General features: G+C 45.1%; 33 protein-coding genes and 1 long non-coding RNA gene across 67 annotated transcripts; 18 read left to right on the top strand and 16 right to left on the bottom strand.

Annotated features, from left to right (window-relative positions):
• The first annotated feature begins 507 nt into the window (after positions 1–507).
• Positions 508–10,385, top strand: tgfb3 (transforming growth factor, beta 3). The gene is made up of 7 exons (XM_057059446.1): positions 508–1,267; positions 4,886–5,049; positions 6,286–6,415; positions 6,560–6,667; positions 8,452–8,605; positions 9,126–9,279; positions 9,365–10,385. Exons 1-7 carry the CDS (start codon positions 922–924, stop codon positions 9,521–9,523), a joined length of 1,215 nt encoding a protein of 404 aa, XP_056915426.1. The 5' UTR covers positions 508–921; the 3' UTR covers positions 9,524–10,385.
• A 10-nt stretch (positions 10,386–10,395) lies between these two features.
• ttll5 (tubulin tyrosine ligase-like family, member 5) lies at positions 10,396–46,130 on the bottom strand. Of its 4 annotated transcripts, XM_057059436.1 has the most exons (32): positions 45,707–46,122; positions 45,374–45,531; positions 43,762–43,868; positions 43,591–43,673; positions 42,774–42,880; positions 42,507–42,637; positions 42,345–42,427; positions 40,932–41,001; positions 40,772–40,856; positions 39,736–39,837; positions 39,547–39,638; positions 38,980–39,087; positions 34,509–34,590; positions 34,354–34,415; positions 32,611–32,705; positions 31,956–31,997; positions 31,138–31,236; positions 30,955–31,046; positions 30,675–30,737; positions 30,021–30,169; positions 29,589–29,844; positions 28,852–28,969; positions 28,527–28,673; positions 28,347–28,435; positions 28,121–28,260; positions 27,271–27,840; positions 26,968–27,155; positions 24,941–25,071; positions 19,756–19,927; positions 17,000–17,187; positions 14,459–14,541; positions 10,396–11,755 (listed from the first exon to the last, which is right to left on the bottom strand). In XM_057059436.1, the coding sequence occupies exons 2-32, from the start codon at positions 45,430–45,432 to the stop codon at positions 11,700–11,702; spliced, it is 3,849 nt and encodes a 1,282-aa protein (XP_056915416.1). In that variant the 5' UTR covers positions 45,433–45,531; positions 45,707–46,122; the 3' UTR covers positions 10,396–11,699. The 4 variants fall into 4 exon arrangements, 3 of the variants coding, with proteins under 3 accessions (XP_056915416.1, XP_056915415.1, XP_056915418.1); XM_057059435.1 differs by lacking the exon at positions 14,459–14,541 and having other exon boundaries at positions 45,707–46,124; XM_057059438.1 differs by lacking the exons at positions 14,459–14,541; positions 31,956–31,997 and having other exon boundaries at positions 31,138–31,230; positions 45,707–46,124.
• Positions 46,131–46,380: 250 nt separating this feature from the next.
• On the top strand, positions 46,381–48,868 carry erg28 (ergosterol biosynthesis 28 homolog). 2 transcript variants are annotated; one of them, XM_057059458.1, is made up of 6 exons: positions 46,381–46,514; positions 46,696–46,859; positions 47,137–47,227; positions 47,296–47,414; positions 47,531–48,305; positions 48,339–48,868. In XM_057059458.1, exons 2-5 carry the CDS (start codon positions 46,727–46,729, stop codon positions 47,617–47,619), a joined length of 432 nt encoding a protein of 143 aa, XP_056915438.1. In that variant the 5' UTR covers positions 46,381–46,514; positions 46,696–46,726; the 3' UTR covers positions 47,620–48,305; positions 48,339–48,868. The 2 variants fall into 2 exon arrangements, with proteins under 2 accessions (XP_056915438.1, XP_056915437.1); XM_057059457.1 differs by lacking the exons at positions 47,531–48,305; positions 48,339–48,868 and having other exon boundaries at positions 47,296–47,506.
• On the bottom strand, positions 47,006–56,621 carry flvcr2a (FLVCR heme transporter 2a). 4 transcript variants are annotated; one of them, XR_008954427.1, is made up of 11 exons: positions 55,953–56,621; positions 50,839–50,980; positions 50,597–50,737; positions 50,383–50,450; positions 50,103–50,206; positions 49,780–49,890; positions 49,555–49,660; positions 49,364–49,475; positions 48,947–49,005; positions 48,466–48,680; positions 47,006–48,343 (listed from the first exon to the last, which is right to left on the bottom strand). XR_008954427.1 is itself a non-coding variant. In XM_057059443.1 (11 exons), the coding sequence occupies exons 1-10, from the start codon at positions 56,574–56,576 to the stop codon at positions 48,615–48,617; spliced, it is 1,533 nt and encodes a 510-aa protein (XP_056915423.1). In that variant the 5' UTR covers positions 56,577–56,621; the 3' UTR covers positions 47,006–48,234; positions 48,584–48,614. The 4 variants fall into 4 exon arrangements, 2 of the variants coding, with proteins under 2 accessions (XP_056915423.1, XP_056915424.1); XR_008954428.1 differs by lacking the exon at positions 55,953–56,621 and adding an exon at positions 52,555–53,733; XM_057059443.1 differs by having other exon boundaries at positions 47,006–48,234; positions 48,584–48,680.
• A 153-nt stretch (positions 56,622–56,774) lies between these two features.
• On the bottom strand, positions 56,775–59,806 carry jdp2a (Jun dimerization protein 2a). Of its 2 annotated transcripts, none has more exons than XM_057059449.1 (4): positions 59,592–59,806; positions 58,197–58,414; positions 57,722–57,826; positions 56,775–57,643 (listed from the first exon to the last, which is right to left on the bottom strand). In XM_057059449.1, exons 1-4 carry the CDS (start codon positions 59,677–59,679, stop codon positions 57,458–57,460), a joined length of 597 nt encoding a protein of 198 aa, XP_056915429.1. In that variant the 5' UTR covers positions 59,680–59,806; the 3' UTR covers positions 56,775–57,457. The 2 variants fall into 2 exon arrangements, with proteins under 2 accessions (XP_056915429.1, XP_056915430.1); XM_057059450.1 differs by lacking the exon at positions 59,592–59,806 and adding an exon at positions 59,202–59,574.
• A 155-nt stretch (positions 59,807–59,961) lies between these two features.
• On the bottom strand, positions 59,962–62,741 carry fosaa (v-fos FBJ murine osteosarcoma viral oncogene homolog Aa). Its single transcript, XM_057059447.1, has 4 exons — positions 62,459–62,741; positions 61,669–61,896; positions 61,256–61,363; positions 59,962–61,174 (listed from the first exon to the last, which is right to left on the bottom strand). Exons 1-4 carry the CDS (start codon positions 62,567–62,569, stop codon positions 60,515–60,517), a joined length of 1,107 nt encoding a protein of 368 aa, XP_056915427.1. The 5' UTR covers positions 62,570–62,741; the 3' UTR covers positions 59,962–60,514.
• A 633-nt stretch (positions 62,742–63,374) lies between these two features.
• LOC130540369 (transmembrane emp24 domain-containing protein 10-like) lies at positions 63,375–65,131 on the top strand. The gene is made up of 5 exons (XM_057059456.1): positions 63,375–63,616; positions 64,001–64,121; positions 64,235–64,308; positions 64,380–64,506; positions 64,763–65,131. Exons 1-5 carry the CDS (start codon positions 63,530–63,532, stop codon positions 64,882–64,884), a joined length of 531 nt encoding a protein of 176 aa, XP_056915436.1. The 5' UTR covers positions 63,375–63,529; the 3' UTR covers positions 64,885–65,131.
• mlh3 (mutL homolog 3 (E. coli)) lies at positions 65,058–70,555 on the bottom strand. 3 transcript variants are annotated; one of them, XM_057059439.1, is made up of 12 exons: positions 67,939–70,553; positions 67,766–67,867; positions 67,591–67,670; positions 67,392–67,496; positions 67,207–67,291; positions 67,056–67,124; positions 66,863–66,971; positions 66,391–66,550; positions 65,730–65,753; positions 65,558–65,636; positions 65,316–65,467; positions 65,058–65,212 (listed from the first exon to the last, which is right to left on the bottom strand). In XM_057059439.1, the coding sequence occupies exons 1-12, from the start codon at positions 70,313–70,315 to the stop codon at positions 65,141–65,143; spliced, it is 3,414 nt and encodes a 1,137-aa protein (XP_056915419.1). In that variant the 5' UTR covers positions 70,316–70,553; the 3' UTR covers positions 65,058–65,140. The 3 variants fall into 3 exon arrangements, 2 of the variants coding, with proteins under 2 accessions (XP_056915419.1, XP_056915420.1); XR_008954426.1 differs by having other exon boundaries at positions 65,125–65,212; positions 65,730–65,909; positions 67,939–70,555; XM_057059440.1 differs by lacking the exon at positions 67,766–67,867.
• A 2,014-nt stretch (positions 70,556–72,569) lies between these two features.
• LOC130540366 (zinc finger C2HC domain-containing protein 1C-like) lies at positions 72,570–75,121 on the top strand. The gene is made up of 3 exons (XM_057059448.1): positions 72,570–72,849; positions 73,475–74,534; positions 74,627–75,121. Exons 2-3 carry the CDS (start codon positions 73,620–73,622, stop codon positions 74,687–74,689), a joined length of 978 nt encoding a protein of 325 aa, XP_056915428.1. The 5' UTR covers positions 72,570–72,849; positions 73,475–73,619; the 3' UTR covers positions 74,690–75,121.
• On the bottom strand, positions 74,955–81,439 carry LOC130540362 (serine/threonine-protein kinase Nek9). 2 transcript variants are annotated; one of them, XM_057059441.1, is made up of 23 exons: positions 80,972–81,439; positions 80,361–80,538; positions 80,225–80,280; positions 80,082–80,152; positions 79,901–80,006; positions 79,681–79,812; positions 79,489–79,599; positions 79,334–79,398; positions 79,202–79,252; positions 78,933–79,125; positions 78,710–78,854; positions 78,441–78,641; positions 78,242–78,288; positions 77,956–78,117; positions 77,768–77,876; positions 77,527–77,688; positions 77,153–77,320; positions 77,024–77,077; positions 76,755–76,945; positions 76,514–76,672; positions 76,325–76,429; positions 76,194–76,247; positions 74,955–76,118 (listed from the first exon to the last, which is right to left on the bottom strand). In XM_057059441.1, exons 1-23 carry the CDS (start codon positions 81,155–81,157, stop codon positions 75,951–75,953), a joined length of 2,874 nt encoding a protein of 957 aa, XP_056915421.1. In that variant the 5' UTR covers positions 81,158–81,439; the 3' UTR covers positions 74,955–75,950. The 2 variants fall into 2 exon arrangements, with proteins under 2 accessions (XP_056915421.1, XP_056915422.1); XM_057059442.1 differs by having other exon boundaries at positions 76,755–76,942; positions 80,972–81,436.
• Positions 81,440–83,133: 1,694 nt separating this feature from the next.
• On the top strand, positions 83,134–84,943 carry LOC130540229 (CD209 antigen-like protein C). Its single transcript, XM_057059229.1, has 6 exons — positions 83,134–83,469; positions 83,657–83,761; positions 83,872–84,138; positions 84,213–84,376; positions 84,456–84,592; positions 84,661–84,943. Exons 1-6 carry the CDS (start codon positions 83,394–83,396, stop codon positions 84,812–84,814), a joined length of 903 nt encoding a protein of 300 aa, XP_056915209.1. The 5' UTR covers positions 83,134–83,393; the 3' UTR covers positions 84,815–84,943.
• A 4,935-nt stretch (positions 84,944–89,878) lies between these two features.
• LOC130540228 (CD209 antigen-like protein C) lies at positions 89,879–91,659 on the top strand. The gene is made up of 6 exons (XM_057059228.1): positions 89,879–90,177; positions 90,365–90,469; positions 90,575–90,841; positions 90,916–91,079; positions 91,159–91,295; positions 91,364–91,659. Exons 1-6 carry the CDS (start codon positions 90,102–90,104, stop codon positions 91,515–91,517), a joined length of 903 nt encoding a protein of 300 aa, XP_056915208.1. The 5' UTR covers positions 89,879–90,101; the 3' UTR covers positions 91,518–91,659.
• A 732-nt stretch (positions 91,660–92,391) lies between these two features.
• LOC130540227 (CD209 antigen-like protein E) lies at positions 92,392–94,590 on the top strand. The gene is made up of 6 exons (XM_057059227.1): positions 92,392–92,596; positions 92,793–92,900; positions 93,041–93,301; positions 93,397–93,557; positions 93,952–94,079; positions 94,211–94,590. Exons 1-6 carry the CDS (start codon positions 92,503–92,505, stop codon positions 94,362–94,364), a joined length of 906 nt encoding a protein of 301 aa, XP_056915207.1. The 5' UTR covers positions 92,392–92,502; the 3' UTR covers positions 94,365–94,590.
• Positions 94,591–94,912: 322 nt separating this feature from the next.
• Positions 94,913–99,644, top strand: LOC130513033 (uncharacterized). Its single transcript, XM_057011572.1, has 12 exons — positions 94,913–95,340; positions 95,565–95,666; positions 95,837–96,094; positions 96,183–96,349; positions 97,145–97,278; positions 97,372–97,516; positions 97,597–97,837; positions 97,987–98,103; positions 98,197–98,448; positions 98,655–98,818; positions 98,949–99,085; positions 99,159–99,644. Exons 1-12 carry the CDS (start codon positions 95,187–95,189, stop codon positions 99,319–99,321), a joined length of 2,034 nt encoding a protein of 677 aa, XP_056867552.1. The 5' UTR covers positions 94,913–95,186; the 3' UTR covers positions 99,322–99,644.
• On the bottom strand, positions 99,336–103,405 carry ttc8 (tetratricopeptide repeat domain 8). Of its 4 annotated transcripts, none has more exons than XM_057059214.1 (15): positions 103,186–103,400; positions 102,897–102,920; positions 102,664–102,784; positions 102,530–102,593; positions 102,290–102,449; positions 101,960–102,049; positions 101,781–101,825; positions 101,605–101,690; positions 101,434–101,521; positions 101,229–101,339; positions 101,004–101,143; positions 100,747–100,921; positions 100,505–100,627; positions 100,126–100,209; positions 99,336–100,026 (listed from the first exon to the last, which is right to left on the bottom strand). In XM_057059214.1, exons 1-15 carry the CDS (start codon positions 103,297–103,299, stop codon positions 99,910–99,912), a joined length of 1,542 nt encoding a protein of 513 aa, XP_056915194.1. In that variant the 5' UTR covers positions 103,300–103,400; the 3' UTR covers positions 99,336–99,909. The 4 variants fall into 4 exon arrangements, with proteins under 4 accessions (XP_056915194.1, XP_056915196.1, XP_056915195.1 ...); XM_057059216.1 differs by lacking the exon at positions 103,186–103,400 and adding an exon at positions 103,062–103,161; XM_057059215.1 differs by lacking the exon at positions 102,897–102,920 and having other exon boundaries at positions 103,186–103,405.
• Positions 103,406–103,735: 330 nt separating this feature from the next.
• eml5 (EMAP like 5) lies at positions 103,736–128,192 on the top strand. 3 transcript variants are annotated; one of them, XM_057059210.1, is made up of 45 exons: positions 103,738–104,293; positions 108,331–108,490; positions 109,051–109,149; positions 109,464–109,532; positions 112,075–112,260; positions 112,746–112,881; positions 113,061–113,084; positions 113,420–113,621; positions 113,877–114,014; positions 114,136–114,392; positions 114,505–114,717; positions 114,809–114,976; positions 115,690–115,796; positions 115,900–116,018; positions 116,114–116,300; positions 116,437–116,542; positions 116,855–116,948; positions 118,455–118,555; positions 118,703–118,896; positions 119,078–119,189; positions 119,338–119,465; positions 119,899–120,040; positions 120,112–120,264; positions 120,725–120,856; positions 120,983–121,071; positions 121,620–121,796; positions 121,867–122,068; positions 122,156–122,282; positions 122,438–122,452; positions 122,825–122,833; positions 123,246–123,324; positions 123,625–123,754; positions 123,876–123,974; positions 124,320–124,340; positions 124,598–124,771; positions 124,865–125,073; positions 125,220–125,377; positions 125,466–125,580; positions 125,655–125,843; positions 125,934–126,106; positions 126,197–126,359; positions 126,446–126,549; positions 126,619–126,772; positions 126,925–127,025; positions 127,103–128,192. In XM_057059210.1, exons 1-45 carry the CDS (start codon positions 104,097–104,099, stop codon positions 127,137–127,139), a joined length of 5,949 nt encoding a protein of 1,982 aa, XP_056915190.1. In that variant the 5' UTR covers positions 103,738–104,096; the 3' UTR covers positions 127,140–128,192. The 3 variants fall into 3 exon arrangements, 2 of the variants coding, with proteins under 2 accessions (XP_056915190.1, XP_056915191.1); XM_057059211.1 differs by lacking the exon at positions 113,061–113,084; XR_008954335.1 differs by lacking the exons at positions 113,061–113,084; positions 125,655–125,843; positions 125,934–126,106; ... (3 more) ...; positions 126,925–127,025; positions 127,103–128,192 and having other exon boundaries at positions 103,736–104,293; positions 125,239–125,377.
• Positions 128,193–128,467: 275 nt separating this feature from the next.
• isca2 (iron-sulfur cluster assembly 2) lies at positions 128,468–129,948 on the bottom strand. Its single transcript, XM_057059238.1, has 4 exons — positions 129,507–129,948; positions 129,161–129,338; positions 128,860–128,975; positions 128,468–128,759 (listed from the first exon to the last, which is right to left on the bottom strand). The coding sequence occupies exons 1-4, from the start codon at positions 129,545–129,547 to the stop codon at positions 128,585–128,587; spliced, it is 510 nt and encodes a 169-aa protein (XP_056915218.1). The 5' UTR covers positions 129,548–129,948; the 3' UTR covers positions 128,468–128,584.
• Positions 129,949–130,240: 292 nt separating this feature from the next.
• LOC130540235 (NPC intracellular cholesterol transporter 2-like) lies at positions 130,241–132,306 on the top strand. The gene is made up of 5 exons (XM_057059242.1): positions 130,241–130,399; positions 130,558–130,665; positions 131,134–131,241; positions 131,324–131,496; positions 131,842–132,306. The coding sequence occupies exons 2-5, from the start codon at positions 130,584–130,586 to the stop codon at positions 131,926–131,928; spliced, it is 450 nt and encodes a 149-aa protein (XP_056915222.1). The 5' UTR covers positions 130,241–130,399; positions 130,558–130,583; the 3' UTR covers positions 131,929–132,306.
• A 119-nt stretch (positions 132,307–132,425) lies between these two features.
• On the bottom strand, positions 132,426–134,777 carry gskip (gsk3b interacting protein). 3 transcript variants are annotated; one of them, XM_057059244.1, is made up of 4 exons: positions 134,528–134,755; positions 133,793–133,966; positions 133,442–133,688; positions 132,426–133,353 (listed from the first exon to the last, which is right to left on the bottom strand). In XM_057059244.1, exons 3-4 carry the CDS (start codon positions 133,682–133,684, stop codon positions 133,195–133,197), a joined length of 402 nt encoding a protein of 133 aa, XP_056915224.1. In that variant the 5' UTR covers positions 133,685–133,688; positions 133,793–133,966; positions 134,528–134,755; the 3' UTR covers positions 132,426–133,194. The 3 variants fall into 3 exon arrangements, with proteins under 3 accessions (XP_056915224.1, XP_056915225.1, XP_056915223.1); XM_057059245.1 differs by having other exon boundaries at positions 133,820–133,966; XM_057059243.1 differs by lacking the exon at positions 133,793–133,966 and having other exon boundaries at positions 134,528–134,777.
• Positions 134,592–149,248, top strand: LOC130540218 (autophagy-related protein 2 homolog B-like). 2 transcript variants are annotated; one of them, XM_057059207.1, is made up of 43 exons: positions 134,592–134,866; positions 135,478–135,874; positions 135,983–136,145; positions 136,237–136,389; positions 136,484–136,586; positions 136,830–136,992; positions 137,065–137,244; positions 137,350–137,446; positions 137,526–137,690; positions 137,769–137,920; positions 138,094–138,205; positions 138,275–138,518; positions 138,605–138,767; positions 138,880–138,969; positions 139,302–139,490; positions 139,604–139,877; positions 139,957–140,065; positions 140,143–140,344; positions 140,529–140,671; positions 140,764–140,921; positions 140,992–141,167; positions 141,257–141,404; positions 141,538–141,740; positions 144,179–144,259; positions 144,345–144,451; positions 144,528–144,620; positions 144,707–144,777; positions 144,849–144,925; positions 145,011–145,181; positions 145,259–145,391; positions 145,462–145,661; positions 145,735–145,964; positions 146,058–146,175; positions 146,275–146,466; positions 146,555–146,656; positions 146,755–146,833; positions 146,910–147,114; positions 147,187–147,256; positions 147,346–147,428; positions 147,537–147,658; positions 147,756–147,910; positions 147,992–148,141; positions 148,212–149,248. In XM_057059207.1, the coding sequence occupies exons 2-43, from the start codon at positions 135,713–135,715 to the stop codon at positions 148,440–148,442; spliced, it is 6,219 nt and encodes a 2,072-aa protein (XP_056915187.1). In that variant the 5' UTR covers positions 134,592–134,866; positions 135,478–135,712; the 3' UTR covers positions 148,443–149,248. The 2 variants fall into 2 exon arrangements, with proteins under 2 accessions (XP_056915187.1, XP_056915188.1); XM_057059208.1 differs by lacking the exon at positions 134,592–134,866 and adding an exon at positions 134,986–135,009.
• On the bottom strand, positions 136,750–143,136 carry LOC130540238 (uncharacterized). Its single transcript, XR_008954337.1, has 3 exons — positions 142,838–143,136; positions 137,713–142,758; positions 136,750–137,024 (listed from the first exon to the last, which is right to left on the bottom strand). It is a non-coding gene; the product is annotated as an uncharacterized LOC130540238 (long non-coding RNA).
• Positions 149,249–149,767: 519 nt separating the features above from the next.
• tmed8 (transmembrane p24 trafficking protein 8) lies at positions 149,768–152,555 on the top strand. Its single transcript, XM_057059230.1, has 5 exons — positions 149,768–150,312; positions 150,396–150,477; positions 150,561–150,651; positions 151,112–151,405; positions 151,526–152,555. The coding sequence occupies exons 1-5, from the start codon at positions 150,203–150,205 to the stop codon at positions 151,741–151,743; spliced, it is 795 nt and encodes a 264-aa protein (XP_056915210.1). The 5' UTR covers positions 149,768–150,202; the 3' UTR covers positions 151,744–152,555.
• A 901-nt stretch (positions 152,556–153,456) lies between these two features.
• On the top strand, positions 153,457–156,543 carry zgc:163014 (uncharacterized protein LOC100038766 homolog). Its single transcript, XM_057059212.1, has 13 exons — positions 153,457–153,616; positions 153,683–153,853; positions 153,918–154,023; positions 154,095–154,211; positions 154,284–154,397; positions 154,486–154,660; positions 154,739–154,867; positions 155,032–155,219; positions 155,295–155,491; positions 155,568–155,659; positions 155,736–155,790; positions 155,880–155,977; positions 156,064–156,543. Exons 1-13 carry the CDS (start codon positions 153,555–153,557, stop codon positions 156,291–156,293), a joined length of 1,734 nt encoding a protein of 577 aa, XP_056915192.1. The 5' UTR covers positions 153,457–153,554; the 3' UTR covers positions 156,294–156,543.
• A 34-nt stretch (positions 156,544–156,577) lies between these two features.
• Positions 156,578–158,345, bottom strand: gstz1 (glutathione S-transferase zeta 1). 7 transcript variants are annotated; one of them, XM_057059235.1, is made up of 10 exons: positions 158,124–158,245; positions 157,908–157,946; positions 157,766–157,817; positions 157,627–157,694; positions 157,443–157,523; positions 157,233–157,358; positions 157,086–157,161; positions 156,964–157,016; positions 156,841–156,890; positions 156,578–156,748 (listed from the first exon to the last, which is right to left on the bottom strand). In XM_057059235.1, the coding sequence occupies exons 2-10, from the start codon at positions 157,923–157,925 to the stop codon at positions 156,622–156,624; spliced, it is 651 nt and encodes a 216-aa protein (XP_056915215.1). In that variant the 5' UTR covers positions 157,926–157,946; positions 158,124–158,245; the 3' UTR covers positions 156,578–156,621. The 7 variants fall into 7 exon arrangements, with proteins under 7 accessions (XP_056915215.1, XP_056915211.1, XP_056915212.1 ...); XM_057059231.1 differs by lacking the exon at positions 157,627–157,694 and having other exon boundaries at positions 158,124–158,345; XM_057059232.1 differs by lacking the exon at positions 157,908–157,946 and having other exon boundaries at positions 158,124–158,320.
• Positions 158,346–158,439: 94 nt separating this feature from the next.
• On the top strand, positions 158,440–163,487 carry aldh6a1 (aldehyde dehydrogenase 6 family, member A1). Its single transcript, XM_057059213.1, has 12 exons — positions 158,440–158,583; positions 158,926–158,967; positions 159,045–159,119; positions 159,295–159,456; positions 159,614–159,692; positions 159,953–160,255; positions 160,376–160,497; positions 161,337–161,526; positions 161,959–162,140; positions 162,218–162,397; positions 163,103–163,201; positions 163,279–163,487. The coding sequence occupies exons 1-12, from the start codon at positions 158,545–158,547 to the stop codon at positions 163,381–163,383; spliced, it is 1,578 nt and encodes a 525-aa protein (XP_056915193.1). The 5' UTR covers positions 158,440–158,544; the 3' UTR covers positions 163,384–163,487.
• Positions 163,488–163,635: 148 nt separating this feature from the next.
• LOC130540225 (basal body-orientation factor 1-like) lies at positions 163,636–173,203 on the bottom strand. Of its 2 annotated transcripts, XM_057059224.1 has the most exons (13): positions 173,063–173,203; positions 171,633–171,789; positions 171,493–171,539; positions 169,361–169,563; positions 169,042–169,294; positions 168,892–168,957; positions 166,947–167,090; positions 166,791–166,871; positions 166,621–166,691; positions 165,942–166,086; positions 164,924–165,414; positions 164,689–164,793; positions 163,636–164,008 (listed from the first exon to the last, which is right to left on the bottom strand). In XM_057059224.1, exons 4-13 carry the CDS (start codon positions 169,402–169,404, stop codon positions 163,936–163,938), a joined length of 1,473 nt encoding a protein of 490 aa, XP_056915204.1. In that variant the 5' UTR covers positions 169,405–169,563; positions 171,493–171,539; positions 171,633–171,789; positions 173,063–173,203; the 3' UTR covers positions 163,636–163,935. The 2 variants fall into 2 exon arrangements, with proteins under 2 accessions (XP_056915204.1, XP_056915203.1); XM_057059223.1 differs by having other exon boundaries at positions 169,361–171,539.
• Positions 172,670–178,273, top strand: entpd5a (ectonucleoside triphosphate diphosphohydrolase 5a). The gene is made up of 13 exons (XM_057059222.1): positions 172,670–173,219; positions 173,478–173,557; positions 173,763–173,906; positions 174,199–174,274; positions 174,727–174,762; positions 174,886–174,974; positions 175,057–175,136; positions 175,226–175,287; positions 175,372–175,473; positions 175,967–176,110; positions 176,218–176,271; positions 176,831–176,946; positions 177,073–178,273. The coding sequence occupies exons 1-13, from the start codon at positions 172,799–172,801 to the stop codon at positions 177,154–177,156; spliced, it is 1,488 nt and encodes a 495-aa protein (XP_056915202.1). The 5' UTR covers positions 172,670–172,798; the 3' UTR covers positions 177,157–178,273.
• A 510-nt stretch (positions 178,274–178,783) lies between these two features.
• On the bottom strand, positions 178,784–186,206 carry coq6 (coenzyme Q6 monooxygenase). Its single transcript, XM_057059225.1, has 12 exons — positions 185,792–186,206; positions 185,488–185,622; positions 184,808–184,866; positions 182,951–183,077; positions 181,415–181,542; positions 181,183–181,290; positions 180,943–181,005; positions 180,746–180,853; positions 179,935–180,137; positions 179,704–179,819; positions 179,443–179,609; positions 178,784–178,890 (listed from the first exon to the last, which is right to left on the bottom strand). Exons 1-12 carry the CDS (start codon positions 185,994–185,996, stop codon positions 178,861–178,863), a joined length of 1,449 nt encoding a protein of 482 aa, XP_056915205.1. The 5' UTR covers positions 185,997–186,206; the 3' UTR covers positions 178,784–178,860.
• Positions 186,207–187,507: 1,301 nt separating this feature from the next.
• fam161b (FAM161 centrosomal protein B) lies at positions 187,508–191,423 on the top strand. Of its 3 annotated transcripts, none has more exons than XM_057059219.1 (9): positions 187,508–187,670; positions 188,295–188,523; positions 188,636–189,060; positions 189,156–189,430; positions 190,099–190,217; positions 190,320–190,475; positions 190,592–190,691; positions 190,772–190,929; positions 191,164–191,423. In XM_057059219.1, the coding sequence occupies exons 2-9, from the start codon at positions 188,312–188,314 to the stop codon at positions 191,243–191,245; spliced, it is 1,527 nt and encodes a 508-aa protein (XP_056915199.1). In that variant the 5' UTR covers positions 187,508–187,670; positions 188,295–188,311; the 3' UTR covers positions 191,246–191,423. The 3 variants fall into 3 exon arrangements, with proteins under 3 accessions (XP_056915199.1, XP_056915201.1, XP_056915200.1); XM_057059221.1 differs by having other exon boundaries at positions 187,509–187,670; positions 188,350–188,488; positions 188,574–189,060; XM_057059220.1 differs by having other exon boundaries at positions 187,509–187,670; positions 189,159–189,430.
• Positions 191,424–191,556: 133 nt separating this feature from the next.
• ngb (neuroglobin) lies at positions 191,557–196,142 on the top strand. 3 transcript variants are annotated; one of them, XM_057059240.1, is made up of 5 exons: positions 191,557–193,334; positions 193,562–193,671; positions 194,038–194,146; positions 194,214–194,333; positions 194,446–196,142. In XM_057059240.1, exons 2-5 carry the CDS (start codon positions 193,574–193,576, stop codon positions 194,596–194,598), a joined length of 480 nt encoding a protein of 159 aa, XP_056915220.1. In that variant the 5' UTR covers positions 191,557–193,334; positions 193,562–193,573; the 3' UTR covers positions 194,599–196,142. The 3 variants fall into 3 exon arrangements, with proteins under 3 accessions (XP_056915220.1, XP_056915219.1, XP_056915221.1); XM_057059239.1 differs by having other exon boundaries at positions 193,516–193,671; XM_057059241.1 differs by having other exon boundaries at positions 191,557–193,437; positions 193,516–193,671.
• Positions 196,143–198,218: 2,076 nt separating this feature from the next.
• On the bottom strand, positions 198,219–214,392 carry tmem63c (transmembrane protein 63C). Of its 3 annotated transcripts, none has more exons than XM_057059097.1 (23): positions 214,236–214,392; positions 209,490–209,711; positions 208,279–208,358; positions 207,648–207,735; positions 207,523–207,560; positions 206,673–206,815; positions 205,941–205,992; positions 205,720–205,828; positions 205,331–205,404; positions 205,133–205,213; positions 204,927–205,047; positions 204,618–204,751; positions 204,383–204,505; positions 203,398–203,551; positions 203,205–203,311; positions 202,587–202,673; positions 202,434–202,499; positions 202,187–202,349; positions 201,994–202,099; positions 201,129–201,296; positions 200,928–201,040; positions 200,775–200,849; positions 198,219–200,608 (listed from the first exon to the last, which is right to left on the bottom strand). In XM_057059097.1, exons 1-23 carry the CDS (start codon positions 214,320–214,322, stop codon positions 200,378–200,380), a joined length of 2,622 nt encoding a protein of 873 aa, XP_056915077.1. In that variant the 5' UTR covers positions 214,323–214,392; the 3' UTR covers positions 198,219–200,377. The 3 variants fall into 3 exon arrangements, with proteins under 3 accessions (XP_056915077.1, XP_056915079.1, XP_056915078.1); XM_057059099.1 differs by lacking the exon at positions 214,236–214,392 and adding an exon at positions 211,057–211,645; XM_057059098.1 differs by lacking the exon at positions 214,236–214,392 and adding an exon at positions 209,800–210,751.
• A 544-nt stretch (positions 214,393–214,936) lies between these two features.
• Positions 214,937–217,434, top strand: zdhhc22 (zinc finger DHHC-type palmitoyltransferase 22). 2 transcript variants are annotated; one of them, XM_057059055.1, is made up of 3 exons: positions 214,937–215,089; positions 215,578–216,162; positions 216,227–217,434. In XM_057059055.1, exons 2-3 carry the CDS (start codon positions 215,607–215,609, stop codon positions 216,490–216,492), a joined length of 822 nt encoding a protein of 273 aa, XP_056915035.1. In that variant the 5' UTR covers positions 214,937–215,089; positions 215,578–215,606; the 3' UTR covers positions 216,493–217,434. The 2 variants fall into 2 exon arrangements, with proteins under 2 accessions (XP_056915035.1, XP_056915034.1); XM_057059054.1 differs by lacking the exon at positions 214,937–215,089 and adding an exon at positions 215,114–215,286.
• A 46-nt stretch (positions 217,435–217,480) lies between these two features.
• Positions 217,481–221,383, bottom strand: cipca (CLOCK-interacting pacemaker a). Its single transcript, XM_057059052.1, has 4 exons — positions 221,232–221,383; positions 220,615–220,727; positions 220,354–220,529; positions 217,481–219,384 (listed from the first exon to the last, which is right to left on the bottom strand). Exons 2-4 carry the CDS (start codon positions 220,715–220,717, stop codon positions 218,632–218,634), a joined length of 1,032 nt encoding a protein of 343 aa, XP_056915032.1. The 5' UTR covers positions 220,718–220,727; positions 221,232–221,383; the 3' UTR covers positions 217,481–218,631.
• A 200-nt stretch (positions 221,384–221,583) lies between these two features.
• Positions 221,584–232,584, bottom strand: pgfb (placental growth factor b). Its single transcript, XM_057059056.1, has 7 exons — positions 231,946–232,584; positions 224,776–224,812; positions 223,718–223,914; positions 223,407–223,486; positions 223,255–223,281; positions 223,115–223,177; positions 221,584–223,032 (listed from the first exon to the last, which is right to left on the bottom strand). Exons 1-7 carry the CDS (start codon positions 232,054–232,056, stop codon positions 223,011–223,013), a joined length of 537 nt encoding a protein of 178 aa, XP_056915036.1. The 5' UTR covers positions 232,057–232,584; the 3' UTR covers positions 221,584–223,010.
• Between the last annotated feature and the right edge of the window lie 5,598 nt (positions 232,585–238,182).

Here is a 238,182-nt window from a genome sequence, read left to right as displayed (position 1 = left end):
TGAAGTTTCCCCTGACGTTTGCTAGATGTCACTGTTGCGCGTCTTTTTTTTTTCACTTTCGGAGGAGAAGCCGCTAGCTTCATCCCGAGGATGACAGCAACATGATGCTGCCTTTGCACCTTAAAGATCCAGCGTGTTACCTTCAGTCGTAAATAGCGTTTCAAACTTCAGTTTTTATGTGTGGATAATCGTGTATTATAATATGAATTGATGCGCTCTAGATAGGGTGAAATAATTTGTCCGGTTATTTGTCTTATTCACAAGGGATTAAAACGTGTTTGTCAACTCAGCTGTTTTTCGGAATGTTCAAAAATCAGACTTGCCAAAGTGCGTTGCGCAATGAGCCTTTACGCATGCTTTTCAATGTGAAAATCGAGAGCAACTGCGGGAGTGGGATTGAATTCCTCTCAAAGAAGGATTCTCTCATTCTCCGAAAAGAGGTAATAACTCGGTGCCCCTCCCAACAAAACGTCACAGCTCGTGATAACGTATAAGTGAGAGCGTAGCGAGTTGGAGTGTATTTGAGGCTGAGCTGCAAGGAGCTATCAGAGAGGCGCACTGGCTCCAAAGCACAAGTGGATGGAAAGAGCCCAATGCAATGGAGAGACTGAACAGCGGTGCACTGTGAACAGGGCAAAGAGAGAAGAATCGTTTGCATGAGGCAAAGGGGGATGAATTTTAGGATAAAGACTTTTAATGAAGAATTGAGACCCTTTTTTCCAAAATGGCACGGAGTTGTTCCCATGCAAATGCGCTTTTTGCAAAGATGACATAGCACTTGAAAAAAAATGGGAATCTTCCAGGAACAGAACTCACTCACGACCTGAATGAAAAGAGAAAAGGAGTTTTATTCAGTTCGGAACTTTGTTTTGCCTTCTTTTACTTGACAAGCATTGGCTGTAAACGAACGCACAGTGAAATATGAATCTGGTCAATGCACTTTTGTTTTTCCTCCTGTCAGACTGTGTGACAATGACTCTGTCGTTATCCACTTGCACCACTGTGGACATCGACCACATAAAGAAAAAGAGGGTAGAGGCGGTCCGTGGACAAATTCTCAGTAAACTACGGCTGACCAGTCCGCCTCAAACAACAGGTCCAAGTCAAGTACCGTATCAGGTTCTGGCGCTGTATAACAGCACCAAGGAGCTCATTGAGGAGCTGGGAAGAGACAGACAGCAGAGTTGCGGACAGGATAACACGGAGACTGAGTACTATGCAAAAGAGATTTACAAGTTCAACATGACCAATAGACCATCAGAAAACAGTAAGTACTGTGTTCTGGATTATCCACGTGCTTCTACTGAAACAAAATACCCAGTAAACAACAGCCTATTTTTCCAGTTTGCAAATGTTGATCCAAGATTTTGAGGTATACGCTTTCAATTTACCTTGGTGCTTAGCAATTGCATTGCAACAATCAGGAAAGTGCGTCGGATTTCAGTTGGCGTTAGGAGCGATCGCGTCGGTGCAGCTTTTACGCACGGACGCGGCTATAAATGCGGCGGAGCGGTGCGCAAAGGAGAGGGCAAAGTAAACAATCTAATTGGAATGAGCACCATTCCTCAAACATACCTCACACCAAAGTCATGGGAACTCCTGCTTGAGCCTGACACATTCCTCAGAGAGGAAAATTCTCAGGCAAGTCGCGTATTGAATGCCAACTCCAATACCTCATTTCTATTTTCTAGCGGTGAGTTTCCCCCAATAATGTCTATCCTCCGCGACTCTCGCTTTTACTTCCACACTAATACTTACTAGCAGCTATGTTATGATCCAGTTCCCTTGTCCATTCATATTGGTATTTCCTGTATAAACTATGGTCCATTGATTGTTCCAGAAATCAGAAACAGAAGCTCAGTGAGTAGCAGATTCCCTCCCCAAAAAAACAAAAACGTCAGCTTTTAAGAGCTGGATCTGTGCCTTTTCATAGGTCTGAGACAAGTTTGTCCATTTTGAAATCAACAGGTGTTTATGCTGTGCTCTGACACTAAGCAGAACCTTCCAGCATTAGCTCCAAATCCATTTCAAAGGTCCCAGAATGTGCCTCTGACATTCTAAATACACAGTTCTGGGTTTATCCACTGGTCAGAGGTAAAGCTCCCAAAACAAACAAAGGTGGAAGGAGTGGGATCTGAGCACGTTCCCACACCATGCCGGCTTTCCACTGTAAGCCACAGTGCAGGTGGCTCTTCCAGCATCAAATGGCTCATTCAGTGGGGGCATTAATGAGATCTGCTGCAGGTGCCAGCATTAATTAGCACTTTTCTCACCGTTTCCATTATGTAAGTTTTAAGGGGGCGATGCCTGTTAGAGTCCAGAATGTAGAAACATAATGTCTGTCACCTTGATAATTCTGCAGCGTAGTTCATTTTCATTCCTGCTGTTGGATATAATGAGTTTTACATTCACCGTTTTTGGAAGGTGGGAGTGTATGGGAATACAGTCAAGACTTTTTTTTTTTTCGTTCTTTCTTTCTTTCCTTCCCAGTAAAAAAGTTAAACAGAAACTTTTCTCTCATACTTGAATGTGCCACTTGGTCCAGACGACTTTGCTAGACATTTCTATGGACACAAATCATGGCATTTATGACAGAATGAAGGACGGCGGAGATTGAGCAGCAATGGGGCTTAAAATTCAGGTGGCCCGCACAAGAGCTTGGTGCCCCCCCCCCCTGCAATAAATGTGTGCCTGTGAATAGAGATTTTATCTGACACAAGAGCCAGATCATTCCTAGCTGCAGAAGAAACTCCCTGACTCTGTGTGAGTGAGAAACGAGCAGCAGCACTCACAACAGCAGGGTATCAGGGATAGTAGAAAGATGATGTCATCTGAACAAACCAAGGTCTTTGGCCAGTCACCAAACAAACAGCATCTCCCCCAACTCCTCCGCCTTTTCCATTTTGCTTCCTCATTCCTAATTGAATACGGGGGGAAAAAAGAGTTGTTTTTCCCTTCGACCAGAACTGCCCCACATTATCTCACTGCAGGGATCCATCAAGCGAACGTCTGTTGCAACAGGAAGCGGGAGAATAAGACTTCTGTCTGACGAAACATCCAAACCACAACTGAGCAAGAGGATGGCACAGCGAGGAAAATCAGATTGCAGATCTATTGCCATGACAGAGACTGATTCCTGTTTTCCTTTGTGAGCAGGAGACACCCCAGCATGCAGCTGGCAAGCACCTGCTGGCCCCGTGCTTCCCACTTCCTTTTGTTTACCTCTGCAGACCCTGGAGAGACTGACATCACACACAGTCCTTGGGCAAAAGGGCAGAGAGAGAGCGAGAGAGGAGATTCCTGAGAGGCTTTCTCGTGTTTGTTTTTTAATCAGGCGAGGCTTGTGTGTTTTGAGGAGCCCTGACACAGAAGCACAAGGCCTTCTCGGGGGTGCACGTTGCTGTCAATCAGGGTGAGGTAGCTCGCGTCCAGGTCCAGTGAGGAGGAGTAGCCACGTTGATGTCCTTAAATGTTTCCTTCCTGAGATCTGCTCAAATCTTCTCAGATAGCTTACAGGGTTACCTTTGACTGGCATGGCCAGGCAGCTGGTGAGGGTTTGGAAATGGGTGAATGAATTTCATGTTAATTATTCATGTAGCTCCCCCCCTACACCCCCCACCACCAACATGGAACGAATTACCTTTCCTTGGCAAAAATAAACCATAATGCGAAATCCACCTAAAACCATCGCAATGGGAAAAATGAGGTCACCCAAAAGGAAACCAAAGACTTGATTAGAATTTCAAATCTCCCGTCAAAGTGGGGCTTTCCACCTTCTGTGGGGGAGATGGAGCGACGGGCGAGGAGGAGGAAAGGGCTACTGAGGTTTCCTCCGCAAAAGATTGTGTGGAAACACTGGAGAGAGATCTGGCTGGGGAGGAATCCTGAAAAGGTCACCTATAAATAAGGAAAGTTGAACTGAAAAAAAGAAACTCTTGGAAATACCAGATAATGACTAACAGCACGCTGAAATAGGATTATGGGTCAGAAGAAGTGCAGATTCGCTAAGATGTGTGAGTTTTTCATGCATGACACAGAAAACAACTGAGCTCCCGAGTTTCCATCTGTCCTGAAATAGCATCGAGTGTAAACCTGCTGGAAGCGTAGTACCCCATTCAACCCCCAGCAGTCAAAGGTTCAGTAGTAAAGCTCACGATGGGGTAATAAATGAGCCGCGGATTGGCTGTAAATGAGTGTTTCCATTGAGACAGTAAAATGTTCCCAGTGTTTGTTTTGCTCAACACCGCGGGCTTCTCAGGTTCAAATGAATAAATCAGCCAAGTGTATGAAAAAAGCATCTCTGCAGCAGGAAGTGTTTGAGATTGAACCACAATGTGGCCAATTATTCTGCTGAAAGGTCAGCACATTATCACACGCACGCACCCTTGCACCGTGCATATAACAAGCCAACAGTCCTCCAAACATTACTGTCCCGGCGGACTCTCCTTCCCTGCTGGCTTCCCAGGCAGTCGTCAGCTATATGTGAGCCCACGTGTTCCTCACACTTCCAGAGAATTTCTGGCTGATCCCCGAGCCCTTGGAGCACCTGTTGGGCTCCAGAGTCAGTGGGTGGAGGAGCATGCTGCCTCCCATTGCAGCACAATGACGGACATTTGGTTTTTATTTCATGACTTCAACTTGTTGCTAACTCGGACAGTATGAGCAGATGGTTTGTGGTAATGATCCATGTCTCTGGAACTGACTAGAAATAATACACAATAAAAAAAAAGCGGGGGTTTAATCTGTTGGCTGGTGGAGGGAAACCCAAAAAGCCAATTAAAAAAACATCATCAGGAGAAAATAGGCTTTAATAATGTGCCCTCCACCGATTTCAATGCAACGTTCAACATAATGAAGTGTGAATCATAATTTCCACTGCCTGCAGATGATCTCTCCCACTGCCCGAAGAGTATCACCTCCAGAGTGTTCCGCTTCAACGTTTCCACCATGGAGAAGAACGCCACCAACTTATTCCGAGCCGAGTTTCGAGCCCAGCGGATCCCCAACCCCGGTGCCAAGAGAAACGAGCAGAGGATTGAGCTCTACCAGGTGCGTGAACTGACCGTTCATTCCCAATGTTAGCACAGCGCAGGGGGGCTGACGCGCTCAATTTCTCTCGCGGGTGCCGTGCAGGTGAATGAGAAAGATGAAAACATTTATATTAGGGTGTCCAGCGGTTCCTCTGAGCTCCTTTCATGCACTGATCATTATTCCATGTGCAACAGCCAAATGGATTCTCCATTAGGACCCGTTTAAGAGCTTCCACAGCCGTCTTTGAGAAACCTTAGATTACCATTTATCAGTCGCTCAAGTGTCCATCTAAAAGCAGTACCTGTTTTGATCAGTTTAGGTTCTTCAGTGAGGAACCAAAGTATTGAGTAGCTGAAGTGAAGTGGGCTTGAGCACACATCTGTTACATGCCTGCCTGTGGGGTGGCAAAGATTGATTTCTTTTTTTCTCGGTTTCCTCGTTAATCTCCCGTGAGAGACCAGGAGTGATGATCAGGTTCCAACATTTCCTGCCGTGGAAACGAGCGTCTCCGGACTGCATACCTCCTTTGAGGCGAAGCTCTCGTCAGTGCTGAACACAGACTGTCAGGACCTCAGATTGTTTCCAGGAGCTGAGGAGGAGATAGAGGCAGGGTCGCCCATTGGGGGGAGTAAAGGGAGCGGCCTTCTTGCCCCCGTACTTTTAAAGCTGGGGCTGATTGGCAGAGGGCTGAGCCCGGCGGTCCTGTGGCCCCTCGTTCCCACAGGAAGACTGATTAGATCCTGACAATGTTCAGGAACCTGGTTATCCGTAGCCCCGCTGTGGGCCTAAGTGCTCGTACCAGGCACCAAAACACATTTCTCACCACAGATAAACACCTTTGTTTGAGAGGTGCTGATGGAGATAGGAATGTCTGCTGCCTTTCCTCCAACGTCGGGATCGTATACTTGGCACACAATCCCATGCTAACACAATTAGGGCTGGAATTCCTCGTAGATACCTGCGCGTTTAGTCCTTTTTCACGCGGAACCGTCTGCATCTGGGAGTCAAGCTGAAGTCAGAGTTTGAAGTGCTGATGTGAAGGACAGCCAGCTCCTCATTGGCAGGAGGGTAACACGCAGGCATTAACTCGCAAAATGGAGATATCAACACTGGTAGTCACTTTTTCCATTAGGAGTAGACATTTGGCCCAAGGCATCCCGAAGAGTCTGGCTCAGACAGACAGCTCTGGTTCTCTCCGTGTGTGTAAAAGAAAGAGTTTATGCAGCTGGGTCACATTTTCATCTTTTCTTGCAGATCCTTCAGAAAGACAACCCCAAAGCCAAGCAGCGCTACATTGGGGGCAAGAATGTCCTGACCAAGGGAACGCCCGAGTGGGTCTCCTTTGATGTTACCGAGACCGTGAGAGAGTGGCTGATGTACCGCCGTGAGTGGGACGCCTCAGACTTTCCCCGCATCGCACCTTATTACAGATCCATCCAACTCGTGCCGGCTCTTTTGAGTTGACGGAAAGTGGCCCGAGGGGAAAATATCGGTTCTTTATTCTCCTCTGCTCTTGTTTCTCCGTCAGAGACCAACCTCGGCCTGGAGATCAGCGTTCATTGTCCCTGCAACACTTTCAGATCTAATGGTGACATCATCGAGCATGCCAATGAAGTGCTTGAGGTCAGGTTCGAAGGTGAGGCTGCGTTTAATACCTCAGTGGCGTGACAAACGCGAGTGAGTCAAACCGTTGCATTTAGCAAAGTGTCACGATGGTGCTGAAAACAACACTGGTTCCAAACTGGCATTGGACCATATATTTATTCAAACCATAAGAAGAGTATCATAAGTGTGTGTGCATGGGTGTGTTTTGTGCGGCCAGTCTCTGTAATTTGCAAATATTACAACTGCCAATGAGCCAGCGCTACATCATAGCAGATGTTACTGGAGGTTTCACAACCGCTAATACAGTCAGCTGCTGCAGATTACAAGCACACAAACAACACAAAAGATGCTAAGTGATGCAAAAGAGTCCAGCACTGACCGAGGCCCAAGGATGATTCTTTCCAAAGTTACTGCTAGCATCAGCCGTCTCCGTGCACCTTGCTAGTACAAATGCGAGGATGGGTGGGGTGCAGGGTCCGTGATTTATAGACCTAGAGAGTTCCGATAAGGATGAAAGAGGAGACGTCCTGCAAGACGGCCTTTAATGTTTTTCGAAACCTGCACAGGATGTTAAAGACCGTTAATCGCAGGGACTTTGAATCGATTGTGATGTTTTTACTGACTTTCCACCGGTTTATGATATGAAACCACATAACGAGAAGTTAAAAGAATACTGACATTTGGAAAATCGCTCTGTTGCCAGCGCTTATTTATTTTTCAGAAAAGAGAAAAGGGAGTCGTACTGATGTACCCCGCAGTCAAAACGCTGCACATCATAACCTCAATTATGTCAAATTTCGCCTGCTTTCATGAAGCCGTTAACTCCATGAACCCTGCGCTCGTCTCGTCTCTTAATTTAGGAGCCCATTTCTCCAGCTGTACAGTATTCCGGCATTTTTCTCTTTTTTTTATTTGTTTGACTCAGCGTTGGACCTCTCGCTGACAAAAGATGATCCACCATCCTTCACGCTGATCTGAAGCCAGACGCAATTTATGTCTGTTTAAATTTGGGTTCATTTGTCTAATGTTCCAGATATGCATCTTGTGTTTGTTGAAAAATCGGGTTTGTTCTGATTAGCGCTATGAAGCCAGGTTAGACTGATCTGCATCAGTGGCTCTCAGAACCCAATATAAACTCTGGAACTGAGAGTTTGTTTTTGCTTCCAGACTGAGTTTACACTTGCCAGCAGTTCCTAAAATGTCCCAGCTATTTTTAGGTTTTTAGTTATTATTATGTATATCATCAGTCAGTGTCTCCATGCATTGGTTGGTGCTCGTCCTTGTTAAAGGTGGGGCGTGATTTGGAGGCAAAAGGGCAGGTAGTTTTGGTTTAGTCTCTATAACCTAGTCATGATACACCAGCACACTCTCTATTAAAAAGGTTTATAATCCAGCCCTGAACATTCAGCTGCAATATAATAATAATAATTGATTTCCTTTATAAGAGGAAGAGAGACATTGTAATAGAATTGATCTGCGATTTCACTTAGCAATGGGGCCCCTGGGCCCTTGGTCTCAACTCTTGGCCGCAAGGAATGTGCTGCCATGGTGTGCAGATGCTTGGATCTAAATGAAAGCGGAGCGCTACATGCAGCATCCACCAGCAGCAGGACATCTACTGCTTTAGCTATCAAAGGCAGATCGGTTGAGCAGACACGGGCCCGACAGACAAGAGAACAAGCTCGGGGTCTACCTCTGAACAGAAACGACGCGCCGCCTGGATATGACATCGCCACCCCGTCACCGCGCTGATTAAAGCGAAGCCTCGGTGCCGCCGGGGTCTCAGCCAAGCTAACCAAAATGTCGCCCCCGCAGGTGTGGAACCAGACTACGATATCGGCCGCGTCAGAAAACAGAAGGAGCAGCTCCACCCCCACCTCATCCTCATGATGCTCCCATCCCACAGGCTGGATGCTCAGTCCTCCCCCCGCAGGCGCAAGCGGGCACTTGACACCAATTACTGCTTCAAGTAAGGCACCTTCCCTCACCCTGGAAAATGTGATTCACTGCTTCTTTTTTTTGTCTGATACTATATAAATATGACAACACCCTCGGCTGCACTAGTTCAGGACACCAGGTGAGCTATTTGCTCATAAGAAGTGATGACTGCGTTGCGGTCGGGGGTGTATGATTGTAAATAACAGCTGTAAAATAAAAATATCACTCGTCCTGTATCAAATGGGTGTTGGCAAATGAGGGCGCGGAGCAAAGACGGTAATCACTTTGATGAGCATGGCAGAGGGATTAGGTGGTGCAAGTTGAGATCCGTCCCGTTTGCAGGAAAATGCCACCGCTCATTACACGCAGTCGTCCCTGACCTGGAGTTCCTCCGTCAGACTGACAGGCAGCTCTAAACACACCTGGGCTAACTCCAAGCATGGAAAATAAGGCCACACCTAAGAATGGAATCCTCTGATCTCCGGCTGCCACGGCACAAATTACAGAAATGTGTAATGCGTGTAATCCGCCACTTCTTCTCTCGTCTGCAGCAATTACGAGGAGAAGTGCTGTGTGCGACCACTATATATTAATTTCCGTCAGGATTTGGGCTGGAGGTGGATCCATCAGCCTGAGGGGTACTATGCCAACTTTTGCTCCGGTCCCTGCCCTTACCTGAGCAACACTGCCACGGCCCACAGCTCGGTGAGCTCACGGCACATTCTGGCCATCAGGCGGACGGGGAGAACGGGCCGCTGACCTTTACCTCCTTCTGCTCTGTCTCCCGCAGCTGCTGAGCCTGTACAACACCTTGAACCCCGAAGCGTCCGCCTCCCCCTGCTGTGTTCCTCAGGACCTGGAGCCCCTCACCATCCTCTACTACGTGGGTCGCACCCCTAAAGTCGAGCAGCTCTCCAACATGGTGGTAAAGTCCTGCAAATGCAGCTAGGCCCCCCCCGCCCCCGCGGCGACAATCATTTGTCATCCACGAGTACCTCCAACTCCCGCTACGGCCTCGCCTGAACTCTTTCACACACACTCAAACACCCACACACGTTACGAAAAAAAACAAAGGTGCAGATCCATCACGGTCCTATAAAAGCATTGGCAGCATTCGCTCAGAAGATTTGTCGAACACCGCGTTGCTAGCGCTCTCCAAGCCATCAGGCCGCTTCAGCAATCGCCTCGTTTCTCATGTTTGGTGTTTTCACGTTCCAGCGTCCTGAAGAGCCCGTACCTCAGCCGTTACGCAACACTGCTATTTAAACCCCAGTGAAAGATGAGCAGAACAATAACGTTTCCCAACAAGCGCTGCGCTCTCTGAGACAGGAAATAATTGCAGTTCAACAAAAAGACAGAGAACGAGAACGCGGGCTGACTCCACGTGATAGGAATTTGTAAAATAGAGAGGAAGGGGGAAAAAAAAGGTCTTAAAGAAAAGTTTCTGAGAACAAAACACATGGCCGTGACAATGCAGGACGCCTTCCAACGCTCGAGTCTGTGCACGTCGCAGCACTGAACAATAAAAATGACCTATGGAAATGAAAGAAACATGCTGGAATCCAACCTTTATTTCAGAATAGTATACTTTAATACTTATGTTTACCTCAGTGGTTATGTAATACAACAGGAGGGTGATTCTAGGGATCGTTTGTAATTGATTTATGTTTTGTTTTAATGCCTTTCTGTTGTATGAGACTGATGTATGTCAATAAGTGATGTGTCACTTAATTAGATCACAAACTGTAAATGTTTTTTTTCTTATTACTTATGGAAACACCTTTTTTTTAAATAAAGAAACCGACAGTTGAGCGGGACGGCTCTGTTTGCAGTCTTTAACATTTATTCAAACATGTACAAATATCATTTACATCATGATTGTCAGCAGTGGTTGTGACTTCCAGCAGCACAGCATCTGTGGTAAACACACCCCCCCCCTGCTGACAATCAGTGTTTTCTGACTTTATCGAGGTATTTACACAAGCATGCGCGAGTGTTGAATAAAACGGACCATGAAGAACCGGAGTACAACGTATACACAGGGATTTAGATTCTGTCTTCTATAAAAACTAGCATGCATCGGTCAAACACCACAAAAAAATATTGTTATTCTTAGAAAACCCAGCCTGCTTATTTCAATCAAATCTGTTGATTTGACAAAAACATGCCTGAAATTCAAGTATGGTCATCACTTACGCAGAGCACCTTGATATGTATCGCACTGCCTTCACCGCACTTGGAAACGATTCAAAAGTTCTCTTTAGCTTTTCGAGTGCAGACGGACTTTCTGTAATTAAAGCGCCCTGAGATGAGTCTGGAAATGGTCCCAAGAAACGTTGCATCCAGCAGAATATTGCTCAGTGGCAGAATCAGGTCTGAAGCTACAGAAATGGCCGAGGGACCTTTGGGGAGAACGTGTCCATAATATGTTCTACCCGGTAACAATAATATACTTGTGATAAATTCTGGTCTAATTTGCAAGCAAAAAATTACTGCTTCTTTTCAACAGGGCAAAAACATCTTTAAAAAAAACTCCAAATCGATTAAAGAAAAGGACCAACGCATAAACCGTTAAATAAATAAATCTTCAGATTCTTTTGTTAAGAGCGTTGGACCTCCTACAGGCTGTAATCAGGGAAACCCCCGCCTCGTGTAACGGAGCGGCACGCGTCCCTCACTCACCAGTATAAAATAAATCACCAAATCCTGCCTTTAAATGCTGCCGGGGGCTTGAGAAACCATCTGCTGAAGACGATCTGTCAGCCAAGCACTTCCCTGGCATCGGCGGCGCTGGGAGAACGAGGCCTGACAACTGCTGGTAAATAGACGGGCCGGGGGGAAACCGGCGGGGGGGGGGGGCTGCGGAGGCCAAGTGATGTTGAGCCACTTAACAGAATCCCACTCTGCGTCGAAGGCTGGCATTCTTGGCCCCGGCGGCACATCCTCTCGCATGTCTGAAGCCGGATCGCAGGAGAGAGTTAATAGGGCCCCCGTTTGATGTCTGGCATGCTTTCATCTCTGGATGTTGTCCTCTCCCAGAATACACCTCTGCGAGGATGCAGTTACATGCAGGGACACCTGTCGGGCTGGCAGAGGGGAAAGGCTCGCCTCCGCACGCTCTCGTGTCATCTGTGGCCGGGCTCCTCCTGGCCCTGGACCAGCTTGTGGTACAAGGAGAGACCTAGAAGGCAGCAGCAACACCAGACAGGAGTTAAAACGGGCTACGGCTCTTTTTGTGTGCTGCACGTTTTTGGGTTGTGTCCGGAACTTTCTCCTGACTCTTTATCAATCTACCTGGAACCACGTGAACACGCAAATTAGAAAAATGGAACAGGCTTAAGTGTCTTTGCTAAAGCTAAAGCTAATCCGCCCAGTGCTTTACCAGCACATAAGCCATTGTTGAGATTCTCAGCCTTCACATTGATTATTTCAGTAAAAAAAACACACAATTAAGGTTGTGTTAATGAGGTCAATGAGGTCATTTGAGTGTTGCGCTCAAATCATTCACATTCAAGGTGACCGCCGACTGGACAGTGGTCCTCCTGATTAAGCTTTCCGTCCACTTGACTGTCCACTCATCCCCGTGGACGCTCCCGCCTCATCCCCGCGGCCAGTCATCCAGTAGAAGCGGCATTCCCAATACAGTTAGGGCTGCTGTGTTTGTGCTCCCAAACAGTATTCCCTTTCATTCCCCTCTCTGTGCACTCTGTTTATTTTGGTGCTCTTTTACACCATGGGGCCTGACTGAGCCGGAGAACGAAAACATCTCCCCGACTTCCAATCCAATGACACGACCGCTGGAAGCTGCTTCCTCCGGTTTCCTCGGGATCGGAGAAAGACAAAGAGGCTGAATTCGCTCGAGGGTTCTGATTCCAGCGGCACGATCAAACGTGACAAATAAAAGACTCGAAGAGACGCCTAACTGGAGCAAAGTGACGGCTTTTAATCGAACGGCCAACAACTTACATAATGTATCCGAAAAGCAGATCACAGCCAATAACTGCTTTCCTTTCCAAACAAGGTTCCTTTTCCACAAAGTCTTATTTTAATAGAAAGAAGCACACGGTATCCGCCCTGACATGATCAGGCTCCCATTAAAATGGCACAAGTGCAGCGTTCATTTCCTGCTCAAACTAAAGCAATAAATCTTCACAGTCGCCAGCTGTGGAGCCCTGAGAACCTCGAGAAACGCTTCAAGGGAGCCATTGTGAAACACATGTGGCCGATATAATCTGGGTTTGTGGGCTTTGATAGGGCCGCGTCAGAACCCCTCCCGAGCGTCCCGAGTCAAAAGTCCGCACTAACAAAAAATGGGAAGGAAAGGGCAAAATGGGGTGAGCGGGAGGGAGGGGGGAGTGGTACGAGCAGAGAGGGGAAGAGTTAAGAGAGTACACAGGAGGGAGATAAAGGCAGGGTGTGATTAATGGCAGCTGACAGCTGATCATAGAGAATGCTCTCCATTTGGACCGTGTTCTAACTCCCTGTCAAAATCAATGAGGGGAACACAGTCATCTCACTACAAAGGTGCACGGTGCAGGCAGGGGGACCTGACACGCTCCTAAGCTCCAGCAAGACCCTGTCCCTTCTAATAACACCCTCCTCCCTCTGAAACGCCACACTGGCCCTCTGTCCTGCTGCCACTTTCATTCGTGGCTAAATGCTAATGCTGCTCATCTTTTCTCTGTCTTTGTTCAACTTTATTTAACCACTGGATGACTGCACACACTGATACCTTGAAAGCGCACGATCGCATGTCTGATGTTCCTGGTTAAAGTGGGAATAGCTGTTGGCTCATTTACTGTAGGCGACTTCCTCAACAGATATGAACCGCTGCCAGGGAAAACATTTCAATCGGATCAAAACCGAAAACATTAGAAGTGGGGCAGGGCTGCAAAGCGTTAAAGGTAATAAGAATTTCCCCCTTTGTGGCCTTAATGATGGAAAAAATGCGTTAAATATTTCAGAAACGTCTCCCAACAGATTCAGTTACAGTAATTGATGATTTTATAGGATGCTTGTTAACCTGAGCCAACATTCATACCGAAGAGAGAATGAAAAGAATTGTTATGGGAGGGGATAGGGGGAAAGTGTGTATGTGTGTGTGTGTGTGTGTGTGTGTGTGTGTGTGTGTGTGTGTGTGTGTGTGTGTGTGTGTGTGTGTGTGTGTGTGTGTGTGTGCATGCACGTGCGTGTGTACGGCTACAGTGTTTTTCCGACAAGCTAATCTCTGGGTCGGCTTAACTTGGACAAGCAAGTGATGTGATGAATGGTTTGATTTGCTAGCGTGCGCTAACGTGCAGTGGAAAAAGCTCTCCGTCGGGCACTGGTGCATCGCTGGTACAGCAATAAGCTCAGAACTCCGTTTCGAGTGGAAAGACTTGTAATCAGGGCAGGATGACAGGGCACACGTGAGTTCATGCAACCACAATGGAGCATATTGCTCGGAATAACACGAAGGAAAGCTGCCTCTCTGGGGTGCGACGGGGCAGCCTCTTTGAAAGTTTTTGAAAACTCACAGGAGAGGGAGACTTAAACAAATTTGCGCCTGAGAAAATGCTGAATGATCAACGTGGTGCACTTCGAATCCCATTTATGCTCAGTGATGTCTGCATTTTAAGATAATGTAGGTAATTTTCCTGCATATTTCCTTTCATACACACACTAAACCAGTTGAATAGTCATGACAATGTGGCTTTCTTTCACATCCTGCAGAGCTCCAAGGAGGCACGAGGTGGCTAAAAATACCCCGTGGTGTTAATCAGTCCTCCGCGGGGAATTTCCACCCGGCCTGGACACAGTCACGGGCGCTGGCACAGAGACGGCGTCGATGTGATACCACGTGGCAGCAAGGTTACGACAAGGTCGCCGCGTGGGTGAGACCCACCTGTTTTACCGCAGATGGCCTCGTAGACGGTGCGCTGGGCGCTGGACACACCTCCGCTGGCCGTGCACTCAGTAGACGTCTGCCTGTCAATCAGACATACTGTTAGCCCGCGAACTCCCCGCAGAAAACGTCACGTTAAAAGTGACAATCGCCAGAGAGACGGAATATCTATAGTGTTGCGTATTCACGCCCACGTGTCTGAGCGGAGTCATTTTATTCCAATATTCTCCATGTGCAGCTGAAGGCAAAAGGGGGGTTAAGTGTTTACTGAGTGCCGCTCGTAACCTGCTGTGACACAAGGAGGCCAAATTCCCGCTCCTTGTCCCGAGTGACGCCATTATGGCCCGGCGTCAGACAGAAAAGTCACATACGTGAGCTTTCTTATAGCTAACTTCATGCAGATGTCTGGAAGGCATGAACAAGGAATCATATCACCCTGTTCATACAGTATAATCATACGGCATGATTAAAAAAAAAAGTGGTGGGGTGCCGAGCAGAAGAACATGTTTGTAACCTTATGCATTAAATCTGTTAAGAATGTTTAGAGGGAACAATAAATAAAGCTTAACTTGCATTAACCCCTCGCCCGGTAACAGCAGCTTGCCAAAGGAGCATTAACAAGGTAATGAGGGTACACACTGCCTCCTTGTAAGGGGCTGCACAGTTGTTCTTTCATTCCATTACACAACCACAAATAGAACAGGCCCACTTCAAGCATGGCATACCTCCACAGGAAACGACTCCTTTCATTTTGAAAGGGGGGGGGGGGGGGGGGACTTGACCTCTAGGTTCTTCACATCACTTTCTTTGTCAACAGTCTCTCAGTCTGTCGCTTCACAGGTCAGGGACGCTGCAGGTGAGACTGGAATTTGAACTTCCAGCAAGTCTGGATGACAGATAAGCTTAAAACGGAGCCCCAAAAACCTCCGGAATGATTGTGTTGAACCTGTCTTTATGTTATCTAAACTGACAAGAGTGGGATAAAGCTACACTGTAAACACACGTTTTCTGGCTTCAGTGTGTGTACAGTATCTTGTTAAAACAACTACTGTTGTGGCTGATTAATAGAGGGAAAGAGGCGTTAACAGTGCTGCTGTAAGTGTCACCCTATTAGTAAAGCAGAAGATGACAGCCTCGGCTTCTATAGTTAGAAGTGAACCTCTCCAAAATACCAAACGCCCTCTTTTATTTGTCTTACAAACTTGGTGACTGTGGTGTATAGATGGACCGCTAGACAGCTTAGCAACCCCCAAACAATTGGTGAAGATGCTGCCAGTCGAACATCTTTCCAGAGTCTCCTCAGCTTCTTCGAATCTGCATTAGTGTGTTCGTGGAAACACTTTCACGGATTTTAAAGCACAAGATTGACAGCTCGGGGTCATTCTATCGAGGTCTAATGTCACTTATCAGCATTTGGTGCCAAAAAGAAAACACCAGGTCAACTTTTGTCCATGAAGGAGACCTGAACTGTGTGTGTTCAGCCAGCACTTTAAACACAACTGATGCTAAACTGGGATGGACCTCAACAGCAGAGGCGTGGAGCAGCCCCTAAAACGAGCGCCGAAAGGAAAGGAAGCAACTTATTATCCACCATTTTCTGCAAACAATGACGGCCTTCGGCTCTGGACTTTAGTCCTGTTTCTGTCCCCTTCTCTTTATTCTTTCATTTCATTGTTTCCACCGGTGCAGTTTTGGTCCCGAGGCTTCCGTTTTTCCCACACTCTCCCCTGTCACACCGCTCCACCACAAAAATGCAGGACAGAGCAGAGTGTGAGGGGGCTCTGGAATTCCACATGAAGAGGATAAACACAGCCACCGCCAGGAAGACATACACAGGAGCAAACACCGGCTGCTCTAACCTATTCTATCACTCCAGGACTGCCGCTGCCCACTTAACCCTTCGTCTGCTGTCACGGACGCTGGAGTGAGAGCTCCTCACTGGACCGGTGTCATACTGGACGGCTCCGATACAGGCAGTGCTCCTATCCGGCCGCGTCCTTCCTTTTTGCACTGGCAGGTGCTGAACCACCCCCCCAACTGCTTTTAAACGACCTATGGGCCCTGGCTTGCTGTTGCTGTGTAATTTGGCTGGACGTCGTGGTAATAAAGTCATAAAGCAATCGGGTGAAATAGCTGGCAGTTCAAACCCCGTTTCTCCCTTTTTCCTTTTATTTTTCTTACTGCGCTCTTCAGCTTATCTCCAAACCAAACAGGATTTAAACGGCGCTCAGAGTCCGGGTCCTTCCACTGAACCACGCTCTGTTTACGGTTCAGACAGAAATCAGGCCTGTGATGAGGTTGTTTACCGAACACGCCGATACACCCTTGGAGCGTGCTGCTGCCCGCATATTCCGGCTCCCATTAACTTTAGCCATATCCTGCTGAACTCAGCACCCTCGCCATTTTCAGTCCACATGAAGCAGTCAATTATTGACACCTCGGTGCTGGGACTGAATGACGGTTATTATACAGTGACTTGTTAAACCCTTGGCTACACCGGATTTTAACCTCAACGCCTGAAGGGACGGAACAGGGTCTTACTTCATGAGCCGCTTTGCTGCTGTTTTCCTGGTCTGTCCATCTTTGGCACTGCTGGGCGGCTTTGGGATGACGCCGGGACCGAGACGGGACGGGACCTGACTGGGAGAAGGACCGAGGTGGACGCTCGGCGAGGGGCAAACGCTGGAGATGGCAGAAACCTGAGGAGTGGACTGCTCTGGAAACTGAGCCTAAGGAAAAGGAGGCAGCATTATCAAACCGATGGAAATACATTTTTGCTTGTTTCTTTACTCCTCGTTCCCAAAAAGGCTGCACAATGACCTCCCAAGACATAAAACAGTACTAAAAAGAAGGAAACGTGAATTACAGCTTTGCAGTGGATTATCAGGGGGGTGGGAGAATGTCATCCGTGTCAAAACTCGTGGTGTGTCACAAGAAATACTGCAGTTTTATTAATCCAGTATCAAAGGAAGCGCAACATTCTTTTTTTGCAGATGCCGAGAACCAAATTCTTCCCATCATTTATTTGTTGCTACAAGAATCTCTTCAAAGGCTTGGAAAGGTGTGGGCATGTGTGAGATAATACTGCTTTTTTTCCCCCTTCCTCCCTGACATGATATGAAAAAAGCCGCATTTCACTCGGCCCTCGCAGAGCAGGGGAATGCTGTGCGTACATTCCTTCCACGTCTCACGCCGACGCTATTTTCTCCGCAGCTTTATACGGCTATCTAACAAGCTAATGGCTTTCAAGCTTCATAGAGCAGCCGTTCAGGGGTCCGGCGGTGTGACAGCGCATATCTGATGTAATTTGTGTGCTGATAAATGGCGAGCTGAATTTCCAGGTTGCGAGGCCTACAGTTGCAGCTCAGTGTGAGCGGCTCCAGGAAGGGTACCTTTCTTTGGCTGCCAGGTGGCCTGAGGCCAAGTCTGCAGAGGAGCCGCGCAGTCTGCATCCACTAACTAGAATGTGAAGCAAAGTGGCCGGATAGCCCCCTGTCACTCTCTCTGTTCCACACAATCACTTAAGGGTGGACTTTTTTCAGTTCATTTAATCATGATTAATTAGTTTTTACACAGGGCCATAAATAATCAGTAGAACGATAAAGGGGCACACAGGCAAATGTCTCGGCTAGAGTCACTGGATGGGTCTTGGCGTGCATTAGCTCCCACACAGACGTCCCCACTTTCGGTATAGACGCACATTTCTAGGTCAGACCAGCAAAGCCCGACGTGGGTGGAACAAATGGGGAGGGGTGGTAAGGTTTTTAGGGAGGGATGTCTGATTAGATGGTGAGACGAGCATATCCAGAGCCAGTCTTCTATGACCTCAGTTTTTTGGGGAAATTTTTTTTTAAAAAAGGACAACTCTCCACAAAAGTTCACAGCAAGTCCAGGATGTCAAAAACTGACAGATTTCAGACTGTAGTAGACTTTCCTGACCATATGTGACTGGTGATGGGACGTGCCATGAAAAAAACAAAACCCAAGAATCTTGGTCATCTGATTGTGGGGCAATATGAGAAGGAGAATGGAAGAGAGAGAGAAAGAGAGAGAGAGAGAAAAAGCAGGGGGATCGTTTTCATAAAGTGCCTTGCGTAAGGCTGCTGAGCCATGCCAAGAGAAATATCACCTCAATTGCATTAATTAAGGAACCAACCGAGAAAAGAAAAAACAATGACGCTAGAGCAACTGCATTACTCAGGGAGGACTGGCAAAAGAAGTATATCCAATCACAGAATCCAATCCAATTACAGCCTCCGAGCTGTCCCAGGGTGCTGCGCTGTATCTCTTTCACTCCGTACATAAAGGGACTGCACTTCATCTCAGATTTAAAAGCAACTGTACTTGAAGACAGATCCTCATCCTGTAAACATTAAAATTACACAGCTTATGTGGTCTCACGGTCAAAAAAAACATGCACATTAGGTTGAGTGGCGACATTAAATTACCACTGGATGTGTAAATGGTGTGTGCGTGTGTGCTATAAAAGACTGGTGACCTGTCCTTGGTGTATGTCTGAGCTCGCCCCAACACCCAGATTAGGAACCATCAACAACAAAAACAATGGATGGATATAAAACAGCCAAATCGCTGCGGCCACTTTAACCAGGCGTGAACACGTTTGTCCTACATGAAACCCGACCATCCTATTTGACCTGCGTTTCAGTGAAGAGCACAAACGGAGTGTGAATCAGCTCTGAAATGTAATGGTTAGACCGCTCTAACGCCCTAATGGACACCAGTCTTTGATTACTCAAACTCCGATATAATCCTCACCGACTTCAGCCAAACGGTGTAATTTAGGGGGAAGCAATCAGGCTTGGCTCTGCTGGTACGAGCTTCTGTTAAAGGGGACTTTGCCGTTGTGGTCGAGGGAGCTCTGCGAATGCAAACGTGCAGGTTTGTTTCCTGGATGTGGGCGGATTTTGTAATCTTCTGGGCGACGTTGCCGCAAAAGTGAAATGATAATCTGCACCTACACTGAGGTCTCCTCCATCAATTACCAAGGTGAAGGCGGGCGGGCAAAAGAGCGGCGCAGCAAGAACGCCAGGCGGACGCTGGTGCAGGCTACGGACTTTATACGGTAATAGAAAACCATAAATAGTGGCGTAATGAGCAAATGAGAAAATGAGCAGTCAAAGCATTTAAATGGAGTATTTATTTAAAACTCTAACACAATTTGTTCTATTTTTTCCAGGGTGTAATTTTACTAAAAGTAACCATCCAGGCTTCCAGCAACTGAAATATTATATTTTGGGTTCAGTGCTGAGGAGAAGGATGAAAAGGCGTCTCTGTACCTGCTGTATACGGTGGCTCTGGTCGAGAAACTGCTGAGACCGAAGCCGTCGCTGCTGCAGCTTTCTGATGGCAGACTGAAGTTGGTTGCTGCTGGGGGCGGGCGGGTAAACTTGCTGGGGGGTCAACGCTGCCAGCAGGCTCTTGGGGGTGTCCTCTCGGTCTTTCTGGGGTCTGTTGGTTGGAAGGCAGACATGAATTGAATTGGCAGGGGGATATACTGTCGCACTAATGTTGACATCATGCCAAGAAAGTGTGTAGCAGCAAAGCTAAGTCAACCAGGAGGAGCTGGCCCTACTTTGTGCTCAGATTAAGCGCGTTTTAACAGATAAATCAAGAAGGACACACTTAAATCCAGAATTTTTTAAGAGTTCAGAAGTCTTTTTTGTCATATCATGAGTGGCTGAGTCTGTTTGGAAGATGAGAGCACAGATCTCCTCTCAATACACCCAAAATGAAGCTGTTAATAGCAGACCCGTGTTAATAACTGACACCCTGCAAGCTAATCCAAGTTTCAGTTACTCAACACTGAGCTGCAATAAGACCGTTTTGTGGGTATATAAACCAACCAAAGACAAAATCAGTCGATTCATTCATTAATCAAAAAAAAAAAGGCAAAATGGCTCAAGAGCCCTGAAAGCTTCGAGTCAAAGTGTGTGGATGAATATCAAAGCAGAGGGCAAGTCTGTGGCAAACGCAGGCTGAACTGAGAACCTTTTCTCTGTGCCTCAGCGCTCCCAGAGCTTCACGTTCCATTCACATCACAAAGCCACAACCTGGAAAGCCAACCTTTTGACGAGCTCCACGAGTTTGTAACTGGATTATCTGTCATTAGAACTAAGCCCGTTTCAGCTCCTCCTTTCTTTTCCTTTTTTCTCTTTCTCTCTCTCTTCTTTTCAGCTGCTGTTGGAGCGATGAGGTGACTGGACTCCCACTTCAGACATGTGGATCATGGTGTTCTGCTGTATATGGAACATCTCAGCCAAAAATAATGCCATGGAGAGCACAACTGGGAGCTTCAAGGAGGTGGGGGGGGGCGCTCCCCATGGGTTGTGGGGATGAAAAAAAAAAAAAGTGATTGGCAGAAAACACTGCAGGCTTAAAATCACAATAGCTGCTTCACCTCAGAGCCAAACTCTGATAAGCTCTAAAATTAGAATTCAATAATCTCCCAGAACAATATCTACAGCCTAGTAATCACTCTGTCACTCAAGGGGAAGCCTTGCGAAATATCCAGGCTGTACTAACAAGGACTCGGGGGATCCAAAACTCATGTGAACGTGCCATCCGCCCATGCATTTCTCAGTTCATAGAATAGCATATACAGTTTATTACAAAAACAAATGCTGTGACAACAGGCCAATTTTCTGGGAGACTTTCTGGAGACAAAGGTTTATCTGTGAGACTCTCAAGGCCAAAGATCCTACAAAACAAGGACTCGTTCTTTGTTTACGGCAGTCGTTCCCCTCAGCTTGGCTGCAGCCTGCATTGCAGACGGGACCACTGGGACCTTCCGGACTGCCATTTTATTAGCATACGAGCTATTTTTCCCGTCAACAGCATATGCTTTCCATGAGTGCATGATCCTTTAGAGAAGTCAGTTTGTCAAGAAAACAAAAGGAAAACAATAATACAAAGTCATTATGATATTTTTTTAAAGAGTGAGCTTTTTAAAAAAAAATTATTATTCCTACACAGTAACTGCTGAAATAAGGAAGGAAGAAAAAAATAAAAGAGAACAGCAGTGTTACATCTGAGTTTCTCATCACCAGGGCAGCACATGTGCGAAGCCTCAACTTTCTGGGACTTCCCTTCCTGCCGGAGTCGTTGGTGTCAGCTTACTCCCCGCTGCGCTGGCCGTTCTTTCATACGCTGATATGACTTACTGTAGAACAACACAGCAGCGCGGGTGGAGCACATGTGCTGCATCAATCTAGCTCGGTGTGAATGTGGGAAAGCAACCGGGAATGAAACGATATGGTGCCGCGATGCCCTGCCCGGTCACCGTACAGCATCAACTGGGAGGGAGGGAGCCACTCTCATCTAGCTAATGCCACCATCAGCGGTGATAAAAAAGAAATAAAATTCTCATTTCTCCAGAAGGAATAATGCTGATCCATTGATGGCAGCAAATACAAATGTGTGGAATAGAAGGAATTTCTACCCGATACCTTTGCACAGGTTTGGCAGTCGAAGCTAATGTACTTGGTTCCTGAACGCAACCGTGTCTGGAAATAATTTTGCAGCTGTTGATGCTGCAGCGGCTTCGCTGTTGTTTGCATAATTGATTGCTTTTGGCAGCGTGGCAATACAGATGCATCCTTGCAAGCAAATGGCCTTATTTATTAACGTCCTTAAAGAGTCAACTCTTTGTTAAGTGTAATGGTGCAGCAGGATTTATCAAATAACTGTAAAACCACAAATTAGCTCACGATGAAAGTGCATGATATATACCAAAATGTAATGGCTGAAGGTGCTTTCAATCCAGATGATGGTCACATATTTTATTTTATTTCCTGTACTATAATAATAGGCTGGGAGCCTTGACCTGCTGTGAAGGTGAATGTATCCAGTGAATAACCTAAATCCATTTACTGGAAGCTCACCCATTCTTACCTTAGGGGTTCTCCTTCCTACATCTGGCTCCAATCAATGCGAATGAAAACCCCTCTTTCTTCAAAATTTAAAGGGGGGAGACATCAAACTAATTTTGTGGAGCCTTTTTCCTTCATCAGAGACCTTTCACAAAAGGTTCTTTCTGATTGGGTTTCATACCCAAATGGGTGATCGTAAAATACAAAAATCTAAATTCAACCAAGTCAAACATTAGGGGTACGAAAGAGAACTAAAAATACCATGAATAAGCACAGTTGTGGTAAATTTCTGCCCCAGCTGTTCCAATCTGAACACAACGCAGTAAAAATGATGAAGCTTTGCTTATTCGTTTTCACAGAAAGAACATGGAACAGTTTTTGTGGCAATAACGTGGCCCCTTCATTGTTAACTCAATTCATCACATTAATAAAGGAAAACAACAGCAAACGGAATAAAACCGGCCAAAACGAATTCATCTCAATACATAAAAAAAAGGAAAATCCCGCAACACCACGTTTCCACACTTGCCCCTCGAGCTGCACCCACATCTGTCGGCCGTGCACTTTCAGTGAATTTTTTTTTTTTCTGCCCGTGTTGTTTTGGCAATTCCCTTTCAACTCGACACTGCACGTCAGCGGACAATGAGGATGATTGTTGCTAGAAAAACACGCGGCGGAGAGACGCTCCTGCAGCGCTGAAGTAGCATACCTGATAGATTCTGGCCATAACACTTCAAAGCGCTGTGCTACTCTTTGAAACCCATCATACTTCACCCCTGTGGCTGCTTAAAGAGCCAGGGTGCTTAACAGTTTCAGCATGTTTGGCACACACCGTCATCCTGAGTGTAGAGAGGGGAACTCAGGAAATTCTGTGTCATGAGAAAGAGCAGTGAAGTGAAATCAAGGCCATTTATCCGCATATCTCAACGAGGACAATGTGTTACGCCCGTGCATGCGAGAAGTCCTGCCACACTACACGGAACACAGCTGTCTTGGGTTTTTTGTTTTTATCAATAACACGACAATGTCACCTCAAATTCCCTTCAAATTCCTTGATTTGAGGTATGAAATTAATCACAAATCACAATAAATTACATGCTGTATGTCTCTCTATACTGTATTTCTCCCCAAAACCCTTTATTAATGGCTAACAGCAACAAAATCAAAGACCCTCTTTCCAAAAACATACAATTTATGCCATTATCAAGAGATTATAGGTAAAATAACAGTAGGATTTTAGCTAAACCATTAAAAAGAACAAACAACACCATGACTCAGCATAATTTAGCAAATACTGACATTTATGCCTGGACCTTATGCAACATTATGACACAACAACATAGATGATGATGATAAACTATGCACACTAATATATCTCCTGGCATTAACATTAATACACAGTAAAAAGGTCCATTTTAAAGTGCTCTGTGAATTTCAACCTTAATAACACCACAACCTGTGCTGACTGTGTGGACCATGTGCTCACTGTTTTACTCTTTTGGTTAGGACTGGCACCACCCTCACGCCTCTCACGCTCAGCTCCAGTTAGTTACCTGCCCATTCCCGACAAAAAAACGGAATTAGCCTGCCCAAAAAAATGTTGGCAATCTGCAAACCATTTCCAAACAGCAACATTTTGAACAAAAAGTCATTAAAGACCATTACAGATGCAACTGAGTGTAACCAAATAGGCCGCCTCAACCAGTTCTAAGTTTCATTGCATTGCAAAAATCAAATTCAATTGAAGTGCTCGCTTCAATGTCTGTGTCAGCGTATATCAGCCCATAAAGGTCAAGGCTGTTTAAAGTGCCCCGTTTCCCTTCTAGTCCTGTAGGGGAGGGCAATTAAATGGGCTCATGAGAACAATGGTGAAATATGAGCAACATCAGCACTAGTTAGGAGGAAAAGCGAGGAAAGAGCTGCAGGAAAGACAGGACAGTCCAACGGAAGCACTCGCGGGGGTCGGCTTTTCTTTTTTTTGACAGTTAATCAAACAATCTCCACATCTGATGTTTTTGGCAATGCGCAGGCTCCGATTGTTCACACCAGTTATGAGGCGCTGCATATCATCCGGTCTCATCGGCTCGTAACTCGCGTGTCATTCGGTCATTTTCTGGAGGAGAGCGAGGACGCTCTGAAAGCTTGCCAGGATCGGAGCCGGAGATTCCGAATGAATCAACAACCAGCTCCTCCAGCAGAAACAAAACAAGCGCTTTCTGTTATCTTCCCTTTTGGATTAAAACTGTGGGTTTATCAATACCTGGGTCGAAGTACAAACAGGGCTTTGGGGAGTAGAGGCTGAAGAAGGAAAAAGAGACAAATGATGCTTTTCTTTTTTCCTCTGTGTGTGAAAGAAAACCTCTGGATTCCAAATTTAAAGTGACTTTTTTTTTTTTTTAGAAAATGGGCTGATGTGTTAGGTGTTGACAGAAACGTGAAGTTTGAGAACAAAACTTTACAGATGTCACTTAAGTGGACGTATAAATATCAGCCTGCACCTGTCAGAGCCGTCCAGCGGCGCTGCAGAATAGGCCTGAAAGACTTGTTTAAATTGGACCCGTGCTGCCTGCTGTATCCCACATGCTGGACTCACCCGGCGCTGCTGCACAGCTGTGTTCCTGAGCGAACCCGCTGGGCTGCAGGAGCGGCGCTGTGCTGCACTTGAGGGTTGAGTGTGAAACCGTCTCTGCTCAGCATCCTGTTGGCCAGGCTCATTTGGGTCAACTGTCGACAGAGGAGGGAGGAGAAAAAAAAAAACTCAACAGATTGATGATTCAGCGCCGCGTGAAAGTAATTCTAACCAAATAATTCACGACTAGTCTTCCTGCTTTCCAGAGCAAAGAAAATATTTGATGAAAAAGCACATGAGCTCCTCCCTGCTTTGGCCAATTCATTTTCTCCTATCTGGAGGACGTGTGAAATGTACACACAGCACACGGCGGAGCTAGGCTCCACTTAGCACTAAATGTAGGTGGTCCATCTCCCTCCCCCTTCCACCTTTTGCAGAATCAGATAGCATGGCTCTAGAAATCAGCTCTGCAGTTTACAACCCTGCCAGGACCACTGCCGCATCTGAACGCGCACGCCGCCATGGGAATTATCTCGGATAAACTTTAATAGGAGAATCAATTACACCGCTGTGGCGTTTTAGATACTTTATTTCCTCCTGTGCAATAAATGTCCAAGGGGGAAACGATACAGAGCAAAATGCACATCTGCGTGACGTGCACAGCTACAGCGTGATTAATTATTTACCAGTGATATTATTTCTGTTTAATCTAAACCCAGATAACATTAAAACGACATGATTGACGGTATTTCCGTCATCATCCCGCTGTGTATAGCAGCGGTCGTGTTAATAATAGAAAAAATGCAGTAGTAGGCATAAGCTGGAAGGATCCGCAGTCATAGTCATACATCGACATGTATGCATGAACTTTATTGTGGCTGCGTCTGGCATAGCTCAGTTTCAACTTGTTTAGATCGCAAGTGACCTAGCATGAGAGCGAGCAATTACTTAAATCTTAGAGGTCAACTGGTGCAACGGGGTGTCGTTAATGTTTACAAAGATCTCCATTTAGTCCGGCAAGTGATTTAATGACTTCAAATCTGAGCCCTAAAAGAAAACACAAGATGTACTTTTAAGTGCCAAACACTGGACTATTTTACTCTCCTAAATAAACTGCTGCCAAGCCCAGGATTAAGAATTCATAGTATATACAACAAACACCTTTCAGATAGACAGGACTTTCAGCATCAAGCCATAAATTCTGCAGTCTGTGTGGTCTGGTATCACAAAAAAATAAAAAAAATGAAGGGGAAAAACTCCTTAAGGTTGAAGAGGAGGTAGGGAGAAAAGGTAGAAGGAATGACAAACAACCTTTAGGGGAAACAGAAGGTGATGATAGTGCCCCTGCCCTGATCTGGGCCAATTTGCCACATTCCTCCATTTATAAGCATCAATTACCACCAAAAAAAAAAACAGCTGCTTGTTAGGCATCAAGAAAAATCACTCCCCCCGTCGTGCATCTGATAATGAGACCTCACACGGAGCTGCTTGATGCGGCTCACCACTGTTCCGGGCAGCCTGATTCAAACCCACACTTACAGACTTAACCAACCCCCCCACCGGCCTGCAGAGCGCGAGCGAGATGACAGCTGACGGTGGAAGGTGGATGGAGCGCGGCGGCGGATCCTCCGGCTCCAGTGGGTCTAGCTGGACGGACGCGCAGCTCGATGGGGTCGGAGCCAGGTTTGAATATCAACAAGAGAAATGTCAGAGACCTCACAGAGAGGTTTTTTTCTCCCTTACATGAAACATCACACAGATTAGCTTACAGTTTAATAACTAGACAGATGTCTGGTTTCAATTGTATGGATCGGGGGGTTGACCAAATTTTCCCATAAAAAAGAAATCTAGGGGACGGTGTGACGTTTCAGCTTTTTTTAGGTTTTATCGATACATCTTCATGAAGTGCTGAATATCGGTTTCCGACGATTACAATCAAATCACTGATCCTCATAATGAAGATAAACCCTCCTGGAGTGTCTCTTCGGCTTCAGGTGGGAGTTTCCCCCTTCTGTCAGCTCTAGAACTAAAAAAAGACTCTTTGGACTCACATGGTGTGTCAGTAGGTTGATGTGGCTGGAGCTAGCATATCGGCGGGCGGCCTGCTTGTCGGCCAGCTTCTGCAGGGCCGAGATGAAGGCCTGCTGGTTTGACTGGGCTTGCTCGGGCCCAGCATGTAACTCTTTGAGCGTCCCAACTGAGTTTGACTTGAGTTTACTGGAGTCACTCCCCTTGGTGACTGAGAATAGGAGAAAGAAATAAAGACATTGTTTAAATGTTCTTAATCCCAATACAGAAACTTTTTACCATTATGAAGAGCTGATCTAAAACTGGTAATTGCTGAAGTGCCGTACGCTGGCTCGTTGAGGTCGGCCTCGAGAGCTTTTGGCTGTAGATTTGCATGGCGCCCGGGATGGAAGATGCCGCTCCACAGGACATTGATGTCGTGAAGGACTGAATCTTCCTGAGCACCTGGTTCGGCTGGCCTCTAGGAAGAGAACTGGAGCCAGTGGAGACAGGTGTCCACGGCGCTCTCGGAGGCTGGGTGACCTCAGAGGAGGAGATGTACCCAGGTGGCTCAGGTGGACTCTCGGAGTGGTGGAGTTGAGACTTTGCCCCCATGGACTGTGTGTAAGATGGTGGCTGAGGGGGGGGCGGTGGGAGCAGACAGTACTGAGGTAGGGCCGCTGAGCCGGAAGAGCGGCGGTGCTGGTGAATAGTTGTGAAGTCCAAAGTCGCAGGGAAGCTGGAGCGGTGCTGGGGGGCCTGGATGTCTGGCTGTGTTGCTGCTTCCTGTTGGTCTTCAGACAAAGTGCGGACAGCGGGCCGACTTGCAGCAGCCTCCGTGTCTGGCTCGCTGCTGATTTTCCTCGTGGCAAACGAGGGCTCCGCACAGCCGGAATATTTTTTGGCCGCAGGCGAATCTGAAAGGAGGAAAGAAGCCAGAGCTCCTTTATCATCCGTTAGTCATTCCTCACCCCTGACACACATTTGTTTTCCCCCGGCGAGCGATAATCGTTTGAAGCCAAAGCGGCCTTCACACCAGGATTCGGCCTTCCGCCTTTTAACTTTTTTTAAGGATGGGGGGGTGTTCAAAACTCCAAACGGCTCCCATTTACTGCGCTTAAATGATTAAATGAAACACATAAAGCAGACCCAGAGTAACAGGTATCTGGTGAAAAACTAAACACCGGAGGGACTCACTTTTGGAAGTCTCGCTGTTGCCTGAGAGGTTGACTTCACAAAGCTCTTTCTTAGCACTCCTGACTTTCGTTCCCAGGAAAATGGTGGACGACTTGTTTTTTTGCGTGTAGAACGTCAGCACTTCCTCCAGCTCGCTTTCACTGTTGAATTGAAACGGGTGACGAGAGACTGTGATCGCTCATTACTCCGCGGTGCGGTCGTAAGGACATTCATTCCGCCCACTAACCTCGCCGCAGTGATGTACTCCTGAAACACGCTGGAGTGAACACAATGTCCCCCGTCGCTGACCTGCTTTTTCACCATATTATCAGTCTCCTAAAGACAACAGGAAAGCACGAGTCAGCGTCCGCGTTTCCCGCCTTCCAATCACCTCCCAAAACTGCTGTTTCGCTGGGAAGCCGGATACCTGGTCGTAACAGTGGATAAACTCTCCGAGCTGGTGAGACAGAATGCGTCTGCGGTCCTGGAGTGGAAGTTGGCGACTGGGAAAGGCAACCTGTACGTCTTGTTGAAGGTTGCTGGCTGCTCTCTTCAGGAAACGAATCACCAGATCCTGTGCAGATGGAAAATGTGGGACGAGAAAACTTCTATTATTGCTGACGCGAGTCACTGATTGGTACCTGCGCACGCACCCAGAACAATATTATATTCTGAAGGACTTACATATTACTGTAAGAAAACATTCTTTGCTCCCAACAGGTCCATTTATTACAAAAAGATTCATTTCTTACCATTTGGTCATTGTCCTTGTCTGGCCAGGGTGGGGTGGTGTCAGTTCTGCTCTCTGCCAACAGTCTCTGCTGGACTCGTTGCAGATACGATGAGAAAGCCTTTCGGGCCTGAACTTTACTAAAAAATAATGAAAATACAGAGCTAACATGAACTACCGTGTCCAGTTTCTCTAAATTATAGGCACTAAGTGTTAAGCGCCAGTGAAATTCATGAGCTTTTAAGCTGATATTCTTTATTATTAAAGAGGAGGGAAAAAGAGCTGTGGAACACTTTCCTCCAAATGGTTATCTTGTTCTACACCTCTCTGAAAAATGAAAAACAGTCTTAGTGGCCCAGTTGAACCTGAGAAGACCATTAAAATGTTGTGGAAAAAGCTGTCAAACAGAAACAATGATATCCTGAACTATAATTTTCCTGCTTCAAGTTCGGTCCTGGCAAGCACAGAGGAATTCCTATGGAGTCAGACCTGTTATTTTAAATCCTCCTCCAATTATAATTTCAGTTTCAACTTCAATCACAACACATCTAATGTTTAAAGCACATATATGTCTTTCAAGAAAATATGACGACACACCATTCATCCTTTTGAGGAACCAAAGTTTGGGGTCTAATGAGGAGTTGATACAAAAAAAAAAGATGTTTCCTGACTTTATTTCGCCCTAAAATAAATCAAAAGTGTGAGGGCACTGATGATGTGGTAATGATGGAGGGGTGGATCTGCGGGCATCAGACTGACCTGAGGTCCCACCCCTGCTGAAGGATGTCAAGTAGGCCGACTTTGGGCATGGCAGCGTGCACGGCTGCCCCCGAGCCGGACAGAGCCTCGGCGTGGCAGCGTTCCAGCGATGCCGCCATTTGTTTTCTCAGCTTTGCTTCCAAAACCCTGTTGGAGAGCGGCTCCAGTCCTTCTTTCACCTCTTCCCTTTCCTCCTGAGCACACTCCTCTGCCTCCTGACTGCTGCTAACTGTTAAGGAGCTCTTGGACTCCTTTCCTGAATTACGCAGTGCGGTGAATAAAAAGATGAATGTCAGTTGCATCATCAGCTTTTTGGATCCACACGCAAACACACACATATGCTTCAAATATGTCTATTTTTCTGTTGAAACAAACTGATTCACACTGAGGCTCTGAAACAGAGGTGCCTTCAGTCAAGGGTTTAAGGCCAACCTGACTTCCCTCTTCCTGCCACAGAGCGATTGGCGAGGTGGCGACGTCTTCTTTTATGTGTCTCCAGAGAAAGAAGTTTCCTCTCATACTGGATAACATGACAGTCGTGAATGGACTCCACCTGCAGCTGCACATTCCCGTTCGCATTCCTGAGAGGCAGAACATGTCAACACCATTGTAACAACAACGATAATGATTTAAGTATCTCATTTATCACAAGGCTTGGTTGTGAAAGTTAAATATTTCAACATTAACTGGATCCAGAACTGGGAAAGGATAGTTTAGTCACTCTTCCAGTTCTTTTTTCTTTTTTTTTTTGCAGAGTGGGTCCAAAGGACAGAGAATGAGTGGCAAATAAAAACAGCAAAAGTGACTCTCCAACATTTGCCATGAATTTGAAAGCTCACGCTCAAGCACATTATACATTACAGCAGAAATATGTCCCAGTAAACAAGTCCAGTTCATCTGTCTTTCCCCTCCCTCGTCTTTGCCCTGCCACATAGCTGGAAAAATTGACAGTGCAACATCCCAACAGCTACTCCTCTCACCTATCCAATTGAAAGACCAAACAAACACCACGTTAGAACCCAACCCGTTTCCATAAACTTATGGAGAGATTTATTCCCCATTCCCAACCACAATGGAAATGCTTACCTTCCATGGAAAAGTCTGTTTGCCACCGTGTAGTTCATGGAAGTCTTGGATTCCAGATATCCACTGAGGAGTGAAGATAATAAGCAAATTACATTAATCATCACAGCAGGAGCCCCAGTTGTACTCAAGTTATTGTGGCAAACGTGTCTAAAAACTGCTCTGTGAGTAGCATCTAAATCTACCAAAATGTTCTCAATTGTATGCTTAAAAAAACGGGAAACACAGTTGTAAGCAATAAAATAGATTGATGTCATCGGAGGATGAGTTTAGCTCGGCTTACCTATAAAGCTCCCAGGTTTCTGCAGTGGGGAAGATCCTAATGAAGCCCCCCCGTCTCTCATGCTCCTCCTGTATCCTCCGCAGCATCTTGATCTGTGTTCATTTAAGAGACAACAGGGAAGCATTTTTTTAATGTCATGGCAAGTTAGAGCTGCCATGCTGTCACAAACCCAGCCTGGCTCACCTCCTCAGCAGTCAGGCCCAGAGTGCTTTCTTGTTTTAAAGCCAGTTTGTCCTTTGACCCGGCTTTTTCGGGGTTGCTGCCTGATGCGGGCCTCTGCCGCTGCGTCAGATAGGAGTAAAGTCAGTAACTGCACGTCATTCAGAAATCAGCGAAAACTCCTATTGCTGTCTAAAAAAATCCAGTCGTAGGCCGTCACACACTCTCTCCCTGTTCAACACTAACTTTTCCTGCTGCCACAACCAGGCTGTGACTGACATGTCGGCTGGAACCTGGACCAGACACACACGCCGATGCCAATCAAATCACAAATCATGCAGAATTTGTCATCTAAATAGCAGGGAGATTACATGTCATTTGTCTAATATGGCTGGGGGTATAGAAAAGCAGCCAAGAAGTGACAAAATCGAATCCTTGATGAACAGATTCAGCTGTAGCCCCTTAATCTGTTGGGGGGGGGGGGGGGGGGGGGACACACAACTGTTTCTCTAAAATTCACTGGAACTCTTCAGCATCCTCTGTGACAGCTACAGTTTGCTGTCATTCTGAATGACTTATAGTCTGCAACAAGGTCTCAGAAGAGTTCTGGTTCAAAAGGGTGCATTGCAGCATACTGCTTACTCATGCCGCTTTATTAAGGTAATGGGAATGTTATTTAATACAAGCGGTGCGTCTGTCACTATGAAAAATAGCAAGGCTACATAATCACATTAGCAAGGAGCAGTGGGCGATTTCTTACCGGGAATGGACCAGGCATCAGGGAATTGCAAAAAAGGGGGACAAAAGAAGAAATCATTTGTCTGAGTCAGAGGAAAACTCACCACTGGGCTGTGTTTAGTGGCTGTCGGTGCAGAAAGAGGTCTCTAAGAGGCAACGGAGGAGTGAGTTGTGAGTGAGCATCAAAATATCTGTTTCACTTTTATGGGGTTGAAGAGACAAAAAAGAAACAGACTACATCAACAGGCAACAATGAAACATTGTCAGTGTGTATCTAAACAGGCCTTTTGCACAATTTGAGGTGGAGCACTAATCTGTCTGATTAAGCAATCTCCCTCCAGCGGGGCGCTGCGCCAAAAGGGTGCAGTGGCCCGGCGGAGGGGGCCAAGTGCTTCCACTGCTGTGGCATTATTGGCCAATGTGGCCAAGAGAGAGACAGAGAGAGAGAGAGGGAGAGGGAGAGAGGGAAAGGGAAAGGGAGAGGGAGAGAGCATTAGTCAGTTGATTAGAAAAGATAAAACATTGAGCCACAGAGTGCTTTATGAGCTGATGTCACTCAAACTCTGATTACATTAGCTGTTGTTTTGCATTACGGCGAATTTTCCATGAGTGCAGGAGCGGAGATCAATAGCAGTGGCAGCAATGTGGTGCAAGCGAGAAGAAAAGGATGAGAAGAGAGGGTGAATGACCACGGAATAGCTTTATTGTGTGTGTGTGTGTGTTTGTGTGTGCGTGCATGCGTTGCCCTCCAGCCGGTACCTGTGTTCTTGGTGCTGCTGGATGTTTGAGGCTGGGATCCAGGGTGACCCGTTCGGAGCGAGACTGTCTCGACAGGGGGTCCTGGCACACAAATCCTGCAGGGCCACAGAACAGATGAGCGCTAAGGAGGATACCAGGGTGTAAACATGCCGCTCATGAGGATGGAAGGCTTCCGCAGCTTTAAGTTTACAACGAGAAAACATTGAATAATGGAGCAAAAAACAACCGCAGCATCAACAGCGGAGACAATCTGTAAAATCTGCTTTATTGCCAAGATCAATAGCGCTCTTATCTGCTCGATAAATACGATGACACGGCTAGCCTGTTAGCTTTGCATAAAGCTCTAAAACAAAAGGACCCCAAGATAAATAAAGGTGCCTCCTGGAAACCTTTTAAAGTCATTAATAAATTATTCCATGCTTTTTCCAGGATGTTTTTTTCACGAAACATTTCAATAAAATAGCTGGTAGCGATTCTATCGCTCGCCAGAAATGAAATACATACGTTGTCGGAATATTTCTTTAACCTCTTGAGAAGTTTATTTTCTTACAGTGACAGTCCGGAGTTACACAGCTCCAAATATTTACATTTGACTGCGTTTCAGTGGGAGATGATAAGGGTGGGCTTTTCGCTTCACATTTCCCACTACAACGTTCCCACACAGTCAATAAAACTAAGTCGGTGATGTTCTGTTTATTAGTTCCCACACCACCTCAACCTTAACCGGTGGAGGAAGCGCAACGTTTACCTTTGTTTATGCTGCATCTAGCGGACGCGCTTAATTCCAGCGTACTGACAGGCTGAAGTTGGAAGGTATTTGGGTTCCAACCTTCATGCCATCGGATGAGAACCCCCTGCTACGTTTCTCGCTCAGACAGGGTAATTATTACAAACAGGAGTGACTCGGGACTGACAGACACGCACGGGCAGAAAATGAATGCTAATGGAATGCTGCCATTATTTACAGAGCTGGGATGGAGCCCAGGCGTTATCAGCCAATGGAGAGTTTGTTTGGTACATAATACATGTGCTATGTTTAACATGCCACTGCTCATTTTCCCCAGATGCACCCTGACGTCTGGGTCCAAAGATAACTGGCAATTTATGACTCCACTCTACAAACCAATGCAGATAATAAGCCAGAGCAGAGGGGGGGTCAAAGCCACAGCATGGTCTGGGTTCTCATATGTGCACATTCTGAGCATCAGCACATGATTTCTTTCTCAGAATAGGAGTGTAAGGAATCAGAGTGATTCTGATACATTAGAGAACATTGAGAGGTTCAGTAATAATGAGATGTGAAAGTCTCATGAGTTATTGTGTTTTCTTTACTAGATTTTTGCTCTTATTCCATGTTTTCATATATGTTTGTATATAAAAACAAGCTATATATCTTTGGGTTAAGCCTAGAGGATATTAAATCTTGGTTAAAGAGACATATAGGAGATTAAGAAAATAATCTTTTGGTGACTGTTTTCTGCAATATTTAGTTATGCGTCATTAATCATTAATTCTTTTTTGGAGTGGAGTTTTGTCACTTTTTCAGTTTTAAAATCCACTTAAATGGAAGAAAACAAACCAGACTTAAATTATTCAGTGACTCTTACAAAAGGCCCGACTGGCATCTATTACTATAACTGCAGCTGTGGCCCTTTTATGCTACTATTGTAATGTTTGAATGAGCAGCGGATGCAAAAACCTTTGCAAACAAATGGGCGGCTGCGGTAGCGAGAATTCACCCACCAACAAGTGAAAACATGTCTGCGATCATGCTGGCCTTTATCTTCAGGTCCAGGGGGGCATCACTGTAAACACGTTCATTGAAGAACAAAAACCAAAATTAGAGGTTGAGCGAAGGGAGTCGGAATAAACTTCAGGAGGGGGAGAGTGAAACTCACCATGCCAGGGAGGGAGAAAGATTCACTTCCAACAACCAGGGCTTGAGGTTGGTGTCAATGAGCACGTCGAAGCCGTACAGCTCTATGAGGAAAACACAAGATGTGTTTCACCACGTTAGCATGGACAGCAGCAGGGAGAGGGAGAGGGAGACATAAACAACCCTGCAAGTGCAGACAGACATATATCAACAACCCTGCAGCTTTATCATAGCTCCACTATGTGGCAACGCCGCCGATGCATTTCTGCTACTGATTACACGCATGTCATGCACCAAATCACCAAAGCCCGCTACTGAGGGATTGGCTTGGTTACATTTGCTAAGTACATACACATTTGGTCTGTCATGGAGTTGCTCACAGAGTGGGTTTGATCAAAAACACGCTGTGGCTGTGAATATTTTGGTACATGAAGGGAATCATTTTCCCATTACAGGGGAGGTTAAGCAGTCTACAGATTGTCACTACATATTAACAAGAGGTCTGGTGTGCAAATGGTAGAAGGAACGGGAAAAAAAGAAGCTTCTCGGCATCATAATATCGGCAGCTTCTCCAAAGTGGGGCTCCGGCGGTCCAAAGCCAGATATTTGACAGTCTGTCCCAAACGGCACCAGCCGGGGGGATTTGGAAGCATTAAGTCATTCCATGATTGGCACGATTGGTGTTTCTTTTCCTTTTTTTTGACAAACAGGTCAAAAAGTGATGGGGTTTAAAAGATGAAAAGCCTTTCATGCTGTTCCATTTTCTGTCTCGTGTCACTGACTTGTGCAACGGATTTGGCCTACGTGCCCTATCGAAGCCTCTGCTTTGCTCTTGGGAGTGTCACGCTATATGGCAGCGACCTGCCGGCCTCAGCAACAGCGGCGTGCAGGGAAACCGCAGTATTTTACAGGGATAGGGTAGAACCCAGCCGTAGATCCAGGGGGGGTGGAGAGAGAGAAAAAAAAACTTCTAATGGTGGTTTTAAAAGAAAAGACTGTTGAGAACAGGCTGGGGGGTTTGAGGGGGAGGGTCCGAGGCTGCTACGAGCAGCACTGTTTATTCAGGAATCTCAGGTCAGTGCCAGTGTTAAGCACACAACAACCAGCACGACAGCGAGTGATCGCTAATGTCGTGCACACGCATGAATAATGGCACTTTGGGCAGGATGAGTTGAATTTATTTGACCGTGCAGTCGCCACCCTTGGCCGATAGCATCTCCAGCCGCTAATGTTACCCCGATAAAGCTAATATATTAGGGGCTATTACGGAACGGGCTCGTTTGTTTATCTTTGCTTTCGGCCTTTCAGTGAAAACAACAAGACCGTGAGGTTTTCCTCCGGCCCTTGAAAGCGGTAAACGGATGATGTCAGCGGTGGGGGGGGGGGGGGGGTTATCGCAGCTCACGTTTGGAGAATGGAGGCCCAGAACAGAGGGTCTGTGTTTTCAAAAAGGGGACGAGGGGTTTTGAAAGAGCTGTGAGTTTACCAGACACGGAGACAGAAATGAAAGGTGCTATCAAATTGCATTAAAGGAAATGGAGGGCTCTGGGGTTTTCCAGACCTCTCCCATTTTACTGTTCTTCCTGAGCCCGTCTTGAATCCCCCCCCCCTCTCCCACCTTTACGGACGCAAAAAGATTGTAACAGTTCCAGAAAACACAAATATTATGCTTCTCTCATATATTTTCAGGGCCCGTATTAGGCTGGTGAAAATACACTGTGGATTTTGTAAACGGAGCTCTCACTACATAGGTCAGCAGCGCACACATGCTACCATCACAAGGTCCCGAGTCTAAGTGCCAAGTACGTTTTCATGATGGAACGGAACAAGGTCTACCATACGCGTCTGAGCCAAGACCTGCAGCTGAGCTTCCAATGCCATCTTAAACTCTAAGCACAGGCTGGACCCCCATGACTACATAGTGCTTGCTTAAGCAGAGACTTTTATTTTCCACTTGCAGGGTTATCCCATGCTCTCCGCTTCTGCCTAGAAATCGGGAGGAAAGCTGCGGAAAAGTAGCGCGCCTGTCATAAATTATTATGTATCAGGTTTTTTTGGAGGGGGGGCACCGCCGGAATATATGGGCTGCAGCTTGCCATCGCCTCACCAGTAGCACCACAACAACAAGGGAAAATGGGGCGGCGTTTCACCACCTCAGCAGCACCCGACATGCAGGCTCCATATGCTGAGCATTTTCCCCCAATTAGGAGCAGGCGCTGCTCTCGCCCCGCGTGCCTGCGCGGAACCACTCGCCGCTAGACGCGTTTGTTTTGTGGCTGGACCGCTGGCGGGAGAGAGCTGTAAAATACGCCCACAGAGGGACCACAACAAGCATTACAGACAAGCGGAGCGGAGGCAGCGAACATCCACAACACGCCCCTTAAAGAAAACAAACGAGAGAGAGAAAAGTGGCAACAAAGGGGCTCTGATATAAATTTATGACTGAAAACAGTTCATTCTACCTCCAGAGACAACGCAACACCCACAATTAATGAGGTCTGCACGCCAGCCGTGCACTTCATTGGACCAAAACAACCACATCAGTAGAATAAAGTGTTTCCTTAAAGGGTGTTTTCACAGTACTGTTGAATTACGGCTGTATCGTCCTGAGAGAATTTGTGCTGCCAAGCAGTTTCGCCACCACTGCACGGACAAAGAAATAGAATTAACGGCCCATAGCCCAAATATGATAATAAATACAGCTGATTAATACGTTTTTTAGAGAAGCTGAATCGTACAGTAGCTTCTCCGTCGACGCAGGAGTGCTAACGCGACAGATGGAAAAGAGTGGTTCACAGGCTGGGGATCAGCCACACTTAATGAGGGCCGCCCGGTGAAACGCGGGAGCAAGTGGAATGTTTTGTGTGTAATAAAATAGGTCTTTGGCTTGGCTAATCAGATCTCAGTCAAAACATCTCTTAATCAGCATCCCTCAGCAGAAAAAAAAAAAAAAATCCTGTCCATTAATCACACGGCAGGAGTACGCAGCAGCATGGGTGGCATTTTCTACACACACACACACGCTCGTCTGTTCACACACTCCAATGCAATCAAAAACTTTTTTTTTTTTTCAAAAAAAGCTGTTATTTTTATTTCTCTCCACATAAAACATTACAGAGCTATAAAAAGAGTTTGTTACAGTACACCCATTTAGATGTGGATATGCAAAGGGAAGAAATCCCATTTGAAAACAATAAACGTTGCGTTAAAGCCATTAATGGACATTAAAAAGCCAGGGAACCATTTGCAGTAAATTAAGATTAAAATGCGCTTTATGATCTGGCGTGGCTCCCTTCCAGTCAAACCAAAGTCTGTATAAAAGGTGTAAAACAATGGCTGCTTTTAGTGCGTTTGCTGCCCTGACGTGCACGCTTTCCCTGACCGCCGTCCAAAGATTTACCCATTTATGGCAGGGACAATGTTGGGTGTGGTGCCAGCTCGAGGTGGGAGAATCTCGAGGATTCTGGGGATGTGCGCAAGCAAACGGAGGCTTAAATGCGACGTCTGACTGGACCTCAGAGGTTTCGTTGGGGTTTTGACAGAGAAGAGGGCCGACTCAGTGAAGCTCAGACCAATCAACACTCTTCCCTTGTCGTTCTTTCAGACACTTCTGCACACACATAAATAGATACCAGCCTTTCCTTCATAGGTATTCCTACATTCCATCAATCAAAAAGGGCCACGCTATGTCCTAACCCTGATTGTTAAAAAAGTTTTTCAATTGCACATTCATGAAAGGTGACATCCGCTTGTTGGTTTGTGACTTCAAGTGTGAATAAGACAGCATGAGGCTATAATAATACCTGCATGGTCACCACTCACACGCCAGGCTAATGCGGCTGGGTGTAGATAGCATCTCCATGCAGGCAACTGACTGGCGGTGTGACTACAGCCTAAACATCAACTAATCAGACCGGCTATTTTGTCTACAAAAGTCGGTCGAAACAGCAGAAGAACTTCATTTTCCTCACATCTGAGGGGTGAAAAGGAGTGTAAGAGGGAGCGAGAGAATTATAAACAAACAGAAACAGCGAGACATGGGGGAAAAGAGTGAAAAAGAGACAGCGCTGCTGAGGGAGGCTTGGCTAACGCGCCCGCTTTCAAACTCCAAATCTCCAACAGACTGCCAGACATAGAAAGAGGGAGACAGTGCGCGTAGACAATTAGTGCCAACACTAACATCGGTAATGGCTCTGAAATGGAGTTCACACGAGCCTGCTGCTGCCAAGAAAACAATCGGCCTAAATCAGGCAAACCTGAATGGCAACATGGAGGAGGAGGAGGAGGAAGGAGATTCCTGTGTGAAGCAAAAGGCTGTCCATGGCTGCGACAGGCAGGAAGGCTCCACGCTGGAGAATGACCGTCTGCTGCCTCAGCACGGCTCAGTGGAGTTATATTATGGAGGAACTGACGGACAATGAATATGAAACTGAAGGGAAATAGGAAAGGAGTGGTCCTCTTTGTGTGTGTGAGACTGTGTGGGCAATAATTACCAAAGCAGTTTGTCTTGTGGGGAACAAAGGTCTTGCAGGCGGTGGCGATCTGCTGCTCAGCGCCCAGTATGGCTTTGATGATGAGGTCCTCCACCTGCCTCATCAGCACTGGCACAGAGACAATCGAGACATTCGTCGCATTTCACATCACCCACAGAGCCTCCCCTCCTACACCGGCCATCCTGACTGCACTCTGCCATGTGTAATGGTGGACATTTCTAATGTGGATGACACTCAGTGGTCACCATTTTGCCTATAGCAAAAGGGTGGAAATGGTGACGGCGGAGCCGGGAGCAAACACTCAACTTTACAGACATAAGTTACATATGATTTAGGCTCTACGGTATTACAGTCGTACGTAACTAATCCGTATCTAAAGGCAGATACTGACTTGAGATTCACGGTGTAAGTACGCGCACCAAAAATAAACAATCGCTGCTATTTTCTATGCTGAAATTTGTGTTCAGATGTTCATCTGAGATGTGCAACAGTTTAAACTTGGTATTAGCTCTACGTGGGCATTGGCATGAAGGAAAACATGCGGGGAACAATGTAGCTTTCACTCACATGTGGTGTCCTTCCCCTTCTGCTTCAAATACCTCAACACAGCACTCATACTCCACTTGTTCCCATAATCCTCCACTTCAGGGTCATCGCAGCTGAACAGAGAGAAATGCACTTCAAACGCTCAGCTCGCCATGAATGGAGGAGTCGGGCCTGCCTCTCAAAACAGACCTGCAGCCTCGTCAATGTTACCTGACATAATCGCCGCTCTTCTTGTTCACACTGTAGTTGGTGAGGTGCATGAATGTGTTCTTAATGTTCTTTGAAGTCCGGTCGTACTTGACGGTGGCGAATCTGTGTATTTATGCAAGAAAAGAGAAAAGAAAATAGACTTCAGTGCCATCAAACAGCATCACTACAAATCTAAAATGCCACAATGACCTCATCCCACTTGTCTGGGTGATCAAGGCACTGAGAGAGAAATTGCTCTCTGGCCGTATTTGAGAGGAGTGGATGCCACATGTGCAGTAAAAAGAATTCCTTGGCACCGCCCGTTTCATCTGAATACCGGCACGAGTTGAGATAAAAGCCAGATTCAAAATTCAGCCGTGATTTATGGCTCATTGCTGATGATGAAGACAGCAAACAGGAGGGTGGTGGCACAATGTTTCCATCATGTAGCACTATCACACAGAACTGAGGAGCCAGTGTTCCATAAATCATCGGCTCGCTCCAGATCTCTCGTCTCACAACAGCCTCTTTTTGGATAAATACATAATTACAGCCCTAAAAGCCAACAATCAATAAATGCAACGTGACGCAATTAAAACAAGGACACAATTATTGCCTCTGATGAGTTTATCATACACGGAACAATAGAGTACTTTGTTCCAGTCGCCAACGCACAGAGGGCCAGTAAGAAAACGGCTGCCCTCTTGTGGACACTGAGGGGATCACAGCGAGTGTGACTGGGTCCGCAAGGAGACATTATCTGTACCGGACCACTGAAACACTGCCACAAGCTGCCTTAAGGACAGAGTTGAGTTACTCATAACAAACAATTTCCTTAGCTAATTTCCGAGACCATCTGTTGTCCATTATTCTCCAGGCTTGAAGCTTTTTTAAGAAGTTCATGCTGTCTCAGCTGCCCTCGAGGGCGGTATAGATGTTCTTCAAAGTCCATTTAGGCTGTTGGGACCTAAAGAAGGTCAGCGATCGCTGCAGTGCCAGATAATCATTATCAGGATTACACAAAATACAAAATCACAACCACAAAGGCAGAGCTCACCTCGCCAGGCCCTCTTCGTAAAGATAGACAAGCAGTGGGTCGTACGATGTGACCAGAACATACAATCGCACGTCAAACTTGAACTCTGTAGGCGCATAAAGGATTACTCAGCGACACAGGTTTTAAAATCAATGAATCTGTGACAATTCGACGGACTTACCATCTATCAGCAGAGGGTTATGAATATAACGGGAAACCAAAATGTTGTCATCAATTGAGATCTGTGTTGGCTGAAACAGACCATAAACAGTTAATAAATACCGCTACAGGTTTGGGAGTTTAAATCATTTTCCAAACAAATGTTGCTTCATTGCATTCAGTGATGTCATGAAGCGCCGTTGCTGTTAGCCATTAACATCAAAGGGGGATCGAATCAGTAACGCGAGGCCGCGCAGGTCGGCGCTGAACAAGAGCCCGTGAAAACACAACCTGGTGGTGGGAGGTGGGACATGAGATGTGCTGCGAAGGGCGCGACCTCGGCGCTGGCGCCAGTTCGGTGCGAAAAAACCTGTGTCGGTAAAAAAAAAAAAAACGAACATATCTCTCTCCTCTCTCCAAATATCACTCTGTCATTCTTTCCACTGTTTCATAAAAATGCCTGGGAAGAAGAATCGCGCACGTGTTTTCCGAGAGCAAAAGCCCCGTTGGGCTCCTCCTAAAGCCCGGGACTTGGAACGGTGTTATTTACTCCACACTGGAAGAGCAAAAACACGCCGGTTGACACATCAATGGTCATGAAAGTCATCTGTATCTGTGGTACCCCCCCACCCCCCCACACATCTGGCTCGCTGACTGTCTCACTTCACACGGTCATTTTTAAAAAAAATAATAAAAAGTGTGCGTAAAGTTAACTCCCACTGGCGCTGACATTAATGTGCAAGTGTGTTTGTGCATGAATCAGGGGGAACTCATCACACTAAAGCAAAAAAGAGAGCTATTAGCTGCCCCCCCCTCCCGTCTACAGCTTGTGCTGACCATCTGCTGGCCGGAGCTTCAAAGTATTGTGAGCGTGACGCTGTGTGAGCTGCATCTGCGTCCTCTCATGTGTAAAAGGGCGAAAAGATGGGACAAAACCCATTAAAATAAGTATTTGATGGGGAAGAGATTACCTTTACTTAGAATGCTAATATTTTAAAAACGCTGAGTCTGGGACAAAGATGTTGCTTTTCTTCGGAATGACCCATTTTAGTTAAAGACACTTTATTTCCACTGTTCCTTGACCCTATTCACGTGCAGAGTTGTGCGAATAAAAAAGCTCTTGGAAGGTTTTCCACGTGCTGGGATGGAAAGGCTGAGGCCAGGAGAGGCAGCAGGGAAAATCCAATGACGGTGCGGACAGCAGGAATGATGTCAGCGTGTCAGACGGGAAGAGATACGACTGAGATGAGCAGCAAGATGGTCGCCCGGAGGAGGCGAGGAGATGACTTTGCCCACCAGCTGCCAGTATTTAATGGGCAGTTTCCTGCATCCTGCTTCGTTTTTTTAAGCGCTGGCGCAACATCAGGTGAGACGACAGCAATAATATGGACATTAAAGGTGGAGAACTGCTGTATCTGACGGAGCGATCACTCACGTTGCTGACCAAGTAGATGCCTCGGCCTCTGGAAGATGCTACTGGTTTGATGATCCACGGGCCCCTGTCTTTGGCAAAACAACCTGCGAGATGAAGATGTTCAGGCAACATTTCACCTCACTGTCAACCTGCTCCAAATGGGGGGGGGGGGGAAGGTCTTACTGCAGAATTCCTGATACTCGTAGGGAAGCACAAAAGTCTGTGGAACGATGTGGAAGTTCTTCATTCCGTGAGTCTGCTGCATTCGCTGGATGTTTTTGTACAGGCGGTCTTTGCGCGTCAGTTCGTAAGACCTGGAAATGAGCAGAACGTGCGTCACAAACGGGCATTTAAAGGCGCGGATCGATGTGCGACATCCATCCGGCATTTCCGCCGATCCAAACCGAACGCACAGCACCGGCAGCGGTCCAACAAGTGTAGCTCTGCTACCTGGGAAAGTGGTTGACCTTCTGGAAGTCTTGAAGGTTGCGTAACATGTAAGGCTTGAGGTGCGATCCTGACCACATGAGGTTAAAGTCATTACTGTTGGGGTGAACCTGGGGGGGGGGGGGGGGGGGAGTTAAAAAAAAACAAACAAAGTTAGCTTTAGGCGACAAACTGCCAAGCATTTAGATTTAAGAGGTTTAAAAAACAACAACATGTAAAACAACTGCGGTAACAGTGTAGCGTCTGATGTCAGCTATGACAGCCGGTGTCAGCAAAATCCGAGGAATGATGGACGCCCCGCGCAGAGAATTTCGTCACCCTCATATTATTCGACCGCTTTTGTTTTGTTTGGTTCCAGCAGTTCGTTAGCAGGCAGAGTTTCGCATGGCCCCTCGGAGTCTGGGGCAGCCACAGATGTTGGCAATAAAGACTTATTAAAGCTTGGCCCGGCCGCCGCTCTGGTAGACACTTGTCCGCCTTTGATGATGGGTTAACGGGAGTCAAGAAGCATTGAAATGAAATAAAAAAGGAATTAATCGTAACTGCTTGGAAAGAGCAATAATGGGGATTTTGTGCTCTCGTGAAACAGGATTAATGCTCTTTTGAGGTCATTTCATTTTTATTTTTTTTATTTTTCCTCCACGGGTGCATTCCGGGGCTTTGACACGGGCAATATCAATCAGGGGAAATGAAAGCAACCCGACTATTTCTCATCCTGCAGAGCAAAAGGGCACATAAATAGCTCACGCGGCTAAACAATGCATTTTTACAAGATCTGGGCAAATCTTTTAAATCTGCGTGATTTAGCGGAGGAGATTACCTCATGGAATCCGTGATTGGTGAGTATTCCTCGTACCAAGCGGCTCTCCGTGCGCACAATCTTGAAGGCCATGTGATAGCGGTCTGAGCAAACACACGTGGCACAGAAAATGCAGCATTTAGCCTACTGAGAGGTGTTGGACTCAGATGTCGGATACTTTGGTCTCCGTACCTCCAGTGGAGCTGATGTCACCATCTTTCGAGACGGCCGCTTCAGGGAAAAACAAAAGGACGGGGATGGACCTGCTGAGGCCGCACCAGGCGATGCAGGGATTGTCTCTGTCGGAAAAAAGCACATTTTTGCATTACTGTCCCTCCCAAAGGCTGCACAACTCAGAAGTTTGTTTGTTTTAAGCCGGCAGATAGAGACGGAACCCCACGCAGCTTCAGCGCGGCTGCAAAAACAAAGGTGGCCGCCGCACTAACAAGCATCCGTACAAAACCCACAGACTATCTGATAGCAGCAGACACAGGCTGCTTATCAGGGGCCACAAATATGATAAGTTGGGACAGAGATGGAGCCAATCAGCCATGCGCAGTCTTAATAAGAGGAGCAGGCATGTCAATATTTACTCTTCGCAGTGATGTTGTGCTTGATGGCCATTAGGGAAGATGAAGGATTACACTATTTAGCCAAATTCTGACCATGTGGAAAACTGTCGCCATGACAACAGGGTAATCATTTTAACCAAACTGTTGGAATTTGCAAATATGGATGCATATGAATCAATATATATGTTAAACGCACTTGTGCATGCTAATCAGTTGATAATGGTCGTGTCATATATCCGAACGTTGCTCTAATTTTGAATATTCATTAATAAAGTCATTAGGTCAAAATGCATTTATATTGCTTGCTTTTGTGTTTCAGGGCGTCTTCCTTTGGTTTCTAAACATGTCATACTGAACATGAGGAGGATGCGCTATAGGTAATTTTAGACTTTGTTGTGCTTTACATTATTAATGAATCTCTGCTGTCATATACGTTACGTTTATTCCAAAGTCATCTCAGTTTGTCCTCAAAATATATCAGTCACCTGAATCAGGTAAGACGAACGCTAACAATCCAATCTAATGCACAGGTTTTATAAAGTGAGACTAAAAGCAGGTGGCGCGGTGGCTCAAAGTCAGATGTATGCCAAAGTAAAGCTTAAGAGGGAATTAGGGGGCAGATACGGGATAACAGACCAACTGTTGTGTGTTACAACGTCATCAGTTACGCTCGACAACTTTTCACAGGGTTTACCCCGAAATCACATAGAAATAATGATCATACAGTCCATCTATAAAGCTTCAGAGCTTCATGCAACTGGTGCAGATTCACAGCGATGTTGTGTTTATGTGCAAATCTCAGGAGGATCAATGGCCTGGGCCCTTTAGTTCATAAATGTAGAACTACTGAATATATCTGCATTATATGAAGGCTGACAGGGATTTATAACGACTGTATGAAGCAATTGAATAAACCCCAAATAGTTGCAGCACATGTCAAATGACATACATCATATGCACAGGTCCATGTGCTGTATGGGCAGCTCAGGAGTAATTAAAAAAGGTTCATCTAAGATTTTTAGAATGTGCTATGTGTCAAAACATACAGAAAGTAGATATTTATCTGTTCCTGATATGTGTTGGAGCCTTACAGGTGGAAACGGTCCAACTTCTACATCTGGGTAGAATTAATGGACCTCTTGGGACCACTTTAGGAGCTAATCTATTGATTGATTCATGGTTGGTTGAGTAAACTGCGAGTCAAAACTTGCAGTAATAACAACAAAACTTACTCTTGAGGGTCTTCTGGGGAGGATTCGGAGCCGTCTTTCTCCCTGATCACAGCGGGCATTTTCCCAGTTTACCTGGACGAGCTGTCTGGTGAAATCTTCCTGGGAAGAGTCGACTGTTCTGGTTCGATCATGGCCTTGACCGCTTCCAGCCGCAAAATCTGTTATTGGCAATAACTCATCTTAATGAAGTACAGCCCGCTGATGCAACATCACGTTAATAACAACGCTATTCGCGTTCTTTAATATGCCCCGTTTATTACTCTCTCACTAGCAGCTGTTTTGTAACACATTTTAGCATTTACACTACCTCATTTTATTGTGTTATTTACTTACCAATTCAAAGGACCTTACAATTAAATCCAGACTGGAAGCCAACTAAAGATTTAGCTTATTAAGCCATAGTTCGTGAATGACTTCAGCTGCGGAATGCTAAACAGGTTTCTCTCTGAAATCGATTAGTAGATGTCTTCATAATTCTGAACGTATTCGCGACAACTTTGACTTTGCTCTTTGCCTCGTTAGTCTGCTAACTGCTGGCTAGCTGGGCCATCCACACAGCCAATTGATCATCGTTGATAATCTTCCTGGTTACTAAAACAACCGAATAGCAACAGAGGGACGCGCATGCGCACACGATAATATCTACGAGCGACATTCTGTAGCACAGGTATCCAAAGCAAATGCGTGTAGCAGATCAACTCTTCTATCTTGAGGCTTTAATGTTAATGTCCTTATAATGAATGGATGCGGGTAAACTAGCGTAAAATCGTGAAAATGCCGCAAATGCATTAGGCGTCATCTGTCTAGACACCGTTAACGAAGATATGAATCTTAACGGATTTCTCTCTCGCTCCCTGTGTACTCTTTGGTGTGAGTGTAGCCAAGCGCCAGTCTACAGGTGGCCGATGTCTTTGGATCTAATTGGATCCTGAGGAAAGTGGGCGTAACCTTAAATCTGCGTAGGCCAATCAGATGAATGGTACCACTGAATCAACCCACCCTGATGGCTTCTTTTATTGGTCAACACGGACGGCCAAGATTGACAGACTTCCCATTGTCAATATGATACTGAAGCACCTTAGCTTAACTGTGCTGTTTATATTCACTTGTTTTCTTTCTCAGAAACTCTGAACGGACACCGGTGGGTAATATTATTCAATCGACGTTAAATAAAATGCAATATGCACACGCGTTGAAGCGATCTGCCTGTTTTACGCACGAATTACTGCTGCATGTCACCAGCCTGCAGATTGGCTATTATGAGTGTAGTGTCGTTCCAGCGAAGGTTTATTTTTCATTTAATCCATTTTTATTCCCGACAGGAGTTTGAGAGATATTTAAAGAAAAAAAAATATGAGCCGCCTCCTGAACGTCCTGCGGAGCTGGTTGGTGATGGTGTCCGTCATCGCGATGGGAAACACCGTGCAGAGTTTCAGAGATCACAGCTTTTTGTCAGAGAAACTTTACACAGGCACACCAGAATTCGGTGAGCAACACATTTTAATTTGTCCTACGTATTTATAATCTATTTCAGCCATACTGTGCACCAAAGAGATACATCATTGTCCAAAAATGACCGAGAACTCAGTGTTGTAATATAACCATAAATGATTACAAATTAGACACTGTAACTTTGGAAGAAAGTGATATCACTGCAGTTTATTTCACCAACATTTTATAGCACATTCTAGACAGATTGTATCAAAAAATTGGATCCACAGTGACATAATGAGGGATGAGTTATTGTTATTTCACTTCCACAGTAAATGGGCTCCAAGCTCGAACATTCGGCATCTGGACGTTACTGTCATCTATCATCCGCTGTGCCTGCGCCATCGATATCCAGAATAGAACGTAAGATGGCTCCTGTCTCCCACCACCGTCCTCTCCTCACAGGTTCTGACTGTGTATGGTTCCTGCAGGCTGTATCACATCACCTTATGGACCTTCGTGCTGGCATTGGGACATTTTCTGTCTGAAGCCTTCATCTACAAAACTGCTCCTCTGACTATTGGCGTCATGGCGCCACTCATAGTGGCAAGTGAGTTTGAATTACCCCGAAGGATCACGGGGAAATATATCATTTCTGTCCCTTGTTTTTTGTTTAAAGACATCTTCTATATGAATCACTAATAGCCATTTTGTGTGTGTTTCTAGGTTTCTCCATCATTGGGATGCTGATTGGATTCCAGTGTTTGCCGGACTCGCAAGAAGATGTTGAAACCCGACAGAAGAAGCGTAACTGAGATCTGGTCTCCACGGAGACCACGTAAAGCCCACAGCTGGGTGATATTTTTTGGTGGTTTGGTTAAATTGGTGGATAATTTTTTTTTTTAAACCAACAAAGGTTTTTACTGGTCTGAAACCAATTTACATATTTTTATTAGTAATTTAAAGTGGCCACACATCAAAACCAGTGTTTAGGTTTATCCACTGTCAGATCACTTTTTTAGAGAAACAGAGCAGAGCTTTATATTATTGCTTTTTATTTTTAAAATTACCATTAAGGAAAGTTTTACCCCAGTTTTTTCCCTAAAAATGACCAAATATTTGTCTTTCTGTTCATACCCCAAGTTGTTCTAAGTAGAGCAATACCCTGAGAACATAATTACTGTATCCATTGTGTAACTTAAATGAGTTTGTTCTTGCATCCTGTAGGCTGCCTGGCGGGGCATGAAGTCTGGAGGAAGGTTTAAAATCTCTGTAGCACTTGCAGATTTGCAGTGGGCGTACTGCTGTTTGTCTGGTCCTCCTCCCTCTGGTCACATTTTGAGTTTGCACGCTGCCTTGAATGCTGTTTTTGAGGTTTTCAGGTGCCGGAGCTCGTTCCTTATCAGCTATAGTTTTTATTAACTGTGGCCCTGAAGGAGTAGCAATGTTTGTTATTTAAAAATGTCTCAGCTGAGTAGATAGCGATGACAGGATACTTAAGGTGAGCTCATCAGTATGATGAGCTCACCTTAAGCTCACCTCCCCAAATCAGCCATGGGGAGATTTCAGTCTTGTGTTTTTCGTAGATGATTAAGCTCACCTCCCCAAATCAGCCATGGGGAGATTTCAGTCTTGTGTTTTTCGTAGATGATTAAGCTCACCTCCCCAAATCAGCCATGGGGAGATTTCAGTCTTGTGTTTTTCGTAGATGTGGTTCGGAACACGCAGTTCTAACAAAGGTGACTTAATTGTGTGTGAAGTCTCTGTGTGTGTTCCTACCTGGGCATGTGTGCATTTAGGCCTAGATGAGCTACTGCCAGGTACCGCTCCACCCTGTGGCCCCGTAGTCCTGCGCCAATGATTCAGATCCTGTAGGCTGCAATGAAAGCTCGGGTGTCACATCTATGAAAGACCTCCACATCCTCCACTCTCACCTCCAGGTCAATGACTACCGCATAAATATGTCATAGCTGTGAGCAACATCTACATTAAAGTCTATTTTGTACTTTAGATGGTGCACATTTTAGAGCGTGTTGACCAAATAAAAGTTTTTCTGTAATCAGAGACTGTGGGATGTGTAAGTTTGGCATCTACAATCAGGTACTGAATAACATTACTTACACAAAAATATGTTCCACTCACCGTGCTCAAGCAGTTCTCTACGTTGGCCTGCTGTCGGCGGAGGTCAGACTTGATTAATCCTGTCGTAAACATGAACAATTTGAATTATTTATTTCATTAGTGTAACTCAAAATATAAAATTACTATTCGATTCTTACTGTGTCATTAGTTCCCCAATTATTTATGGCATTAATTTTATCCCAGGAATTTCAAGTCAGTACCAGTATACAGTATGTGAGGACTCTGCTTAATATTCGTTGGGCCACTAGGGGACAGTGTTTGCATTGGTGGAATTTGAATAAAAATTCAAGACCACGAACACAAAGGCTACTAATGTTTTTAAAACTGCAATCTGATCATTTTAATCCATGTCCACATCTACTGGCATTTTTATCGTCTGCCATTGTCCAATAGTGAAGGGAGGCATTCAAATCTCACCTGTTATTATCGTTCCTATTAGCAGAAAACAAGTCAGGAAGATGTTTCCTGCTAAAGTGCCCCATTTATCGATAACCTTTTCGTCGCAGATGGTGAAAATGATTCCAAATATCTGAGGGAAAAAAAGGACTTTTTTTCTCCCACTCATCTCTTGCGTTTCCAGAGGGGGGAAAAATGCAGCATTTACAGACCTGAGCCAAAACATTAAGCATCCCAGATGAGGTCCCCTCAGCTTCTGGGTAGGTGAGCTCGATCCCATACTCAAACCCCAGAGGTAGATAACCAGACATGAAGAAACTGCCGAGAGAATGAAAACAAAGAGACAATGATCAGCTGGTATCTTGGTCCAAAATAAGAAATCAACATAATAAAATGTTATTTTTCCGCCTTTGCGTCCCTGCTGGATGGCTGCCTACCCTAAAGTTCCAACAGTAATAAAAACCAGCCAGAGGTGACCCAGGCTGAGAGTAAAGGTGAACACCAGCATCCCGATCAGTGTCAGGATATACATGGCAAAGAGGGTTTGTCTGGGGACAAAGGAGCACAAACATCAATCATTAATTTGGACAAATGAGAATGAAGCCAACAATTAGCATTTGTAACATTGATAAGTCCTCTGAATTTGAAAAGCAATTTAGCATTCAAGGATATGATTATTGTTATATCTTTGGGGTGCTGGAGGCAGCACACAAGACTACTGTGCCGATGAGGATTGCCATTTCGGTACTGAAACGCTCACTTGAACAGTTTGGTCCGGTCCAGCCAAATGCCACACAAGAACGCTCCCAAAATCCCAGATAGGATGAGAGTCAGGCCAATTCTCCCAGCATTCTCCTCTTGGCCCTGAGAGGGGAGATAACGGCTGTTAGAGAATCACAGAAATCACTGTACTTGGACCTCATCTTAGTTTATCTCCTTATTCTCTGTTCTACATAATAGAACAAAGGTTCCGACGAGAACAAAAAGTCAAATCAAGGTCAGTCTCTGTACTCTACACACGCCGCAATGGCAGAACATACCGGATAACTTCCGATGATCATCTGATTCAACAGGGTGGAAATAGCATACAAGGAGCCGACATTTATCCCTGTAGAGGATAAACGGAGAGACTTGATAACAACATGCTTTCACCCTGTCAATCAGAATCGTTCAGTGTTTGTCTTTTCTTCTGTTGGACTTGTTTCGAAGGTAATTTAATGTTTTTCGGAGCAAAAGCGACTGAAAGGAACCCACCATAGCTGAGCACCAGGAGCATGAAGGGCCGGTTGCGCAGCAGCCTCAATAGAGAAGCAGCGTACGAGCTCCCCACAGACAGGAAGTGTTTGGCTTGAAGCTGTGCCTGAGAGGGCGGGATCTCTGGTTTGTCCTGAAATACTGCAAAGGCAAACAGAGCAGTTGGAGGAGAAACGTGCCCGTTAGGATACGAACAAGAAACAGGCCTCCCCCTTCTTTATGACACTGCCGCTAAGTCTTACCCATAATCACGAGGATAAACATGACGGTGGTGACCCCCGCTGTGATGTAGAACATGACTCGGATGTGGTACCCCAGCTCGTCCAAATCATCCACGTTATGCACAAGGATGGGTGGAACCAGGAACCCGATGGCGATGCCCAACTTCAACAGATTGGGAGAACGTCAGCACAAATACGGCTGCTGATTACACTGTTATGCACCCAATACAGCGTCTGGAACTGTAACAATTTTTTTTTAAATTCAGTGTTTTGTGTATAATTGCCTTCACTCATTCAAAGCACACAAACAGGTCACATTTATTTTGGTCTGTGTTTAGGATATTAGCAGGAAAATGACACTAAGCCTCACAAACATCCATCCCATGTTTGATCCGCTCAAACACAAGGCAACCGTGTTAAATTTAGACTGTTTGATGGTTGGATGCAAGTATTTTGCCTGACTAACCTTAACCAAAATGGAGCACATTTCAGTAAAGACCAGCAAGTCTTCCAGCACACAGGACCCCAATATGAACACAAACATAGCAGTAATATGGCAGAAGCACAATGTATGTATTTTGCTGGCCATTTTCAATCATCACTATTGCTTAGTTTTATTGCATTGGACCTCAAGAAGAACAAAGATCTTCTTAACAAACAACCATCCCACTCGTGCGTTTCTGCAGCACGTCAAAATTTAATCATAAACCTACCATGTGATTGTTGTGCTAAAGGAGGATTTTTAGGTTTTCAGAGAACACCATAAAGGGTCAGTGTAAAAAGCATATGTGGGCTGTAACAGGAGCAGCAGAAGTGGGTGCATCATAGATGAACGTCCTGCTGCCACTCGGGACTTTTTTCTCATTTCCTGCTGGCGTCTTTTCTGTCGAACATTCAAGGAAATCAAGCAACTTGTTGCACATTTGGGTGGCTTTTCCAATTTGAATATCACATGAATGCTGCTCTTTTTTTCTCTCTCTCTTGCTCTCTCTCTCAAATCTGGGAAAACACCAGAGATCCTGTAAACAACAGGGCTGAGATAATTACAGAAGGAGGAGACAGTGTCAAATTCAGGCCAACACATTGTCACATAACAATGTAACAACTACCGGTCTTAATTTAATCAAATAAGTTGCTATTCTGTCCACTTTTTTAAAGATTTTTATGTGACCTTTAGGAATCATATAAAGGAAATTAAAGGCTTTAAAGGAATAAATCAGTTAGAGGTTTCTCCAGGTGCTCCCATTCCCTCCTACACACACTTGTGTGTATCTACATGCTCTCACATGAACTGTGCTGGCATGGATCCTGTTACGGCTGTTGTTTACTTCGGGTATGAAGTACAATATCGTTGTCAGTACAAGTGACAACGATATCCTGCACAGTGATGGGACATTTCTTCAAACACTGAACACTGTGCTAGTGTACTCCTGCTGTATTTGTTCACACAGACCTATATACAGATGCACCACACAGACTCCAGCGAATGTAAGAGAAGGATGAAACACATATCTTCTAAAGTACTTCACATTAACGTTATTCATTTTCCTTTAGTTCCACACACATCGTCTGCATACTTTAACTGTTGGTTATGTACCAGGATAATGACTGAATTACCAAAGTACCAAGAGAATGTATAAATCAAAAAGCTGATACAGGAGAGTGACTGAATATCTCTAATCCAGTATCTAAGGAAAATGCTGCCAAAAAGTTACAAACAACGACTCTATGACACACCTGGGTTCCCAGAACACCAATGGAGCAGGCGGTGGACACCTCATGCTGCCCAAACCACAGGGAAGCAAGTCTGGTGGGGGTTCCCAGGATAAAAGTGCCTGCAATCGCAGACATAAACTGACCGAGGAACGTGACCTGCAACCTGCTGGGCTCGGCCGAGTTGGTCTTGATCCAGGCCCCAATAGTGTTGCAGGCGGAGCCCACTATCACGATCTCCCTCATGCCCCGGTTTGCCAGCATCCACATAACGGGCACGATAAGGCCGAGGTAGGTGAAGAGATACACCATTGCCAGCCAGCTAATCGTCAAGCTGTCGGTGTGGTAGAAGCGCACGAAGATATTGCTTATGCTGCTGTACTGAATCCACATGTAGCTGTTGCTCATGGAGTACAGGCAGAAGATGAAGAGCATGACCCATCGACGCTTGAATAGCTTGACTTCCACTGTGGGAGAAGGCTGCGCGGCATCCATTCCTAAAGCCTCTGACTGACGGTGGTGTTCTCCACGACAGCCAGTCGTGATCGTTGATGCACCCAGCGCCGAATTCACTCATGCTCCTCCCACTGAAATTTCCATTTTGCCTCAGGCATCTGAAGCATTAAACAAATACATGAAATGGCAAACATTTGTCATTTCACCCCTGCACCTAACCCGCAGGCATGTCAACTGGCAACATGGCATACGTCAACAAATGTCTCCACCATTTTACTAAACTGAACATGTGAGTAGTTGCCAGGTAATTAAACATGTGAGAAATAGTGCTGCTTTCAACTTCCAAATCACTCCTTCCAGTTTCAAATTTGAGCTAGCACGTACAGGAGTCGTCTGGCCCTGAGTTGAGACCAGCTAACCCTGTTAAAGAGACCGCTGCTGTATCTGGGCTGAAGATGCACGCAGAGGTGCGTAAAAAGAAGCTAAAGTCCAATAACGGCCATACCAATTTAAAAAAAAATACATATTCATCAAAATAATGATGAGCCATAACGCTGAAAGAGTGCAATTAAACCCTGAAGCCACGACTGTATAAATATTGGAAGTATGCTTTATCCATTTTTTAATCATTTCAAATTCTGTATAGATCTTCTCTAGCGCCATAGTGTCTCCTGCACCCTCCCATCTCAGCTGATGAACCTTTTGACTCCCGCTGAGTTGTCCCGTCTTGCTCAGTTAATCCCTTTGCGATAATGACCCCTGAGCATGCTTAAATAAACGCCAAAGTTTAAATAACCTTTTCTCTGGTTATTAAAGGTGTTTATCTGTCTCCAAGATGTCACTGCACTGACTATTGATCAGCTTTTTACTAATGTGAGCCTGAAAGGAACCGGTTGAGGCCACTGTTAGATTAGACTAATATCTGTACAGGAAATAAGTGTCAATATAATTAAAAATTACATATTCATTGACTGAAGTTTTGAAAAATATTTTATCTTGAACTGGTAAAACGCTCCTATTTAAACTGATGATTTGACTTTGCCTGCATTTCAAATGGTTAAACCCATGAGATAGGTGTTAATATGTAAGTTACGGTATATTGGATATTGGCTTTGCTCTTGAAAAGATGGGATAATTAGATAATAGCGTACGCTGTGCGACTCTGGTGGAGTAGCAAAATATGCTCCCCCTAAAATATAGACAAAACACATCAAAACATGCTGACATTAACTAGGTAGTGGTCGCAAAATTTGACAAAGCAGCAGAAATGGGTACACAAAATTATCGGTAACGGTGGGAGCAAAATTCGAGAGAACACAACTCCAAAAAGTTCTTTTTTCATTATGTTTAACGACGGGCTCCAGTGAACTATACAAACACTCACAACACACTGTTATGCGGGGGGGAAGAACATTATTATATAAAACACGTCGTGTTAAATTTAGGCGTTTTAACAATATTTTTTAACGATATCCAGGGTTGGGGTCATAATTATTCATCACATATATAAATGAAATGTCTCCACAATAGCCAACCTAGCATTATTTGCAGGTGATACAAATATTTTCCATTCTGGAGGAAGCTTCTAGGTGGTTCGTGAGGAGGAAAAGGTTTGATCATAACCAAAAGCAAATTACTTATAAAGCAGCAAATAAGATAGGCGGTGTGGGGAAGTGAAGCAGTTTTCCAGCATAAGTCACGGCATGAGGTACAAACATTTGGATTTGTCATGATGAGGAGGAATAGTGTTGACACGAGATGTCTTGTTCATTTATGTGTATTTAAGTTATTCATTGGTTTTCTCAAAGGCTGAAGAGGTGAGTTTCTTAAGTTGTTTATGCTCAAAAAAATTAAATCAAGACAAACAGGAAGTCTGGTGACATAAAGTCTAATATATGGAAAAGTGGTAGAATTCAATATCTTCTTCCAACATCTTTAGGACATGTTGTGGTAATTTTGTTTCAAGTGTTTATATGTCTTAAATGGGGTTTTTTTTCATGTTTTTTATACTATCCACATGAAGCATATTGGTTTAAGGGTTAACCATATTTGCTTTTCTAATTTTCTTTTGTTTTTTTCTCATGTTGTTTTTTATATTGTTGATTTTTAGTATTATGTACAGTGTAAAGTTGCAATAATGCAGCGTTGAGTGAGTGACTGGGTGAGTAATAAAAGACCGTCTTGTGACGGTATAATTCATCTTTATCTTTTTCTCAATCTCTGCATTGTTAGGTCTAAGAATTTGATGTATATGAGAATATGTTGGTTGTTAATATTTAGAATTGTATTACAAATGTCGAGACATGGCCTTGATATGGCCCTTGGAGGCCTCGTTTTATGCCTCTCAAGCCTTTCAAATACATAAACATTTCATAGAAATAAGGATCATACATAACAATGTATTTCTGTCCTGCAATGACAACATTAACTCGCTGGGTGGCGCTGTTTCTGCCTTCCGTAGCCTGCAGCTGGGTATTATTGGTGCAAAACTTTTAAACTAATGTAGCACATTTTTTCTAGAGATTAACATAAACAATGCTAAATTATATAACACTTCCTCAGGGAATTTGTGTAAGCAGCTGAGACACGCTACAAGTGACGAGATATTTTATTCTTGCGTTCAGGCACTGCAATGGAAGTAAAGGTTTTACACCCACAGTTTAGTCTACGATCAGGCTGTTATAAGCAATTTATTTGGCTGAATCACACACTCTCCATAAGCCCTTATTTAGCCATGCTGCATAAATGATCATACTGCTGAAGCTACATTCATGACGAGTGCTTTTTGTCTACAAATGTGTTTCATTTAATATGTCTTGTTAAAGAGGGTTTAATTGCACTCAGCTCAACGAACTCTAAACAGCAAATGCAGCAGCTTCTGCCATTAAAGCGGAAAGTTGCGGAGCGAACCAGGCGACAGCTCACAGAACGCAGGAAACGTGTTCACGTTGTTAGAATCAACTCACCTGATTCCCCAACACACCAATGGAACAAGCGACTGAAACTTCGTCTGGACCAAACCACACTGCCGCCAGCTTTGGGGGAATCCCTAAGAATAGGACCTGAGAGGTAGCAGAAAGAAACTGTCCCAGAACAGTCACCCAGTACAGGTCGGGTCTGGCACTGGCCACCTTGATCCACGCCCCCGCGCAGTTGAGCATGTTGGCCAAAAGCAACGCGATGCGCAACCCTCTCTTCTCCAGCAGCCAGGCGGCCGGAACGATGAGGACGATGTAAGAGACCATGTAGATCATCGACAACCAGCTCACAGCAGACATCTCTACGCCGTAAAACTTCGCTATGATGTTGCTGATGATGCTGCATTGGATCCACTGGAAGGCGTTGGACATAGAAAAGGTGGAGAACAGAATCAGCATCACCCAGCGCCTCCTGTACACGCGCGTCGTGAGCGCGAAGACGCCGCCGCCGTTCGAAGCGCCGCTTCCAGTTTGATCCAAATCTTTTCCCTTCGCGTCGCTCCCGGCGTGCTGCTGCTCGTCCGCTCCGTTTCCCATTTCCAGTTTTCCCGTGTTGTTCCTTCCTCCCAAAGGACTGACTGTCGGGTCGAACCTGAGCTGTGTCACCTTCATTTAAGTCTATTGCATCTTCTGCGGTTAAACTGACTTTTACTCCGCCCACCTGATGACAAATATTGACAAAACATTCCACCTGTGAACTGGAACGGAAGTCGGGTGTGAACGGTGCCGACAGCATTTAACGTGCAGCCACCGTGACAATGTGTTACTGTCTGAAATGCGGAAGCAGATGTAAAAGGAGCCAGGCATTCATTTCTTATGAAAATACAAAACTGGATTTAATGATAGCTTATGTGCTTAGATAACATCCTATACACAAGTATAAAAACATAATTGCTAATAACAATACTGTAACATACAAGTACACTGTAAACAGTATATGTGCATACATGACGCCTGCGCCAAACAACAAATATGTGAGAAATTATTCTGCCAGCAAATGTATGAAAGGACCAAAAAAAAGAGCAGGATCACATCTTCATCAAGATTCTCACCATTAGATTTCACCAAACATTCAAAATGTTGGGCCGAGCTTTGAGATAACGACCAATTTGTTGTTCAACCTCCCACCAGTTAAATGTCTATATTCACTTTTAGATAGAGTTTTCTGTGGCCTAACTGTCTTAATCCAATATAAGCACATTAAAGATACCATGCTGACTAATGATTAAAACTGAAAACATGGACAGTTCGGGTTCATCGCATCGTCACAAGGCATGAATGGAATGTAGAGTAACCAGTAGATGTGTTTCACTTCATATTCTTACAAAAACGCTGATTTTCATGAATGGCTGGGGCAAAACAAGACAAGACTGCCTGAACAGAGTCCAATCTTTTGGCTCCACGTTCTGCGTGACAGCCGCTTCTCCTGAAATCCAAAGCTAAGTGCTGCATGGTGACGGCCTCTGACACCTGCTTAGAATGACGATACACCTTCATTTGGCCTCCAGCTGCTCCAGCAGTGGGTTCCCCTCGCCGTCCGGGGTTTTGATGCTGTCCGTCCTAACGATGCATGTCGGGCGATGGCGGTTGAGCAAGAGGATGAGCTGCTGTCGTTCCAGCTTCAGCTCTTCAATCTGGGCTTTCAGGTCAGAGTTTAGCATTTCTAGTCTCTCGGATTCCTGTGGGGGGAACAAGGAGGAAGAGGGCCATGATGGGTGGAAGTTGCATAAAGTTTGGGCTTTGGTCACACGTGTCACCTTTTGCAGATAATCTGTCCTCTCCTTCTTCTTGTTTCGACACCGAGCGGCAGCCACCTTGTTCTTCTCCCGTCGTCGTTTCCTCCTTTCTTCTTCTTCATCTCTCTACACACCAACACATACAAAAGAAATTTCAAGTCTTTTGTGGAAAAAGTGGAAAAAGACACCGTTGAGCGAGTCTCCAGTGCACTTTCTGATAACAAAGTCATCGCACGTCGCATTCGCAGTTCTCGGAGTATAAACAATTGCACACAGGAAATCTGATGTTTTATGAGGTCCCAAGACATGACACAGAAGCCTGTTTAACTCTTAAAAAGTTTGTTTATATTCTCATGTGAATATTTGACATGTATGCAAACAGAAATATATTGAAATCTATTTAGAAAATACAGAAGTTTCCCAGAGGGGTCGAGTCTTCAGTAAATACAGGCAAACAGCAACTGTAGATGCAAGTTACAGAAACAGGAAAGAACACCTCTGCTTTGATCATGAGCGACCTCTTCCCCAGGCTGTCCAGGAAATGCAGCGGAGACAGCATTGCGCCAAACTCATGCAGGTCACCATATTTCAGCTTGTCGGTCAACGTGGTGGCCGAGATCCCGGCCAGCGGTCCGAGGCTGGGCAGAGAGCCGGCTGTCACAGAGGGCTCCGGGATTTGTCCTGGCATCGCCTCAGACTTGGTCGTGACCACAGCTGAGGGAAAGAGGACCAGAGAGATGCAAAACTGGGTGTATTTCAACCTGACAGAGAAGCCAGTATTTTGCTGTAGTTATCTGTAATTAACTTTGTTTTAACAAAGATGACATTTCCCTTATTCTTTCTCCAAGGACAAATAATCCAATTTGACCAATGCAACTTTTCAACAAATGGATCTGCAAGATAAACAATGAAACAGCTGTCATGTGCCTAAAAAACTTAATTAAGGGAAAAAAAACATTTAAATAGGCCAAAAGACAAGAAGTGAGAAGTGAATGAACCGTGTAAGCCAAGAAACAGGAAATTACTGCAGCGGCTCAACAGATTTCCAGGACACATGATGCATCCAACAAACCTCTCCAAGGTCGATTAGTCAGAGAAACTGTGAGAAAGCTCACATTGCAAGCATGAGCAGAGAACCAGGAAAGCACCTTGTTCTAGAACTGTGAGGGCGGGCCTAGTGAGAAATGTATGATTTTAATTAAGTGCATGTAAATCAGAAATGATGAACGTGCAGTCCTGCGTGAGAACGATCAACACGAGATCCAAATTCTACTGTTACTTCACCAATTTGGCTTTCCGGTTTAAATGCAAATACCTGTATACAGCGGCGCAGTGTTTCAAACAAACAAACAAACAAACACTCATTGTTTTTAAGGTCCAGATGAATATTTTCTTTTTTAAAAAACGTGCAAAAACGCTTGAGCCGTGTTGAGGCATGCGTACTGAAGTGATTGGTCAACTTGAAAGCGGAAGTTTTTCTTTAGTGCGGCATTGTTCTTACGTAATTTTAGTCTTCCCACCAGAGAGCTGCAGTGAGAAAAGGTGACTATTGTCGCCTTTAATTGCCCAAGTTGAGACAAAATTCGAAGCACAGAGTAAAGGAACACTGTGTTCTTCAACGCTCCCTCCGTGCTTCAATGCAAACAAAAGACAAAACGGTCTGCAAGCAGTGTGCTCCCTGTGTGAGTACCACGGGTTCGAACTGCAGAAAAGTTCAAAAATAAATTCAGTTAGTTGATCAGCTCCATAAAACAGAAATCACCAGCGCTGTTCGGCTGCCGGACCTCGAAACTCTGCTGCTTGTGAGCCATGCGCGGCGCGCCAACGAGCCTTTTAGCATCCAAAAACACATTTGATCCTCGACTACTCGCGTTTTTCTTCGCGTACTGACCTGACTGTGATCCCAGGTGCAACGAATGTCCTCTTTTCTGCTCAGCCGGGGGTCGAGAGTAGATTTTAAAAAGTGGGAACCGTTGCATCAGCCCGATTTTCTTATAAACCTGATCCCGATATGGGAGGATTCGGGAATGCGGAACTCGGGCTATGCCATCCAAAAAACGTAAGCGGGGATGTAAAAGTGCATAGTGGGGGCAGAAGTAGGGAAGTCGCGCCGCTCCTCCCATAAAGAAGCGCCGAGGCTGCACGCTCCAACGACAGATTCTGGCTGAAAGAGGCGAAGCATGTGGAAATACAAAAAAAGCCCCTGCTACCAGGAAAGTGACCTCGTTTGCGCGTAAATCGATCTCAATCAGACTGAAAACGCCACTATGAACGTGTTTATTGTTAGTATTCTCCAGCAGCAGAGATTAAGCAGTCAATGCTCATATAGTCACTTGAGTTTTAACAAATGAGTCAAAACCTGAGAGGTACAAAAATAAATCATAAGTTACATCTCCAGAAGATATAGCACGTAGGATGTTTTCATGGAAAACTTTCAATGAGGTCGAACCACAGTTGATGACGTCGAGGTATAGATTATTATCATATGATCCATTTGTAAATACATCATTTACAGCAATTAGGTACACTACGCACAACAAAACACAAACCATACTGCAACATTAATGTCAACGTCACATCTCAAATCTAGTAACAGATCACATATAGAAGCTTTGTCTGTTTTTTTTTTTTTTTAGTTGTGTTTATTTTGCATGCATTTACAAAGGTTATCCTGCCTCCAGTCCCTCCTGTGATAGCCATGCTTGCAGCTTCAGCTCTCAGTTAGCTGCGCAGCCGAAGATCTCATACGCTTGTTTCCGTTCCGATGTGCTGTGGCGTGTGTTTCCGTGTCCGTCAGTACCCCAGTTCTGCGGATTATAAGGCCAGGAGAGTCGGGGAGTTGAGGATGTCGACTGATTCAGATTTGCCCCCTAGGCCTTTGTGGCCATCTAATTCCTCTGCCAGAGAGTCCAGCTCGGCACAGGAGAACGTGAACACGGACAGGTAGTTGCTGCAGGTGGGGGTAGAGGTCACCACCGGAGTGCTGAGGGGCTCCAGGTCGCCAGAAACTGACTTGTACAGGGTCTCCCAGTCCGAGACCCCGAGGGAGCCGCTCAGGTCTATGTCTGGCACGGAGCGAGCCGTCTCCAAAGAGGTTTTCTCCTCCAAACTGGGCAGCATGTTTTCCAATAACCCCTCCTTTATGTCCAGCGAGGGTTCCAGATCGCAGATGTTTACTTCAGCACTGGCGCACAACAGTATATTGGAGTTCCCAGAGATGGCTGTGGACGGATCGCTGGGGATTTCCATGTCCTGGAGCGAAGGTGCTTCCTGGGCACCATCCTCTGGAAGCCTGTCTTCCTCTGGACTCTGCGTTATCTCCGCCGGCTCGTGGAAAATCGATTCCAGCTCCTCTGACATCTGGCACATGGGCTTGTGTGTGGCGAGGATGAACTCCAGCCGCTCCTTCTCTTTGAGCAGGTTGGCTATTTCCGTCTCCAGGGCGGCTTTTTCCTCTTCCAGCTTGTCCGTCTCCTAGAGATCCACATCCGTCAGCATCCATGTTGGAAAACACACAAACAGTGGGCGCGAGTGACAGCACGACTGTTTACTTACAGCTTGCAGCGTGTCTGTGAGTTCCCTCCGCCTGTTGCGGCACTTTGCTGCAGCCATTTTATTCCTCTCCCTCCTTATCCTTTTTTTCTCTTCCTCCTCTGGAGACAGCTGGGAGGGAAGAGAAATAGCTCAGTTATTGCCCTGGAGAAGCCAGCCATTTCATCCGCCTCTAATCTGCTAAATCCGTCACCAGCACAGCCTTTGAAAAATGGCAAACGCATGTTTCCCTGCAATGCATCTAAAAATAGACCATTGTTGCACACTCGGTGTGACCTGAATATAAATTGAGAGCCTATGGAAGGCGCGCGGGGCTAGAGGATGCACGATAGGGCTGACGGGAAACAAAGCAGTCTGCATCGACGCCACGGGATGCTCTGTCCATCGTCAGGTAGGGGTGATCCGCTCAAACCTACCTGCTCCGCTTTGCCCTTTTTGAAAGCATTTTTCCCTTTATTCCCGCCCTCTTTGGGTGTTGCCTGGCGAGAGCTTTGCGGCTCATTGGCTTGCTTGCTGCCCAGCGATGGGGAGACAGATGTAATAATTGTAGGCTGGACCATCCACTGGAAGTCTGGGGTAGAGGAAATCGCAGTGACTGTTGGAACAAATGGAGTGTCTTCAACAGTCATGTCTGGGCAGAGCTCCTAAAGAGAGGAAATAGATGACAATCATATTATGCCTTTTTAAAACACATAAGTATATTCCTTTTTTCCCCACGTTTGAAATGTAATCTTTTTATTTTTGCGGCGGCTGATGAAAATCATAACCAACACGTTTATATTAAGGTCAGCCGTCATGTGTATTCTTCAAAAACACCCGACCAGAAATAGCCTTCTCCGGATCAATATTTGACTTTTTCTTTGTTTCTGACGTCAACACTGACGCAGGGATGCTGTGGAGTCTCCTGAATGGATTTATTTTTCTCAATGAACCGCTGCATTGACACGCTCACATCTGGTCCCAGGACGCCGGGATCACAGCGACGCGTCCGACGCTGGCTCCGTGTCACATTCCCAGCTGCGTTCGCGTCTGCTGCCAGTCATATCAGGGACGTGTCCAACATGACGTTCCAGAGCGCGCACGGTTAATTAAAACGTTATTAAGCGACCCCCCCTCCCCCCTCAAGAGAGAGAACGCTTATTATGTAAATATCATCACGGGAGGTAGTTAAGTGCGTCTTTAATGTCGAAGTCGAACCATTCGTACCTTTTCAGTGATCTCTGACGAAGACGCCGGAGAGCTCGCCTCCTCTGGCGTCTTTTGGAAAAGTGTCCCGGGAGGAGACTCTGTCCGGCAGGTGGGAGACACTGACTCCATGTCAGGCGTCAAGATATGAGCCAAGATGTCACAGGGGGGTAAAAAAACACGAGTCCTGATCAATGCCAAATATGACTGTGGCCTACCACTGAAAGGAAGGGTACGGGTTTCTTCTCCAGGTATTCACCTGGTAACTGAATGACTAGAATGCAAGCCCCTCCTTTTATGCTCTGCTAGAATTTTATGAATGAACCAAGACTGTACCATCTGTTCAAGGGGTGGGGGGGAGAAGGACTGACAATGGTTCGGGGGGAAGCAGCATTGTTTTGATCATTCTTTCGGTTGTACGTTTCATCATTTGAAATATGGTTCATAAACGCGACAGCATCTGAAGGTGCACACGGGTCGGGAGACGTGTTGGGTTTCCTTGGCACCCAGAACGATCGGTTTCATTTCAAGGCAATATGGGATGAAAACGTGAGTTTATCTATAAATAAAGTGCACAGGCTTGTTCTCGTTATTAAAGAAAATTACCGTAATGCATTCATTTTATTTTTTTCAAAAAGGTCTTCATATGTCTTTAAATATCTAACAACACGTCTCTTTCAAAATGCATATTCATTGTTGTGGAAATGTGTTTATTTATTTTTAGATAAATGGCTATCTTTTCAGAAGACATTGTTTTAGGACTTAGCTAGCCGGAGTTTGCAAAAAAAAAAAAAAAGAATTCAGAGCTATATGCAGATCTAAAAAAGGAGAGAATGACACTGAATTGTTTACTGGGGGAGGGAGGGTGAACATGTGGGGGCGGCAGACACACGTGACTTAAGGCGGAACCGAAGGGAGCGGAACTGTAAACGAGAACAGAAGGAGGCGGGGAAAATTCTGACAGGAGGAACAGCAGCGTCACCTTCACTTACCGTCACTCAGCATGGCAAGAGTTTATGCTCTCCTTTTAATACCGGTTCTGTCAGACATCGGGTTCGCCATTAATTTCCATTTGCCGGTAAATAGCGTGAAATGCCTGTACGAGGACACCCAGGAGACGTGCTGTTCGCAGGCGAGTACGAGCTCAGTGATGAGCCGAGAACTACAACCGACCTGAAGGTACGCGAACGTCTCACAGCAGTGACATATGGCAACGTTTACCCTGGCAAAAAGAAAACAAAATTAATTGTTCAATGAAAATAGGTTTTGGATCATTAATAAATGAACACCCTGTCCTTCAGTTGAGTTTTTTTTTAGATAAACGGCTTAAAGATGTACAATAAACTCTTATTTTGAAGGGGCCTGTGGGCAATAAATCAAATATCTTTTGACCTAGTAATGTGGAACCACTCGTGTGGAATATTCACTTATACCATTTCACTGTATTTCACTGAAGCTTAAACAAAATGTACCAAGACACATTTAATCAAGATTCATTATGCAGATGTTCCATTCTGGATTTGCCGCTACATTATTCTATTATTCTCTTACTTCTTTCCTCAGATCATTGATTCTAAAGGCTTCTTGTTGTACATCAGGCAGAATGCCACAAAAGGGAGATTCTCATTCACAACAGAAAAGCAGGACAAATTTGACCTATGCTTCTACAGCAGGTCTCCAATGGGTACGATTCTTGGCAAAACCTGTAACTCAAGATATTAGAATAATATAAACTTTGGTCGGTAGTAGAGTAATTGTATTGAGAAACAAAATCACACTATAAATATTGGTCACCAGGCAGCGGAAAAGTCCCAGATCAAATGGTCAAACTAAATGTGAAGAGTGGCGTGGAAGCACAAGACCGCAAAGGGGTGAGTTTTGGTATAGGATTAAATTTATGACAGAAGTGAGGATGTCACAGTTGTCCCAATTTTACTGTCAGACTGAAAACTGGGAGAAACTGACTCCGCTTGAAGCAAAGATGAAGGAGATTGAGCAGCTTGCGCAGTCCATCGCAGAGAGCTCTGTCTTGTTCATGAAACGGAAGGAAGAAATGGAATCCACCAACGGTAAATCTTTAAGTGAATATGTGCTCCGCAAAAGAAAAGTAAATTTACTCACCACTCGCTTGCATCTATTCCAGTTCTAAGACAAACACAGTATCTTCCCTGGTAGAGCTCTGAACTTGTAAAGCAAAGAACACTCGATCTAAGTGACTGAAGTAGAACTAAATAAATGTCTCAACACCTTGTGGTGTGGGACACACCAGAGATATTCCTATTTTATGTTGCCATCTGTAGCGCTTCTCCCTTTTGTCTCCAACAGCTTCCACCAACAGTCGAGTGCTGTTCCTCAGCATCATCTCCATGGCCTGTCTGAGCGCAGTGGCCCTCTGGCAAGTTTTCTATTTGAAACGCTTCTTCAAGACAAGGAAGCTAATTGAGTGAATGTTACTGCTCATTCTTAAAAAGACTTGAGATTCTAACCATTTCCATGGTCACTACAGTCTGTCTTTGTATTTCTGATGGTACATTTTTCTATATTATTGTTCTTATTTATTTTTTCTGTATTGTTGTGGGAATCTACAGTTGCTTCTTTTTTAAATAAAGCCAGGTTTGGGTTACGAGTTTTGAAACATTTAATGGAATTTTAAAGGAAAAGTACATCAATAAATAAACATTTTAAAATAAAGTAGACACCGACTTATTTATTTCCATACAGTTGCCATGCTTTATACATTCTTCTCAGCTTTTGGAGGTTGGGCCTCTGCAGTTCCTGCAAGGAAAACAACACTTAGTCTCCATCAGATTGCTGCAGTGAACAATAGTTCCAATGGTACGTTTAGCAACCAGCCATGTCTGACGGAGCAGAGCAGCACCTTCTGGTCTTTGTCCAGATGGAGGATGTCAACTAAAGGGGCGATGGATGGGCGGCCATGAGCACACTGGAATGGCAACTGGCAGGAGGACAAGGAAGCCACCAAGCTGTGACATTCGTCTTTGCTCAGGCTGTCGTTGAATTTGATGGCACCTGTTGGATGCATGTAAATTCATGTTTTTTGTACTTATTTCATAGAAATTTGTATTAATGAAATTAAAGCTGAAGAAAAAATGCATTTACCATGACATGCTAGTGATGCTAGCACCTTCAGCACAGTGAGAGGCAGAGTTCCTCTAACTCTGCCAGTGGAGCGAAGTAACTGAGACAAAATAAAATAGAAAAAGATTGTCACTATTACTTATTTATTTACACTTATTTATTAGTACTTAAAAAACAATCTTTCTTGACTCACATCAAGCTGCTCTTGAAGATATTCCTGGTGTGTGATGACAGAGAGGAAACAGTGTTAAGGACGCAACAGTCACTACTGATCATTTTAATAATGGTCTGAGTCAAGCCGGGTTTTCCATGACCACCTTCACATGGAAATGGTGGAGATTTCTGCCCCTGACCAATCACAAATTTGAGTTTTCTGCAGGAAATTAGCAGAATGCAGGCCAATCAAAAAGATTACAGACACATCAGAGAAGAATTCCCATATATAATCCCACTCAGTTGTGGATGCCAAATACAGGAAGTGCCTTCCTTTTAGGCCTGCAAGGTTTTATGATTGAACCAAGACTGTACCATGTGGAAGAGGGGAAGGGTGGATCAGGCTGACGACATTCCAAAGTTACAAAGCATTATTTTGAAACGTGAATTATATTACATCGCTGCAAACAAGTCACAGCCAAGCTTCTTCTATAAGAGGACCTTCCTGTTTAGAAATAAAAGCTTAAAATTTATGTGGGGTGAGAATTATCATTCATAATCATTTCTAAAATAGAATACATCGTCTTCTGGTGTTGGAGTGGCTGTTCAGTACGTGTCTTCAGGATGATTTATCGTTGTAGCCACTTTGCAAGACTGAAAACCTTAATAAACGGGCTACAGTTGGTCTGAATTTGTCTCACCTCAACAATAGGCCTGATGACAGACAGTCTGCCCCGTCGCAGCTCATTGCTCTCCTTTTCCGTAAAGCACACTGGTACCTTCCCGACCAAAATCTGTGGTTCTTCTGCTTGTGGGAACTTCACTTCTAAGCCTAAACGTTGTAAATGCGGCTGGAAAGACCTGTAGCAAGTACAACCACAAATACATCAGCAGCCAGGTAACGAGGGAGCCGTGTCTATTTCACCTGTTGACTTCATACAAATTCATATGTGTGGGTTCTACTTATAATGCACGTTACAAGATACAAGAAAATAAAAGATCAGGGAATTAAAAATCACTGTGCTAAGATGTAGGAGGGCGAGGGGACACTGGGCTGCGTCACTGTGCCCACTCATTCTGTCAACTTTATTGCTATCATTGCTCAAGCTGCTGCTCTACATCACAGATGAGGTCCAACCTGTTGAAGAACCACAGCAGTGAAGGCAAATATACCTGAACAGCCTCAGCTCCTCTTCTGTTACACTGATCTCAAGTGGAGGTAAAATGGAAGATGAGCACAGACGTCTCTCCCCCGGAGCAGCTGGATCGTCCTCATAGGAGTCTATATTAGACCACCAAACTCATTCATTTGTTTAAACTGCAACGTTGCTCGTTTGGATTATTGGATTGGAGCTTTTTTTTTTACCTGCAATTAAATTTTCTAGTCGAACTCTCTCATGTGCAGCGTGTTGATCCACCAGCACAAGCAGGTTTCCTGGACATTTGGTATAAATACCGCAGTTTTTTCATTAAAATGAAAGAGAAAATGACAAAAACAGCACAGCTCGACCCTTTACCTTCAGAGTCAGGGAAGTCTGTAGTCTGGCTATCTTTGGTGCTAATAAGGCACGCAAGAAATTTCTTATCAACTTGATGGATGACCTAAACATACAGTATAGTAATGACTTCAATGCATATTGAAGGGGGATAATACCACCATTATTAGACAGAAACTTTGCTGGAATAATAGGAGAAGGTCTGCCTTCATTGAGTGAATCATGGCCTTAGAGAAACGGTATGGATAGAGGACGTTGTGGATCTTCACGGTCAGTCCGTCCGCTTGCTGCCGCGATATGTCCAACCCAACCTGTCAACATAGGCCAGCTCTTAATGACAAATAAACAAAACAGGGTCAATGTTACAACATATAAATGAGCAGAAAGCATTTGAGCCTTCTTTACCGTAGGAGGTCGGACGAAAACGGGGTTATTCCACTTAGAGTACAGTGTGGTTAGTGAGTTAAAGCTGCTGCCGTTGGTGCCTGAAAAGCAGTTTGGATGTAAACATGACTGAAACAGACTTCATTTTGAGAAACCTTTGTTAGACCTCCAAAAGCTTGTCCTGAGTGGATGCTACCTTTGCCATCAAGCCTGGCGTTAATCACTCTCGCACTCCTGGATTTGGGTACAAAGGGCAACACTAGATCCCTCTGAAACGGGTAACACTTGTATTCCATCCCTACAGTTTGAGGCACAAGAACAAGGTTTTCTTCAGGAACTTAATGTCACACAAAAACACTACAAACTCACCCATTTCAGAGATGACATTCACTGCCATGTTGGTGATGTCAGACGTGCACTGCACTTCAGTTTCCTCCTGAGGTTGGTCCTCATAGCGGCTGAGCCCGGTAACTTTGTTAACAGAAACCATCTTTCCCAAAGAGGTATCGTAGTGAAGAAGCCAGTCACCAGCTGTGGTACGTTCCTCTTTTTCAGACAGCTGAAAATTGGCACTGCATCCTGGGACTGGCTCAGGACTAAAATGGGGATCGCTGTTATTATTGACATCTTGGAGGGAATCTGTCCTGGAGGAATGTTCCATCCCTTGAGGGATTTTAATGCTGTGTTGTTTCATACAGCAAAGTTTGGCAGCTAAAGATTTTTTGCCTCCCACCTGGACCGTTAGAGTCGGGCTACAGAGGCCTTTCGAGCTCTTCTCTGCTCCTAAAGGACCCGTAGCGTCATTTAAAGGAGCATTTCTCTGAGTAGTCACTTCAGGTGCTCGTTTCAGGTTTTCAGGTTTACCGTACACTCTTCTGAACTGTTCCAGAGATCCGGGTTCTTTTCTCAAAAACACCCTCGGACAGGTGGAAATTTTGGGAATTTTCAAAGGAATGGCAGGAGCAAAGTCTTGGGTTGGAGTCTGACACGCTCTGTCACAGTCTGGATGCAGGGAGATTTTACGTTTGAAGGCAAATGACTCGTCTTTGCTTTTCAGTAGCTGCGCTTGTTGCTGATGTACTGACATGTTAATCTGGGATGGATCTGGAGCCTGCAGACATTCATGAATATATGGATCGGAAAGACTTATCTTTCCAGTACTTCTCTGTTTTTCTGTGTCCTGACAAGCTGGTAACATCTGTTTAATAATATTACAGTTGTTCACGGTCTCTATGTTGCTGGGTGAAGCTGTATAGTTCGGTGTTATATTCCTCTCTTCTTCTAAAATTGTTATTAGTTGTTCTTCGGGTTTGCTAAAAGCTGCTCTCTTTCCTCCAAAATTGTTGGGATCACAGACAGGTTCCAGTTTCAGAGGATCACTTTGTGGCTCCTTTCCACATTCGCTGGTTATTTCTTTGCTCTTAACCGGCTCCAAATGAGCGGTTCTCTCTTCCGTTTCAGTCTTTTCCTCACAGTTCATCAAACCAGACTCAGCACAAAAGCTCCCGTCGGTTTTGCTCTTACGATGAACAGAATCAGATGCTAGTTTCATTCCAATGTCATAATCTGTCAGAGAAACATTGCTAACTGCTTGTTGACCAGTTCCAGTGACGTGCCGTTCTTGGTCCGTCGTATCAATGTTTAAAAATTTGTAGTTAAAAGAGTCTTCATCTTGGGAAACTACAGTCAAATTCTCCCTTTTCAGGAAGCTTTTGACTGCCTCTTCTACACAAGTCAACACACCATCCCAGTCTTTGAACTCTATTAATGTCTTGGCAGGTTCAAGACTTATGTCATACTCTGAACAACAGCATTTGATATTGAGGACGTACACTCCATGCAACTCCTGGCTCCGTTTGTTCTTTGGACTCCCGACCGATTGCTCACCACCATCATTTTTCTGATTTGTGCTTGGTTTGCGGAGGAGAAAGTTTATCAGTTTATGGATCCGCGTTTTAAGCAGGAGCCTCTCATTCACGTACAAGAACTGTGAGCTGTTGTTGTAATGACCCTCGCGGCCAATGTGTCCTACAACACTGAAGCGTCCATGAGTAAAATTGACCTCGCCAAGCTTCTGGGCTCGATGGAGGCCGTGAATCTGGACAAATCTGTGGTAGGTGTTTTTGGCTTTAGGAAGCTGCACGAGCATTGTTGCCGTGCAGTCATTCTTTAGGGTAAAAGACACAGAAGGGTGCATGAGAGAAATGGCTTCTACTCTGTGGCGGATCCGCTCCCCCTCCAGCACAGGGTCCAACCTCTTCCTCCGGACTGGCATGTTGTAGAAGAAGTTACAAAGGACAACAGTTGTCCCTGCAGACGGCCTTGACTTCTCAGCTTCGTATACCTCCATACCTTTGCCATCTTTAAAGATTTTGACGTGAGTCTTGAGTGACGATTTCGTCCGGGATGAGATTTCAACGAGCGTTGCTAAAGACACTAAACTGGCCAGAGCTTCCCCTCTGAAGCCATACCAGCTGAGGTTGTCCAGGTCTTCGACCCGGTAGCATTTGCTGGTGTGGTACCTGTTGCCCACGCAGTCCATACTGTCAGCGTCCATCCCGTTCCCATTGTCAATCACCTGCACTTTGAACGCCTCCATGTCCATTCGGACGCCCACACAGGTCGCCTCGGCATCGATGCTGTTGAGGATCAGCTCCTCCACGCACTGCTGAAGCGAGGGGATGGTAACACCGGACCGGAGCTTCCCTTGGACCTCTACAGGCAGGCATTTAATGGCGGTATCCATTCAATTTAGTCAGCTCGATACCTTAACTTAACTACCATCGCAGTTGTAGCTAGCGAACAGCTTAATACTGGCGTGTGAGTCTTTTAGTAACTTGTTACTAGTAGATAAAATTATTTCACAAGGATACATTTTAAATAAAAATCCATTAAGCAGAATTCATGAAACATATTTCAAGCATAAGATATCAAAACATCTCAAGCGACTGTTTACAATCAACGAGTAAAATCAAGAGGGGCTAGTCAAGCCGATTAAGAGGGACTAATGTGTATGTTAGCATTTCAAACAGCGCCACCTGCTGATCGGAAGGACTCATGACACCCCCCTTTATTTTGTTTGTTGTCTCTTTTTACCATTTTCATTTTAAAATTGTACAAAACAATCTTAAGTTAAAGCCAATAGTTTTATGTCTGAATGAAAGTTTCGATGTCCCTTCTGTATCTCCTCCACAGTAAGACAGATAAAGCAATTTAAAAGTGTTCTGTATCTATTTCAACAATGCCAAACCCCAGTCTCTACCCAGGCTGCTGCAAAGGTCAGTGCCTCCCAAAATATGGCAGCAGCACCCCTACAATTACTAATATAAACTCACAAATATGAATATAAAATTGTAAATATCAGATACTTCCATAATGTTAAATGTGTTCAGCATGAAAAACCACCTCATCATGTTGTTCGATGTTCCTTCTACAACATTAATTTCCTGTTGCCAATTTGAAATAATAAAAACAATGGCAGGTATTTTTGTCTTTTAATTGCATCTATTTTTTATATTACATACTGTTCAACCAAAATGCTTGATAAACACTCAGTTGCAATTCGCAAGAATATTCATCAGTAATCAGTACTGGTGTATTGCTGAGATACTGGTACATTGATGTTGACAAATTTAAGCTATACGATCAAAAAGATGAAAATTTGATGGGCATATGACATCTCTTCAACCTTATTCTTGTACTCTTGCTTCACATCAAACTAAAGCACCTCACTCAACAAGGTTTGTAACAGTACCATTGTAACACAATTCAAAATACACCCCATCCTGAACACAGGCTTAAAAAAAATGTAAACTTAGTGCTAGAACTCCCAAAGCTTCCTCACAGGAATTTAAAAAAACAAAATCACAATACATCTGTCCTTTCTTGTTTCAGTAAAATTTGACATTATAAATAAAAACCATGCTTTCACAATAAAAACTCCGAGATCATTTAAATGTGATGTGACACATGGCCTTACGTATCTTCCAGAGTTTGAGACTTGATCTACACACGTTTGTTGTTAATCATATGAGGTTTATTCTCAAGAAGATAAACAAATAAATAAATAAATAAATGAGTTAAGTTATTTTACTATGTTAAATGAGGAGTGTTCTAGACTGGCAACTGTCTTTTCGTTTTTGAACTCTGCTTTGTTTATTTGTGAACTTGGACTCCCAGTGGATCTCAGCCAATTTTGCATTTCTTGCACTTTACTGCGGGGCCCTTGTAGCTGCCCCTGAACTGTTCCTGCAGCTGTGTTCTGGACCCATCCAACAAGGCCAAGTTTTTTCCCTTCAGCCTGGAAAAGAAATGAATTACAACAGTCACTCCCTACTCCCTGAAAATAGCTTCAAGTGTATAGTAACGATGCAGCAATTGTTTGATTGACATCCAAGTTAGGCTACAATCAAGTGCTTATGCAAAAGCAATGTCCCTTTCCTACATTGCTGTCATGCCAACCACCATTCTGTACTTCACAGTATTTGTAGAGACTCTTGTAGCAAATATAGATTAATTATTAGTCTCGGGACTCCAAGCATTTATTTAACTATTCAACTATAATGTCTAGCTTGATTTAACCCGCACTCACTTGAGTGTATTTCCGAAAAAATACACCTTGTACTCTGCCAAAAATTTCATAATCCACAGAAATCAGGTCTTCCTTGGACATGTCGGACCTACAGAAAAAGGACAAAAGGTACTAGATACTATAGACTATAGGTACGATAGATGTCTTGGAGTACATTAAGGACACACTATGCAACGAAATCTTCTCTTCTATGCAACGAAACTACACAGTAACAATATGCTACGCTAACACGGTTTGCATTTTGAAATATTCTTTAAAAAGGCACATTTCACACGTTTATCTCGGCAACGAAGCCGTATTGACATATCAAGTTAAATCACAAGTCAGAATCACCTCTAAATGGGTAAGAAGACTTAAAATAAACTGCCCGATCGCAAGTCTTCTTCTGATTTGAATGGTGGCTGGCAACCAACGTAAAGGTAAAATACCGCCACCTGCCGGAAATGAGCGTGAAGCAACGGTTTGAGGAAGTGACGTATTAGGAAAGACCCAAGACCGTACTAAAAAGCAACCAATCAGAGAACGCTCAAGAACCTATTCTGTTTCTAGGCAACGAATATGACAACGAGGTAGTCATTGACAACATCACTAAACTATCTGTAGCATGAAAGTCTAGAGGACACAGACGAACCTGTTAGTATTTTAATAAAAATTGAAGGCGCAATTTTGAGGACTGTGGTAAACCGAAGGTAGAGTATTGATTTCATGTAGAGACACTTGTAGCAAATATAGATTAAAAACAGGCACATTATAGCTGAACAATAAGACTGCATCTCAGAAATGTTTGATAAGTTTCTGAACCAACAAGTGCATATGTAGGTATTACATGTATAGTTATTATGTATTACATGCATAATTGTTATATTCTGCAAATACAGCTGCATACATAAGATCCTTAAACTCATTTCTGAAAATGTGTTTGAGGAAGAAGTTTATTTGATTTGACTTTTCTTTTTTAAAGGTAGAGAAGAACTAGTGCTTTGGTTTGTTAATTCCATAGTACCTATCTACTGTCACCCCTATTTTTAAACATAAAATTTAAATGCACAACAAATTAATGCTAACCCTAATTTACTTAAGCTTTAAAGCTGCTTGCTAGTAATTAATATTTAACTTTTTAGCTTCAATTAATAAAATTTGCCAACCATTTCCTTTTACTTCAGATAATGTAGAAATAAAACAGTTCGGTTTACCTTCAGAATGTCCTTGTAGAGTGTTTTTTTTGTAAACATTGTAAAGATTAGCGTTCTCACAATCTGACAGCAAACATGTAATGTTTTCCAATCATAAGAAATCTTCTTTCTGATTTTTTAGGCTCATTTTTAACCTTTCTGGTGGATAATTAAGCATCTAAGTTGGAGGGCTTGAGCATCTTCAAAGAAGATCTGGATCAGGGGTCTAATGTGCAACTTATAATCAACAAGTGAAGTCAAACGCAAGAGGAAATCATAGTTTACAAATGCAGTCCAATAGAGGAAATAGACCTATATACACTCAAGTGCAGCGTGGTGTTGTTTGTAGTGAGAGAACCAGTAACGAAGACCACACATGGCTTCTCAACCCAGGAAAACAGAACTCACCAGGACTGCCAGAGCTTCAAAAGCCAAGTGCTATAAAACGGTGTAGTTTCACCAAAACAGAACTGGAGATGGACAACAAAATTAAAGAAAACAAAGCTAAGCTGCAGAAAAAGCTGCAGAAGCTCGAAGAAAAACTGAGACAAAATAACCTAAGAGAACCTGCTGATGCTCTGAAAGAGGAGAGAGAGAAGAGGGGGAGAGCAGCGGTGAGGGATGCCGGCATGATGGCGACGCAAGGAAAAAGACAGGATGGAAAAGTAGCAAATCTAGTGGTCCAGTATCTCCAGTTGCAAAGGAAGGAAGATAAAACTCCCAAGATCACATTTCATGGGCAAAAAATGGTGGGAGGGCTTCATCTCCAGAGGACAGATAGTGTGAAAAGGCTGATCAGAGGAAAGGGGGATGGGGACAGCAGAGAAAACACAAGCAATGGGCTTCACACCTGTGCAGGAAAAGAGGAACGTACAGGCGACAATCCAAAGAGACCCCAGATGAGTCAAAATGAGATATCAGATCGCATTAGAGGTCCAGGAGAAGAGACCGAGAAACCCCTGCTACCCCCAATCTGGAGTCCCCAGCCCAGAATACCAGCTGAGGTTCCCAAAGACTTTCAGCTTCTGCCCTGCTCTGTCTGCAACAGAAGCTTTGAAAGCAAACGGTTGGAGGCTCATTTCAGGATCTGCAGGAAGGTTTCAACGTCACAGCGTCCTCTTTATGACGGGAAACGCCACAGGACAAAGGGGACGGACCTGGAGCAGTTCTTAAAAACCCACCGTGGAGCGGAACCTACCAAGGTAGGCTGGTCAATTTTATTCAGTCCCATTTTCCCTGCTTTTCACCTCTGATTTCTTTGTTTTCAGAGACTAATCGCACATTTTGTCTCCAGGTTTTGACGAAAAAAAGACAGAAACCAAGACAAACGAGCACTCTGCACAGTGACTTCAGTTAGACTCGGGTTGCAACTTTTTGGAGCTGCAGCCTGGACAGCACAGCCAATCAAACTGATCTCAGCAGGTGTCTCACTGCCGAGCTTTTTATTTTCCATCACCTGTTTGCAGTAATCCTGCATTTGCTTGTAGAAATATCAAGAGAAACTATCAAAAAAAGAAGAAAAGAAAATAGCAATAGCCTAAAGCACTACACTCACATTATTTTACCTGTGAAAACACCTCATCTGTATCACTGTGAGGTTTCACTGGTCCAACACCAACAAGCTGAGTGATGCCACACGAAAGCATACTTTTAATTGTGATGTTGCACAATAGACAATATAACAGACCTCAAATACTTCAGTTACAAATTTGCTTTAGCAAATGACACTAAATATGGTAAAATATTTCAAAAAAATTACCACAAAGAAAGGTTACAAAACATAAGTAAAGAGTTACAGTATAGCTGTGAGGTTTGCAACATGATAAACATGTTCAATGTTTTTTTTTCTTTTAACATTTAGAAAAAACTGTTCAAGTGTTCAAACTGTACAGGTAGAGGATAGACCAGCTTGTGCTGCGCTGACAACTCGAGGCGAGGAAAGGCAAAAAAAAGAATCAGTAGTTTGTATTTCACACAATAAAACATGCAAATTTAAAATATATATATTTGCAAAATATTTAGAATGTGTTTGTTATAACTAAGTATCTGATAAATACAACAAAAACGAGACATGGTTTCATATTGTTGATGAGAATGTCAGATAAAGCAAAAGTAAAGTGACAAATAAAACGTGATCTTTTCACAATAAAAGCCTACACTTCCTTCCTCGACACCCAGAGAGGAGGAGACTCTGATCTTTGGACGTGTTCGGTGGTGATAGACACTAACGTCTGAGGAGCAAAACCCCGACGATCGCAATCACTTACAGCGAGAATACCGAAATAAGACCTTTAACGTTCACATAACGGATCGTCTCTCGCAGACATTGAGGTCCAATCAGGATCAACCCGGCCCATGAGTTTCTACAGACCGGATCTGGATCCCAGCACTCAGATGAACGCGCGTGCATATGAGACAGGAAGCTGTTTTACTTCATACGCCGTGAAATGTAATGGTGCAACGTCTGAAAAATGTGTACAGAAGTGTACCCGCCGTGAGAGGGGAGGAAGCTGCCGCTGTTCAACCAGCCCTCCGGCCTTTCTCTAACCAGCTGATCGACAAAATAAGTAGAGTGTTTAACACTTTTGTCCACCATCGGGACATTTCCACGTGAAGGCTCACACGCTGGCCCCTGCAAAGCGACTCCCGTGGTGCGTGAACCCTGCTCCCTCCCCTGGGGTGCGGTCCGAGCGATGGTTTCCATTATTGTCGCATCCCGTCTCCTGCAGCGCCGAGCGATTGACGGCCGCCCACAGCCTCTCGTTCTCCTTCCGCTGCTCATCGATCTAGAGGTGCGAGGAGTGCGGTCCGTTAGTCGCAGGCGTCCGCCGCAGCCAGACAAACTGGCAAAAGCAACTCACTTTTTTCTCCAGCGTCTGGATCCTCTTCTCTTGCCGAGCGACCGTCTCCCTCAGCTATGAATCAAGTCCTTCGGTCAAACACTGTTGCGTTGTTCTCTACTAGATTCATTTGTAGTGTGCAACTGCAGTACCTGTGCGACCTCCGTGCTTGCCCTGCAGCATCTAACCGGATCTCCTTTGCTGCAGATGTTAGTCTCCTCCAGTCCATTCACCTTACCGCTGGTCATTCGTTTAGTCTTTGGAAGGACAGGGTTGAAAGGGTGACATGAGAGTGTGACACGCATTGAGACGGAAGCAAAGCGCGGCTTATTAGCATTTACCGATAGGCAATTTCTGCTGCCGACTGCTGCGGCGGCGGCTTTTAGCTCCTTCAGCTCCCCGTACGGGAGAGTGATGCTTTCGGAGAAGGAAGCCAGCTGATCAGGGGTGGGTAGATCACAGTCCTCCGGCATTGGGATGAACTCTGCGTCCTCTAGTTCCTGTTGGACGATACACCCCGTCGCACATTTTGTGTCAACAAAAAGAGAGGGCGTCCTGTTCCACCGCGTCACGACAACAGACCTGTCTAAGCCAGAGGGGACAGGAGCTGTCCCCGGTCTGGTTCGCTGCCGACATCATCGGGGTCTCTAAGAAGCACTCCTCCCTGTTGTCCTCCAGCGTTCCTCCGAGACCCCTGTCACGGCATTCCGTCTCCGAGCCTGGTTCAATGTCCATTTCCACAAAAGTTGCAGAAGCCTCCTGACCCACTCCTCCTCAAAGACACAACCCAATCATCAATAAACACACAGGCGCATTTCCGAAGGGATGCACACCAATTCAGAAGCTCTTACCGATTGACAATCCACTGCTGTTTGAGCGAATAGTCTTGGAGTTAAGAACCTTTTCTGCAGGAAAAAAGAAAAACAAATCACACAGATGGCTAATTGAACTGGTATGAGCATTTGTTTTTCTTCACGAACCCATGATGATGATAGTGTGCCAGCCCCGGCAAGAAAGATCCGGCACATGGTGGAGGGAGCCAAAAATGGGCCTTGGCATGGCAGGGCACACCTCTGAACCAAAGCGCTTGTCTGGAGGCATCCCAAGGCGTCCGTTTCCTCCATTTCCCCAGGCAAAGATCTGATTGTCTGTGAGGATTAAAAAGAGTTTTTAAATTTGTGAAGAAAATGCACTGCCACAATAGTCACATGCTCAGGGACAGCCAAGGAGAAGCTGTTCTAATGCTAACGTTAGCATGCGAACACTGTGAAGCAACTCAGAATATTTGCAGAGGTTTGTTACAAAACTGTCAAGGCCAACAACAGCAAGCACACAAAGATACTACAGCTCTCACCCTCAGTGGCTACGATGGTAAAGCCATCCCCACATGACACTTTGGTCAATATTTTCCCTCCAAAAGGTCCAACGAGGACTTGGACACCTTGGTGCTTCTTGAAGTCCTTCACGCCCAGCTGGCCGTAATTGTTGCAACCAAAGGTGATCAGACGACCACGTCCTGCCGGTTTAGAGAGCAGAAAAAATGATTCCTTGAAGGAATTACTCGCAAAAAAACATCGTCCTCTCCTCTTGAGTACCGTCGATGGCGGCTGTGTGGGTCTTCCCTGGAGCTATGGTGTGGATCTTGAATCTTGACAGCTGCTTTGCTACAGTCAGGGTGGTGGCATAGAGGACATTCTGAAAAACCTAATGTGAACGGAGAAAGAAGAGCAACATAAACATGGCTATCTCTATTACGGTGGATTTTTAGAATAAGACCCAGTACCTCTCCAGGGTGGTTTTTCAGACCGGAGATTCCCTGGTTCAGCCCAAGTTTGTTAAACTCATTGTTTCCACAGGCTAGGACTTTTCCGGCTTCCGTCAGGAAGAAAGTTCCATCGCTCCCACAGGACACCGAGGAGATGGCAGCACCCTTAGGGATCTCCACCTATGGGAAAAAATAACCTCAAACATCATAAAAACAACAAGCAGTTCAAATAATCTCACACCACTAAGAGAATGGACCTTGAGAGAGAGAGGAGAAAATCCCAGAAAGTGGAAACACAACTTGCCTGCATTGGAGAAGAGAAGTCATCCTCACATTCCAGGCCGAGACGTCCTGCAGCAGAAAAAATTAGATTGAGTCACACCAGGAGCTCTAACGATGCATCATTGATGTAAGTGAGTATTTATACGCTAAACAGCGAAACATATAACAGGGTGAAACAAACACAAACTGCCAGAGCCTGGAAACCGAACAAACCTATGTACCATACTCTCCACAGCCCCAGGAGTAGATCTCGCCACTCTGCAGTAGGACCACGACGTGGTTGTCGCCGCACGAAACCTGACGGACGGGCCGCTCCTCGAAAAACTCCAGAAGCACCGGCTCCAGTATCTCTGTGCCGAGCTCACCCTCCACTCCAATGCAGCCATAATAGTCCGACCCGAACATGTACATCTGGTCCTCATCTGCAACAGGCGGCAGCTGGTGTGAAGAAAAAAGTTCCCTGGAATTCCAATGTGCCTTTCAAACCCACCGGTGATGCAGGCGGTGAAGTCTGCCCCGCACGCCACCTGACGGATGGCCTTTCCCTGCAGCTTCTCCACCTTTTTGGGCTGCCGGTACGAGGCCTGATCTCCGTGTCCCAGCTGGCCCACCATCTTAGCTCCACCCTGAACATTCTAAAGGCGAGGGTAAGGAAGTCGCTTGGAAACAAGGACAAGAACACCCAGACGACAGTGTGCAGTCTCAGTACTCACGGCCCAGGTGTAAAGCTCCTTCTCCACTGTCACCACCGCAAAGTGACTCTCGCCTGCACACACGTGTTGAGGACAGCTGCCACCTTTAAACATGTCCATTTTCTGGGGGGTGTACTTGCCGCCACCCCAGAAGTACACCTCCCTTGAGCGAGTGGTCACCACAGCAACTGACGTGTCACTGACTGTACTCAGCCTGGGATGCAAATGACAACATCTCGGCACAAAATCGTAAAAGGGACTTTTAAACAGGCAGACGTGAGGCGACCTACTTGGGTTTTTTCATAGCCGAGTTCAGCAGGGCGACTCGGTCGTCAAGCTCCCTAACAGAAGGAAACAGTGAGAGTCCGGAGACAACAGAGTCAAACACATTTTCCAAACCCTTTTTTTTTGTCTCAACTCACTGTCTGCAACAGGAGATGAACGGCTGGTCCAGGACCTGCTCAGTTGTTGGTCTGTTTGCAGGATCCTGTGAGAAGACGATCTCAATTACCATCAAATCCTTTACAGAACTCCACTGTGACATAAATAATTACCAGAATTACCCCCTTTTACTCACTTGATCGAGACAGTCGTAAACCAGTTTGATCAGTGCAGACGAATAAATGTCCGAGTTCACTTCCATAGTCCAGTTGCCCTGGACTATCTTCACACAAAGATTCAGAGGATTCTTACAGACACAAATAGAAGAATTAATTAATATTGATGGAAAAACACCAGGGTTTCATTTGGAGCAGTTTGACACACCTACCGTTGCATCAAATGTCCTTTTAAGTGTTAAAACTTCAAAAATCACACAGCCCATGGCCCAAATGTCAGATTTGAAGTTGTACTTTGCTCCCTGACACAATTCCGGTGACATGTAATATGGAGTTCCCACACACTGGACGAAGAGAGGACGAACACGCCACACGTGTCAGGACGGAGCAGAAGTAGCCAAGCGGTGACAACGAACGGGAATCACTACTCACGGTCTCCGCCATGGAAAACTCAGAGTCTAGCTTCTTTGCCAGGCCGTAGTCGCCCAGCTTGATGAGGTCCGTCTTGGTCAGGAAAATGTTCAGGGTTTTAATATCTCTGGAGAAGGAAAACAAGGTGGCATTGAGGGGGAAAAAAGCAACCGGATTCCAACAGACACAAAGTAAATCTCACCTGTGTAAGATCCCAGCCTTGTGAATGTGAGAAACAGCTGAGGCTATTTGGTACAAATACCATATGACCACCTGGAAGCACGTAAAGGTTATATACTAGGAAATAGCTGACGAAGTAATTATCCTGCCATCCTGCCCGCATACCTCTTCACTGAAAAGTTGCCCCTTCTGTTGGTTGATTTTGTCATACAGGTTCCCTCCTGAAAAAGGATTGAGAAGATGAACAGGCGACATTTAAACCCTCCCCTCTCAGGAGAGAACACAGGCAATATTACCTTACCATTGCAATATTCTAACTCAATAAACAGGGACTTGTTATCCATGAAGTGATTGAAGTAGGCGATGATGTTGTTGTGCTCCAGCATGGAGAGGATGCTGATTTCGTTCATGACATCCCTGCTTTCCTTTTCAGTGAGTGACTTCAGGTCCACCTCCTTCCACACCACTAAAGAGTTGTCCTAAAGAAGTCAGAATAGGGGGGCTTAAATGACGCCAGTAGATGATAGATAACATCTGGACTTCCTGACTGCAGGTTTATCAAGAAATCAGTTTGGTTTCTCAGAAAGAGGCAGCACGATGCGGTCTGTGTGTGTGTGTGTGTGTGTGTGTGTGTGTGTGTGTGCACGCAACTAATACAGGCTCATCTATCTTCTTCCCTCACTCAGGAATTTCTCACAGAGCCATGGAAAACAAGACCAATGGGCTTAAGCAGACACACGCACATACAAACCTTAATGCACACGAAATCCAGCCTTTATGTATACATTTATGGTATACGATGGCACTATATGCGCTAATTCTTCGGACAAGGCCAGTAAAGTTGGAGGGAACTTGCACACAGTCTCCAACAAAGATTTTACAGCGTAAACTCATCGTTGCACCAAACTTTACCTCGGTTCTCCTGTATAGTGTGGCTTCACCAAACGCCCCCCTTCCGAGGATCCGGATAGGAATGTAATGCAACTTCTCTTCTTCGCCATTAAACGTGCCCGACCCCGATCGCTCACTAACCACAGATCCGCCGCCTAATTCAGAATTTAGCGAGTCGAAATGTCTTTCGTACTCCTCCAATGACATTTCTGCAAAGAGACTTGTAAGGCAGTGATGGAAATAATCCCTACAGGCCGTACGACAACTCTTTCTAAGAAACTCCTACATAGACGCTCTGACGTCTGACATGTTGACGTTAGCGGCGTTGGCTAACAAACCAGGCAAAGTTAGCACCACTTGATGCCTCGAACCCGAGTGATATACACGAAGCAGGGGAAATAAAACGTAAAACAACTGCGTGCAACTAACAGGGGTTCCAATTGGGTCAAGTTGAAAACATCAAAAACATGAAGTTTAGCCAATTTTTTAAGTTTCAGAATAAAATATCTCCCTTCACGGTAAGGACAGTATGTTTTTACGACGAAAATCAACCGTTTCCGGCAACGGGTAAGTGTGCGGTGTGGTTAGCTTGACGAGTCGCTTTAAAAGAAAAGAAAATACTCCCTATTACAAGACTGCATAAAATGCTGTGGAAACTTTAACACGCAATAAAAGTGATTTGTTCTGAACGTCTCTGCCAGAATAAAACCGAACCAAAGCACCAAAACAATAATTTATCAGGTGCATCCTGTTTGAAACCGGAAATTGTCAAAATAAAAGATGTATCATAACGTTAAAACCATTTTTTGGAGGGTATTCAGGGTTTTCCAATCTTGTACCTTAGCTAAACCTTTACCTAATAAATGTAGATCTCCTTAACTATGAATACATGCAAAGGTTAGTTTAAATATATGTGTAGCAATGTTTGAGGGAAAACTATTCAGGCCTTTTTCTTCTTTGGTAATTAAATAATAAAAAAAAAATTAGAACATAAGTTGAAAAATAATTTTATCCTAACATCTTAAGAGTACTGTATGTTTCAATATGTACTATATAACTTTAAGCAATACTTTCAAAATAATAATTTAGTTTCTAAGAGAGTCAAATGGAAAGTATGGACATGCACAGAGACATACGCGCAGGTTATGCAATATTTACAGAGCACCCAGCAAAGATCGGTTGCAGATATCTCTGTGGGAGGGAAAACCTGACAAGTAGCTGGATATTCAGCAGACATGGTTTCAACTGACTACTACAACACCACAGATGAGGGCAAACAGCAAAGGTATTAATGTGTGATTCACGTGACTAAAGATGTTCCCTGTCACCTCACACCAAACTGTTTGTTCAGGATCTTTGTACATGGTCAACGTTGGGTCCAGACATCTTCCACTGTATCCACTGGTTATTGGCTGTTTGGGACTGCTAAACATTATTCTACTGTTTGCTGCCATTGCTATTGGAATTTACTGTGAGTATCTGAAATACAGCCATTCTAGCTGATTGAATGTTATATATGTCATTAAAAAAAGATGTATATATAATTTTGCTGAGGTTGAATGATGGTTTTGTATGGTTTGGTAAATGTGTGTGTGTATATATATATATGTAAAAACCTTACTTGTAAGTGAATTCATCAGCTTAAAGATGGCCTAATTTCACAGGTGGCCAAGCCAGTGAAGTGACTGACCCCTTCCAAAGAGCCATACAAACACTCGCAGAGACCAAACAACTGCACGCTGACAAAACTGAAGCCCTAAAAGTTCTCCAGGACACCCTTAAAACACTGAAGACGGAAGAGGTGATCAGTCAGAAGCTGAAAATGCAGCTACAGAGCAACACAAGCATAAGCGACAACCTTCAGCTTAAGCTTCAGAAGCTGCAGCAGGAGAGAGCAACCCTGCATTCCAACCCTGCATTTTCCCCAACATTGACTGGAGATAGAGCTGCAGGGCCTGACCCAGGTGTTCTTTTAATCTGTCTGACATGGAAGAATGTGCTGTTTGCGAGCTAAGCTAATGAAATCAGTGAAGACCTACGTATAATCTCACCATTATGATTTACAGTCTTTTGCTTTGTTTGGGACCTGCTGTCTTGTGTTTTCCCCCTCCCTTTAGGCACATTTGAATTCTGTGTAACTAGGGACCTCCTAATTTCAATAAAGGAAGGATGGCGGAAGTTGTGCGTCAGAACGTGTTGGAGATCTGTAACTGAGCACATCTCTCCGTTCTCCTTGCAAGTAAAATTCAAAACTGTTGTCTTTGCCTCATTTGTTTTTCTCGTGTTTCAGGTCGTTTGAACCTAACACTTGGATAATTCCTACGATACCTGCACACAAGATCACCCACCACCAGGAAGCGATCACGTTCTGACTGACTCTGCCTCCTCCGGGTATAAAAGAGAAGACGGACAGCAGAGCAACTGAATGTGAGTCAGCGCGGCCATGGAGAATTTCCAGAGAAGGAATCTGGACAGCATAAAGGGGCAATTCTTCCACTACCTAGAATCATGTAGACAAGGTACCAATATTTATCTCTTCTGTTCTTTTTCATGTTTTGTCTTGATTCAGGTTCAGAACTCTATTTAGGAGAGTCCAGAATGACAAAAACATGAACAAACACAATGAAACTATTGTACTTTTTTTTCTCCCATTGTTCCTTTCACTGTAATTTTTGGGAAATAGCTTGTTTTCTTTTCGGTTATTAGTTTTCCCGCCTGTGCCTGCTTTGCCGAACCATCGACTGGTCGTGTTGGGTCTGGGATTGTTGAACGCAATTTTGCTGATAGCAGTCATTGCCACTGGGATCAACTGTGAGAACAACTGTCCACCAAATCTTTTATTTCCCACGTTCTCTTCTCGGCATTGATTTTTAATCACATCACATTGTCTGCTCAAGAATAAATGGGTTTCACCTCTGCAGGTGCCAAAGCCAGGCAAGGCTCCCTGCACGATACGCACGCCGCTGCAGCTGAGCTCCTCGGTGGGCTGGACGACCTCATGAGCAACCACAGTAACGTGGTGGAAGCCAGAGACACGGCAAAGTCTGCCTTAGACACAGCGGTCCAAAACCATGCCCAAATGAAGAAGCAGATCACTGAGCTGAAGGTCATCAATGACAAGTATCAGAGGCAGATGGAGGCGATGGAAAAGGAGAAAGCTAGCTTGAAGGCCAATTACACTGCTCTGGGTGAGGCGGAGATGCTGGTGGATAGATGCGTTCATGCTCAAACACCTACGCTGATATTTCTTTCTTTCTGCCAGTGGAAAGCTGTGGCTGTCCCTCCAGGTGGACCCATTTTATGTCCTCTTGCTATTTATTTTCTACTGCTGAGAACCAAAAACTCAAAAAGAACTGGGATGACAGCAGAGAGGACTGCATCAGACGAGAAGCCGACCTGGTCATCGTCGACAGCCCAGAGGAGCAGGTGGGTCAACGCCAAGCGGGTCAAGACCACCGCCAGACATAGTCTACAAACCAGACCTTTTTTTTTAAAACTTCCCCAGACGTTCGTGAGCCACAACATTGAATCTCTGATAGGAAGTAAACCTTTCTGGGACAGCTCCTTCTGGCTTGGCCTTAGAGACACAGAGATTGAAGGAACGTGGGTGTGGCTCAATAACGTAACTGAGGTGGAGCAGAGGTGAGAGAACCCCTGTCGAACGACAAGTGATTGTCATGGGTGATTGTAACTTTATTTCCATTATAAAGGTTCTGGAGGGATGGAGAGCCCAATGACAGCGGACACCATGGAGAAGACTGTGGGGCTTCATATTACAGTGAACAAAACCCCTGGAAGACACGTAATGATGCCAATTGTAGAGGAACTAGACTGTACTGGATATGTGAAAAAGCTTTAAAGTAGAGGAAAACAAAGAATAATGTTTCTATTTTCCCCAATGAACTCCATTTGTGCATAATTTCAACTGCGTTTAATCACCATTTATTAATTGCTGGTGTCATTTTTCCCAAAACAATAAAGTTTCTGTATTTTAGCCAAAAAAAAAAGTCTGTTTCATACTCATTGTTGCCCCATCATGCACATGCACAGTTGCATTGATGACTGTCTTTCAGTAAAAAGGGAAATGAAACTATTTCAACAACTGTCAAAACAACTGCATGCTGACAAAACTGAAGCCCTAAAAGTTCTCCAGGACGGAAGAGGTGATCAGTCAGCTGAAAATGCAGCTACGGAGCAACACAAGCATAAGCGACAACCTTCAGCTTAAGCTTCAGAAGCTGCAGCAGGAGAGAGCAACCCTGCATTCCAACACATCTGAGATCAGTGAGACGCTTCTAAATTCTTATTTTCAAAATAAAATCTCTGCTTCCTGTCAACTCCAGTGTGCCGCATTCAACAGAAAACAGCTGCGGCCGGTGCAAGCCTGGGTGGCTTCTACTTAACATAACCTGCTACTTTCATTCTAAATCTGCATCCCTGCCCTTGAACTGGTGGGACAGCAGGACGGACTGTAGAGCCCGTGGGGGAAATCTGACTGTGATCGATAACATAGAGGAGCAGGTGAAAAGGCTTAAAGAAATGGTGTCAAAGGCAACTGTTTATTTGAGTTTAGTGTTGCCATTTAATCTGTTTTGCAGCTAAATATTTTTCAGTACCTGCCAAAGCTGGATCCGGGTACGCATCCATGGTGGAAGGGAAGAGGGACCTGGATTGGACTCAGATGTGCAGGCAGAGGGCAGCTGGGTGTGGATATGTAATGTGACTCAAGAGCTTGGCAAAGGGTGAGGAGTCTGAGCCTCTGGGTTGCCTTTTTAAACTGGGAAAGTTAAAAGGTTTACATTCATTTTTCAGCATTGTTAAGATGCATTAGATGTTGAGAGTGGAGCCTCACTGATGTGGTGTAAAATGCAGCTGGTTTTAGTGGTTCGCTTAGCTGCCATTCTCTGTGCCAGTTACTGCAAGTGTCAGTCACGAGAATGGAATTAAACATGCAAATGTTACACATAAGACGCTGATTCTGTGCTTCAATTAAGGAGACTATGAATTGTAAAACGTGTACGAAGCAAAAACAATCAAATGAGCTGTGAAAGAGGCTGAACAGAAAATTGCTTCAAATCCTTTTTGTAGATAATTACCAGCAACTCATGGCATGCAAAAATAGAAGGCAAAGCTGTATAACCTGTATATTTTGTTTAGGTACTGGATACAAGGGGAGCCGAACAATTATGGATCTTTGGGGGAGGACTGTGCAGCATTTTTGAACATTAAACATCCAAGGCAATCATGGTTTGATGCCAGTTGCAGTGAAGAAAAGGACTAGTTGTGTGAAGGAGAGCCCCAAATGTGATGCCTCTTCAAAGACATCTCCTCCATGGAGTCACTTTGCATTAGTTCTTCCAACAACTTCTAAAGCTTCGAGCTTTTCACTGATTTGACATTTTTGTCCAACACTGATGATTAAGCTACCTCATTATCACTCTTTGTTATGGGAAGTCAAGGAGGCCTGGACCCAGATGCAGAGTAGAGGATATGGCTCTTTATTAATAACAAGGTGCAAGACAAGGAGTCAGAGTAGCAACGAAAATCAATTCTAGCAAAGTAACAGAATCTACGAACTAAAGTCACCATAAAGAAAAAACCGTCAAGAAAAAGTACAAATGAAAACGCAGTGACGAGGCACTGGAACAAACTCAGGCTGGAAGAAACCACGGAAAACAGGAGGCGAAAACTGGAAATCACAACAGATGGGAGCTAGGTGCTGTGGTGAAACAACAATCCGGCACAGGAGGCAAAGAGAGGGGAGTTTAAGTAGCTGCCGAATCAAAGCAACGAGCTGCAGGTGCGTCAGCGGCTCAGCGCTCCCCAGGGGTCGGCCCGCCCCTGGCAGTCGCTCCTGCAGGTGAATGGAGGGGGGAAGAAACGAGTCACGTTCAAGAACCACAACAGTACCCCGTAATCACACATCAACTCTGACGGACTGCACAAGGGTTGATGATTTTGTCCACGGGTAAGGGCCGATGTACCTGGGGGCAAGTTTCCTAGAATCCGTCTGGAGGGGGAGATCGCGTGAGGAGAGCCACACCTGCTGACCCACTTGGTAATTAGGCGCTGGTGCTCGGTGGCGGTCTGCCAGGCGCCTGTTACGCTCCCCTGTCCTGTCTGGCTCGAGTCTCCCGCCACACCTGTGATCTGGCGGAACTGGGCTCGGACTGAGGGTACTGCCGTGTCAGACTCTTGGCTGGGGAACAGAGGAGGTTGGTAGCCGTGGTTGACCATGAAGGGAGACAGACCGGTTGCTGCGCTGACGAGAGAGTTGTGGGCGGACTCCACCCAGGGTAGATGTGAGGCCCAGGAGGACGGGAGGCGGGAGACCACACAATGCAGGGATGCCTCCAAACTCTGGTTGGCTCGTTCCGTCTGCCTGTTGGACTGGGGGTGGTAACCCGAGGAGAGGCTGGAGGTGGTTCCCAGGGCCCGGCAGAACGCCTTCCACACCCGGGAGGTGAATTGAGGTCCGCGGTCTGAAACAATGTCTTGCAGAATTCCATAGAGTCTAAAAACATGTTGAATCAGGAGGTTTGCTGTCTCCAAGGCGGTGGGGAGTTTAGGAAGGGGAACAAAATGTACTGCCTTGGAGAAACGATCGACCACTGTTAAGATAGTCGTGTTCCTTCAGAGGGGGGCAGTCCGGTAACGAAGTCCACAGCGATGTGGGACCAGGGACGAGGGGGAATGGGTAGCGGCTGCAGGAGTCCTGCGGGGGCCCTGTGTGAAGATTTGCTGCGCATACACACGGTGCACGCAGCAACAAAGGTCCGGACGTCCGCCGCCATGGATGGCCACCAGAAGCGCTGTCGGATGAGGGCTAAAGTGCGATGAACTCCTGGGTGGCAGGCTATTCGGGAGGCGTGTCCCCATGAGAGTACCGATGACCGGGCAGACGGTGGGACGAACAGCCGGTCTGGCGGGCATCTGTCTGGGACCAACTGTCCCTGGAGGGCTCCCTCTCCTCCAAGGAAAACTGGCGGGAGAGTGCATCAGGCTTTGTGTTCCGCGAGCCGGGGCGATAGGTGATCTTGAAGCGGAACCTGCTGAGGAACAGGGCCCAGCGGGCCTGTCGTGAGTTCAGGCGGCGAGCAAGTAGGCGAGATTTTTGTGGTCCGTCCACACGATGAAAGGCTGTGTCCCTCCCTCCAGCCAGTGCCTCCACTCCTGCAGAGCCAGGACCACCGCCAGGAGTTCCCGGTTACCTACATCATAATTGGCTTCTGCTGGGGAGGGACGGCGTGAGAAAAAGGCGCAGGGGTGAAGCTTATTATCGGTGGCCTGGTGCTGAGAGAGGACGGCCCCTACCCTGGAGTCTGAGGCATCAACTTCAACCACGAACTGTCGCTCCGGATCTGGGTGCGTAAGGACAGGGGTATTAATAAACATGTTTTCGTTTTTCGAAGGCCTGCTGTTCAACTGGAGACCAGACGAAAGTGAGCTTGGGGGACGTGAGACGTGCGAGTGGTGCTGCCAGGCGGCTGTAGTTTCGTATGAAACGTCGATAGAAATTGGCAAAGCCTAAGAAATGCTGAAGCTGCTTGCGGGTCTTGGGCACGGGCCAGTCCTTGACTGCTGCCACCTTGGAGGGATCTGCGCGAAGCTGTCCCTTCTCAATCACAAAGCCTAGGAAACTTACAGAGGATGCATGGAATTCACTTTTCTGCTTTGGCGTACAGCTTATTTTCCAATAGTCTCTTCAACACTTCCCGCACGTGCCCAACATGCTCCTCCAATGATCTGGAAAAGATCAGTATGTCATCCAGGTAAACGAACACCGACTTATTCAGCAGATCCCGCAGCACGTCGTTGTCTAGACATTGGAACACGGCAGGGGCATTAGTGAGTCCAAAGGACATCACCAAGTAGCCGAAGTGGCCTAGCGGGGTGTTGAAAGCCGTTTTCCACTCGTCCCCCTCCCGGATTCTGATGAGGTGATAAGCGTTTCTCAAATCTAATTTAGTAAACACCGTAGCGGTGTGTAGGGGGCTGAAAGCTGAGTCAATCAGAGGGAGAGGGTACTTGTTCTTCAGTGATGTCATTTAGTCCGGTGTAGTCAATACAGGGGCGTAAGGATTTATCTTTCTTTTCTACGAAGAACCCCACCCCCACGGGAGATGAGGAGGGACGAAAGAGACCGGCTGCCACTGACTCTGTAATGTACTTCTCCATTGCCTCCTGCTCTGGCTTGGCAAGGTGAAAAAGTCTCTTGGTGGGAAGAGTGGTGCCGGGGAGCAAGTCTATGGCGCAGTCGTAAGGTCTATGGGGGGGTAACGAGGAGGCAGATGCTGTGCTGAAAACCTGCTGCAGGTCGTGGTAGTCGGAAGGAACATTGGTTAAGTTGATCTCCTCGGGTGCTGGAGATGGGTTCGACTTGACTATCATATGTATCACAGGTCATTCACTTGATAAACTGATAAAGCGCCACCGTTAAAAATTGTATATAACAGTAAACAATGCTCAAAGTAAAAAGATTTCCCTTGTTTGGAGTCACAAGATCAAAATTATTCCACACTGGGGAAAACTTCTTAGAACGATCCATAATTGCGCAACTGCAAAACTCCATCCAACAAAACCACGACATGTCGATACAGTTTGTTTCCTTATAAACACACTTTGGCGCGGCTCATCCAAACGATACAATTCCTGTATCGGTCACGTGATTCTTTCTTAAAGCGATACACGCACCGATACGGGGTTTCACTCTTGAGCTCTCGGCACAGTGCTGACGCACCAGTGTCGCTCGTCCCATTTTTGGGAGGGGGCAATTCCCGTATAGAGGTATTAGGACAAGATTCTGCAACCTGTGGCAGCCTCCACCGTCTGGGACCAAATGGCCCCCATGCTGGCCCCCATGGGGCAGGTTCCCCAGGAACCACCACCCAATTGGCCCTCCAGTGGTCCTGACCTTACAGAAGTGGCACCATTGAGCAGCACCAGAGATCTAATCTCGAAACAAAAAATTTGGTAGCTTTTGTGCTACATTTACAAATGCTATTCATGTTCATCCTTGGATAATTCCTACGATACCTGCACACAAGATCACCCACCACCAGGAAGCGATCACGTTCTGACTGACTCTGCCTCCTCCGGGTATAAAAGAGAAGACGGACAGCTGAGCAACTGAATGTGAGTCAGCGCGGCCATGGAGAATTTCCAGAGAAGGAATCTGGACAGCATAAAGGGCCAATTCTTCCACTACCTAGAATCATGTAGACAAGGTACCAATATTTCTCTCTTCTGTTCTTTTTCATGTTTTGTCTTGATTCAGGTTCAGAACTCTATTTAGGAGAGTCCAGAATGACAAAAACATGAACAAACACAATGAAACTATTGTACTTTTTTTTCTCCCATTGTTCCTTTCACTGTAATTTTTGGGAAATAGCTTGTTTTCTTTTCGGTTATTAGTTTTCCCGGCTGTGCCTGCTTTGCCAAACCATCGACTGGTCGTGTTGGGTCTGGGATTGTTGAACGCAATTTTGCTGATAGCAGCCATTGCCACTGGGATCAACTGTGAGAACAACTGTCCACCAAATCTTTTATTTCCCACGTTCTCTTCTCGGCATTGATTTTTAATCACATTGTCTGCTCAAGAATAAATGGGTTTCACCTCTGCAGGTGCCAAAGCCAGGCAAGGCTCCCTGCACGATACGCACGCCGCTGCAGCTGAGCTCCTCGGTGGGCTGGACGACCTCATGAGCAACCACAGTAACGTGGTGGAAGCCAGAGACACGGCAAAGTCTGCCTTAGACACAGCGGTCCAAAACCATGCCCAAATGAAGAAGCAGATCACTGAGCTGAAGGTCATCAATGACAAGTATCAGAGGCAGATGGAGGCGATGGAAAAGGAGAAAGCTAGCTTGAAGGCCAATTACACTGCTCTGGGTGAGGCGGAGATGCTGGTGGATAGATGCGTTCATGCTCAAACACCTACGCTGACATTTCTTTCTTTCTGCCAGTGGAAAGCTGTGGCTGTCCCTCCAGGTGGACCCATTTTATGTCCTCTTGCTATTTCTTTTCTTATGCTGAGAACCAAAAACTCAAAAAGAACTGGGATGACAGCAGAGAGGACTGCATCAGACGAGAAGCCGACCTGGTCATCGTCGACAGCCCAGAGGAGCAGGTGGGTCAACGCCAAGCGGGTCAAGACCACCGCCAGACATAGTCTACAAACCAGACCTTTTTTTTTAAAACTTCCCCAGACGTTCGTGAGCCACAACATTGAATCTCTGATAGGAAGTAAACCTGTCTGGGACAGCTCCTTCTGGCTTGGCCTTAGAGACACAGAGATTGAAGGAACGTGGGTGTGGCTCAATAACGTAACTGAGGTGGAGCAGAGGTGAGAGAACCCCTGTCGAACGACAAGTGATTGTCATGGGTGATTGTAACTTTATTTCCATTATAAAGGTTCTGGAGGGATGGAGAGCCCAATGACAGCGGACACAATGGAGAAGACTGTGGGGCTTCATATTACAGTGAACAAAACCCCTGGAAGACACGTAATGATGTCAGTTGTAGAGGAACTAGACTGTACTGGATATGTGAAAAAGCTTTAAAGTAGAGGAAAACAAAGAATAATGTTTCTATTTTCCCCAATGAACTCCATTTGTGCATAATTTCAACTGCGTTTCATCACCATTTATCAATTGCTGGTGTCATTTTCCCCAAAAGAATAAAGTTTCTGTATTTTTGCCCCAAAAAAAGGCTGTTTCATACTCATTGTTGCTCCATCATGCACATGCACAGTTGCATTGATGACTGTCTTCCAGTAAAAAGGGAAATGAAACTATTTCAACAACTATCACTCCAATAACAGTCCAAAATGCTGCGTGTGCAGTTTGTGGCCATTTTTGATAAACCGCTCTTATGTCTATCTTATGTCTTCACATGAAGTCTGGATTAGTGCTATTTCCACACAGTGGCGGGTGATGTTTTCAGAATAAAGAAATTTCTACGGGGTTTGCAGTGAATATTTAATCTGAACGCCGCTGAGCAGAGCGTTTGGGCCAACAGGAGAACATTGATTCTGAGGGGAAGAAACCCATGTGGACACCCCATAGTTTCCTCAAAAACAGCTGCAGGGGAAAAGTTCCGCCGTCCAACAGCTCACAGCTATCAACAGCACTGTCAGTTTCAATTCTGCTGCTGCACAAACGGTGATATAAACCAGAAAGTACAATCAATAAACTTGGTTTACGTCAGATTTTGTTCTTTTTTATTAGGGTTGAGCGCTGTGCTAACGTCAGGGATTCGCCTTTGATGCTGTGGACAAAGAATAATAAAGGTCAACAATACAATGGAATCTAATGTGCGATTTGTTTATTAATCCAGAATCTGTGGCCTGAATTTAAAACTAAAAAATGTTTGTTTGATTTTTCTGCATATTAAGTTTCCCGGCATTGGGAAAATTTCACAAGTGCAAGTCAATCAAAATTGGTGGCATAAGCCTTTCACTTCTTCTTTCTTGCGCAAGACACCTAGCTGGAACTCTTTGTTATTGCTGATGCGAGAATGCTGTCGCTCTTGGACGTGTGCTCATTTGACCGATGGCCAATATGGAGACAGGTTTTAACACACTGGTTTGTGAAGATGACAACCTGGAGCATCCTGACAACTTCTTTTCACAGCAGGGGCAGCCAGGTTGAGTAAAATCCAAGTTATCTTGGTTATTGTTTTTATTTGATTTTTTTTACATTTACCTTAAAATTTTGGCAGACTGAATGGGTTGAAATGGTTAAAAAAATCAAACCGCACCACTGCTGCCTGTGCTCAAAGTGTATTATCTGCTTGATATGGCTGTTTTTGACCGTTTAATGCACTTTATGTCTCTGTGTAGGGCACAGATTTCAGAAGACATACGTCAGCATTTGGAGCCCAGTTGTAGCGGGTCTCACTGGCCTCGCTGTTGTTTTATTGATGCTCAACATTGGCCTGGGTATCTACCGTAAGTTCGATTAACTCTTAAGAATGCGATGGTAATCAATAGATATTGACCGCTTTAATCACCAATACAGTCTTCATTTATTGATTGTTCTCTAATCAGTTCCTTCCTAAAACCATGTGATCACCCATTCTCTTACATAGACAGCAATATGAAAGGGAACCAGCTTACATTGGAGGATGTGGAAGATATCAGGAGTGAGCTGAACGACATGGAAGCATCTTACAAGGCTGCGTTTGAGTCCACAAACAATTACAAGAAACAGCTGGACAGCGAGCTGAAAGACTCGACAAAAACAAAGTGGGAGCTGGAGCACCAGACCAAGAGGAACAACGACTACCAAAAAAACATGGATAAGATAACTAAGAACATTGCACTGCTGAAATACCAGTTACCAAAGACTGGTACGAGTCCCTGGAGTTTTCCCGAGCGCACGTGCCTTTTCTTTCATTCGAGGTGGCTCCAGTCAGTCATTTGTCCTTGTTTCCTATCACCACAGAGCAGGCGTGTCGACTCTGTCTGCCAGACTGGGTTTGGTTCAACTCCATGTGCTACTTCTTCCCTTTTGAATCTATGGGGTATAAATCGTGGTCACAAGCCAGACATTTTTGCCAGTTGTATGGAGGCGACCTGGCAGTCATCAACAGCACAGTCAAACAGGTGGGTGAGCGACATTTAAAACTCACTGTATAATCGCCACTGCATTGGCAGACAGGTGGCAGCATCTCCGCAAACCACTTTTGGGCTTTCAGAGGTATTTGAAAGAAAATTGGGTAAATTGTCACTGAATTAAACAGTTCTGAACCCAGCAAAAATTGCATGGCTGCTGCCCATCCAATCTGCCACTGTTTCAAGCATAAAACAAGCACGCTAAAAGAAAAATAGCCAGTTTCTTAAAACCAAACCATTTGAAACCCTGGTTAAGTCAAATAATGCCCCGTCATCATAGTGGCAAGTAGGTGTTAAAAGAGTTTTCTGGGTTTTCTTTTGTTGAAGTTCATGTAAATGTACAAAAATATATCATTTGGACTTTAAATCGCATCACTTGTGATAGAACTCAACCGTCATGCACCTGGTACAAAACCTGGAACCGAACTCAAGTGTGGGCTTCTGGGTTGGACTGAGGAATTTAGCTCGGGAAGACTCTTGGAAATGGCCGGATGGAAAGTTACTGGTCGAGGGGTAAGGCCTATCGCTCTCCAACAGGGTGCTACCATAGAAACAACCGCTATTTGTGTGGTTTATTTACTGTGAGATATATTGTTAGTCTGTTTGATGACATATCACATCTCACTTCTTCAAATCTGTCGCAGGTACTGGATGGACGGGAACCCAACCGGCGTTAAAGATGACGTCTGCGTTGCGGTTTATGCCAGAGAAAACTTTTTCAAGGCATGGGGCGACACAAATTGCAATGCCCAAAACAAGAAATGGATTTGTGAAAAAGCAGAACACAAGTGGGGTTAATGTCTTTGCACCGTGGATGTTGGGGTTCACCTCTTCTTATTGGTCTTCACAGCAAAATCTTTATGTGTAACAGGGACAAAGCCATATAAGAAAACTACATGAAAAGTGTTTAAATGTGTAGCAAACAAGGGATTGTTGCTAAGACTGAACCTTGAAATGTTGATGAGGTCAAGATGATGGCAAAACATGCTAGTGCTTGTAATTAAAGTTGGCTCAGGCTGTTGCACTTTCTTCTTCTTTTCAATCATGACTGGTGTAAAATATTTTAATGCCATAACTCCACCTTTATCGTGTTCTTCACACTCTTTGGAGTCCAGAGAAGTTTTACATGTCCTACTGAGCTTGTGCAGATGTACAGGGAAGACAAATCCAGTCCTTGGGGCCAGATTCAAGCCAGGTTTTGTGTCCTACCAGGCAGAAACTGCTTTTGCCAAAGGAGGTGGTACCCTGGGTGAAAGCATTGTCTACCTGTAGAATAGAAAACCTGGAAAAGAATCCGTCCCTGAAAATGTGGAATAGTTATTTAATATCAAATCATCCAGAAAAAAACTCACACATGGTTTAAGAAGAATAAGAAAATAAGTTGAATTGCAGAAAATGACAGAAATTGAAACGTGATCCATTCAAAAATTCTAATTTGGAGAAAGGTGCTGTTTTTTATTTTTCATCTTAATTGTAACTGAGAAAAGTTTATTGCTTATTTAATGTACAGAACTATAATTTTGTCCCCACAAAGTCCAACCCCAGAAAATGAGCCAATTCCTTTAAACCTGGAACCCACATGAATAGAAACAAACACACACTTCCTGGTAGAAGCAGCAGATGGGAGGTAAACAGATCAATAAGCACCATTGCAACTGTTTAGTAGGTCCGTTTCACCGTCAGTTTGAGAAGAAAATGTCACATCAGCAGAAGATTTTTAAAGGTTCGAACAGCCATGGAGCTTCGACACTTCAGCACCGGACATTTGGACAAGGTACAGCTCATGTATAAATGTTCTTTAACCAGTTATCTAACTAAGGGTTTGACTTTACTGACTATATACTTGACAATGTTTCGAGCGTGTATTTTCAAAACCTTCAGATTATTTGAGTATGATCAAAATGACCTCCTTTGTGTTAATTAGCCTACATGCTGAGAGTATAGAAGAATGTAAAATACACTATTGTGATTAAATGAGCGGCGCACTGTCTGTTTCAGGGGGGGCTGCTTCTGCAGATCCACACTATCCGCTGGCTATCAAGTGTCTCAGTCTGCTGAACCTTATTCTGCTCATGGCTGCGGTTGTCATAGGGATTTACTGTAAGCACGAGTGCTGATAAAGACAATACCGAGTAGTGTAGTAGAATATCAAAATGCTATTTTAACTTGAGGAAAGATGTTTGAAAACCCTTGTTTGCTTGTGATCTCTGTGGAAAAGACTCCTCTTCTCCTCTGGATCCTTATGGTATTTTATATTATTAATTCCTCAGGTGCTAAAGATAATTATCCAGAGGTCCCTGGGTCAGCTATTGCACCTCTGCTCGCTGAGGTAAACTATTACCGTAACAACAGCCACATCATTAAAACCAGGCTGGAAGCGGAGAAGACAGCTGCTAAACAGCGCGCCGGCGGTATCTCAGTGAGGCTGGAGCTGAAGCAGCAGAAGGTGCTGACAGACAACATCCTCAAACAAATTGGAAAGCTACAGATGAAGAAAACCGACCTGCAGTCTAACATAAGTGTTCTAGGTAGGTGACGCTCCATTATGTAGATCTCTCGTGTTCTAATATAAAATAAATGAGCGTGTAAATGATTCCATGCTCTTGTTTTCACCAGTGGAAAGCTGCAACAAATGTCAGCCTGGCTGGATGCTTCTAAAATCAGCCTGCTATTATTTCTCGTCTCAAAATAAATCCGACACCAAAAGGAACTGGGATGAAAGCAGAGGCAACTGTGTGAATCAAGGGGGTGACCTGCTCGTGATCGACAGCCTGGAGAAGCAGGTCGGTCACCAGCCGGGGAGGGTTACGATTACTGCACCTAAACAAGTCGTAGATTCAAAGATCTATTTCAAGTATCTATTGGATGCTGTTATTGTAAATGTTGGACTGTCCCACCGTGATTTTAGTGGTATTTAACAAGGTTCTGGGCTCAGGTTCTCTTCATGTGGAGTTTGAATGTTCTCCCCCTCATCTGCTAAAGGACAACATGAAATGTCTCTGGGACCAGTTTCCTCTCACAGATCAAACTCAACCACATTTGGAACTCTGCAGAATTTCCAAATCCCCAGTGGGATTGTGTGAGTGAAAGGTGTGTGTGTGCTCTTTGATGGATTGGTGACCTGTCAAAGCCAGCTGAACCTTAAAAAAAGCAAAAATCCCTCCTGTAGTGATTTTCTACTGGGCACAAGGACTTTAAATGCAGCTGACATCAGAGGTTTTTAGATCACATCCCACAGGAAGAGTCAGAATTGATCTTGTTTTTAAGGAACCATGTAGGATGAACAGATCCCAGATTACACCTCTGATGAAGGCGGCCGAGGTCTCAGGCAGGATGCTGCATTAGGCTCAGATTCACCCATTAGTGCGTGAGTTAAAGATGCGGGTGCCTGTGATGGACTGACAGTCTGCCATCTGTCGCCCAGCAACCACACCAAAAGGCTCCAACGCCCTTGTGATCCTCCAGGAGTTGGAGGATGGATGACAGTCCGTCCAGGGCTTAGAGAATCTGTACTGTATGTAAAAGGGTTAACTAATACACAGGTGAGGTTCTCCAGTCCTGTCTCTCTCATCTTCCAGGTAACCATAAGTGACAATTATTCAAAGCGGAGCTCCAGTGAAACGTGGTGGGAGATGGGGGCTTGGATCGGCCTCACCGGCAATGCGACTTCAGGAAAATGGATCTGGGTTAATAACGTGACGGCTGAAACCTTGTGAGCTTTGTTCTTACCCTCCAATGCGTGACTGCCTTAACGTGCTGGACAAGTATCTCAGGTCTTTAATGCACGTTTCTGCTTTCCTCCAAGCTTCTGGAGAATTGGACAGCCTAAAACCGAAGGAACTCAGAGCGGAGACTGTGCAGCTTTTCATTACTATGGCGACGCCAGGAAGACGTGGTACAACGGTAACTGCCAGGAGCACCTGCTCCACTGGATATGTGAGGCAAAACCAAAATAAGGACACAGCATTTTGTCAGCTGTAACAATAAAATGTGATACCGAAACAAACGACTGACTCTTGTTCTGTAAATATTTAACACATTAACAGAATTTTACATCACTCTTGCACACACATACACGCACAAACAGGGCAATGTCCTCGCAAATAATCAGTCCTTGGCAAACACGGCGGTCGGCTCTCTTCAGCAGTCCAAAATGATAGACAGGGAAGATTCAGACGGCAATTCTGATGGCGGTTATAACAAACTGATCAGTCAAGAGGATGTAACTGGGGATGAGCAGGCTCTCCACTCTATTCAGGAGAGGCAACGAGGTAGGAATCCAACAATAGGAATTACAACGTCATCTTCTCTTTGATGGATTCAATAATACTGCTCTCACTTTTCTCTCTCACTGGTTTATTATTTTTGTCTTGCCACAGTAACACTGACTTTCCTGTCGATTTTTTATTTTTTTTTGTAGTTTCACTGTCTCTGACCAGTCCTGAATCCAGTTTGAGTCGTCACAAATGGCTCACTGGGTGTCTGGCTGTGCTAGCTGCAGTCCTCCTGACAGTTGATATCGGCCTGGGAGTCTATTGTAAGTCACCGATGAGCCATAAAACACCTTTATCGTATTGTAAAATCAATACTTTGGGGGGGTGACACTAAACTCTGTCGTGGCCACCTGCAGACAACAAACTCACCGGCGGGCAGCGGGCAGTACTGGACGTCAACGCCGAGGTGAGCAAACTACAGGCTGCTTACAACCTTGCAGTTCAACGCAGGGAGGAGGCGAGGAAGGACTTGGCGAGAGTGATCAGAGAGCAGCAGGTTATCAAGTGGGAGCTTGATCACCAGAAGAGAAGAAACGAAGATTACGAAAAACAATCCGACAAACTCCTGACGGAAATTGCGGCGTTAAAATCTCACATTCCCATGATCGGTGAGAGATTCCTGTTTAGCTACTCGAAGAATACTGTGAACAGTAAATATTGAGGGTTTTATACCTATGCATGTAAAACAATATATGTGCAATTTTACAGAAATAACTCATTGTCCTATCGTAAACTGTATTCAACCAAATATTTAATTATCACTTGCATTCCAAGTGAACATAGTAATGATGTCATGTTTCTATTTTTGGCACAGAGGAGGGCTGCAGGCACTGCTTACCAGGTTGGACGTATATGAACTCCATGTGTTACTACTTTCCTTTTTCTGAGGTCATTTTTCGCCGACCTTGGCTCGAAGCCAGGCAATTCTGCTTGAAACAAGGAGGCGACTTGGCCAAACTTGACAGCAGAGAGAAACACGTAAGAATTCTACTTTCTCGCTCGATATTTCAGGTGAAACAGGGCAGGATCACCTCCCTTCAACCACAACTGGTATATAAAGTCTCTGTTTCATTGTTAAATGTTGTGTTATGTGTTTCCTGGCATTCAGATGGCGATAACTGAGTTGATAAATAATTATCAAAACCCCTCGAGGAAGATAGCAGAGAGTGGCTTCTGGATCGGCCTGAGGGATGTCGACGAGGAGGGGACGTGGAAATGGACAGACGGAAGCAGACTGACAGAGAGGTAACCCCTGACCTGACCCTGGAAAATGCAAAGTAAGTCGTGTAGCGCACCTGTAATTCTTTTATTTTTCCAGCTACTGGAACGACGGCGAGCCCAACAACCATGGAAATGAAGACTGTGCAGCTGTCTACCCCAGAAGCAATCCCTTCAAGTCCTGGAACGACGCTCCGTGTCCGTACGCGCTAAAGTGGATCTGCCAAATGCTACCCAGAGTTTCAACGGCGGCACGATTGTAAAGAAAGAAATTAGGTTTTTACACAACGTCATTTTAATTGTCATGTGATTAATGATAATAGTCACACACGCCTACACAGCAGCGTGCACTAACACATCATTTCCTGAGTAGATACAGATCAGCGATCGTTCTAATGCATGAAAGACACCAAGCTTCTATCCTCGACACATAAATAATTTGTTTCTTTGTTTTGTTGAGGCTAAAAAAATGGGCAAGAATATTTCTAAATACTGTATGAAAATAAAGGATTTATGAAAATACTGCTACAAAATATGCTGCTAATTTCACTGTAATAAATAAAATGCAGCATTTTTCTACCACGTACACATTCTTTTCTTTTGTAATACAGCTCTGTATAAATTCCACTCAGTTTATAGGAAATAATACATTTACAAATTACAAATTACACAAACTCTAAGAATTTAAATGTGATGGATTTTCATAGTTTTGCATTGTTAACAATGTTAACATTGTTAACATTGTTCGCAGTTGAATGGACCAATATGAAACCATATAACCAAAGATCCCAGTCAGAGTTGGTGCATTCTCACCTTGTGAGTTTATCTGTGCAGAACGCATTTATGACCTGTCAAATAGCTGCAAAATGCACACGAAGCTGCTTCAGAAGCTGCTGCGTGTCCACGTGTTCCGGAAAGGCATCCTCTGCCTTTTGGGCTGCAGTGTAGCTACTCTGAAGGTCTCCGATCTGGAAAATGGCAACAAAAAAACCCCAGCAACTTACATGATACAGTGTAATTAGGGGCCAAAAGGTGCCCTGAACTGTTTTAATAAAGTAATGAATTACCTTTTCAGAGAGAATGGAGAGATTGAAGTGTGGTTCATACATGTGAGATGCTAGAGAGGCAGCAGTCTGTAGGAAGGCTTTAGACTGTCGGAGAAAACAAATGTCATCCTCTCAGCTGCCTGTACAAGTGTAATGAGCTGGGACATCTTAAGCATTAAAATGAAGACATCACTTTGGCATCCAGCTCAGTAGCATTTACAAATTAAATTGGGCATAGAGTTAATGCTCTATATTTGAATGGAGAATATAAAATATGAATACAACCAAGGTTAATAAAGAAATGTGATTTCAAATATCAGAAAGCAGCCCATTTGAGTGCTCTGTGGAAATTGTACAAGTGGAAAAGAGTCTTTTTTTAAACTGAGAAATGTGTTTTCACCTGCTCAACGCGACCTTTGCGCAGCTCCAGCACGGCCAGGTTGTTGTAAGCCTCAGCATGGTCGTTATTAAACGCCAACGCAAGTTTGAAACACTGATAGGCCAGCGTCAAGTCTGCTATACCCTGCAAACATTGAACACAGCGCAGCTGGTGAGCGTTTCTGTGTGCTGGAAGTCAATATTCCTTTTCATTTGTGCAACCCCCATAGCAGCCTACATCACATTGGAGGATTAATAACTCACCACAGCCACATGTCCGATGTTGTACCACACGTCAGCCTGCTCCTCGTCGCTGGTCGATAGCGCCAGAGCCCGCTCAAAGGAGGACAGAGTCATGTCGTACTGCTGAGCGTAGAAACAGCACAGGCCCAGGTTGTTGTATAGCTGACAGTTATACACGCCCATCTGGAGTAGACGTCTGGCAAAGGGAGAAGGGTCCGTTATTTCTTTATATGTTGTAACCACAAATTGTATAGAATTGCCGTAAGAGGTTTTCTGACCTGTAGAAGCGCAGGGCGATCTCGGGCTGGTCAGTGTAGAAGTGATTGCTGCCTATACAGGCTATGGCCTCCACGTGAGTGTTATCCTGCTTCAGCACATCTCTGTAGTATTCTGTGGCCGATGAGATGTTGTTCATCTCCTGTGTCAATACCGCAGCACAGACAGGAATGAAGGTTTACGCAGACCAGAGGAGTGAATTCACCTCTTTAGGAATAACGTTTCACCTCATGTATGCGAGCGATCCCTGTGAGGAGCGTAACCTCCCCAGGGAAGTGGTCAAGACCCTGTTTGAAGAGATTGAGTGCTGTTATTGGCTGATCCAAGCGCTGATAAACCTAAGAAAAGATGAGAATTTTTAATTCATATGCAATCCTTTGGTTCAATGAGTATTTATCCATTGCAAAGCAAGTCACGGTTTGATGCTACTACCTTTGCAAGGTAGAGATATGTGTCCACAATTTCTTGGTGATTGAGAGCAGATCTAAACTGTTTTTCTGCTTCTCGATACAAACCGAGCCTGCAAAGGTCAGAGGCATGAATGAATGACCACTCTAAACACAGAACTTTTGACCGTTACACAAATAATATAGGATTGTTTGCCTGTAGTAGCATTTTCCCAGCTGAACTTTCCACCACCAGTCTTTGAACTGGGCATGTTCTGTAGCTTGAGCGGCCAAATCTAAAGCCTAAGCAAAAAATACAAGATTTGCACATCATACATTTAAAAAAAATCTTACAGTGGAAAAAAAGCAAATGTTTGCTTAAGTGCCACTCACATTTTTGACATCTTTTTCATGATGGAAAATGTACTCAAACAAAGTCTAACAAGAGAAAACAAGAGATATTAAGAGTCAAACAAGAGATATTTTACATTTTGATAAAAGGTATTGTCTCAAAGCAGTTTAAAAGGGAAGATAATGAATATGTCTGCATTTACTCTTATTCAGAGTCTTACCCTGGATAAATTAGGCTTTTGGGAATACTTGGCCAGATTCAGTCTTGACAAATTTATAAATGGTCCATCTGGATTAGTTAACATTGAGGCCTGGAGGAAGAGAAAAAACTCATCTATAAATATGCATGGCCTCTAACACACACACACACACACACACGCGCAACACACACACACACACACACACACACACGCACTTGTGTATGTATAAAAAAATAACATTAAATTTAAAATAATGTCCTAGAAGTATTATGTATTTCCAAGGTGAATGTAATAATATTTTTTTAAATTGTTTTAGGCTCCAAATTGAGATTTTCAGGCACATTTACTCACTGTTCCCAGGCGGATGAATCTGCCAGAAGCACTTGTGGCAGGACGAGCTGTGCTTGCTGTCCGGGGTGTCTTAATGGCCTGTTCCATCGTCCCGGGACGACCTGACTGAGTGCTGGGTCTCACAAAACCTGTTATGGGGCGCCCTGATTGAGTCACAGGCCTTAAATACAGATAAGAGATGGATCAAAGTTTAAGTGCATGTTGTTTTAGTTTTAAGCTAAGTGGTGAGCATTATAGTACCGGACAGCCTGACTGGGTCCTCCACCCTGGCTTGTTCCAGGGAGTCTCAGCGATGTTCCAGGACCTGAAGGAAACCCATATTGTCTATATTAATAGTTTACCATCTGACGACATAAAAAACCCGTGAAACTTACGTGCAACTTGGGCAATAGAGCTCTCATCTAACATCATCTCAGCAATCCCCTCCTGGTCAACCTCAACTTCATCAATGTAAACCATCTCGGTAAGAGCACGAGTCTTCAAGCTCCATGCAGCCTGTACAACACACAATATTTACCCAATTATTGCACATGCATGAAGAGGTTGCAGGGTCAAAAATAGACCTACTAACAGCTTTAAAAGGCAGAACAGCTTGCAGATATGTTACCTCTGAGATAGGCAATGAGCAGTCCTTAAGAGAGCACGTAGTGAGTGAAAAGGATGGAAAAAAGGTGAGAATAATAAAGGGAAAGAATGGAGTGTGGAACAAAACATGAAAAAAAATAACCTCCCACGTTAAGATATATGCTGACTAAGAGTGAACAATCCTAACCTTAAATAATGATGAACGTCAAGGCAGCTGATTATCAGGATTATGTACCAGATTCGACATGAAAGTAGGCTTTCCGTGATGGTTAATCGCTAGGAAGCTAATCGCGCTAGCTACACCACAGTACCTGGTCATACGGGTTGTCTTGTAGTATTTTCGTGCAAATGTCGGCACATTGTTGGAGCTTTCGCCTCCTGAAATAGCTCCATGCCAGAAACAGCGGGTCTATTGTCACCTCCATTGATCTGACGAGGACAGTAAAGAGGTGCCGAGATAATATTGCAAATCTACAACGACGGCGTAGCTTCTCCCTGTCGCCGAGCAACGCTAGGGAGGGCGGTGCTTCCTTACGTCATTTCCGAAACGTTCTAATAACACAGTACCAACAAAACCACATATATTATAGGTATATTACGTTCGTTTTAATGTAGGTGGCAACTTAAATATTTACTGTCTTACCACCAATAATTAAAATGGTATCATTAGGATCCTATTTGGTGAACAAATAAGTATTTTCAGTCCATTTTTGGTGATGGGTTCAACGCAAAGGCAGCCATTAAATGGGATATACAATTAAACCCGAATAATAACTTTTATAAAGAGAAACGAGTTCTGAGCTGCTGTTCCGTTGATGAAGGGAAGGATCTGATTGGATGACTGGCTATGCCGTCATCTTTGTGGGCAGGGCCGGTGGAATAACGGGTGCAGCTCCATCTTTGCAGGATTTGACAGCAGCTTTGACCTATGTCGAAGAGGACCGGGAGCCCGGGGCTGAAGAAGTGCGATTCAATTCCCGCAATGAAAGCAGCAGCCTAGAGACCCATTTTTCTTATCCCGTCACAGAGGGCTTGCATTTTATCAGCCAGCGAGTCTCGGCATTCACACACGAACCGCAGAAATGCCCGATTTCAGCGCTCTCCCTGGAAAGGAAATTAAAAAGCACTAATGGGACGCGTGGGTTTTAAATAAATCGGTTTTGGTGAATGACACTATATCAGAAAACCTTCGTGACAGCAACTGAGAGACGGAAGTGCGGACATGGCTGACAGGACTGCTCCCAATTGCCACCTAAGACTGGAGTGGGTTTACGGATACCGGGGACATCAGTGCCGCAACAACCTGTACTACACGGCCGCCAAGGAAATAGTCTATTTCGTGGCCGGGGTGGGAGTTGTGTACAACGCAAGGGAGCACAAGCAAAAATTTTACCTTGGGCATAACGATGACATAATAAGGTAATGGTATCAACATACATAACAGTTTGGACATGAGTGGTGTTGTTATCATCGGAGCTGGTGCCTCCCTGTGTAATATGATATTTTATAGCTCCGCAGGGAGGTGTAGGTCAACTTAACAGCATCCCAGGGACTGGGGTTTCATCACCTGGAGAAGTGATGCTAACCAGAACTTTCAAGTGCTAGTTTTGTCTTTTACTATTAAAACTGTCCCTAGACGTGACCTCCTGTATAGTGTCATATTAAATGACAAAAATAATCCGACGCTCCTTGAAGGTGTCATTGGTTTGGAGAGCCTCCTGTGTGTTTGTGTCAACGTGGGGCTCCACAAACTCATTGAAGCATCTGCTAGAATTAACATTAATTTAGGAATCGTGTTTTGCATCCCTTTTAAATTGCTCTAGTCTTTCAATACACCCCCTCCCTTTATTTATTTATTTATTTTTTGGGTGGCTCGTCCTGGAGTTGACTAGCATTACTGTGTCGCTCGTCAGCTGGGATCCTGCTCCATTATTAATGGGACAATAGAGATACACTCCACTGCTCTGTAGGCTAAGAGACCAAGTTCAACTGTGCAGATGAAGGGGGTCACACTGACTGAGCCCAATTGTAAGGTAAAAAACATCAGATGAGTAGTCAGTTGTGCTTATTATTGCAGGAAAATGTAAATGTCTGGAATTAAACCAGATGGGTTATTTTAGGATGACTAGCACAGACTAGCACATTATTTTCTAAAAGAAAGCACGGGAACGCCCGGGGAAAGTCACAGATTGCCTACTGTATAACTTAGCCTGCTCTCACGTTGCCTTACCTCATGTGGAATAAATGCAGCCCCCTCAGAAAGCTCTGCAATTCAAATCCATTCTTCTGTTTCCTCTGCTGCTCCTATTTTTCTCCTCCTGGGTCTATTTTGGCTCCTGCTCCATTTTGTTTGTTTGCATCATATTTTACTAACTGGATTCATTTCTCGGCTGATCTCGTCCCAATTTTACTGTTTGATGTTGAGGAGTGGCTGCACATCAGTGAAAAGCAACTGAGCTGCTGCCTGATAAAAAGAAAAGCTCAAAGGAATTTCAGTCTTTTTCTCATCTGGCAGAAAAAACAAATGTTTCATGATGATGTCTGCATCTTAGGCGAGAAAAAGAATGAAATGTTTTTGCTTAAATCACGATTCTCTGGAAAAGAGGCATGCATGTTATTAAACGTGTGACAGCTCCCTGCTGAATTATCCGTGTTTCTTTAGGTTGGTTCAATTTTTCATATTTAATAAATATAGTTTTTATTCATCTTTAGCACTTCAAGGGCAGTGGGGCAGTAGCATCACAGCAGGAAGGTCCTGGGTTCAAATCATGAGCAGGTGTGAATGGCTGTTTGCCACCGTGTGTGTGTTGGCCCTGTGATGAGCTGGGGACTTGTCCAGGGTTCACCCTGCCTGTCGCCTGCAGGCGACACTGGGATAGGTTCCAGCTCCCTGTCTAACAATGATGGATGGATAGAAGACTTCCACTTTATCTTTTAATTTCATAAAAAATGCATGAAGTGTGTGGAAAGAAGTGTGTGTGTGTGTGTGTGTGTGTGTGTGCGCGCGTGTGTGTGTGTGTGTGTGTGGTGTGTGTGTGTGTGTGTGTGTGTGGTGTGTGTGTGTGTGGTGTGTGTGTGTGTGAGTGAGGCGGCAGTGCAGCCTCACACCTTCACTCAGCCGGAGCTTAAGTGAACTAACTCTGCATATTAAAGTGTGAATTACCTGTGGTTATTCTTATTGTCATATGTTTGCACTGCAGTTGCATTTAATTTGAGTGTTTTGGAACAATAACCAGGCGGTTTACCAGCTGAGTGTGTGGGTAAGTTGACCACGTGTCGATGCGCTCCGTCCTGCTCCAGGTGCTCTGTTTGCATGTTCATTGAGATGCAGAGGTCCCGTTATCAGCAAGAGTAGCTCCAAGTCCACCCTCCAGAAGGAAGTGTGGTCTCTAAAGAGCAAAGCTGTCTTCCCCAATTAGGATCCTCTGGAGCTCAGTACAGTTACTTATTTCAATAGCTTGAATCGGTGTTGCAAAGTCAATCTGGACTGATGCACGTTTTAAGGGGTGCTGTGAATGTTTTACATAGGTGTAGGCAGCCAATTGTATTATTATTGTCACCTTACTGGCACTTGGAACTTAGCAGTTAGTTAAACTAAGCATGAGATGATTATAGCTGGAGGTGATTTATGAATGTGTTTCTGAATTTTTAATTTCGATGTTTCACGCACTGAGCAGTGGAGACCGCATTTGGCAAAGTAGGCATTTATAGTTATCTTAAATAGCTGTTTATCACCCATTAAACATAAAAACTATTTAAAGCTTATTTGCTGTGTCTATTATCCATGAATATTGACCCAGCACAGTCAGCAATGTCTATGAATACAATAAAATGACTCATTTGGGTTGTACTTGCTGAGCCGGACCGCGTTCTTGTCTCATTAAAGTGATTCAGTGGAAGTTCACATTTGCTTCTGCAGCACATTTAGATCGTCACCATGACAACTCTTTGGGCTGTTTATTTTACCTCGTATCGCATGAAAACAGGCCGTTTAATTGCTGCAGTATTTAGCTCCTTTTGTACCGGAGGACTTGGCAGATGGAAGACAGCCGCATCAAACAGCCATAGCTTGTTTTAAACAGGAGAATTGTGGTGATGCACTGCAGGCAAAGTCATTAGCGATGGCTTTTAGCGAGCTCATCAGCTGCCAGAAATGTAAATGAACCAGAAACCTTGGCGGAACTGACTTAAAGTTGTGGATTATCTAAACTGATATATTGTGCATATTTTAAACTACAAGGATATGAGACTTGCTCGGTTTAATGCGGTGTTGTCCCATGTAAATGGGTCATTAGCTGATGATTAAATATTTCCCCCCAGCACTTTATATTTCACCTTGAAGTGGATGGTGTCAAAAGCACCAGTTTAAGCAGTTCCAGTCATTGTCTCTGACTGCTCTCCTAAATGCTATTTTTAGCTGCTTTGCTCTGATTATGTAATTCACCGTAAGATGGGAAATTATGCCAGGTTGGGGGGGGTCCAGTAAAGATGGTGGGGAAGCGGAGAGGTGGTGAGGGAACACAGCGAGAGGGAACACAAAGGAGGTCAGGGATGTCACATCGGCTCTCAAAGGTGGGTGAGCACATTTTGAACGGGGCCGAGGTGTCAGGCAGAAAAGGTTTGGGGAAAAAAAAATAAAGAGGAGATGTGGATTTTAAAACTGGAAGACGGCTGGACTAGTTGTGAGGCGCGTGAATTCAGCTGGTCTGTGTGGCCTGGCCTTACAAAGCCTCTCTGGCCTGCTGTCTGACTACAAGCCAGGATTAGAAATTCTGGAGAGCAGTTGGCAAAACACGCAGGCTGATTATGATGGAGGGAGCTCCGTCGCTGCGTGAAATATATAGGCCAGGACAAGGCAAGAGGAAGAATTGCCCAGTGAATTACTCAGGCCTGCCTGGAACGTGACTGGCGGCTGCTGAAAGGATGGGTGGAGGGGGGGGGGGGGGGGGGGGGGTGACAGCTTTATACAGCAGGCTGTTGCTCAGCTGTAGAGTGGGACTGCATGTAGGTGGGGGAGGTCTGAGTGGTGGGGAGGGAGATTATATAACATATGCCTGGTGATGCAAGGAAACCCCCAGATGAATTATAAAAAGGCAGAAGGTGGAATTTGGAAATTAAAATTTCAAAAATGTAAAATAGAATCTTTTTTAACAGCACTGATTTATTTTTTTTATATTTTTTTTGTCATATTCCAGGAACAGCTCGTAGGCACGCATAAGCCTGCACGTGTGGGCTTGTGCACACTTGAGCGTAACAGAGTTAATTGAACCATGTCACTTCATCAAGCTGTCCCTGTGCTTTTTGACTCAGAGCCATCACAGAATTAATGTGCTCATCTCATCCCAGTGATTTCCACTGGGAGGGACAACCCCCCCCACCCCCCAACCCCAATAAACACACGCAACAAGGGTAACCAGGTGTTTTCATTTTACCCCTCTCTCCCTGTCTCTGTACAGTTTAGCCCTGCATCCGGAACGCGTGTTGGTGGCCACCGGGCAGGTGGGGAAGGAGCCTTACATCTGTGTGTGGGACTCCTACACCACACAGACAGTGTCCATTCTGAAGGACGTCCACACCCATGGGATCGCCTGCCTGTCCTTTGACCTTGAGGGACAGGTATGTTTGTTACACGATGAAGTGAACATGTAAATAATGGACGCAGGATGAAATCTCATAGTGTTCTCACTGGAACAACACAGTAGATCTGGAGAGAGAGTCAATCACTAAGATTTGAGTCCCACTTTGTTTCACTCGGTTTCATCAGCGCTCCTTCCAAAATATTGACTCAGGAATTGTGCTCACAAAAGACATGATCGACAGGCCAACATTAATTGAAGAGGTAAAGACAGAAAACGTCCTTCCCCCTGTAAAATATGCAGCAGAGCGCAGGATTCCCGCTATAGCTGCTGTCTTCTGCTTTGACACCATTTTTCCTGCGTGCTCGTTCGGTCGGCTATAGGAGGCTCCTCTGGCAAAAGCACTCAAATGCGCTCAGCGGAAGTGCCAGAGGCTGGACAACTGTTCTCTCTGCTGTGTGTTATTCTGCTTATTAGCACCTCCATTATGGTCAGCCATGCTGTACTGGAGGTACTTTGTTCTGCTGTGATTAGTGCAACAGAGCAGAGGCTTTTCAATCTGCGATATGAATTCTCCATCTCCTTTCTTCATCTTCCCAGTGTTTAGTCTCCGTGGGCCTGGACTCTAAAAACACAATCTGCGTGTGGGACTGGAGGAGAGGGAAGGTTCTGGCAGCCGCCCCTGGTCACACTGACAGGGTAAAATGCTTCTGTTCTTCCCGGCCTGTGTAACATGCTCAGTATCGACTGCTTCAATTAGCCCTGCACACAACATGGAGGATGTGCCCGAAGGAGATACAAACAAGTCAGACAGGAGGGTTGGGAGCTCTGTGTGAGCCAGCGCACCATTTATGACAAGGAATTTTTTTATTCAAGAGAAAATGCGAGGTTGCTCCCTCAGCCCACATGCACATCTATTTTGAATATTACGTTTTTTCTTTTATGTCTGCTCAAAATTTCTCTTTTTGTCAGTCATTTCTTCTGATTCTTTGTTTTCTCCCCCCCCCTCCCAGATATTCGACATATCATGGGATCTGTACCAGCCGAACAAGCTTGTAAGCTGTGGTGTCAAACATATAAAGGTACAGCACCTTCTTCATGTTACATGCCAAGTTTCTCGCTGGCTATGCGAAAAAAGATATTTCAGACCTTGTAAAGCCTATTGGCTCCTTGCCCTTTTCCCTCCTGCTGCCTCCACTTTATCGCCATGACTGTATCAAAGTCTTAAAATGGATGTATGCAAATTCACTTAATTCCAGAGTCTATGGTTATTAGGCACAGACGGTAAGTAGGACAGGCAATGACTCACAGTCCCTCTCCATCAAATCTGAGATATTTTGCTCTCCAAGAGGAAAAATGCTCTCTTTTTATTGAAAACCGTGACATCTAAAATTGCTCTGTGCAGCTGCAGCCACTTCCTTTTTTCCCCCTCATCCTATCTATGACTTCGTTTTCACAGCAGAGTTGCATTCATACATTTTTGAAGAGCTCATGCAAGGGTTTCTTTGCAGGCTTTCCCTTGGGGTGTGTAGTGTGTCGTGTTCCCAAAAGACACAGTCATTATAGAGGAGTCTTTTTTCCCCCTGGAATGACAGGAGATCCTGCTGGTTTAAGGAATGGTGCTTTGTAAGCTTAAACACAATGGAAGCAGAGAGGTCTGACCTTTGACCTATAAGTACTGTACATATATTTCCAATTTAGATAGCGTCCCATTGATCACCTGCCTCCTCATATATGTATATATTTGTCGAACCGAACGATTGCGTAGACCCTCTGCAACCATCCCTTCCTCTTCCATGCCCACTGACTTTACTGGTTTCCCCTTCCCCCCTTTCTACTACATTTCCCCTCCCCTCTGCTTTCCTGAGGCCAAGGCAATCCAGCAACTGTCCCACATAATTTCCCAGCCTGCACCCTGCGGACCATGTGACATCTGCTCCCCAGCCCCGCGCTCGCTCGGCGATTACAGCACTCAGAGCATCCAGGAGATTTAGTCCTGGTAATCCACTCACTAGGAGGCTGAGGAGAACACTCCCTCTGTGATAAAGCACTAGAGCTGCTGGCAGGGTTCTTGTCCGCACACAGTGCCTGTCAGCTAATTGTACGCATGCCCACCACCGGCCCACACACGGAAGCGTCCCGCCGACATCCATCCATCACCTCCTCATTGCCAGTGGGCCCAAATCCCAGAACAGCCAACTGTGTACTCCGAAATCAACACACAGACAGTGTGTGTGATGTTCTGTATAAATATGTCACATCTTGAAGTTAATGCTGTGCACATTCACCTGTCATTAGTAGATACCATCAAGACCACATGCAGTTTTGTAAATCATGATATTAGGACAGCCACCACTTAGAGGAAAAACTACAGAGAAACACAGCAGCCTTTCCTAGTGTAATGTGTTCAGTTGTCTGACACCATTCAGGGCAACTGCGGCGCGATGCAATGATAACATGAGATGAAACAGTGAGAGCAGTGGACAGAAGTCGCTGTAAGTTATGAGCTTCTTACATTTCCTCGGAGAGAGAGGGTGAAGGCAACTGAGCCAATGACATAGTGCTAATCCCGGGTTGAGAGAAGTGCATTAGCTTCTATTATGCCAGCGGCTCTCTGGAGGCTACTTAAGAAATTAAAAGCATACTTCTAGAAAAAAAAGCTCCTTTATCTCAGTCCTCATTTTTACTGAGACCCCTTTCATTTTTGCAGCTACAGTATCTACCTTTCTACTCCTTCTCTTTCCCTCTGCCTCCTCGCCTCCATCTTGTCCCCTTTCAGTAGTTCAGCAGCAGAGGGATTAGCTGCCTCTTGTGTCTCGCTGCCTTATCAGTAATGGGCAAGGAGGGCTGCGTATTCATAGTGCATCCTTCCCTGCTGTCTGTGCAACAGGCCTGGCCGCTGAACCTCCAGCTATCCCAATCAGGCAAACATTTTTCCATGCCCAATATTCGTACCTGCAGATTACACCTGTGCGAAATAAGCTTTACCCCTTCTGTCACAGCATACTCCTCGTGTTAGTCTCCTGGAGCTATCAGGATTGTCCTTACTGAGGGGATGACAGGCTCATTTGTTTCTTGAGGGTATTGTCAGTTGTGTCCCTAGATATCCATTGTTGCCTGGGGAACAATTTCCGACCACACCGTTGGCGCCATTAGGGTAACCATAGATTTAACATAACCTTAGCATTGATAGGACGAGGAGCGTCTCCACATAGCTGAGGCACCTCTAATTCTCATCTCAGTGCAGATGGAGCATCCTTGTTTCACTCTCATTTGATGGATTTAGACTTCGGTCTAGACCATGCCGGTGCATCCCTCTGACCTTGTACGTAAGAAATGAGCCGCTGTGTAAGTGTTGGACTGTGCGTCCGTGCATGCTGATCAGGCGATTACGCCACTGACTTCCCAGTGGTAAGTGTTGATGAGAGGTGCATTTGAATTTGACTTTCCTCCCTTTCAAGGTCTCTTTCCCTCAGTCTGTATCGCTTTGTTAGGGTTCCCTTGTTTGTGGCTGTCAAACTGTAATCATGTAAATGTGTCCTAATTTCCACTTAACTCTTTTATTGCGGGATTAAATGAGGGATTATTAGCCATCATGCACACTTGTGTTTCTTCCTGTTACAGTTCTGGAGCTTATGTGGTAACGCCCTGACACCGAAACGAGGTGTTTTTGGCAAAACGGGCGACCTCCAAACAATTCTCTGTCTCGCCTGCGCAAAGGATGAGGTCACGTATTCAGGCGCATTGAACGGCGACATCTATGTGTGGAAAGGGATCAACCTGATGAGGACGGTGCAAGGAGCCCATGGGGTGAGTTTAAAAGTGGCGTGTAAACCTCTAATCGTGCGAACCTGGGTCAAAGTCTCGTGCGGGCTTCATTTGATTCTGCTTAGTAGAAAAGGATCAGCCTTTTGCTCCACAGGATTAAATGATATATATTGGATCAACAGCTGGGTGAGGGGAGGGGATGGTGGGGGAGGAGATTATGGCTCGTAATAACCCATTCCTGGGTTTGTATTATCAAATGTTTCACAGGGTTAAAGGATGTGAATCCTGGTGTTTGCAAAAAACAGAAAAGGCTTCCAAGAGGCCCTTCCAACACAAAAAAACCATATACAGTCTTTAAAGTTTCCTCATTCTGGTGCTTTAAGGCATCGGCCGCAGGTCAGTAATTGTAAAAGTCTGGAAAAGCAAATGTCAGGGCAGCAGGGTTGTGTGTTTGTGCGTCTGGGGCCGGTTCTGTCTTTGCTCATTTGTTGAGCAGATTTTTACTGACAGCCTTTTATTTCCTGCAGTCAGGGATTTTCAGCATGAATGTCTGTGAGGAGGGCTTCGCCACCGGGGGTCGAGATGGTTGCGTCCGGCTGTGGGATCTCAACTTCAAACCAATTACTGTCATTGATCTCAGGGAAACGGACCAGGGATATAAAGGTAACGTCAGACTGCCCACCCGTTTCATTTGATCCAGCAGCAGCTAAATCCTCTCTTGTGGCACTGGGGAATCATACAAAACAACAACAGAAACAACAAAACACCCTTTCCTGTTTGCCGTACTAATGTTCTCTCTCTATTTTCTCTGTCTTTTGTATTGGTAACCTCGGATCTAACAGTAGCTAGAGCTGAAAATAGCCGAGGTGGGTAATGTCACTGTGGGCAGATTTGGTGACCATGTCAGTCTGTCTGTAGTAGTCCCCGCATTGTTCGGCAGCTCCTCTTGTCAATAATTCCAAGCTCACACCAGTGTTTACATTCACATATGTATACAACATATGCTTTTATCATTCCCCTCTCTCTGTGTTTCCCAGTGTCCCTCAGATTACCTGAACATGCGCTGTCGGTATTCCTTCTAGGTTCTGTTCCAGGTGGCCATTTGCACCCTCTGTGTTTACTATCCTGGTGTTGTCCTTTATAATGGCACGTTTACTCCACTAATATTAGTGTTAAGTGTGTCGGCGTCTGGTGCCTACAGGGTTATCTGTGCGCAGCGTGTGCTGGCGGGGGGATCACATCCTGGTGGGCACGCAGGACAGCGAGATCTTCGAGGTGGTGGTCCACGACCGCAACAAGCCCTTCCTCATCATGCAGGGTCACTGCGAGGGCGAGCTCTGGGCTCTCGCCGTCCACCCCACCAAACCTCTCGCAATGACCGGCAGTGACGATCGTTCAGTCAGGTGAGGCTGATGTCGCGGTGCTTCATTTATTGTGCAGGATCGATGATTGTGTTCTCCATTGGAGTTAATGCTCTTCATCTGCTCCCTCGCCTCAGACCTGTCATTTATGTCCAAGCCCAGCAACAGATACAATAGGGTTAGATATAAGCAGATATATAATAAAATCATGAATGCCTTTGCTTTGATTTATTATCTGTGTTTAATGTCTCTGCTGCCTTCTTTCTTAATTTATCTGCCCTATTCCTTTTTCTGAAGGATATGGAGCCTTATAGATCATGCTCTGATAGCACGCTGTAACATGGAGGAGCCCATCCGCTGTGCGGCTGTAAGCACCGATGGCATTCACCTGGCCCTGGGAATGAAGGATGGGTCCTTCACTGTCCTCAGAGTAAGGTAGGTCCACAATTCACTGCTAACACCGGGCAGTGGTGACTGTCAAAGGGACAGTTAGATGTAAAGGGGCCTTGTTTTATTGCCCGTTCTTGTGCCTCATCCAAGCCTTTCTGTCCTCCAGAGACATGACAGAGGTGGTCCACATCAAGGACCGGAAAGAGGCAATCCATGAGTTGAAGTATTCCCCCGATGGGGCCCACTTGGCAGTTGGTTCGAATGATAATTCGGTGGACGTTTATAGCGTGGTGCAAAGGTACAAGAAAGTGGGCGAGTGCATTGGCTCCAGCAGCTTCATCACACACATGGACTGGTCCACAGACAGCAAGGTCCTGCAGACCAATGACGGCAGCGGCAGGAGGCTCTTCTACAGGATGCCGAGTAAGTCAGCGATACCACGTAACACACCGTACTGCTGTTCAACATCAAGACAATTAGACGGAGACTGAGCTCTGAGCATCGTTGTGAGATAAAACGTCTTCTGTCTTTCGAGGTGGGAAGGAGGTGACTAACAGGGAGGAGCTGAAGCTGGTCCAGTGGGCTACATGGACGTGCGTGTTGGGCCCTGAAGTTAACGGAATATGGCCCAAATACTCCGATATCAATGACATAAATTCTGTGGATGCCAACTTTAACAATCAAGTCTTAGTAACAGCTGATGACTACGGACTGGTCAAGCTTCTCAGATATCCATGCATAAAAAAAGGTAACGAGGAGCCTTTTTTTAAAGAAATGTGATTTCTAGATTACATTTCTGCTGTGTCACGTGTAATGTATCTCTCTTTCCATTAATTAAGGTGCAAAATTTAAGAAATACTTAGGTCACTCGGCACATATTACAAACGCCAGATGGTCACATGACTACCAGTGGGTGGTCACAATTGGTGGGGCCGACCATTCAGTGTTCCAGTGGAAGTTTGTTCCTGAAAGGAAACCGAAAGAAGCTCTACACATCGCAGCGCAAGGTAAGAAAATGTCCCACGAATCTAAATAATGTATTTTATTGATCCACAATGAAAATAAAGTGTAAGCACAGAGGTATTTTATTGGGTCCCTGTGTGGGGATGAATTATCTTTTAACACTGTTGCCAGTGAAGTGGGGGTGCAAATGAGGGTTGCATAAAGTCGAATGGCTGCAACAAAATGCCCCACACTGCCCCCCCCCAGCCTCATGAATGTAATCTTCTACACGTGTACTAGATTGTTTCACTTTCCGTGCTTTCTCTCAAGAGCCGGCCTTTCTTTAAAGCCCCTCGCTGGAACAGCCATCGCATTAATTAAGGCAACGCTAATAAAAGTGAATGAAGCTGGGGAAGTATAATTGCATTGCCATTCCCAAGTCATATTTCTCCCAGAGACAGCGCACAGCTCAGCTCTCTCAAATTAAAGCGCACACTAACTGCCGTTCCTTTTAATTCATCTAATGGATCTTGTGAGTGGCCACCCTCTGCTGCCAGTTCCACTCGTGGCCTCGTCCCAACGCGGTTAATCTGCGCTGCCTCAGCAAATTCCTGCATTTGTCTCAAGTGATGTCCATGCGCAGCAACCAACCAATGTTATTGCGCTCCTAAATGGTGGTTCATTTTTCGTTTTATTTTTTTAACCAGTGTGATCTCGGTGGGTGTGGAGATGTGGTGGACGGTCGCAGAGCGTGATGTGTTTTTGTGTTTTCCTGCAGAGATTTTGGCGGACTCCAACAGCGAGGAATCCGACTCCGACCAGTCAGATGTCCCCGAGATGGACTCAGAAATCGAGCAGGAGACACAGCTGACGTATAGACGACAAGTGCGTGATGATGTCATTGTCGATACACCGCTGCTGTGTTTACTTCTGCAATAATGTGCAATAAGTCCTCCGTCCCTGTGTGCTCCTGGTTATTTGAACCCAGGTTTATAAAGAGGACCTACCTCAGCTCAAAGAGCAGTGCAAAGAGAAGCATCGAGCGACAGCCATGAAGAAGAGAGAGAGAGCGCCGGGGAGCAGAGTGAAGCTGCATTTCATTCATGGGTAGAGCTAAAAAAAGAGCCCAATATACTGAGACTAAATGTCTCGTGGAGTGGTTGTTCCAAAGCGTTACTCTTCTGCGGCTTTTTTGCTTGCAGCTACAGGGGTTACGATTGCAGGAGCAACCTGTTCTATACCCAGACGGGCGAGATCGTGTACCACGTGGCTGCCATCGGGGTCGTGTACAACCGGCAGCAGAACACTCAGCGCTTCTACATGGGCCATGATGATGACATCCTGTGTCTGGCTATCCATCCCTTAAAAGACTTTGTAGCCACGGGCCAGGTAGCTAGAAAAGATTCAAGGCCTCTTTTTTAATTCACACTGGCTCAGAGGCTGTTGGCGGTGTTTGTTTTTGTTGAGCGGAATTAAATTACTGAAATTCACAGTGTGAAACAAATGAGTGTTGTTACTTTTCCAGGTTGGCAGGGACTCTTCCATTCACATATGGGACATAGAAACCCTGAAGCCCATGTCTGTGTTGAAGGGTTTCCACCAGCTTGGAGTGTGTACACTGGATTTCTCTGGTAACAGTCTTACATTTTATATCTCTAATCCTCTTATTTGTACTGGATCGTACTATTGTACCATTTAGATTTGAAGCTTTCTCTTTACACACATACAGATAGAGACAAAACACTATCCAAACAAAGAAATGTGTCGCACAAACAGCACTTTGGTGTCTGGGAGGCATTTCGCTCTCCTTAATTGGCTTGAGGCTCGACCACGGCTCTGGATGTCAGGATCTGCTGCTCTAGATTGAGCCCACCAGGCTGCTGTTATATCATCCAATGCGGCTGTCCACGCGGCACTGAATGGATTTGATTTTCCTTCCGCAGCGGATGGCAAACGTCTGGCTTCAGTCGGCTTGGATGAAAATCACACCATTGTGCTGTGGGACTGGAGGAAAGGGGAGAAACTCTCGGCCATGCGGTGAGTACACTTTGGTTTAGGTGCTCGCATCACTACTGAGCTTTTGTCCATCTCAGTCAAATGTAAATCAATTCTTTTTGAAATACTGTTGTCTTGGGGAAAGAAACTTACACTTTAAATCATTTATCTCACACTTCACCCAGTGCAATATTTTCCTATCGCCTTGTGGCAAGAAGAATGAGGAATCAGATAAACCAAATAACTGGAAGTATTTGCTCTATTTTTGACATTCAACATTCAAAAATCACAATAGAATGCCGAGGATCTATGCCATGTTGCTGAAATTACATTTATTTTTATTATCTCTCTTACATAAGTGTGTGTGATAACTGATTTTTGCAGTCTAATGATGCATTTCACCCTATTTGCTGGCATATGGTCTAAATTTAGCTTAAACAGAGTGCGACAGCGTTGCTGATGCTGATGCTGATGCTGATGAAGCAGCTGATAAAACCCATCAGATGTTTTTGACGTTACAATAAAAGCTGTCCAATTCTGAACTTCACGTAGCTTCAGCTGCAGAGGGCAAGTGGCAGCGAAAGAAACGGGTATGGCCTTTGACAAAGCTGTAACTCCAAATGAAACGGACTGCACGACAACTTTCCATTTAAGAGTGGACATTTATGGATGGGAGTTGAAGCAGCTTCACCATTAAAGATGACTGATGAAGAGCCTCCATAGCATCATTTAACTCTAAAATCTCACAGTTAGGATAAGATTGTGCATCGCTACCCAGGCAAATATGTAATTCATATTTCAATTTACATCCTTTATAGTGAATTGATAAGCTGTGAGTTTAGTTGCTACAACTATAAGCTTTGACTAAGAGACTAGAAATGTTCCTTTTTTATGATTTGTCTTAAAAATAAATCTGACTTTGGCCAACAATTCAAGGTGGAGTTGCTATAAATGTGACTCATTACTTATAACTGTGGAGTCAATAAAAAAAGGATCGTAAGAAGGCCAGATAAAAATACACAACCTGGAAACAGGAAGGTACTAAAACAAACTCCAGTTCCCCAAAATAGCTGTACTTGGTTTGCTCCGTCCTCAACTCTATATTCAGATTTAGCATCCAGTCTAGTGAAAATCCCTCTGGCTAGTTTGAAACAATGCTTTTATAGGTTGTGCCGTGCGCTAAGCTGTAGCTGGGAGACAGCTTGTAGCTGCAGTAATCTCATTCCCAGACCCTGGTGGTAAATACAGTGAGGCAGGGAGAGGGAAACGACTCCAGCTCCAAAGCTCAAACGACACCATCGCCGTCTAATCTCTAGCTCCAAAACGTGGCAAGGGGTTGGAGAGAGACTTACAGAGATAAAAGATGGGTCTAAGTACTAAGTACTGCAAGGCTGGGGTCAGAAACAGTAGCTCAGAGTAAAAACAAGCAAGCAACCATTAAAAGTTTATTTCTACTTACATGTTGTTGTCTCCCAACATCGTTTACAGTCAAATCGACGTATTTCTTATCATTAATACTTATTAATTATTGTGTTCTTTTTCTTTCAGTGGAAGTAAGGACAAGATCTTTGTGGTCAAAATCAATCCCTACCTTCCTGACAAGCTCATCACAGCTGGTGTGAAACATATGAAGTTTTGGCACAAAGCCGGTAAGACTTTTTTTAATGAGCAGCAAAAACTTAAAGTAGCAGCAACCTCTCTCTCTCTCTCTCTCTCTCTCTCTCTCTCTCTCTCTCTCTCTCTCTCTCTCTCTCTCTCTCTCTCTCTGCTGACTGTTTGGCTGACTGTTTCCTCAGGTGGTGGTCTAATTGGGCGTAAGGGGAACATGGGGAAGACCGAGACCATGATGTGCGCCGTGTACGGCTGGTCGGAGGAGATGGTGTTTTCGGGCACGTGTTCGGGGGACATCTGCATCTGGAGGGACATGTTCCTCATGAAGACCGTCAAGGCTCACGACGGGCCGGTATTCAGCGTGCACGCTCTAGAAAAGGTACTTGCGGAGTGACAGGCTCACTTTAAAGAATGGATAACGGTCCCTTTTCCTCTCCATCTGGTCACGTGTTTTGGCTCAGATGAGGGAGAGTTATGCCATCTAAAATGTGCTCAGTGACACGTTCACATCTGGAGGCAAATCTCTGCAGCCTCTCATGTCCCCTTGTTCCTCACTGTAGGGATTTGTGACCGGAGGTAAGGATGGTATCGTTGCTCTGTGGGATGACAGCTTTGAGCGCTGTCTCAAGACCTACGCCATCAAAAGATCAGTCCTGGCTCCAGGCTCCAAAGGTAAGAACGGGTCATCCTGTTTGGCTACCGTTGGCTTCTCTCACTATAAGTTCATTTATATCGTTCGGTATTTTTAGCGTAAACGTCCCATCTCAGGCTTTGTTTTTCCTGTCTTTTCTGACGGCGCTGTAATTCATGGACTCGACAGGGCTGCTGTTGGAGGACAACCCCTCCATTCGTGCCATATCTCTGGGCCATGGCCACATTCTGGTGGGGACCAAGAATGGGGAGATCTTGGAGGTGGACAAGAGCGGCCCCATCACTCTTTTGGTTCAGGTAAGAATTAGCTCGTTAGGGGCTTCGTTTGTGTTGAGAAAACTTTCCTCTAAATTCACTCCTCATGAAACTGCACGCGGTAATACAACCATTCAAACTACTCATACGTCATTATTATTAGCCTCCTTTACCAAGATGGTGTTTGTATTCTGTCATGAATTGATGTTGATGAATAGGAGATAGCTAATTTAGTTAGGTGGTCCTGCAAGCTCCCCTGGCTGGAGGCAGATAAAATGCAAGTATCGGTATTGATCGACTTTAAATATCCCCGAGCAGATTCTGATGGATCGGAGCTGTGGGCTAAAAGAGAGTTGTAAAAATAAGACGGATGCTTGTTGGCATGTTTTTAAGAGTGTATATGTGAAGACTTTTTATTGTTTCCTCCTCATATTAAATTCAAAATGGGTGATTGTCCTATTGTGTGTATCTGCAGGGGCATATGGAAGGAGAAGTCTGGGGTTTGGCGACTCATCCCCACCTCCCGCTCTGTGCCACCGTCAGCGATGACAAAACCTTGCGCATATGGGACCTCTCGCCCAGCCACTGCATGCTGGCCGTACGCAAGCTGAGAAAAGGTGAGATGCTGCTCTCACTGAGATGAAATGCCTTGCTGCCAGGCACCCAACGAATGCGCTGTCCTCCTCAGGCGGCCGCTGCTGCTGCTTCTCCCCTGACGGCAAAGCCTTGGCAGTGGGCCTGAATGACGGCAGCTTCCTCATTGTGAACGCAGACACCCTGGAGGACCTGGTGTCCTTCCACCACCGCAAGGACATCATCTCTGATATTAGATTCTCACCAGGTTCGTGGATAGACACCCCCCCCCCCCCCCCCCCGTCTTCAAAACCAGGTCTGTGTAATATATAGGTCACCATGTGCCCTTCAAAGCACGGATGAAGGGTAGAAGCAGAAATTCAGCAGGTACACCTAATTCCTTCCCACTGTGGTGCAGGCAGGCGTTGCCGCAGGCCTGACCCAAATTAATGGCTTTTTGTAATAGGGTCAGACAGAGAGACAGCAAGAGCATAATGGGACACAGCAGGAGTGGACAGAGAAATCAAGGAACGAAAGGCTGTTGCGCCTGCACACTTGACCTTGATCCTCCGTGTGGTGGATTCAATTTTCCCAGTCCAGCAGACTGGAACCCACACGGAGGTGTAAAGGTCACGCCAGGAGAATAATGCCAATGAAAGCGAGAAGGATGACAGATGGACGGACGGACGGACAGACAGATAGGAATGATTTCTTTTGTGTTTCCTCAGGTGTTGGGAAATACCTGGCAGTGGGATCGGCGGACACATTTGTGGATATTTACAACGTAATGAGCAGCAAACGTGTGGGAGTGTGCAAAGGATGCCTGAATTACATCACCCATCTGGACTGGGACAAGAGAGGTGAAAGCTTAAATGTTAATGTCCCGGTAAAATCTTGGAAAGGACTGCTAATTATGGGTTTATAATGCCAAGCTAGGCACCGTGATCCACTGGGCTTTTTGGATTGTTTTCTTTTTTTGTTGACAGGAAAACTCCTTCAAGTCAACACAAGTGCCAAAGAGCAGTTCTTCTTCGAAGCTCCTCGGGGCAAGAGGCAGACCATCCCCGCGACAGAGGTGAGCGCGGCAGCGGAGCATCGGCACGGCCCATTTGTCACCGGCATTGCTCTAATTTAGGCTGTGGAATAGTGTTTGGGGTCCTTTTAGGACTGCATGACATTCACATGCCTTCCAACAGGGAGCACTCAGAAAATAAGCATCACGGATGATAAATGTCTCCTTGGCGCCTCTGATGTTGTCTCCTACCTCCTCCTCCTCCTCATTTGTCTCACCTCTTGCTGATACGTGACACTCCCCATTCATTTTGCCATTATCTTGAGCTATTGATCACAGCACCATTAATGGAAGGCTGGGTCGGTGGGGAGCCAGTTTTCGTGTGATGGATGTTTTTGACTCACTGGTTGTGGTTGCTGTTTTAAGCTTCAGAGCCTTGGGGGCTATTTTTGTTCATGAAATGGGTGTACCAAAAGAACAGTGCTTCATTGAAAAGCTGCTGTATGGAAGCAGCTTGGAGATTTTGGAGACAATAAGTAGAAGAATCCTTGTGTATTCTGCATTATAATGTCAGCTGTTTGATATATATTGTTTTCCCTTGAACGGTTCAGGTTGAAAAGATCGACTGGAGCATGTGGACATGTGTCCTGGGAACGTCTGTCGAGGGCATCTGGCCTTTGATCAGCGAGGTCACAGAAGTGACCGCAGCCTGCCTTAGCAACGACAAGAAGGTGCTAGCAACAGGAGATGACTTGGGCTACGTAAAACTCTTCAGATACCCCGTTAGGGTGAGACGCGGCGTTCACACAGGCTGCTATAAGTCTGGGGGTTTGAGCTTAATGTTCTCCTGTCCTCCAGGGCAAGTACGCAAAGTTCAAACGCTACCTGGCACACAGCACACACGTTACCAACGTGCGCTGGAGCCATGACGACAGCCTCTTGGTGACCGTCGGTGGGGGCGACACGTGTCTGGTGATCTGGGCCCACGAGACGGAGGGCCACCGGGAGTTCAAGCAGGGCGACAGTGAGGAGTCGGACCTGGAGAGCGAGGACGACGGTGGTGAGAGACGAACTTCCTTTGAGAGTTTATCCATACGACAAATTTATGCCGCTGCTAGAAATCTCTGTCACATCGGCTTCCCCTTAGGATATGACAGCGATGTCACGCGAGAGAATGAGATCAACTATACCATCAAGGCCTTATCGACCAGCATGAGACCAATGACGGGTGTGAAGCCTCACCTGCAGCTGAAAGAGCCCTCTGTGGATGAAAGGTACTAAGCAGTGATGCTGTAGAAAACTGGCCAGAAAGGGAAAAAATATATAAATTCTCCGAGCTATCTTCCCGCTTTGAAATAACCCAGCCTCTCTTGCTCTGCTTCTTTCCATCTGTTTCCACTCCAACATCGTTCTTTGCGTCCCTCTGAAGGCAAGGCGTGGTCAGGTAAGAGCTAACCTCCATCTGCGAAACTGTTTCAGATAAATCACAAAGTGTCACCCAAGTTAACTGGTTCTAGTTGCATTTCTTCGTCCTTTTGATCAAAAAACTCTCATTTTCAAAAGGCTTCTGTCAAATAACAACAGCAGCCAGTTTTTAGCAGCATTAAACAGGGGGTTTATCCACTGGCGAAGGTCGCAACTGGCCCATTCCAACACCATCAAGTTTTTCCACCTGTCATGTAAAGCTGCGTACAATTGTGCTGATTCCTGTCCTCTATGTCCTCAGTGGCTGACATGCATGTGTCCTCCAGGCAGCAGTGAAGTCTGAGAACATTTGTCTAATTTTCTTTTTCCCTTTGTTACTGCTGCCTTGAAGAGGCTCCAGGTAAGTCACCCAACCATCGTTTGCATTGCTTTGTAGAATAGATATATGGATTTCTTTTTAGATTAGCAGAGCATTTAGGTCTTATCATGATACATCATTTGGACATTTCCTCTTGGGAAAACTCCTCATTGCACAAAACTCAAATAGTACAATGGTTTTTTTTTTGGTTTTTTTTAAATACATCTTAATATTGATATGGATAATATGGCTTTTATGTTGTAAAATACATCAATTTGCCTGATACAATTTTTGTGAAATTTGTTAGGTTTCTAATTGTGATGCGTAATGTGCTAAAGATGCAGCGCTTGTGAATAATGACTCAGCAGAACAATAAATATAACCACAGAAATCATCGTCTTCTGCTCGGCAAGGAGCGCCATGGCGGCTCCGCTAACCCGGCTGTCTGTTTCAGACCTCCTGTCAGCAGAGCTCTGCCCCAGCCGGAGAAGCTGCAGACCAACAATGTTGGCAAGAAGAAGAGACCAATAGAGGTGAGAAGAACCTCACATCTTCATCATCCCACATCGTCACAGCAAAACAGAGCATCGGGTATCTGTAGATTAAACAGCTTCGTCTCCGTCTGGGCAGCAAAAGATGAAGGAGCCGCTGATGTAATGTTTTGAGATGAAGGTGTAATGCGCCCATATTCTGTCCAGACGGCCTCTCTGGAGACGCTGATGATGCTCTAATTGAATCTCAATGTGCTACATCGGCCACCAGCTGGCTTTTTAGTTGCCATGGCGATGACCTTTCTGACTTTCCGGGCAAATTTGTTTCCGACTCTCCCGTAGGACCTGGTGCTGGAGCTGGTGTTCGGTTATCGCGGCACCGACTGCCGCAATAACGTGCACTACCTGAACGAGGGGGCGGACATCATCTACCACACTGCATCGGTCGGCATCGTGCTCAACTTGACGACCTGTGAGTGGACAGAGCGCAGGCTTATGCACAGCACCTGCGGGACTCCAGCTCTCGCGCTATTAACTACCAGGAAAGCAAATGTTTTGATCCCCGCGTGTTGTGTTGATGTGTCTCCTCACAGCCTGCCAAAGCTTCTATGCAGAACACAGCGACGACATTCTGTGCCTGACAATCAATCAACATCCGAAATTCCCCAACGTGGTGGCAACTGGCCAAGTAGGTATGTTTGTGAGAAGTTGACCTCCTGTGTCAAACGCCTCGTCATTTTTCTTTCCTGTTGCTGTGTAGCCCCGATGGCTGTCGATGGGCAAAATTAACATTTTCTGCATTGATAAATAAGCTCAGATGAGCCAGGCATGCCTCATCCTCATGGAAAGATGCTCACACCTCCACTCTGGTAGATCTGAATGAGAGATGAATACATTTTAGTCCAGTATAGCATACGTAAGCTTATGCAAATTACCAAAATAGTTTGAAGTCATAATGACAATGTTAGAAACTGCTAATCTCACCAAACAATCTCTTGGCTCGTTACTTAATCAGATTTTTTTCCATATTGTTTCAGGTGATACAGGTGACATGTCAGGTAAGACGATGTCACATTATTATTTCATTAGAAAGTGTACAATTTTTTTTAGTCATTAACAAACTCTGTGTCGTTGCAGCTCGTTAATTATTTTTGATTACTGCCATCTAGTGGCCATTTTAGTTGAGGACGCGCTGCATGTGCTCACTTTTCTGTTCGTTCACTCTAAATTATTAGTATATTTTTCAAATTAGAATTTTTAAAAAAAACAATCATGTGGGTTGTTAATATTTTTTTGTCATTTTTTTGCTTTGCAGCAACATCCCCATCTATTCACGTGTGGGACGCCATGACAAAGCAGACGCTGTCGGTGCTGCGCTGCTCCCACTCGGGTGGGGTTTGCTCCGTCAGCTTTAGTGCCACGGGAAAACTGCTGCTCTCAGTGGGCCTGGATAATGAGCACACCATCACCATCTGGAAGTGGCAGGAAGGTAGGACGCAAGTAATCGATCCCTACACCGAGGTCAGAAGGTCGCACCACAGCTGATCGTTGGGGATTTAACTGCTCCGTTTTTGTTTTCCAGGTGCCAAAGTGGCCAGCCGGAACGGTCACACCCAAAGGATCTTCGTGGCAGAATTTCGACCAGACTCTGACACACACTTTGTGTCTGTGGGGATCAAACACGTCCGCTTCTGGACGTTGGCTGGTCGAGCCGTGCTCAGCAAAAAAGGCGTGCTGAGCTCCATCGAGGACGCCAGGATGCAGACGATGCTGTCGGTAGCATTTGGAGCTGTAAGTCACCTCAAACCACAATGTAATAAGTTTCCTATATTGGACTAATGATTTAAAATGTGCTTTGACATGCTGTGAACTGTTCTTGCATTGCTCGCTCTGCTCTCTTAGGCCACTAGATTAGTGCAGGTTTGTTTTCGTTTCAGAATAACTTGACATTTACAGGTACCATTAGTGGGGATGTGTGTGTGTGGAAGGAACACATTCTTGTAAGAATTGTGGCCAAAGCTCATACGGGCCCTGTGTTCACCATGTACACCACACTGAGAGACGGCCTCATCGTCACAGGGGGCAAGGAAAGGCCGTAAGTGTCCACGTCAGTGATTTTACACCATTAAATGCCGAGTCAACTCATTTTTATGAAAAGCAATAACATCCTTTTTACTCCACAGGTCAAAGGAGGGGGGTGCTCTGAAGCTTTGGGACCAGGAGCTGAAACGTTGTCGAGCGTTTAGATTAGAAACCGGACAGATAGTAGACTGCGTTCGCTCCGTGTGCAGAGGAAAGGTAGGAAGCTGATGACCCTAAAAGGTGAAAAGGTCAAGTCTAATCATGACAAATGGATGTTGATCTTGCGTCAGGGTAAAATCCTGGTGGGAACCAGGAATGCAGAGATCATCGAAGTAGGGGAGAAGAACGCAGCATGCAACATCTTGGTAAATGGGCATATGGATGGACCTATCTGGGGCCTGGCCACCCACCCCTCCAGAGATGTCTTTCTATCCGCAGCAGAGGATGGAACCATTCGTCTGTGGGACATCCCGGAGAAGGTCCGCCCTTTAACCATCACCCTTTTACGGTTTCCTACAGTAGCGGGATCGCGTCACTAACACAGGGTGATATTTTTTGCGTACAAGCAGAAGATGCTGAATAAGGTGAACATGGGCCACCCTGCACATACCATCAGCTACAGCCCTGAAGGAGACATGGTGGCCATCGGCATGAAGAACGGAGAGTTCATCATCCTGCTGGTGGCCTCACTTAAAATCTGGGGGAAGAAGAGGGATCGGCGTTCCCCTATCCAGGATATCAGGTAATCAGCTGGACACTGTGCGCTGGAAAAGCAGTTGCTACGTCGCTCCAATAATCAATCTCTCCCTTTTAACCTTCCCTTTTTCTGTAGGTTCAGTCCAGACTCCCGGTACTTGGCCGTGGGCTCCAACGAGAACGCAGTCGACTTCTATGACCTGACGCTCGGGCCGCAGCTGAACCGGATCAACTGCTGCAGGGACATCCCCAGCTTTGTGATGCAGATGGACTTCTCTGCCGACAGCGCCTACGTCCAGGTACAGGAGACTCCAGCAGCTTTGCACCGGCGATGGCACGTATATCCAGCTGTGCGGACAGTTACCTTCATTTTTCTATGTTGCAGATATCAACAGGTGCTTATAAGCGTCTGGTATACGAAGTGCCGTCTGGGAAGCAGGTCACAGAGCAGACCCACATTGACAGGATCACCTGGACCAGCTGGACAAGGTGAGGGTCGCTGACAGCTGTATGTTTGAGAATCTGACCTGCAGATCTAACTCTGCTATGTGTGTCAAGTGTCCTTGGGGATGAGGTTGTAGGAATCTGGTCCCGCAACACAGACAAAGCAGACGTCACCTGTGCCTGCGTCTCCCACTCAGGCCTTAACATCGTCACCGGCGATGACTTCGGGATGGTGAAGCTGTTCGATTTTCCGTGTCCAGAGAAATTTGTAAGTAATGGGAGATTAAAGCGGAGCTCATTTTGATGCTTTTCCTCCATTTCCGTTGTTGAAAGGTTGCAAACATTATCTTCTATTCCTCAAGAAGAACAGCTGCTGTTGAAGCCCGCTAATGTGTTTATGTCTGTCGTCATCTGTTTCAGGCCAAACACAAACGCTTTCTGGGCCATTCCGCTCACCTGACTAACGTACGCTTCACAAACGGAGATCGCTTCATTGTCAGCGCCGGAGGGGACGACAGAAGGTGAGAGCGGGTTAGTTTGCCGCCAAGGCCGCGATGAAAGATGAGTGGTGCTGATCTTCTTTTCTGTTGCTCTCCAGCCTCTTTGTGTGGAGGTGCGTCCATGCTCCTCACTGAGGATCGCAGCTGGGGGGAAAAAAATAAAGGTTGTGCGAACAGATGGAGGAGGAGAACGAGAAAGCGGGCGGCTGGCCTGGAAAGGGTTATGGGATTTACTGCCTCTAAATTAGGTGCATGCATTTGTACAAGAGTCATTGTCACCACCGTATCAGTCCTGAGTGTGAACACAGGTAGTGATGTTGTTCTCAGAATATCACATTATTAAAAAACCAAACCTCATCACATATGTGCATATCATCTCAGTGAGGTATTATTTAAAAAAAAAACAGAGTGCATCTGTGTAAATGTGGCAGGAGTATGTATCCATGACGATGCCATTTTTAAAAAAAATACTCATGTAGCAAACTGAATTCGCCTTAATCGGAGTGTTTAACACGAGGGTTCGGACTCTTTTGTATTGCTTTGCTTTTTATTTTTTAGTCATTTGTTCCTTTTTCTTTTTAAAAAAAAGAAACAACTGGTAATTCCAAATCCTGTGGCCTTTCTCCTGAATGTAACATCCACCGTTATGTTCTGGATGTCAGCATGCCAAAGCATACTATGCACTGTTCACCTGACCTGGTCACTGTGTTACCCTGCTGGTTCATTTGTTGTCTGTGGTTGTGTTGTTGACTGGTTGGACCTTCCCCTGGCAGTGCCCCCCCCCCCCCCCTTCATGATGTACTTGTTTGAGGATTCTGTGCGTGGTTAGTAAGTGTGCATGGCTTACTGGAAGACAATCTATACAAACCAAATTCCTCAGAAAACAACAGTCGATTCAATGCACCGTCGCAATTCTGTCACCTCTCAATGTGCTGCTATGACGTGTCAGTGTGACTTTTTCAACAGGTAAAGTTTGGTGTATTCAGATATACTTAAATGGAATGTTTTATCAGAGAGAAAATATTAAAAGTGCAAAACATTTCCCTCCTAACTATATAAGCAATGTTGCTGCATATTTAGATTTACATTTTACCAGTGTAAATATCATTTGTACATATTGTTTTTGTACATTTTGTGAGATGTTTCTTAAATTATGCTTTAATAATAAAAAGCAACCATGCTCTCCAATTTTAAAGTCTGAATGGTGTATTTAGTGAGTGAATGGCCCCATCTCCCTGCATAACAATCTGAATTTAAAGGATTAAATTACCAGTATAAAAATGGCAAAACTGATCAATTCACCATGCATTGCATATAAAACAGCACAGTATTATTTTGCGTTTTTAAATATTATATTTAATTTGAACAAAATAAACAAAGCAAATCTCATAATGCACACAAACAATATTCTTTCAAATATTGAATTTTCATTCAGTTCACAAAAATGATCTCTTTCAGTGTGGTTGGCGGTGGCGTTCTCAGGGTTATTTATTGAAAACATGTGTATGTATTTAATAGAGTAACAAATGGTTAAAAGGGCTACATCAGGTTCATAAATAATTCTGGGGGGTGGAACAGGGTCATAGTTTGACAGAGAACGAGCTGCCACAGGAGCAGCCGTGATCAGCCTGGGGATTCTTCAGCACCTGGAAGGTGGAGCGGATCAGCTCATTGGTGTAATCCACCGTGGCTCCTTTAACAAACTCCAGGCTGTCCTGATCCACGATAATTCCCACCCCTCTCTTCTCAAACACCCTGAATAGAGAGCCCAACAGAGGGAACACCGGCCCTTAACCAATGTGACACACTAATAGGCAAGAGAAAAATTGGTTAATTACTGACATCATCGTCTTACCTGTCATCCTCGGTCTTGTCATCAACAACAGAAAATTTGTACTGGAAACCAGAGCATCCGCCTCCCTCTACGTGTATTCTCAGGTATTCTCCATTTTCCAGGATTTCCTCTAATCTCTGCATCAAAAGATTAAAGGACCAATTTAAATCTGATTAAACCTTTAAATCTTTACACATCCAGCCAGCTGCCACAGTACGAATGTTAACAGGCACACAAAACAACAACCTGTAAACAGTGTCATCTCCACATTAGTTTAATAAAGACAATAACACATTATAAGCGATCATATGATTCCACTAACTTTCACACATGACTCAGTCAGGTGGATTTTATCTTCCGATGGAGGTGACGAATCTAGGCTCTCCTGTGCTGAGGCGCTGCTAAGACGCTGAAACCTCGTTGTTTGAAGGGACAGTGGGGATTGAGGAACCCGGTGGACCTGCAGGTTCCCACTAAGGCTGGTCAGACGGGTCGTTGCCCTGTGAAATGTCGTTTTCGTTAAGATCGCACGAACTTACCACTGATCCTTAATGGCGTAGCATGCTAACTGTACTCTAAAACACATCTAAACGTTTAATTTCCTCTGTATCGGCTATGCCTGTTTTTTATTTTAGACTTAAAAGTAAACCTTCCACAAAATAACTTACCTGACCAGGGCCAATACTTTTGACTTTGAGGCGCTTATCATCGCTCGTCTCAACAAAAACACGAAGTTCTTCTTCGTTGGTGCTCACACGGGCTCGTCCACTGCCTCCTGCTGCCCTCTATTGATCGTTCATATATTTATCGATGGCTTTACGTTTTCCTTTAGTTGGGCGTTACAAGTTTGAAATATTTTCTTTTTTATTAGTCATACGGATAAATCAAGTGCGCAGCAAACACTCTATTATCAACATAAAACAGCTTCCTTATTGACAGTTGCCTATGCCCAATTTGCAACCGGAACTCGATCGGTCCCACATCACTTCAGCGCATGCGCGTTTGGTCATGCTAGTTTCTGTCTTTATATCAAAACGACCAAGACAAAACACGATATAGACGTCAGACAATATTGAAAAAGGTGTTATACAGTTGCAATCAAAGTTTAAAAAGAAGGGAAAAAAATACATGCAATCAAAGCAAAACCAGAAACCTGGCAGAGATCGGGTAGTTTGGATTCCTTCCGGGTATTTAGATATTTTTACCAATAATTTGCTTTTCAGGCACTAGCATTAAACCCCGTCGAAACAAGTCAAACAAAGCAAATAATTACATTCGATTTTGAATTTATTAATTGTGTCATTATAATTATAGCTAGGAAATTATTTTACATTTTTGAGAAGGACAGTTTCTTTCGAGGTATTCCTGACAGACAAGATTTAGGGTGAAGGATCCACTATAAAAAGGTTTACGTCGATCTCGTGATCTACGGAAATAAAGTCAGGGCGGCGCTGGTTCAGACTCATCATATAAAATAGCTCTCAGGGTACAGACTGTCCAGTCTTTAAATTTCAGTACACAGCATAATTTAGAAAACCTTTTCTTTTTGCCACAGTATCCGGTAAGTAACGATGATTTACTTTCCCCTGTCACTCTTCTAATCACTTTTAAATTCTCATTAGTTGGCGAAAAAATGAAATAATGAATCACGTCAAGCACTATTATAAGTTAAGGTCGTTTAATGTTTTACGTGTTGGTGTTTACTTTCTTCATTTGCAGATCAATACGTCAGAAAATATAGAATAATGGACGTCCGGAGTGGTTTGGTCGTTTTGTTGTGTTTAATAGGATTCACCTGTGCCGAGCCAGTGAAATTCGCAGATTGCGGTAAGTTTCCCCTCTGAAACTGTTCATCGAGTTTGTCACAATAAAATAATTTACATGTGCAAAAAATACCAAAACGTGATTGAACATGAACATCTTGTGCTTAATTTAGTGCTTTTCCGTTCTCGATTAAAAACGTCACCCCAGTAAACGGAAATAACAATCAAATCAGATCCCTGTAAAGTATGGGCAGTAAAATATTGTAAAGTAAAATATTGTGCAAGTGGCGCCTGTGTCAGTAGGTTGCACATGGACTTTACAAGATAACGCTAATGCAACCAAAATGCACCTTCCTGTTTTACTTGGTCACAGGGGCAATGATGCCTTTTTCTCTGCAACATGAGTTATAGGAATTTCTCAACGCATCCAATCTTTAGTTGCCAATCACCACCAGCCTAACCAGTACTAACCAGTTGGAGAGAAAATGTGCCTGTACTTATTACATTTTACAGCTTCTCTTTTCTTCTTCAGGGTCTACTTCTGGCAAAGTAGCTGACGTTGACATTGTTCCGTGTCCCACTCAGCCATGCCAGCTACATAAAGGGCAGTCCTACAGTGTCAATGTAACTTTCAGCAGTAGTAAGTGCAACTTTTTAGGAAAATCACACCCTAGTCCCAATTTAAATGTGCACCATGTGTTAACGGTTGATCCCTTTTGTAGCCGTGGAGAGCCAGAAGAGTAAGGCAGTGGTTCATGGTATTGTAGCTGGAATCCCCATACCCTTCCCCATTCCTTTGGAGGATGGCTGCAAGTCTGGAATCAAGTGTCCCATCCACGTCCAGCAGAGCTACCATTATGTCAACTCTCTGCCAGTGAAGACGGAGTATCCAGCTGTAAGCAACAATTGCAACAATCCCTTGATTCTGTGTGTGACCTAATCAAATTCCATGGGTGGAACAGGTTAGCAGATTGAGCACATAGTTCAAACATTTGAAATCTACCATTGTGTGTTCCCTTTTCTTCCTTATATCTGCTGATAACTGAGCTGTTAAGAGTAGCAGTCATCTAATAGCCCACATTCCACCACTGGACGCTGACTCTAAATTAAGACAAATGTTGTGATTCAATCACATCACAGGGTGCTAACAGATGTGCACTACTTCCTCTTTTTCATACCCATTTCTAGACACGAACTTTGTAAAGCACACTTTGCTCACACTCATGTGTCCTCTTTTTAGATTAAGCTGGTCGTCGAATGGGAACTGAAAGATGACAGCCAGAAGGACTTGTTCTGCATCAGGTTTCCAGTTCAGATCGTTGGCTAAATGAGCAACCGTATCAACAGCTTCAGCTTCTTTTTAAAGGGATTCAACTGAGTAAATGCAACAGAGTGTAAAAATCTTATTTTATTCCTTAATCCAAACTGATTTTAAGGTGTGTCTGTGACTAGTTGACTAGGTCTTGCTGCACACCACATCCAAGAATCCAGCTGAAGTGACGGCTGCAGCCTGACAGCTTTGAGTTGTGGATTAACGCGTGAATGTTTGTCAGTCATTCCGCTTCATTACAAATGTCTTACTGGCTGCTGTGTAGTCACACAAGGTTGTTTAAAACTTGTACTACTTCCATTTCTTACACTGCAATAAAACATGGAATTGATGAAAATGTAAGTTCTAATAAAGAAATCTAATTATGTACTTAAATTGCAGGTGTTATCAAAAACTTTCTTATAAAACCTGATATTAACATCCTTGTAAGGTTGAACACAGGCTCAAACGTCTTACATTTGATCATGTGCACTCTTGAGATGAAAAGAAAAGCCTTTGACACATTTGACTTTATTAGTCACAGCAGAGTTCAGCAGAAGTCACACGAGCAGTTTTAAAGTGGGAAACGGTTCAACAGTTTCATCTTCAATGAAAACAACCCACGATTGTTGCTGTTGAACCGGAAACACCTGAATTAGGAGTGAGCTTACTTTGACGTGCAACTCAGCGTTGCCAAGTCCATACTGCACGTTGCCTGGCAACTGACTCCTCCAACAGTAGATCGTAGATGGGCGTCCATTTCAAAGTCAGAGGAAAAGCCCACAAAAACTCAAGTACCACTAAGGATACTACCTTTTTGTACTTTTCTAACCGAAACCTGTCCTTAAGGCAGTGTGTCGCACTAGAAGAATGGAGCTTTAATTCCAGCTAGATTTGATCACTTGGATCACAGCTTTCAGTGCAAGGAATTGGAATCAGTCACACTACTTGCTACTTTCTCACATACTGGGTATAAAAAGGTGCAAGTTCCTCAAACCCTCCAATAACAGATGGAAGCTGGATGATCTTTCAAAAGTTAAGTCAACACTGTTGCCACAGAGCACAAACCACCAATCCTGAGCAGCCACTATAGACTCATGGAATGCTATGGAAGTTAGAGCAAGGCTAAAATAGGATATCATTATATGTCTTATTGTCATGGAGAGTGGGTAACTGGAGGAACAACACAGGAACAGGTTTATATTTGAACTTGGTTATTTTTGGTGAACTCCCCTACATCAATCTCAAGTCTAACTACTTGGTTTGCAGCAGTTTGGTCCATTCTCATTGTCCGTTCTGACCCAGTCTCTCCAAACGTTGAAGCAAGGCATTCCCAAAGGCTTCCCTGTAACCTGGACTCAGCATGTCAAGGAGCGAATACACAGTCTCGTGATACTGGGTGTTCAAATCCTCATTTACTTGATTAAAGGCATAGCCAACCACCTGATGGACAGAATCGGCAGAGATTAGTGTCATAAAGATGCAAAATAAAATTTTAAAAAAAAGAAGAGAAAACCACTGTTGTTCTTACTCGAAGTCCTGCCTCTGTAAGCTCCAGACAAAACCGGTTTCCCTCTCTTGTTTCCACATTAATGTAGGCCACATCTAATGCGCTGTTGAGACTCTGCGACACGTGCATTTGGGAGACGGCAAAGAGTACATCATTGACCACCGCTTCTGCCTCCAGTCTCATGTCTTTGACGTCACCAAGAACAATGGAGTCTTCATCAAATGAAGAGGCGATGGGCTCCTCGGGCTGGCAGTCTATCTCCATCCCCCTGGTAACAAAGACACACAAACCCTGTGAGATCTGGAGATAAAGGGTCGAAGTGCAGAGTTTGCTGTGCATCAGAAAAATGCTAAATCTGATCCATCCATTTGCCTCCTTGGTGAATCAATTTTAAACCACCTAGTGTTGGGCGGTTTGGAATCCCGTCTTGCCAGTTGTGAGATCGGCCATCCTGCTTTGGCACCACGTTGGCCGGCTGCCTTTACACAACAGTCGAGGGTGGAAAAATGCGGTAACCAAGAACTATTTCTTTCGTGCTCCTTTTTTCTGTTGAACAATATTAATCAAATGCACTTTTCAATCACTTTCAAGGAAGTACAAGATGTTCTTCATTATACTTTATACCCACAGTTACTACCCCAAAAGCAAATATAGATCATAATTAATTATTAATGACATTAATCATGGCTGTTTTTCAACGATTCTAAGCGCAGTTAACTTCAAATAATCCCTTTTACATTGAAATAATTTTCCTTCCCATTCTCAGCAGTTAGCTTACAGCACACAATTTAGTGTTGCATTAATGATTGTGTTACATCTAAATGCCACAATCCTACTTCTGTGCTGTCTTAACTTAGACTAATATACAGTGTGAGACTACGATGCTAACACTGCTAATACTACTGGTTCACTTTGGTTAATGCTAGCCCAACAACTAGATAAACTACGATACAGACGTATTCCAGACAGAAAATCGTATCAACAACGTGGCTAAAGCGCACCCATGAAAATATGAGGACATTTTACGTGTGCTTCGGAATAAAAATGTTAGTTTTATTTAGTTTTTTTTCCCCCCTTCTAAATAATAACTGCGTTTATTTTTCTCACCCGTTTGCTGCCTGCGGAAGCTTCCAGATCGCTCGGGAGCTCCCCGAAGAGGCGGCTCGGACGAATGAGCTTCAGCAAACGGAGACAAACGCCAAGCCCGAATGGTTCACCACAGACTGGTTCACCAGAGCCGGATCCCAAGAGGAGTAGCCACTTTCCCCCAGTTTAAGTGCGGTTTGAATAAATGGCTACTTGTACGAGATGGTGACCCACTAACTGTCCGGTGTGTCACGCGAAAAAGCCGCCATGTTGTGACGTCACGGGTTAATCCCGCCCCGGCGCGTGCAGGCTCTGACGGTGCGGAGTCATGAAAGTGTTTGTAAACAACTCAGTTAAAAGGTCATTTGCGAGCTGTATAGAGATGTATTTAAGTGTTGTCTCGCGGCGTTGATCGCAGGTGTTTGCATGCTGCGTTGGTGTGTAGCTGTGTCATCATTTGTCTGTGTATATGTCTTAAGAAAGAGAGAATAACTTGGAAAACGGTGGGTTTTGTGTTAGCTGGCGTGCTAATGAGCGAGGATGTACTGCTGCAAACGCAGCCTGGCGGTAGCCGGCAATGCTAATGTTGCTAACTTGGTGATAGTGGTAGGTTAGTCGGCATTGCTAGCCTCTTGCTGGTCAGCTAGTTAGCTTAAAAACGTACCTTTGTCTGGGCAGAGGGAAAGCGTAGAGGTGGCTGACAGTTCTGTTTAACTCGACTTAGCTTAGCTTAATAACAGTTTCCACATGAGTGTATTTAGCTTGCATTCGTTTGCTTGACAAGATGAGCAATGCATTCTTGCACCAACAATAACATGAAATACCCATTTATTGTCCGATATGCTGTATGTTATTTGGGAACCATTTACTCATTGCATGAATTCAGGAGGCTTGTTTGGGCTGTGATACAACAACAAAAAATGATTCACGTATCATATTACAGAGTGCAATTTTTGTGTGTCATTCAATAGGTGCAGCAAACTGGAGCAAGACCACTTCCCTGATATATCTTTAAGTTTTTACACATCCTCCCAAACGCCCTCAAATCTGGAATATAATGGGTGCTTGAATTTACAGGTTCTTCACATCCTGAAGTCAACAGGATGACACAACAATAACGCTAATTGATAAGCAGCTGCAGCATTCCACTTCCAGAGCTTCGAGCTCCCTTTCTTTTCTCGTGGCCTCTAGACCCTCTAAGTTAAGATGCCTTGGCCTTTTTCTGAGTCCATCAAGAAGCGGGCCTGCAGATATCTCCTGCATAGGTACCTTGGCAACTTTTTGGAAGAGAAACTAAGCTTGGATCAGCTCAGTTTAGATCTCTATCAAGGTACTGGCTCACTTTCGCAGGTGCCGCTTGATAAATGGGTATGTGCATCGCTTTTTTTAAAGAACATTTGATGGATTTTCTTTAAAAATTAAACAGGCTGTAATTTAACACTGGGAAATTTCTTGCATTTTTGGTTTGTTTCTCAGTCGCTGAATGAACTCCTGGAGACAGCAGATGCACCGTTTGAAGTCATTACTGGGTTTATCCAGACCATTTCTTTAACTGTCCCATGGGCAGCGCTTGTGCAGGAAAATTGTGCCCTTGAGGTCAAAGGGTTAGAGATGGTCTTCAGACCAAAACCAAGAGTAGGTAAGAACACAGTCCAGTTTTCTTTTTATTACAGGTCCAAACATATGCACAAGTTACGTCACAGTTGGTCACCTGTCGGTTGTTCCTTCAGCATCTGGCACTGAGCCCATGTGCTGGTCCAGTTTTATGACAAGCAGCATGCAACTGGCCAAAGAATGCCTAAGCCAGAAGCTCACGGATGACCTCGGAGAGAGTTTTCAGCCTTTTGAAGGATTAGAGAAGTTTGCCGAAACAATAGAAACAGGTACACTGTGTGTGTAACCACAACATTCAGTTGTGTTCTCTAACCCACTTATGTGTAAGTAACTATTTCATTTCCTTTCTCTCTGGTCACGCAGTCCTGAGGAGAGTTAAAGTGACATTTTTGGATACAGTTCTCAGAATTGAACACATTCCAGAAAATTCTAAAACTGGAATCGCGCTGGAGATTCGAATTAACAAGTATGTTTTCAGAGTCACTGAGGAAATCCATATTTCCCAACTTACCTTTTTTATGTCAGAATTGAGTAAAAATGTATATATGTGTTATGGTGCTCATATATATCAGAAAATTGCTGAAAGATATGTGTTTTTAATGTGCTGTTTAAATTGCAAGCACAGAAAATTAATGTTGCATTTTATTTTAGTTGCGATAAGGACAGCTTTGTACAAAAGTGGTTAATTCCAGATTGTCTGTGTTTCCAGGACGGTTTACTGTGATGAAACTAACGAGGAGACTTCAGACGTTAACGTGCATCAGCCGACCACGTTTGCCCACAAAAACCTGCAGATGGAAGGCATCACTGTGTTCTGGGACGAGTTCTCCGAGGTGTCCCGCGCTGGCTGTAAATCTTCACCAACTCCCACGGTTGGTCTGACAAAGTCTCATTTCCCAATTACCTAGTGGAAAACACATGTATAATACACATCTTATCCTCAGGAAACCGAACCAAAACTGTCCCCGAGCTGGAATCCTAAAATAATCTGCGAGCCGCATCCCCAGTTCACAGAACCAGTATACTCTGCAGCACCATTTGAAGCTGTGCAGGTCGGGAGCCTTGGTGGGAAAATCGAGATCTCCCTCACTCTGAAGAACAACCTAGCTATGCCCGGAGCAAAGGTATGTGTGCTCTGTTGGTGTATCTGGAACAAGCTAAATTACTGACTCTTTGAAAAAGTTGGAATTATCTGAGCATCTGGTTAAAATGCACAGTTTTTATTTCAGCTGGATGTTGACGGTCACATCGACACACTGTTGATTCTGCTGTCGCCGCGACAAGTTCATCTTCTTTTGGACCTATTCGGAGCCTTTTCCGGTGGAGGTGAGCACTTCTCTGTTAATCAAAATCTTTAATAACCCAATTTTGTATGTGTAAACCTTTGTTTATTCTGCGGGTAAAGGTTCACAAGAATGGAGCAAGGACAGAAAGAGCAGACCCATGCAACAGGAGGACGAGTACCGGCTCCACATGGAGCTGAACCGGTGTCTAAAGAAAGACACCACGGTCACAGGAGTCGACCCTGAAATGTTTGAAAGCCAAACCACAAGAACCGTGTCGAGTCGAGGTGGCAAAAATGATCCTCTGACCTGCAACCAGCCACTGAAATCAGAAGTGATGGCGTCTGTCTTTTTCTGTCCTCTAGACGACGTGTTCTTTTCCATGGCCGACATGGATATGTCTCACAGCCTGTCGTCGCTGCCTCCTCTTGGTGAACCGCCCACAGTCGACTTGGATTTATCTCTTAACAGCAACTACTCTGCTTCTCCTGGAGAATCTCCCTCTGCTAATGCAACAGTAAGTCATTATGTTGTAAATAACTATTGTTGTATGTGATAAAAACATTTCATTTTTTACTATTCTTATGCATTTATTACTACAGAAACACCTGCGTGTCAGCTTTTCTGATAGAGGACATTAAGAAATATTGTTTTTCAAATTTTAATGGAGCCAAATGTGCCTGTTTTTAGGCTCTGTGGGATGATTACATTGATCTACCTCGACACAGAGAGAAGCAGGTTAATGAAAGTCCAATTGTATTGCAAGACTCTCAACTTCATCAAAATGTATTGAGACAAGCGTGTAAGTGTCATTTTTTTTAAACCTTTTTTATTTTAAACACAGTGAATTAAATCTGTGCCTGTATTTTAGCCCACCCTTCCAAACCTCATGGTGATGAGTCTCGACCAGAGCTGCTTTTGAATTTGAAGCTGAGCAGCCTGGCCATCTCGGTCCTCCACATCGACCCGTTGCCACCACCGGATGCAGCTCACAGTCCCCTCGGTCCTATGGCTGCACACTTCTTCCGCACAGTAGGGCCCCAGCATCTTGCCCCAGCGGCTTTCCTTGAGTCTCGAAACATTTTTAACCAGGCCTGCCCCCATGACAATCTCAGGTGCACGTAAAATTTACTGGGGAATTCAGCAGGATGAAAGTCTCATTGATTGTTAACGTGTGTCTGATCTGGGTTTCAATTTGCAGGTTTGTGGCCCAGGGGCTCAAGATCAGCTATGAGCACTGTAAGGGATCCAGTCTGCGGACCTTCAACACCGACGTCTCTCTCAACCAGATGGAGTTTTTAGAGTGCCTGTTTCCATCTGAGGGTTTCAGCAGCGACTCCCAAAGAGGCATTCAGTACACAGAGGTTTGAGTTTCAGACCCAAACTGAACTTAGAGCCCGCACACATCATTGTTATAAAAAGGCTTGGAAGTCGGAGATGGCATAATAACGGTAGGTGCTCTATTTTAAATTGCAGCTCCTGACATTTGACATGGCGAGCCCTGATGTGCCTCTGCAGACCTGCCTTCACCTGCTGTACAAACAGAAAGAGAGGAAAGGCCCTCAGGTAAAAGTCCTCCATTCTATATTTTTACATTCTATAAATAGACCTCAAGTTTTTGTCAAACTGTTTGATAGGTGCTGTATACAGATGTATATGTAAATGTTGTTAACCAATATTTATAAGACTGTTGCACATAAAATGGATGGCGTCCATTTTTTGTAAACTGTTAAGTCACTGACTGCCTGTTCCAGCAGGAAGTGAGTAAATGCAGCAGTTATTATTCTATTATTCAGCCAGGTAGGACAAGCGAGTAGCTACCACACACTGGAACAAGGGGAAATAATCAGTGTGGTTTTTAGGACTTTACTCAATCATTGCATCGCTTCTTTCTCCAGAGCGGTCAGTTTCGACTCAGCACCATTCCCAGGAAAGCAGAAATCCAGGTGGAGCTGGGCCCGGTGCGATGCGAGCTGGACATTAGTATTGTAGACCGTCTCAACTCGTTGCTCCAACCCCAGAAGCTGGCCGCCACAGAGCTGATGGCGTCTCACCTGTACACATCCTATAATAAACACGTCAGCCTGGTATGAATGAATGACTGCAAATTTCCTCTCTAAAATGAAGGAAATGTAACATGAAATGTGAATCTCTCGCATGTGTTTTGTAGTCTAAACATCTCCTCGAATTCACTCCACAGCATAAAGCCTTTACAGAGGTTTTTCTGGATGACAGTCACACTCCCAGCAACTGTCACGTGTCATTGACTGTAAACGCGCCGGTGCTGGGCCTCGCTCTCCGCTTCCCTATTCCTGACCTGCGCTCAGATCAGGAACGGGGCCCCTGGTTTAAGAAGTCCCTGCAGAAGGAAGTCCTCTTTCTGGAACTGGAAGATCTGGAAGTCAAAACAGAATTCATGGCTGGCAACTCACCTGATCAAACTAAGTTGGAGCTCACATTCAGGGAGCTCATTGGTAAGTAATCTCAATAAAATTTGAAATTCCAACTGTGAAACTCTTCTCGAACTGCTTTCACTGTTTTTGTGTTGGACAGGAAAATTTCAAGAGGAGACTAACCACCCAGCCGTCCGCTTCCTCCGAGTGTCTCACACCATGGACGGAGACATGACAACGTCAGAAAGTGTTAAATTTGACTGGCCGAGGTAACTCCGCTAACCAACCAAAGCTGATCTGTCCAACCAGGATCTGCCTTGATACAGTGTTAAAACTGTGTGAGCAGGGTCGTGCTGAAGATGAACCCCACTGCAGTGCACTCGATACTTGAGCGGGTGCAGGCCGAAGATGATGAGGGGGTAGAGGACCATTCACTCGAAGAGGAAGAGGAGGAGGGCGCTGCACATTCACTGAAGGACGTGTGTGACTTTGGTAAAGCAGAGCCCTCTCCGTTTTCATCGCGAAGGGTCATGTACGAAAATGAGGAGGTAAGTTATAGTTATGGTGGACATCAAATGACGTCAGCGGTTGAAGCTCAAACTGTTTCCGCATGGTGCATGTTTGCATTCAGGCGTGAGGGAATTTCTGAACAGATGGTGGTTTGCATACCTAACCCTCCCGAGAGAGCAGGCGGTGATGATGTACTCGGTGTCTTTATTGTTTCCATTGCAGATGGTCATTCCGGGTGACGTCACTGAGATGACGGAATTCCAGGAGAAGACCATGAGCAACTCAAGGTTCATTGTTGAGTTGTGTCTCCCCAATGTGCAGTTATCCTTCCCCAGCAAAGCATTTTATGAAACACTGCACAACAGGTACAAACGCCTAAAGATTTCTATATTCATTAATTACTTTCATTTTGAGATTTAGAGCGGGCCATTAAAAAGCCTTATTCTATATATTTTAGGATAAATAACGATTTGCTGCTTTGGGAGCCGACTGCTCCATCTCCCGTGGAGACGGTGGAAAACATCCCTTATGGAGTTGGCCTCTCTGTCGCCAGTCAGTTGATCAACACTTACTCCAAAGACAGCTTTAGTCAGTTTCGCTCCTCTGGTCCTGATGGTGAGCTGACAGACATCAGACATCACAGCACCGTTGCAGTTTAAATCTTACTGGCCTGTCGTATTTTCAGATGAGACCAGCGGGTCAGATGAAGAAACCATGCATTATTACATTCCTGCTTCAGACCCAAGCCTCCAGTCTCGCAAGAAGAAAAAGCCCAAAGCCCAAAGCAAGACCTCCCAGAGCCTATTTTCTGTCATCGTCAGTGTCAATCACGGCCTGATCGCGCTACAAGCTAATGCTATGGTAAACGCTCACTGATTTTTCCAGCTTGGCCCAATGTAAAATGCTTTGTGAACGGATTGGGTTTAGTTTCTGTTGTTGCTTTCTTTCAGAAGGACAAAACTGTATTGAAAAACAAACATGGTGAATTCTGGCTGGAGGTAAAGAATGGCGTGTTGTTCAGTGTCATGCAGCACGAGGGCTACAAAGATCAACATTACATCTGTTTCCACACCAGCAGTGTTTGCATGTATCACCAAGGTATTTAACCCCAGTATTAACACAACTTCAATATTGTATGGTATTGTCATACAGCTAGATTGTGACGTCATTATTTGTTTTTTGTTTTTTTTTAACATTTTTTATTGATCTCTCACTTTGTTCAACTAATCAGGACTTGTGGATGGAGGCCTTTCCGTCTTGGACGTCAATTTGCCGTCCAGGACACATCCTCACTGGTTAGATCCAACTATCTACCAATCAGAGACTTCCCCCGAGAGATCTTCAACGCCCTCAGAGTGCATCGGCCTGGAGGCTCGGAGCATGGTGTCCGTGGCCGTCAAAGTATCATCACCGAACCCAGAGCACAACATCAAGGTAGAGACTCCTATCACCTGCTGGCTAAATGTTTTAGTCCATTTTGGCAATAACCTTTTAGGCCTCCTGTACATCAGCACAACACCAACACAGGTCTCGAGGTAACCTCGTTCTCCTTTACAAAAGTAGTTTACATAAACTACTGATGCAGTATCTGACAGCCACATTTGATATAATCTTGCATGTTTGTCTTTGATCCATAGCATTACGTTATCTCTGTCATTCATGTAGTAAACACAGCACTGAAGGACTTCCAAGGGAAAAAAAATCACATGAGACACGTTTTGAGCCCCTGCCATTACAACCTAACAGTAACTGCTGATTATTGGTTTATATAACCTAAGTTTAAAACTGCAACATATTCTTAAAGCTGGCTGATGGCTGGCTGGTCCAAAAACTATTTAGCACTTGTAGCAGTTAAAATATGAGATTTTGTGGGAACTTAATCTACATATTTTTGTATTTAACTACTGAAAATTCCGTCACATTGCCAAGAGGGTTTTCTTCTGGAGGAATCATTGTCTTATGGCCATTTGCCTCTCATTTGTTTTGTCAACACACTTGACGCCTTTTAATTTCTATTGGTCAGCATCTGGTTCTTCACATCTTTTCCTTGTAAAATCTGCACCGGCATTGAACTTCACGTCCACATCAAGATCACCCGCAGGCTGGTTCTTTGTGTATTTTCTGCCTGAATAGTCAGTTGGAAACTGTCCGCTGTTATCTGCTTCTGTCCTTCTCTTCCTCTTCCTCCCTGAACCTCATTTTAGATGATCCAGTAGATGTATATGGTATTTCTAACTCCTCCTCATCAGAGTCCTTTTCCAAGGAGTCTTCTTTGTCAGAGTCCTCAGTACTGCAGTCCTCCCCATAGGTTTCTGCATCTTCTGGCGGTTCTAAAATCTCATACCCGTCATCTACGTTATCCCCAAACCACAGAAGCTCCTCACCTGAGTCAGCGTTCATTACATTTAGGTCTCGTCCATCAGTCTTGTCCATCAAAACAGTCTCAAGTTGTCTATTTGAAAGAAAAGAATTGCACCTTGTCACGAAACAGAAACAAAAAAAATGAGGCATTGTTGTTTGTGAGGAGGCACCATGAGTAGCTGCAGTGGACACGGAGAAAAGATGAAGACCGATGATGATGCTAGGTCCATAGTTAACCATTGCGTTCCCGACAGGACCATCTCTAGGAATGTTGTTGGAGTGCCGTTTAGACATCGTTTTAACCTCCATTGACACACTGTTATCCTCTCACCAATCTACAAAGCGCTTTATTTCCGTGCTCTCTGTTGTACAGACCATCCGTTAGGTTAACAATACTTAAGCTAGAAGTTCTGTTTGTTTGTGTTGTTGCTCAGCGCGGAGGGATATGTCACAACGGCACAACTGACATGCGCAGTATAGCACGAATAACAACCAATCAGATTGCTTGAATTCACCTTTCCGTTTTATAATGTGCTACAGGCGCCATCTGCTGTGGAGAAAGTGTTAGAGGAAAATATGGCTTTTTGTGTTTGCTCCTCATAACAGGGATGGAAAAGCCCCACGTGTACAGTTTAAACCAAGTATATGTACCTCCGGGTTATGTGACAGCCAGCATTTACGACTGAGCAAAATAACTCAGAAAGTTCTAAAATGATTTCAATCACATTTTCAGCACGTGTTGATAATTGGCCAAGCAATAGATGACTGATTTTTGGTGATGTTCGGGTTTCCGGAGGGGCTTGACCTTTGCCAATGGACATTGATCATAAAGCAACCGTCAATGTTATGAAACCTTGTATAACTAAAGCGAGTGCTGTATAAATGCTATAGTGTGGGTGGAAATCACAATACGTGGGAAAATGACCTGCTTGGTGAAAATCTGCTCTCTACCAGTGTTTTTTTTTTCCGGTTGGTCATACTATTATTACTATACTATTATTTTACAGTCCCAAAGAGCTGAACAGTGAAAGTGCAGGATTTCCTCTGAGATGATGAAGTTCAGCTGCCACAAGCTCACAATTCTACCACTTTAAATAAGTCCCAGCATATTTAGTATGCTTTTAGTGTCACCATTTTAATGGGCACATGATCCCATGTGAATAAAGGCTTTTCATTCTGCTCTAATATTTAGTTTTCTTGTGTCACAGTAGTTACATTTTTCTGTTCTCATTATTCTATTGTAAGACAGAAAGTACATGCATGAGAGGGTGAATGATACCACAGAGCAGTTGTACATATAATAAACACAATAAAAAACAATTTCTCATTTCACAATGATGAGGCTACAGCTACAAGGTTAGCTGTAGGTTTGGAGATATTTGGTCAACTCAGATGCAGAACAGACATTTTTTTTCTTGTCATCAGTCTTTCCAAGGGAGGGTCTATATAAGAAAATTTAAAAAAAAACTCTCTGGGAAAGGACTCAGTGATGATGATTTTTTTAAATACAGGAAATTCTTATTGCTGTTGGAGTGAGAGGAGCCACCCTGCAGCATAAAATGGCCCCTCCTTGCACGGGTTGGTATGATCAGGTAGGCCTAAATGACTGTTTTAATTCTCTGTGGCCATTAAGTAAATGTTCCTGTGGCGTATTACTGACAGTTCTCTGTGCCACAGATTGTTGACTTTCTGAATATCACCAATGAGCCAGTGTTGGGATACGCCCCTCCCACCTCGGTCTCCACCCTACACTTACACCTGTGGAGCTGTTCTCTTGACTACAGGTAAAGTAGGCGTCTCTTTGATAGCCCTCTTTAATCCTTAAGGATTCTAATGTAGCATCTGTTCTTTCTGTTGCAGACCCCTTTATCTGCCACTCAGATCACTGTTGGTTGTAGAGACCTTTAGTATCTCCAGCAGTGTGTCTTTAGATCACTCTTCCTCATCACTCAGGTATGTAGGGGCTCTTGATCTGACATGTAGAGCGGCATCTTAAATGGTTACCTTGTACGGTGGCTTTTATCTGTTATATCATGCAGGATCATATTGGATGAGGCTGCCGTGTTCCTGTCAGACAGGGCCAATGCCGTCTCTGTCAATCTGGCACGTGGTACGTGAGCAACGACCATGATTGAAGAGAAATGAACAGAACTTTGACCCATTTTCTTTACTTTGTCACAGACTATGTGCAAGTGGTGGACATGGGAACTCTGGAGCTCAGGATCACAGCTGCCAAACCTGGAGCTGACGGAAAGCTGGTAAAAGCCATCTTCGGATCACATGTGTGAAATGTTAAGTCAGGAAAATTGAAAAGTAATCTATTACATTTTGTGTGGATGATAGAAAGAGCCAAGGTTCGAACTGCGCTGCTCCAGCGACATTATTCACATCAGAACCTGTTCGGACTCCTGTGCTGCCCTCATGAACCTTATTCAGTATGTCGCCAGCTATGGAGACTTACTGCCCCCAGCAGAACCAGAGCCCAAACACAGCAGCACCTCACAGAGGACCAAGGTCAGCAGTGACACCAACACAGGCTTGTGTTACAATACTTAACGAAGGTGACACGTATTTGAATATATGTTGGTCAGGTTGAATTTCCAAGTCGGGTCACACCTCAGACGTCGTTTCTGGCTGATATCGAGCAGCAGATGTTGCAGGATTTGATGAGCGAAGCGATGGAGGAGACAGAAGGCCAGCATTCATCAGGGCTGCAGCAGAATGGTGAAGACTTCACACAGTTTCAGCATTGGATGAAACGCCTCCTCTTACACCATTTTGTCCATGTCCACAGGCGCACGAGAAGAACACTGTCAAGATCACGATCCACCCCGCTCAGACCTGTTCTTGTTCCCGGATGAGAGCGGAAATCTTAACCAAGATTTAAGCCCCACTTGTCCCGTCCTTCACTCTCCTCTCATCACCCCTGTTCCCAATCTGGCCCAAGAGGCTGATGACTTTTGTATCCTGGAGACACCCGGCTTCAGACGAGAGGTCAGGACGGTCACAGTTATGGATTCACAACAAAGAGAGTTAAAGTATATGTTGTCTTATTTGTCTTTTACAGGATCTTGATCAGGAACCAGTGGTAAAGCGGCTTACTTCAGATCCTGTGGTCATTAAAGATGACCATTTCAGCCAGCCCTTGTGTGGGAGTGACTCAAGCCACGGAGCCCTGAACTTTCCCATCCCAGAGGTGCGCTACCTCATCAAGGAGATCTCTGTCATCTGGCACCTCTACGGTGGGAAAGACTTTGGGAGCACAACGTTAACAGCATCTCCTTCTAGAAGTTGGGGGTGAGCCAATAGCTGTTCAGATGTGCCTGCACAATTAAATAAGCTCTAAAGTGGAAAAGGTGTTTTTTTCTTTTCATTTTTGTTACATTTCAGTTCTACACCTCATAGCTCCCCCTCCCAGACTCCGGTCCGACAATCCAAGAGTTCAAGCCGTTCTGGGGGAGGGAGAGGAAGGAAGACTGATGTGTTGGTGGAGATACAGCTCAGCAAGGTAAAGGTCTTCATATGGAACAAATGTTCGGAATCGCGATGTTACAATCACTCCGTACCGTCTTCAGTGCTGATCGCGTTCTCTTTTCACCCGTTTAAGGTGCGGTTTCAGCACGATGTGTACCCGCAGGCTCAGGGGGCTTCTGGGCCGACAGTGGATCAGCCGGTGTCTCGACAGGTGTTTGTGGTCCAGGACTTGGAGATTCGAGACAGACTAGCTGCCTCACAGATGAATAAGTTCCTTTACTTGTATTCGAGCAAGGAAATGCCCAGAAAAGCTCATTCAAATATGGTGAGAAAGGCATCACGCTGGTATTAACCCAGCCCAGTGTCGGCACGCTGTAAACTCCTGGGCACGTTTGTTTTGTTTCCTTTCTTAGTTGACAGTTAAGGCTCTCCACATGTGTCCGGAGTCCAGCCAGGCTCCACAGGAATGCTGCTTGCGTGTTTCACTCACGCCCCTTCGCCTCAATATTGATCAGGTAAAGATTTTTCTGCTGCATCAAACATGAGCAACTCATTTTCCTGTTTTTCAAATAACAGAGTGGTTTCCTTTTTTTGGTGGGGGGGTTCTTTGAAGGATGCACTGTTTTTCTTGAAGGACTTCTTTACCAGTCTTGCTACAGAGGTGGAGTTTTTCTCATCGCCATCACAAGAAGGTTAAATACACTGTCACATTACTATAGATGTCAAACTTTATCTTTGATTCCTAACTTGTTTTTACTTGTTTCCCAGCCATCTGTGTTCCTATTAAAAAAGCAGCCACCCCAGAGATCTCTTGTAGCTTCTCCAAACACGGCAGCAGCAGCCGCGACCCAGCCCCAATCATCTCGCTGCCCACTCAGAGAGGTTTGAATCACAATGGCTTCTCCAGCAGGGAGGAAATGGCTGACAGTGAATCTTCTGCACCCTCGTTCACAGACCAGCCCATATTCTTTAGGTGGGTGTTATTAAAAACCCTGTCCAATTAGTGGCTTGTCTGCATCTAAAAAAACTGCTTATGTCCTCACAGGGAGTTCAGATTTACCTCTGAGGTTCCAATTCGTCTGGATTACCATGGAAAACACGTGTCGATGGAGCAGGTACAGGGTCCAAGAGGGATAATCGGTGTAGACGTTCCACCTTCTTTTAGTTCTCTATCATAAATATGTGTGTGTTTGCTCTGTTGCAGGGGACCTTTGCTGGAATAATTATGGGATTGACACAACTTAACTGCTCAGAGTTGAAATTGAGGCGCTTGTGCTACAGACAAGGGTTTGTTTATCTCAGTAATTAGATAACTGACGGCATAATGAGAACGTCTGCATAACACAATTACTCCTCGCTACAAACTAACGCTTGGTAATCTTTGCAATCCCTTAGATTATTAGGTGTGGATAAGTTGTTTTCCTATGCAATCAACGAATGGCTTACTGACATAAAGAAGAATCAGCTTCCGGGGCTGTTGGGTGGTGTGGGGCCTATTCACTCACTGGTCCAGTTGGGTGAGAGCAACACGGGATTTTAGCAAATTCCCAATATATGTGGTAAATGTATTATTAACATTGAAACTTCTGTCTCATGAATGATTGATCTGTTCAGTTCAGGGATTCAGGGATTTGGTCTGGCTCCCCATCGAGCAGTACAGAAAAGACGGTCGGATTGTTCGTGGTTTTCAGAGGGGCACTGCCTCTTTCGGCACGTCGACAGCCATGGCCGCCCTGGAGCTCACCAACAGGATGGTGCGGACCATCCAGGTAGGCTCACCTTTCCACCCTGAACAATAAAGTCTGGGTTCCCTCCAGTTGATCATTTCTTACGGCTGCGTAACATCTCAGGCAGCAGCAGAGACAGCCTACGACATGGTGTCTCCAGTCCCTGATGAGAGAGACACAAAGAGGGTAAAACGGTACATCCCTTACGGACTGGCTCATCAGCCCGTCGACCTGAGAGAGGGCGTGGCCAAAGCTTACACAGTAGTAAAAGAGGTAAATTGCTTTTGAATTGCTCACAAAAACAAGAGCTGATTGTTAAAATGTGGCGGTTTTACATCGACAGGGCATTACAGACACGGCACTGACCATCTATGACACAGCCACCAGGGAGCACGAACAGCGCGGGATGACAGGGGCAGTGGGCGGAGTTCTCCGCCAGCTGCCGCCAGCTGTGGTCAAGCCGCTCATCGTGGCCACTGAGGCCACCTCTAATGTCTTAGGTGGAATGAGGAACCAGATTCACCCTGACGCAAGGCAGGAAGAGTCACAGAAGTGGAGGCAGGGCGAAGAGTAACTCGGATTTTTCATGTAGAGCTCCAGGACAGAACCAACATCCATCAAAGGTATATGATCTGACACATGCAAATCCAGGCGGACATGAGATCCTCTGATTCTGGCATTTAGCTTGTATCAGCTTTCCAGAACCCTCCTGGTGCCTTCAGTTATGAGCATTGTCCAACTGCACATCGAATCAAAGAGGTTTGAGGCCAGCGATGTGCACAAGTATAGTTCATGGAAACAATAGATGAAAACTCTAATTAAACAGAAACATTTATCTCATCCTCAGATGGTTTACAGGTTGTGTTGCTTTTTCTTTGCCCTGTAAAAAAAACAAACACTGATGACAGTAGCTGTAATTATGATTTTTAATTTATACAAGATGCTTTGTATTGTACGGTCTGGTTATTTTCTGTAAATAAAGGCGGACTTGTATCATTTCACATACACAGGAACAAATCCAGTCATTGTCAGCATCTTTAATCAGCTCATGAATGACCTACTTTATGAAACAAATAATAGATGGGGACATTTCACAAATTTCTTTTGGAGCTTTAATCAGTGATGTCTCTTATTTTGCTGCTTTTAAATGTAGGAGCTGTGTTCACTGTTGAATCAGCTAGTCAACTTTAGTGACCCAGTCACCGTTCAGATATCCTGCACATTGACCTTTTGTGTGATATGTGTCAGACTTTTGATCTGTAAGTTTACTGTTCATGTGGATGGTTTTGTCTTTCCTGTACATAAATGTACATTTGATTGATGAATTTGTATTGAAAAGCATGAAAGGGAAAATAAATGGTTGAATAAACCAAAGCAAAACTTAATAACTGTCTGTTTATAGGATGGACTGTTGCATTTCTGTAAAGGATCGATGCCATGAGACCCAAACACGTTTTACAACACGACGTTTATTTTGTTCATCCAAGTTATTATGTCATTATCATAATGTAACTTAAAGTTTTAGATGGTGAGGAAAGAAAATCCTTCTTAAAGACGGCTGTCACCCTGCAGAATTTCGGAGGAATCCTATATTAACTAGAAACAAAGCACAATATTGATTTAAAGGCCCAATCTGCTGTTGAGAAAGCGTAATTGCAGGAAAATATCACATATTGGTTCCTAATATGCATCCTTTTTTGTTTTTAAAAAGGTGTAGAATTTATTCAAGAAATAAGCCGATTGGTGTGATTGTTATTTTTCGAACTGTCCCATGGTACATAAGACATGAATTGCGTGAATTATATAGAAGTGGATTAGAAAATGAACTAAAAAGCCGCGTCTTTGGTGTTGAAGCACAGCTGCACTTTCTTCCATTTCCGTCAACACGGAAGTGTCAAAACTTTTTTTTTTTCCCGGAACCTTTGGAGGCAGAAGGATTTCTGCTGGCAGAGAGGCGTCGCACGGGGGCTACGATTTGCATCGGCATTTTCCAACCGCCTGATTTGGATCTAAATCAAATGAAATCGAGGTCCAAGCGCCAGCGGTGCGCCGTGGAGAGACGCGTTGATCTGCGGACGTGGTTAGCATTAGCGAGATAATAGTTAGCATTTTCACTGCGTGCTAGCTTTACTCAAAAGGCACGCTTGACAAACGCCGTGACGCACACGTTTCTTCAGCGCTGCTCCGAAAGAGCAACGTTTTGCGATCGAAACGATTAGGTAAGTAGTGTGGTTAGCGATCATCGGTAACCGGAGGTGAGTTTGTTTCCTCCCCCGGTGGCTGCTGGAGAGGCGGGGTCACATCTCTGCCAGCCTGTGGTGCGTTTCTACCCTCATGGAGACACCAGGAGACACATCAGAGCTGCAGTCCCGGCTGTCATCCCTCTCCATCTCTTCGTTTCCGGGAATAACGTCCAAACAGTTCGATAGTCGACCGCCGGACAGGTAGCCTGTTGCTACAGAAAGTGCTGAAGGAGGAGACTCTGTTGTACTTCCTGTATCCTATGAGCCATCTATCCTGTTTTCAGGCTCCAGAGTACGGACCTCTCACAGAGCTGCGCCCCATTCAAAAAACAAGCTGGTATGGAGGACTCCGCGCAGCATGCTCAGGTAGATTGTGTTCACATGTGCAGCAGTCTTCCTTTTCTAAGCTGTAACATCTTGTGTGTGTTTGCGTGTGCGTGCATTTTGAGGGTAATCAAGAGGACCCTCCTGAGCCACTCCATGGGGAGGGAGAAGAGGAGAACAGTGCTGGCAACTGTCAGCTCGATGTTGACAAGAAAGGTGGGGGAGCTGCTGCTCTTGTGATTTTACGCAAAATATCAAGTTTTATTCGAACTACTTCCACGGGGTCGTTTCTTTAAATGTCACGCGTGTGTCATTAACATTTGTGTGACTGATGCAGAGGAAAAAAATAATAATAGATTTTACATACACACAAGCTACACATTAAAAACGAACAATACATTAAAAAAGTGATTTAAAAAAAAAGATGCTGAAATAATAAAAACGGCAACTGCATGAATAAATTAGGGGTGCAATCTTACACTGAGACATGATGCATCCTTTCTCTGTAATCTGTAGTGGTGCACAATGTTGTAAATAATATACCGGTATGCAGTTGTGAAATCTACGTTTAAACATTTAATGGTAATGATAAATCTCGGAATATGAACCAATGCAATTCCAAGCTGTGGAACGTAATGTCGCAGCCCTGCTTTGCATTTGTTGCTCCTGTTAATAGCCCAGAGGCCGCCCCTGAAACCACCGACCACATGGACATCTGCTGCCCTGAATGAGCTGAAGGCAAAGCTCCGAGCGGAGGAGGACAGCGTGGTGACAGTGTACCGAGGCGACATCATGACGGTGCACGTTCCCACCATCCCGGAGGCCAAGAAAATGTGCTGGGAGTTCGCCACGGACGGCTACGACATCGGCTTCGGCATTTATTTCGACTGGAGTCCCGTCACGAGCCGCTCCATCACCGTGCACATCAGTGAGTCCAGCGATGACGAAGATGAAGAGGAGGAGTTGGAAGGTCAGGCAGTTGTTGCATCTTTATTTTTTTTTTTTTATTTTAACATTTTGATACATTAGCCTCTAGCTTTGATGTCAGAGAGGTGTTGACATTTGCGGGTTTTCTGCTCCTCTGTCACAGGGCCCGTCACCAACGGAGACATAGAGAAGGGCTCCAAGACGCAGACCAACTCCAACCTGTCTGAAATCTTAGCTGTCTACCGCCAGGACAGCCACTTATCTGTAAACGGGGGGAGCCATGAGTTTCCAGGTGAAGGCACTTACCTCCTCAAGTTTGATAACTCTTACTCCCTGTGGCGAAACAAAACGCTTTACTACAGAGTTTATTACAGTGCCTGACATCATCGCACTTAAAAACTATGAACTATTTTTGATTCCATTAAAAAAAAAAGTTATAATATAAAAATTGAAATACAGGCATATCTATTTTTACTATTATCTACTTGTGTCGCTGGGTTTTATTTGCATAAGTGGTGACGTTTTGCAGCATTTACAGCAGTGTCTTGCCTTTGTGTGACGTTCCAGTGTGTATGCGTGTGTATGTGTGTGTCCACAGTGATCAGGGAACACCTGCACGGTCAATCCTGGTGCTTAATCAGCAGTTTTGTGAATTTGCTTTTCCAAGTCAGTCGTTTTGTTGTTGTCACATGTTCGTGTCCCTCTGATTTAGACTTATTTGGGTGAATCGCAGGCTGAATAATGATCCAAACCCTGTCTACCGTCAGTAGTGTGTTTTTGAAAGACCTCAGATGAATGTACTAAAGCAGCAGTTTTCCAACGTCTGCTTTTTATGACCCAAATAAAAGTCTGCCCTTATCACATAAAGCTCTTATTATGTAATAAAGATTCAATATTTACATTTGCCTCACCACTCATCTCATTTAATTTGCTGTTTTGAAGGAAGAAAGCCGTAACATTTCATCTGAATGTAGGTTGTGCACGGCTCTGTCACAGTAAAGGTCAGTGTGTTCGTTTTTTTAAAGTCCTCAGCATGTTGTAGCTTTATTCCACTCTGTTCTGTCCTTTGAGTCATTTTTAGTTCCCTTTTATTTAAACGGCGCCAAGAGCACAGACGATGTCAGACATGTAGAAAATTCCAGAAAATTTGTTTCCTAAAATTTGTATTCAACAATAAAGAGATGATCTATCCATCTTTGTGTTTAGTGTGATGACATCATCTATATGGGCACAATGAGCATACAAAAGCAGCTATATTCCCAGTGTGATATTTTGTGGATGATTTCCAAGCTGTGGGGTCCCCTGTTGAGGGAATCTGTCAGCTCCTGCTGAGGCAACATCATTTCACAGCTCACCCAAGATTAGAATGCAGATGATCCCTCGTGCTTCCATTAAATTGAGGCACAAGAGGATTGATGATTGTGAAACAGAGGCGATGATGAAACAGGGTTTATTTTCAGCTCTCCCCAGAGGCAAGTTACTCCCAAGTCAGCGTCTCTATTCTGTAGTGTTTAATGGGTCTCTCAAATATAATCAGTAATTACATGTTAACAAAGTGGTTTTACTGCCATGAAGTACTGTTTTAATTCAAATGACAAGTGCATCAATATTTGGTTCTATTTTAAAGTGTAAGAACACAACAGTCTTGAAATTTTTATTGCTTGGCCAACAGTGCATTGCTATATGTTTTTCTTCCCATTGCATCAAAAGAGCTAGTGTGCTTATAATATCCCCAACTTGGCGCTGCAAATATTAAAAATGTTCCATTCACAACAATTATTTGGGCGGATATAATATATTAAGTTAGCACGACCACGCCTTGGCGAACGTTGAGCAATTAGCCCCCTCTGCCGTTACCAATTGGAATTACAAAGAAAAACATTTTTCGCGAAAAATGTCATTGGTTTTGTGTCACACTTCTACTGTAGACTAATGAGCAAAAAAAACCAACTTTTTTTTTTTTTTTTACAAAAAAGATGCTATTATCTCTTTTCGTCTTTTCTTTAAAATCCGATCAATATATAATTGGTACCTGGCCGAGGTGCAGCAGGTGTTTAATGACGTCGCACTTCCGCTAATTAATAAATTGCGTCGCTTTCCAACGTGCGCGAGAGTCATTAGCCAATCACAGGCGATTGAGCCTGCAGCTGAGCTCCTCGCGCCGTTCTCGTGGTTCATGACCAGAAGACAACATGGGGAAGTGGAGCTTTTACCTGCTCTGGTCCCTGCGCGAGGCCCCGCGTCAGTTCATCAGGTAGAAACTCTGATTCGAAAGTGGCCTTTTCTTCAACGCCACGGCTCAAACGTGTCTCATCCGCAGCAAGTCCAACCGAAAGTGTTTCCAAGCCCACGTTCCTCTTCCACTTCCCAAGCAGCTGGTCGTCTTTGGTCTTGGAGAATGGAAAAGCGGCGACGCCACAATATCGGTGGACGTGGTGGTCGGTGCAGAACTTCCGGCCCAAAGAATAGGGACTCTGTCAACACATGACAGGTATGTTGAGGTATTTATATTCAAGCAGCAAAAATCTTCCATTCAAGGTGCTTGATGACCCCAGGTGCCTGATCTGGGAGGGAGACTGGAGCGGAGATGTGCTCACAGTGGCAGCAGAGAGAGGCCGGAAAGGGTTTTATGGGAAGATTGTGCTCACAGTGTGCGGTGAGGTGGGTCTCGGGTGATCAGTAGATCATCTCACCAGATCATAGAGAGCTTATTGGATATTTTCCTGACCCAGGACACAGCCGGCGTCTTCGACAGCATTCGTCAGGTTCAAAAGAAATGTTTGTTCCCAGACCCGCACAACTCCACCGATCTGTTTTGCACGCTCGACCAAAGTGGCGTGAATGAAAGGGTGAGATCACATAATTGGGTTTTTCAAATTTCTGATCAGCAAAAAGTGCACTCTTGCTACCCTGCGTTACAGATAACTGCTGACTCCTCCCACCTGGAGGATAGTGTTTGCTGTGGTGAGATCCAAGTGAACAAAATTGACACCAGTGAATCAACAATGAGAGATAAGCCCCCAGTTTGGCCAACAGTAAGACTGGTGTTGATTAATCGCTTTATTTTGGCTAATATTTGCATTGATGGGATGACGTACCTTTTTTTTCCCCTGTGATCTCGAGGAAAAGACACCCAGACGGACTGTTATCAGCCGGGGACGCCTGACCTGGAGCTCTGAGGACATGGACAGTCTCGGTGAGGACCTGGACCGGGCTTCAACCCCCAAGAAAAGGAGGCTGTCCAGGATGAACAGCCAAGAAGAAATGACGGCGCAGATAAAGAGCGACAACCGGGAAGGTCGGAAAAAAGATTAATTTTCACCTCTCGTGGTAGGACGGGGGTGGGAGGGGAGGTTCTGATGGACTACGTCATTAGTTTCAGTGTGTCCATCGAAGCGCTGGAGCCACACGATGTGTTTGAGTGACCCCGACACGGCCGTGCTCATCGGAGGGGAGACGATGGATCAGAACTACTGCAAAGACTCCCTGTGGAAGCTCGAGTTAGGTCGGTGGGCTTGATTGAAGTATGTGGCCCATACAATGTTTATTGATCATTACCCACGCCCGCCTGCTCGCTGGCAGCCGATGAGGAGCCAATGACTGGAGAGCTGTAAAGCAGCACAACGCTGAACAAACAGTCCATGTTTCCCTTTTATGACCTGCTCTCAGACAGTGACTTCTGGTTCCCCATGAACTCCTCCGCCTCTGGACCCGTGCCGCCCTGCGCTCGAGGGCACTCCGCCACCTTTGACCCGGACTCTAAATCCGTCTTTGTTTACGGAGGCCTGAGGGAGGCTCAGCGCTACAGCGAGCTCTACATCCTCGACACTCTGACGTGGAACTGGAAGATTGTCACTGTGGGTTTGCCGCAAGCTTGAATGTCATGTTTAACGACTCGAAACGAAAAAAAGGATGCTGTGCTTGTGTTTCAGGCTAAGGGGAATGTTCCGAAATTGGCGTATCATTCTGCAACCTTTTACAAGAAAGAGCTTTTCGTCTTTGGTGGTGTGCACCCGAGCAGCAGCTCTGGGGAGAAGTTGTGCAGCAGTGCTCTGTACATCTATAACCCAGAGTTCCAGCTCTGGTACAAGCCCATCGTAGAGGGGGACAAACCTCTGCCTCGCTTCGGGTCCGTTTTTGTTCCGAAATGACAGACTCGATCCAAATTTTGCTTGTCCTCAACACCAACTGTCTTTGTGCTCCAGGCATTCGGCCACGCTGATGTCGGATAAGTTGGTAATATTTGGAGGGCGTACGACGGCTACCTACCTCAACGACCTCCACATTCTGGACCTGGGTAAAAAAATTCTGTGGTTGCATAAGGGAGTGCTGAGCAGATTTTAGACCCGATACTTTTTTCCTTATTTGGGAAGGATTCATGGAGTACGCGGCTGCCAAATGTGGAAACATGCCTCCGCTGCCTCGAGGGTGAGTACAGGGCTGGAGTCACCCTGAGGGTATCGCAGCGGAGTGTCCTGAGGACAGAATAACCCGTTTTGTTTTGTGTCCCTGAGCAGGTTTCATGCAGCGGCGCCCGTTTCAGGCAACAGGATTTTAGTCTGCGGTGGTTGCAGTGCGATCGGAGCCCTGCAGGACGTACAAATCATCAACATCGGTGAGCTTGTTGGCGAAAACAGCTTGGATATCGCCTGTTGTGAACATGAAATCCTTCGCCCCCCCCCCCCCCCACCCCTTTTTCAGACACCAACACGTGGAGCTCGATGTCCTCTCCTCTGCTCTGCTCCAGGCCTCGTGCAGGGCACAGCATGATAAATCTAAGCAGCTCCGCTTCAAAACACACCGAGAAGTCTAAGCAGAGAGCAAATGGCAGCGTGTGCTGCACACTGCTGCTGTTTGGTGGGTCGGACTGCTGCGGCACCTTCTACAATGACACACTCAAATGCATCCTGGAGATCCCCGACGACAAGTGAAGGCACCGCCGGGAAGGAAATCCAAACTGGGCACTTGCTTTTATGCTCTCTCAGACTGTCAGTAAAAGTTGTAAAGTTTTAAATCTGTAACTGCATAGTTGCTCCCCACAGGCTGACAACAGAGGCTCGATTTGCATCACAAATCCAAATTTTCATATTTTACACATTACGCGCTTGCGTCCGCATTTATTATGTATATGAGGGGTTAACGCAGGATTTGAAAAATGAATAAAGTCAAATTGCTCTCAAACGTTTCACTCCTTTTTGGAAAATCTCGCTGAAACTGGTTTTCACTGGTTTTATTAACGCTGCAGACGGGCGAGCGGTTCTAACCACGCAGCTCTTCAGGCGTGTCCGGTTGGCAGGACGGGTGGCTCACTCTAAAGGCTTCGATCTCACGTAGGGTTTGATTCAACCGTTTGATGGTGGGATACTTCTCCAGGTCCACTTTGAACCTAGATGAGAAGACAGATCATGGCTGTAGAGGGGAAAAAGCCTTGTCTTTTGTTGGCAATTGCTTATTAATGTAATTAATAAATTTAAAAACCTCTCTGCATTGTAGACCTGTGGGACCAGGCAGATGTCTGCCATGGAGATCTGAGGGAAACAGTGTCAGATGTGTTTATGTATCATCCTTTTGAGAAATGGTGCTTCTACACGGAACGCTCACCTCGTCATCCACACAGTACGTCCCTGATGTTTCCTTCAGAATAGGCTCCAGAGCTGGAGGAGAAAGGTGAGAAAGTGTCACATATCAGCTGCTCTGAGAGGAGGTGGAAGAAACCCGCCCACCTCGGAAGCCGCGATCGATGAAATGCTGGGCCCACTGCATCTTTTCCGCTCCCATCTTCTGAATCACGTACAAATTCTGAAATGTGGGGGGACCAACACTGACTCGTGATCCAGCCTGGTCGACCGTTTGGGATGCTCAGTGCTCACCTGCAGCGGCTGAATTCCTGAGGCAATGAGGTCACTTATCATCCGAACCTGAGCGCGTTTCTTTGGGTCTGCTGGGAGAAGACGAGGTCCCGGACGCGTCTCGTCGATGTACTGGATCACTGCCAACTGTGCAGGGATGAAACATTTTACCAAATATTCCAGGATCTCACAAAAGCTGAAGCTTAGAAAGACTAATGTCTATGGACTCACTGACTGAGACAGAGTGATGCCATCGATTTCTACTGCAGGCACCTGTTGCATAGGGTTTAATGTCTTGTACTGCTCTGTCAGCTAAAATATAAAAAACATACAAAAGATTCAGTTATGATGATGCCAATGAGAATACGCATGATGTAATAGAGTAGCGTAGGGAGGCATTAGAAGGTCACTGTACCTGCAGACCTCCATCTTTGATTAGATTAACTGGAACCTGGTCAAATTCAACACCTTTAAGAGCAAAGGCTGCCACACACCAATTGGTTATTGCCTTGTTACACTAAAAAAGGTCAGTCAAGTGGTGTGACTTTACTTACCGATCCGAACTCTCCAGGAGCAGGAGCTTCTGAAGTATCCATGAAGAACAGGCTTTGTAGATTAAAACACAAAGGAAATTCAATCAATCTATTTTGAAGCACAGGTTTTCCATTAAAATCGAAATCATGCTGACTGTGTCACCTTGGTTTGGGATGCCATTGCTGAATTGGTTCAATTTTCCTTCAACAAGACTACAATAACTTCAAGTGTGCATGGAGATTAAACATCAGCACGCAGCAGCCAATGGCAGGTTCCCCCACCGCCCCTCCTACCTACTCTTTGATCCATGACTAAGCAACATCTGGACTCCAGTTTACATATCGTTAGCAAACATTCAACGCTGTTGATGTGCTTTACCTTGGCGAGTTGAACAAGGGACAAGTGCATTGCGGTGACCACTTTATTGCTTTGACTTTCCCGCTGGCCCTCGCAGATGTTTTCACGCAACTCATGCAAACGCACGCTCGAAACTTGAATGAACCACTATCATTACGACTTTAATGCTTTCGTATTTTGCCAGGCGTTTCGGTTCACCGAGCGATGACTTCCGGGTTTCGTAATCTTCCACCAATAGACGCAAGCCTCTCCAGCCGTATTGTCCAATGATTAACCGACAAGGCCGGTCTATGCGGCCATACGACCAATAGAAAGCCCATAATTCCTGTCAGTACCGCCCCGAACGAAAGAATGGAACGAATCCGGCAGTGGCCTGTTCTTGGTGGCTGAATCTGCAGAACAGTTCAGATTCATTCGACCTCCAGGAATTCTAATTTCCACCATGGCTGCAACAGTGTTAAGATCAGTTTTAAAGACAAAGGTATGGAAATATTTTACATTTTGAACCTCTCTTGTATGTAATGATGCATTGACACTTGACATCTTGGACTCTACACACTATTATGTGCTGCAGGCTTGTGCACTGGCCTGTTTCAACTCTTCGTACCTGAACCAGGACACCGATGATATAATCAGCACAGTTTTATGTTTTCACATTCGCTTTCCTAATTAGGTTCTTAGCAAAAACTTTTGGTTCAAGAAATGTATCAAAAGTACATGTAAACTAAACCTGCACTAACTGCAGTTATAGTCTCTAAGCAGTGCAAAAGTAGCCAGTATATACTTTTTAATGGCTTTACATTCTTTACTGTTCATTTCTTAGGTCCCCTTGAGAGTTGGGCGCATGTGTTACTCCTCCTCTGTGGTGAGTTGTATAATTACCAGTTAATAATAACACTGTGTAAACATGTTAATGCACACTTGTGATCTTTCTCCTCACAGCCCACCACCAAGCTGTTTATTGATGGGAAGTTTATTGAGTCTAAGACTTCAGAATGGCTTGATATTCATAATCCCGTAAGCATTTCTATTTCCTGCCTTAAAAATCCACTTATCTTTTCATGCAAAGTGGCAATAGTCCTGTTTTCCAGGGGGATCACAAGAAAAATGGCAATTCACTTTTGACATTAAATTGTATTAATGATTATGCAAAAACCAAATCTCAGATACTCTTTTGTTTTTGCCCCTGCAGTCTACAAATGAAGTGATCTACCGCGTCCCCAAAGCCACGCAGGAGGAGATGTTGGCTGCTGTGGACTCGTGTTCAAGAGCCTATCGCTCCTGGTCAGAGACGTCCATCTTGGCTCGGCAGCAGCTCTTCCTGCGGTATCAACAGCTCATCAAAGATAACATTGTAAGGCAAAGGTTCAGAAAGTGCAACTGTTCCACTTCAGTGATGAAAGAGAAACTCTTGATTCACCTCATTAACCTGTTAAATCACCTCTGTCTCTCTCACACTCCCGCTGTTGACGTGGCCCAATGAAAGACTCACTTTGGGAATCTTGTTACAGAAAGAACTGGCCAAGTCCATCACATACGAACAGGGAAAGACCCTTGCAGATGCGGAGGGGGACGTTTTCAGAGGATTGCGTAAGTTTATGCAGAGCTAGTCAAGAAAGTGGTAAATGTTCTCAGGGTTGTGGAGCCATTTGCTTTGTGGCTGCAACAATAGTTAATGAATTATGCCAGAGCAAAGGACAGATTCCTTTAAGATCGCCACTAGTTAGTGGTTTTTGTTTTTATGTTCTCGGAAACCAAGGAGAGATTTAGGACACATAATAAGCAGTTTATCAATTTCAGCAATATATAAAAAAAGCTAATTAAATCAAGCTTTTTCCTATCTTTTCCAGAGGTCGTTGAGCACGCCTGCAGCATCACCTCCCTGATGCTCGGCGAAACCCTGCCCTCTATCACCAAAGACATGGACACCTACACCTACCGCCTGCCTCTAGGTGTATGCGCAGGCATCGCCCCCTTCAACTTCCCCGCCATGATCCCTCTCTGGATGTTCCCCATGGCTATGGTGTGTGGCAACACCTACCTGCTGAAGCCTTCAGAGCGAGTGCCCACCTGTGCCATGCTGCTCGCCAAGATGCTGCAGGATGCCGGCGCACCGGACGGAACACTAAACATCATCCATGGCCAACATGCTGGTAAGATGTGAAGCCTTGGAAAGGCAGCCCTTGTGAGTCAGAGAGCAGTCTTTATATTGTGGTATTGGTACGTGTGAATTAGCAGTCTTTATACTCGCCTATTAATCTTTTCTGTCACAGCTGTGAACTTCATCTGTGACCATCCAGCCATCAAGGCCATCAGCTTTGTTGGTTCAAATCAAGCTGGCGAGTATATTTATGAGAGAGGCTCTAGAAATGGAAAGAGAGTCCAGTCCAACATGGTGAGTATCGAGCAGCGGGTGGCGGTACTTACTATAAATGTCCAGCAGGTGGCAGCATTCCCCAACAGATTCTTGAAGCTGTTTGCGTCGCACTGTTGGCTGAGCAACTCGGACTAGTGTTTAAAATTGTTTTTTAAAGAGATGGGTTGCTAATATGTAGATACTTTACCTAAAATGTGAATATAAATTAATTAGCATATAAAAGCAATGAGGGTGTTTGTTTGGCTTTGTAGACTTATATCAAGGTTAAATGTCTACCGGTAATATTGTAGGGTAATCTACTAGATTACTTCAATAGTGTACAAAAATGCATTTAGTCGAGGTCCTGAACACACATGTCGGTTAGCAGGCACTTTATTTTATGTGACTGTGGTCAGGTCACCAGTAGACGTTTGATGTGAAACGCTTCAGTGTTGACAGAATGGCACAGTAACCTAGTTTTTTGGGAGCTTTAAAAAGAAAAAAAATCATTGGAAAATGTTGAATTCCCAGCACTGAAAGCTGTTCTTGTCCAAAACAATTAAGGCCACTCGCCTTAATGTGAGATATTTTAAAACAGAGATCCATTTTTAAAAAAAACTTCATAATTGAGAAGTTCAACTGTATTTATTTGGACGTCGTAGATTTACACTTTAATCATTTAGCAGACGCTTTTGTCCAAATAGGGTTAGTGACATATGTTTGATTCATCTTATGGTTAATCGTAAGTCTAAAACAAGTTTACTGGACAAAAGTGCCCTCTGCTGTTTTGACTTTATCCGGACATTATCACTTTTTACGAATCAGCTGTGAAGTGGAGATAAAACAGCAAAGAGCTAACCACATCTCTTACTCACCAGGGAGCCAAGAACCATGGTGTGGTAATGCCGGATGCCAACAAGGAGAACACTCTAAACCAGCTTGTGGGCGCGGCGTTCGGGGCAGCAGGACAGCGCTGCATGGCTCTGTCCACAGCCATTCTGGTGGGCGAGGCGAGGAGCTGGTTGCCGGAACTGGTGGAGCGAGCCAAGGCTCTGCGAGTGAACGCAGGTGCCGCGCCCAGTCACTCCACCCTTCACCCCTCTTTCCCTCTCTCTTGAGCCCCCTGTGGCCTTTCGGACCGGTCCTGTCAGGGCCACCCACACCGACCTAACCACACCTTTTGCCCTGTTGTAACTACACAGCGAGGGCTTGTTGAGTGAGCCATGCTGCAAATTTGTGGCCAGATCTGCGGCACAGACCTAAATAGTGATTTAGAGGATCAAATCCTTTTAAAAAGAAGGTTAATTTCAAGTAAAATTGAGATTGATTGGTTGCTGTGACAAGGATCTGTATAAGTAGACAGGAAACCCAAAGGTATCCATTTTTGAGGGAGTGTCCCGGGAGGAGGGGGGGCTGGCCCCAACATTTGGATGTCAGTTCACATTAAGCCAGCGCTATAGTATGTAACCATATAGTTGGCTTTTTTTTGGACCCTGTTAGGAGACCAGCCTGGGGCAGATGTTGGGCCTCTGATCTCACCACAAGCCAAGGAGAGAGTTTGCAGTCTGATCCAGAGCGGCGTGGACCAGGGCGCAAAGCTTCTGCTGGACGGCCGGAACGTCAAAGTCAAAGGTTACGAGAGCGGCTACTTTGTGGGTCCCACCATCCTCGGCAACGTGACGGTGCGTGTCTCCAGACGTGTGTACCCCAAAAATATCCCCCTGAGCACCGCTGCATGTCAATGTTTGTGCTCTGGCAGCCTGACATGAAGTGCTACACCGAAGAGATCTTCGGGCCTGTGCTGGTGGTTCTGGAGGCGGACACCCTGGATGATGCCATCTGTATGGTCAACAGGAACCCCTACGGCAACGGCACAGCCATCTTCACCACCAACGGCGCCACGGCGCGCAAATACACTCACGAGGTGGACGTGGGCCAGGTGAGCGGTGCGAAAACAGTGAGACGTTCTCGAAAACCGTCGCACGCGTTAAATATACGATGATTTTCCTTCTCAAGTAAAGCCCTGTTTGCCATCACCTAAAATAAACACGCTCCCCCTCCCCTCCTCTGGTCAAGGCTAGAATAGTCACAGCAAATATGTGTGCATGTAAAGTGGAAATAGGGGGAAATGGAAGCTGGGGGGAGGTTTAAAATACGCTCAAACGGGATTCCTGCAGACCCGGCGATGTTAAAACATAAATACAGCCAGCGTTTTAACCTGTTTGTTTGCCTGTGGAGCCTGAGTTATGTCCTGTGTTTGCTGTTCACATGTTAGGGAATGCGGTGTGGGCCATGTGCTGTTCTCCTCTCCAAACCTCGACGCAACAAACGGCTATTTTTCCTTTTTTCCTTCCCAGAACATTCAGCAAAAGGCCTCTGTGTGTCCAAACATATTCATGCATATAAAACAGACTGTGCCATGCCAGCATGCAGTGCCTTCATAAAACATGATTTTTTTTAGCTTTTCTTCCCTTTCATAAGACAATTCTTTGCTTTATAAACTAAAATGTAAGATGCTTTATTTGGTGCTGTCATGTAAGCTAGTTTTTTTTTAAATGGCAGCTCTCATCCTAGCAATTTACTATTCTGGAAGATTGTTTTTGAAGCCCATGAAACTAAAGAGGCAAAAATTGTTATTTTGCAGGTTGGCGTGAACGTTCCCATCCCTGTCCCACTGCCTATGTTCTCCTTCACGGGATCAAGAGGATCCTTCAGAGGAGACACAAACTTCTATGGAAAACAAGTGGGACATTTTACTCAATTTATTAAAATCTTCGCGGAGGCCTTCCTTTTCTTATGTCTGCTTTTGTTCCTCCCCAGGGCATCCAGTTCTACACCCAGATTAAAACTGTCACCTCCCAGTGGAAAGCTGAAGACGCCACATTGAAGAGCCCTGCGGTCACCATGCCAACTATGGGACGCTGAATAACTTCGGCCCATCTCCATCCACCCTTTGTCTCCACATAGAGCAAAATTCACAACCACTCTCTGTAAATAATAGAATGTATAAGAAACACGTGTGCAGATGGTCTGTGACTCATATCTGGTCTTACTGGATCCGTGTCCAACATTTACAGCAGCTTTGTTGTGTCCTCCTGAACCGGTAATTGTGCAGAGAGTAATTGTTGTCTTACAGGAACGACTCTTTTTTTTAAAAAAAATCCGTTGTGTAACACAAATCAAACGTTGATGGAGGGAGCGCTATCGTCACTGTGATCAGGCGGCAGGCGTTTTTTTGGGTCTGACGGCACAACAGGCGCCTGTGTGATGAAAGTGTCCCGGGACAGCTCCTCTTTAATTCTTGGAGACAGTCATCATTACGCAACGCTATCTAAATCACATGTACGCACCCATTTTCTCACAGCAAATACTTTTTCAGCTAAACGCGGAATGCGGAGCCAATAAATCTACAGGCTTCGTAATTGCAAGGTTTTTTTTGTTTTTTTTTTGCAGTTTCTCCTGCATTCCTTTGGAGTCTTACTCCGCACCATCTCCGTCAGGGAGGCTCTTCCGAGAGGAGGCAGGAACGGACAGACGCTGGCTGGTTTTCCTATAGGGAAAATGCAGAGTTGTGGTTGAAAAACCTCAGAGTAAAAAAGTGATGCTGTAGCAAATTTACATCTTTGAGCCGGGGCCCACAGCCAGTCTCAGAGAGGTTACTCCGGGCCCACAGACGACGCACATGGAGTCTGATAACCCAATGTTCCGTTGCTCCGCCGGCCTCGGTGCCAAACCATTGTTGACACGATCGTGCGTCTCCTGCTGGCTGCCATACCCCATCCATCCAGATCCCCCGCACACTCCTTTCTAAAAAATCATGTTACCAGCTGCTCTCCGACCACAGGCCTTCAAAGGACAAAATAAAGAGCTGGTGCACATGAAGAGAAGCCAGTAGGCTGAGCAAATTGACGTGACCAGATGTTTGTTTCCAAGCACACGACTCTGCGGTCGGGCCTATTTTTACTATTGTGCCCAGACTCTTTCTCCATTCTTCTTAAGCAATTGGATGGAAAAGAAAATCGTCCGAAGCCTAACTGATGTTTTATGGTATCCTCTTCAGCGAAGAAAATGACTGTTTAACACATTAAGAAGAGGGAGGAGTCTTCAGAGGAGAACTGGCGCTTTGTGTCAGTGCACGTTGGTGGTAAATTATCCAGACATTTCAGATGATGTCATTAGGCAGACAGACAATAAATAAAATAATTGAAAATAACTACTTAAGTTTATTACCTTTGCCTCTGGCCATTCATTTTAGCAAAGAGAAGCCTGAGCACGTGTTCCTTCTGTTCCCAGGTGAGATCACATAATTCAACCTTGCTGCCAGGCTGGTGAGTCCTAAAAAAAAAGACAGATGAAAATGATCAGGTGGGTTTTAGTGAGACTCCATCAGATCTGATACGTTTGTGATATATAAGAACTCAAATCATGACAAACACACACTGAAGGGGGCTGAACATGTGCCTACCATCCCTCAGCTGCAGCCATATGTGAATGGACAGAGTTTGTACTCTGGGGGCTTTGATGGAAGGTGCAGATGGGGGGGAACTTAAGCTTCCCTGCTGCGGCTTCGCTTAACCTGGTGCGATAAGTGTGCAGCGCCTCCTTCACGTATCGCTGCCGGGAGGCCGTGATCTCCTGCTTCACCTGAGCAAGCGCATCGTGGAAGAACCCTTCTAGCTCAGTGCGCTGCTCCACAATAGTCCTGGCTATCGCCTTAATGTGAGCCAGGTCCTTTTGCCGCTGGGCCAGCTCTTTCTGCAGATGCTCCATCTCTACCTGGCTGTCTGGGCAACAGACCAGGGTGGTCTTTTCCTTATGCCTCTGTTGCTCATACTCCTGAGTGTTTAGCTCCAGGGTCCTCTCCAGGGAGGCTACCTTTGCCCTCAGCTTGAGCAGCTTCTCCCTTTGGGCCTCCATCTGGGTCGCATTGTCCTTTATTGTTAGCTCGAGCATGTTCTGAGCGCACAGATGGAACAGAAAAGGGACGCTATTGGTAAAAATGTAGAAAAATCTTTTCATTTGTCAAAATAAAGCTGAAACAGGCTGCGACTCGTGAGCTTTGCCTAGCCAAAGCTTCAGCGAAGTGGATTTACTCCCCTGATATTGTTGTCATCACGTTATTAATAATTAATAACAATTAAAAATCACCAATCCCTAATATTTATTTTTTTTATGGACGAAAACCTAAACAGGAGAATCCACTAAATTTGAACCGACGCCCCCGTGGAACCTCACCAAAACCACTGACCGCTGAGGGCAGTCGAGAGGTGGGGGTTCGGAGGAGGACCACAAGCTAAATACACAGGGGCTGTACAAGTAAACAAAATGGAGGAAAACATCTGAAATATATTCTGCACCGCTCTGACAAGTCTTTAAAAAGGAAAAATGAATGAAAGTGACAGTTTGGAGATGAATGCTCTCTATCCAGGGGCTGCCAGTGCCTAATAAGTGACACTATTTGCTGTCCAATGGTTCAAACACACCTTGTCCAGAGTCAAGGAGGTGTTTTTTTTCGCCAAAGAAGCCGTCAACTTTTGCAAGTCCTCCGTCTCCTTCATGTGATACTTCAGGGCTTCGTTAAGACGGACGTTCTCCTTGAACACTGAACGCGACGCGTCGTCCAACTGCCTGTAGACAATAGGGGGTAAATCTCTACAGAAACTCATAAATCTCAATTTAGTGGCTGGCAATATTTGTTAGAAGTGAAATAGTCATTTCCTGGGGCGTTCTAAGAATACCACAAGGCGTTTGGGAGTCAGTTTGAGGAGAATTGGGTTCCGATCATGCAGTTAAGTGACCTAAAAAAGGAAATCAATCAACTCCCTCTGAAACCAAACCGGCAGGACCACACCAATATCAATGCTGCCATTTTATGAGCTGTGAAGAATAAGTAAACAGAGGTGGAAAGCTCATCTTCTGGCCTCAAGAGTAATAAACTATGGTCAGCGCTACACTTATTCTGGGGTGGCGGCAGTTGTGATCGTTGGCTCCTGTCGTCTACACTATCTGAACATGACTGATCTGTGTGGTTGGGAAAATATTAGCTTTTGTTGTCTATCTATAGTTGCACACATAGGGGCTCCTGTGAGTAAATTATTTTTTCTTTACATTTTTAGGCACATTTAAAGTGTAAATTAGGGCATGGAGAGGAAATAGTCTCACATAACAGCTTCACTGTGGGCCCTCTCCACCACCAGGGCGATCTTTTCCTCAGCCTCCCTCTCCAGTCGAGCCTGTGCGGAGGACGATTATTAAACTTGTTAGATCTGGAACAACGCCCTCCACTGTTAATCTCCAGGCTGATCAGACTCTCTGCTTCCATTTAATGTCACCTTTTCTTTGAAGAATTTCAACTCCATTTCATTGAGGGTCTCCCTGTGTTGCTTCTCAGCAGCCTCCAGGGCCTTTTTAATCTAGCAGACACAAACACCAGTGGTCAGTGAACGCATCAACGCGCTTGAAAGAGAAATATTGCCACCCTTCCTCACATCACTGAGCTCCTGTTCCATCTGTGCTTTTGTCTTCTCAAACTCCTTCATCCGTTCCATCCCATCTTGGATCTTGTCAAAGTCGTCGGACCTCTTCCTGAACAGTTCGTGCAGCTCGCTGATTTGAAGCGTGTAATCTTTAACCTGAGGAAACCATCAGATAATTAGACGCCCCGAGAGCAGCTGACACGTCGGTAATTATGCATCCAAACATACATGAGGCAGAACCGCTGCAAAGTTCCCATAAGTACAGTATTTATCAGTCAGCAACAAAGATTCTCCTCTTTAACCGAGGTTCTGCTTCTCAGACCGACTTTAGCACAGATCTGTCACCCTAGATCCCTCGAAATGCCACTATGGAAAAACCATCACGAGCAAAAACGTTAACAAAATGACCAAAGTCGTGAGAGACTTTGAAAATATACACCCACAAACATGTATATGTGATGACTAAATGAGAGACCTTCGACCATCTAATTACAACTTCAGGCTTAATCGTTATTCTTCACATGAGTCTGTACACGTTCATTTCCAACAATGCAGTATTTATTTACTCGACCTTGGTTTGCATCACAGGCAATTTTCCCCCTCTGTGATCTTCCAAGTGCAATGATTTCAAAATTGCATCCACTGGTTTATGGGTCAAGGGACTTTTGTTGTGTGCATCCTTCTTTTTCCTCATGCTGCTACAGCAAAAACTGCAGCTGAGAAGGTTTTCTTTTTTATAGAAGAATTACTTGTCTCCAGTTCCTTCAACTCTCTCCCTCTACAAAGGAATGAGCCCACGTGTCACATGCTCCAGAGACTTTAATGGACAATGTTCCATGAACTAAGTCCCTCTCTCAAGACAAACCGTCACCTCACTATGAGAAAATGGCTCAATGTCACAGCGTTTGAATGAACCACACGACTTTTTTTTGGGTCTGTAACAGCTACGTATGTGTCTAAAGAAAGGATGCTGCCTATTGTTCCAGACTGCACCTCCTTCTCTTTCCATTCCTCTGTGATTTATCGCACTTTTACCAGAAACTACCAAGCAGCAGATTTGGATTCTGTTTGATTTTCAGTATACGAGCAGCGACAGGAAGTGAAAAGAAATTCTTTTGGTAAGGTATTACGTAACTTTAGCTTAGACTATAGATCTGTGTGAGGCTTGGTCATCGCATGAACTACGGCACTACGATTCCCAAAGGAGCACCTTTAAATTGTCCCTTTCCCCCCCTTTGTTTACTGGTATAAATAAAAGTAAAATTAGATCATGCAACTCAGCATTCGGGGGCTTGTTTTTTATTTTTGTTATTTTACAGCCAATTTACTTGTGGCTGTTGTTTTGCTCCAAGAGTGTCAATATAATTGCACACAACACAGCTGTTAACACAACGCGACATAATTTTTTCAAGCTACAGGTAAACACATTACGATTCAAAGCACATAAAATCGTGTTGCCTGAATGAACACGAGTGGCTCCCAAATCTTGATATTTTCATGCGAGGCCAGAAAAACTGAAGTATGTGAAATATTTATAACAGAGGTTTTTGCCCTCACGGACCAAAAAGGTGCTGTACGACAACAAGAAGTGTGTCTTTTGTGTGGAGTGTGCGTGTTCTCCCATTGTTTGTGTGCGTTTTCCCCCACATGTCCTCCAGTTTCCTGTCTGTCTGTGTGTGAGTGACTGTGTGTGAGTGACTGTGCTGTGTGACCTGTGATTAACTGGGTGACATGTGACAACAGGGTGCTCAGAAGATGTCTGGATGAACACAGAGGAGTCAGACATCTGAAGAAAGGGCTCAGAATAGCTCCTGAGTTGTATGTAAGCTTCGGGACTTTCAAAATAAACTGTATCACTCACTGTGGGCCCCCAGCATTCACCTTTATAAACACACTGGCCTAAACATGTTGGAGGCCGGGAACCATTTCTTGTTGTTGCGCATTGAAATAAACTCACCAGCTTGGTTTGCTCCTCACGCGCGCGGACCTCTTGGTTTTCGAGGCTCTTCTGCAGCACGTCGATCTATTGTTAGAATTAGTGACAGAGACAACGTTTGAATTCGTCAGTTTATTCCATCACAAACACGCGGGGAGTACCAGAATGCACCTTCTCCTCTTTATCGATATTCTGCCCCTTTAAATATCGAGTTATATCGATGGTGTCCCGCTCCTGGCGGTGAATTTGGTCTGAGAGCTCGCCCTGGGCGCGTGCCAGCTTGTGGCACTCCTCGCGGTACTGCACGAGTGCCCGGTCGCTCACGTGCAGCCTGAACTCCCACAGAGCAGCGTTAGCCTTCACCTTCTCCATGTCGGATTCTTTATCTGGTTTCGACTCCTGTTTGCCGTCTTTTTTTCCTTTTCTGTGACCGAACAAACGTGGGGTTGATCTCTGCTCAGTGCTCTCAGCCGACAATGAGCGAACTTACCCGGCCTTCGACCTCTTAACGTTGCTGACTTTCCGCTTGGGCATCGCTGCAAAGTATAACCTGCTGGTGCAACAAGGAGGAATTGCCCCGGTTGGGTAACAGAGCTGTCTCACCAATCAATGTTTATTGTTGCAGCCATGGAGACGCTTCAGACAGAGAAGGGTCATGTTTCTCTGAACCACAGCAGAGGCAACCTGTAGTAGCTGATAGATAGATAGATAGATAGATGGATAGATAGATAGATAGATAGATAGATAGATAGATAGATAGATAGATAGATAGATAGATAGATAGATAGATAGATAGATAGATAGATAGATAGATAGATAGATAGATAGATGGATGCACTGATGACATTTTCAGGGATTTTGATTTAAACATGGTTTATTGCAAATATCTATCTATCTTCCTCTTCCCTCCCTCTTAACCACCTAGTAATACTTTATTATAATAATAGCATATTTTTCAACCAAGAGTTTAAAGCTGATTCTAAAATGTGTTGTTATATAAGACGTGTAATCATCATATGTCGGAGGCTGTATAAATAAAACGTTTTTCTGTGATCCGTTCCCTGCAGGAAATGATAAAATGCAGATGTCTGTTTCTGCTCAACAGGCCACGGGCTGACGGAGAATGGTTGTATTTGTCACTTGACCTGTAATTACCGCATTTTCTTGCTGGACTCTTGCTTGCAACTGATCTCCACCCACTTGATGACATGAGATACGGTTGGTCCTTGTCAGCAGTATTGTCTGCCTTGAACCGTTACTTGCTGCTCCCCCCCCCCCCCCCCCCCTTTTTTTGCGTTATGGGAAAACCACTGGGATCACGTAAATGCATCTGGCTTACGTCTGAAAAAGAGTCACGTCCAACAGTAACAATGTAAGGTTAGCAAAAGCAGTAATTCTGGCTGCAAACCACAAGTCCTTCCCATTATCATGTTTAGTTTTCTGCAAGAGCTCTAGAATGTCCAGTGTCGATTACTCATCAAGCGACATATTGCAAAAGATTTGGGTGTAGTTACTGTAAAAGGAGTGATATAGGTTCTTGCTCTGCCCTGGCATCATGAACAGAGATTGAAGACTAAATTTAAAGGTAATTGCTATGATAGTGAGGAGAGAAAACTGAAATAACCCCAAGCTTTTCAAAGCTGTCATTATCATCGGAATTGTAATGACAAGTTTGGGTCTCTTCAATGGACTTTTCGGGGTAGGACACCCACAAACATGGCATTCCTGAGGGTAGTGTTGCTACATATTAATGATATATCGCACAGTGAAGATTACAAAGCTGGGGTCCTTTCTCACGTTTTACGGATTTCAGCTCACTTGAAACAAAATGCTGAAACTTGTATCAAAACCAAGCGGCTTTGAACATTAAGATATTGCGGTCCCGTGTGATGATGGAGAGCACGGCTTCACACCCACTTTAAACGGCTCGTCTGCAGCGTTTTCCACCACGTACTGCACGATTGATCTCAGTCTGGGTGGGTGATACATATCACAAGACAGGGTAGCGCCTGTGTCATCTTATTATTGTTATGTTATGGTCCTCATTGCAACAATAACATAAAATTAGAAGTGTTGAAACAAAAACATGTTTCAGTATCCTAAGGGGGAACCAAACAACTTCACATTATCCAAATAGGTTGCCTCATTAACCACAAGATGTGTCTGAACATCAACCAAAAGAAAATCTCTTACAATCGTTGCAAAATTCAAAACACAGCCCAGACACACATGATTTTAACATATTTCTGTTGGGACATTTTTCGCAGCTTTATGAGTCATATTATCACAGTGTTAACATGCAACCAAGGCATGTACGGACACAAAGTTAGGGAGAGGGCCTGCCCATGCAGGCTTTGATAGGGGCAAACGACCATTTTGGTGAACCACAGGACTGAAAAAAGTAGCCACACTATTTAGAAAAAAGGACGAAGGAAAGAACGTCCAATATTTTTAGTCCAAATTACAGTGTTGAAACAGTGCTTTGCACACTCAAGTGTCCTGGGAGTGGAATGGCATGATGGGTGAACGCTGGTGCCAAGCCCCACCCTCCCCACATTGTCCTTTTGGTGGACTTCCCGCACTTGCGTGTGCCCATCTGTAGGACCTCTGCCCTCCGCTTACCCTCCTGCCTTGGCCTGCTGACAGTTGGAGCTCTGCCTCTGTCCCCTCTGCACGTGAGGTGAAACAGTAAGAATATGTTAAGTCAGGGTTGATGCAGGGTCAGTCTCTCTGGATTTCTCAATCGCTGGTGTGTGGACTACCTGTTTCAGAATGCCGTCTTCTCTCTGTTGATTCAAAGTGGGTGGAAAATATCACAGCACTGTACAATTCTGGGTTCATCTGAGGTCTCAGGGCTGCTGTGCCTCTGTGCTCCCATGCTCTGGGATACCCTCGTTGCTTCTGCATCCTGCAATAAAACTGCACATAACATGAGAAAGCATTAGTGAGCACCGGCACATGGCTTATGAAGTTGCGCCAACGACCCACCTAAATCAGCAGCTGGTGACTCAATGAAACGTGCCTGGCTGTCAAATATTTTCTTTGCCCTAAAAAGCCTGGGATTACCTCATGGGGATGAATGAGTGAGACGTTGGCTAACAGCCTTTTAATTTTTATGGGGATCTGAGTGCTGATCCCACCTGACACACATTTATTTTGTGAAAGTATACATTTAAGGTGGAGATTGTCGTAAATTCACGCAAATAAAGTTTTACTAGAAATTATCCATACTGAACTTTGTTATTGACAGAATACCGTTTCGGTGTTTAAGCACTAAACATGGAAAAGAGTTGTTAAGTAAGCACAAACAGTAGAAAAATGTTACATTAAAATCACCAGTCTTAATTATGTGGCCACATTTGAACCCAAGGGAGGCTGTGAAAGTGCAAAAAGTTGCAGGGGTGAAAGAGTTTCTAAGCTAAGTTACTATGTAAGCCTTAAATGCACCAATAAAAAGTATTTTTAAGACAATTTCTCTGGGGCTGTTTCAGTGTGAGCCATTCATTTTGACTTCTTCATAAACCCCTTTCTTCTTCCGTGAGGGGATTTTTTGGCTCCAGGATACCCAGTAAAGACGAGGAGGGGAAGAACATAACCCAAAATAATCCTCCTTCTCCTTGGGGAAAGGGGGGGGAAACATATAGAAAATGCTGTCGGGAGGCAGATATTCCAGCTAACAGGAGGGGGGACTCCTGATGGATTTGGGATGGACTGTCTCAGGATTGGTGGATGGCTGCTCTCTGTGTGGCAGCATGCCAAGCCCATATGTCTTTATATAGTGTGAAGAGATGACCGGACAGTCCTGAGTGTGCACCGGCTCTGCCTCTCTGCATCTTCTGCGAGATCTCCCTCTCTCTCTCCTCCAGAGTCGCACTTTTTACGCATCACCAGGCGTCTTCTCCTCGTCTCCGGCTTCTACTTTCTACCAATGGCCACATCGAACCTGCGCCTCACTTTGTCAGTGTGGCTTCTGGTTGGGAGCCTCCTGTTAGCCGAGGCGACTTACTACCGTCACCACCGCTACGTCCCCCACATTCCCCGCCACCGGGAGCACTCCGCCAACGCGGAAAACCTCCTGCCTGAGGTCTCCAACCCCTCGCACGGATCCTCACAGCCCGGCGCACCGACGTACCCCGTGATCCCCGAGCCGGTCCACCCGGCGCCCGAAGCCGTCCACCCCGCAGAGGCTTACCCTGTGGCTCCCGAAGTGGCGCACTCCCCGCGCACGCTGCATCAGAATGACGGGCGCTCTCCCATCAACACCAGCCGGATTTTCTACGGTATCATGTTTGACGCCGGCAGCACAGGCAGCAGGATCCACATCTACAAGTTCATTCAGAAAGATCCCGGTAGGCGCACCACTCTCTCTCTCTCTCTCTCACTCACTCCCTCCCTCTCTCTCTCTCTCTCTCTCTCTCTCCTCTCTCTCTCTCTCTCTCCACGCTCTCCCTGACTCCCACTCTGTCAGGTTCTGTAAGGTCATTCCCAGTGTAGCATTTGGGGGGAGCAATAGTAATTTCCATTAGCCGAGGCTTTTATATTTGTCTGTCTGCATACATTACATGATGCTGCCTTTAATGACCTGCCCTGTTGCTTCTTTTGTGCAGTTGAGCTTCCAGTTTTGGACAATGAAATTTACCATGCAGTGAAGCCTGGACTGTCTAGTTATAAGGACAAACCCGAGGAGGTATGTATACCTGCTAACACCCTCACTTATGTTTGGGGTTAATTGGCTGCCCCTGGATCATCAAATCCACTGGGATTTTCTGTGGGTTGGATTCAGGTGATTTAAACACGGGGTAATTACAGAAATCCCTCCTGCCTGACTTACATGCCTGTCAGAGATGAGGCTTAAGTGAGATGATGAAACATTGCCTCTGCCTCCATTGCAGGGTGGCAACACCATCCGTCAACTCTTGAAGATCGCCAAGAAGGCCATCCCCAAAGAGGCGTGGAGTCGCACCCCTGTGGTCCTGAAGGCCACGGCAGGCCTGCGAATGCTGCCCGGGGAAAAAGCCAACGCTCTGCTGAAGGAGGTGAGGACCGTGCTCGTGCTGCCCTCAGTTTGGCACAAACACCACTCGTCCCGCCATGAGGCAGCACGAGAAACCGCTGAGAAACCGCTGCTTACATGTGTCGCTAAAAAAAGGCGATGAGTCGGCCCATCTGGTGGCCACGATTGTGGGAGTTGTGGATTGTGTGGAGTAACCATCTTTGTCACTGAAAACATTGAATCCATGCTACTGTTCCTGTCTTACATATGGCCAAAGATCTGCTGTCACGGCTCTGAATCTGCTCTTCTGTTCTAATTCCAAATCCATTCCACAGGTACAAGAGGTGCTGGACGATTCACCTTTCTTTGTGCGAGAAGATGGCGTTTCAATCATGAATGGAGCCAATGAAGGTATGTTGGGAATATCATCTGTTTTGAAGAAAATTTATATTTCAAAATTCAAAATGATTGAAGTGGGGATGAATCAGAAAACAGCACTATGATTATTTGTGGTTACAAGGGGCCTGTTGCTATTCCTCTCAAAAGCAAATAATGATGTCAGTCACTCTCCCACACCCAATAATTTATGTCCCACAGCACTCATTAAGACACCCTAACAATGCTGTGTTTCATCATAGAGTGTGTCATTCATTAGCCCTGGTTTATGAGGGTAATAACTTGGCATCTGAGTCAATTTTAATTACCCAGGCTGGGCTGCAGTCCTACATGTTAGTTAAACCGGCTCTGTTGTCTTGACAACAGACAAACACCATCCACGGTGTATATAATGTTGGCTAAAACTGAACATTCAGCATGTTTTGGTTGCATTATTAACATTTTCCCACCAATGCTGTCTTTTTAAGGAGTCCTGGCCTGGGTCACAGTGAACTTCCTCACAGGTGAGAAGTTAGCATGTCTGGTGTAGGGTAGGTTAGTGCTCACCCGTTGAAACAGGCACAGTCATTTTAAAAGGGACAAATTCTGCCTTCTTCAACCAGGCTAATGTGTCTGTGTTCTAATAGGCCACTTGTACTCCAACACAAAGAAAACTGTGGGCATCCTGGACTTGGGCGGAGGATCCACACAGATCACGTTCCTTCCCAAGTCAAAGGTGAGTAACGATGTATGATGTGGTAAGCAAGAAATATTACGACAAATGCAACAGCATAACTTTTTTTCCCCTTGATTAACAGAAAACAATCGAGACTGCTCCAGAAACTTACATTTCCTCTTTTGATCTGTTCAACCACACGTACCAAGTCTACACACACAGGTAAATAATGATTTTCTTTTGTTGTTTTTAAACTTCTCAAGGTTTCTGACCTTCAAAATATTAAACCATCAATCTACTTCCTCATGTAGTTACCTTGGAAACGGACTGTATGCAGCTCGTTTGGCCATTCTTGGAGCGAAGGACACAGATGGTAGCGTATCTGCAACCGTCACTCAGCTCCCCTCTGTGCCATTTTTACCTGACACACGCTGACAAACTGTGGGTTTTTGTTCAGATACAGATCACAGAGTCTTCACCAGTTCCTGCCTTCCTAAGAAGTTCAGAGAAGATGTGACGATTTTTGGAACCACTTACAAAATCAGCGGCATTCCAGATGGTAAGTGAGGAAAAATACTGCAGGGATTTGTCATTTTCCCTGTCAGCTCCGTGGCATCGCCGCAGGAGCGTGTTCTGCCGCGCCCCCTGTGCTCTTCCTCCTCGACAGTGATACAAACAAAACGAAAAACATACAGTCAACTTCCCAAATCCGACAGTCACGTCCCCACCACAGCGAGGTGACCAAGAGACGCAGGGCTTGTCTTTGGGTTGTTATTTCTTTGTTCGACCAGTGATGATATGATCTGCACCGCTCACAATTACAGGGTTAAAAATAGAAACCCAACTGGGCTGAGACGCAGCTTTTGTCAGTACATGGGTTTGCTGGCCCTGGCCGTGATAACTACCCATGAGGCTGTGGGAATCTTGCTGGGCTTTCCCTTGTACTGTCCTGCCTCCAGGCTGACCATATAAAGATTTCTCTGATTCCTCCAACACATTTCAATCCATGCTCTTATCTAAAAAGTGAAATAACGAGGGCTCTCTTCCCTCAGGCTACGCAGGGTATAAGCTGTGCTACTACGAGGTGATGAAGGTGATCAAAGGAATAGTGCACCAGCCTTATGAAGTGAAAGGCAACAGCATCTTCTATGCTTTCTCCTACTACTTTGATAGAGCTGTGGAGACCGGCCTAATTGGTGAGTGGGCACATGCCAAGTCCCTCTCTCCATCATCTCGCGTGATAACTATCATCTTATGCACAAAGTTGGTATTCAAATTACATGTTGTTCCTTTTTCTGCATAGATGACAGAGGTGGTGTGCTCGAAGTCAGAGATTTCAAGAAGAGAGCCAAGGAAGGTAGGAGTCGTTTTCTAAAAGCCTGCACCCTCTGAGAATGCTCCGAGTTACATACTGTACATATGAAAATATGGCGCGCGTTCGGGCCCTGAAAACCACAAAACCCTGCTCGGCCCACGCGCATCCTGACAATTATGACCACCCCTTTGCCAAAAAGCATTGCAAAACACAAATCACATATAGCAGCTGCAGTTGGTGTACGGTTAGATTTATAGATCAGATGGGTTGTTATGTAAGGCCCTTTGGTCTGGAGAAAGGAGTCTGGCTCGGCCCCGGCTGGCAGCTGCGCTGAGGATCTCTGTCTGGCCCGGGCGGGGGGGCACCTGACAGTTACATACCACCTATTTGACGCCACCACCACCCACCCGCAGCCTTGCACTGACCCTCAGCTCTGCTCCTCACACCTCCCTGTTTACACAACAGAACCAATCAGAACGGTCACCTTCTAATCACGTCGCACATTCGTTAGAAAGGGTGTTTTCTGCTTTTCGTGTGACTGCTGCACGATGTATGTGTCAAAAGCCTCTTTTGGGACATTTCTTTCCATCTGTGTTCACAGTGTGCAACAAAATGACCAAATACCGCGCCATCAGCCCCTTCCTCTGCATGGACATGACGTACATCACTTGTCTGCTGAAGGAGGGCTTTGGCTTCAAGGACAGCACCGTGTTGCAGGTGAGAAAATGCCCGTCTCCACCTTGTTTTACAAGACCCCACCGTGGTATTTTTAACACTTTTGGGGAGGAACATTTGCCCTCTGGGCGGTGGTAACGGAGATCCTCCTGTGACTTTGCTCTACAGCTGGCCAAGAAGGTAAACAATGTGGAGACGAGCTGGGCCCTTGGGGCGACCTTTGACTACTTCAGAAACCTCAACATCCACTAAAGACAGCTCGCTGTCGCTGCAGCCAGCACAGAGAGGGACGGCCTTTCACTGTGGAGCCTTCCGTCCAGCCCATCCTCTTCACAGACAAGCCTGACCTGCCTCTGGCACCAACCTCCAACCACCCCTCTCCGTGTTTTCCCGAACCCTCAGCACCCTGCCAACACTCCAAGAACTCTAGAAACACAAAATCACTATATTTTTATAAGGCCAGCTATTTCTACTGTATTCTGAACTCACAACTGGTTGATGGTTTGCTCTGTTGTAAAAGTTTACATTTTTGATTTATTATGGGTGTCTGATTCTGCAGAAATTAGATTAGAATCAACGCTGCCAATCCTGGGGTACTAGTGAGTAGGAAGCTCGGTGCTGAAAGGACGATCACAGGTATTTCTTTTTTCAACGGTTGTTATAATTGAATTCGGTCAGTTAATTGCGGGACCCTTGGTTTTTCTTCCTGACATCAGCAAGATCCAACTCAGACACATTTGCACAAACCACTTTATATGCAGATATTGTAGCCTAGATGATGGTTGGTGGTGATGGTTGCGTCTGTTAGGCAGAAGGCCACATCAAGCGGGGCTAAACTGCCACGGTTCCTGATCTGAACTGTTTAGCAGAACAGAGAAAAAAAACCTTCTCATCTACAGAAATTAGTGCATCCCAAAACAGGATTTACAGCAAAAACATAAACAGATATTATGTAGGATGAAACGCAAAACTCACTCATTTGTAAGTGCATTAGTTATAGCAAATTGTTTTTTTTTCTTCTTGTGAACTGTACAAATATTTATCAAATGTAGAGTATTTTAATTATCCTCGAATAATATTGATGCTTCAAACCTCTGCAAAACCGCCTTTTTCGCTGCACCTGACATCTTTACAGTATTCACCATGAACCATAACTACTGCTGTATATACCAAACGAACGCATATACTGTTATTTGTATAGTTGCATCATTTGATATTAACTGCTTACATGTTTGCTGCACTCAGAAATCCCAATGTGTTCATCAATATGAATAATGTAACGACTGACCATGTGTAAATTGTTTTTATTAGTGAAAGAAAAAGTGAATATGTGTTACATGCATATGTTTTAATAAAACATATAAATGTGCTCCACGTGTGCAGAAGTACTTTTTGACACTAAAATGAGGGTGACTCAGCTCTGAGGGCCTCGGAACCTTTTGAGAGATTCTGACATTTTGGTGAGATGGTTCCTAAATCTGCTGACTCCACTATGAGCTTTGTTGCCGAAACCTACAACGTGAGAACCTAAACCTGATGCTTTTTTTGTTTGTTCTACCACCAGTTTTACTTAAATTTTACTCTGGCTGGACTTGACATCCATCTTCTCAGCTCGCTCTTTTCCAAAGTTTCTCCCTTCTGCATATAGCACTCCACATTTACTTGTAGAAGTTGTGTTCTCTCTGCTCAGGTTTTGGTTCTGATGTTATTGCTTTCGGCAACAAAGTACATAGTGGAGCCTTGACTGTACAGTCAGCTGATTTAGGGACCATATGAGAAGATTTAAATACGCGACCATCATATGAGCCAGGCTGTAATGTGCTGCACAGATCATTGACATGGACACAATGTAAATGGAAAAGAATGAAATACAAACCAGTTAAAATATACTTTTTAATTTATTCACATATTTTACAGTCTATAAAGCTCACAATGTTGAGCACTGCGCCACATGTGTCACTTGCTTGCAAACGCCATGATCTGCTCCTACGGAATGAAAACAGACAACAAACTCTTAGAAACGGCAACGTCTGAGTCACGCTTGCTAAACGCATGATTCACAAGTGAGCAGACCTCGACAAAAGACCTGTAAAGTGGCTCGCTTACAGCATTTAATATGGAAAAAAAGTCACGTTTACCATGGGGCTTCCACAGTGAAATGCCTTTATAACCAGTTATAGCCGTGTCGGTCTGAATCACTTAGTAGGGAATAACACTATTTCACACGAGTGGTTGGTAATAAAAGGGGTGTGAAAATACAAGCCAGCACCACTGTCCGCTGCCCGTGAGCCAGCGCTGTACCCCACCCACACACTTTTGGTAACACTAAATTTGGATCTAAACATAGCAGCAGGTTCAGAACCTTGAAAATTACAGATGCCACTAAAGTGAAGTTCTATGTAATCAAAAAACTGCGAGGGGGCTGGTTGGAGGCGGAGCGCTGGATTGACAGGTGGTTGATATTGAGAAAGAGATGACCAGGTTCCACGGGACTGTGCAGGAGGACATGTTTAGATGCACAAAACAAGCAGTGCTTACTTTTAGAGATGGGAGCATGTTGGTGGCCTGGAGGCCAAAGGTGCGCAGAAGAACCACTGGCGCAACGTTTGTTGAATAAAGTCGTTTCATGAGGTCGATGGCGGTCATCATGGGCAGGTTGTGTCGCTGGCGCTCTGTTTCATATTCTAACAGGTGATGAATTGCTCCTGTGAATGTAAAGTATTAGTAGCTTAGTGTTACAGCTGCACTTCTACATCTGCCTCTCTAGTTATCTCATCAGATAATACATTCCTGACTGACCCAGGTCTTTCCCATTAAAGGCCGCCTGGCTCAGGAGCTGCGTGAGACAGGTCACGTCCCCAAAACCCAGGTTGACCCCCTGACCAGCCAAAGGATGCACACGATGGGCTGCATCACTGCACAGATGGTCAAAAGGCCAAGTCTGTTAAAATGCATTCAGCTGGCAGGAAACTCAAAGAGTTATTCCCTTATAAAAGTTTAAAAACATTACTTTCATTCCGACTTTCTTACCCAATGAGTGCTACCCGATGTCGGATGTACTCTGATGCGTGACCCATGCCCAGAGGAAACATGACCCGACTCTTTGGGCCGATCCCCGCCACGCTTGGCGGAAGCTGTCGAGGCGATCCTGCAGATGGCATGATGGCCGACAGGGCGCCCCGGAAGAGAGAGCCGGCTGTCTCAATCAGCTCCGACTGGTTCTCATTACTCCACTTTTAGAAGGCGAGAGACGTATTCCCAAGCACATTTAAAAACAGACAAAGAGACAGAAAAAAAAAACAAAATCCTTTTGAGTGGACACAGAAATTAGCTTACACAGGAGTTAAATCGAAATCCAGACCAGCAAAAGCATTTTTTTCCCCATCTCTCAAACAAACTGGCTTGGCAAAGCTTCACGAGCACGGCTAGTTAAAAGAAGATGCCGGCAAGGCCGCGCAGTTGAATTAGCTGCGTTTGAAAAACATTCCGTGCAGTAATGGTCGACAATGGGAAACCACAGGTTTAATTAGCAAACCAGGCCTGGAACCAAACGTGACTCAACTGTGGTGACCCCGTCCATTGGCAGGGACAGTAAAAATAGTCACCAGCATGGGAATGAGGAGTTTCTCAAACATTAACGAATATATTAGCGCTTGTATACTTTTGAGAAGCGAGATGATGCTGTTGTTTGTAAGAGTCTGAACACGTGAGTAACGTATGGACCAATCTTCCAACTTCTGTACGCACGCTGATCACTGATGTTACATGTTTGCGACACATGTGAGACTATAAATACCGACTATAAAAACTTGGCGGCAGCGTGAAAGCTGCAAAGACTTACGAAGGCAGAATTGATAGCATCCACAAAGCTCTCCTCGTCCAGCTCCAGCAGCTCTTCTGCCAGCTGGTGGCTGGTGGACCACACCAGTGAGCTCATCGTGTCTGAAAGCTGTGGTAACAAGAACATGGATATTTCAAAGATTTCTGCCCATTTAGTAAGAAAAAAAAATCACAGTGTAAATAATGCAGCTATCTTACCGGTAACATTGCAATGGGGCCTGTTGGGAGGAACCTTTGCCAGGCGATATTGTTCTCTGTGGGCTGTCAACACAAATATTTATTAAATATATATTATATATATATAATGAAATACTGTAATAGTGCATTCATGGCATGTATCTTTAAAGGGCTAACATATAAAATTGATGTGCATCGTAGTAACAAATTTTACAAAACCTGACCAAAGAAATAGGCCCCGACAGTTTAGTTAATACTCACCTCTGACAGGTGCAGCACGGCCACCACAGCAGACTGGTCATAATTCCACTTCACTGTGGGTATTCCCAAGCTTTTTCTCACCATAGAGTTGGGTCCATCTGCACCAATCTAAAGCAGTCGAAGAAAAAACATAGAAGTCAAGAAAAAAGTGGATAATGACAGATGAAGAACAATTTTGTGTGTGTGTGTGTGTGTGTGTGTGTGTGCGCGTGTGTGTCAGAAACAAACTGACCAGTAGCTTGGTCTTAAGAGTGTCCCCATTGGCCAGTTTGATCTGGACCCATGGGATGGAATCTGCATGATGGGGCATTGGCCATATGTACTTCACCACCTTTGACCTGTATTTGACTTGTACATTATCTGAAAGCAATAAAAAAAGAATGATGAGCCATACATGAAATGAAAAAATTAAATATCAAACACTTTAACTTCTCATGCAGCATCCATCCATCTTTCCAGCATTCCTTCATCAGTATCCTTAAAGTTTGGATAGCCCCTAAACAAGTCAACACATTAAACTTTGGGGGCGATTTAGGTCAACCTAATATAAGAAAGTCATCTAATGATAAGAAAGGCCTGAGCTCTTTAAACTGTAGGAGACATTATACTGGTACGGAGAGAACATGCACTCTCACATGGAAAGGCCCTGGCCTGAAACTGACCTTCTCCTTGTGTGGCAAAAGTGCGAGTCTACCACCCTTAGTAGCATGTCTATCCATTTTCTGTTATCTGCTGCTGGGTTAGGGAAAAGAATACCCCGGACAGATCACAGTCTTCCACAGGGCATGCATACCATCCACACACACTCCAAACAACCTAGTGTTTTTGGTCTGTGGGAGGAAACTGGAGTTCCCAGACAAAAAACCCACAGAGGCACCGAGAGAACATACAAACTGCACATGGAAAGGCCCGAGCTGGAACTGATGATCGATGCTTAGCTCCGAACAACTGTGCCTCCCTGAACTAAATCAGTGCTATTTTCTTACTCTGTCTTTCCAGAGGGGACAGTCTGTAGACCGTAAAGGCAGAGGAATATCCATAAAATGCTTCATAAAACATTGCTGCCTTTCTGCTTGGTAGCAGACACATTTTGCACATGATGCCAGCCAGTCGCTGCTGAAATTTACATCACTTCCTAAAATATCAACAGCTGTATATCCACCATCACAGATCCCGAGCCAGTCACGACTGGAATACAGGGTCCAAATGTAACCATCTGGCACGGAGCGTACAGCTAATGTAATGCACAGAGCACGCTGCCAAGATAAGATAAGTGAAAGAGCAGAGCGGCAGGCACATGCGCTCAGAAAACGTGCTTCAGCAGCACGTTGGTTTTGTGCTTGAAAAGCTTTTACAAAAAAGAAAATGCCAGTTTAACTTTCACATAAGAGGGTTTTATTTGCAATGGTAATACAGCACGGCTACACGTACTGTTAACGGTTTACTGCATGCAGGGGTGGCAAAGCTTGGGAGCACATGGCGGGTTTAAATAGGTCACTGGACCACGTCACGTGTCCTCGGTGGGTGCTCCGCTCTTCCCAAAAATATGGGGTTTTTGATTGAAATTGCAGGAAAAGCAACGACAGTTCCAAACTCTTAAATTGTCTTTTAAAAAACAGCAGGATGGAGTACAAATTAAAAAAAGAGGGGAAGGATGGAATAAATGTGGTGGCAAATGCTGCCAGACCCAGCTTCCATTAGGCAGATGGAACAGGAATCACTGGGTCTTACAGAAGGCTGCTACTGTTACTCGTAAAACACTGCTTACCAGACAGCGCGTCCAGCTGTTTGGTGAGCGCAGCCACAACGATGTCATTCTCCACAATGTACGCCATCTCGTCCTCAAGGTTTTCCTTATCGAATGTGATCAGGGCATCGGAGCAGGCATCCCACACCTAAAGAGAAGATTCCATTTAGGAGCAGCAACATGTCCACTTATTTAATTTACTTCTGTGCATTGAGGTTGGTGTGGCCTGCATGAACTGAGGCCACATGCATATTTACATCGACTTCATGGCTACACAATTAACACGTGGCAAGTTTTGAGCCTGGGATGAATCATGATTTATAAATATTACACTCTATAAGCCTCTCTGATGTTTATGCTGCAACACGCTACCGTTCCTCATGGCCTCAACAGATGTGCTGGTGCATGCTTACTATATAGTTTGTGGTTATATTGTAGGTCAATCTGGAGATTGGTTATTGTTAATTGTTTAACATAAACTGGAAAAAGATGTGTCACATCTCCCTGTATCTAAGGTATAACCTAAAAGACAAAGCTGCTGTTGTTTTTATACACAAGTTCTACTTAGAGATCTGTGTAGATGAAGAAAGAAGCATATTATTTGATAGTGTATAGCGATAGTGGTATAAGCTACAGCTCTTTTCTAGGTGGTAACTACGCTGACCCCCAAGCCACCTTTTCAAGTAAAACTGTTGCACAAGGTTTTTCCAAAACTTTCCATAAAGAAGGGGATATACCATTTAAAAAAACAAACAGTAATGGCAGTGCATGTGCAACGTGATAAGAGACTGGGCTGAACAATTTAGTAAGACCCCAAAAGCTGTTTTTAATTCAAAGTGACCCGATGCAGCTTTCTATGAACCCGCTGCTTAAATTTTCCACACGAGGGTCAAATAATGCCCTTTCTTGACATGCACTTTATATAGTACGTGTGGCCACGACGATGCTCTGATTGCAAAAGCTCTGTCTGCTCTCCGCTTCAAATTTAAAACCTCAAGGCTTGCTTCACATTTAAGGTGCAAGGGCATTTAACTGCAATGAAAGAATGTTATTTAGAGCTGATTTGGAGTACATACTTTCCAGTGCTCTGCCTGGAGATATATACGACTGCGAGTCAATGGGAAAACATGCCAAAAGAGTGGTAGCGCAAAGAAGCTATTATGGGAGAGGTGCACTACCATAATCACTGTAAGGCACAGCATGATGACATCTTGGGCCCAGAGAGAAACCCTGCGGTGGAGAGCTTGGTACGCATCGACCACATCTTACAGCAGGGACAGAGCCTGTGCCAACTGCTGTAAAGCGGGTTCAATCTGCCCCAAACAACCACCCTGCTAATCTTTCATCTTCCTCCCGTAGTTCACATGAATTTTCATAATTATAAGACTCAGGGAAAACGTAAAAATGATTTGTCCTTTACATAAAACATGACCTTAATAAATAAACTTTGCACAGCTAGAAAACCATCCAACACTAAAATACAAGAGGACGGTCCACTCCAAATATACCCCCACACTCTTCATTTACACGTTACTTATGGCAGAAGTATTGCTAATAAAACAGCATTAACTGTACAAAAGGTGTGCATGTCACACAAACACATGATGCAGTAATGTGTTGATTAAGATGAATGAGAGTAGAGGTCATGCATCTTTTCTCTATGCAAATCGTACAAAGACTGAAGGATGACAGAAGAAATGCTGCACATCTGTAAACACTATGTTTGCTTCAGCTGTCTGCAGGACATCTGCAGAAAGCCTCAAACTATGACACAGTTGCTCCAGTCGTTAGGACATATAACGATGCGACTGCAAGGCACGGTGGTGGTTGCGCTATCACCAAGTCGCTCAGAATATAAAATGTGAACTTTATTCCTACCTGCATCCTTTTATAGGGCTTGCACCTCATTTCAGTGATGTGTTCCCACGCTCCAATACCTACACACAAAGACAAAACGCTCATTTGCTCACATAGTACAAATTGTCTAATTATACTTAGATCATATCCTTGTTAAATAGTTTTGTTTGCTCAAGCTAACTCATAATTAATATTTAATTTGCAGTTACTTCTAGTCAAAATTCTACAGCTGTTAAAAAGCATAACATGGCAGCAGTTCAGCGGCCACAGAGGCAGCATAAATGTCAACTTTACTTCAATCTCCTAGAAATGGAGAAATAAAGCAAAGGGCTGACTGATTTAGATTATTAAGGTTACAGGAGCTGTCTGACAAAGTCTTAGTTATATCCAGTGCATGGGGAAGTGATATGTGCACATCTCAGCTGTTAAAATCTTTAAATATCCAAACATGCAGATCTCCAAATAAATGAAATGTGTTGTGGTTTCTGATATAACAGAACTATCCACCTAGAATGGTGGATTTAAGACACATAACATGTTTATTGTCACACGTTCATTAGATAATGTACAAGATTAAAAAGCTATTTATGGTCTAATATTATCTGTCTGCTTTGAATTTCATCTTGTGTGATTGTGACACTAAATGCACATCTTTAACATAATCTGAAGGTGATGCTTTTTAGAATGTAATGGTACTGTACTGCTGAGGAGGGTTGCAGAGCCTGGACTGATGGAGCTGACGCGGGTGCTGTAGGTATCAGGGATCCCCTCCATCACTTGCTTTTTGCCTGCTTCAAGTAGCAGAATTTTTTTGTCTGCCAGGTTTAAATCCATGCCTGTCAAAAGTGTATACAATTTCAATGCAATCACAGATGGATTCATCTAATCTCTGGATCTGAAGATATCGTGATTTACAGACAACTATTGATAACTTCTACTTTGATTGGGAATAGATGAGGTTACTCTGCTAAAATAGGTCATTTGCTTTAGGAAGGCATTACTCACCGAGGGAACATGCCATTGCAGATCCAACCATTCCTCCCCCGGATATGATAATATCATAAACCTCATGTTTTTCAGAGTCGTTCCCCTCTTCAGCAGTCACTATTCCCCGGGTAATTATTTTGATAGGAGATAAATGATTCTTCCCAATAAACGACCGACCAAGAGCATGGAAAGCTAGCGCCGACCTTGTGAGTTTGTGCATCATTCTGCCTTCACTTTGTCTTCATACGAGACGAACCTCGTCTTTCACAGGAAAAACAAACTAAATATGACGTCCTTACAATATGTACTACTACTATTTTATACTATATAAGAGCACTTTTCCCTTGAAAGCGTCCTAAAAGCGGCCGCCGTGTCCATTCTGTAATCCAGCCATGTTGTGTTGACAAGCGGTGCACGGAAACACTTCCGGTTTCTTATCCAATCAGAGAGGAAGTCCGACAGGGAAAACCTTCCTGCTTTTGTCCACAACCATGTATTTCTTGTTGTAACGTTCTCCAGTGAAACTCTTAATTACTTTATCTTTCTCACATTGTCTTGTCTATCTCAATCAATTATCGCAAATACTGTAAAAATAACTAAGGATTTAAACGTTTACCCCGATAATTGTAGTTTCAGTACATTAAACTGCTTATAAACCACTAAGGGGCAGTAGTTACACTTTGAGTGGTGTTTTGTATTTTTGTTTTCAAGGTGTAGGAGACTTTTACTGCTATTTTACAATTAAGTGTTAAATATAAATTCGGTGCCCGATCTGTACCCGGAACAAAATGTCGTTTATGCGCATGCGCTGACATGGACGCGCCCATGCGTGAATGTTTTCCCCCACAATTACTGTCAAAGCATGATGTAAAAAGACATCATTTTGAAAAAGACCTACATTTGAATGTGATATGTATTTTTGCTGTTATGCCACAGTTAGAGTACTGATCCTTAATTACTAATATGTAAATTAATATAAAATGGGAATAAGGTATTTCTCAATACTGCTATAATACCTGACATATTAATGTTTGTGTATGTTACTCTTGCCATGCAAACACGTCAGTAAAGCATGCGTCTTTTCCTCTACTTATATTTTTAGACTGAATATATTTCGTTTTTTCGTTATTGTATACTTGAAAAAGTTTTTTAAAGAATGTATGTGAAAGTGCATTTAAATATCAAATAGTAGACAGGATTGTCAGACATAGAGCATTACATTTGTACTATAGTAATAAAATAATTATAATTAGGTTAAAAATTTGATATCCAACATGCCCAACGTCATGTAAAGTTAGGCTCAAACAACTTTGATCTTTTTAAGGTCAGAGGATCTTTGATTCCAAGCAACATACCGATATCACTGGCGTTAAAAGAAATACAAAATAGGAGGTAAGATATTGAAAACAAAAGAAACCGGTATTTGTGTGCCATTTTTCAACCATCAGCTCTGAAGGCAAGAATCAGGCCTTACATTTTCACCCAGACCTATTTGTTTGCCTCTATGGCAATCCTGGCAAATTGTGATGTTCCAAATTGTACCATTGATTTCCAAAAATAAAATCCAGAGTGGAAAAATAAGCCAGCGCATAATTTTCATCAGCGGGAACTATAGTCGTGCCTTTTATACACAGCTGGCGACAGAGGGAAAAGAACCCATTTTGATGGGCGCATGCGCAGCAGCGATATGAAACCGACTTCCGGGTACCGATCGGGCAGTGACGACCGTTCCTGCTTTTGTCCACAGACGGTGCTGATGCTGCCGAAACAGAGACAAACCAACTATAGTTGCGTCACGAAAGAGAAACTAACGTCAGATTAAACCGGACCTGCAGTGAATGGAAAGATAACTTTGCAGAGACGCGTCGACACAGTGCCAAAACTCATCTTTGACCAGGTAGTCAGTTTATACCACTTCTCATGTTATTGATTTATTTTCTGACTTCAGTCCTGGCCGTAAAAAAACGAGAACAGGTATACAATAGTCAGTTTATAAAAATATATAAATGTAAACATAGAAAATGGAACATATATGTTTGTTTATTCAGAAATTGTCATTTACTACTCAGTTGACAACTGCGAAGAGCTCGTTGCTATGGTGACATGTTACACAAGAGAAGACGGAGTTCGATGTTTGTTGTTGTTGATCATTTTAAACTAATTTGAAATGGCAGAAAATTATGAAAATTGAAAAGCTAGCAAAGGACTGTAGTCATTTTGTCTTAAATGGCTACATTTTGATAATTTTATAATGCTGACGACATAATTGTTAGATTTAGGATTGTTACTTTAGAACTATGCTCACCTTGTTTTAAGATACAATAACTGATTAATTTACAGGGGAAAATGTATAGATTAGTATGAAATAATTCTGATATTTGATTAAACTATTTTGCAAAAAGGAAAAGTGTATTATTTTTATCAATTTTTTGATTTTTTTATAATTATCATGTTGGAACTGTAATTGAACACAAATCAAATCATGGCATTCAGTTAACTTGTCTTAGCAGCTGAATTTTAGTTTCAGGTCAGCGTAATATGTCAGCGTCGGAGATTTTATTGGAAGATGGACTCAGTTTCCAGGCCACGCTCCAGCAGGACCTGGTGGAGACCCTCAAACAGGAGCTGCTGGAGACAGAGAAGAGTGTTCTGAAACACAACGAGGAGCTGGACAAGAGGATTCAACAAAATGCTCTGCTGTGGCCGCAACAAGGAGTGAGTCGTAAAACTGCAAAGGATCCAAAGGACAAGTAGGTTTTCATTGATGCGTTTTATCTTTTCATTTGGTCGACTGTTTCAGAAGGAAACAGCAGGAAAGCTACCCTTTCAGTAGTTTTGACCTATGAAACTGCCCCATCATAGGCCATCAGACAATTTCAAGTCAGTTTCTCCAGCGTGGAAATCCTGTCCATCAAAGAAGACCTCACAGCCTTGTAGCAGGACTCAACAGTGTGAGCAACTACCTTCATGTACACAGCTGATGAAAGAGCGGGAAGATGAGGTTGAGTGTCAGAAGCAGTTCTGGGCTCATCCCGTTCCCAGCCACGTTCATCAGCCCCGCTATCATAAGATGATGGCACAAAGGGAGAAGGAGAGGAAGCACGACATTGAGCAGAGGAAGCAATTCCTGCTTTCCATTCAGAAACCTTTTAAATTCCAGGAGAGGGAAAAGGATAAAAGTAAAATGTTGTCAACTATAAATCAAGTTCCACATGATGGCGTAAACAAGCCTGGTAGTGTTACCAAACCTCCGAAAGAGGTTCTGGACTCTTCTTCCAAAGTAAAAGGTGAGTTTTCCTCTATGCTGGAACACTAAATAGCAGACTTTTTTTTCCTTTACAATCTTTTTTGTCTCCCTTTTACCCTTTCAATTTCAATTCAGCAGCAACAACCAAGAGTTCTTCTTTGTCTTGTGGTCCAAAACTTCATACTGCTGAGCGCTCCAGGAAGGAGAAGTTGGAGTCGCTTTATGATACACCTAGCTTCAAGCCCCAAATCAATCAGCAGGTCCCTGATTTCAACAAGCTGCACAAAATCCTGCAGAAGGAATATTTACGAAGACCACAAAGCGCAGATGGGACGAAATGTCAACCTTTTTATCTACGGACATCAGATCTGCCTGCAAGAAAACACAACATCAGCCTTGAAAACTCAGAGGTTTGTAATAGGTCATTCTTGGATGTGAAAAGTGCAGAATAATCCGATTTACCAATGTCTTCTGCAGCTTGACATGAACAGGATATCAATACGTCAGATCCTCAGATGGCTCCTTGATGTAGCTTTAGAGGATGTTTTTGCTTGATGATGATCTAAATCCTCACTCACAAAAAAGCCCACACCTTTATGACCACACCTACATGATGTACAATAATGGACGATACAAACCGCCCTTTATGTTTTTTGTATTACAGTCTTTTAATCTTTAAAAATCGGGCATTTAGCATGCAACAGTGGCAAGGAAAAAACCTTTTTGACAGGAAGAAACCTTGAGCAGGACCAGGCTCATATGGGGGTAAAGAAGGAGCAGAATAGACACAAACATCACTTGTGATTAATCCGATCAGACAGGGAGCTGAAAGACAAATTAAAACATGTACTGTGCATTTTTCATTAAAAAGGTAATGTTAATGTTTACTAGGTTGCCAATGCTTGTGTCCCTGATATGGAGAAAGCAGCAGGTAACACATAGAGAGCTGGCTTATGGTTACATTTGGTGCCTATCGCTATCCTAAAAAACTAGTTCCTTCACTGTTCCTCATCCCATGCTGTTATTTATGATAGAACTCTGTAAAAACCTGTCTGCTGAAGAAACCTTTTTACTTTAGGTACCAAAAACAGTTCATCTCAGTAGAGCCACATCGCTTGGTGCCTTAACCTCACTGTCTACAGCCACTCTCCCAATATTCACCACAGATGCTGTAAAGAAACGCAACATGGCCATAAGGTGAAATAAATTCTTAATTATTAATAACATATATTGTTATTTCTCCTGTCATTCAACATGGAGCATATCATGAATTGTTTCTTCTTTTTTTTTTTAAATCAGACAGTCAATGGAGATGAGGGATAAAAAGAATCGGGAAAGTGCCGACTGGTTGAGAACCTTCAACAGGAGGTCCCAGGCTCTGAAGTGGAGCAGCGCGCTCCATGCAAAGCTGCCGGACCAAAAAGACGTGCACAAGGAGAAGCTGCAGCAGCATAGGTCAGTGCTGGTCAGCAAAGCTGTTCATTTGACAGTTTCACAACCTTTGAATGTCACATCACAACAACCACACGGCTGCCACAGAAGCTCAAACTATAATCTTCTCCTCTACAAAGGCTCACTGACCAACAAAAAATGAGAGAATACGCAAGAGAGTTACGGGATATGAGGGATAGAGTTCGTGAACGGCCTTATTTGTTTGAGCAGGTGAAACAGGTAAGTGGGACAACAGAATGACTGCTTCGCTCCGCAGGTGGCGAGATCCTCGAGAATCATCTTTTTTTTTTTGTCTTCAGAAAAACGCGAGGGCTCAGGCAGAGCAGGTGTTCAGGAACAAACTGAAGAAAAACGGAATAACCGAGCGCTTTATTCAACAGCACGGAGGAGGAAATGAAGAGTCCTCCTCTTCCAGATCGTACGATAACACACATGAGAGCGACTCTGGCTCCAGCAGGTATGCAAAATGAGAATTTTTAGTCATGTTCTTCATGTAATGCCACAGACTCCGGGAAAATTATGAATAGCACTGGTGATAGAGAGCCAAGGACTTTATGTGGTTTGGTCATATTACATTACATAATTTTCTGAGCTTACGCCGCAGTCTTCAGTGAAGACAAATGCTGCAGCCAACTCAAAGTAAGATGTAATTACACTTTAGCCATTTCCTAACCCGAAATGTCTGATTTAGGGAAGAAAATGTAGACGACTGGGAGAAAATTGAAGATGTGAAAGAGAGGAGCGTGAAGTCCAAAGGGGAAGAACTTCAGTGATCAAAACATTTCAGGCAGCGCGGCGGCTTTTTGTGGCAACAACACGGTTCTAAAAAGTGATTCATGTCACTCTGACTGCCCGCAGCAAATGTTTGATAGTTTAAGATGTACAGCTGTAAATTGTGGGAACCCAAAGTTAGGGATTACAACCGAAATAAAATATAATTTGGTATAATTACATGCTTGTAAGTGATTAATATTTAGATGCTCTTTGGCTTTAACATACGTAGATACATGCACACATGTACACAAATCCCCAACCATAACCAGAACATTCACCAACTCAACCTCATATCTTATCTTTAACTTAACTCTTTTAACTTGTGTCCCACAATGTGGTTCTAAAATGACACAGGGGAGGCAACATATGGGTCCCATGAAGACAGCTGGTGCCCAGAGTGTGTGTGAAATCCACAAGTTAGCATACCACACATGTTGAAAACCAAGTACACACACATTCGCCCACAGGCGTATATATATTTTTGACTTTTCAATGGTGATATTTTATTTGGCTCTCATTTGGGTTGTGTTTTCTTTATGATGCAAATGCATATATTGACAGGTTTTGTAAGGACGCTAAACGTCTGACACAAGGTGTTTATAGATGTTTAGATTAAAGCCTTCAGTCGTTCCTGTAGCCGCACAGCCACCCAAATAAACAGCCAAGGGAGACCAGTTTGGGGTGCGCTCTAAGCCCTCGGACCCACATCAAATGCCTCCTCTTGTGCTTACACAGCTGACTGCCTGGAATTTTGGAGATAATTTTAACATACATGGAAATGTCTGCATATGTATCCAGTCATTATGGAATCTTAGTTGTAAAAGTACAAATAGATTTTTTTTCCCTGCTGACCACAACATCACGTGTTGAAAGCACAACATATCAGTGTAGTGAAGTAATGAAGGAATCAGTCTTCTATGGCCAGGCTGCCGTGCACATGTTGGGGTGTTAAAGGGGCTGTATGAATAATTCAGGATAACTGCCAACAAATATCAGACAAAAAAGTTCTGGATGCGTTCCTTCAAAACACACTTGCTTCTTTCAAATCTCGACAACGCATCACCAAGCTTCAAGGGCTCCATCCTGTCAGGTTGTCATGGGAACCATGTATCCCTCTCCGATGTGCCTCGTTGCCCCTCAGGAGAGTGTTGTGCACCTCTGATCCCCGCTTGCACAGCTGAAAACAAAACCAATCTCTCCGAAGCGGTTAGATAATATCCGACCGAGAGCCGTGGGGCTGTGAAAAATGCTCGAGGGCAGCAACTAAACAAACTACCGACTGCGAATGTTTACAGAAGCTGAAAAGGGGGATAAACACGTCTCATTTAGATTAATGAGCGGCTGTGCACCCAAACATTATACATCCTGCTGTTTGAGGAGTGGCCCTGCTCTGCTCATGAACAATATCATTTAACCAAGGTAACACACGCTCCTGGCTGTTGTTGTGTCAGCTCCTGAAAAAGACCCAATTGCAATTTACTGAGCGAACGTGTGGCTCAGACGTGCTGGAAGCCGCTCATCCCTAATCTGACTTTTGAATTCCACTTCGCACCTCAGTTTTTCATCTTCCGGATGTCAAACTCCTGCTTGAACTTTGTGCAACGCTTATGCTGCATTCACTGGTTGATTCATCAAAGTCTCCCTTTCTTTAAATCCTCTCCATTACAATGTAAATCTGCATGCGACCAGGTGTTGTTTTGGTCGAGTGCGGATTACCCCGCGCGCTTTCGCTTCATCTCTGCACGCTTTAGTCGTCGGTTCACCTGCAGGAGGAGCTCTGGCATGCGGCAGCTTCTCCACGGCAGAAGGAGAGAGATCCCTCTTTTTCTCCTTCAGTGACACGGATAATATCCCCAGCGCTGGAGAGAGAGCATATCAAGAGGCGAGCGTGAAGGGGAGAGAGAGATAGCAGCCAGTGTGACAGATAAAAGCGTGGCACAACTTGTCTGCCTGACTGCACCGTGGGCCGGGGAAAGAGACGACAAGTGCAGCAGAGTTTGAGGCAAGGCTGCTGCCTGCACGCACAAACTCACCCTCACACACTCAGACCACCCTTTTCCAGAAGAACTTCACAGAGGAGAGTGACAGGTACAGTTTATTCGTGTCCCTCTAGCTGGGGAATACGTTCCCCGTCGCTCATTCTCAAGCAATATCGGTGAATGTGCTGCTCAGCGTGATGTCTGTGCTGCAGGTGGGCTGAGGGGGAAGTTGGATGTGTTGATTTGCTGATGTTACGGCTTTCCTCATCCTGAGCCTTCTCGTCCTGCAGAGGAGTCGTGTGCTTCCCTCGTAGAAGACGTTTTCTTGTGTCGCAGGCAGGGGAAAAGATGGAGAAGCTGTCAAGCAAAGACAAGGAGCTGATACGAGGCAGCTGGGACAGCCTGGGCAAGAACAAAGTTCCCCATGGCGTCATCATGTTTTCCAGGTAATGTTTTACGTTAGCACTCCAAATCAAGTGAATTACACATACAATAGTCAAGCGTCGATACAAAATCTCTATCACGGCCACAAATAATACGGTTTGTTTTGAAAACGGTGGCGTTAGATTTCCGATCAGGTGTGTAGCGAGAAGGTCGATCCGTCCCTGCTCGGTTCCACCACGCAGGGACCGGAGGCTTGACTTGTTGCCTGGCGACAGACTGCAATAATCTTCAATTTACTTTAAAAACAGCTGCCACTATGGCACAGAGAGATGCGTTGATCATTTACAGATTGAGTTTGTGTGTGGTTGTTCAGCAGCACGTGCTGTGTGTATACATCTGTGGAACAGTGTGGTTTTTGTCTGTGGCAGGCTGTTTGAGCTGGACCCTGAGCTCCTCAGCCTTTTCCACTACACTACAAACTGTGGCTCCACACAAGACTGCCTCTCTAGCCCGGAGTTCCTGGAACATGTGACCAAGGTGAGCTCCGCCGAGGCTGCAGTTACACCATTCGCAATCTGTGCTGAGCATCGATCCGTGATTCCAGGTGATGCTTGTGATCGATGCTGCGGTCAGCCACCTGGACGACCTTCACTCCCTGGAGGACTTTTTGCTCAACCTGGGGCGAAAGCATCAGGCAGTGGGAGTCAACCCGCAGTCGTTTGCCGTATGAGCCACATATTGCACCTTGTCAGACATTTACACATATTCTTTTTTATATAAATAAGAAAAAAACACTGTTTTATCCCTGTGTGCTTGTTTGTTTTGGGCTTCTTTAGACTGTGGGTGAGTCCCTTCTCTACATGCTGCAGTGTAGTCTGGGCCAGGCCTACACAGCATCCCTGCGGCAAGCCTGGCTCAACATGTACAGCGTTGTGGTAGCAGCCATGAGCCGAGGGTGGGCCAAAAACGGCGAGGACAAGGCTGACTGAAGCACGCGGCGGGCGCTGGCGAGCAGATGCTGACGAGCCGCGCAGCGTGGTTTCCAATGAAACGCTGTACATTTGCTCTGTGAGTGGGGTCACATAGTGTAGCAAATGTCTGGTGTGGTTACACTTTACAGTCGAGCTGAGCAGATGTCTTTTGATTGCCGTGGATATTTAGCGACCGAGCCGCGCCGCTGCTAGAGCCCCGAGGGTGTCTGTGTAATCCGAGCACCTCACAATGGTAAAAATATAATCGAGTGTCTTTGTAAATAACACATGTGATAAATCTACTCAGATGATGCCAGTGAGTGTAGTGTCTTTGAGTTGCACAATTGTGAAACACTAGATATTTAAGCATCACACACTACTCAGACTGTGATAGTTGTTGTGGGCAGCGTTGGCAGCTGTTCCGAGACAGAGCTGCGTGATTTTACCAAGGGAAATCCTCTCAGCTTAGTGACGATCATTACTGTGTTTTTCTACTTTCTGTGTCTGTTTAGTGTTCACCCTGCCGGGGACAACATAAACTATCTATATAAAACTATAGCTTTCCTCATCTATGACTGTTAAGGCGTCCACATGCACCTTAGTCTAGGGTGTGTGATGCTCTCCTCACCACAGGTTGTGATTAATCAACAGACTTCAGTTGACTGTTATATGTTAAACTAAAAGACTGTTATGTGACCTTAAGGATTTGAAAAAAACAAAACAAATAGGGCAATCTAAGGAATTGTAACTTCCTCATCTTATTTCGTCTTGTGGCCGTACACCCATTACCTCAGCTTTAGAGGTCATTCCGGAAAACAGTCCTTATTTTATTAAAACAAAGTGTATAATACTGTCTAAGATGCGCGTGTTACTATTATTACCAACATAATACTGTTTGGAAAGTCCTCAGCTGTTCTTCATGGTCATCATGCCAAGTAACTTAGCAACAGTGCACCGAGTGTTAGGTAATAACAACATACAACTGTAAACCCAAGCTGCTGATACAGTATGTGGTTATTATCGCTTTAGTCTCAGTTTACTTTTATAAAGTCTTATTTTTCTATTTGTGTGGTTCGTTTTTTTTTATTCAAATGTGATCTTTTATTTACTGGAGTAATAGGAATACCTTTGTAATTGTGCTGAAATGATGTTTAAATCAAGTTTTTATGGATCTCTTTTATCCTGGTGTTTACTCTGTATGAGCCCACAGGTCTGATGTTTATTAGCTGTGCAGGTGGTGTGTTTGTGGTGTTTCTTCTAATGGTACACAGCCAGTTGCGGGTTCGGATCCTTTGGAGTTTTTTTTTGGTTCTGTTTTTTTAAAAAAATCAGGCACACCTGAAAAATGGTGTGTCAACATGCAGCTCTGTACATATTGGGTATGTCACTGTCTACCTCATCATTTTCCGCTGCTAGCACACAGCCAAGACTTCACTTAGTTATCCTTCAACCAAAAATGCACATTCTCGTTGTATAGTACGATCACGCCCTCTGTCTCTGCCCTGTCGGAGAAACTGTGTTGTTTGCTCACTTGAGATGAAATAAAGTTATCTTATACTGGATGTTTGGCTGCTAAATGAGGTCATTGTGCTTCCTCTCGCTCTCAGATCGTTGGTTACAACAAATCAATCGCACGGTGTTGGCTTTTCTTCCCGCTGACAGCCCGTGCGCTTGCGTTATGTAAGATCTGAGCACTTAATGGCTCATCGCTCTTGGCTCCAGAGATGAGGGCGACTTCTGGCACATCGGCCCACGTACTCATGCAGTTGCACAACATCGCAGCAAGACTGCTTATTTGTCAAGCATAATTTTAATAGAAAAAAAAGATTGAGCACAGAATAGATTGATTCAATTTCAAAGAAAGGATTAAATCCTCCCGGATGTCTGCAGCTGGAGAAGATGGAGGCTCCAATGAGCGATCAGAATACTCGGAAACCATTTTACTCAAATGCGCCATTTATGTGTATCATTGTAAAAGTCACATCCGTGAGTTGGCTGTCTGTTCTGTGGCTGGAGCAGTGGCTGACGTGGCCTTAATCTGCCGGCCTGCCCTTCCGACAGTATCCTCAAAGTCTGCCGTGTTTATGTTGGCTCCATGCTCTTTGTCCAGAACCACACTGAAACACAGCCGCCGGCCTTTCTGGAGTCTCCTGGAGTCTCGGGTCATCCGGCGGTAGTTAAATGGCAGCAAAATTGAATGAGCTGACTGAAATACAGTTTATTTCCATTGTGGCAGCTCATTAGACAGCTATTTCTACAGGCCGACCTTGTATAAGGATTTGCTCTAAAGGCTGTCATCTGGAGAGGAGTCTGCGAGAAAAGACAACATATTTTATTTTTAGAAAGTCTGCAATGTGTTTTGGCATGAGGGGGGTACTGAACGTTGCCATGGCAACTGTAAAGTGATGGTCTTTACTCAGCTGTGTGATTGGTTTTAGAGGAGAATAGTGTCGTGCTCCTCCATCCCTCGCTGATCACCCTAAATTATGCCATGGAGATGGTTGACGAGTGGACAGCGAGCCTGCATGTTGACTCGGGCTAATGAGGTTCGCTCTGATAGCCCCTCCGTGAGCTGGAGTCTGCGGCACAAGTCTGCCAAGCAACAGCCACGGCAGCAGGGAACGGCTACCCGTCGGCAACACATTCACTAGTAGTGTAAGTGGCGATCACTTCAAAGATGTTTTCTAACAGCAGATGCCCTGAATAGATGCATGTAATGTAGTAATAATCGGTCACAACTCTAAACCCTGTATGTTATTCACTCCTACTATTGCTAAGCTTAACAACAAGTTCTTTTTTTCCTTCCATGTATTCTTCAATAGGACCAGTTCAAGACATTCCTACAAGTGTTTGATCAAACTTGTACATGGTTGAGTGTTCAACAAATAAATTCAGTACATTTGTATTTGGAATGTAACCCATGTGGGAAGTTGAGTGTTTCAGGGCTGCAGTGTTGATCATTTCTAAATAATCAGGAGAAATGAGCCACACATCCAGAGGAATTCACCTTTTCCGTCGAGTGGCTCAGAGCAGTTGCTACAGGCGATAGGTGAAAATGTCAGGGATTTTTCCACTTCCCCTCGTAACCCATAGCAACAAAGAAGCATCCTGGGCTTTTAATGTCAGGCATGGCAGGTCAATTCTTCTTTTCTTTTTCTTGTAGAATAGATTTTGCGACAGGAAATTAGATGACTGCATCAATTCTGGACATGCGAGATGGTTTCTGGGAAAGAAAATTGCGTTCCATTTGGTTGGAAGTGCATGTACCCCTTGCATAAACATTCACCTTCAGATGTGGTTGGGGGATAAACAGAACCGTGGTTTCTGTAAAGGCCACTCATTAATGTGAAAATCTGATTAGTTCTCTGTGTAAGAGTCAAACATTGCATTGATGCCCATTTTTGGACAGAGTGAGTAGTTTGTCTGATTTTACCTCGCTTGGTTTTCGCTAAATGAAGCTAATTTAGTGTCAGAAAGATTTGTTAGTAACTTCAACAGAATTTCAACTTTTCCTTTAAAGGGAACCCTTTAGCATTTGCTGTAAACAGGCAACTCTTTTATGCCATGAAGTATATGCTTCACATTTCCCGGAGACACAGCGCTCACATTCACTCCTGCACAAACCACCGGAGACCACAGCAGACACTCAGCCGAGTTCATTTTAATTTCGGATCACGTCCCTCCACTGTTGTCAGACTGAGAAGTCAAAGGTCGACCTCAAAAGCTGTCTTTGAGGGATGGAAAAACCCACATTTAAAGCAGACTGATCGAACAGGACATATACTTATTCCATAACCAGGAGAGGGAAAAGGGGACGCATCTGGGAAGATCCTGCTGAGACGACCAAAATGACAGTTTACACAGACACACAGCAGGATACATGAACATGAATACGCACAATCCATTCTTGAATGGCCATTTTACTGTTTGATATTTAGATTTCTGGTCAATTATAGAAATTTCATTTAGTTTAATGCAACAATGGTGACATTAAGACCATTCAACTCGGCCATAAATTCACTGTAGCTGCAGGCGAATCGATCAACCAGTGTGTTCAAACAGGAAGGACATATAAAGCCCGATAAATGACCGATAAACAATGACCTTTCTCCTCCAAAGTGAGCTTGGACACACAAATGTAGCCACAGAGCAGCCAGGCCAGAACAGATGTGTGCTGTCTTTAATGCTTGATACGCCTAACAACCTTTAAAAAAAAGCTGAAATGCCTCCTATATAGACACATGTCGGTTTTTGTCGCTCATACTCCATGCAGCATATTTCAGGCCATGCCGGATTGTCACGTTAGTACAAGGCACAGAGAGACCAAGAAACTACCTGCGGATGAGCTGCATTCTGCTCCGTTCATCAAGGAATAAAAACAGAAAACCCTACACAGACTGTTAAACAGAAGAGATGTGAAGTTTAGGACACGAACGCATCACACAGTTACAACATTGTCACCGGACCAGCCTGATCTGCTCGACACTGGACACATAAACACGCATTTGTTGTATGATGGCTTCTCTGGGATTTTAGCACTATTAGCCACATTTTTTTAAATCAGTGGAATCATGTTTGATGTTATGTGCTTCTTTTTGCCCCCTCATCGTACGTGTCTCATAGCCATGCCCAGCAGTACGTTTTCAAATGAAGAAACACCACTGCTAGTGTCTGGTAGCTTAGTTTAACACCAGGACAGGAAGCAAGTTTGGAATTTTTTTTCAGCGCGACAATTCCAAAGTGCATCATTTTATTGAGCCTCATAGGTTTAAAAAAAAAATCCATGTCTATCTTCGTGCTGAACTGAATAAGTAACTTACTGTTGGCTGTAGCTTCCTATTTACTGTAAAGAAATGAAAACCATTTCACTGAATCGTCAAGAAAACCCATTCACACACACATTTGTACGTCTACCTTTGTGAGGACTCTTACTGATGTAACATAACCCTCCCTTAACAGAAACCCAGTTTCAACTCTTACTTTAAAACCTCCGAAGTTGTCACCACCCATCCTAATATCCTCACTCCCCAAGACTCCACACTACATAGCATCAACAAGGATACACACATTCATTTTGAAATAAATTATTAAAGAAACTCACAGGAGATATATAGTCAACCCCCCCAACTCCAGCACGAAGCACAATATCAACAACACCAAAATTACTGTAGCAAAAATAGCAACTTCCGATGGACAGAGTTAGAGGGAGCTTCAGGTAGAGTCCAAGTCTTAGTGTGTACTTTGGCACAGAGCGTACAGTACATCTCTGCTTTGCATTCGGATGCTCCGTCTGTCTGCTCTCTCACTGCAGATGGCTTCACAAGTCGCTGCCCTCACCCTCCTTGCCCCCCCAGCCAGCGTTGCCTTCCATGCCCGGAGCGCCCTGTCGGTCTGCTGGGGGGTGGCGGACCTTCTCACACCACTCCGATGCGAACTGTTGCCTTCAGTCTTGTCCAAGTGGCGCAGCAGGGACAGAATACCAGAGTCAACGCACATCGGTTGCCTTCATCGCTTTGGACTTTGAAAGTGTAGCCGCAGAAGAACCTGCCTCAAGGTTTCAGTGAGATCATCAAGAGTGGGTCCACCTTCTAGCAGGACAGTGCAGACATTTAACACCACTGTCCTCTGTCCATTTCAGCATCCTGTTCTACTCTGAAGCTCCGTTATTGTTTGGGTTCATCTCATACAAGTTCTACAGTGCGAGGCAGCAAAGTGGGAGTGAGGTCAGCAGGGAAAAATGGTGCATTCCAATATTTAGCAAACCTCCCCAGTGAAGGATGAAGGAGCGAAGACGACCTTACTGGTATTTGACAGGGCTGTCCATCAGCGGACTGGAGCATTCGGGGCCCATAGGCTCTTGGAGCTCAGTCTCATGGGTCTGGGAGTGTTCATCCTCGCACTCGATGTCCTCCACCCGGCCATGGCTGGAACTCCGTGATCTGGCCATGGCGCCGTAACCGTGGTGAGCCGGGGAGGGCATAGGGGTCAAAGCCAGCTCTGGTTCCAGCAGCACAGAAGCCACAAACAACTGAGGGAGGAAGTTAGCATATCATCATTTATTGGAGGAAAAAAAAGAACATTTTTCAGAGAGATAAAAACAAACATAGGAAAGCATGTGGAAAAAATATCTATAATTGAAATGAAAAATCTGATTTTCTTAAAACTATCTGAAGGCAGGAATTGTGATACGCTACATTGGAGGCAGTGGTTGATGGCGCGGTGCTCCTGTCTGCATCGGTGAATGTCCCCTCTGCCGGCTGACCAGACATCTAAAACAAAAAAAAAAAAATAATTCTCTTAGAGCGTTCATGCTCAGCTCCACTTTATTTCACTGTGGCGGAGCCGACCTGGTAGCTCATTGACTTGTGGGGTTGTTTTCTAAGGCACAGGCCGACGAGACACAACGCAATCGAGGCCAGCAGGGAAACGGAGTTGAAGAGGGTGATGGGATGCAGCAGCCCTGCCATGAGGAGATCGCGAGAGGATTCCACACATGACTCAACGATGTTTACAGACACAGCAGGAGAGAAGGAGGAGTGAGGACGTACCTAATCGGAGCACGGAGAAGAAGAGTAGCCAGAACATGCAGAGGACGGGAGCCACCATCACCTGGCTGATGGCCGCTCTGTGGATGCGCTGGCTGAGTTTGGTGGGGACGTACGCGTAGTACATGTTGTATCGGTCGACCATATGTTTGAGGATCACATAGAGCAGACCTGGAGGGAGAACAAGACACACGCTCAACGCACAATTGGCACCTGACACGACAAAAAGCACGACTCTGCAGTAATAGTTCATGATTGTGTTTTGACATATTTTACAACACAAACAAACAGGAGTGTCTGGCTGTGCCTCCTATCTCAGGCTCCAACTTTTATTGTGAAATATCTTCCTAAACACCATAAATGTGATCCTTAACGAGGAGGACTGGCCTCCCAAGGACAAAGACTGACATCTACAGTAATGTATAATAAAGTATTCCAAAAAAAACCAAACGATTTACTCTTAATAATATGTTTCTCCTGCTGTGCTGCAAAAATGAAGAATCTTACTTTGGAACAATAATGCCGAAAATTTCAGTGTGCAGAGAGACAGAAACGCAAACACAAAGCAGGGTGTTATTTATGAAAGGGCCCATTTGGACCAGAGGTAAACAGAAAGTTTTGGAGCTCTGGGCAGAAACAGGAGTAGAGTGGGTGTCTGGCTCAGACCTGAGTGTGTCTGGGTGTCTGAGGCCACAGCTGTAAATTTACACAGTCGGCATCAGACTGGCAGGCAGCAGAGGAGCGGAGACCGCAGTTGGAAGACACACACACACACACACACACACACACACACACACACACACACACACACACACACACACACGTAAACGGGGTGAGGAGGTGGGATGGATTCGGGGTCTCTGCTCACCAAACGGTGTAATAATGGGACATGTGATGCTGTAGGTCACACTGACGGCAAAGATGCACATGGTCCAGGCGTACTCCAGGCCAAACTGGAACTCATAGGCTTGGCTCTGCAGGTGAAAACACAAACACACCTCAGACCTGAACGCAATCTCCTGAGCCTGGCGCGAGCACGTGACAGGGAGGGCTCGGCTTACCCGCTTTATGTGAATGCGTTCAGCTTGGGACTTGGCAAAGCAGAGGCGGAGCGTGTACACCGACAGCGCCGGGATGCGGAGCAGCTCCATAGAGGTGCCGATCAGGCTGGATGTGATCACGTAGTTTACAAAAAAAGCACCGTTGTCAGGAAGAAACACACACCTGGAATAGAAAGCAATAAAACCCGTGATGAGTGCTGAATCTGTACATTGAATATATTCAAAACAAAATTCAGAGGATTCTTACTGGAATTTGACATCCTTCTCATCTAGGAAGTTGATATCAAAGAGCCACGTGAAGAACAAATCCAGGCTACAGAGTTAAAACAGAGGCACTCTCAAAAATGAAGACGACAAAAGACATAACAGCTTCTGTTTTTTTCGTTTCCACCCACTGTACCTGGTCAGACCAAGCGAGGGCAGAATGATGACCATGAAGATCAGCAGTAAGAAACACTTGTGCATTGTTACTTGATTCTCTCCAGACCTGAGGGGGTTCAATGAGAGATTAACGATGTAATTCAGTTCTAACCAGACGGCGACCTTCAAACAGATCAGTTCTCTGTGTAAAATAAAGTGAAATCAGCCGCTCTGACTGACTGTTGGGTTCATTAGCATGAGCTACGCTTTACACTTCGGATAGCGGTTGATTTGCATTTGGTCCTTCGCACATCACGCCTGCACAACACGTTGTGGGGGTGCTTATGTAAAGAAAATGGTGCTCAGAGGTGCCGCGCAAGGTTTCTTTCCGATGCATGGCTGTCCTGCTCCTCCTCCCGCTAATGTGCAGCAGAGCAGCGCGTGGTGACTACTGCGCATATCATTATACTCACATGGAGGTCTCTATGACAACCTGCCCAGAATAACAGTGCACGGAGAGTGACAGAAGGAAGAGGGGGGGACTAACAGGCTGGAGAGTAAGAGACAGAATTGCAATGGAGGAAAGCAAATGTGAGGAGTCGAGGGGAAGAGAGGTCCCACATTTCAGTGTCAGACAAGGCTGCTGGTGGAATCATACCTGGTCCAGTGGGATTCAAAGAAGGCGGAGTAGTAGACGATGAAGGGCAGGAGCACCGACATCGCCCACAGCAGAAGGGTTGGCAAGAACTGGGTAATAACTGGGCTCTGGAGCGGACACAACAGTTAATAATTACTGATCCTAAAACAAGCTTACGGTTCAAATTGAATCACGGGAACTCTGGAGCTCTGACCCGCAAACTCTCCACAGGCCGAGTGACATTGAACTTGTCCATTGTGTTGACAATGATGGCGGGGGTGGTGAGGAAGAAGAGCAGCAGGAAGAGCAGGATGTTGAGGAGAACGCAGCGCAGCCACCAGCGAGATCCGCACACTGACAGGTTTTCCCTGATGACGGGACAAGTTAAACACCTCAATTCATGGTTGTCCAACAGGAACGTTAATCCACCACAGCTCCTCTGCACCGCGAGTATTGCCAGAGGCCTAAAATACTCAGAGATGGTGAAAATGTTTCAACTGAGAAGCAGGTAGATGGAAAAGGCAACGCTCAGATCAAACAAAGGAGTGAAAGAGACAGTTTCATAACTATCACAAAGCAACCAGTCAGGGCTGAAGCGGAAAACCCTGAACTCTGCAATGTCATTGGTTCAAGCCTCCCATATCTGTTCACATCTGATCAGTTATGTAACCCCAGTATGAATACAACAAATAATATAGGATATGCTGCCATAAACTACCGAGAATCTCCTAAGAAATAATTAAGATGAAAAGGAACTTAAACCGATATCACAGCAAAGCCAAGATGCATTATTTGCATAATGTATACCCAGTGCCTAAATAAACTGAGGTCTATCATTACAAGCTAATGTTGCACAGGCTAGCAAAATTACAGCTTGCAGAACTTTCTTTAAAGTCTCGTCACACTGGAGCGGTTTGGAAAGATCCCAAATATGTCTGGGTTAATTACAGGGAAATGTGTGGATATTCACTCAAAAGTAGGTCTCTGCACATGCTTCTCTTTAGTCTTTTTCCCCCCCCGACTATTCAAAGACATGTAGGTCAATGGATTTTCATGTTCGTGCGGGTGCCGGGATGCGTTCCAGCCGTGCAGTAATTGCACAGCAGGAATAGATAGTGGCAATGACCTTAGGACTAAAAGAGGGGGGAAAAATGGAACTATGAAGTGATTGGGAGAGTTAAAAAGGTCATTCCACTGACCAGATGATGTCACTGGGAGCAGGTGCATAGCTGACCCCCCATTTATGCGACTGGACTACAGTGGTGACGCTTGACTGTTGAGGCCTGCGCCGGCAGCTCACACAGGTGTAGTCTTTCACAATGCTGGAGAGACAAATAAAAGAAACATTCAGTTCTGGAGTGCAGAGGAGCGCTCATTAATCCTCGATCCTCTGTCTGGGCTGCAGCTTGACGAGAGTCACGGTGTCATACTCACACAGCGGTCATCCTCTCATCACGGAACGTCACAAAAGCGACGCCCAGCCTCTTCATGGAGACCCTGTTCTTCTCTGCATTAAACTCATCCGTCCATTTTTCCTCTAACTCGCTGTAGTACTGTTCTGCATCTACCTGTAGAAAAGCACGAGGACATGTGTTCTGGCTGCGTCCACAGTGAACGGCAGGCTGCTGCTGCTCTTTTTAGATTGGAGTGCCATCCAGTGGTAAGATACAATCTGTGCATCCTGGTGACTGCAAGGATAAAAAAAACTGCTGCGGTTGTGCCAAAGCTGCGTAAATGTGATACCTTTTCAAAGCCGCAGATGTCGCAGCAGAATATCTGTGCGCACGGATGAGTCTTGATTAAGATCTTCCCGTCCTTTTGAGCCTTCGTGGCGAAATACAGTCTTCCTTTCATTGCCTTCCGCCTGGAAAACACAGTGAACCTCAGGCACAAGAGTCGACAGAGTCGCCACACACGCCGACACTCCAGCCACGCCGCGCTCACTGTACCTCTCCGAGTCTAGCCTCATCAGCTTGTGGACGTCGAAGCCGAAACGGATGTCGGTGACGGTGCAGCTGGGGTAGGCCTCGCTGGGGAAGCAGCAAATGGAGGGTCAGAGTGAAAATGATGCAAGATACACAACCCGTACAACACAAATCAAATTAAGGAGTCAGTCCAATTGATGGGAAACAGGGGTTGGTTTGTACTGGAAGTGTTTGGTGATGAGTCCTGGGTCGGAAATCTCTCTTGGTATGGAGGTTATCATCAGCGTCCTGGCTACCTGCAACGCATAATATAAGTAGCAGCTATTTTAAAAGTCACATGTTTTGCAGGAATGGCCAACATGCTCATGATTTGATTCTATGTTAAGGCAAATAAGCACAGTCTCCAGAGAATGGACAGTCATCCAGCATCGGCGGGTTGACATTTAGACAGTTTATCATTACATTCGCACCACACAGGCCTCTCTGGATGGGAATTAAACCCTTTAAATAAGTAACATTTCCACCAGCCCTGGATGTGCGTAAACATGCCAGAGGACTTTACAATTGCAGAGAGGACAGAGTTGAAAGGTTTGAACTGTGTGTGGACAGACCCGCTCGTCCTCTCTGTACTCCAGCCGCGCAGAGTGATGGGCCATGCACAGCAACGTGATGATGAAGTAGACCATGGCAAAGATGCTGTGGAGCCACAGAAAGTTGTCCCTGAGAGACACAGAAATGCTGCTGTGATTTCAGCACCCGCATTCAGTCGGATTGCATCTCTTGTGTTGCTATTTCAACAGATCTGAAGTCATTGGTAAAGTGTTGCACTCACTCAGCGCTAACGTTGGCCAGTGTTGTTCTTCCAAAGTTTACGGGACTGTCGCCTGTAGGAAAAAAATGCAACGTGACAGGCAAGCATTTTTAGATTCAGAGCGCACTCCTCTTTTGTCTGCAGGATGAGGCAATGGCGGAGCAACACTGAGAGCGGAGATTTTCCAGACTCCTTAATGAAACTTGAGTCTCGTGTCAGTGAAACTAAATTTAAAATATCAGAGTCACGCCTATCTGCCACTTTAACCCCTTTTCCAGTTGTCACCATGGCAACCTGTGTATGGGTGTCGGTTTATTCGATGCCTCGGGTGAGACACAGGTCTGTGAGGTGACAGCCAACAGTCATAAAAGTGTTTCTGCGGACAGCTCAGCTCCTCAGGCACCCTATAATGACTCCTACTCTCATCTTGTTAGGGAATGGCTGAGTCAACACATCCAATGAAACAAGCAAACAACTGCCAAAAAGCATTACAGGCTGATTCTGCAGCAGGCGACACATAGACGGAGGGAAATTAAAGCACATTTTATTCCTGAAACTCTGAGTCAATATACCACCTTTGTGTCTGCAGGTAATAGTTTCTGTCCTAGTGTAATTTGAAGGTTACTTCATGCGACATTTCAAATGATTATATGATTTTCTTTGTGCAGCTTCCCCCTGAGAGGTGCCTCTTTGAGGTTAAGGGTATCCCTCAACTTGTACGCTAACTAGACCTTCACAAAGTGACCAAAATACCCTGAAGTTTCCCGGAAAAGTTGACCGGCAGGATCACGGTTAAAGATAGCAGGCAGAACACAGTCATGAGCAAGATGACGTGGCGCTGGAAAGACAGGTAGGTGACGGCATCGATGCCGCACTTGCTGCGGATCTCTTCATCCCTGCAGGCATCACAGAGAGAAAAGAGCATTTTAGAAAGTCTTCAGAAGAGCAGGAGATCCTCGACTCTCCATGCTGCAAATACATTTCTTTTAATCGTGGCGATTCCACGCGTGCAGGTGACATGACTTTAATCCAGTGTATATTGAACATCGGATGGGACGACAGCTAGTTCATCATCATGAGCAAATACTTGGTGCCACTTTGGTTCCAAAAGCTGTGGTCACCAGGCAGAAGCTGCAGGAAACCCAGCATCATAAAATAGAGTCAGGAAAGGTCACAAAAATGGAAGAAAGAAAAAAAAAGGTGCATGCTGGTCTCCTGTAGCCCACACATTGTGAACTTACAGGGTGGGTTTTCACTTTCCCAGGGATCCCTTGAGGAACCAGTGGCATGAGGGCTAAAACGAGAAACACCCAACCTTTACCACAATACTATGGAAACCATGGACACCGTGAAAATTACCATTTTATGGGGACTAAATGTGCTGTGTGCAGTCTGCTCCGTGCAAGGGCAAATATTCAATGGGAAACCTCGGCACCGGTGGTCACAGCAGCCCAGACGTTTGTTTGTTCTGCTAAATGACATACAGCCGGAGGGTCCGCATTTAACTGTGACATCAGCTTTGAAAACTAAGGGCCAATAAAAGGAGGGATCTGAGCTGAGAGAAGGAGGAAATAATTATTGCTGAGGGGGCATGTGAACTTACTTCATATGGTAAAGTGATGAAAGCCATGAACAGAAGCCCTGAAAGGAGGGAAGAATTAGACAAAGACTTTACTTGCACTTGTAATAAGTTCCAAAAGCTTATTACCACTGCCAGGCTTTGCTCACCATATCCTTCATCTCGGAATCTGAAGGGCTGGACTCAGAGGGAGATTTCTCTTTCTCACTCGGTTCCCCATAAAACAGGGATGTCAGACTAGATTTAGAAAATGAGAAAGAACTCAGAGACTTAGACTGAGCCAATATAAGGCTGGATCAGTTGGTAGCAATACATGTCAAAGATAGCATAGTAAAGCATAGTAATTAGTAAAACGCATGATGTAAGCCTGCAACAGTAAGGAATTTGTTACCAACCAAGGAGAACAATCAAGCCTGCAGCGAACAGCGGATTAATAGGGCCGAGTCAGACGGCTGTGCAGATATACACCCAAACTCCATCTAAAATCAGCATTGATGGGAGGTAGACTCTCTATTTGATCATAAACTGCATACGTTTGATAATGAAATAATGTTTCTGTAAAGAACAGCGACAAATAAAGGTGAAAAAAACATTAGTTGAATTTGTGAACGCTTTTAAAAACGCAGAATCGTTGCAGTGCCACTCGTGGTCGACAGAGGGAGATAGAGGCCTCGGGATTTCTCCATCTTCCATGTTGACATGGCTCTCAAAAGGGTGTGTGTGTGTGTGTGTGTGTTTAATGGTTTTTTCCCTCAATTTTCAAGACAGCGGTGGAATCACCTGTCATTTTCCATCAGCAGAGCAAGGCGGCCATAGTCCCACGCAGCCTTTCTCAGACAGGAGAAGATGAGCAGCAAGAACTGTAACACAGGACAGCTGCCTGAAACCTCATCAAACACTGTGTCCCTGTCTTAAATACTATTCACTGCTTCCTAAATCACACAGTTTAGTTTAATAGCTGATACTTGTCTAATAAAAAGGGGTTTAAAAAGGAGAAAATAACAGGTTTGTAATGTAGCAACAGTAACCTCCTTATTTCTCCAGAGTAGTGTGTGGTTGCCTTGGAAACTACCATGCAGGATACTGTCCACGTAGCGATCAATAGAAAGCATGATTCAAAATAGTGTCTCTTCTGTCAGGAAGTGACTTTAAAAGTGATTTTAATGGCATATTTGTGGCATAAGATGGTGGACTAATGTTGCAGCTGAGGCGACCATTAAAGGATGAACGCCGCCATTCACATGCAAATGAGGTCTGAATGAAGTGCAGCTGATGAATGTTTTAAATGGAGCATTAAATCATTAACCAGAAGCCACTTGGTGTGAGGATGGCAGAGAATTACTCAAAATTCCGTTTAACAGGGTCCCGTGTGCTGCATGATTCGATCTCCTCCCTCAACCTCCTTGACAGAGGCCTGAAAAATGAACATGTGCTCACATTGCGAGTCAGGTCTCAAGCCTCTTTAGATATGAATCTTCCTAATATCTCACTTCCCCCAGCATATTCCCGCACATGCGTGGGTGCACCCTCCCAGGTCCCACACATCCGTTATCCTCTAATGATGGTGAGGCTGATGGGGAGGCGTGCTCTCCTCGCCATGGGAAGGGAGGAGGGGCGGGGGGCATGTTTTGACTGGTGCTTCTCATTAAGGCAGGGAGTGCAACCTCACTGTTGTCTTGACGACCAGGCAGCGACACGAGGAATTAAAAGACAGAGGTGGAAGACTGGGAGTGACATGGACGTGATGGCTGTTGACAGCTGTGGTGGCGGAATGTCAGCGTCAGTATCAGAGTGTAGAATCACTGTTTGGTGAGACAGGAACAGAGCGCTGTTGCACGCCACATCATTCCTCTCTGACTAGCCACGGAGTACATTCTTCAAACCTAAATATTACCGCACGTATTTACATATTTTTGGTGTTTATGTCACACAAATCTTTTTTTTTTTTTTTACAACCTTCCAATAGAGAGTGTGTGTGTTTGTGTGTGTACCATCCAGAGCACCACGTTGATGATGAGGACGGTTGGCACCCCTCCGAACGGCAGACCCTGCAGGACGCTGCTGCGAGAGTGCGAGTGGTAGCATCTCTCCGCCGTGCTGTTCTCCTCCCCCACAGAGTCCAGGAAGCCAAACAAATCAGGCTCCCTCTCCTCCACAGGGGGCGCTGTCATCACAAACTGGTCAGAATGCGCCATTAGCACGGGGACCAGGACCTGAGGGGAGGAACAGAGGATGTGGACAACATTTAGAACCTAACTGGTCAGAACTTCTGGGTAAAAAGCTAAAAACATTTGATTTTACCGCGTTGCTGATAAATAGATGAGGACACCAATGCGTGTATGTGCGTGTGTTTGTTCGGGGAGCAGTTGTCCATCATGTCATGACCACTGAATTGTGGTTTAAACACTTTGTTTCCAGCAGAATACACTCTTCACTTTGGATCAATACACTCCTGCCTGCCAGCTGCTCATCGTATGTACTCAGTCGCTGAGTAAACGGCTGGATTAAAGGCAGCATCCGCAGCGCTGACGCTCTGTCTTTGATTGCGCGAATAAACGAATCATTAGCTTTAGTATCGGAAAAAACAACAGCTGTGTAGAATACCCGTGGGAGTGGAGAAGATGAGATAAGCAAGCTGAAAACCCGAAAGAGACCTGAATGATCACTCCACCAATGATGTCACTTCCTCAGATACAATGGCCTCCCTGTCACGACTCTGTAAACCTTTATAGTGTCAAACAGAGGCTGCAGCGGGAGGACGGCTGATCAATAGATGAGCTGTGGGAGACATGTGGACAAGAAGAAAGGCTGCTATTTTGGTTCCCGTGAAATTGTACTATAGGTTCCAGTCGATGTTAAGACACTTGTGACACCCGAGCGCCCTGGGAGATGACCAAAGAGGATGGATCGTGCAACAAATCCATACTGTAGAGACACACACACATACATGCACACACAGAGAGGTTTGAACATCTATCTTTGTAAGGACCCACAATGCCAAACGAAGCCCCAACCCCTAAACATCCCTTGGATGTTATGAGGACCAAAATGCCTCTCACTTTATTAGTTGTGTTGTTTTTGTCACACACCCTGCGGTGGGCACCTCTCAGATGGACCATGATGATCTGTTCCTCTACAGGAGATGATGTACGGAGAGAGATTATTTTACCACTCTGAATCGATTAAAAAGCAAGAATAGGGGAGAGAAAAGCTGAAGAGCATAAACAAATTCACAATTAAAACATGGACCAAGCAGGAAGGGGGGGTGAGTGTAGCTGGGGTACGACGTACATTTTAGTTTAATCAAGAATAATTTTACCATCTCAATTTTGGATTATTTGCATTAGGCAAATAGAGATTGGCATAAAAAGGATCACGACAAATCCTCCAGAAGGTTCTCTGAGGTGAAGCTGCCTCTTCTGAAATGAACTGAGCTACAGAGGTGCTGCAGCAGCCTAACCGGTGCCTGTCTTTACATTCCTGCTGTGGTAGCTAACAAACCGACAGCCACAGGATCACAGCGAAACGAGGTGTTGGTTTACCGTCTTTATTTCTCACCTGGGGTCACGCCGAGTTAAACAGACCTGGGGCGGCTCATCGTGATGCCTTCGCTGGGACAGCCGTTGGTCGGGAAGGTTGCCGACGGCAACAGGAAAAGGCAGGGTGCTGCGGGACGCAGGCTTTCTTTGGTGCGCTTTTTACACCACAGTTGGATGCACGTCAGAGCATGACTCAGCAGTTTCAGCACAAGACTCCCTGGATATTCTCTTTCTGTTCCACTCAGACGTACAAACACTCACACAAGCCCCGGCTTACTCCGCAGAATCCATCTCTACTCCATCCTTCTGATCTCGCTCTTCTCATCCCTCTGTCAGGCTGCCAAGACAACACTGCAGATGAGGTTCTGATGTTTGGTTTGGGAACGATTGTCTCCCACTGGCAGTCTGACTGAAACCTCAGCTCTGCTCTCATATGCTGGTGTCAGGAAAGGGGCAGTGACTGGGTGATCAGATAAACCTGAGCTGTTAAAGGGGGTGAAATGATCGCTTCATCTGCTCACTGCACCAGAAAAGAGCAGCCGAGGCATCTCTGCACCGGATGATATGAGTAGATATCAATAACGTGCAATAACCCCCTGATTCAGACAGCTATCGTCACTTCCACTTGGCATACTTAATTAAATCATTCATTCTAGCGGGACTAGTTGATTTAAAAATGACTCAGCACCGATTGAATTTTGAAATATTCTGGCTAAATAAGAATCAAATATTGGAACAAAGTGAATGATTTGATAACTTTGTTCCTCGTACAATGTGTGTGACTCGGCTCTAAACAGAGCTGCGCTGCTAGCGTGCCGCAGACAAGGCTATCAGACACCGAGGGGGTGGTTGGCGGCAACGTCCCTGCCGAGATCTAAACCAAGTGCTTCGGCAGCCACCGCTCACTTTTATCGTTCTTTAAATCAAGTGACTGAACAAGTGCTCTCCTGCTGAGATGGGATGTAAACCTAATTAACCATTTTTACATCTATACTTGCTGCAGAACTCCCATCTGCTCTCAACGGCATAAAATATTGGTGGGCCGCTGCGCGATGGCGTTCCCTCACTTTGTCGAGCATCCAGTGGGGTCGCGATAGATGACAGGGCCCAGGGAGTGAGAGGAGGACACGGCTGTTTCAACATAAATAACCTGAGCCTCCACTGACGCTCCAACCTCTGCACCTAATCAACCATGCCAGATAGAAACGATACGCCAGGGACCCTATAAATCAAAGAATAATCACCTCACAGTTGTGCCTCAGAGTCACATGACTGTGTCATTAACGGCCACTTTCTCTGCAAGACACTTGGCCTGCAAACTAAGCTCAGAAAACCAGATAAAATGCTAAAAAATCAAGACCTATAATGGAAATAATTATGTTTAAGTTTCAGGATTACATCAAAGCCACCCCTCAACATGTCCTGACAAGGATGACACTGGTATAATGAAACATATGTGATTTATGACGCGTTCGCTTCTTTGAAATCAGGAGGAACACACAGCGTTGAGCACCTGCTAGCCTGTTGTGCTATGTTTTATTTACAAGCTACGTGCTAACTCAGCGTGCACCACGTTGGAACTGCTCTATGTGCCATTTTTATGTGTCAAATCTATCACCTCCTTATAGAAACCCCTCCCAAAAAAAATCAGTGTTTTGAGCTTTGCTTTGATCTGTAGGGCTGTTTCAAAGGGGAAGTGCAAGAGGGGCTCGACGGACTCGGATTTTCGGCACAATCTGTTCTCCATCTGCTCCGTGACAGAGGAGGAGGAGGGCCCCGTCCTCGTCACAGCTCGCTCGCTCTCACTCACACAGCATTTAAACACAGATCTCTAAGGTGTGTCTGCTCGGAGCGCTCGGCCGATGCGGCATCCCCCACCCTGCCTCTCCCGAGGAGGCTGAATGAACGGACTGGACAACACACACACACACACACAAACACACACACCTGCTTCCATGCTCAGTAACCCTCCCTGGGGGGAGCGCTGGGTGCCTGCTGCTGTGTGGACTGAACCATTCCCCATCAGAGCCCATCTGGCATCAGAAATGGCTTCAATCTGACTCTTGATCGGCCTGATCAGTCTTTTCTTGTCGTACCTTCAAATGTCTCTCTGCAATATTCCACCCACGGCGTCTTCACTCTGCACTCTCCTCTGGATGTTGGCTTGAAGACAAGCCTGGGAGAGAAGGGGTCTTGAAAACTTTGAGATTGGGGCTCTGGATCACATGATTTCCCCTTTGCAAGCCTGAGACTGGTCCTGAAGACAGGCTAAACGCCAGGATTTTTTTTCTTTAAAATGGATGGATGGAGATGCAGTACTTTCTGAGGAGAGACCCAAAGAGCAGAAGGTACAAGGAGAACAGAAGAGGTCCCAGAATGGAACCTTGAGGTACTCAGCACATGAGGGGGCCCTACAGAGGAATCAGCAGCTCCAACACAGACACATAAACTTCTACCTGTTAAGTAGGACCCAAACCACTGAAGCACCTCACTTTGAACCAAAATGACTGAATCACAACCTTAATGATATTTAGACAGGATATGCTGGCACCCATTAGGTTTTGGTTCTAAGGTCTGACACATGACACATCATTCCAAAAACAAGATATACAGCACAATGTGAGCGAGGCGTTCTCCTCCTGAAAGCTCTGGTTCACTGTCTTCATCCTTTCGTGTTATCTGAAACGGAATTGTCATTCAACAGGTGAAGCCCTGGACTTGACCAGTAAACTGTCTGTTCCCGCAGGGTTCAGGGTTCTGGCAAAACAGGCTGCGCGGGTTCAAAGACATCTATATATCCCGCATTGGTTTTAGTCATTTTCCAAACTAGAAACCCAAATTAAATAAAGTGTTTAATATAATGCGCTGCTTGCCTCCCTTGGAACAATGGGTGCTGTGGACGGACGGAAAGAGGTTCTGCGTGTAATCCCACACCTTCACAGGTGGATATCTTCATACTGACCGACGATAAACACAACAGCGAAGCGCAAAGCATTTGAAATGCCTTCCAAATCGGCTGTGATGGGCCGTTATGGCGCAAGATGCTGCCGAGGAACACAAACACGTTTCGACGACTCGCTGGCACCGCGGCGCACCTCAGTCCGCACACGCACATTCGGCTGTGAGTTGCAACCACAAACTGCTGCGCCACAGACGTGGATGAACCGCAGCAGGCTGCGCGCAGACGAGCACACATACCCGATTCACAGTCCGGAGAACGACGATCACCTGGTGGATCCCAATGGCTGCTGTGTGCTGGGGATAAGGATGCTGCTGCGTGTGCATGCGTGTGTGTGTTTGTGTGCGCGCCGTCTCCAAGAACCAAGAGAAACTCCCACCTCACCAGGGACCGTCTGACAATGAAACACCAAGCAGGATAGTGTTGAGGAAGCGTCTCTGCGTAAATACCAGAGTATCGATCAATAACAATATTTAATCAAATTAATATTAATTTGGAGTGATTACAAATCAGTACTCTGCTCTTTGTTACTTTTTTAAAGCATATTAACACTAAAATCGAGCTATTTTCAAATCAGACCAACAACTGATTGCTGATTAACATCACAATAACGTGAATCTAATACATTAAATTAAATGAGGAATCAGCACCACCTGCTGGAAAATCGGCTTCTGTGCACTGTCCATGCATATTTCTGAGATAAATGTACTGGAATTGCATAGTGATCGGCCCAGGCGCGTCTAAAATAATTTAAAAGCAACAGAAATTGATCTTATTGGATTATTTGTTAAAAGTAGGTGGAAAGTTGCATTATTTTAGGTAGTTAAAGTACCTTTTCTCCATAAATATGAATTCAGCAGGGAAGACAGGATTTCCATTGTCTCTCTCTCTCTCTCGCTCACACACACACACCAGCAGGAAGGTCCACACGCAGCTGCGTCGATAGAGGGCGCTCGATGCGGGAGCGGACTCCTCAACGACGCGATGAGGTGTCAAAAAAAAGCAGCGTGCGTGTGTGCGTGTGCGCGCTAAGGCTGTGATCGAGGCTGTGCGGCGCTGAAGGAAGAGCTCCTCCGCTCGCTTCCATCCGCAGGTAGGAAGGTGTTGACGATGACGTGGATGATGTTGACTGTTGCGATGACGATGATGATGATGAGGAGGAAGGTGATTTCATCAGATAACTGCCGCAATCACGTCGTCATGGGAGTTAAATGACCGTCGGAAGTGAGGAAGGATGCCCCCCCCCTCCCGTGTTTCGCGCATCACGCAGAACAGAAGACCTGGAAAATGGTGACGTGCTATTTGCGGTGTTCTCGGTGGAACCTGAGAATCCCTGGAAAGTGTGTGTATGGGGAGGGGGGGGGGGGGGGGGGGGGGTGTTCAGACTCCATTTAGAGTCTGACTCTTGAACTTTTGCGCCGATATGGTGCAAAATAATAATGGACCCGGGCAGAAAACAGGTTTATAATCCGGGTGTCATGGGACCCTGGATTATTCTGATTGTTCACGCCATCATTTCTTTTTAAACGTCAGGTCGATAAATGACGGATCTGTTGTCCCCCCTCCCCTCTGATCCTGCAGAACCCGCCTGTCTTCCCTCCAACGCCGACATGTTCACCAGGATGCTAAAGCTGAGGCTCCTCAACGTCGTGGCCCCCGTCTACTTCTTCACGGCCACGGCGGTCACCTTCGTTTTCCACTTCTGCTTCTTCGTCCCCACCATCTTTCCCGTGCCGGACGCCCCTCTCTGGGCCTCGACCACCCTCCACACGGCCCTCTTCCTCTTCTCCATGTTCAACGCTCTGGGGAACTACATCATGACCATCAGATATCCCGCAGCCAGCGCGGGCGACAGCACCGTCCCCGTGTGCTCGCCGCACTGCTCGGACAAAGTGGACGCGCATTACCTCCTCAACGACCGCCACTTCTGCAAACTGTGCCGTAAGGTGATTCTGAAGAGGGACCACCACTGCTTCTTCACTGGGAACTGCATCGGCCAGAAGAACATGCGCTACTTCATCATGTTCTGCATCCACACCTCCTGCACGTGCATGTACTCTCTGGTTCTCGGCGTGGCCTTTCTCACCATGGAGTACTCCATCTCCTTTGAGGACCCTCTGACCTTCCTCACCCTCCTTCCCCTCTCCACCGGTTACTTCTTCATGGGTGAGTTGTCCGGCGCTCATCCCCGTTGATAATCCCGGTATTTATTCCCACTTCCTGTCCTCAGGAACGATCTCGGGCCTGCAGCTCTTCCTGGTGCTGATGCTGTACGTGTGGCTCGGCATCGGTCTGGTCTGCGCCGGTTTCTGCTGCCAGCAGGTTCTGCTGGTGGCCCGTGGGCAGACCTGGTGCCAGATGCAGCAAGGGCGGCTGCAGGAGATCCAGAGCCCCTGGCAGAACAACCTCAAAGACGTTTTCGGCACCCGCTGGATCCTCGGCCTCATCTTGCCCGTGCAGACGGTGGAGACGTGCTCGGAGGAGAAACAGGACTGACGGGCAGGGAAAGGTCACGATAGGTCAGACAAGGCTTCAGGGTCCACGCGATACATTCACGGTCCCTCCAACGTGTTGGCTGAATTGGACACATTTAGAGTATCGTAGAGTCGTCCAACGTCTCCCAGTTACACAAAGAGGCAAATATCCAAACCTGAAAGTTAAGACCGTCCAGAATAAAAAGCTTATTCAGACAGAGCAATAATTTATTAGAATAATCAACTTGCAATAAAAGTATTTTAAGTAGAATGTTAGGTGGGAGTTGCGTTGTTATAAGGCCTTTTTTTTTTACTATATAAAGGGATCGTTCGATCATGTAGATGCGCGAGTAGCCCTGTAGGTAAGATTCTTATTCAGAATTCTAATTCCAGTCATCTCAAACCATTTAAGAGCAAACTCGTCTCTGAACAAGCTTAGGTTTAAATGTGTATTTCTTTGGAGTGAACTTTAGCTGTTAAGAATCATTCCTCTGAGGACAGGAGCCATACGATGCGTCAGCGCCACTTCTCTAAATAGCTTAAGCTTGTAGTTCATTTTGAGGCGGCGGCATTGAAACGTGCACATTTGAGGAGAGCTTGCAGTTTTACGTGCACCTTCTAGGGTGACATTCGGGAAACAGTACTCTGCCATGTTGTAAAGGGCTAGCAGACAAGGACTCCACAAGGTGCCCAAAAGGTTTGGACCACTGGATTTGACGTGATCCAATGTGCCTGCAGGGGGCAGTAGTGAGGGGTTAGGGTATCCAGGGTATTTTTCACCACGTGCCATGATGAACTCGTCCCTACAGACGACCCCAAAGATGAAAACATTCGCCAGGTCGCTGAGTGGAGACGTCCCAACGCAGCGGGGAGTCACGCCTGCGGCCGCAGCTGCACACGGGGCTGCGGAGTTTAAGAGGAATTTTGTCTATTCCCGTCAAAATCAATAAAATCTTCACATCGCCGCGAGTGTCTTTTGTCATCAGGAGAAAAAACCAACTTGCAGAATGTGAGTTTAAATTATTTTTTATGACAGTTTCGATGAAGAAAGTACATTTCACAGTAACACAGAGGACAAAAAAATGATCTTGTAACCTCCCTCCACTGGCAAAACCTGGAGTGCTTTAGAAACAAACGCGCGCACACACACACACACACACCACACACACACACACACACACACACTTACATATAGATAATGCTTAAACAGGATTGCACTGTTGCAAAAATAATTCCTCAATTCTTTGGAGACCTTTAGGTACATTCAGCTCTTTTCAATATAAACTTCATCATCTAAGCATCACTATGTAACACGAGACACGCTCCTGTGGGACCGCGAGTCCCAGCGTCTGTCTAAACACGTCAGTAACCTCATATCTAAAGTGCTACAGATAACCACGCGCCGGACTCGGCGATTCTTTGACGGGTACAGGTCGCACTAAGCTGGAGCGGCAGAAAAGAACACGGCGGCGTGGAGACGCTACGACACTTCACTTGCTACGCTTATGCTTTTTGCCGGAGGTCTAGGAATTGATGACGTCGCCGCCCATTTCACACAGTTGGTCACAACAAATAAATAACAGCGAGTAAGAAAAAGTGTCTAAAATAGAAAAAAAAGATCGTCTCTCTCGACCGTGTGAGCTTCGTCGTAGGAGGCATCTGGCTTTTAATTGCTTTTTTATTTAAAAAAAAAAAAAAAGAAGAGAGAGAGACAGAGAGAATACCATGCCCTTATGGTTCGAGACGCCTCTGGTTATTCTGGTTTCATTGAAAGTCATCACAATCAAAGCAAGAGTAAGGCCTTAACTCCATGAGTCTTCATGTGCTGTAAGGCATGCGTTTACTGCCACATGTAAAAACCAAAGCCCTATTGCCCGGGTGGCTCCCGCCCTGTAGGGGGGGAGCGGGGAGAAGGTTTGATATGAAACATGCTTCTAAAGTCTGACCTGCTGTGTTAGATGTGCTTTAGCTTCATATTTGACCGACAGTTCTGCTTTTTGCCTCTCGTTTCCTTTCTTAAACTATGATTGCTTATAAGGTTTGTTCTATAAATTTAGAAGTGATAATTTAATTTCAGTAAAAAAAAATTTAAAAAAAGAAAAGAAAAGAAAAGGTATTTCTGGCCCTGATTGAGAACTGCGGCGCCATGACCGTCAATACTTTACCCCATAGCTTCCTGAGCTTTGGCTGCCCCCTGCTCCTTGTCCGAGTGCTGCAGAGAGAGCTGCAGTCTGGACCAGAGCTGGGGCTCGCCGCTGCTCAGAGCCTCCAGCAGCAGACCCGTTTGCTCCCTCAGCTGCTGCAGCTGCCCTTGGGTGCGTTTGTTCTCCTTGATGAGCTGCTTTGTGCGCATGGTGATGCCCAGCAATCCGGACTGGCTGAGGATGTTGTAGGTATTGCTGAATCGTTTCCGTTTGCTCGTGTCCATGGAGGGATCCTGGTCGTCATACGCCTCATCTGTCCTGATTTCCTCTGCATAGGGGGGCAGAGAGCCGCTGCCTGTCAGGAGGGAGAAGGAGCTCTCCTGAATTTCCGCCACCTCTGATTGGTTGCTTGCTGGTTCGGGGTTGCAGCTGGGTTTGTTCGCAGTCTGTGACACTGACTGAAAGCCGCTGGAGATCCTGGAGCCGTGACGGTGCCTCCTGTGGCGCTGGTTATAGCCTGACCCCCTCATTTTGGAGGATCCCATCTTCTTGCTGGCGACATCGGCTGGGTGTGGAGCGATCTTGGGGTATGACTTGAGGATGGGCATGTAGCCCCTCGATTGTCGGACATTTTCGGAGCAAGGCTTTAGAGAGCTGGAGCCACTGCCGTTTGATAGCATGGGTTGGAGAAAAACAACCTGGGACTGAGGCATCACGTCCATGGCTGAAGAATAGCCCAGCTGTTTCTTTCCTGGGGCCATCAGTGATGGCTAAAAAGGAAGAAAATAATAGTTTCACGATCTATACTCCATTGCCAATGTGTCTACACAACATGATACAAAACCTAAAGGCGCTGATGTCGTAAATTACAAAGAGCTGTCGTTATTTACTCATTAAAAGCAATATATCGCAACATACTGGAGAAATTTACTTTGAGTTTAACGAGTCTTCTGCAGCTCAAACCTCTGTAACAAAGCGATAGTTATCGTGACCACCAGAACAAACAGTTCAAGAGTTTTGTTTTCCCTCAGACTACGGGAATGTTAAATACATGTGCAGTTCCAAACCAGAGTCTGGATCGCATTTCTCATTTCTGAACACATAGTCCAAAAACATTTCTTTGCTTATTTAGTTATTTGTGCAGCAATAAGTCGTTCACACGAACAATTTGGCATTATTTGTATGCAGATAATGTATGTCACAGCTATTTAATGGCTGTTTTACCATCATGATATTTTTGCTTTAGTACAGTTGTTTATAAAAAAAAAGAAATTACCGGTAACCTTCAGAAACAAACTGTTCCCAAAAGATAAACCAGTCTCAAGGAGGTCCTTGACATTTCTTTTGGCAAAGTTTTCCCCATGATCTCATCTAAGGTCAAGTTGACTTTTGGCTTTTTAACCTGCATGGAACAGGGCTACAGCAACCTTTCACTACTTGAGCAACGGTGATTCAATTATCTGCATCAGGGTAGCTGTAACCAAGAAATCTCTATAATTACCGACTAGTTGCAGGTGTTTTAGACTTATCATATGGACTTGTTATTTCACTGAGAACTAACACTACATAACAGAATTGGTGTGAGACACTGCAGAGTAACCAGGAGGTGCTTTAAGGTTACTTGGATACAGAGATCTTAAACCTATTTAGCTTAAAAACTGGTCAGAACTGACTGGGATTATTACAATTTTACTATAAGCACATAGGAATTGACATTTAGATTTTCGAGGTAATTTTACCTGTTTCAGTACAAAGTTGTTCATGATGATCATTGGTGACAGACCCGCGTACGAGTCTCCCATCATGGCCACTTGTGGACCAGTCCTGTCCTGAACCGTAGAAACTAATGACCCATGTCGTCCCGCATCGTCAGTGTCAGTCAGATCCACTGCACTGAGGTATTCAGAACTGGCATCTGGGGAGGTAAGGAAAGACACACTGACCTCAGAAACAGCCATTTCCCATTACTCTAGGTACAATATGTTACAGCTTATTCAAACCTGAGAAGCCTGAATCTCTCTCCAGTTCAGATTTGGATGCGAGCCGCGTCACCCTGGAATACATTGGGCCCCTGTGTCGGTTGGGTCTACTGAAACTGCTCATGTTGGTCTTGCTGGAAAAGAGTAGAAAAAGCACATTTAACATCAAATGGACATGCAAACGCAAAGTTTCATGCACAAAGTTGTTTTTACACAATTTACATTTGACACCCTTTAATGCTACCGTATGTATATATATTTAGGATGTAAACACCCTCGCATGCATGTAGAAAATAATTTTCTTTATCATCGTTATCATTTTAAGCTAACCTAGCATCTGTTATTTACCAACGTGTCTGTCGCAGTAACTATGCTATGCTAATATCTAAATCGCTGGGAACTGTAAAACATATATACCGTTTCTGCTTCAAATCCTTTACAATGACTACCAAATCTTATCAGTCTGAACTTGAAAATTTTCTGTTGTCGATTTCAGCGTCATGTTTAGGTGTTTGCTGCCCTGCCCCTAGTCTGTTAGCTCAGTTAGCTAATTGCGATTAGCTTCATAGCACAAGCCAAAAAACCATCTGTTAATAAGCCATAGAGATAAGAGTTACAGTATTTTTTAGAAATCTTACCTTACTGAAACACAAATGCTCCCTTATCGTTTCATCCAAGACTATACTTATCTAACCGTAACGTTACCGTGTCTTCTTCTGCTGCTGTTTTTTTTATTTCTTCTTCTAGTGCTTCTTATTCTTCTTCTCCTCGTAGAACAATGTGGTCAAATATCCTTAAGACTCCGATTTACTGCCCCCTACCGGTAATAAAACGCCAGCATCTTCCCAAATCCTAAATGTAGCATTTACGTTTCATTTATGGATAAAGAGACGTTTATAGCCACTGAAAAGTTTCAAACAACCTTCCTTTTTCCCTTCGCTGCAGTCTAAGTGTCCCTCTACTTTATGAAATAAATCCCACAAGAGAGGATGACAACAACCATAGTAATTTAATTACAAAATAAATATTGAAATGAAAATAAAAACATCAAGGCAGTAGAAATGTTACATTTACATAGAGACTTTTCTGCTCCAGAACATGAAAATACATAAGGACACTGTTTTATGCAACTCCTTCAATCGATCCCTTTCTCACTGCAGTGTTTCCAAAAACAGACAAAGGAAGGCACCTGTGCTGTGGATGTATGTGGGAGTCTAAGGTCTGCAGGACTGACATAAATATGATCCACCTGACAGCACAAGGCACATAAATATACTTACATTTCTGACAACCGTGTGATAACATTAAATCAAGACAACAGTTATGACTCATGCATTTAATAGACTTTAATACTGAATGAATGATGTTTGAGTGTGCTGATTATTGCAGTACTCATCTGTCCATTTTTTACTGGCCTTGTCACAGCTCGGCAGCCTGCTGCACACATACTGAAGTGATCTGAAAATGGCTTTTTCTTCTTTTCTCGGTTAGAACACTGCTTCTCAAACGTCTGGCTGCCCAGAATAGTAGCAACTCATTAGCTGCAGCTCACATGAAATATGCTAGAGTTATTGTCATTTACAGTAGATAGGTCGAAGCATTTTTCACAACTATATTGGCATTCGATGTCACCTTCTGGAGCTCACCCTGTCAAAAAAAACCCTATAATGGAGCATTTCTATAAATTACGATTCAATTATTCTTCTGAAGGCTTAAACTGTGGGCAGCTTTATGGAAATATACTGCTGACACTGAGGTTTTCAAAAACTCGACCGCCAGAATTTTAGAATATTGTGGGAAAAGATGATAAAAATGCATTTTAGATAACACTTTAAGATGTTTTTTAATTTATAATTATTATTAGTGAAAGTGACTACGATGGTGTGATTAGAACTAACAAAATCATTTTACCCAACTTTTTTTTTTTTTTTTAGAAATCCCCAAAACCTTCTAGTTCTGACCACCATTTCCATAAACACTAATAGATGATTTTATAATATTGCCTTTACAATGTTGCTTTTTTTAAAAAAGATGATAAAACTTTTAAAAGATTGCCAGTTCCAGCACAGTACGCTCAACTGTATTAATAAATACAGACTCCAAACAAGTTTAAATACAACAGGAGACCAAATTACAATGGCTGATACAGTAATGACATTTAGAAGAAGGCGCAGGTTTGCTTCGTTCGAAATTGCACCGGCTCCCAGGCGTGTCCATTGTGTGTGACAGCGGTGTTTCCACTTCGTGCACTTCAGTCCTGAAGCGCCTCACCACCAACGCTGCGCCCGTCAGACGGTGCTCACGTCAGCAAACATCCCGGATGTCCGAGTCCCAGACTGTCCACGCAGTTTTGATGGATGAGCGGAGGACCCCCTCGCCGAGCCACACCGCAACAAGGCGTTGGGCCGCCACGACAGTTACCTGCGAGGGATCTGGCACCTGAAAGGCATTTGGATAGAAGTGAGCACCTCTGACGGTGTTAACGGAGGCTCATGAATCCTCCAAAGGCTTTTGCCATCACCTGTCACACTCTTTCATTTTCTGCTTCTCTTTTCTCTTCCTTCCTCTTCCTCTTTGCCTTCTCCTACAGGAGGAGCAGATTTAAAACCCGCCACATGAAATGGAGCGTGTCATTAATGCGATGAAGGCTGATTTTCCTACCTTTCGACAACAGACGGTTTCTTGACTCTGCAGAATAAATAACAGAACCATTAGTGCTTCCGTGATGGCTGTTTTAGCCCCAACGGATTTAACAGGGAATCAGAGTGCAGCTGTAAAATACTTGCTGACTTTGTTGTGACTTGTTTTCTTACCTACATTCACATGTCTGATGCTCCACAAAAGTCATCTGAACATATTCTTTAACCGGCTCAGATGGCCTGATCTTCAACAGCTGAAACGTGGAGCAGATGCAGATCGTGAGTGAACGATATCGGCAATGAATCAATCAAGGCCAGAAATGTACTTTTCCCCCTCCTGTTAGATTTGCCAAACTCAAACACAACAGGGAGAGGGGAAGTTTCTTTGGCTGAAGTGCAGCTCTGTGATCTGTCCTCACATGTCTGGAGGACGAGACGATCGGAGCCGTTCACGTCGGACTCGACGGCGTCAGCGCCTCACTCACCTGCATGGTGACGTTTGTGGTGGTGGTGGGATGACACTCGAGCTTCTCGTCACCGCAGCAGCCCGCGCACCTCACCAGCGGCACGCAGGAAGGGCTGTAGATGTGCTCCACCTCCGTGGGGTACTCCTGCACCACCTCCACCAGCTTCTCGATGGTCCTGCAGAAGCTGCGGCTATACACTTCTTCAAACATCAACACTATGGAACAGAGAAGCTATTGTTGGTGTCTGAATCGTGATCTCAATGCTCTTGTAACGGCCATTTTACTCCATGTACACAGAAACATGAACCCTGCTGCAAAACGCCATCGGTGTATCCTGTTATCATTAAGAAGCTAAAATATTTGTTTAAAGAACAGTATGCCTTCCTGTGGGGGGGAATTATTGTTGTTGTTATTATTATTATGATGTGTGAAAGTGTCTCAGTTACACAGTCTGTGGGGGAGGAACAGGGAAGACCGTGACCCAGCAAACACAGGAGGAAGCGAAAACAAACATTGGAAACATGGCCATGGACAGAACCCTGCTAGAGCTGGAGCTGAGCTGCCCCGTGGGCACCTCTGGGACTGCGCTGACCCCTGGGGTCATCGAATGGAGCCTGATATTACCACAGCGGCTGATAAATGCAGACAGTGTGGGAGGGGACAGCCAGGGAAATATCCAGAGTGGAGGGACGAGGGCATGAACTTTAAGGTTAAGCAGCGCGGAGGGCTGTTTGAGAGGCCTATTACAGCTAATGTCTGGCCTTTTATGCCATCTTTAAAGGTCTACCTCCGCCACTTTGGCGTACGGGAACGTGGATGTAGTGGACGAGAGAGGGAAAGCGGTGAAGCAATCCCGGCTGGCCCAGACACGTTCAGCTGCACTCAGATTTGCATTGAAGTTGCATCCAAGAATTCTTATAAGATTTAAGAGCTCAATGATCTGTTGTTCATAGCTTCGGCGCGTCTGACGGACCACGCCTCAGGTCACATGCCTTTGCCCCAGGCTCCGATCGGAGGGCCAATGAATACGCGGTTAGTTTGAAGCAGACAATGGTGGTTTATTTTGCCATTCTCACCTTCAGCGGTGCCATTTCCATCTGTCAAAGGTAGACTCTGCAAGAGAGAAAGTAAGGTGAACCATTAGCAATTGTGTGGTGCGCTGAATGGATTAATGCATCAAAATAAAGTCAATAAAAGTTTCTTTTTGCCTCCTGGTGGTGGTCATCCACTCACTATGAGAGACGTCAGGACAGTTGTGGCTCCAGGGACTTTCTACCCTGCTAAAATTTGTTTAACTTTAATTTGATTATACTAATGAGAAATGAAACCTTATAAAAACCAGAAATATTTCATTTGCATCTAAATGTAAATCCTCCACAGGCCTGAAATGAAAATGTTCCCTGACAGTTGGCGTGACACACAATCACACCTTTGGTCCCTCCTGCAGCTCATTCTGTCCTACTGTATATGTGACCGAACTGTGTGCCCGAATGTTTAGGTTCAAAGCCTCTTTCCTGTGGTGTAAGATTCAGCTCTCTATTTATTTTCCCATTGTTGGTTTCCCTGTCTGCCTCGATTTTGTTCCCATCATCCCACCATAAACACAGCGGACTTCTCATTGGCCTGGGAAAAAACAAAACCTCGAGTTCACTTCATCTCAGGAAGGGAAAATCTACATTTGATAAAAGGCCGCCCCCCCACAGGCAGAAGACCCCGGCCGGCCGCAGACGACCTGGGATGGCCCCTCGACGCCGGTGTGACGGTAGGAGCTAGAAACCACGGCCCTTTTGCAGGGTGGAGGGGAACGGCTGTTAGCCGCGCGCTACGTTGAGCTGTTTCTCAGAAGAAAAAGTGATTAAGGAGGCACTTCCTGCACGGCGACGATAATGCGTTCAACGTTCGGAGGTTCCTGTAAATCTGTCAGTCAGATGACTGTCGGGCAGGCAGCAGGACACCCGGCGTGACAGATACCAACAGACACACAAGAGCTTCCAGTCAAACACTTAAATCCTCCCTGTTGTAGGAGGGGGAGGGTGTGTGTGTGTGTGTGTGTGTGTGTGTGTGTGTGTGTAGGGTTGGAGGGGTTGAATGTACAGCTGCTCCACTGGCTTCATGCTAAAATGAACCCTGCTGGAGTCACAATGTGATGAGAGTTTGGCAGGAGTTCGGCCGGAACGCGACGGGTGGCCTTCAGCATTCAGCTTGGGTTTTTGTTCAAAGTCATCTCCAGGCTCTGGCTCGTTGATCTTTGGGGGGGCAAAACACCTCTAATGATGGCGAGGAGCTGAAATAAAGATGCTCCTCCTGTCTGTGGGTGCTGCTTCACATCACAGGGTCTTTTTTCTCCACTGAAACTGGCTGGATCCTCTCACCCCAGCCGTGGGCTACAGCTTGCTGTGGCTAGCGAGCGTATCCGGCACTTCGCCTTGTTGAGAGCAGAATACTAAGCTCGGATTGTAAAAACAATGTGTGTGAAGATCCTCACGTAGCCAGTTCTGGCCTGGAGTGTATCCTGACTGTGAGTGAAAGCTAAATCAACTTGGACAAAATGAAAATAGTGGTGCTTTTGCCACATCTGATACTAGAATTAGCAATAAAGTCAGCTCTTTAGCTTCAATCTTTACTTCTGTCTTTCATTTGCCGTTTTCAAACTCTATGGAAGGTATTAAAAACTTTTGATTGAAGGTTATACGAACATGATCTAACTCAAAATTCTTCTTCTGTTGGATAATCACCCAATGATCTATGACTGATGGATACTTTTACCATCAAATAATCCCTCCTGATTTACTTGTGTACTTCAGGACAACTTCAGGAACAAGGAGTTCCTGCATGTCCAACATGCCGCATCCCTGTGAAAATGAAGCAACAAGTTTTCTCAGTGCCTTTTTAAATTATCTTTTTGGAGAGAAGCGATTTGAATCCCTTTGACAGGCTGGACACAGGATCACGCTTCCTCTGCCTCTGGACAGGCAGCTCTTGACTTCCAGTTCTCAGAAATGTTAATTGAGATTGATCAGACTTTGTTGAAGAAGGAATATTGAGTAAATATGAGATTGGATTAAAGGTCAGGAGGAGTAAACCCTCCTATTGAGTCTATTCTGCACGCCACACTTATGCCATAACCACGATGTCAGCGATGTCATCCTTAACTATGCACTCTTTCTTGGGTTGTGTCCATTCCCTACATTCACTCATTCATTTGGGTTTACTTTGCTTTTGGTCAGGGGGCGATGGAACGGATGGACGTCACTTTTCGATCGCTGTTGAGTGCTGAAGTTTGCCGGTAGGATTTTGCGAGCCGAGAGTCGGCTTCTCCCTCCCCGATCTCCGGCTGTCAGCCCCGAGAGGCTCCAGGCCTCATTACTCTCCACTCCCACACAGCCCAACTGCGTCATCTTTAACCTCTTTACTTAACTCCATCTGTCAGGGAAAGGCCAACATGTGTGGAGACTCAAAAAGAAAACATGATTGGGACCCAGCAAAATGACCACGGAACGGATTTTTTCCCCCCTCAACAATCAGGGTCACGCTGCTGGAGGGGAGGTTAGCTAAATCAGCAGCAGGTACTCTGGGTGGTAGCCAAAACCGCCGGCACGTCCCGCTGTTACGGAGACGTAATTGAGATAAGACGCAGCTGTAAAGCGACAGACTCAAATACAGATGGATTTTTTTCACAGAGCAGCTACAGATAGATCCTGTCACCATGCAGGACCCAGTTTAGGGCTCCTCTAGATTGCACAACGATAGCAGGGGTGAGAATAATTGAAAGTTCCAGAATGACATACTTTCACTGCAACCACTTTCATTTTGACTTTCTGTTTCTAAAAAAAAGAAAGTGGCTATTCTAATCTTCCAGACTGATTTCTCCCCGAACATTTTTGATGACCAATGTTAATAATAAATGATTGAAAATTCATGATTGTGGCCAATTATACTATAATGATAAGTGGCAGTGAAAGAAATTTAAGCACTTGGCTGTTTCTTCTAACATGGACCAATAAATGGTGGCCTGGGGTGCACCAGCAGTCATATCTGGTCTAAACAGAAGGATCTACACCCCATGTAACCGCTCATCTAAAGTAAAGGCCTGCATCTCTCAGGCGGGAGGCGCAGGTTGGGGGAGGGGGGTTCTGGTTTTGGCCTGATGTGTCTGTGATCACCAGACCACACAGGACCGGAGCACTAAAGCAGAGCGAGTGAGAACAAGCATCCAGACAGCTCGATGAGTGAGGGAGAGGGCCACCTTCCAGCTGCGCTGATCCGCCACGTCCCAGAGCCAGATTCCACATCATGAACACCGGTGATTCTCGGGCTTTAGCCACGGCCGAAGGGTCATCGTGTCCACTCTCCACCCAGCAGAAGGAAGCTAGTTTCTGTTTTGTACACGTGGTGGGTGAAACCTCGACAAGAGCGGTGCCACGACGGCCCTGACAGTCTCCAGCCGGGTCTCTGGAGTGGTGAGGTCAGAGCCTGTGATCGCACAGCGCTACCAGAACACTGGCAAACTTCAGTGGGGGCACGGGGGCAAACGGGCCGCAAAAGTTCCTTAAGATGCACGTGTGAATGGATGCCTGCAGATGCTGAGATATTCCACAGCGAAGTGACACCCTTTGTGCTGTGTTACACAGTCCAAACCACAAGGAGGAATGAGGGGGTAGATGTGCGAAATACATTTCAAACACAAACAGATTGGCTTGACAGCCTTGTAAACGATGTAGAAACATATAATAAATTAAAATGCTATTTATTTACATTCATTTGATATGGAACCAAACAAAAGCCCCTCTACCTCTATGGCTCTGGATTCATTTGAGGACCCAACGACCTTGGCCTGACCCAGATTAGGCTGTTAGCAAGCAGCACTTTGAGGTCTCTCTCTCCCAAAAGAAGACTTTGTACAGTCAGCACACACATTGTGAAGATACAAGACAGATTTGTGAGGAAGTGGCCAAGTAAAAAGGTGTGTTTTGGGGAGTGAGTTTGGCTCGAGAGTGGAATATTTCAGGGTTATTGGTAGAGCAGTCAAGATATCGTGTACAGCGTGTTTGTAGCTTGTCTGTTACACAGACAATGATGTATCCCCTTAACATCTTACACTCATGAGCTTATTGTGTGCTATGCTACCAAGCCAGAGTGAATAAACTGATTAACTCTGGCCTTTGTAATTGCTTTCTTTGCCATCAATCTACCACCACTGGGCTTGCTACAACTGTTTCTGCTGTAGCTCCTACAGAATGCACCATAGACTGTAAAAAGAGAGCTCTTTATATAAAAATATGCAAACTTTCTCACATGCTGGGCTTCTTTAATGCAGAGCCGAGGGATTCTGAGCTTGTTATATCAGCCCTGACACAATATTTTAATGGTTGATTAGAAATTTTCATTTGCCATTTCTCAAAGACCAAACTTCCAACTTCTTTTAGACTCCAACTTCTTTTAGCCAAATGTAATGACAGCGGGGAACATATTCATTATTTTTCATTCTTCAATGATTAATATTTGCATCTAGAGTTGTTTAAACAACTTCAGTTAAAAAGAACCGACAAAAATATGGCCAAGTCGAGAGGAGGGCTAAGAGTCTGTTTAAATGTTGGTTTAGATAAACACCATTTCCTCAAAATAAGTCCATTAATGCATGTACAAATGTCCTCCTCTGCACACACGCGTGCGCGCAAACACACATGGCACAGGTCTGGTCTTGAGATAAGGCTAACCGGTGGTAATTGTGGTCTCTATTACAGTAAACGCTATTCTCCCTGTGTAAACCACAGTAAATTACATCCAGATGAGAGATTAAAGCTCGCTGAGCAGACGGCTGCCCCGAGCACAGCCGCTCCTCCTCTTCCACGGGAGGAAGGAGAAATCCATATTTCCTGATTGTGATCGCCCTTCCCTTGGGCTGCAGCGTTACAACTTGAGAGAAAACACCACAGCAGCACAGCTCAGGTCTCTGCCAGTCAGCAGGTCACTACTACATGAGCCCTGCGGATCCCTGCACGCACGATCGCTGTCGATGCTTCCGGTTAAGACTGTAACAGGAAAGCTGCCATGATGACGATCACATGTGTGTGATACAGATGGTCAGGCTTAAAGGAAGCACCTGCGTCAACCCCCCCCCCACCCCCCCAAACGATGCTTAGAGCTGTAATGCAGAACTAGAGAGTCAAAAATGAGCCCGATAAAGCAGTCAAGATTATGTTCTTCTTAAGAGTAGCTCTGTGATACTCTTTGAAGGATAAATCTGGAGTTGTGCAGCATGTGGCTCGAAAGCAGGCTAGCATTAAAGTGATTAGTGTGTGTTTCTGCACACAGGAAGTGTCAGAAACATGGAACAGGACATGTCGAGGAACATGGAAAAAAGTTCCATAGAGACCACTTTTGGTGACCCGGGTGACCACGAGGAAAGCATTGTTCCAAAGAGATACCCAGGTGCTTCCACCCACCGCCAGCACCTTTGTTGGTGTGTGTGTGTGTGTGTGTGTGTGTGTGTGTGTGTGATTTTACTGTGCTGAAGTCAAATCAACCTCATCTGTGCTAGTTCACATGTATATTGACGTAGATAATGTGGCCCGATCCCTTCGGAACAGTCAGGAAATGACGTGCGTGGACGTCAAACGACTGAGAACACAACGTCAAACACTCCAAAGTCTGAATTTTTATTGCTGGTCAGTTATTTTGTATCTCATTAAAAGTATTGAGGAGGTGCAGCTCTTCATCTCAAGTGTCTCAAGGTTTTAGTTAGAGTGAATGATGCGTGTGTCTTGTGATAGCCCGGTGACCTGAAATAGGCTGATAATCAGGCTCACCCTTCCAAAATCCTAATTAGGAATAGATAGTAGCAAGAAAATAAATGGTTGCCCCAGTGTGTATCTAATGCATGTCTACATCTATATAATAACAAAATAGCAAAAGTTAGCATGACTGTGTGGTTGCAGTGTGAATGACCTGGCGGGGATATAAAAAGAAATGGATGTTTCTAACACAGACACAAAGACCGTGAGTGTCTCAGCAGACGTATAAAGCAGAAGTGAAGCCTACCCCACCCTCTCTTAACCATTCCACGTGTCATAACGGACATGAATGACTGCCTGAGTCACAAGGTTGCTCCAGCTGCAACAGCCATTCACTGCAGTGATGAGAAAACCTTGTTATGCATTAGCCCTCTATATTTATTGGCCAACGTTCAGGAGAGCAATAAGAGCGCTTCCAGCCGCACCGTCAATATTTGCATTTCCACTTTTGTCTGAGGCGATGTTGTGAAGGAAAAGGACACACACCTAGCAGCAATTCACTTTTAAAGAAGGCAATGGAAAAAAAGCCGGGTTAGCATGCGGATCCTGGCTTTAGCCTTCTGAGGGCTCTGGGTTCTGTCACTCTCATTTTGACCGAGCTGATTATCCGGATTAGCGGAGATGTTGTGATCCAAAGCCGCTCCCACTCGCTTCACTCTCGTCCCAGCAACAGCTGGGAACGCTCCAGTGGGGCTTTTTTCCCTCCTTTTCTCAGGGCCTGACAGAAAGGGTGTCATCAGCAGGGCTGAGAACCGATTTCACAGTCAGGAGCAGCAGTGCCAGAGTATCACCCAGCAGACTTGAGCGTGACACGTTTGGGCCACCGGGGACTTAAAATGTTGGCATGAGGGGGTCTGCCTGATGGCACCAACTCCTGCAGGTGTTTCTAAAGTTACTGCCTGTTGACTCTTCTTGCTTCACTTTAATTTTCAAGAAGAGAAGGAGTGGGGTCTGCATGCTTGCCAAAACTGTCCTACCCTGACAAAGCAGCCCGCAAACACAACTGTGACCTCCTGCAGCTGCGGGGTTTAAAGGCCTTACTTTAACCTCTGTGATGGGGATGCACGCCGCAGAGACCGTGCCTGATCATGCAGGAGAGGGAGGGAAGCAAAGAACTGGAGCAATCCCGCAGCTTTTAATCATAAGGCTCGTAACCTTTGGCAAACACAGCAGCGTTGTGAGTCACAGGCAGAGATGCAGTTTGTCACGTTCCTACTTATGAATGAAGCGGGCGTGTGTGCTCGCTGCGCTCCAAACAGCGTTAAAGCGCGAAGTATTATCGACACGAGAGTTTACAAGCGTCTGCTGACTCAGCCCGCGGGCTCTTAAAAGATCAGTCAGTTGAACTTTCAGGGGTTCTTTAAAGCAGAGGCCCAGTCAGTAAAGAATTTTAAATAAAAAAGGACAGATCTGCCGCAGAGATTCACGGAGCGCAACTTTGCGCGTCCCTACCTGCGCAGGTGAGAGCAGTAGCAGCAGAAGCGCCGCCGTTGTCTGGACAACAAAGGCGACTCTCATCTTGCAGACAGACACTTGGGTGATGGTGGCTCCAGACGCGCTCATATAAAACTCCCCAAAGGCTCCAGGATTACTCAGGGGAAAAAAGAAGTAAAAGAAAAAAGGCAACGCTGACGCGGAATTTCCAAGAGTTCTGTGTTAAGTAATGCTGAGTGGAGTCACGTCGCCGCGCTGCTGCGTGTAACCTGATGATTTCGACTCAGTTTCCTGATGATTAATAGGCCCCAGGCGCAAAACGGAGGTGGAGGGCAGCCATTCAATAGGCCTATCCCGCAAAAAAAATCAAAAAGCTGTCTAACTATAACCTCGTCTTAAAATGAGGGCATCAAGTCACAACCTCTAAAAACTCTGAAACTTGAAATAACATCAGCCGGCTTCAAATTCACTGCACAAAGCAGGGGGGCGGAATTATGTCCAAGATCGGTCCAAAACGCGAGAGTGCAGTCGCAGCCGCCGACTGGAAAAGTTCTGCGCGCACCGCTCGGCGGGATCGCACACTTGATAATTGTCCGGCACAACCTCCTCACAAGCTGACCGTCCAGGTCTCCTCCCCCTCTCTGCCCTCACCGGTGTCCGCCTCTTAGCTGCAGCGTGTGCAGGGGTCTAATTTATGTGATGCTGTAAAAGAGCTGCTGCTGATGCTTTGAATCCCGAGCCTAGACTATACAACACAGGTGATTTACGCGCGCGCAACGCGCTGAGAGATGGATTGGGAGCACTCAGGAGCTATTTAGGAAATGTAAGCACTCAAAGATCCTTCTCACGGTGATGACAGTGATGGTATGGTGGTTGCTGGCCCCGACTGCGGGATTGTGGGAGCAGAAAGGGAGATTCCATCACTGTTTGCGTGCAGAGTTTATCGTCAGCATGTGTTTGGAGAACCTCTGGAATGAAAAGGATTCCTTGTGGGCTTCCACACATTCCTCCAACAGTGCTAAATAGCTCCGCTGTCTCCCTCTTTTGTGCAGATCACACCCGGGAGTTTGGTGTTTCCAAACATCCCAGACTATTTAAGCCCTGCGCTCACTCCAGACAGAGCCTCAGTCAGCAAACAATCCAGATTTTAGACAACTGCTTTAATGAAGCTGGACGGCATCACAGACTCTGCATCTTTGCCAGTCAATAAAGGCTGAGGCGGAGGAGAGAATGAATCTGTGATTCTTTGATTTGGAAGTCAAAAGGAATGGATCAGGACCAGGCTGACGTGGCACATTAAGATGCAGATGTGGACACGGCCGCAGCCAGACAGACTGTGTTTGCTCAGCACGATCACACCATCTGCTCGGTGACCGATCGGACATTGTTAAATCTGACCAGTTTGACGGCACCTAACAGGATCACTCAGACTGTTTGGGCTATAAATACAAGTTGACAAGACAAGCAAACCTCCGCGATAACGCACACAGTTCGGGGGTGGGGGGTGGATGGATGTGTGTCCAGATAACAAAACAGCATTCTGATAGATTCTTCTACGTCCAGCCTGCAGATACTCGGTCCCGGTCTCCTGAAGGCTGAATAAACACTGAAAAAGATCCAGAAATCGTCTCCTCTCCTCAAATTGAGTTTGCTGACAAGGCTTCACGATTTAGGGGAGGTCAAGCACGAGTCCCTGCAGCCTCCCCAATACCATGAACATCAAATGGGAGCCTCTCAGGAACTGGAGTGCCAAAATAAGCACATTTCCCGTTTGCTGTTGACCCCTCATTTTAGCAGATTGCAGAGTAAAAAGTAAACAGATGAACAACATTAATGATGTTCATTCATCATCGCTGGGGTGGTTTTGGTTTCCTCCACAATGGGGCCTTCAAGGGGAGGGTGGAGGGTCTGTAGAGGCCCTAGCTTGAAGGATCTCATTAACGACAGTTAAAAGCCGAGCAGGCGGGCAAAGCATCTGAAACAGACCTTACTGTGACTCTTATGGAGTTATTTATTGGCCGCATCGCACCTTTGATTTAAAGGCTAAATGTTTCAAACGCTTAAGTGAAATAACAAGACCAGAGCGGACAGTCTGAGCAGGAGGGTCCTGTTCTTTGGTTTTACTCAGCGGACCACCTGGACTTGCAGGATACGGAGATATTTCACATTCCAGCACGGCCCTTTCTTCCTGGCATTAATTGGATGTGGCAAATTGTTTTATTGTCTGGGAAACTATCTATATTTTTAACTGGCAAAATAGGAAGCAGCCCAGCCATGAGAACCATGCCGCGCTCACCTCTACAGCGATGAGAGTCACGCTCCAACAACAGGTTCTTTCTTTTCAAGATGGCGTCAGATCCTGTTTACACTTCCACATAGCAGCGATGCATTATTTACATCCGATGCGTTTTTGGGTCCCGGGTTGGCAGGTGTCATCCTGTTTGTGTGTTTGCATTGTGTCATTTCTTCTAGGAAGCCAGTCATGTGTGCAAACAATTGGGGAGAGTTATTTTAGTCTGGCGAGTGTCCTGAGTCGGTCCCTGCAGAAGTCGCCAGGTGCTATTTAACGTCAGGCAGCTGTGTCTTGGACATCGCATCAGCCGGCGCTGGACGGCGGCCCGAGCGAGGATGTCACAAGAAAACAAGTCTCAGCTCAGTCCGTCTAAATTGAGGATCCGTTTCAGCAAACAATGTGGACGCCGGTGCTGAAAACAACCTGAGATGGTACCACAATATTTGTGTGTTAGCATGAGTGGGAAGCTGGCCCGGCTTTGTCCGAAAATATGAAAATAAACAGAAAGTATTTCACTCTCTTGCTTTAAATGTTATAAAGAACACCTTGTTTTGTGGTTGCGTAGCCAGTTGCTTGCTTAGGGTTATTTTCAAGCACAAACACACAGAAATGATGCGTAAACTCTCTATAGAGAAATTGCTACAGCGCTCCAATTAAAACCACAAAGTGTTGTTTATACGTGTCCGTCTGCGTGCACATTTAACAACAATGGCTTGTTTCAACCCAAGGGACCCGCTGTTATGCCACTTTAAATTTAAATCTAAACATTGTAGCCTGTCAGGCAGCTTTAATATGCTGCCATGACTGGCTCAAATTGTTTTGATGTTGTGTTTGATGATGTATTTATGCTGTTTATCTGTTGTGACACGTCTAAAATCATGATCATATATTCAGCTAATTTCTAAATAAGCTTTCAGATTGGCTCAGCGACATCCCCAGACTGACGCGGATCTCTCCGGGAGCCTTTGCGGCCCAGAATAATTGAGCGGCAGCGGCATCACCAGCAGCGGCAGCAGCAGACGCGCTCTCAAAGGAAACCAAATGTTTGTCCAAGATAAAATTTCATCACCTCCACGAGCTGCGGAGATGAGCCCCCGCGGTTGGTAATATAGGAGAGAAAACAAATCAACACTGAGAGTGAGTGAGCACAGCTTGTGTAGCTGCCAGCTGTAAAAGCCGGCAGCTTCAGACGAGGAAGGCGAGCGGCACAGTCGGGCAGACATCAGGCTGTAACTCAGGCCTTCTGTGGCCCCTGTAGACTGTCTGAAGAGGCCCCACATGTGGTTCAGGGGTCATCACTGTTGGTGGTGGCTAAAACAGACAAATGAGATGTTTTTGCAATTTAAATCTCTCTCACATTCAAACATTCCTGCACAACATTAACCTCAAAATGATGTCTGATGTAAACATGTTGTTCAGCTGGGTGAAGTCCTAGCAGGTGTACTCCGGCACGCATCGGACTGAGCCTGTAAACACCTACGTATTTTTTCAGCCCTCTGACATGTTAGTAAAAGAGATAAAGGAGGCAGAAGCTAATGGAATATACAATTTAATCTTAAATTGCAATTGGCAGGCAGATTTGGCCTATTCCTAGAAGTGGGAGACACTTTAATAAACAGGAGCTCAATCAGCCGGGGGATGTGTGTGCGTGTGTGGTGTGTGGTGCGTGGTGTGTGTGTGTGTGTGTGTGTGTCAGTGTGGGGATTGGCTGGACTGCAATCACCTCTAAGTGCTGCCGTTTATTTTTTCAGGTTGCAGAGTGTTGATTTTAAACCTCAAATTAGTTTATCCTCCCTCAGGGGCTGCGTGTAAGACCTTTACGAGGTTCCCTCACAAACATACACGCCAGCCATGTTCATAACTCAGAGACGGTAGCCGTGGAAACTGTAAACACAGCAGCTAACCCGCACTTTGCACCGGACACAAATAAACACGCAAGCTTCCCTGAAATAAAGAAGGTCTGCCTCCTGACCAATCCGGTCCAATCAATTAGTTTTTTCCAAACAGCAAATACGTAGTGGGACGTATCCGACCTCAGCAGCCCTGATGGCTGCAGTGCATTGTGGGTGAAGGTGTTGGTGGGTATCAAGTGTTTGGTGAAGTTCACCCGTGAGCAGGTGTTTACATGACCCGTGGCCGGGCAAAACCGAGCACACAGATTTATTTACGTGTAAAGTAATAGATTTACTCAGATAGCCGATGCTTGTAGAAGCAGAGGGGGTGGGAGCAGAGGGAGATGGGGGTGGGAGGAGGTCAAGGAGACGGGGAAAGTTAATAAGCTGAAATAATAAATAAAGCAGCGGGCTGATGGGAATCTGGCAACAGTGCACATTTGTCGTCGTGACTCACTGTTTAAATGGCGGAGATGAGTCTGTCTCCTGGCGACCGCACGTCAGTACTTATAGGGCCACATGGAGGTCCACGTCTGCTGTTCCACTAATGTCGCCAAGCGGCCGGAACTCTAACGGCAGCGCCGCCAGGGAAATGGTGGTCAACGAATCCCAGATGGTGCTCTGCCCGGAGGGGACCGAGAGGTGAGGACCACCACGGTGGATGAAACGGAGGGACAGTGGCGCTGCAAACACACCAGCTAAACAGACAACCTGAAATACCTCCTCACTCACCCGCTTGTGCAGGAAGCATCTTCGGCAGTGCTGACGCTAAATTTTCCATTTTATACACAAATAAATACACAAGTTCCAGGATGAGGTTGTGAGACGAGCCTGTCTGTCCCGCAATCGGAATCTTTTTCTTATTTTACATTTGCAAAAGTAAAGCAGCAGGACTCTTCTTGTGTGGGCGTCTGGGGGCACCTCGGGGGGGGGGGGGGAAGCGTGCGTTGGGGGTGAAAGGTGTCCTGATAAGACCGAAGCCATAATGGAATGGAGCTGGTGTTGAATGAACACAGATCACTGACTGACTCTCAACACTCCGAGCTGTGAACGCGCGATAATGTGCGGCTCTAATCAGAAGAAAATAAACAGAGCAGCTCCCCTGGCGTCATGGTAACAAGAGGAAGGCCTAGATTGATGAAAGAGAAAGATGGTTGGACAGTTGACTGCTGTTTGGATTTCCCAGATTATCCATTAGCATCTATTTGAAAACGTGGCTAATCTGACTTTGTGTTGTTGTGTGTTTTGGTGACGTCGGCTGTCTAAAGTGGGTTTTTCTGGACAAAGGCCAGCGGAGCCTAGGGTTGGGGGGGGGGCTGCTTATAACTGGTGAGCCTTAAAGAGCCAGCACGCTCTGTCTGGGGGACTCCGTCCTACTCTCAAGGATCGGGGGAATTTTCCCATCGAGATGAAAAGCAGATGTCCCTATTTTTCCGTCTCGTCGCAAGGACGGTCTCCTTCTCCTCGTGTGCTCAAACCTGGCCCGCCGCCGCCACCCCCCAGGGACAGGAGAGGAACATGAGCACCATGGGAAGGGTGGCCCTCCCAGCGCTCAGTCACATGAGGACGGGGTGCTTTTTGTGGGAGACGCCGCATTAGGTACAGCGCTGTGAGCACATGGAGCCGGTCCAAGTGCTCCCGAGTTTCTCATGGAAAACGCAAACAAGATCTGATACAAACATCATGTTCTAGTGAGTCCCACTAAACATGGGTGAGCGCTGGTCAGCTGTTTTTTCTTTTGTTTTTTTGAGGTGGACTTGACATATTTTCTTTTTTGCTGCCAGTAGTGATGGAAGGTGTGACCTCTGACCCCTGGCAGGAAGAGGATTCACAGAGATCAGACTGGAGACACTTGTTTACTCCTCCTCCTCTTCTCTTCATCACGCCACCCCCCGGCATTTTTGTCATGAATCCCGAGACGATAAAGAGTCGCCCCATGCACCTGCGACTACCCTGGGCCTCCCCTTTTGTTGCCCCAGGGCCCGAACCTTTGGCTCAGTTCTGACTTGCGTACTTTTCCAGGATAAACAGACGCAGACAAACTATAGGCCAGTCACCGGGCATTTGGCT

The sequence above is a fragment of the Takifugu flavidus genome, chromosome 16 (genome assembly GCF_003711565.1).
Source record: "Takifugu flavidus isolate HTHZ2018 chromosome 16, ASM371156v2, whole genome shotgun sequence".
NCBI classification, from domain to species: Eukaryota; Metazoa; Chordata; class Actinopteri; order Tetraodontiformes; family Tetraodontidae; genus Takifugu; species Takifugu flavidus.
This window is presented reverse-complemented; position numbering and strand designations above follow the sequence as displayed.

Excerpts from the sequence above, each read along its gene's own strand:
- tgfb3 (XM_057059446.1), top strand. The coding sequence starts at position 922 with ATGAATCTGGTCAATGCACTTTTGTTTTTCCTCCTGTCAGACTGTGTG. Across the intron at positions 8,606-9,125 it reads GACACCAATTACTGCTTCAA|CAATTACGAGGAGAAGTGCT; the intron begins GTAAGGCACCTT and ends TCTCGTCTGCAG. Across the intron at positions 9,280-9,364 it reads CTGCCACGGCCCACAGCTCG|CTGCTGAGCCTGTACAACAC; the intron begins GTGAGCTCACGG and ends TGTCTCCCGCAG.
- ttll5 (XM_057059435.1), bottom strand. The coding sequence starts at position 45,432 with ATGCCCGCTGTGATCAGGGAGAAAGACGGCTCCGAATCCTCCCCAGAA. Across the intron at positions 30,738-30,954 it reads GAAACCTGGGAGCTTTATAG|TGGATATCTGGAATCCAAGA; the intron begins GTAAGCCGAGCT and ends TTCACTCCTCAG. Across the intron at positions 28,261-28,346 it reads GAGTACATCACTGCGGCGAG|TGAAAGCGAGCTGGAGGAAG; the intron begins GTTAGTGGGCGG and ends TCAATTCAACAG.
- erg28 (XM_057059457.1), top strand. The coding sequence starts at position 46,727 with ATGAGCCGCCTCCTGAACGTCCTGCGGAGCTGGTTGGTGATGGTGTCC. Across the intron at positions 46,860-47,136 it reads CACAGGCACACCAGAATTCG|TAAATGGGCTCCAAGCTCGA; the intron begins GTGAGCAACACA and ends TCACTTCCACAG. Across the intron at positions 47,228-47,295 it reads ATCGATATCCAGAATAGAAC|GCTGTATCACATCACCTTAT; the intron begins GTAAGATGGCTC and ends TGGTTCCTGCAG.
- flvcr2a (XM_057059443.1), bottom strand. The coding sequence starts at position 56,576 with ATGAAGGTGACACAGCTCAGGTTCGACCCGACAGTCAGTCCTTTGGGA. Across the intron at positions 49,891-50,102 it reads GACCGGACCAAACTGTTCAA|ACAAACCCTCTTTGCCATGT; the intron begins GTGAGCGTTTCA and ends CTTTGTCCCCAG. Across the intron at positions 49,476-49,554 it reads TGCTTAATGTTTTGGCTCAG|ATATTTGGAATCATTTTCAC; the intron begins GTCTGTAAATGC and ends TTTTTCCCTCAG.
- jdp2a (XM_057059449.1), bottom strand. The coding sequence starts at position 59,679 with ATGCAACGGTTCCCACTTTTTAAAATCTACTCTCGACCCCCGGCTGAG. Across the intron at positions 58,415-59,591 it reads GCACCTGGGATCACAGTCAG|CTGTGGTCACGACCAAGTCT; the intron begins GTCAGTACGCGA and ends TCTTTCCCTCAG. Across the intron at positions 57,644-57,721 it reads GGACAGATTATCTGCAAAAG|GAATCCGAGAGACTAGAAAT; the intron begins GTGACACGTGTG and ends TTCCCCCCACAG.
- fosaa (XM_057059447.1), bottom strand. The coding sequence starts at position 62,569 with ATGGAGTCAGTGTCTCCCACCTGCCGGACAGAGTCTCCTCCCGGGACA. Across the intron at positions 61,897-62,458 it reads CGTCAGAGATCACTGAAAAG|GAGCTCTGCCCAGACATGAC; the intron begins GTACGAATGGTT and ends TCCTCTCTTTAG. Across the intron at positions 61,364-61,668 it reads AAAAGGGCAAAGCGGAGCAG|CTGTCTCCAGAGGAGGAAGA; the intron begins GTAGGTTTGAGC and ends CTTCCCTCCCAG.
- LOC130540369 (XM_057059456.1), top strand. The coding sequence starts at position 63,530 with ATGCCTGTACGAGGACACCCAGGAGACGTGCTGTTCGCAGGCGAGTAC. Across the intron at positions 63,617-64,000 it reads GAACTACAACCGACCTGAAG|ATCATTGATTCTAAAGGCTT; the intron begins GTACGCGAACGT and ends TTCTTTCCTCAG. Across the intron at positions 64,309-64,379 it reads AAGCACAAGACCGCAAAGGG|ACTGAAAACTGGGAGAAACT; the intron begins GTGAGTTTTGGT and ends TTTTACTGTCAG.
- mlh3 (XM_057059439.1), bottom strand. The coding sequence starts at position 70,315 with ATGGATACCGCCATTAAATGCCTGCCTGTAGAGGTCCAAGGGAAGCTC. Across the intron at positions 67,671-67,765 it reads CGCCAGGCTTGATGGCAAAG|GCACCAACGGCAGCAGCTTT; the intron begins GTAGCATCCACT and ends ACTGCTTTTCAG. Across the intron at positions 65,213-65,315 it reads ATCTGGACAAAGACCAGAAG|GAACTGCAGAGGCCCAACCT; the intron begins GTGCTGCTCTGC and ends TTTTCCTTGCAG.
- LOC130540366 (XM_057059448.1), top strand. The coding sequence starts at position 73,620 with ATGCAGTCCAATAGAGGAAATAGACCTATATACACTCAAGTGCAGCGT. Across the intron at positions 74,535-74,626 it reads GTGGAGCGGAACCTACCAAG|GTTTTGACGAAAAAAAGACA; the intron begins GTAGGCTGGTCA and ends TTTTGTCTCCAG.
- LOC130540362 (XM_057059441.1), bottom strand. The coding sequence starts at position 81,157 with ATGTCATTGGAGGAGTACGAAAGACATTTCGACTCGCTAAATTCTGAA. Across the intron at positions 79,126-79,201 it reads TCGGCTATGAAAAAACCCAA|GCTGAGTACAGTCAGTGACA; the intron begins GTAGGTCGCCTC and ends TTTGCATCCCAG. Across the intron at positions 78,855-78,932 it reads AGGAGCTTTACACCTGGGCC|AATGTTCAGGGTGGAGCTAA; the intron begins GTGAGTACTGAG and ends CCTCGCCTTTAG.
- LOC130540229 (XM_057059229.1), top strand. The coding sequence starts at position 83,394 with ATGGAGAATTTCCAGAGAAGGAATCTGGACAGCATAAAGGGGCAATTC. Across the intron at positions 83,470-83,656 it reads CCTAGAATCATGTAGACAAG|TTTTCCCGCCTGTGCCTGCT; the intron begins GTACCAATATTT and ends TTCGGTTATTAG. Across the intron at positions 84,593-84,660 it reads GTAACTGAGGTGGAGCAGAG|GTTCTGGAGGGATGGAGAGC; the intron begins GTGAGAGAACCC and ends TCCATTATAAAG.
- LOC130540228 (XM_057059228.1), top strand. The coding sequence starts at position 90,102 with ATGGAGAATTTCCAGAGAAGGAATCTGGACAGCATAAAGGGCCAATTC. Across the intron at positions 90,842-90,915 it reads GGCCAATTACACTGCTCTGG|TGGAAAGCTGTGGCTGTCCC; the intron begins GTGAGGCGGAGA and ends TCTTTCTGCCAG. Across the intron at positions 91,296-91,363 it reads GTAACTGAGGTGGAGCAGAG|GTTCTGGAGGGATGGAGAGC; the intron begins GTGAGAGAACCC and ends TCCATTATAAAG.
- LOC130540227 (XM_057059227.1), top strand. The coding sequence starts at position 92,503 with ATGGCCAATATGGAGACAGGTTTTAACACACTGGTTTGTGAAGATGAC. Across the intron at positions 92,597-92,792 it reads TTCACAGCAGGGGCAGCCAG|GGCACAGATTTCAGAAGACA; the intron begins GTTGAGTAAAAT and ends GTCTCTGTGTAG. Across the intron at positions 92,901-93,040 it reads CATTGGCCTGGGTATCTACC|ACAGCAATATGAAAGGGAAC; the intron begins GTAAGTTCGATT and ends TCTCTTACATAG.
- LOC130513033 (XM_057011572.1), top strand. The coding sequence starts at position 95,187 with ATGGGAGGTAAACAGATCAATAAGCACCATTGCAACTGTTTAGTAGGT. Across the intron at positions 97,279-97,371 it reads AACGTGACGGCTGAAACCTT|CTTCTGGAGAATTGGACAGC; the intron begins GTGAGCTTTGTT and ends CTTTCCTCCAAG. Across the intron at positions 98,819-98,948 it reads TTGACAGCAGAGAGAAACAC|ATGGCGATAACTGAGTTGAT; the intron begins GTAAGAATTCTA and ends CCTGGCATTCAG.
- ttc8 (XM_057059214.1), bottom strand. The coding sequence starts at position 103,299 with ATGGAGGTGACAATAGACCCGCTGTTTCTGGCATGGAGCTATTTCAGG. Across the intron at positions 101,826-101,959 it reads AAAAGCCTAATTTATCCAGG|ACTTTGTTTGAGTACATTTT; the intron begins GTAAGACTCTGA and ends TTCTCTTGTTAG. Across the intron at positions 100,628-100,746 it reads ACATCGGACATGTGGCTGTG|GGTATAGCAGACTTGACGCT; the intron begins GTGAGTTATTAA and ends CAATGTTTGCAG.
- eml5 (XM_057059210.1), top strand. The coding sequence starts at position 104,097 with ATGGCTGACAGGACTGCTCCCAATTGCCACCTAAGACTGGAGTGGGTT. Across the intron at positions 104,294-108,330 it reads CATAACGATGACATAATAAG|TTTAGCCCTGCATCCGGAAC; the intron begins GTAATGGTATCA and ends GTCTCTGTACAG. Across the intron at positions 126,107-126,196 it reads TCCCCTATCCAGGATATCAG|GTTCAGTCCAGACTCCCGGT; the intron begins GTAATCAGCTGG and ends CTTTTTCTGTAG.
- isca2 (XM_057059238.1), bottom strand. The coding sequence starts at position 129,547 with ATGATAAGCGCCTCAAAGTCAAAAGTATTGGCCCTGGTCAG. Across the intron at positions 129,339-129,506 it reads AAAGTATTGGCCCTGGTCAG|GGCAACGACCCGTCTGACCA; the intron begins GTAAGTTATTTT and ends GACATTTCACAG. Across the intron at positions 128,760-128,859 it reads GACAAGACCGAGGATGACAG|GGTGTTTGAGAAGAGAGGGG; the intron begins GTAAGACGATGA and ends CTCTCTATTCAG.
- LOC130540235 (XM_057059242.1), top strand. The coding sequence starts at position 130,584 with ATGGACGTCCGGAGTGGTTTGGTCGTTTTGTTGTGTTTAATAGGATTC. Across the intron at positions 131,242-131,323 it reads CAATGTAACTTTCAGCAGTA|CCGTGGAGAGCCAGAAGAGT; the intron begins GTAAGTGCAACT and ends TCCCTTTTGTAG. Across the intron at positions 131,497-131,841 it reads TGAAGACGGAGTATCCAGCT|ATTAAGCTGGTCGTCGAATG; the intron begins GTAAGCAACAAT and ends TCCTCTTTTTAG.
- gskip (XM_057059243.1), bottom strand. The coding sequence starts at position 133,684 with ATGGAGATAGACTGCCAGCCCGAGGAGCCCATCGCCTCTTCATTTGAT. Across the intron at positions 133,354-133,441 it reads TTACAGAGGCAGGACTTCGA|GTGGTTGGCTATGCCTTTAA; the intron begins GTAAGAACAACA and ends TCTGTCCATCAG.
- LOC130540218 (XM_057059207.1), top strand. The coding sequence starts at position 135,713 with ATGCCTTGGCCTTTTTCTGAGTCCATCAAGAAGCGGGCCTGCAGATAT. Across the intron at positions 138,970-139,301 it reads AAGAGAGGAAAGGCCCTCAG|AGCGGTCAGTTTCGACTCAG; the intron begins GTAAAAGTCCTC and ends TTCTTTCTCCAG. Across the intron at positions 140,922-140,991 it reads TCGCTCCTCTGGTCCTGATG|ATGAGACCAGCGGGTCAGAT; the intron begins GTGAGCTGACAG and ends TCGTATTTTCAG.
- tmed8 (XM_057059230.1), top strand. The coding sequence starts at position 150,203 with ATGGAGACACCAGGAGACACATCAGAGCTGCAGTCCCGGCTGTCATCC. Across the intron at positions 150,478-150,560 it reads ACTCCGCGCAGCATGCTCAG|GGTAATCAAGAGGACCCTCC; the intron begins GTAGATTGTGTT and ends GTGCATTTTGAG. Across the intron at positions 150,652-151,111 it reads GCTCGATGTTGACAAGAAAG|CCCAGAGGCCGCCCCTGAAA; the intron begins GTGGGGGAGCTG and ends TCCTGTTAATAG.
- zgc:163014 (XM_057059212.1), top strand. The coding sequence starts at position 153,555 with ATGGGGAAGTGGAGCTTTTACCTGCTCTGGTCCCTGCGCGAGGCCCCG. Across the intron at positions 155,220-155,294 it reads GGAACTGGAAGATTGTCACT|GCTAAGGGGAATGTTCCGAA; the intron begins GTGGGTTTGCCG and ends CTTGTGTTTCAG. Across the intron at positions 155,492-155,567 it reads AAACCTCTGCCTCGCTTCGG|GCATTCGGCCACGCTGATGT; the intron begins GTCCGTTTTTGT and ends TTTGTGCTCCAG.
- gstz1 (XM_057059231.1), bottom strand. The coding sequence starts at position 158,218 with ATGAGTTGCGTGAAAACATCTGCGAGGGCCAGCGGGAAAGTCAAAGCA. Across the intron at positions 157,524-157,765 it reads CTCCTGGAGAGTTCGGATCG|CTGACAGAGCAGTACAAGAC; the intron begins GTAAGTAAAGTC and ends TTTATATTTTAG. Across the intron at positions 156,749-156,840 it reads CAGGTCTACAATGCAGAGAG|GTTCAAAGTGGACCTGGAGA; the intron begins GTTTTTAAATTT and ends CTTCTCATCTAG.
- aldh6a1 (XM_057059213.1), top strand. The coding sequence starts at position 158,545 with ATGGCTGCAACAGTGTTAAGATCAGTTTTAAAGACAAAG. Across the intron at positions 160,256-160,375 it reads CATCCATGGCCAACATGCTG|CTGTGAACTTCATCTGTGAC; the intron begins GTAAGATGTGAA and ends TTTCTGTCACAG. Across the intron at positions 163,202-163,278 it reads CAAACTTCTATGGAAAACAA|GGCATCCAGTTCTACACCCA; the intron begins GTGGGACATTTT and ends GTTCCTCCCCAG.
- LOC130540225 (XM_057059223.1), bottom strand. The coding sequence starts at position 169,404 with ATGCCCAAGCGGAAAGTCAGCAACGTTAAGAGGTCGAAGGCCGG. Across the intron at positions 166,872-166,946 it reads TGGAACAGGAGCTCAGTGAT|ATTAAAAAGGCCCTGGAGGC; the intron begins GTGAGGAAGGGT and ends TGTGTCTGCTAG. Across the intron at positions 164,794-164,923 it reads ATGGCTGCAGCTGAGGGATG|GACTCACCAGCCTGGCAGCA; the intron begins GTAGGCACATGT and ends CTTTTTTTTTAG.
- entpd5a (XM_057059222.1), top strand. The coding sequence starts at position 172,799 with ATGGCCACATCGAACCTGCGCCTCACTTTGTCAGTGTGGCTTCTGGTT. Across the intron at positions 174,975-175,056 it reads CGTTCCTTCCCAAGTCAAAG|AAAACAATCGAGACTGCTCC; the intron begins GTGAGTAACGAT and ends CTTGATTAACAG. Across the intron at positions 176,947-177,072 it reads AGGACAGCACCGTGTTGCAG|CTGGCCAAGAAGGTAAACAA; the intron begins GTGAGAAAATGC and ends TTTGCTCTACAG.
- coq6 (XM_057059225.1), bottom strand. The coding sequence starts at position 185,996 with ATGATGCACAAACTCACAAGGTCGGCGCTAGCTTTCCATGCTCTTGGT. Across the intron at positions 181,543-182,950 it reads ACAGCTGGACGCGCTGTCTG|ATAATGTACAAGTCAAATAC; the intron begins GTAAGCAGTGTT and ends TATTGCTTTCAG. Across the intron at positions 179,610-179,703 it reads CTTTAATGGGAAAGACCTGG|GAGCAATTCATCACCTGTTA; the intron begins GTCAGTCAGGAA and ends TTACATTCACAG.
- fam161b (XM_057059219.1), top strand. The coding sequence starts at position 188,312 with ATGTCAGCGTCGGAGATTTTATTGGAAGATGGACTCAGTTTCCAGGCC. Across the intron at positions 189,061-189,155 it reads CTCTTCTTCCAAAGTAAAAG|CAGCAACAACCAAGAGTTCT; the intron begins GTGAGTTTTCCT and ends ATTTCAATTCAG. Across the intron at positions 190,930-191,163 it reads AGCGACTCTGGCTCCAGCAG|GGAAGAAAATGTAGACGACT; the intron begins GTATGCAAAATG and ends TGTCTGATTTAG.
- ngb (XM_057059240.1), top strand. The coding sequence starts at position 193,574 with ATGGAGAAGCTGTCAAGCAAAGACAAGGAGCTGATACGAGGCAGCTGG. Across the intron at positions 194,147-194,213 it reads TCCTGGAACATGTGACCAAG|GTGATGCTTGTGATCGATGC; the intron begins GTGAGCTCCGCC and ends CCGTGATTCCAG. Across the intron at positions 194,334-194,445 it reads TCAACCCGCAGTCGTTTGCC|ACTGTGGGTGAGTCCCTTCT; the intron begins GTATGAGCCACA and ends GGGCTTCTTTAG.
- tmem63c (XM_057059097.1), bottom strand. The coding sequence starts at position 214,322 with ATGCACACGCAGCAGCATCCTTATCCCCAGCACACAGCAGCCATTGGG. Across the intron at positions 205,214-205,330 it reads CTCATCACCAAACACTTCCA|CGAGGCCTACCCCAGCTGCA; the intron begins GTACAAACCAAC and ends CTGCTTCCCCAG. Across the intron at positions 202,674-203,204 it reads TTTGAATCCCACTGGACCAG|GTCTGGAGAGAATCAAGTAA; the intron begins GTATGATTCCAC and ends GAACCCCCTCAG.
- zdhhc22 (XM_057059054.1), top strand. The coding sequence starts at position 215,208 with ATGACCGTCGGAAGTGAGGAAGGATGCCCCCCCCCTCCCGTGTTTCGC. Across the intron at positions 215,287-215,577 it reads AACAGAAGACCTGGAAAATG|AACCCGCCTGTCTTCCCTCC; the intron begins GTGACGTGCTAT and ends CTGATCCTGCAG. Across the intron at positions 216,163-216,226 it reads CACCGGTTACTTCTTCATGG|GAACGATCTCGGGCCTGCAG; the intron begins GTGAGTTGTCCG and ends TCCTGTCCTCAG.
- cipca (XM_057059052.1), bottom strand. The coding sequence starts at position 220,717 with ATGAGCAGTTTCAGTAGACCCAACCGACACAGGGGCCCAATGTATTCC. Across the intron at positions 220,530-220,614 it reads GAGAGATTCAGGCTTCTCAG|ATGCCAGTTCTGAATACCTC; the intron begins GTTTGAATAAGC and ends TTACCTCCCCAG. Across the intron at positions 219,385-220,353 it reads ACAACTTTGTACTGAAACAG|CCATCACTGATGGCCCCAGG; the intron begins GTAAAATTACCT and ends CTTCCTTTTTAG.
- pgfb (XM_057059056.1), bottom strand. The coding sequence starts at position 232,056 with ATGAGCGCGTCTGGAGCCACCATCACCCAAGTGTCTGTCTGCAAGATG. Across the intron at positions 223,915-224,775 it reads TGGAAATGGCACCGCTGAAG|TGTTGATGTTTGAAGAAGTG; the intron begins GTGAGAATGGCA and ends TCTGTTCCATAG. Across the intron at positions 223,282-223,406 it reads CATCAGACATGTGAATGTAG|AGTCAAGAAACCGTCTGTTG; the intron begins GTAAGAAAACAA and ends TTTATTCTGCAG.